Consider the following 288,358-nt stretch of genomic DNA (forward strand, 5'->3'; position numbering starts at 1 on the left):
CTGGCTATGGTCTAATATGAGCCACTTATGCCTTTCACTTGATTTGGTGTTGGTGGGGTGGGAGTGAAGATACAGTTTTGGGGAACACTATCTGCAGAAGAAAAGTTATTCACTTTTAGTAACATTCACTGAAATACTCAATTTCAAGAACTATGCTATTCCAAATATCCCTCTCTTCTTAACAGTGGTAGTCACTGACAGGGTACAATCATTTTCTTCATAATTTCCTTGAGAGTTGAAATGGGTAGCCTCAGAACTACATTTGCATACAGAAGTCATAGTTAGCCTGGTCTGGGGTCAGTTATAAACAGTAGTCAATCACCTCCAGCAATTCCTTCAGCCCAGGGCTGTTCTCCTTTTCCTTTCTGTTACCCTTAGGCAGGTACAGACTAATGGGGCCACCATGCAATGGTCTCTATTCTCCTTGGGACATAAAACTAGTCCAGTTATCTCTTGTGCCAGTCCTAAATAGGCTGACCCAGAGGAAGTCACATAAAAGTCCAGTGATGGAAGGGATCCTTGATCTTATTTACAGAACACTGTCTTGGTCACATGGTCTTGTACTGCAGCATCAAACTCAAATAAAAATGGATCCCTATAGGTGATATGTTTATTTAGAAAATCACAAATTAGCATTATCTATGTTGTACTATATTTTTTTTTAAAAATTGGTAATTTCTCAATTACATTTTAATCTGCTTCAGAACATACTTGGGAGTTTTGTAGATAATTTGTGACTTGAGTTTGATGCCTCTGCTATATGAGAATTCCAACTATAAAATCACAAAATTTCTGCTCTGCAGTTACCTCTTGAAATGATGAGAGAGTTTATTATAAAATAGGTTACCGTTATTGTAAATGTCCCCATCATGGTTAAAAAAAAGTAAAAAGGCTAAGCTTTTATTAGTCTGCTAGCCTATGCTATTAGCCTTCTAACCTATTATTATCCCACTGCCTACTTGAGATTCCTTATGCATCACATTCTATTTTTCACACTTTGCTTTGTGTTCTCTTCTTACCTTTGCTTAACAGAATCCCTAGCTTTCTTCAAAGCACAGCTAATGTGTCACCTCCTATAGGAAAACTTCCTTACTCCTACCAAATTTTAGTGCCTTCATCACCAATATTACTTTATATATATTTTCCCCTAGTAGAATTGATTCATTCAGAAAGTGCCCAATATTTTCCAGGTATAGGGAATTCAGAAAAAAAAATAACATATTTTTTACCCTCAAAGAGCTTACTTTCTACTAAGGGAAAATTACATGTGCACAGATAAGTAAATACAAAATACGTTCAAAGTAAATAAAAAGTAATTCTGAGGCAAGAGAATCCTTACAACTATGGGAATGAGAGTACACCTCATGTAGGAGATAGAACAAAGTAGTTACCATTTTATCCAATGGCCTTGGGGAGCCAAGGGAGCTTCCTGAGCAAAGGAGTAATGTGATCAGACCTGTGCTTTGTGAATGCTAGTTGGATAAATATATGAAAGATGGGTTGAAGAGGTCAGTGGCTGTTGGCAAGGAGACTAATTCAGAAGACATTTCACAACTCCTTGACTGTAGGAACCTTTTTTTTTGTTTTTAAGGCTTTTTATCCTCCATGCCTAATATAGTAGTTGGTTTATAGTAGGCAATCAATAAATTCTTGTTGAATTGATCAGGAGTGTCAGATGATGGGTATGTGATTTCTCTGGCCTGCCTATGTTTCTCTTCTCCTGTTGCAACCTTTTCTCTGAGCAATTCCAGTTTCTTTTGTTTTCAGCAATTACACAGTGGATATGACTTTAGGCTTTATCTATGAATATGTTGACCAGTTGGTTGGCCAAATTTTGTCTTGATTTCAGGAGGAAGGGCACAGACCAGTCATAGTTCACTTTCTGAACTTTGCCATCATGCTTCAACTGACTTATCCTTCCACTCTGGTGGCCACCTTTTTTTTTTTTCCATTGGTGAGTTTTATCAGGAACCTCTATTTACAAAGTACAAGATCTTCATTCTTTGGACCCCACCACCATAATCCCCAATGCGGTACCTCTCCCCTACTTTCCCATTAGAACACAATCTCAATGAGAACGGGGGCTGCTGTCTTTCTTTTTGCTTAGATTTATATCCCCGAAGTTAGCATGGTACCTGACATACTTGCTGAAAGTTTGTTGACTTGTCTTGTTTGCTTTTGCTATCGTCAGCTGCAATTGTGTTGCTGACATTCACCTTTAATAACACCTAGTTAAAAAAAGGACCTCTCCTCACATTGCATCAGATAAAAGCATTCTTGAACATAAATTTTACTGATAGGCACTCTCTTCTTTATATAAACTTTTAATTACTTTTCATGAATAAAGAACATTTCACATCTTTTTCATGTGGTATTTTCAAATATTTTGAATAATTCTTTTTGACAGAGGGGGTAATGTGCTCTTTCAGCATTTCCCACCATAAAACTACTGTCTCGCAATTAATATCTTTTTAACGTGAGAAAGGAAAATAACTCTATCTTCTTATCTTTCTTTTTTGATTTTGTTGTTTTTGGTAGGAATATCAGGGAGATGTAATTGTTAATTTAGGTAATCTTTTTTTCTTGTGAAGTACATTAACACAAATATCTCAGGACAATCTCCTGTACATTAATTTTGCTCCTCTGGTCTTGAATTTCTTCTTGCTCTTTAGTTTCCTATTTCTTTCTCAAGCACTCAGTTGGTTTCAAGAACTATGCTTTTCTAGTTCTCGTTTTCTTCTCAACATTGGTAGTCACTGATAGGGTGTAGTCATTTTACTCTCAACTTCCTTGAAAGCTGAGGTCGGGTTTCCTCGTTTGCAAACAAAAGTCTTAGTTATCCTGATCTGATGTCAGTTATGAACAGCTATTTCTCCAATTTTTTTTTTGTTTCCTTACTTGACATTATCTCCTTCAGGGACCCTCTTTTCTAGTCAAACTGATAATGCTTTAAACATCACATTCTATCTTCTATAACTATGCCTTTGGAATGTGGTTCCCTTTGTCTAGAATGTTCTCCCCCTTCAACTCTGTCTTTCAGAATCCCTAGTTTTCCTTCAAAACAGGGGGTGAAGTCAAGATGGTTGAAAAAAGGCAGGGGCTTTCCTGAGCTTTCCCACATTCCCCTCCAAATAACTAAATAATACCTTAAATTCTGGAGCATCAGAACTCACAAACTGAAACAATTTTCCAGTCCAAGACAACTTAGAAGGTTGGCAGGAAAGGTTTATCACACTGACATGAGAGGGGAGCTCAGTACAGTGCAGGCTATGCCAGCACAGGCAGCACCCCAGAAAACCAGGAGCAGGCTCTAAAGACAACTGAATTTGTGGTGGGAGCAGCTGTTTCCAGAGGTCTCAGACAACAGATGGTACCTACTGTTCAGGAGGAGAAGAAAACATATGCATGTGTAAGTCTATATAAAATAAATTTCAGGTAGTTTAAGATAGAGGGCACTCTCCAGAGTCAAGGATATCAGGAATCCCCAAACCTCATAGCTCTGGTGCTGCTTCCTGTATGTGGCCTTTTCTAATGCCCACTGTTCTCTCCATCTTGAATTATTTTACATATAATTAATACACAAACATATATGTATGCACACACAGACAACACACGGCTTAAAGCCTATTTGTATAAGACTTGGTAGATATTGATTAGTAGATATTGATTATTCAATGTTTTGCACCTATGTGAAATGGTGGACTTGAAGACAGTATAAGAAGAGAAAGGTTTGGGTCTTCTGACTTCTAGCTTTAAGAGGTAAGATATGTGATTCTAGACTTTCTTTTGGTCCTTGAAAGAAGAGAAGGTCTTTGGGAAGAAGCTAACGTGTAGGGCAAACAATACTTTGGCCTGTTCCCAGTTTACTATACTAGACACTATGGGGAATTTCCTCTTGGATGAAATTTGATATTCTCTCAAGTGAGCTGAGTTATCTTGCTTAATGGGAGAGTTCATTCATTTTCTATTTTCTTGTATACACATATTTTCTTTCATTTCTGTTTTGTTACTGACTCGGATAAATAAGTGAGTTTATTCTTTATTTGATCTATGTTCATTGTAGAACTGGGATTTGTTGGGAAGGGAGTCAAGTCTTGTATGTATAGATTGGAACATCCCTTCCTTGTTAAAGGATAGCAATCAGGACTATAGCTTGAACCTAAAAATTATTTTCCCTGATGTAAGTGTGTTTCAGTTATTTTAGCCTAATACCTCCTCTCTCTGAGGAGAACAGAGTGGCTAACCTCTGCTCCCAACTTCATCCCTCCTGTACTGACAGGAATTTAAGTCTTCCTGGAAAAGGGAGAGGGGGGAAACAGATCCATCCGTGAAGAAAAACATAACCTAGGTAGGCATTGTATATATTACATCTTCTGGCAGAATGTAATATCCTTAAGGGAAAAGATAGTTTCTTTTTTTTTCTTTGTATCCTTATCTCCCAGAAAAGTGATGTGCACATAATGTCAATGACTGAATGAATCAACAAATTATTTAATCATTAAACATACATTTATTAAGTGATTGCCCTGTGTGCATCTATTTGAACATGTGTTTGAGAGCCATTTTGGTATACTCACATATTTACATGTATATATTTTGGTCAACTTGTGAATATCATTCTTTTAAATGCAACACATATTTATAAAGTAACTGCTACCCCATAGCTGCTAGTGACTTCCACCGTAAGACTAACTTCCATTTACCTTGTATTTATCTTATGTGTGTTTATTAATTATATAGTTGTCTCCTCCATTAAAATACAAGCTTCTTGAGGTCAGGGAAATATTTCTATGTGTATAGTTGAGACATATATGTGTATGTACATCTACTATATATATATATGTGTGTGTATCCTTCCTTCCCTCCCTCCCTCTCTTTCCTTTCTTCTTTTCTTTCTTCCTTCCCTTCACCCTTCTTTCCTCTCTTCTCTCCCTTCATCTTCCCTTCATTCCTTCTTTCCTTTCTTTCCTCCCTTCTTCACTCTGTTTTTGCTTCCTTCCATCTTTTCTTCTTTCCTTGCTTTCTTCCCTCTCTCTTCCATCCATCCATCCATCCATCCAACCATCTATCTATCTATCTATCTATCTATCTATCTATCTATCTATCTATCTATCTATCTATCTATCTATCTGAATGTCTGTCTTTCCATCTATTTCCTAGACATAAATGGAATACAGAAAATTAAAACATGACCAAAATAGTTAGTCTGGAATTACTCACTGACCAGAAGCTTAATTAAGCCATACATTTATGTTAAATTTCTCCTATGTTACCAAGTTTCATAATGGCCATTTGAACCAGATTTCACTTCATACTCATATATTGAGTATGAATATGAATTGAGTATGAATAGTATTTCAGCTGAATAGTTATCCTGAATCAATATTCTGGTCAAATACACAAATTTCTAGGTAATTTCTTTCTTCAGAATACTGCTGACTCATTCTCCTTCCAGTTTCTGAACCAGAAGATTCTAGACTTAGATTAGTCAAGGTAATATGAAATTAATATTATAGTTGTTGCTCCCCTGTGTTCAGTTATAGTAGCTTTGTAGTAATTGCTGACTAAGTTGTAGTTTCTGGCATTTGGCAAACCACTAATCATTTCGATAACATATTTGTGGGGGTCAGGAGTAGCAGAAAATGTGAATGGTATTCAGTGTAAGACCATATTGTTAAGGCAGATATATATTTACTGACAATTTAATACCAGAACTTCCTATTATCATTTTGACTATATTTCTAAGATTTCTATGAAAACATTGGTTGATGCCCAGAAGGCACTGAGGGTGTTAGAGAAATTGGGATGCATATATGCACATACATATACATATGTGTATATATCTTGGTGTATACACATATATGTGTATAGATACACATATATACATATATGTGTGTATGCATGTATATAAACATATATTTGTATCTTTCTCTGTATACACACACATGTATTTGAATCAGAAGGTATGGTGGTGCAGGTTACAAAGAGTTGACCTTTGCGTCAAGAAAACGTTGGTTCGGGGTGGAGCCAAGATGGCAGAGTAGAAAGGTGCACATACGCTACCTCCGAACCCACTGCCCATAAAATATCTGTGAAAAAAGAACCACCGGCGAATTCTGGAGCAGCAGAAGCCACAGAACAATGGAGCAGAGGAGATTTCTGCTCCAGAGAGCCTGAAAACCTCTCACAAAAGGTCCCTCGCGCCCCGGACCTGGAGCAGAGCCCAACCCTGCCTCGGCAGCGCTGCGCGGAAAGGAGCGGATCCGAGCAGGCTTCAGGGATGGAATCTCCAGAGGCCGGGCGGGTCTCCCCACCCACAGGTGACAAGGGTCAGTGAGAGGGTCTCTTTGGCGGGTCGAGAGGGACGTGGGGTACCCCCATAACTTGGGTCCCCTCAGGAGGCAGCAGTGGAGGCGGGAGCAGACTGGGGTTCCCCAAGCAGGCAGGAGCCTGGATCCATTGTTGAAGGTTTCTGCATAAACCCCCTGAGGGAACAGAGCCTGAGAGGTGGTCCTGCCCCCACCTGAGCACCTGAACTTAATCTCACACTGAATAGCAGCCCTGCCCCCACCCAAAGCCCTGAGGCTGGGGAGCGGCATTTGAATCTCAGACCCCAAGTGCTGGCTGGGCAGATCTGGAGGTGAGGTCGGAGTGCAGAGGACACTCAGAAGTCAAGTCACTGGCTGGGAAAATGCCTAGAAAAGGGAAAAAAATAAGACTATAGAAGGTTACTTTCTTGGTGAACAGGCATTTCCTCCCTTCCTTTCTGATGAGGAAGAACAATGCTTATCATCAGGGAAAGACACAGAAGTCAAGGCTTCTGTACCCCAGCACGCTCAATGGGCTCAGGCCATGGAAGAGCTCAAAAAGGATTTTGAAAATCAGGTTAGAGAGGTGGAGGAAAAACTGGGAAGAGAAATGAGAGACATGCAAGCAAAGCATGAAAAACAAGTAAACACCCTGCTAAAGGAGACCCCCCAAAAAAAATGCTGAAGAAAAAAGGAAAACCTTGGTTCAAGTCCTGTATATGCAAATCACTTACCCTCTCTGCTCAGTTTACCAGGAAACTCTGTCAGAGCATAAATGGCAGAACATTTTGCCTGTCTACATTGGTAGAGGGAGTTTTATCGTTGAGTGTTACATGTACCATTGAAATCACAGGTCCTATAAACACACAATTATATGCATGCATATGCATACATGTATATGTTATAGAATCATAGATTTTATAGTTGGATGGAAATTAGAGATCATTTAGTCCATATACATCCTACCACACTTCCAAGTGGCCCAAAGCAAATTAAAATGTAATTTGGAATATCTAACAAAATAAATAAAAATACAATAGAATATAGATAATATTAATATGTAGTTTTCTAAGTCTATAGGCAACTCACAGGGATCCTTCTGTAAGATTTAGAGGCTCCCATTTATATTTGAATTTGACACCATTAATTTAGTCCATTTCTTTCATTTTATAAATAAGAATACAAATGCCCCAAAAGACCAAGTGACTTGTCTAAGACCACAAAATTAGTAAATAGCAGCATGAACATTTGAACTTTTGTTCTCTGCCTCTGACTCCAGTGGTCTTTCTATTTCATCATGTTTGGTCTTCTATAAAATATTGTTATTGAAAATACACCACAATCTATGGAATCATGACTGATGCAGAAATGAAAGGTATGTTTTCTACTTTTACTGGAAAAAGGAAAAAGAAGTAGGTTTCCATTCTAATTGGGGTGATGCCCCAAATCACTTGAAAGCAATAGAAAAATAAGCTACTCATTATTATTCAGATGATTCTGCCACTCACCGTATTTGTTTGATAGAGGAGCAATGCCATAGAGAAATCCTTGAACATTTTGCTTCGTATTTGTATGTATGATCAGTACCTAGCAAGCAGTAATTGCTTGACAAATGCTTATTGGATCTGGCCAGACTGATTTGAATTCCCATAAACAGGAAGGAAGAAGTCTAGGACTCCTGGAAACTTGTAGGAATTATTTTTCTTTGTACCTCCTGGGCTAAGGTGGCAAGTCTTTTAACTTTCGTGCCATGATTCATGGGCATCAGAATTTGATTCTTCTTCTCAAGATATAGTTAGCTCAAGAGTACAGAAAATTTCCCTGGAATTCCTGGAAATTTAATTGATTTGAACTGATTTGCTATGCTATCCTTGGGTGGGAGAGTAAAGATGGACAGAGGGGAGGGAAGGGAGGGAGAGGGACAGAGACAATTATAAGAAATGCTTTGGGCTCACATGGACTGGGTTGGGGCAATACTCACATGATTCTACCCTTGGTTATTCCTGGTAACATTGGCACTTGTCCTTCTAAGTACTAAGGTTCTCAGCTCCTGTGAAAGCATTCAGGTCAGCAAAAACATTTTATATATAGTTTGGATTGTGTTGAATTTTCTCCCCTCCCCATCTAAAAGACATGCATGTGAGTTCATAAGTAGACAAGGTATTTCTCATTACTTGATGAAGATTTTCTTCCTACACCAATAAAATAACAGGCTAATATGCCCCCACTTTTTATTTTTTTAATTTTTTTTTTATTTAATTAAATTTATTTATTTAACTTTTAATATTCATTTTCACAAAATTTTGGGTTACAAATTTTCTCCCCTTTTCTCCCCTCCCCCCCCAAACACCAAGCATTCTAATTGCCCCTATGACCAATCTGCTCTCTCTTCTATCATCCCTCTCTGCCCTTGTCTCCGTCTTCTCTTTTGTCCTGTAGGGCCAGATAGCTTTCTATACCCCTTTACCTGTATTTCTTATTTCCTAGTGGCAAGAACATTACTCGACAGTCGATCCTAACACTTTGAGTTCCAACTTCTTTACCTCCCTCCCTCTCCATGCCTTCCCTTTGGAAGGCAAGCAATTCAATATAGGCCAAATCTGTGTAGTTTTGCAAATGACTTCCATAATAGTTGTGTTGTATAGGACTAGCTATATTTCCCTCCATCCTATCCTGTCCCCCATTACTTCTATTCTCTTTTGATCCTATCCCTCCCCATGAGTGTCAACCTCAAATTGCACTCTCCTCCCCATGCCCTCCCTTCTATCATCCCACCCACCCAGCTTATCCCCTTATCCCCCACTTTCCTGTATTGTAAGATAGGTTTTCCTACCATAATGAGTGCGCATTTTATTCTTTTCTTTAGTGGAATGTGATGAGAGTAGACTTCATGTTTTTCTCTCACCTCCCCTCTTTATCCCTCCACTAATGAGTCTTTTGCTTGCCTCTTTTATGAGAGATAATTTGCCCCATTCAATTTTTCCCTTTCTCCTCCCAATATCTTTCTCTCTCACTGCTTGACTTCATTTTTTTTAAGATATGATCCCATCCTCTTCAATTCACTCTGTGCACTCTGTCTCTATGTGTGTGGGCGTGTGTGCATGTGTGTGTGTGTAATCCCACACAGTACCCAGATACTGAAATGTTTCAAGAGTTACAAATATTGTCTTTCCATGTAGGAATGTAAACAGTTCAACTTTAGTAAGTCCCTTATGACTTCTCTTTGCTGTTCACCTTTTCATGGTTCTCTTCATTCTTGTGTTTGAAAGTCAAATTGTCTTTTCAGCTCTGATCTTTTCATCAAGAATGCTTGAAAATCCTCTATTTCATTGAAAGACCAATTTTTCTACTGAAGTATTATACTCAGTTTTGCTGGGTAGGTGATTCTTGGTTTTAGTCCTAGTTCCTTTGACTTCTGGAATATCCTATTCCATGCCCTTCGATCCCTTAATGTAGAGGCTGCTGGATCTTGTGTTATCCTGATTGTATTTCCACAATACTTGAATTGTTTCTTTCTAGCTGCTTGCAATATTTTCTCCTTGACCTGGGAACTCTGGAATTTGGCCACAATGTTCCTAGGAGTTTCTCTTTTTGGATCTCTTTCATGCGGTGTTCTGCGGATTCCTTGAATATTTATTTTGCCCTCTGCTTCTAGAATCTCAGGGCAGTTTTCCTTGATAATTTCAGGAAAGATGATGTCTAGGCTCTTCTTTTGATCATGGCTTTCAGGTAGTCCCATAATTTTTAAATTGTCTCTCCTGGATCTATTTTCCAGGTCAGTTGTTTTTCCAATGAGGTATTTCACATTATCTTCCATTTTTCCATTCTTCTGGCTTTGTTCTGTGATTTCTTGCTTTCTCATAAAGTCCTTAGCCTCCATCTGTGCCATTCTAATTTTGAAAGAACTATTTTCTTCAGTGAGCTTTTGAATCTCCTTTTCCATTTGGCTAATTCTGCTTTTGAAAGCATTCTTCTCCTCATTGGCTTTTTGAACCTCTTTTGCCAATTGAGTTAGGTTAGTTTTCAAGGTGTTACTTTCTTCAACATTTTTTTGAGTCTTCTTTAGCAGGGAGCTGATTTGCTGTTCATGCTTTGACTTCATGTCTCTCATTTCTCTTCCCAGCTTTTCCTCCACCTCTCTAACTTGATTTTCAAAATTCTTTTTGAGCTCTTCCATTGCCTGAGCCCATTGGGTGGGCTGGGACACAGGAGCCTTGATTTCTGTGTCTTTGCCTGATGGTAAACATTGTTCTTCCTCATCAGAAAGGAAGGGAGGAAATGCCTGTTCGCCAAGAAAGTAACCTTCTATAGTCTTATTTCTTTTCCCTTTTCTGGGTATTTTCCCAGCCAGTGACTTGACCTCTGAATATTTTCCTCACACCCACCTAGCCTCCTGATCCTCCCAGCCAGCGTTTGGGGTCTGAGAGTCAAATGCTGCTTCCAGCCTCAGGGCTTTGGGTGGGGGCAGGGCTGCTATTCAGTGTGAGATTAAGTTTAGGTGCTCAGGTCAGGGCAGGGCCACCTCATGGGCTCAGTTCCCTCAGGGAGTTTATGCACAGACCTTCAACAATGGATCCAGGCTCCTGCCTGCTTGGGGAGCCCCGGTCTGCTGCCCCTCAGCTTCTGTCTCCCGAGGGGGCCCGAGCCATGGGGGCACCCCACTCCCCCCTCGACCCACCAAAGAGACTCTCTCACCGACCCCCATCACCTGTGGGTGGAGGGACTTGTGCGGCCGCTGGACATCCCGTCCCTGAAGCCCGCTCCGATCTGTTCCTCTTGGTGCCGAGGCCGCGGCAGGGCTGTACTCAGCTCCCAGTCCCAGCGCCCAGTCCGCAGCATGAAGGACCTTTTGTGAGAGGTTTGCAGGTCTCTCCGGAACAGAAATCTCCCTCGCTCCAATGTTCTGTGGCCTCTGGGTGCAGAATTCGCCGTGAGTTACTTCTTTGTAGTTGTTCTATGGGTTGTGGGTTCGGAGCTATGTGTATGTGCATCTTTCTACTCCGCCATCTTGGCTCCGCCTGTCCCCACTTTTTAAAATACATTTTTCATCTGTTGATGGGGTGGTAGTGGGTAATATAAAGTTAGATATCTAGTCAGTTTGATAACTAGTTACCATAGGTGTGTGTGCGTACACACACATTCATTGATATGTATGTATGTGTGTATATATTTATATATATGTATGTGCATGTACATACATATACAACACACATGCAAAGATATTTCATATGCATTATGATGAATGGAATACTACAAACTTGCCATACCTTCAAGAGGCTTCCTATTGACAAAAATCAATATGGCATTTAAACAATGGACCAACAAATTTGGTCCAGAGTGTCCAAATAGAGGATGGATTAATTTGACTTAGGCATATTTAAAAGAGAATCTATTTTCATGTAGGGAACCAGCCGAAGAACAGATATAATGATACCATTCCTAACCTGGTGGGACTGAGAGGGCTTGGCTAAGCTCAAGGAAACTTTAATATACGGTAATTTAGGAAATTTAGGGGCACCTTATGTGGGAGTGACTATGATTTATTTTGTGCACACTTTTCATTATCTTATTCTATTCTATTTCTGAACATGTACATGCTCTTGTCCTTGTGACTATAATTTAGAGAAAGCATTCATGTAATTTGGAATGTAGATTACAGGTTAATAGATTTGGAGGTGGAACATATTTTAAAGATCATCTAGCTCAGCTCTCTCATTTTACTGTATAGTATAAAAACAGCATAAGGACATTGTGACCCAGAAAAGTGACATAAGTAGATCAATGTCACACATTTAGTAATAAGCCAAAGAGAGAAGGAAAATGTGATGGTGGTAAAGGAAAGGGACAATGGCAGTACTGATAAGTAAAGGTCAGGTATAGCAGAACTCTGAACTCAGAAAATCAAAATATCTCAGATTCTAGGAATTATAATAATCACTTACATTTATAGAGTTATATCAAGACTGCAAAAACACTTTACATACATTATCTTATTTGATCCTCACAGCAATCTTAAAAGGTAGGTGCTATAATTGTTCCCATTTTGCAGATGATTGAAGATATCAAGTCATTTATCCAAGGTCACATAGCTATTAAAAATCTGAAGGCTAAGGTCCCTTGGATCCCTGGGTTTTCTTGACTCCCTGTCCAGAGCCCTAGCTTTTAGACATTGTTGTCTCAATAAGTTACAATAGATTTAGCTTAGGCTGAGGATTTAGGAACCTGAATTGGAAATATGAAGTAAAAGATTCTGAGGACAAGAACAAAGTCACCTAAATCATTTTTTCTTGAGAACTTGCACAAGTCACTGAGGAGAAAATCCCAGGGTTGTGCCTTTGGCATTCCTTTACAGTGATGTGGGTTCCTATGTCTCCCATTATAACCAAGTGCTTATTAATTAAATAGTAAATGTTTGTTTATATTTTTGTATAAAAAAGGAAAACTAAAGAATAATCATTTCAGAAGGGAAAAACTCAAATGCAAGCTGGAAATTCATTTTGAAGCATAGTTTCCAGGAGATATAAGAGGAGACTTCTGTTGAGAATGCCATACAAAAAATTATTCAAGTTTGCCTACATGGCTGTTGAGGTCCCTTACAATTCGTAGATTCTATCTGTAAGTAGTTTTCCAAGGATTAATTCTAAGGCATCAATAACCATATGAAAATATCTTTTAAGGAAGTAATAATTAGATAAATGCAAATTAAAACAACTATGAAGTTCCATGCACACTCATCAGATTGGCAGGCCGACAAGAAGGGAAAATGATAAAGGCTGGAGAGACTAAGGAAAAAAGAAATAATTTATAGCAGTCTTGGTGGAACTGTGAACTCATCTAACCATTCTGGAAAGCAATTTGGTACTATGCTCAAAACTCTATAAACTATGACCCAATTTAAGTAAAATCCATTGATCCACCAATCTATACCCCAAAAGAAGGTAAAGAAGGAGGAAAAGGACACATGTATAAGCATATTTACATGAGTTCTTTTTGTGGTGCAAATAATCAGAAGTTGAGAAGATAAGCATCAATTAGAGAATGGTTGAAACAGTTATGCTACATGAATGCAATGGAATAGTATTGGGCTGTCAGAAATGGTTTGGTTTCAGAGAAATCTAAGAAGACTTGCATGATCTAATGCAGAATGAGGAGAGCAGAACCAGGAAAACAATGTAAAGACAAACAACTTTGAAAGTCTTGGGTACTTGAGGGAACACAATGACAAACACAATTCCAGAGGCATATGATGAAACATGCTGCTGAGAGGTTATGGATTCAGTGCAAAGTAAAGCTTTTTTTTCAAACATAGACAAAGAGAGAATTTGTTTTACTTGACTGTAAATATTTGAAACAGGAGCTTTTCTCCCCTTGCTTTCTTGATATGGGACAAGAAGTAAAGGCTGAGGAGATTTTTGTTAGAAAATAAAATTTAATTCTCCCCCAGCTATGCCTCTGTCCTTCTAATAGACAGAAAGGAGGCCAGAAGGAAATCAAACATGCTTTAGTTGGAGATGAGAAGACTAGGGAGAGCCTGGGGAGCAGGGACACACAGCAGTCCTCACATATTTGATATCCTTATGTGAGAGAAAGATTAGGCTTATTTTGTGCAACTATGGAAGGAAATATTAGATGTGGAAGATAAAGGGAAGGAGACTTGAGATTACAATCAATCCACCAATCACCCTAAATTCATTGGGTGCCTCCTATTTCCTAGGCATTGTAAGTAAGAAGACAAAATTGAAATGGTAATTACCCCAAAGAGACAGGTTCCATTGGGGTGTCTAGACAACATGTTTATATAGGTATATATGAAATATATACAAAATTTTTTAAAAGTATGGATGACAGGAACTGTGATCCTATTGGCATAGAGAATGTCCAAATGAGGAAATTCCCTTTACCAGTACAGTTGGAATCTCTTCTGGAACTTTAAGTCTTAGAGCCTTACCTAGAACACTGCAAAGTTAAATGATTTCTCCGAGGTTCTAGAGCCAGAGCATTTCAGATCTGGGAATTGATTGGTGACAGAAAGTAATGTTTGATCTGAGGCTTGAAAGAAACTAGAACTTCTAAGAGGCAGAGATAAGAGGAGGGAATGCATTTTAGACATAGAGGACAGCCTGCACAAAGGCTCAAACATTAGAAATGCAATGTCCTCCATGACCTTTGTATTGAGAAAATGAGTTGGATTGGATTGTAGAGTGTGTAAAATGGAGTATTGTGAAATAAATCTTGTAAAAGTAAGCTGAATCTAGGTTGGAAGGTGTTTAGGAAAATCTTCAAGGAAGAGAAAACATCCTAATATTTAGAACTATCTAAGAATAAAATGGGCCACCCTGCGAGGTAGTAAACTCTTAATCACAGAAGTATTCAAGCTGATGCCGACTGATTGCTTATAACTGCTCACATTTAAAAGTCACTTTAAAATTTATTAAAGGGCTTTTGTCATAAAAATTCCATGAAGTAGGGATTTGTTACTATCACTTCCATTTCTTAGGTAAGGAAACTGAGGCTCAGAGTGGTTAATTGACTTAATCTAGGTTGCACTGCTAAGGTTTCAGATCAAGGACTCATACTCAGATCTCTATCTGTTAATTATTACTACTCTTTCTATTATGCTACTTGTCAGGAAAGATGTAGAGGAGAATCATGATAAAGGAGTGGGGAGTCTGAGATGACAGTGTATATTGTATATATAGGAGTAGGAGGGTGGTAAATATTTTCCATTTCAAAATGTAGAATGTTAACACATCTAACTTATCTATTATAGACCACAAACTATCTCCTTGTTCCAGTTCTCTGTAGCTCATGGGGAAGGGACCAGGAACTGGAGAAAGGGAAATAGCAGAGGTGGAAGGAGTTCTAAGAATTAAGGTTTTTTGTTAGTTAAAAAACAACAACATTACAGACATAAAAATTTGGAAACCCTGTCCTAGATGATCCTTAAGCACCTTTTTAATCCTGAAGACCTTTGATGTTGGCAGGGGCCCTGGTTATGCTAGACTTAACCTATGTAGAATCTACTCAGAAGGAATTGTTCATTGATGGGTATTGGCCAATTTATGTAAATGTCTTTTGGGTATGTTTTGAGACTCAGTGCCCTAAGTTTATTCTGAAAACTGCTGATCTATTATTTGTTGTTCCCTAGAGTAAAAAGGAAAAGTTTGTGTTATTTACTATGAATCAAACCATTCAAAACCATAAGCTATTTCCCCAGTATTAGGCTATTTGATGTTTTTTACTCATTCCTGCCATCTATAATGATAGGCTTGTTGAATTTTCATATAAAACTAAAGGGCTGCTTATTAAAGGATTTATACCTTTCCTGATCTTGGAGACACAGAGTCTACATATTGTTCAATGTTACCCCTCCCAAATGTGCCAAGGTCACATAGTTAAGTAGTGGTAAGCTTAAGGCCTGTCACCCAAGGGTCTCCGGACTGTGGGTCTGGTGCTCTGATCATGATTTCATGGTGCTTTTGAATTGCAGTAGCACAGAAGAAATGTGAAATGTGCAAATTTAGAGACATCTCTACTCCAAATTTTCATAAGGGCTTTTTGTGCCCAACTTGTGGTAGAGCCTTCTGAGCTTGCATTGGTCTGGTCAACCACAGCCAGACACACTGTACCTTGACCCTGGTATAGTGATGTTATTTTGATCCTCTTGGAACATGAAGGACAACAACCATGATACTTCCAGGGGTGCCTGTTTCATAATTATTTGTTAATGAATTTGAGGTCTATTGACTACATTTTCTTTCTTTTGCATAATAATTAAATAAAATTTTGTAAATTAAATTCAATCACTAACTACTTCCTACTTGAAGTATGCTTATGCCAAGATCATACTAAGGTTTTTTGCATATTGTATCCTTTATCCCTTATCCCTTAATGTGAAATCCCGGAAGACAGTGACTATTTTTTGCCTTTGAGTTTAGTACAGTTCCTGGATAATGGTAATAGTTCAATAAATGCTTGTTGACTGCCTGATTACCTCCTTAGTTGACCACAACTTTCTTGGTGATAAGAAAGTTTGTGGAAAGGACAATGAGTTAAAGTAAGAAGACCTGGACTTGATTTCTGCCTTGAATGTGCACTAACTGCATGAATTTATAACATAAAGTAGCATAGTATCATGGATAGGGCACATGGATAGGGAATGAAGAAGGCCTGGGTCTTAACAGCTCTATGCTTCAATTTTCTCATCTGCCAAATGAGGGGGTTTGAATCAATGAACTCTAAGATAGATAAGCTCTAAATCTATGATGCTATGACTCTATTACACTAAGTCACTTATCCAAGCCACTAGGCTTCAATTTGTCTGTCTTCAAAATAGAGGTAAAATTCCTTGCATTATTACCACTGCATTGTTGTGAGTCTATAAATGAGTGAATTAATAAAAAATCATTTAGTAACCACTTACTATATGTTATGCACTTTGCTAAATTCAGGGGACAAAAATGTAAAAGGTGACATTCCCTCAAGGAACTTGTATTTTCAATAGAAGATCATAAATAAAGGAGAGTTGGAGTTTGAAAAGCGGGTGGAGTGACAAAAGGATAGAATATAAGGAGCATGGTTTGAAAATGGCTAGAAATTGTTGTGGTAGTCTGATTCTGGACAAAATAATATGAAAACCTACTTACCAGAACACAGAATTTTCGAGGAAAGTATCAGAATTTTAGAGAGAAGTTGAGGAGGGTCAAAGTATAGGCAGCATTATGTGAAGATGGGGAGAGAGTAGATCAATGAAATGCCTATTTTGATCTAATAAAATGGTAGAGAGATGACAAGTGATTGACAGATAGATGGTAAATTGATGTATAACAGATGATAGATAAATAAATATATACATAGATGATAGATCAATAAATAATAAGTTATTGATAGGTAATATATGGATAGATTGATAGATGATAGGCAGATAGTGAATATATAAATTTATGAATATAGATTAGATATTTTAAAAATATTATCAGATAAATATATCCATACAATTCTTTTTCACTGAAGTCTTTTTCAGATGCTTCATCAGGACATGGAAGTAACCTTGGATCCTTGAAGGCTATACCAGAAGAGAATAAATTCTGTTCCGTAAGGATCAGTGTAGTTAAGTTTGAGGATGGTCATTATTGACTTCAAGGTGAAGAAGTTTTCATTTTTGGCAACCTCCACAAAACCCATTTACATTCCTCATTGTGGTGTTGAGGTGCCATTGGATTCATGAAGGCTATGTCAGTGAAATGTTAGAGGAAAAAACCCTGGCAAATGTTACCATGCTAGAAGGATCTTGTGTATGATTCTAGCCTATTCACTAAATGGGTATTGAATCACTCAAAGTGAGAACCTGAAAAGACTTGAGCTTAAAAGGACCAAGGTCTGCCATGGCATCCCATGGCATCCCGGGCCATTTCCAGTCATCCTGATCAATATCTGGCCACTAGGTCCAGATGGCTCTGGAGGAGAAAGTGAGGCTGGTGATTTTGCATAGCCCTCACTCACTCAAATAAATGTCAATTGCAAGTCATGAAATCATCTCCTTGATATGGTCCTCTTCAAGAATGAAAGACAAACCACACAACTGCAGCAAAATATTATATCTGCTTTCTAAGAACCACTTATGGAGAGGCTCATCATTAACAGTCTAGCTATTTGGTGATGACCCCTTGGCCAATGGAACCCATGCAATAAAGACAAATAGAAATTTTTGGTAGTGTGTGAAAAAGTGAGAAGAGATTGCTAAGAATACATATTGGGTTGTTTTTTTTTTTGGCCTGTCTATAATTCTGTCTGTTGGAACTCTAAATGTGAGATCCATTTCTCCTGACTGAGTAGTTAAACCACTGGGGGAACTGAATCATATCATTCTTGACATTCTCATCGCACATGAAGGGACAACAGGGAATAGCAGCTAAAAGGAAGCATGGCTCATAGGTTCTGCCTAAAGAAGCATATGAAATAATTGGAAATATCATTCAACCAAAAGTATCAAGAAATAGAATTTCATGGGATACTTGTTCATTTCATATATAACAGCCCTTTAAAAGCATTTTTAAAAACACCATGAAAATTATTATGGCATATATATCAACATGGGCTATAGAGAATGGGGAGGTAGAAAAACTTTATGAGGAACTCCAAAATATTCTCTGAATTAAATCCACAGATATTTTAAAGCTTGATGATTTCATGGCAAATGTAGACATACAAGACATACTATGTGGGCAAACAAGATTTTAAAATAAGATATGAGAGAGGCAAGACTTTACAGAAGAAAGCCAATGGCTTTATTATGTATATTTCATTTGAGGATAAAGATGGAATGTGCTGTATATGATGATCACTGACTGACATCACACATGATAAAATAAATTAGTTACATTCTTCAAATTGACAAGAAATGCCTGATTATTGATGTGGGAGTCATTTCTGAATCATCTAATTGAGACCATGCATAAGCAAACATCTATTTGTTAGAGCAAGGATCAAAATCAATTCCACATGCTAGCAAAAATTAAAAATGAGGACATGTAGCAAGCAACTAAGCCTGCTCTTACCTCTAATAATTAAGAAAGCTATTGAAGAAGAAAAATGGGAACTAGATAAAAGAACAGATATTAACACAGATAGTCACCATTGCCTAAAGAAGTTTAACCAAAAAAAAATACCAAGAAACCGTTGAAACTTCCCTGCTTGGCAAGCACATAATTTTTCCAAACACAGAAATATCTATGTCAGTCAAAGGGATCATAAGTCTAAAATATAAACTCGTAGCAGTAGTTTACTATCAGTATTATTAATGTACAGAAGAGCAAAAAATAGTAGAGTGAAGATACACTTATAGAAAGATTATTGATAGATAATCCTAAGAGCATTTAATGATGAAACTAAAAGCAAAACCAAAATAATTATCCACCTCCCCCTGAAAAAAGAAAGGAAAATATTACTATATCAAACTCTTTTCTCTAGCAATGGTAATGAAATTAAAGCATTTGAACTCAATCCCATAGTATCTAGTTGCATGAAGAACTAGGAAACAGTCCACCAAAGTAAACAAAATTGGGAAAAACAGCTGGGCTAGGCCACGTGTACGCAGAGGAGATCCAGGCTAAGGACAATATAATTTTGAGAATACTGAGAGACTGATTCTTAACATATCAAAAAAAAAGAATATATCAAAATGTAGGACAAATCATAGACTTTATTTTATTGAAAAACCATCATGAAAAAATAAACAACTACCAAATCACATACCTACTTTCTCATTTATTCAATATCTTTGTAAAAATTAGGCATTCTTAGACAAAAGTATAAAAAAGAAAAATCAAGGCCATTTCAAACCTGCGTATCACATATTTGTAGTCATATTTATGATTGAAAGGTGAAGAGAATATAAACTCATAGGGTCATAGCATTTAAAGCTGCTCCACTGTTTTGATTGATGCCCTCCCAAAAAAACATTAAAAACAATTTTATTCAGTAGAAGAAGATGCTGCTTTAAAGGTTCTCTCCAAAGTATATCCCAAGAGAGACAATATAGCATAATGGATAAAATACTGGGCTTAGATTAAGGAAGACATTAAAATTCTGGCTCTGCCACCTACTACTTGAATGGTTTCTAGCACTTATTTTTTGGACTTCAGTCCTATTCTGTGCAATAAAGGGGTCAGACTAAATGACTTTTAAGCTCCCTTACAGATTTAAATATATGGTCCTGGTATATGTTAAAATCAGATAAAAGATGCTTTGAAAGATCTTATAACAAAAGATAGATTCATTTAATAGTTATTTATTAATATTAATAGCTATTTATTAATATTACATGAGATGTAGATTTACTGAAGACATTTGCTGCTGTTCTAGGTAAGGTCCAATAGACAATTCAAATTGAAGAGGGACTCTCTACAAACAATATGCTTCCATGTACTTTGGCTTGCAACATGATGTTGTGTGATTGCATCAATTTCTGAACCATGGTTAGGGGCTTCTAACTGGCATTCATAATTACTCTGAAGAATTCAACATAACCATTGAAATAGGAAGGACCTAGTGGTTGAAGAATGACTTTTTCATAGACTCTGATGTGCAATTGCATATATGACCTCTATAGAATTAGCATATTAGTTTAAATACCTTTGGCAACATGCTGCAGATGGATCATAACCTAAATCCAGAATATATCGAAAAGAGAGGAAACTGGATTATATTTTGTTTTTTACATTGTTCTGGTAATGGCTTCAAATATAGTGCTTATAATATTTGAAACAAAGAGCCATCTTTTTAGCACTAATATTTTTCTGCTGGTGCTACATGGCTATGGTCATGAAAAAAACCTTCATTTTCTGAAGAATTTTATTTGTGAGTTACTCAAAGACCAGTGAAGAAACATAGTGGGTAGGAATAGCCTGCAGGATATTACCCCTCCCCCAAAAACTGTACAAGAGGGGCAGCATGAAGAATATCATGAGATGTGTAACTTGAAAGGGAGATGGGCCAAAAAGGGTTAACTAATGGATGGCCTCTGTGGTGCATTGGCACCGCACCCATGCTATGTGAAGAAATCTAGAGGAAGGCCCTCAGAGGTAGATCCTCTGTAAAGAATTCATGCAATGACTTAGAAGAGAATCACAAAAGATGAGAAAGTGTGATTTGGTTGTAATCTCTTTTGTTGGAGGAAGTAGTTGCATCGTTGAAGTAACAAAGATATCATGAAAGCAGATCTTTACTAAGGTAGCTAAGTGATGCTAAAATAGAGCTGGACCTGGAGTCAAGAAAGCTTGAGTTTAGTTCTAGCCTCAGATACCTGCTAGCTGTGTGACCCTAAGCAAGCCACTTAATTCCTGTCTGATTAAGACTTTTTTTTATCTACGAAATGGGGATGATAACACCTACCTTCCAGGGTTGTTGTGAAGATAAAATGAGATAATATTTGTAAAGCATTTTGCAAACCTTAAAGTTCTACATAAATACTAGTTATTATTAAGTACGAAAGGAGTTACAATCTATGATGGCTGATGAAATCAGAGGCTAATGATATATTGAAAAAAGTGCCTCTCTGTTATATTCATGGAATCAACTCAATATTTTTCTTTCTCTTTACCCCTACATAATATTATACATGGTTTGATTACCTCTGCAATTAAGTGAAAGCAGCTCATCATATTTAACTACTACATACCCTCATTTATTTTAAATTATTTATTTGGTTTTAATGATATGATAAAATCACATAGATGATTCTTGGAAGGGTGGGAGTTGTCAGTATTTGTGGTTTCATCTGTGTGAGTGAACTTCCATTGAGGAAATTTCTCTTACTATTGTAAATAGCCAATCTCTCTACAACTTATAGACCTTATTATATTATCCAGGGAATGGACCAGTTAAATGATTTTCCCTGATGGTGTGTCATAGGTCGGTCTTGAACCTTGGTCTTTTTGATGGCAAAACCATCCCTCTAACCATTATGCTATGTTATGTCTTCTGACAAGCTAAATTCTTTATATCTTTTTTTAATGTACTGAATTATCTCATTTAGTTCTGAAAGGATTTAATCATCAAACCTACCAGTCTGCAGAGTGGGAAAAGGGTTCCTCTCTGACTTATGTGAATGCCCATCAAACCACTGTTAATATTAACTTTTGTTCAGTTACTGGAAAGGACCCTTTCTGATGCTATTTGTAAGATTCTTTTAGAGGTCCTAGGGGATACCATGATAGAATTGGATGCATTGATTTGTCCTCCATCCACTTCTGTCCTCATAAGAGTGAGCAAATAGAACTATATTTTTCTTTTCCATGATTTGAACATTCATTTTAGATTTTATGAAAAAATAACTCCCTGATCTATTCTCATTTTTGTTTTCTTTTATTTGGTTTTGTCTGGAACTGTGATAAAATTAGTGTGTGTGTGTGTGTGTGTGTGTGTGTGTGTGTATCACAAAATATTGGCCTAGAAACTCTTTCCAAAATAGAAATTCTTGTCATTTATAAATGTTTGAGTTATAAGACTGGGGCACTGAGAGGTTTAATGACTTTCCAATAGTCCCACACTAGTAAGTACTTGAACCTAGGACTTTCTGAATATAAGGTTAACCTTTAATCCATGATATGACACCTTAAACTCATGAGAAATAAATTTAAGTTTATTATATGTCCTTTTTCTCAGCCAGATGAATCTGTTATTTTTATAAATGTTAATCTTTTTTCTTTATTGTTATACTCCATAAAAAACTCAGTAAACATTATTAGGGCTACTATTTGATTGCTTTTAATATTTCTTATTTTAAAGTTTTCTTTTATCTGCTGAACAAACATTTAACTCCTGCTTGTCCTCTATATTTAACCCAGGAAAGTTTGACAGTCATAAAGACCCTGGCTTAGCTACTCATCAATTCTCACTTGGACTATCTTAGTAGCCTCCTAGACTTCCAGTTGGTCTCCTTATCACCTCTCCGTCTCTCCCATAAAGCCACCCCCCCCAACTCCCTTTACAGTACTTCCTTTATGCAGTTACTGATCTTTTCTCTGTTTTTCTCTGATCAAATATCTTTGTTAGTCTTCCATTGACTTATTTTGTGGATGATGTAATCAGGGTAAAATGACTTCCCCAGGTTCACATATCTAGTAAGTGTCTGAAACTGGATTTGAACTCAGGTGCTCCTGAATTCAGGACCAGAACTCTATCACCTGTACCACCTAGCTACCCATTCTGTTGACTTTCAAATACAATACCATCTCCTTAGGCATTCATTTAAGGCTGCTAGGTGGTGCAGTGGATAGAGCACCAGTGCAGGAGTCAAGAGGACCTCAGTTCAAATCTCACCTCAGATACTTGATGCTCACTAGCTGTGTGACCTTGGGCAAGTCACTTAACCCCAATTGCCTCATCCTGGGTCATCACCAGTCATTCTGATGAATATCTGGTCACTGGATTCAGATGGCTCTGGAGGAGAAATGAGGCTGGTGACCTGCACAGCCCTCCCTCACTCAAAACAAAGTCAAGTACAAGTCATGTCATTATTTCTCTGATGGCATGGTCTTCTTCGGCAGCGAAGGACAAACATACCACAAAGTGACTCTATCCTGCTTCTGCAATCTTAGTTGACACTGATCCTTTTTACACTCTCTGTGTATTAGACAAACTGGTCCAATCCTCAAACTTGACAAGCCACTTTTTAATCTTTGTATTTTAAAATATGCAATCTATACTCAAAGGCAAGTACTTCCTCCTTATCTTAGAGTATTATTTTCCTTTGATGATCCATTCAGGTCTTTCGTTCTTTGTGAAGCTTTCATTAATTTCTCCAACTATGTCCTCTCCTTCAAAAATTTCTAGAGTTCTTTATCTGATCACTCTTTGTCCCTCACCCCTTCACTATCTACCTTGTATTTATTTGTATTCAAATTGTATCCCATCCCACCCCATAACTAATAGAATGTAAGCTTCTTGTGGCACATTGAAAGAGAGTAGGTGAATAGTCCTTATGCCACATTCATATGCTTTAGATATTAAAAGAATCAGAGACAATCTCTAGTGCATTAGCTAGAGCCTTTAATAGAGCATTTTTTGGAAGACAAGGATAAAAAATCAAATAGAATGAAAAGCTATACAGTGGTTATAATCTGCTCAGCAGTTGAAACATCCACATTGATGAGATCACAGCCCAATCCATGTACCTAAATGTTGTCCATTTGGGGAAACTAAAGTTAAGAGATTATGTGATGTGCCCAAGGAGATATTTGCTGCATGTCTGTCATGGGTAGTATGGAAATAATAAGATAAGACATAAGATAGATCTCTTATTTTTCTTCTTTTTTCCCCTTTGGGAATATTATTATTATTCAATGTAACAAAAAAATGTAACAAAACCAGTTAATAATGAGTTGAAATATAAGATAAATGAAGTGAGGTAGGAAATACTACTCAGGCCTACATGCAGACAAGTAAACAGATCTGGAGAAAGGAAATCCGGAAAAAGAAAGAACTGGCAGATGAGATGACGGAGTTGTCATCAATGACTTCTGAAAAATCATAGAGCCTGGGAAAGGTGCTTTAGGTGTGGGAAAGGGCAAATATTCATATTATTAAAAAGAATAAAGTAACTAAGGATCTGGGGCTTGAGGCATCATTCCCCACACCTTGGGACTAGAACTTGATTGCACTAATAGCTGGTAAAAGTAAAATAAAATAAATAAATACAAATGAGCAAGCAAAGGAGAAACAACCCAACCATAGATAGCTACTATAGGGATAGAGAAGATCTGGGTTCATATTCAGAGGAAAATAATGGTGCTAAAAAAAAAGCCACTCTTTTTTCAATGAGGATTGTTAAATGATCCTAAGAACAAAAAAGACTTCTTAGAAGAACTTAAGAAGGACCTTAAAAATCAAATAAGAGAGATGGAGGAAAAATTAGCCTCCAAGAAAATCAAGAAAATTATGAAAGGATAGGAAAACAACTTGAAATTAATAATCAGAATGTTAGAGAATAAAACAACTCCCCCAAAACTAGAATTGGGCAAAGGGAAGCTAATATTAATAATACATAATAAAACAAAATCAAAAGAATGGAAAAATAGAAGAGAATGTGAAAAATATTATCAGAAAAGCAATTGATATAAAGAACAGTAAGAATAGTGAGACTACCTAAAAAGTATGATTAAAAAAGCATCTTGATACAACATTATAGGAAGTAATCAAGTAAAACTGTCCTGATTTCTTCTTTGCCTTCTAGAACAAGAAGGTAAAGCAGAAATAAGAAAAAAAAATCTAATAATCACCAACTGAAAGAGATCCCAGGAGGATAACTTAGAGAAATATCTTAGCCAAGTTTCAAAGCCCTCAAGATAAGGAGAAAATACTGGAAGCAACAAGAAAAAAATTAAATATTATGGAACTAAAATAAGGGTTACACAAAACCTAGCAACTACTACATTGAAGGACTGTAGTTCTTGGATTACTATATTTTGTAGAGCAAAAGAGCTGAGGTTATAATCAAGGGTAACATACCCAGCAATATTAAATATAATTCTGAATGAAAAAAGAATGAATGTTTAATGAATTGAAAGAAATTCAGGTATTTGTGACAAAAATAGTAGAAGTTAACAGAAAATTTGACATATAACATCCAGGAGAAATATAAAGTAAACACGAAGGACCAATTATAAGGAACTCAATGAGGTAAAATCATTTAATCCCTATGTATGAAAATGTTATCAGTTCTTTTATTTTTGGGGGATAGTTTGAAAGAAAAGTTTTGGCTTAACTTAGTATGATAGGGTGATTCTGAAAAAATAAAACTGTATAGGGAGAGATAAAAAGGACCAATGATCTCATACAAATGAATCAAAAAAGGGAAAAAATGATATGGAAAAAGCTAATAGGGGGGAGGGCATGTAGTGCTGAAGTGTTACTCTTATTGGGAATGGGTTAGGAGGGAACAACGTATATATCTAGAATGCTATAAAAGCCTTCTAAATTCAAAAAGAAATAAGAGGGCAAGAGGATAGGGTGGGGGAGGAGAGGATAAGGGAGGGATTCTTGGAGGAGTGCAGAGCCTGGTAACAGGTGGAAGTAAAGCATAGGAGGACAACATACGAGTAATTATAGTTTAGAATGTGAATGGAATGAATTTATCCATAAAATGGAAATTGATAGCAGATTAAACCTTGCATTCAACCAATGTTACTTTCAGGAAATGAAATAAAATGGAGATACACAAAACATAAAATAAAGGCCATAAGTAGAATTTATTATATAAAAAAGCAGGAGCTGTAATCATGATTTCAAAGTGAAAGCTAAAATAGATTTAATTAAAAGAGAAAAAAATAGAGAAACTATACTATAGCCATGGTTTTCAATATTATTTTAGATTCAGTATTATTTTAGACCATTTAAAATAATTAGATAGCATGGAATACCTGAGAGCATACCTGCCAGAACTGAAAAGGAACTACACAAATGTAAATATAAAACACTTCTTATACAAAAAAGTTAGATTTAAATAATTGAAGTCATGTTTATCGTTCATGTGTGGGTTTAGTCAGTATAATAAAAAAATGAAAATTTTTACCTAACTAATCTACTTTATTTAATGCCATCCCAATTAAATTATCTAAAAAGGTCTTACTGAGCTAGAAAAAACAATATCAAAGTTCATGTAAGAAGTACAAAAGATCAGGAATTTCAAAGAAATCGGTGGGGAAAAGGTGCAAAGGAAGCAGAATCAGTACTACCAGACTTCAAACCATATTATAAGGTGAGAGCATTATCAACATTTAAAATGGATAATTTTGATTATTTTAAATTAAAATTTTCTTGAATAAAGAAAACCTATGCTGGAAAGCAGAAAATTTGAAAAAAAAAAAAACACTTCACAGAAAATATCTCAGATAAAATGTGATTGGGTTGGAATATGGCTGTGTTTTAGGAAATGATGATCTGATTAGTTTAGAGAAAGACAGAAAGATTTAGAATTATGAAAGAAGATGCTATCTTCAGAGAAACAGATGACAAGTGGAAATAAGCATAGTATGCTCATATATATGTATATGTGAACGTACGTGTATATTTATAGATATCTGTGTATATGTATATGTGTGTGTATATATACATGGGTATATGAGTCTAAGGTGTATGAAAGTGATTGTAGAACACTGAAAACAAATAAAATAATTTAATTAAAAAAAGAAAAAATGAATAGTCATTAATGGTTTAGAATTCTTTTGAAGGACAGTCTCTAGTGGAATGTCCAGAATATTACCTTTGATTCTGCTCTAAATAACATATTTTTCATTAACTTGAATGGCCAGATTTAAAGAGTAACTCACTCTTCTGAAAACAAGATGAAGAGGAAAGATAATTAAAAGATTGAATAGCAAGAGTTAGGATCTGAAAAGATCTAGAATGATGTACTTACTCCAGTCACATGACACATAATAGAGATAAGTGTAATATCCTACATGGGGATTAGAAACATGATCTTCAGAAACATGCTAGAAAATCTTGGTTAGAAGAATTTTAAATGAAAAAAAAATTTGAGGATTTTTAGTGGACTTCCAGTCACCTTACCTTGAGTCAATTAGCATGATATTCTAGGCAAGATTTTTCTCTAGAACTTCAGCTATATATATATTCAGCTATATTCAGCTATGTTGCATAGCATCCAAAATGAGGGGATAGTTCAGCCACACCGATTAAATGGTATCTGAAATATTCTGTTTAGTACAAGATATCACATTTTAGGAAAGTGATTTTAGGAAGTTTGGAACACATCCAGAAGGAAGGTACTAGGATGGTGAAGGGATTGTAAATTATTCTGTTCAAGCATAAATGATAACTTACTAAAGTTATTAATAACAACTATTATATATGATATATTAGGCTGATTCTTATGGAACCTTAAAGTTAGAACTAGAGGTATAAAAGGAAGGAAGGAAAAATGGAATCCATTAAGCCATACCTGTATAACTTGTAAATTCAGCTGTCAATAGGTTAGACTTGAGACAGACTGATGATGGTTGGTTGCTGCAGGTCACATGACAAGCAGGAGAATGTGCAGTGGCAAAACTACATTTTTTCCTGAGGAAATCTTTTGGTAGGCTTCAAGCAGCCCACTGGTCATATGTTGTGTAGGTCTGTATTAAGCCCTTACTGTGCGCAGGCACTGTGCTAAGCACTTTACATATATCTCATTTGATCTTCTGAGGGAATTGTGGGAGTTGAATGAACCACACTGACACCATCTTGAGGCCCAATTCTGGATCTAGCTCAGTTTACTTTCTATTCAATTATGGACCTAGTCTAATTTTTATATTGTGAGGAAATTTTTTTTAATTATGGGAATTGTGAGAAAACATTATTGAATTGCTTGATCTTAGCCCTGTCTGGCTGGGAAACTGGATCATCTGTACCTCTTGCTTAGGGGCAGATCTGAAGATTGATGCAAGGAGCTTTCTCACAATTATACATCTCAAGGAACCCATATGTTTTATCTGAAAACTTGCCTCATGCTGGTCAATCAATTGCTATTTCCTTATTCCTTTGATTGAATACAGATACTTTTATGGGCAAGGAGGATTGGGGCACCTCTTTTTCTGATTTCAGGGAATAGCTCCTGTTTTCTCAACCATTTCCAAGTTGACAATCCATCTTTCCTCCAATTAGAAATCAGATTATCTAACCTTGTATGCTGGTTATACCCTATTAATTGTTTTCTTTTAGTGCATAAAAAATTCTCTCTCTTCCTGTATTTGGGTTTCACTTCCAAGTATAGAATTATTGTTATAGAATTAGATAATGAATTATCTAATAAACTGATATGCTCAGAAGCTTGAACCTTTCTCCCACTGCTATTTCATATTTCCCTTGTCATATCTCACAACTCTGGCAGATAGGTACAATTATGATTCATATTTTATAACCAAGGAAACCAAGGCAAACATCTGTTAAGTGACTTGCCCAGGATTACATAGTAGGTTTCTAAAGTTGGATTTGAACTCATATTCCTGACTCCAGACCCATCTTTCTATTTACTTTGCCACTTAGTTGCCTAGGAAATGTTAGAAAGACATTTAGGCTAATAGCAAGGGGATACTTGATAACATTAACCTTGATTCCCCTGTATTGGAGGTTTTTCAGCAGAGATTGAAGAAATGGCCACTTTTTGGGGTGATGTATGGGAGATTCTTGTCCAAGTTTGAACTGGATCAATTACTCTGGAATGCCTCTTACTCAGATTCTAGTGAATTTAAGAACAGCATCTAGGCCTTCTGAAATCTGGTTGTTATATTTTTTCTTCTATACTATACAGGGTCATGAGCTTATTTTATTTCATTTTTTAACATGGAAGTAAGAAAGTTAAGTGTATAACCTGAGCCTCAAAACCCATTGGTGTGGGACTTTCTCCCCATTAGTGGAGATCAATGCTTCTACATAGGGGTGGGGTGGTGAAGTTAGTAAGAGTTAGTGAGAGAATATTAGTCTCTGGGAGTCTCTTCAGTTTCTTCTGGCTCTTTAGGCTCTTTGGGCTTCAGGCACTTGTGATTTCCATCTTTGAGAAGAAAAATGAACAATGTCAACTTTCCTTCATTATACTGAAGGCATGATAAGGCTCTGGGAAGAAGCCTACATGAGAGGAGCTAGCAGTGTCCTCTGTGTCCTGGAATGGCAATCAAATAGGATCTTTCCCTGTTTTTGTTTTAGTATAATGAAGTGCCTCTGATTGAATCTTGCCTTTGTCAATCAAGAGTCTTTATCAGGAATAAAGTACAGAAACAATTTCTTTAACTAGAAACAGTGTATGTATTTGTATTTGTTAATTATTTAACGTGATTAAAGATTTTTCCCACCCATTGATGGGCCTGCCCATTGTGGGAAGCTTGATTAGGGGAGTTGTTTTGTAGGAGAGTGCCAAGTACCTTTTGTTCTGTTTATTGAAGCACTGAGTCAAAGGGTTGTGATGTCTTCTGGCTCTTAAAACATAAATACTCTGAGTTGAGGTTTTACTTTGGGGCATAGTTTTTGGTAAGAAGGCTTGAGTGACAGATGAGGACCTGGGGAAGCTGTTAAGGAGTCCCTGGCTTTTAGAATCCAGATGTCATACGTCCCTCTGTGGTAACGATGGTTAGGCAGCTGTACCTGTCTGTTGAAATGTGGTCAGGCAGAGAAAGCCATGTCTATTGATTACTTTGAGGCTTACTGACTGGAAGTATTTGGCCAGATGAAGACTCTTGGAAGCCGCTAAGGAGCCCCCTGGCTTTGAGAACCTAGATGTTGTGCTTTCTTCTCTGGTAACTATGGTCAGACAGTTGGGTTTCACTTATCTGTTGAATTCAAGCAGAGGAAACCATGTCTGTTGATCTTTTGATTTCTCTGTATTTTCTTTGAAATTAAGAGTGACTGAAGTAACTGAATAACACATGTACTTGGTTAAAGGAATCATATATGTACTTGATTTAAGTTATTATTAACCCCTTCAAAGTTGCTTTCCTTTTATGAATGGAGATGTAAGAACCTGTGATAGCAGGCCCCCTGTCCATGTTGGGGTGCTTACTGATACATGTCCCTATCCACAGATTCCTACACTAGAGACTTTGGGGAGTTTCCTCTTGGGAGATTTGGGACTGTCTTTCTCAACTGAACTGAGGTACTTTGTTCTCAGTGGAAGAGCTCCTTCCATCTATATCTATAATATATTTTCCTACGTATATTTTCTTTGATTTATGTTTTTTCTGTTGACTTGATTAAATGGGTTTCTATGTACCTGCTATGTATATTTCATGAGGAACTGATATTCCAAGTGTCAATCTTTGGATCTAAAGCTTGTAGCCTTCTTTTCCCATTAAGAAATAGTAATTCAAAATTTAGCTTGAACATGAAAACCACATCCTTTAGACAAATAATATTTAAGGGTGCATATAGATAAAATTCTAGCCTGGTTCCCCCTTTCTCTGAGAAGAACAGGGTAGCTAAGCTCTGGGTCCAACTTTTTGCTTTGTCTCCTGGCAGGACCTAAAACCTCCATTACAGAAGAAAAGAGAAAAAAGACGGTAATGATATCTACAAGGTCTCACTTTGAGCCAAACAATGACGCTCCCAAGCTATATGTGAAGTCAGATCTTGTTAAACATCTATACTATACCAAAATCACCCACAACTGTTCAAAGAAACAATTGAAGTTTTTTATTTGGTATAATTAGAAGTTCACAAAATTCAAATGTAGGTGGTACTCTCCAAATAACCTAGGTCAAAGCTGTCATTTTTCAGATAAAGAAACTGAGGCTGATAAGTAAGGTCACATAGCTAACTGGTAAGAGACCTGGGACTGGGACCCAAATTAATAAAAAGCCCTCACATTCTAGAATTTATTCAGACTGTGCAGCACACGTTATATGCACAGGTTGCCAGTAATAGAGCCACCATATGGTTGCCTTACTGTACAAATATCTTGGGGTTGTGTAAGAAGTCACAGTTTATCTCTTAGAGAGCTTTATTAATGGTGTGGTCACTGGGTCCTCTCCTGGTATATTCTTCTCAGGGGTCTGAGGACAGGTTTTTCGAAGTTGTTGTGTACCTTATATGGTAATAGGATTTTTTTCCTTGCGTAGAGCCGGAGTTAGAATTATCATTAGGCAAATGGGACTTCTGTCCAGGATTCCAGCATATAGTGGATACTGTCCTCTCTTCCAGCAGGACTATACCCACAGTCCAATTGACTTCTTCACCACCATTGCCTACTGCCTCCCTGCTCTAGTATTTTTGCTCCAGGTGAAAATGTTCCTCTAAATGTCAATTTCTTACAGAGACCACTAATATGAAAAATAATTTTTAAAAAATTCTTGTTCTGTAGGTGACAACGGATTTGGAATGAGAGAGGATTGAATTCAAATCTAGCCTCAAAAATGTATTAGTTGTATAACCATGGATAAGTTACTTAAATCACTTTCAGTTTCAGTTTCCTCATCCAGAAAATAAAGATAACAGTATCAAGTATAAATAATTCATGTGAGGATAAAATGAGATAACATACATACAGCACTTTGAAAGCCCTTAAAGCTCTATATAAACATTATTTTTTTATTATCTGTGATATGTAAACAGTGATCTTCAAAGTACTGAAGCTTCAGGAACTTTATTTTTACTTGTTGCACAGCTGGAAATACGAGCTTCTTGGGTTCATAGACTCAGAGCTGGAACAGATTATACAGATCCTTTAGTCTGTTCTATTGTTCATTTTGTGTAAGTTTTTATAGTATTTAGTTTATATTTCATTTTCCCACATATTTACTCCTTGGTTTTGATTCTACTATCACCATCCTCCCACGAGCTGTGCCCACTCTCCCTACTTTTTACACTTCTTTTGTCTTTACCAGTTAGATGGCAGGCATCTTGAAGGAAGGGATTGTCTTTTTTTTTTATTTGTAATCCCAGTGCTTTACACAGTGCCTGGTACATAGCAGGCATGTAGTGTTTATTTTAATATATTTTATTGTATTTATATTTTGAACATATTTATGTATGTGCATGTGGTCTTTCCTGATAAAATATAGGGCAGAGTTGTCTTTTTTCTTATTTGTAGCCCCAGGGCTTACCATAATGCCTGATACAGAGTACACTCTTAATAAATACACACTGTGTGTCTTACCACAATTTAGAAATAAGTATAAAGAGGCCCAGAAAGGTTAAACAACTCACCAAAGATGACAATTGTGTCAAATACCAGAGATGGGATTTGAATCTAGGTCTTCTTATTTCAAATCCAATGGTCTTTCCTTTACCCCAGGGTGTTAACTTTAAACCAATCTGCTTCTGTAGTCCCTGCACTTTCAACAGAGTGTTCCTTGGCAGTGTTATCTATTTGCATATTCTAGTACCTGTGGGAGCTCTGCAAATTCTGAGCACAATTTAAAATGTATTACAGACTAGGGACTGTCTGATATTGATGCCTCTGAGATATTTGCTTCCGATTTTGAAGTGGAAAACAAAATCTCTCCCTGATACAATTTCAGAAATGAAATTCTATTGACAAATGTTTTGGCTGAGTGCCATCAGTTAAAACTTTTTGTCTCTCAAATTTCATTTAAGTTTTACTTTTTTAAAAAAGAAAATCAGATTTGGCTAAGAAACTAAGTTGACTGAAATCCAGCTTGATGTTCAGTAGTCTGCAAAGGAGAAATGATGCCGATCATTTAATCTTGCTTGCTTTCTCTCTTTTTAAAATGGAAATGTGTGCATAATAATGCTTCCTCATATTCTTCTTTCCTTTTCTTGGTTGTGAAAATATCTCCAAGGAAATACGTGTCAACATAACATCTCCAATTACCATTGTGCTTCTTTCCTTTAAGGAGGGAACATTTGCAATTACTGATGAGGTCTAAAAAAGACTAGTAGGTGGTTGGGTAAGAAAGGAAGGTCAAAATCTCATCTTTCTCAGTGGGTTAATATAAGTGGTCCAGTTTATAAAGAGCAGTCATTATCAGATCATGATGTTGGTTCAGTCCTGTTTTAAGTAGTAGATAGGAACACTAATGTAAGTTTCTATTCAATAAATGAAGACCTACCAAAGCAGTAAACAAAATACTTCTCATTGATAATTTTTTGGGTAACCATTCACATTTTTTTCCCATTTAATTGAAGGGGATAATCTTGAGCCTATGCAGTGATGAGCACTGGCATAATTACATATATTTTGCCAAGTGTAAAACAGGATACAAAGCTTGCCCAGTGAATTCACAGTTCAAATTTAACAATGGATAGAAATATTCAAAAAAGGAATGGGAAAACAATAAAAAAAAAAAAACAAACCATAGATAATTCACTTAAATAGAAATCCAAGGTCTAGAGAATCATTCCACTAACAATAGGAACTCTTTACAAATATACAATATATTGAAAAACATTTTATAGGTCCCAAAAATATGCCCTAGGCTGTCCATGAATAATGCTATCCATCATGTTGACCTGGAATAGACCTTCAGAGGTGCTCTCACCTACCCTCCCAGATTCACACATAAGTATTTAAATCTATAAGATATATAGATGTCTCATCTGTTCTCAAAAAGTTCCAGGGGTATAGATAACCCACTAACTTTTTTATTAAGCCACAATTTGATTTGATCACTCTATCAATCATTATTTTCTTCATAAACTTATTGAAACTTTAGTAACATGTGAACATGGATAGATTCTATGTAGTTTCTCTTTCAGTATAAAAAATCCTTTATATTTCCTCAATTAATATTTGGTATATTTTTAGATTAATCACAGTTCTTTGATCTTTTCCACAGAAAACCTTTTAACCCAATTCTTTAAATATTTAGCTATATTTACATGTATCCCTTTATTTCAATAGATCTAGATAAAATCTGAAAACAATAAAGATATGACTAATGCAGGAAATAATGGAAGGATTATTGTTTGGTCCTTGCCATCATATTCCTTTCATTTTGTCTCTGAATCATTCTTTTATCTCTGAATGCTTGGATGTATCTATGTATACATAATATACAGAGTATATAAATATGAGTACTTTCTCTGTTGGCAAAGATTGCGATTCAGTCATATCGTCATATCCTATGTTATTCTTGTTCAGTTTCTTTTATAATTCCTCCACAGAAGGTCTACCTAGCATAGAATAGGCCTTTCTGGAGGTCTTTTAGCATTTCAAAGATACATGCAAAACATTAGGCCTGTCTACTTGTTGTCCTTCACTTTTGATGTATAATGACACCTTCTATCATATATATCCCTGTTGGTATCTTTGTTACTTGTCATCTGATCTGTACAAGTATGACCCCTTTACTGCCCATGGGCTGAGAGCTCCCAAAGTAGTAACTGCTGCTATGATTCAATGGTTCCCAAGTCCTGCTTCTGGCTTGGTGGGGTTGGGTCTGTGGAGGCATGGCCTGTGCTGGACTGTGCTCGACTCTCACCCAAGCACAACAGATCTCTCCTGCTGACTGTTTAAGTTGTCTTTGGCTGGGAAATTATTTGACACCATCATTTTGTGGGTTCTGCTGCTCCACCAATAAGAAAGATGCCCCAAAGTTTCTAGGATTATTTGGATATTGGTGATATCACATATTGCATCTAGGACAAATTTTGAAACCCTTATATAAAATCACCAGGAAAAAGATATGAATTTGTTTGGGGACTTGAACAGAGTAAACATTTTGAAGAAGCAAAGGCCACTATACAGTTGGCCCTAGATTTATGTCCTATGCAAAGTGGCCTGGTGGAATTACAAGTGACTGTACAGTATGAATATGCAAACTGGAGTTTATGGCAAAAACAACAAAGCCGAAATATACCCTTAGGAATTTGGTCTAGGAAACTCCCTTCATCTGGAATTCAATATACCAATTTTGAAAAGCAGTTGTTAGCTCCATATTGGGCTTTAGTAGAGACTGAACAACTTACTTTGGGCTATGAGGTAATATTAAGTCCTAGAATCCCAGTTATGATCTGGGTAACTACTACCCCAGTTTCTCACAGAACTGGATGTGCACAAGAGGCTAATATAATTAAATGGAAATGGTATATTCAAAATAGATCTAAAACAGACAAAAGTGGAGTTTCTGCTTCACATGAATCTATAGCAGACATAGATATTGAGGGAAATGATCCACCCCCTGTACCAAAGCAACAGTTGTTGCAGTCCTTGGTAAAATGGAATGAGGGATATGATGAAATAACTGAAGAACAAAAGAGACATGCATGGTTTACTGATGGGACAGCAAAATATTTGGGCCACAAAAGACACTGAAAAGTGACAGCCTATAACCCATGTACTAGCAGACTTTGGAAAGTACTGGGTAGGTGGAAGTAGTCAATATGCTGAACTTATAGCAGTACATCAAGCTATCAAAACAAAACAAGGAAGACAATGTCATATATTCACTGACTCATGGGCAGTAGCTAATGGGTTAGCGACATGGATGCTCATGTGGAAAAATCAAAATTGAGAAATTCATGGCTAAGAATTATGGGAAGATATATAGGACATGTCTTTGGTTATTAATTTGTCAGTTTTTCATGTAGATGTTCACATTGCCCTCACCATGTCAGAATGTAAGTACAATGCACATGCTGATTGACTAGCAACAATTGTTACATTACTCAACATATTGTCCCTACTCTGACACCAATTGGTGATCCAGTACTAGCAAAATGGGTCCATCAAATGGCCAGATATGTGGGGGTCCAGCCCATACACCAGTGGGCACAAGACCAAAGGTATTAGTATCTCTCATTCATTCTTAAAACAGGTAGCAAAGGGATGTCATATATGTCAATTTGAAAAGGAATGAACTGTTCCTTGAGTAGTAATTGGAGAGATAGCAAGGGGGAATGTATGAGCCCAAATTTGGCAAATAGATCATACTGGACCCCTACCCCAAGATAAAAGATGCAAATTTATATATACTTGTGTTGACACTTATTCTGGTTTACTAGTGGCTTGTCCCTATAAGAATGTGACAAAAAAAAAAAAAAAAAGAATGTGACACAGAAAAACACCTGTAAAACTCTTGATACATTAAGTCTATATTATGGAACCCCAGTGTGGATTTAGAATGATAATGGGTCATGTTTCAGTGGTAATGAAAGTAAGAGATATTGTATATTAAATAATGTAGAATAGATATATCATATTCCATATTATCCACAAGCATCTGGATTAATTGAAAGAATGAAAGGATTGTTGAAAGAATAACTAAGGAAGTTAAGTTCTAATCATTGCTATCAACATTGGAAAGATAATTTATTCACTGCTTTATATTATTTGAATAATAGACCATTGGGAGGAAGTACATCTCTAGACAGAATGATGACCCCAAGTTTGCAAATGAGAAAATAGCAAATGCAAAAGATCACAAATATTGAGTACTGGACTGTGAGGCCAAATGTCCTAGCACCATATCTCCTGGATTGGTAGGATTCAATTTACATTGTTTAGAGGATTTTTGGTTGGATAGAAAAGAAATAAGAAAAATCTCTACTGTAATATGTATGAGAATCCCTAAAAATCACTTGGATGAATATTACCTAAATCAGGATTAGAAGCTGGAGGAATACAATACATTGACTGGAGTGATAGACTCTAATTATCAAGGAGAAATTATTATGGCATTCCAAAGTTTAGGTGAAGAACCCATACAGTTTTGTAAAAATGATAAAATAGTTCAAATGATTATTATTCCTTGTGAAATAATGCCCCTTGTGAAAACTGATCCTCCTTCCAAAATAACTAGCAGAAGAACTGACAGGTTGGGTTCTACTGATAGAATAAAATGGAGAGCTAAAATGTGGGTAAAATGGAAGTCAGATGATATTCCAAAGGCAGAAGAAATTATAGCACATGGAAAAGATAATACTAAAACTGTTGTTTATTCAGAAGAAAATGATTACGAAATTTTACCTTAACTCATATATTCTACCATGAATGATGCTATGATAGTGGGTTCATGAACTCCAGAAGCATGGCTGGCCCTACCTACCCTGCTTCTGGTTATTTTCTCTTTGTTTCTTTTTGATTTTTTGTCTGTTGAACTTGTTTGCTAGACTTATTTCCTGCAGGCTTAGTACCCTTCACCTGCAGATGTCTGACTGCTTAAGCCAGATGTCACCCCTTGTTCATGACAGTGATGTGCCATTCTTGCACCTGGCATCAACCAAGCTCCAGATGCCAGCTAAAGAACTGACCTCTCAAATGGGACCTCTTGGGGCAAGGGCAGCTCTACATCAAGTTTCATCAGGAATTAGCTGTAGAAGAAGAAGAGACTTTTGCCCCTTACCCTAAGATTTTATGCCTCATTCATTTGAGAGGGGAATGATGGGGAGCTTGTGTCCAAACCCCACCTTAAGATATTGTTTTATGTGCTTATTTTGTGTGATCCCTGTTATATTGTTATAAAGTTCTGTTTATACCAGTTGCCTAATACCAGTTGTTTTATATGCTTATTTTCTCTAATCCCTGTTACAGTTCTGTTGACACCAGTTACCCTCACAAACTATGTAATGAATATGAAAGATCTTGGGGCCAAATGCGATGGTAAGTTAAATGGGAAGATCTTTCCTATTCATTGATAGGCTCATGAGACCTCTTTAAATCATATGGAAATCTAAGTCATATGTGGTAGGAGGAGCTTGCTGAACAGGTAGAAAAGGAAGGATAGAGCAGAACTGAGAGGTTGGTGAGAGCAGTTAGAGTGGTGGGAGGAGAAGACACAGGCATGCAGACAGCTAGGCTCCTGAGTGTCTGTTTGTGAGAAGGTCCCAGAGGGGCAGGGGTGAAGGGAAGCTCTGTCTCCTGTAGTGTTGATGTGTATTGACTTCTTGGTTACTATGATGGATTTGGATTTCTGGTGTTGGGATTTGGCATTCTGGTGTCTGAATAAATGTTTTTTCTTCAGCCTTCTGTTATATTTTGCATTTGAGAATTGACATGACTATCATTTGATTTTGTTTTGAGTGAGGGAAGACTGTGCAGGTCACCAGCCTCACCTCTGCACCAGAGCCATCTGAATCCAGTGACCAGATAATCATCAGGATGACTGGAGATAACCCAGGATGAGGCAATCAGGGTTAAGTGATTTGCCCAAGGTCACACAGCTAGTGAGTGTCAAGTGTCTGAGGTGAGATTTGAACTGAGGTCCTCCTGACTCCTGCACTGGTGCTCTATCCACTGCACCACCTAACTGCCCAGATATTGGCTGTATTATAAAGAACAATTGTTAAAACTATTTGGTACTGTCTATGAAATAGAGTGGTAGATCAGTGGAATATGATAGGTATGCAAGACACAATAGTACATTACTATAGTAATTTACTGTTTGATAAACCAAAAGACTTCCACTTCTTGAATAAGAGCTCACTATTTAACAAAAAATGCTGGGAAAACTGGAAAATCATTTGGCAGAAACTATGCATAGACCAACATCTTACACCTTATACCAAGATAAAGTCAAAATATGTACAAAATTTAGATATAAAGGCTGATACTATAAGCAAACTAAAAGAGCAAGGAATAGTTAACCTGTCAGAGCTATGGGGAAGGGAAGAATTTGTGACCAAACAAAACATAGAGAACATTATTTAATGCAAAATGTATGATATTGATTACATTAAATTGGAAAGGTTTTGCACAAACAAAGGCAATGCAACCAAAATGAGAAGAGAAGCAGAAAGCTAGAAAACAATTTTTTATAGGCAACATCTCTGATAAAGGTCTCATTTCTAAAATATATAGAGAACTGAGTCAAATTCATAAGAATACAAGTCATTCTTTGATTAATAAATGGTCAATAGATATGAAAAGACAGTTTTCAGAGGAAAAAATGCTCTAAATAACAATCTATTAGAGAAGTGCAAATCAAAACAACTCTGAGGTACCCCATCACACCTATCAGATTGACTAGCATGACAAAACAGAAAAATGGCAAATGCTGGAGTAGATATGAGAAAATTGGAACACTAATGCATTGTGGATATAATTGTAAATTGTTTCACCCATTCTGGAGAGCAATCTGAAACTATGCTCAAAAGGCTACAAAACTGTGCATAACCTTTGACCCAGCAATAACACTTCTGAGTCTATTCCAAAGGGATCATAAGAATGGGAAAAAGACTCACATGTACAAATATTTATAGCAGTTTTTTTTGTGTTAGCCAAGAATTTGCATTTGAGGGGAAGCCCATCAGTTGGGGAATGACGAAACAAGTTGTGGTGTGTGAATGTAATGGAATACTATTGTGCTATAAGAAATGATGAGTGAGTGGAGTTCAGAAAAACCTGGAAAGATTTAAATGAACTGCTGTTGAGTTAAGTGAACAGAAACAGAAGAATATCATGCATCGTAACAGCTACATTTTGTGATGACTAACTTTAATAGACTTGGCTCTTCTCAGCAATGCAAGGATCTAAGACAACTCTGAAAGATCCGTGATGGAAAGTGCCATCCCCATCCAGAAGAAGAATTATGGAGTCTGAATGCTGATTGAAGCATACTATTTGCTCTCTTTTGTTGTAGTTTTGTTTTGTTTCTTCTTGTGGTTCCTCGCATTGGTTCTATTTCTTCTTTACAACATGACTAATGTGAAAATACGTTTAACTTAATATATAAGTAGATCTTATATTGGATTGTATGCCATCTTAGGGAGGGGTAGGGGAGGAAGGGAGAGAAAATTTAAAACTCAAAATTTTATGAAAGTGAATGTTGAAATCTAAAAATAAATGTTTTTAAAAAGAAAAGCAGAAAAATAATGAAATTTCAAAAGGTTTTGGGGGGAACTCAGGCAAGTTACTGTAGCCTTTTCTCTACCATCATTCCTCCACCAACCTTTAGTTATATTAAAAGAGAGACTTAAATTTTAATTTATCATTAAATAATAAGGACCTAAGAAATCATTGCTGAATTTGAGAGGTTAAGCATTCAGTTTGACTTTCAGTTATGACTTTCGGTATTTTCTTTCTTTCTTTTTGTCTAGCTAATCCTCCCTCACTCTAAAGGGTCAATATTCATTTTACCTGTAGATCTTGTTTCTGTGTAGGTCTCCTCTACCCTAGTGTCATTATCATGGAGATTTGGTAGCTCAGAAGTCTTTGAAAACAGGCAAACCGATAAACTTTTTAGAGTTTCCCAAGTTTCTACGTTTTTGCAGAATCACTACAGCTTTGCAGTAGCCATGGGACTGAGAAGCAAAGATGCCATGCAGAGTTGACAGATGGTTCCAGGTGAGTGTGGCATGGAGTAATGGCTTGCAGTTAAGCCTACATCTATAAAGTTAAGCTTGTATAACTTCAAGATATTCCAGACTGAATTCTTTCTTCCTCTTTCTGGCTTTTTTTTTTCTGTTAGTGTCGAGAGAGTTTAATATAGAGTAACAAGAACATTAGTCCCTGTTAGATTCAACAATGATTTATTTCATATGCATCATTTCAAGACATGAGCTTATTTGGCTTCTGTGAGGTGGGAAATGAAGAAAATGGGAGAAGAGGAAAGAGTCCTAGGGACATAATGGATGGTGCTGCGTGTGTGTGTGTGTGTGTGTGTGTGTGTGTGTGTATGTGTGTGTGTGTGCATGCTTGTATTTCTTGCTGTACATGGGCACACATGAATACAAAAGAGATATAAACAAATCATCATATGATGGGGATAGGTCATTACTAACTGGGGAGACCAGAGAAAGCTTTTTGAAGAATGTTACATTTGATTTGGGCTTTAAAGGACAGGAATTTAAAAGGAAAAGCATGTGAAAGGTCATTGAAGCTTCTCACACAGTACTCTCAGTCTCTAATAAATCTTCGAAAATCATCTTACAAATTAAATCAAATTTGGTTCACCTTGATTCTCCAACCCATGATTCCATTTGACTGTTGCTGTGGTTAGGGAAAGCACATGAACCTATGGGTGGTTTTTTCTCTTTCTATGAAGCACACTACCTATGAAATTGACTTTTTCTCTTTTGAAGATTACATCTTTGAATTCTCAAATGTGGGAACTCTTGAACCTGGAGTCACCCACAAGGACATCTCCAAGGCTATGCTACCAAGGAAATCTTCATTCTCTAATTATATGACTTGAGGCTATGATCATGTTGCATTTGAGACCTTAATCATCCCTCTTCTACATAGATATTGGGACTGAGTAACAGTTCATGAACACTTCTCTTGGACTGAGTAGGCAAACACATCTTCGCTTCTGCCGTGGGCTTCTGCAGAAAATCAATCAGTTCCACAGTTCCAGTGCTGTCATCACTTGTACTGATAAAATTCACTTTCCAGTGTGCTTTGATTTGACTAAGTGCAAACACATGTCCATTTCTGTTGTATGCTTCTGCTGCAAGTTGCCACTAAGTGATCCTCAGTGTTAGGAGGGGAGTAGAGGCATTGACAAATCCCTCTTCCTCCATACCCCCAGTGCACTTCAGAAGAAAAATGCAAGGCAAAAAGTTGAAAGGAATAAAAGAGGACTTAATAAAAAAAGATCTAAGGGGGTTATTACTTTACTTTGTAGACATGTGTAGAGGGAGCCAAGCTCAGTCATTGGACAGCATGGTACATGTTAATACACTATAAGGGGAGAGATAGTGTTCATCCTTTGTTGCTGAAGAAGACCATGCCATCAGAGAAATGATGACATGACTTGTATTTGACTTGGTTTTGAGTGAAGGAGGGCTGTGCAGGTCACCAGCCTCACTTCTCCTCCAGAGCCATCTGAATCCAGTGACCTGATATTCCTCAGGATGACTGGAGATGGTCCAGGATGTACTGTGAGGGAGACCTTGGGCCCTTTAGGCCCAAGTCTTTGCAGGTACTCACTTAGGGTGAGACCATGCCCATTCATTGAATAAGCCTGTTTAAGAAGTAGTCAGGGCATGGCCCGTTTACTCAAGTTGATGGGGCAAAAGATCAATCTCCCTTCCTTAAAACTTTGTGCAGCTGATCGCAATTATACCTCTTCTTGTGACTACATTTATGTAAAGAAAAAGTTAGCCTTGCAATGTCATCATCCTTGCAGAGTTGTAGATGTATTAGGTTGGGCTTGTAACTTGTAATTCCACAGATTCCACATTTACACTAATCGACAAGTAGGGACAAGAGTTATAAGCCTCTCCACATGAAAGTTTAAAAAAAACCATAAAATTATATACAGCTGGTTAGCAGCCTGTGTCTGAAGATTTAATAGAGTTATATTTCAATTCTGTGCTCATGGAAAATTTTTTTTTAAGTAGGAAGGAGAGATGGTGGAGTTGATTGGGCTTCTCCTTTTAACCCTGCACTGAATTTATTAATATAGTTCATGGCTTAGCACCTGTATTTGTTTCATTATTTAACTTTTTAATGCCTCAATATTTAATGGCTATCTTTGAATCATGGATATGAATTTCAGCCTGATAAGCCTGAGAACACAGAAGTATTTTACTTTAAGCAAAACTAATATATGAAAAACTATTTATAAAATAGATATATTGAAGGATGGGGTAATGATTTACAAAACTCTTAGATTTGGAGATTAAAAGTCACTTAGTCTAACCTCTTCAGTTTCTGCATTAGGAAACCAAAGCATGGTTATACTCAATGACCTATCCAAGGTCATACAACTGTGTTGAATCCAACTCCAATCACTTGAGGAAAGTTGATTGTCAAATTTTCAGTTTGAGTTCTTATACCTCAGAAATCAGCCAGCTACCAATTAGAGCTTGATTTATTGTTTAATTGATTGTCTAGACTTAAGAAAGTGAGAAAAGAAATGTCCATAATTCAAATTAGGCTTAACAGTGCATTATGTGCATATTTCCCTGCCCCAGAGACTTGGCTGTTAAACATTTGCCAATATGTTCCTACCTAAAACTCAAGTTCTTTCTCTTGAAAAGAGTACATTTAAAGAAAGATTCAATTAACAGTACTTTTTTTTAAAAAAAAGTCTATAAAAACCTCCATAAGGAATGTATCTCTTGAATAAAGTTACAATCATTTGCAACTAACCAATCTTTGATTTTTTTTTGTCAGAAAGGTGAGCAAACAATGCCCCATTATTAAAAATGGAAAATAATACTTGATTTGTAGATCTTGCAAACTGAGACAATAGAGATATAGTTAGGTGTATTGTGAAGTTCAAATGAGATAATGGATGTAAAGAAGTCTGAAACATTTAAGTGCTATAAAAATGCTAGTTATCACTGTTTTTATTAGTATTATTATTGTTGTTAGCATCTAGTCAGGAGCCCTGCATGCTGGTGATGACAACATTCTCTGAGCCTTCTCTGGGGCTTCCTGCTTAGGAGAAGAAGTGTTCTAGAACAATCAGGTACATACTAGAAAATGCTTAACAACTGGGAGGGGGAAGGGAAATGTATGCACACGTACTTTTAAAGTTTAATCATTATTATTAATGTTTTCTTGAAGTTTTGACAATCAACAAAACAATAAATGAAGTTATGATTTATAATGATAAATTTTATAATTTCCTTCCCAGGTGGGTTAGGATGGCTCCAGAACAGCCCTATAAATAGCAAATATTAAGAATACAAAGATTTCTTTTTTGCAGTAAATGTAGGAAATAGTAACCAGCAGATAAATGTCAAGATTTATTTGAGCTCCATAAAAGAGAAAAATGAATATGTCTGTTGGGTTGAATAGGTTAAAGAAACAAACAAACCAAAAACAAAAAAGAGGAAAGTCCCTGAGTGATGACAGCATAGCCCTCTGTGTGTTGAAATTAGTTTGGTTTTGTGACTGAATATAATTATTTTTCTTATAAAAGAATCATGATAGCCATTTGAGAAGGAAAATAATGGCATATTGCAATGAAAAGGACACTAGATATGAAGACAGAGATCCTAGGTCCAAATTTTATTTTTTAAAAAATTTATGTGATGTATGAAAAGTTCAAGACTTAGCTTCTTGGTAATTAATCATTTCATTAATTGTGGCTAGTGAATAATTAATGAAAAGATCGCCATTTGGTTTTTTCTTGTAACCCAATGATGAGTTGTGGGGAGCTCTGAATGCTTAAAAAGTGTTTGGAAAAGGGAGTATGCCTGAGGATGGAAATTAATGCTGACTGACTAATGATCCATGAGGCAGTGGACATATTAATGAGGAGGTGGGCAAAAAGCCTTCAGCTTTGCCTGCAGAGAGCATGACCTAATCATGAGACTCAGCCACTCCAGCAATCTGGGCAAAAGAATATATCTTTACCCTAGACCTCACTGGTTGGTTTTCCCATTTATAAGCTAGGTCACTCCAAACTCCAGTGGAAGGTTCCAAAGTCAGACGGGGCTGATTTCCTCAGGGGCCAAATCTCACTTAATCTGGATTCTGTTTATAAGATCTTCTAGTTGGGTGGAGTCTTACCCAAGATTGAAAAGCATGTCCCCTGAGGATTTGGGCAATTTCATTTATCAGCAATGTCCTTCAGATGCTGTCTGAGTAACCTACAAAGGGTCAATTGTTGATTGCAGAAATAGAAAAGGGAAAATCTTAATCTTACTTCATAATTGGGTATTAATATAAGAGAGAAATAATCATTGTTCTCAGTAGACACTATGATTTTGAGCAACTTATTTTTTCTCTGAACCTCAGTTTTATTATCTGCAAAATGGGATAGAGGTGATTTAGATGAGTTTAATGTCCTCTCTACCTGTAAATCCTCTTATCATATGATCCATGAATAGTTATAAAGATATGAATTTCAGAGGAAGAAAAAGAACCAATTTTGTATAATATATGGAACTTAAAACAACAAAAGATACACTATCACAGTAGTGATATGATAGTGAAAACCTACTGATTCACATAGATTTATTGTCATTCTTAAAATGTACTCCTTTTACATCTCCCACCTTTTAGAAGCCTTATCCTCCTTCAAGGCTCATCTAAGATGTCACCTCCTCTGTTAAGCCTTCTATGATCCCTTTAATTGATAGTGTTCTATTCTTCCATAAATTAGTTTCCTTTTTGTTTAACCTTTGGATAAGCAGCATGACATAAGTGGTAGAGGTCTGACTTTGAAGGCAAGGATAAAAGACTTGCTTTTGACACATACATATTGACTATGTATGATCCTGGTCATGCCACTTAACCTCTCAGTGTTTTGGGCAACTCTGTATAAATATAAATTGCAGAGCAGTTGTTGACCTGCATTGTTTGAGGGATTTTCCTCACCTTCTTCTCGTGAAATCTGAAGAGGAGGAGGAGAAAAAAGATAAGGAGGAAAAGGAGGAGAAGGAGAAGAAGAATGAGGAGGAGGAGAAAAAGAGGGAGGAGGAAGGGGAGGAGCAGGAGAAGGAAGAAGGAAGAGAAAGAAGGAAGAGGAGGAAGAGAAGACAATAAAGAAGAAATATTTCATCTCCTCCAGCATAATATAAGTTACTGAAGTCAGGGACTTATTTTTGTCATTGAACACCCATCCCCTAGCATAGAATCTTATACACAGGAGGTACTTAAAGTGTATTTGTTGATATAAGCTGGGAGTCAAGTCTGCTTATTTGAATAAGACTCTCCTCATTGGTGGAAAGAATGATTACTCAAAACTCCATTCTCTCCAACTATGCGAAGAGTCTTATATAAATGCTCAAGTTTGAACTTTGAATTATATGGGATTGAAGTGCCAATAATTAAAGCATGCCTGAGATCAAACTGGTAAAAAAAGAAGATGAAATCTCTTATATTTGTATTTGCATGTGCATAGGTCATAATAAGCAGAGGGCATTTGAAGATTAAGGCCCATAAAAGTCTGCTAAAACATTAAACTGAGCTTGAAAATTCAGCTGAAGTGGATTGAATTTGGACCAGACTGGACTGTGTTGCAGTAGATTGAACCAGATTGGATCAGATGGGCCTGGATTAGACTCACTAGGACTAAATTGGACTCAATTGACTGGATTCAACCAAACTTGAGCAGGTTGGACTGGATTGTACTATATTACACCAGACTGCGTTGAATTGGACTACACTGTACTGGATAAGACCAGAGTGGACTATGTTGGATCTACCTACAATCCAGATTGTACTGGACTGGATTGAGTTTGACTAGACCAAAATAGATTAGATTGGAATGGATTGCACTGAATTAGACTGGAATGATCCAGACTGGACCAGAATAGACCACAATAGACATATTAGACTGAACTTGATTGTTGTTATCTGAAAGGGTGATGAATTTCCTGATAATGGAGTTTCCAGGAGATATGATTGAGTCAAATAAAAGGAGTAGACCTGGTGATACATGAACAATTGGCTATCTTGGAAGTTTTTTTAAAATGGAAGCTTTGGAAAAACATTTTTATTCTACCCTTCAGCTCTATAATCTGGGGGCTAGAGTTCACGGAGTGTACTGATGAGATGTGAGTACCAAATGTTGATCAATGTCTGTGTCTATGTCTATATTTATCATCTATATCTGTATTGACTACATCTACCATCTATATACCTATATATTTACACACACATACATGTGTAGTATACAAGAAATGTGAAAACATGTTTCAGATAAAGTGTGCCACATGTATCATTTGTGATGTTTACATAAACATATATAAGATGCATATATAATTTAAATAACACATATTTGATATGTAATATACCACATTTAACAATATAACATAAGCATAACCAATGGCATATGTGTATGGATTAGTATGCTATACTATGCTATATCCTATCCTATCCTATACTATGCCATGCCATGCTATGGTTATGTTTTACTATTCTAAGCTGTGCTATACTATATACTGTATGTGTTACATGCTATACTATACTGCTACCTTACTCTCCAGATTCTACCAGTACAGTAATGATGGCTGGCTACTCACATCTGCAAATTATTTTTGGCTCACTGAAAAACAAAAACAAAAATGCATCTCCTCCTTTCATTCCCCCCCTCCCAAAGGAAAAGAAAAAAGAAAAAAATCAGTGTAGCTAAGTGGTATCACATTAAGCTTGCCAGTAAATCTTCAATTGAAATGTAGCTATGAATTATTTTCACAGGAAAGAATGAGCAAAAAATAGGCACATGGAACATAGTATATAGATATACACATAGATAAGGAAATTTACCCTTAAGTCATCTTGTGATTGGGAATGGTACATAATCTTCGGCTACATGCCAGGGCTGGCTACAGCACAGAAATACATAGTTTAGATAGAAGATGGTTCCTGCCTTCATGGAGATTATAATCAAGCAACATGTCCATTGTATTATAAATTCAAGTATAAAGGTCATGTACTCTACACTCCTTTTAAATTTACAGATGAAAAAACTATGACCTAGAAAGATCATAGAATTATAGAAGTTAAGTGAGAATCATCTTTAGACCTCATCTATACCAACCTCCCTGTTTTACGGATGAATAAACTGAGACTCTGAGATATGCACAGTAAAAAAAAAAAAATATGGTGCTCCAGAAACAGAATTTGGACCAAGGTCCTCTGATTCTACAGACAATGCTTTTTCCATTGACCCACTGTGTGCACAGGGTCACCTAGTTGATAAATGACAGAGGTAGAATTTGAACCCTGGCCATTTGACTACAAATCAAATATTCTTTCTAGTTCCTCACATATGGATAAAACATATACAGAAACAATGATGAGATTCTATTCTGTTTGGAATTAGCTGTAATTCTTATCTCAAATGGGAAAGGGGCAGAATTAAGAAAAAATAAACTTCTAACATACTTTCCATCCTTTTAACCATTTGACTAAAAAAAATATGAAATCTCCCTTGCTCCCTGCATGGTGCTTTTCAGAGGTATCATATAAGGATTCTTTTAATATTTCAAAAGATGAATTAGTATTTCAATGTGGACATTTTCTCTACAAATGTAGATTGTAATGCTGTCCATGACTTTATTGATGGGCTTCATGAACCTTTGGGAACAAAATTATTTATCAGGTGTTGTCCAGTTTTCTCATGAAAAGCTTTTCTGAAATTAGCTTAGTTGGTTCTCAGACAACAGCTTCCTTCATTGGACCTGGATTGGAAGTATTTCCAGTTTGACCAGTTAGACCCTGTGAGGTCTCCTCCCTCTCAGAGTATGACTTTTGTAACCATTTACTTAATCAATCTTTTAGCAAAATTCTAGAGCGTGCATGTCACATTCAACTCATTGTAGCTTATACAGGCACATGATTAGTCTTCTAGCTGATTGTTTGAGACATTTGAATAGATGAAGTCCCTGATGTGTGGCTTTGAATAACTTCAGCCAGGGTTGATGAAATGTGTAAGGGTCTCTATTTTTCATGAGTCATTAGCAATGTACACAGCATGTTCCTCCTGGCATTGGCCTGCCTGTCTGGCTCAGGGCATTGATTTGTGGTTTCATTTTCAAAGCTATACAACCCTCCCCCCCACATACATAAAATCCAGCCCCACAACTCCCATCAAACAATAATGAGTCATTTGTTATAATTCAAAAGATAACCATTCTGATGAAAATATATCAGTACATGACCTCAATAGCATCTGTATTGATGGCAGTATATGAATCTGTAGATATAGCTCCTCCACACGCCAACTGTCCCACACTTTTTCTGTGGCTGCCCCCAAATTATTGAATGCTCTTTTTTCTTGTTTCTTCACGCTGACTTCCTTCAAATCTCAACTCAAATCTTAGTTTCTACAAGAGGCCTTTCCCAGACTCACTCAAAGGTAGTGCCTTCCCTCTAAGATTACTTCTGATTTACTTTGTAATATCTTCTATATTCATAGTGGTTTGAGTGTTTCCTCTTCCATTAGAATGTGAGCTCCTGAAAGGGAGGGAATTTAAGAAATCTATTTGTTAAAATTTTAATTTATGGAATAAAACACGCATTTCCCTAATATAGTATAATAAAAAAGTGCACATGAATCTGCAAATCTATTATTTACAACTTATTATTCCTTTTAAATATATAATAAAGTCATCATGTATGTTTCTTTTTTCCCTTTTTTCTTCCCCCCCACCTTCCTTAGAGATGGCTATCATTAGACCCAAATGAGTGTGTGCGTGTGTGTGCGTGTGTGTGTAGGTGTGTGTGTGTTTAAGAGTCAATGTGTACAGTAATTTTATAAGTACTTCTGCTTTATCAATTCTTTCTCTGGATGCAGATAGTATTTTCTTTCATATCTCCTTTGTGGTTAATTTGGGCATTTATGATAGTCAAAATGACTTAGTTACTCAAAGGTTTTCTTAAAACCATATTGCTATTACTATATGTGATATTCTCTTGGTCCTGCTCATTTCACTCATCATTATTTTGTGCGACTATCCATGTTTTTCTAAGATCACTGAGCTCATAATTTCTAATGTCACAGTAGTATTACATCACAATTATGTACCACAACTTCTTCAACCAGTCGTCAATTGATGAGCATCCCTTCAAATTCCACTTCTTTGCCACCACAAAGAGCATTGCTGTAAATGTTTTAGAACGTATAGCTTCTTTTCCTTTTTTTCCTAATCACTGTTTTTTTTTTTTTTTTTGGAAATAGATCTTATAGGGTATTTCTGGGTCAAAGGGGATAGGCAGTTTAATGGCTTTTTGGACGTAATTCTAAATTTGTTTCCAAAATGTTTGGATCAGTTCACAATTCCACAAACAGTGAATTAGTATCATGTATCAAGAACATGAGTAGTATTTTGAAACTGTGCTCTACTCAACGGAAATGCTTTTATCTTTCTTTGTATTCCTTCCTCACAGGCTAGTTCCTGCCAGATAGGAAGTACTTAATAAATAAATGCTTTCTCTTGCCTAGTTTTTACCCATACTCATTATTCTGTGCCATCCTGTTGATGGCTTAATCTTGTCAAAGACGTGTTAAATTATTGCTCTCCACATCCCATTATTTCTGAGTAGTCTAGCCAATCACGGTCCTTCAGGTGGATACCTTATTGTTCAATTTTTGCTGTTATGGCAAGGAATTTTCATGCTTATTAAATATCTCTAGGGTTTTGCTTCAGCTGGAACATCACTATAAAGCAGACCTTAATAAATTTTTATTACTCTAACGAGGCTATTATGTAGCATTTGTAATGTCACTGTAATTTATATTTATATGAGCACTTCAAAGCTTATAAAATCTTTTTTGCCCATTGGCTTTGTGAGATTGGTAGTGAGGGTTATATTATGCCCATTTGGCAGATGAGAAAACTATGGTTCTCAGAAGTAAATGACTTGCCAGTGGCTTATCAGTTAATAATATTAGATCCAGATTTTGAACCCAAATGGCTCACTATGTCCAGTGTTCTTTCCAAGACAGGAGGCAGCATGGATTTTGGCATGAAGCAAATGTACTATGCAGGACTTTCTTACTATGGGAGATGAGAAAAATGCAATATAGTGGAAAGAATACTGGTGCTAGAGTCAAGAGATCAGGATTGAAATCCCACTTGTGCTACTTATTCTCTATCATGTTAGGTAACTCACTTAACCTTACTGGTCCTCAGTTTCTTCATCTGTAAAATGAAGAGGTTGTACTATATTACTTCTTAGCTCTCTTCCAACTGTAGATCTAAGATCATATGATACTCCATTCAAGTCAACAACATTTATTAAACACTTACTATGTGTTTAATCCTTACACTATATTAAACATTGAAAAAATAAAAGCAAAAACAGCCTATACCCTCAGAGAACTCTTTATTTAATTCCAGAGATAACATATAAACAATTACGTACAATAAAGATATAGACAAGATAAACTTGGTAGGAAAGAACTAGAATGAGGGGGAAACTAAGAAAAAACTGAATCTGTGATTTTGCTGGTATAAATAATTGCCAGTAAGGACATTCTCTCTACCTGTAAGACGAGTACCTACTTTATAATTTAGCATCTTAGAGAGCTACCTCAGCAAAGAAGTTAAATGACTTGTTTTGGCTCACACTTACCAAATGTAGGATGTGAACCCAGGTTTTCTTGAATTGGAGGTTCGTGTCTACCTACTATATCTTGTAGTTTTGTTGTTGTTTTTTTTGCTTTGCGTATAGTATAGGTCCTATGCTTAACCTGTTTTCCAAGTTTCATTTTAAATAGTGCCATAACTTTGGCATTTCTGCGCATTACAAAATTGTTATTTCATTCATGTAAATGGTTAAAAATAATTTTATTTCTTTTAGAAAGCAAAAGGAAACTGGGCTTTGATAGTCTGATCAAGAACATGAATAATATTTGAAATTGTACTCTGCTACTCACAGGGCCTTGTGTTGGAACATCAGTTGAAGAGAAGAAAGACAAAGGCAATGTCATTCAGGGCCTTGGAAAACTAATTTGGTTTTGTCCAACACAGACCCAACCTGCCAAGAGAACTTGTCATTTTCCTCTGCTGAATAAGTGCAACCCACTGATGTAAGGAAGATTAATGCATCAGGAGTAATCCAATTACATACTTGGGATTCTGAATCTTCTAAGCTTTAGTTGAAAGTTATTTATCTGGGTTCAAAATAAAGCCTTGGGGAAGAAGATGAAGGTCAGATTATGTGAGGGACTGGGACACAGAGTTAACAGCTTTCTGGGTTAAGAGCCTAGAAGTCATTTACAACAGCAGAGGGCATCAGTGAGCTGGTGAAAAGTATGTACTTCACAGAAATGAAGCAGATACCTGGAAAGTCTGGAGCACTGGACCAAATATCTAGAGGAATCTAGCCTTAGTGGGGCAGCAGGAAGGAGCCACAGAAGGAAATAGGAGATGAAGCCCAAAGTGAAGACAAAGACAGTGTGGAAAATGGGCCACCAGTTCAATGAATTCACATGGCAGAGCCTGGAAGGAATCCTAAGTCAAAGGCAGGGGTTCTAAATCAAAGGAGGAATGTAGTTGCCAGTGAAATAGCCACTTGGAGTAGGATTTGGGAATGTGAGGATTTTGCAGGATTAAATAATTTTTGGGGAAGTCAAGGTCTAATATGGCCTGATAATCCTATCCCATTGGTTTCATATAGCATTATTATTTTTTTTTTGTCAACCTCTGATATCAGGATTAGATCTGACAAGCTGAAACAAATTATGATATATTAAAATTTTCATTCCTATCCTTTTACAGTCAGGCTTCTTTCTTTCTTTTCTTTCTTTCTTTCTTTCTTTCTTTCTTTCTTTCTTCTGACTGGCCTTCATCATTAGAAGGCAGTTGATGGCATCATGATTCTGGGCACCAGGGCACCAAGAGAGACCCCGCTGCTAAATGTATCCTGTATTTGGGCACTTCAATGTCAAACACTAGGAGTTTAATCCCTTGAGTTTTCCTTCCTTTGGATCTTTTCTGAAGTGTATATATTTCTGTGAAAGTTGGCAAAATGATTTGAATATGTCTATTTTCCTTCTGACAAGAGAACTCAGAAATTTTGGACCAGCACATTTAACAGGAGAAAAAAAGGAATATATGGGGTCTTTGCTTAATATGAGCTTTTCCTGCTTTGTGATTATGACTATTCCTGGCTCTAACTTAGAGCTGATAATATTTTTCTCCCTGTGTCATAATCTGTCTCCATAATGCCAAACCAGCTTTTAAATAAAATTTTTAAAAATTATGTAATGCCAAATAACCAGTTGGATTTTTACTTTTTTTATTATTGTTAAATTGGCTGGTTGTTTTGGCATGGTGAAGGCTCAGAAATTGTGCTATTTCTACTAGGCCACATATAATAATTTGGAATTTTTCCCAGAGTAAAAAATGAATCAGTTGTTCATGCCTTTATTTAAAAAGCAAATCAACATCCCCTCATAAAAACAGATAAAATTGCTTTAAAAAATAGCAGTATAATCTATCTACATAAACTGTCATTCACCATTGTGGCAAAAACTCCTTTTCCAAGCATAGGAACGCAAGACTTAGATGAATACCTAAAGATAATCCAGCCTCCCCTCATGCCACTGCAGTTTTACAGATGAGGAAACAGAAGGCCATAGAGGTAAAGTAGCTTGGTTGAAATCACAGAGATAGTAAAAAATGCAGTTTATGGTATATGGTATAAGTAGATTACTTAATTAAAAAAATCAATTAACAAGCATTTATTTTCTTTCCTCCTTATCTTCTCCCTATACATATCTCCCACTGAAAACATTGGAATTTGCATTTTTGACTATGTAGATTATTTTAGAATGTACAAAGTAGATCTTTCAGCAAAGTTATAAATGTGAATATTGAACTTTAATATTAGTACTGAACATCCAGGGATGAGACCCGTTCCTAGTGGAGCATGGGCTGTGACTGGGTGAGGAAGCCCAAGTCTCGGATGTTAACTTTAGGGTATGGATATGTGAACTATAAAAAGTATTGGGTACTTTCAGAAATCCAGAGTAAACTGGAGACAGAATGAATAATGCCAAGTCATGGAGGTACTTTAGAGGATGCCAGAAAAGGAGAGCATTAACTAGGAGTAAGTCAGCTACCGGAAAAGTTGAAAGCATGGAACATCTGTTAGGAAATTCTGTCCAAGCCAATAGAAAGGGTCTGGGGAAGTGACATTGGCTAAAGAGGTACTGGAAAGAATTCCAGGAAACCTGAAGGTTGAGGTTTGGATTTTTCAAGGACAGCACTGTTGGTTTAGAATGTATCTGTGGGACCAAAGAATTAGAGTGAAGAGAGAATCTAAAGACTGTCAGGCTAAAGTCTTGTAGATGAAGAAATGGAAGCTAAAAGAGATTCAGTGATTTGCACAGGGTAAGGCATCAAGTAAGTGTCTTAGGTGGGATTTAAATCTTGGGGTAATTAATTCTACTCTTTTTACTACACCAAAAAGATTTCACTTTCTCAGGAACCAAGGTAGCTGAAAGAGTTTTTCTTCTCCATATGAAGTGTAGTAGAAACAAAAGGCAGAGAGATCTGAGAATTTACACTAATGTAGGAACTCAACAGGTGAAATAGGTAATAGTAAGAAGATATAGGTCTATACAGTAAACAAAAAAGTTAAAATTGTAACTAATGCTCTGTTTCTCTAATTGGCTATTATGTCTGTAATTTGCACTCTGATATTCCATAACACTAGAAAAAGTAAATATATATTTTAACAATCTACCTTTGGATTGCTAGACCAAAGAAGACAGTGTGAAGGATAATTATTGTAGAAGAACTGATGAGGGCTCAAGGCCATGATCATTTTTTAAAAATAGATATTTATTTTTAGTTTTCAACATTCACTTAAGAAGATTTTGAGTTCTAAATTACCACCTCCCCTATCTGCCCCTCCAAGATGGCATGCAATCTGATCTAGGCTATACATGCACAATCATATTAAGCAGATTTCCACATTTGTCACGTAGTGAAAGAAGAATCAGAACAAAAGGGAAACACCACAAGAAAGGGAAAAAAAAAGAGAAAATAGTGTGCTTCAATCTGCATTCAGACTTTGTAGTTCTATCTCTGGATGTGGAGAGCATTTTCCATCAGGAGTGTTTTGGAACTGTCTTGGATCATTGCATTTCAGAGAAGAGTTAAGTTTATCAAAGTTGGTCATCATACAATGCCATTGTATGTGTACAATGTTCTCCTGGTTCTGCTCACTTCGCTTAGCATCAGTTCATGTAAGCCTTTCAAGCTTTTTCTGAAATCTACCTGCTCATCATTTCTTATGGAACAATAGTGTTCCATTACATTCATGTACCACAATGTGTTCAGCCATTCCTCAACTGAAGGGCATCCCCTCAATTTCCATTTCTTTGACACCACAAAAAGAGCTGCTATATTTTTGCCCATGTAGGTCCTCCCCCCCCCCCCTTTTTTATGATCTCTTTGTGTTACAGACCTAGTGGTGATATTGATGAATCAAAGGGTATACACAGTTTTATAGCTCCTTGGGCATAGTCCCAAATTGCTCTCCAGAATGGTTGGATCAGTTCACAGCTCCAACAACAAGGGCATGACCATTAAAAAATTAACTGAGTTATGCCAGCAGAAAAATTACCAAATGGTGAAAATTGTCAGAGAGTCTTATATTTGGGGGCTGCTTCAGTGACATATGGGCCACAACAATCATAATTATTTTTAGAAATTTATGCCTATCTAATTTGAGAGAGAGAGATAGAGACAGACAGAGATATAAGCAGAGGCAGAGAGAGAAAGGCAGAGACACAGAGACAGATATAGAGACACAGAGAGAAACAGAGACATACAGAGACAGAGGCAGAGAGAGACAGACAGAGAATGGGGAAGGAATTAAAAAAAATAACCTGGAACTGATGTTGAGTGAAGTAAGCAGAGCCAGGAAAATGTCATACACAATAATAGCAATATTGTATGATGAACAATAGTGTGTGACTTAGCTATTATCAGTAATATAATGATCCAGGACAATCCCAAAGGACTCATGATGAAAAATGCCATTGGCCTCCAGAGAAAGAACTGAACACTGCCTGAAGCATATTCTTTTCTTTCTTTCTTTCTTTCTTTCTTTCTTTCTTTCTTTCTTTCTTTCTTTCTTTCTTTCTTTCTTTCTTTCTTTCTTTCTTTTTCTTTCTTTCTTTCTTTATTCCTTTCTTCCTTTCTTCCTTTCTTCCTTCCTTTCTTCCTTTCTTCCTTTCTTTCTTCCTTTCTTCCTTTCTTCCTTTCTTCCTTCCTTTCTCTGTCTGTCTGTCTGTCTGTCTGTTTCTCTCTTCCTTCCTTCCTTTTCAAGTTTTCCCCCCAACAAAATGACTAATGTAGAAATGTTTTACATCATTTCACATGTATAACCTATATCAGGGGTTTTGAGGAAAGGACTGAATTTGAAACCCAACAGTAAAAAAAATTATAAGAAATGTTAAAAAAATTTTTTGCATGTTATTGAGGAAAAGAAATTCATTCAAAGAAAAACTAGACACTACCTATTTTTATGTCAAAAACCTGAAAACATAAGGAAGATAAAAGAGTATTTTAAAAAAAATAAAAAGTAAAAATAAATAATTTAGACAATGTCATCTCAAAAAAGAGAAATTGAGTGACCTATAAATGAACTCCCAAAGAAAGGGAAAAAAACCAAATAGGCTAGGTGTATTTACAAGTGAATTCTGTCAAATGTTAAAGAATTGATGATTTCCCTGATACATAAACTGTTCATAAAAATAAAGAATCTTATCTATTTCTATTTATGAAGAAAATATGATGTTGATACTATCTCCTCAAAAGGGAGAAGCAAAGCCAGACGATAAGATTATAGAGCAAACTTGTTTATTGTTTAGTCATGTCTGCCTCTTTGTGACCCCTGTGGGGTTTTCTTAAAAAAGATATTAGAGTCATTTGCCATTTCCTTCTCCAGTGAATTAGGCAAACAGAGGTTAAATAACTTGTTCAGAGTTGCATAGCTACTAAGTGTCTGAGACCTAATTTGAACTCCGGTCTTCTTGACTCCAGGCTCTGTGCTCTTTCTACTGAGCCACTTAGCTGTCTCTAGAGCTCTGTTACCTTTCTCCCATTCTTCATGTGGTGCAAGAATCACTAGAAAATACAGATTCTTTTTTTCTGAACTGAATGTTACTTGCTTTTGTTATGTGACAAGCCCATTTCTTTTTTTCCATTCTTACATTTGTCTGATAATGTATTTCAAACCATTAAGCTTGCATAAGTCCTGATTTATAATGTGTTGCAGCCTGCTGAGGTCCACCCTATAGCTCTCATTGTCCTTTAGATGTTCCTCAATATCAGTGCTTCAGAGATTAGAACATCCATAGCCATGCAACACTGACCAAGGGATGCTGCCATTAAAAAATTGGGCCTTTGATTTTGGAAGAAGCCTGAGGTCATCAAAATAATGGCTTCATTTTCACAAAAGAAGTTCAGTCTGCTCTTTTCCTAAGGTTCATGATGAGGTTTTGCAAAAAGATCCCCTTGTAAATAAACATACTTTATAAATTACTTTGGTCAGTCTACTTCTTATAGCAATTTCTATAAAAATTATTATTATTTATATCTTTGCCTTTATTCCATGTATGAAAATCATTAATAACTTGATTAAATAATCAGGCTTGAGTAGTTTTAATTATGTATGCTTTTTTCCTTCATTTTTATTCTTTCTCTTACCTTTATATTAATTATAATCTTTGTTTTACCAAGTTGGTAGTTTGATGGAATATATTCCACATCTGATCCTGGAATTACAACCATATAAATATTGTATTTTTAAAAAAATCTTGTACAGTCTCAACAGTTTTGTTTGTTTGTTATTTTTTTGGTATAAGATGTTATTTGGTGTTCGTGATGTCAGTCACTTTCTCATCTCACACTTTTTTCCATGGAGAAAATGGTCATTTTGTATGATGATAGAGTTTCTGTGTAATCTACATGTCTTTGATTTTTCTTTTTCCTTATTTTTGATACATAATTCTAATCATCCTTGCCCCACACCATGTTGCATTACAGGTCACTGATTATCAAAGTATTTGATACTGTCATGTAGAGGGTTCTATCTCATTCTTCATAAAATTTCTTTACCTTTTTATCCTCTAAAATAGATATTGTTTCATAAGCTGCGATTGTTTTTATGATGGCATTTTGGCAAAAACTTTGAAATGGACAGATGATGCATGGAATGATAATTCTTCTTAATCATAATAGTAGTTGTTATTTATAATACACTTTAAAAGTTTAGAAAGTATTTTAATGTCATTATTTCATTGGATCCAAAAATCTGGGAGGTAGTTTATTCCCATTTTACATATGAGGAAATTTATGTTGATAGAGGTTAAGTGGCTTAGACAGGATTATACAATAAGAGTGAAAGGCAGGATTTGAACTCAGATTTTTCTGACTCTAAGTCTGGGATTAGTTCTACTATGCCACTTCCTTGCCTAATGTTGTCTTTGGATGCACATCAAATCTAGTCCCACCAATTCAATTATTGCATAGAATCACAGAATTTGACAATTATAAAGGACCTCAGGGACTATCAAGTCCAACCCACAGAGTAATCTTTACCATAACATACTGATAGAATCCTCTCTGATGAAAACATGTGTCACCCTCCTATCCTCCAATTTTGCTTCAGTTTCCTTTTTCATTTCATTCATACTTCTGCAATTATAGTAAAAGTAACAAACTTCTGTTTTCCCAGGAGAATATCTATTTATTGGTTATTGAATAATTTAGGCTGCCAAGTACTAATTAAATAATGGCTTAAAAATTGTATTTTTCTTGGTCCTTTATCCCTTCTTGTCCCTTTATGCCACCATCGCTGCAGAAGAATAAGGGGGTGGTAGAAAAGGTTGAAGGCCATTTTGTGCTTTTCTTTTCTCATGGGTTGCCATGTTTAAAGAATTCATCACCAACTGGCCAGACTACTGATGACAAATCTCTGCACTTAGGGAGGTTCATTCTCACAATGCAGATGTAGCCTGTTTCAAGGGCTGACGATGAAGCCTTTAGAGAATGGCAGAGTTCATACTCTAATGGCATAGCCCTCTACAAGTCAGGGTCACTTATTTCCATACCATTATGAGAAAAAATAATAGGTCTTTGTGTATGTAGGCAAACTTATTGAATAAGCCTAAAGAGAGTCTAGAACTGTCTATGTATTCTCACAAAGCTTGAAGTCAGAAGACTAAGATCTATCCTTTCCTATGCTCTCACCAACTTTGCCCCTCATTTAGATAAAATATTGGAGAATTATCCTATCATCCAATAAAATGACTCTTGTACACATGACAGACTTGAGATCCAGGTTACACAAGGTTGTCTATTATCTATTATTATTATTTATGATAGGTCCAGGGATACTTACCATATTAATAAGACTTTAAAAAAGAAATTAAGGTAAGACTCATAGGAAAATAACTCTATTTATAGACAAAATTATGATTTACCTATAAAACCCTAGACAATAGATGATAAATTAATTAAGTTTATTAATAGCCTTAATGAAATAATAAAATACAAACTAAGTCCACAAAATCATCTGCATTTCTGGAGATTTATTTATAAAAATCCAGAGGGAAGGAAATAAATTATAAAACTTACAAAAGGCATAAAAGGTCTAGGAACACATAAAAGTCACCAATGGACTAAAACAGGACTATGTGCTTGGTCCTATGCTTTTTAGCATGATCTTTTTAGCCATGCTGTCAAATGCTTTCAGTGAAGATGAACAGAGCATCAAGTTCAGCTATTGCACTGATGGTAAATTCTTCAATTTGAAAAGACTACAAGCAAAGACCAAAGTGGAAGGAGTGTTGGTACATTATTTTCTGTTTGCAGATGATCGTGCATTCAATGCAGCCTCTGACGCTGAGATGCAACAAAGTATGGATCAATTCTCTTCAGCTTATGGTAATTTTTGCCTAACAATTAACACCAAGAAAACACAGGTTCTCCATCAGCCACCACCATATCACCCATATGTGGAACAACAGGTTACAGCAAATGGGGAAGTTTTGAATGCTGTGGGTAAGTACACTTACCTTTGTAGTGTATTTTCCAGGGACGTTCACATTGATAATGAGGTTGACACATGCATTGCCAGAGGTAACTCAGTGTTTAGGAGGGTTGGAAGGAAAGTATGGGAGAGAAGAAGTATTAGACTAACTACCAAATATGATGGCAATCAAAATAGGATCTTTTGCTGTTTTTGTTTTAGTATGATGAAGTATCTCTGATTGAATCTTGCCTTTATCAATCATGAGTCTTTACTAAGAGTAAAGTACAGAAAAAAGAGTTTTTTTTTAACTAGAAACAGTATATGAATTTATATTATTAATTATTTTAATGTGATTAAAGATCTTCCCCACCCATTAATGGGCCTGCCTATTAAGGGGAATTTAATTAAAGAAGATTTGTAGGAAAGCCCAAGCCTTTTGTTGAGGCACTGGTACTCAAGGGTTGTGATACCCTCTGGCTCTAAAAAAGGTATAAATACTCCAAGTTGAGGTTTTACTTTGGCGCTTACTGACTGGAAGTGTTTGTTGGCCAGATGAGGACTCTGGGAAGCTACTAAAGGAGACTCTCAGCTTTGAAAACTCAGATGTCAGTGCTTCCCTCTCTCCTCACTATGGTCAGATAGTTGGATCTTTCTGCTGAATTCAGGTAGAGGAAGCCAGGTCTGTTGATCTTTGATTTCTCTGTATTTTCTTTAAAGTTCAGGGTGCTGACTCCTCTGAAGTAGGTAGATATGTGCTTGGTTAAAGGAATGATACATGTGCTTGATTAAAGTGATTGTTAACCCCTTGACAGTTGCTTTCCTTTAAGAATGCAGATCTAAGAACCTGTGAGAGCAGGCCCCTCTGTATATGTTGGGGTGCTTACTATTACACAAAACTGAAGGTCTACAGAGCTGTTGTGCTGACCTCATTTTTGTATTCCTGTGAAACATGGACAGCCTACCAGCACCATGTCAGGAAACTGAATTGCTTCCACTTGAACTGTCTTAGGAAGATTCTGAAGATCATCTGGCAAAATAAGGTACCCGACACTGATGTCCCTGCTTGAACTAAACTGCCAAGCCTTCAAACTATGCTTCAGAGTGCAGCTCCAATGAGTTGGCCATGTTATTTGAATCCAAAATGTGCATTTGCCAAAAAAACTATTTTATGAAGAACTTGCATGGCTCAGGTGATCACATGGTGGTCAGAAGAGGTGATACAAAGACTCTCTCAAGGTCTCTCTCAAGAACTTTGGATTTGATTGTGTGACATGGGAGACACTGGCACAGGACCACTCAGCATGGTGTGCCCACATCAGAGAAGGTCCTGTGCTCTATGAGCAAAGCAGAATTGAAACAGCTCAAAGGAAATGTAGGATATGCATATTTAGTGTATCTACCCTAAATGTTCACAGGGACTATCTGTGCCTAACCTATAGTAGAGCATTCCAAGCTCATCTTGGTCTGATCAGCCACAGTCAGGCATATTGAAACTTTACTTTGTCATAATCATTTTGGTTCTCTTCAAGAACAAAGGACAGCAACCACCAAACAATATAAAAGCTATATAAAAAAGCACTACAAAATGATTTTTCAAAATAGGAAAGGAAATCTAAATAATTGAAGGATATTCAATATCCACAATATTGTCCAAATTACTCTGGACATTTACAAATTATAAAAGATAAGCTTTATAAATTTGATACAATAATGATATATGTTCCCAGAATCATCAACGTAGTAACCCTTCTAGGGACTAAACTGAAAAATTGTCTCTTCTAGGCACCATATCCCTTAATTTTTCAGCAGTAATTCCCATTGAAGTCCCAGAAAAGGGAATTCTTACCATTAAAGTCTTCATCACTGACAAGTATTATCAAAAATAAACACCATTTTATTCATAAAATGAAATTTTAAAAAATCATTACCATGTACCTTCCACTGTACTCTAAGAATCTCTAGAACTTTCCATTTGCCTTGCGGCTGAACTTTTCTCCATGTGTTGTTTTATATTAGAATGTAAACTCCTTTATTTTTCTATATGTATTGCCAGTGCTTTAGCACAGTGATTTACATATAGTAAGTTTTTAACATGCACTTTCATACACTCATTCATTCATTTGTTCATTTGTTGATTCATTTTTTTCAATTAACAAATGGTCAAGAACAGCAAGAGTTGTGACAAATTTTGGGAAAGAAGGAGAATTGATGCTAACAGAACTTAACAATTATGCAAAAGAAAATGCATTTCAAAACAAACTAGTATTAGATAAAAAATAGAAAAGTAGATTAGTGGTATAGACTGATTAAATAGGATGATATAATACTCAAAACACATTGTCAAAGTAATTTAGTGTGTGATAATCCTAAGTATGTAGGCTACTGGGAATAGAATTGTATTTGACAACTATTTGTAAAAGTGGACAAAGTACAATGACAAAGTTTTTTTTTTGGAAAATTTTTATTTTTTTCCAATTACATGTAAAAACATTTTTTAACATTCATTTTAAAAAATGAGTTTCAGGTTCTCTTTCCCTTCCTCCCATTCCCCCCTCCTTGAGAAGGTAAGCAATTTGATATAGATTACACATGGGAAGTCATGAAAACCATATTTTCCTATTAGTTTTGTCACAAAAGAAAACACAATCCTCCCCCCAAAACCGAAGAAAAATAAAGTAAAAAGCAAGCATGATTCCATGTGCACTCAAACTCCATTAGTTCTTTCTCTGTTGACGGATAACATTTTTCATAAGTCATTCAGAATATAACAACCGTTTTAGATAAGCATCTCAAAATATATACAATAATAATGGATAAAGTATATAAATATAAGACAGTGAAATGAAAGCTTATAATAACTGTGGATGGGGGAACATGACAGCCATTATAGGATAAAAGATATTTTAAAAGTCAAAATAAAAACATCTTTATTAAAATAATTAAAAATACTTTGCACAAATTATAGGTTAATTTTTTTCTTCCAAATATATTGTATCTTTGCAACCTCCTAAAAAGACAGTTCTCCTGGTCTTGCCTTTCTTTGAGCAAATGGAGAAGGATTATTGAGATCAAATTGGGTGGTTCTGGTCTACCACACAGGAGTCCCATAAAATAATGAACATCTCTCAGTTTTCACAGAAAGGAGTAATCACCCACACCTGAAGGCCAACCCATTTAACCCAGCTGTAGGCAATTATAACATTCCCCAACTACCCAAAACTCTTCCCTTCCTGCATTTTAATAAAGAGGGTATTCCCCTTCTCATGGCCGGTGGGGGTGGGGTGGGTCACTGAGGTGGTCAGTCTGCCCTGCTTTGTTCAGTTATACATGTCACTGTTTATAAACTGATCTTGTTTGTAGAACTGTCTCAGTTTTCCTTTATCATATCTTACTTGCCACATGGAATAATGATAGGGGGAAGGAGAAAAGAATATACAGGAGCAAAAGGTCTGAACTAGGGTTAGTAGAAGGAAATGTGCTAACTTCTGTAATAAAAGTCCTATTTGCTTCAACTCTACAACTTGAAATATACTACCCTGAAGACCAAATTCCTCATTACTTAAATCAGTGGTTTGCTATCACTTAAAATATGGGGAACTCCATTTTAAAGTAAAAAAAAAAAAAACTTCATAGTGTCCTGTCATTGGATCTAAGAAGTTCCAGTTCAATATATTTATTAAGGATATGCTATGTACTAGACAGGCACTGTGTTAGGCACTGGGAATATAAAGGCAAAGATGAAACAGCTTTTTCCCTTAAGGGAATTACATTGTATGTGGGGTGAGGGTAGGTAAGGTGAATAACCTTAAAAAATACAAATTAAATACATGCTTTATAAAACTAGACAAAATAATAACAATACATTACATATATGTATATGTATCTATATGTATATTTATATGTAGATAGATAGATAGATAGATAGATAGATAGATAGATAGATAGATAGATAGATAGATAGAGTGGTAATCAGCAAAACTATTTGGACTTGTTTCATAAAAAAAGTAGATAAGGGTAATAAACTAATTAAGAAAGATCCAGAAATAGCTGAATGAATAGCTCAATGTTTGATCAACCCCACACCAAAAGTTATGCTACCATGTTAGGACAAAACCTCCTCACTGCTTACTAGCAATATTACAACAGCTTTCTGACCATTTTTTTCTGTATCAAGAATCTACTCACTTTTCAAGGACGAAATAAAGCTATCCATTATTCCCAATAGTATTCAGTATTGTACTAGAAATGCTAGCTATAGCAAAAAGTCAAGAAAAAAATAAGGGGATATAAATTGGCAATGAGGAAACCAAACATTGCAGATGATACAGTGCTATACTTAGATAACCCTAGAGAATCAGCGAAATCCTAGTTTAAACAATGAGCAACTTTAGCAAAGTTTCAGGATATAAAATAAACCAACCAAGAAAAAAATAAATAAGATAAAACAATAAATCTTCAGCATTTCTTTATACTACCAATAAAATTCAACAACAAGTGATAAAGAAATTCCAGTTAAAATAATTTCAGAGGAGGTGTAATCAAGATGGGGTCGGGATCCACTCGATTTCTCCCACCATTTTCATCTAAACAACTTTAAAATAACACTTCAAATCAAATTCTGGAGTTGCAGAAACAACAAAACATCAGGATGAGGCACTTTTCTAGCCTAAGACAACTTCAGATGTTGGAAAAGGAGGTCTATAACACCAGAATGGGAGCCAGTCCTGAGTATAGTACCAATACCAGTGGTGGATCTTACAGAGTGGAGCAGGAGCAGCAGCATCATCAATCATCATCATCAACTGCTGGTGGAATTCTCAGCCCAGAGAGAGCAAGGGATTCCACAACTGGTCAGAAATATATCACTCAGTGCCTTTCTGGCACTTTGTGCTCCTGGTGCTAATTATTTTACCTGTATGTGGTTCTGCATTACAGTTTTAGGGCTGAGAGAAATGCTTGAGATCGGTCACAAGGGAGGAGGGGCCATGGTCACCTTTCAAAGGTCAAGAGGAGCACAGTCTTGTGGCTGCATGGAAATAGGATAAAAAGCTGAGTACCAACAAGAACAGTGACCATATCTACTTTCTTATACTTTACACCTGTTCCCCTCCAGGCACTCCATAATCCAGTGACAACAGCTTCCTTGCTGTTCTTTAAACAAAATATTCCATCTCTCTGCTATGGGAATTTTCATTGGCTGTACCTAATGCTTGGAATGTCTTCCCTTTTTTGTCTCTGCCTTCTGTGACCAGATAATATCTGGTCACTGGATCCAGATGGCTCAGGAGGAGAAGTGAGGTTGGTGACATGCACAGCCTTCCCTCACTCAAAACAAAGTCAAGTGCAAGTCATGTCATCATTTCTCTGATGGCATGGTCTTCTTTGAAAATGAAGGAAGGATGAACACAGACCTGTGAGTAGACCTAACTCCCTGAATGGGGACCCAGCTAGCTGTGTAACTCAGCTCATCCATTCCCTTCTGTCCCACCTCTCCTCCTCTCCAAAGGAAAGTAATTTTGAATGACTAGATGATGCCCAGTTAACTTGGTTAACTGGGGTTTACAGGTCAGATTTCTTTATTTCTTTCTTTCTTTCCTGCAGAAATCTTCAATTCAACAAGTCCAAAACTGAATTCATTGTCTTTCCCTCAAAACTCTTTATTTATTTAAATTTCTAGTCCTTCAAGTCTCAGGTAGAATTTCACCTTCTAAGGAACCCTAAGTAACACACACACACACACACACATATACACACAAATATAGGTATGTGTGTGTATATATATATATATATATATATATATATATACATATATATATTTGTCTCTCTCTCACTTTCTTTCTTTTTTGTATATAGTTCTTCACATATTGTTTCCTCCATTAGATTGTAACCTCCTCAAGAGCAGAGCTTTTTACATTTCTTTGCATCCCTAATGCTTAGCACAGTACCTGATATGTACTTAATATGTGCTTGATATGTGCTTAATAAATGTTTTTTGACTAAGTGACTTGTCCATGTCTGCCCATCTAGTAAGTTTCAGAGGTGGGATTTGAACCAAAATTTTCCTGTTCAATGTATATACTGTATCCAATCAATTACACAACTCTATCTATCATACTTTAAATGCAAAAAAGAAACCCATCTAAATAAACAGCACTTCACATCTGCATGATATTTTAGAGCTTTTGAGCCATCTTTATGAATAGCATGCCGGAGCTGATGATCACCGAAGAAATCATCTATGCCCACTCCATTTTACGTTATGACTAGTAGTGTTGTTTGAACTTTTAAATTGGCTGAAACAAAAAGCCCCAAATATCAGAGCTGGAAGGGACTCAGTGGCCATTTAATCCAAATCTTTTAGCTGATCAAATTGGAGACAGAGCCTTTGAGGGCTAAAGTGATTTACCTAAGGTTGTGTAGTGTGTAACTGTCAGAGCTAGAAGTTGAACCTAATTTCAAACATCTAAATCACACTACTATCTCTTTCACTGACCTGCCATCATTAAAAATCTTCACTTGTTCTAAGCAGAAAAACCAATTTTGAAGGAGAAAAATGCATCTTGAGCTAAACACTCCTCTACAATTCATAAGCATTTGGTGTTTTTTTTTCTTTTTCTGAAAACTCAACCAAACTGGAACATTAATAAATTTTTAATAATTAATAAGTTATTATTAATTATTAATAAATTAATAAATGTTTATTGACTGACTAAATGACTTTACTTCATATTATGTATTGGGATGACATAAAGGCATTGATTTAGTGACCAATGTAGTTTGATGCACCAATCTAGATTAATTTCAACAAACAAATGCTTAAGAAGTAATAATCTATATATTCTTTTACACAATTATAACCTGGGTATATGCCTCTGCTTTCTGAAATCTTTCGTATGTGAAATGTATGGTATGTCATATTTTAATTGAATAAACTTTGTTTTATGAGAATACACATATTGGTCCAGAACTGTGATTTCATTGGTTTGGGAGATTTATGGTGTGGAAACCCCTTCTACCAGTCTGATCAGCAATATATCTATACTTTACAGTTTTTGAGAGCTGTGTGGGGACACTAAGAGGTTAAAGTGACTTGTCCAGTTATAGTATTTATCAAAGGCACATAGGGCAGCTAGGTGGTACAGTGGATTGAGCATTAGCCCTGGAGTCATTAAGACTCATCTTTATGAGTTCAAATCTGGCTCACATCCTAGCTGTGTGACCCTGGGAAAGTCATTTAACCCTGTTTGCCTCAGTTTCCTCATCTGTGAAATGAGCTGAAGAAGGAAATAAACAAAATATTTCAGCATCTTTGCAAGGAAACCCTAAATTCAATCATGACAGGTTTGACTGAAAAGTGATTGAACATATGTCAAAGGTGCTAATTGAACTCAGATCTCCCACCTTTTTGCAGTGATCATTCTTCATGACTTGAATGCACTCCATTTCCCACTAGTTTAGAGAGTCCCTTTCTTCTTTTAAGATGCAGCTCAGATTCGATCCTCTGCATGAAGTCTTTCTTGATCCCCCCTCAACTGCTAGTGCCCTCAGCCTAAACTAATTTGTATTTAAATATTTTTAGAATGCATATACTTATCTTTTATTTATGCTGTATATATTTTTATATGGACTTCTTGTCTCCTCCAATCAAAAGTTAGCTGATTGCAAGGAGGGATGATCTCATTCTTTATACTTATATCCCCAGCATGTAACACAGTACCTGGCACAAAATAGGTACTTAATTGATTAATTCATTTCTGATTCTAAGACTGGTTCTGTCTACTACACCAAATAACTTCTCATAGACATATTAACTTTTTCAATAGGTCAAGAACTTGTAGTTTCATTGATATGGATCAATCATTTGCCATGGCAGATCATGAACCCACTGCATCTTAGTAGATGTTCTTTAACAGTTGCTGTTGACAAGCATTACTATGAGAGTATGCCTCGTACAACGAACAAAGATAGGAATTTTGCGATAGATGTGGATATTACTGGAATAAAGCAGTGAAACCAATGAAAACTAATCAAATATGTGCTATCAAAAGATCTATAACAAATAAGGAACCTAAAAAAAACAAGAAAATACTAATGACATTATTTTGATAATAAAATGGAATAAAAGTAATATTTCATGATTGAAAAAAACAAAAAAATTAGACAAGGTAAGCAAAGGAAAGGAAAGAGAAAGTAGAAAAGGAAGAGAATCAGAAAAATTAAGACAGAAAGAAAGAGAAAGAACGACAAATGTTACAAGAGAAAATTATGGGCAGAAAATAGAATTCTTATTTGTCTAAAAAAACTGACTTCTTTCAGATCTATTCAGAGCTACAGGTCTTTCTTTTGATAGGATCTGAGGTAGAAGGTACCTCACTAGAATACCTATATTTTATATACTATTGGTGAAGAATGAATTCACATTGTTTAAAGGGTAAGAGATAGACTCACCCTGATTGTCTTGGATATTGAAGTTTCTCTATTTTCTCATGGAAAACTACTTCTGAACCCCTTTATTTTTCTAATCAGAAAATTTCTCTCTGAAATATTTGTATTTTTTTCTCACATGCTATCTTCCCAGGTTCACTCACACCCTTGATTCTGTGCTCTCATATCTCGCTTGTATCACTTTAAAATATAATAGAACCATGCTTAAGACACCAAGGGATAGTGTGGTTCTCCCCTCAAAGCTTTGGGTCCATAATTTATTTGGCCTAAAATAAGTTAATCAAGGGATTGAAAAGAAAATGACAAATAATTTATTCCATTTTATTTATTCTCATTGTCCAGATTTCACTAGGAAGCTAACGAGGTTTTCGAAGCCCTGTAACAAATGAGGAAGAAGGTTAGCGTCCAATAGACCCTGAGCACTGTCAAGTTCCAGTCTCAGTTTGAACAGATGGCATCTTAAGCATGACAGATCTACTGACTCTCAAAGTGGAGTCGATATCCAGGAGCATGAAGTGAGGTATCTGGCAGCGGGCTCTGAAATCTGCCTATTAGGGTGATTGAGGGATGGCCTGATTTGCATAGTTCAGCCATAACACTTTGCTTCACTTCATTACTTTGACCAGGCTAAATAGCACCCGTTCTGAGGATTGTGTGAATGACTTGATCATTAGCACAAACTTGTAACTGGAAAGAATTTAAAATGAGAAAAGAAATGGAGGTTTTAGGACTCATACCTTTTAGCTCTAACTATCTATGAATTTCTTCCTCTATATTAGCTTCTTCAGCACAGTTCCAGATGAGACACATGAAATTTCCTGGTAAGACCTGGTCAGAGTACAAGGAATGTTGGCCTTGGAGGAGGCCTTAGAAATTATCTATCCAGTTCCGACACTTCCCTCTTTCTAAAAATGAGGAAATTGATTCCTAGAGAGATGAAAGGACTTGCCCTGGGGCCACACAGCTGCTGGTAAACTAGAATGGGAGCTATTCTAGCTTAAGGGCCATAAATTGAGAGCCTAAATCTATTCCAACTAACTCATTTTGCAGATGAAGGACCTGAAGTCCCAAAAGATGAATCATCAACTAATCAATTTATACACATCAAACGCTTATTATGTGTTAATAGCTTTGGATCAAATATAGAGGCTACAGCCAGACTATACCTTACATCAAGGTTATATGAGGAGCAAGTAGCTTCCTATTACCATTAAGATAAAACAAAACAAACCTCTTTGATTGGCATATATATCCTTGCACTTATTATACGTCATTCCCCTTCACAAACTTTACATACTGGTCAAATTGGCTTATTTACCATTTCCTATATATATTATGATAATACTTGCCTTCACATCTTTGCATAGGTTACCTGTCCTCCAGGACTAAAAAGTATTCTTTCCTTGCCTTTGCTCTAAGAATCCCTAGCACTCTTCATGCTCAAGTCCATCTATTTAGACAAAACCTATACTTACCCCTACACTACCCTACCTACATTACAGCTGCCCTACCCAACCAACCAGAAATTACTTTGTATTTACTTGGTTTATATTTTGCATTTACTTCTCTGTGCACAAGTTGGCATGCTCCCTCCTCTTCCCTCCTCTGAATCTCTTTTAGGACAAGGATGGTTCATTTTTGTCCTTGGAACTTAGTTCAGTACCAGGACTACTGCAGGAATGTAATAAATGCAGGTTGAAGGAATCACCAGAGCCTTTAATTCCACATTTTCTGCCCTTTCTACTGTGCCACATGCTTGGTTGGTTCTCAGTGTTTTACTCTACCACTGTACCTCCTTTTCTTCACATTGTAATGTAATGAAGTTCATTTTTGATGCCTCCTGACTCCTTTTATTGCCTTTCTTTTCCCTTGGGGTATTATTCCCATAAACTTATAATACCTTTGTACTCTTCCTTGGTAGCCTCCTCCTTCACTATGGTTTTTTCTCTAATCAATGGGTTAAGTTCTGGATATATGGTCTCCAACATGAAAACAACTTCTCATACCCCAGGGACTTGGTGTCAGGTAGTTCTTCTATTGTTAAAAAAATAACGTCACAAACTATTTCACATTTAAGTGACTGGTTGTGGCTTCGATATCAATATGTTTACAAACATTTATAAGTACATACTATGTACCAGGCATGTTGCTAAGTGCCGGGGATACAAATACTGAAAAGAAAGAATCCCTGTCCTCAATGAGTATACAATATGCTAGGAGAGGAGGATGTACAAAAGGAAGGTAAAAGAAGTGTGTTGAAGTTACCCAAGACGGGGCAGGCATGGTGGCAAATTCAGAGACATCCCAAAGTTCTGCAGCCAGGTGAGAAAAGGGATGTTCTGAACTGAGCTCCCTCATTAAACAGGAGTTCTGGAGTTCAGGGCTCAATCCTTCAGTCAGAGAGACAGAAGGTAGTGATGAGGTAGAGTCCTAAGGCTGATAGGAGCTTGCAGGATGATAAGGTTTTTCTAATAATGAGCTTCCTGGGGCACAGTGAAGAAGTCAGAGATGCCACAGAATAGTGCAGTCAGGGTTAGTACATGGGGAATTTTACATTTCAAGGATATCTATGTTTTGTAAGAGAACCATAAATATAAGGTTTTAACCTAAAGGAACAAATGTCTAAAGGTGAACGTCTGTTCATTGCAGCAGGTTGGAGATGATATTAGGGACAGAGATTTGTACTGTGGCTTCACTATCAGATAAGAAGTGCACCCTGCCTACGTATAAGAGGAATTGTTTCCCCTCTAAATTTATCTGTAAATTGATGAGTCAATTTTAAGGTTTGTCCTTATTCACATTGCAACCACAAAGTCAAGGTCTTTTTCTCTTAGGTGATACTCTCCTAAGTGGTCTTTCTCCATTTTATGCCTTCTACAATGGACCTTCTATTCTGCTATCTGAGTGCATCTTATAATCCTAGTCTTTTTAATCAATATATAATATCATGCCATTCCTTAATAAAAAATGTTTAGTGGCTCTCTATTGTCTGCCAAATAAAACATAAATTCCTATCATTGACATTCATGAGATTCCACAGTATAATTCCATATATACGTTCAGCCTTGTCCCATATTGCATGGCATCACCTCCTTAATATCATGGTCATCTTCAAGAACAAAGGGCAAACAACAACAACAACTACTGCTACAGCAACAACAGCAACATGATCCCCTTATTTACATATTATTGTTCAACCAAACTTGACCACTTTTCATCCTCCCATTCTTGTCCTTACTCCTTTTATCTCCATTGCCCTTGCTCATACTCTTTCTAGACTAGACTAGACTAGAATAGATCCCCATCATAATGGGTAGAAGAATGGCCAAGATGTGGGGAAGACTTGGGTTGAACCTCTGATAGACTTAACAATGCCACTGGCAAATCTAACTATAAGGTGCAGAGTAGAGTAAGTAGAGTAAGTTCTTATATTTGGAACTGATTAAACGTGGGATTGATAAAGCCATGAGTCCAGATTGTTTTCAGGCAGGAAAAGTCTTGTAATATTTTGATAGATTTAAAACTAGAGGAAACCTCAGTAGCCATCTATTTCAACTTCTAATTTTTTAGATGAGGAAATTAAAGGTCAGGGTCATTAGGTGACCAATCCAGAATCTTGTAGGTAGTGAGCATCAAAGTCAGGATCTGAACTCAAGTTATAGAGTCATAGGCCCAGAATCAGAAATGATATCAGAGATGATCTAGTTCAATCTTCTCATTTTACAGATGAAGAAGCTGAGGTTCAGAGAGAGTTAGTGAGTTGCCCTTGATCAAAAAGGTAATAATCGTTAGAGGTGGGCCTCTGAGTCAGGACTCAGAACCCATTCCAGGCTACCTTCACAGAGGAAATGTGGGGCTAACTTTAAAGAGTGCATATGTGCTTATGTGTTTGTATGTCTGTATATTTGATATTCATGTATTTGTATTTATATGTATTTACACACTGCATGTTTATATACCAATCTCTTGGTTCTCTCTGCCTGCCAGCCATTTCTATATTGAAAAAAATAGAGTGACATTTTTTTCCCACCTGCTGGTTTACTTTGCCAAAGTCGATATGGCTGTCATCACTCTTGGCTTTGGTTTCTTTAACTGAAAAATGAAATAATGGGTCTTGTTTTACAGGGGTATTATTAGGATAAATTACATACCCTATGAGAAATATGAGATGCTTTAGATTTCTTGGAATTGAGGGAGCATTACCAGACAAAGAGCCCTAATTTGAGCATTAGAAAATCTAGGTTCTAGGTCTGAGTCTGCCATTAACTCTCTGGTTGACTGTGAAGAAATCCCGTAACCACACTGGTCCTAGATGGTCTCTAAGTTTTCTTTTACCTCATATTTTATGTTATTCAATTCCATTCAATTTCAAACCAATTTGTTTGTCACCAAGTATATGCAGGGCACAGGGCTAGAAACTGAGGAGAAATAGTAATAATAATAGCTAGCGTCATATCATGCTTTAACATTTGTAAAGCATTTTCCATATGCTCTCTCATTTAATCCTCAAAATAGCCCTGTGAAAGAAGTACTCTTATTAGATCCATTTTATAGCCGGGCACACTGGGATAAAAAGAGATTAAGGACTTTGCTCAGGGTCACAGTAAGTATCTGAGTCAGGATTTTAACTCAAGAGTTTCCTGACTGCAGACCCAGTTCTTTGCCCACTGCATTGCCTCAGTGCTTAAATATACAGAGAATGTGCACAGATGGTAGAGCATACAAAGCTAAAAAAGGTACAATACCTGATCTTAAAGATTCTTATGATCTAAAAAGGAGATGAGGTGGTGAACGGATTATCATAGTATAATGTAGAAACAGATGTGTCAAAAAGAAGATAAAATGAGGAGAAAGCCATTAATTTTAGTTATAAGCACTGTGGAACCTCCATGCAAAAATTGAGATTTAAGCTGGCATTTAGAAGAGAGGTCAGGTTTGGACAAAAGGAGATGCGATAGGGAAGGGATACAATCTAGGTAGCAGAGTCTGTATGAAGAAAGACATAGAGGCAAGAAAATACAGGACAAAAATTTTCCTAGATTATAGAATGCATCCACAGAATCAGCGAGAAGTTAGGCTGTAAATGTACTTTGGGACCAAATGCCAGGCTATGGACTTTGAACCTAATTCTGTAGGTAATTTGGGAGCCATTAAAAGTTTTTGCGTAAAGGAGTCCTGTAATTAGAGCTGTTAGAATTATTCTGAGGCATTATTTATAGCATTCATGATGCATGACAAAACTCAAGAGATGACAGTCATAAGGCATTGACAAGAAATTCTGGGAGTGAACCAGCTTCCCAAGTTCCTTTAGAACTTCAGTCCCAGTCTGGATTTGGCAGTTACACGTCTCTGATTCTTACTAGCCCGGATTCTGTCAGGATAGATTCCCACCCACTTAATAGCTGAAATAAATGCCTATATGCTTTGTGCAGAGGTCTTGACATGGGTGAATTTTACTCTAATGATAATTATGATATATTATTTACTCTAATGATAATAATGATATATTATTTATTATAATTAAGTAAAAAGACTGAACATTTCAAGATTCCAAAAGTGTCAAAAACCTAAATTAAATAAAATGGTCTTCTGAGTTTTGCCACCAAAACTTAGAGATTTATTATAGCATGTGATTTGTTGACCAAGTACTATTGTTGGTTTATAAGACTTATATTTATGTGAGATTTTTGAATTATTAGGTTCCTGACTCTCTTGACCCCTTAGTATAAAACCATAATCCCTTGTCCGGTGGGCTTTATTTTTAACCACAGTGGCAAGTACTTGATTTAAAATCAGAATGGATTGTTAAGTCACAGGTAATATAATTGTACACAGAATTGTTCATCAGAGTGAATAATCTACATTTAGTCAATTGTGTGCATAAGAGATTACCCCCAAGCTCTCTAGAGAATTCCTAGAAATGTTCCATCACCATGGTGCATATTAATAATTTCATGGACAGAAAAGAATTAAACACTCCTTTGCAGCTACAAAAAAAACACATACATAGTTGCTGTGAGTGATTCAGTGATTACTCAACATGTCTGATATCTTGATTCCCTGCATGGTTTTAAAAATTATATTATAATATGAGTAACACTTATTTACCTAGAATAGAGATCTCCAGCCTTCACATCTCTCACATATGGGAACTCATGAGAAACAAGGAGGCTTGACAATTCACTAGCCTTTCTTGTGCTTTGGTCTAGACCTGTGATCCTATTTGTGGAAGGAACTCCCAGGGAACAATACAGATCAGCATTTAAATTTACATTTTATAGTCTTAGTAAGTTTTCTGGGACACTGAGAGGGTAAAAGATTCACCCAAGTCCACACAGTCAGAATGTCTCAGGGGAGAGATTTGAACTTAGGTCTTGCAGACTCTAAATCCAGGGCTTTTATTATCTGGTACTACATACTATGCTGCCACACTTAATATTGCTGTTATTTTTCTGGGTTGATAATTTCAATGATATAGAGATCCTTGCGTGTAAACTCCTAAAAGTGTAGATCAGCACCTGTTCCGTAACTTACCACTTTAGGTAATTCATTGGTGCTTTGAGAGGTTAGTGACTAATCCAGGATAATACAACTATTGTGCTAGAGGCAGAACTTAAATATGTTCCTGACTCTAAAGCCAATTTTCTGTCCAGTGTCCCAAACTACCTCACACTTAATACTGTAGAAAACAGTGGTTAATTTTAGAGGAGTAGGAGTATGATATTAATGAGAGTTAAAGATCTTCCCCACTTTTTAATGGACTTACCCATTACAGGAAGCTTGATTAGGGGAGATTTGTTTTATAGGAAGTTAGTTAATTTTTAATGAGGCACTGGTTCTCAAGGGTTGTGATGCCCCTTGCTTCTGAAAAGTGTCTTTTACTCTGAGGTAAGGTTTTGTTTTGGAGCTTACTCATTGACACTGTTTGTTTGGCCAGACCAGACTCTGGGTAGCTGCTAAGGAGCTCCCTGGCTTTGAAAACCCAGATGTTGGTGCTTCTCTCTCTGGTAACTAAGTATGTATTACTTATGGTCAGACAGTTAGAAGCCCTGTCTGTTGGTCTTTATTTCTCTGTTTGTATTTTCTCTGAAGTTCAGGGTGCTGACTTTCCCCCCTAAACTAAGTGAATGATATATGTGCTTGATTAAAGTAGATTGTTGACCCCTCAATAGTCACTTTCCTTTTAGAAAAGCAGATCTAAGAACCTGTACAGCAGGCCCTCCTGTGTATGTTGGGGTCCTTGCTGTTACAAGGAGCAGAGTTCTGAAGGCCATGAGAAAAACAAAAACAAATTAAGCCCTTTGTGTTGGCAGGTAAAGAATCCAATCTAAGCAACTGGGGCTTTGCCCAAAGGGGTTAACAAAATTTAGATTGTACTGACAGAAACTTCCCTGATTTAAAAATAACTGGTCTTGGGACCTAGTGAACAACAACAACATCAACAATTAGTTAAAACACAAAGTTACAAGATTCTGTCTTATTCCTTCTTGCTTCCTCTATAGTATGACACATTAACTCCTATACATCCTACCCCAACCCTGACTTAGCTTCCCTAGAACACCTCCTGGTATTCCATGATTGCTTCCTACAGGTTCCCCAGTCTCTGGATCATTTTATTCCTCCTCCCAGCAGTACGGTGTTCCAGGGGTCCCCCATTCCCACACGTACACTGAAATGCACTTATCGACAAAAATGTTAATTGAGGTTCTGAGGGCTCCTAGATGGAAGATGCATGATCGTCTATAGTTACAAGGGTAATTAAGATTGGATGTAAAGAGAAAGCATGGGGTTGGAATTTGGGTTAGGAATTCCTGTGCTTTACAATGTAGGACAATAACCATTATTTGTTACCTGAATGGATTTGGGTGCCTTTTTTTCTTAATGTAATTATATGACTCTATGCTTGGATGATTATGTGGACTGTTAAAGGCATTCAGATAGTAGATTTTACTCAATTTATTTTTTTTCTTTTAAAAGAAAAAAATCAATATACTCAAATGATCTTTGTCCCCTTCATTAGAAATGGTAGCTAAGATACTTTAGGTATTTTCCTCTGAAATGTTCTTTAAGTATGGCAATTTGTAGCAATGTACTAATAGAAAATCTAGCCTACTCAGGATTCAACTGAATGTATTATGAGTTTCTGGATTTGGGGGACTTTCCAAAGTTCTCAGAAACTTTTGAAGGCTTGTTTTTATAGACATCCTTGACATGAGTTTTTGAGAAACAACACTAATAAAAACAAACGTTTGTTTGAGATTTGGTATTTAATATATTTCTGTTAGCAGGGATGTGTATAGTAATATGTATGTTTAAAATTGTACAGCAGGAGAAACACGTTTTTTTCTTGGTGTTTTGGTTGTAGACATTGTGTGTTCTTCCCAACATGTGGCTCAATTTTAGCCATTGTGGGTAGCAATTAATCAAGATGGTCTGAAAAAAGGTACACTACAGCATCAGCTGAATTTTATCATGCAGGAACACCAGGATACATATTTGAGTTCCTTTATTTGTTGTCCAAGGCACCAGATGTAGTAACACTTTCTTCAGGCAAATGCCCTCAGTCAACCTGTCACTGAAGGACTTTGTATTTGGGCGGAAAACCTAATCCATCATGTCTGAGCCAACTATGCAAACAACAGCAAAAAGAAAAAAGCCCACAGAAAAAATGCACAGGAGTATATTCTTTTGTGTGAACTCTGCCTATTTTTTTCTCCCACAAAGCACACACATTTCAATGATTTTCAGTGAAATATTTTGGACAGCCAGGGATATCTGGGGGAATTTATATTTGAGTATGTAGAGAGCTAAAGCACACAAGCCTTCTATCAGATTCAGTTAAGATCTTGGACTTATGACATTATTTACCAAAGTGACAAGCTACAGGGCTTCTTCCCATGTTGGTTGCTTTATATAGCACATTATTACATACGGAAAATTTGTCTTCAAAAACTTCTGCAAGAAGTGTGTGTGTGGGGGTATGGGGATCCATATCCCGTTGGAATTAGGGTCATAGGATCATATATTTAGAATGGAAAGGGACTTTAGAGGCCATTTAGTCCAATATCATCATTTTAAAGATAATCATATTTAACTACAGAGAGGATAAATGTTAGTGCCCAGGGCCATAAAAGTTTTTTTTTAAGTTTTATTAATGGACTTTTCAAATACATATTACAAACATTTACAGATTACTCCAACTCCATAAGAGGTCTTGTAAAAAGTAAAACAAGTAAGTAAAACTAATAATATAGTGAATGTTACTAAAAGTGAATACAACACTTCTTATCTCTATTTCCCTGCCAATTGTACAATTTTGAAAATTAACAGATATCTATTTTTCCTCCCTTCTACTTGTAATACCGTTGGGGGAAAAGGAGAAAAGAACAATAAATTCCTTTTAAGAAATATGTATAATTAAATAAAACAAATTCCTTAATTTGTCACATACACATATATATGTTATATCTACATATATGTGTATCCAAAAAAAACAAAACAAAACAAAAACTCAACAACACTGTGCCCTAAATCTATTATGTTTTCAGGAGACAGTATGTTTCACCATTGGTCCTCTGGAATAACGAGTGGATATTGTATTTAACACTTAAACTACATATAGACATATGAAAAAAATCTGCAACTCACTACTAATTAGAGAAATAAATATTAAAAAGCAATACTGAGGTTCTACCTAGTCCTCATCAGATTGGTTAAATTGACAAAAAAGTAAAAAAATGATAGATTTTCCCCAGAGTGCCTCTGGGAAAATAGGCACATTGAACTGCTACTGGTGGATCTGTGAATGGATACAAACATTCTGGAAAGCAATTTGATTATACAAAATTTACTAAACAATGCATTCTCTTTGACCCTTCTATACCACTGATAGAAAAGGATCAAAGAAACAGAAAAAAATGGTCCTGTACCTGCAAAAATATTTATAGCAACTCTTTTTATGTTGGCAATAAACTGAAAACTAAAGAGATTGCCATCAAATAAAAAATGGTTGCATAAATTGTGTTATATGAATGTAATAGACTATCCTTTAAGAAATAAGGAAGTAAATTTTAAAAGATATGAAAGAATTCTATGAAAGACTGATGTACAAGTAAGAAATGAGAATAATTTCTATCATATTATCAAATAAAAATAAAGTATTTGAGACCTTTTATAAATGAATGAAAAATGAAATGAGTTGAACCATGAGAAAAAATGTATGAAGTAACAATATTGTGATTATGAACAAATTTTTTTATTTTAAATTAATTTATTTTTAGTTTTCAACATTCAGTTCACAAACTTTTGAGTTTTAAATTTTCTCCTCCTCCTTCCCCGCACCTCTCGCCAACACAGCTTGCAATGTGATATAGCCTTTACATGTACATTTATATTAAGCATGTTTTTCACATTAATTATGTTGTAAAGAATTAGAACCAATAAGTCTGATGCTGAGTGAGGGGAGCAGAACCAGGAGAACATTGTACACAGCTACAGGTATATTTGATCATTGTACAACATTGCAAAATATTGCTGTTACCATGTACAATGTTCTCCTGGTTCTGCTCACTTCACTCAGCATCAGTTTATATAAGTCCAGGTTTTTCTGAAGTCCACCTGCTCATCATGTCTTATAGAACAATATTATTCTATTACATTCGTATACCACAACTTGCTATGCCATTCCCTAACTGACGGTCATCCCCTCAATTTCTAATTCTTTGCCATCACAGAAAGAGCTGATATAAATATTTTTGTATATGTGGATTCTTTCTCCATTCTTATGACCCATTTGGGATACAGACCTAGAAGTGGCATTGCTGGATCAGAGGGTATGCACAGTTTCATAGCTCTTTGGGGATAGTTCCAAATTGCTCTACAGAATGGTTGGATCAGTTCACAACTCCACCTACAATTTATTGGTGTTCCAATTTTCCCACAGCTTCTCCAGCATTTATCATTTTCCTGTTTTGTTATGTAAGATAATCTGATACATGTGATGTGGTACCTCAGAGCTGTTCTGATTTGTGTTTCTCTAATCAATAGTGATTTAGAGCACTTTTTTATATGATTATAGATTGCTTTAATTTCTTTCCCTGACTATTGCTTGTCCATATCCTTTGACCATTTATCCATTGGGGAATGACTTGTATTCTTATAAATTTGAATCATTTCTCTATATATTTAAGAAAGGAGCCAGAGACATTGGCTATAAAAATTGTTTCCCAGTTTTCTGCTTCCCTCATGTTCTTGGTTGCTTTGGTTTTGTTCATGCAAAAACTTTTCAATTTAACGTGACCAAAATTATCCATTTCACACCTCGTAATGTTCTTGACCTCTTGTTTGGTCATAAATTCTTCCTTTCTCCATAAATATGACAAGTAAACTATTCCTTACTTTCCCAGGTGCTTATAGTATCAGCCTTTATATCTAAATTATGTTCCTATTTTGACTGTATTTTGGTATATGGTGTAAGATATTAGTCTGTGTCCAGTTTCTGTCGTACTATTTTCCAGTTTTTCTAGCAGTTTCTGTCATAGAGTGAGTTCTTATCCCAGATGCTGGGGTCTTTGGATTTATCAAACAGTAGATTACGATAGTCATTGACTACTGTGTCTTGTGTACCTAAACTATTCCACTGATCCACCACTCTATCTTAGCCAGTACTAAGTAGTTTTGATAACTGCTGCTTTATAGTATAATTTATGATCTAGTATGGCTAGGTTTCCTTCCCTAGCATTTCTTTTTATAAATTTTCTTGATATTTTGGACCTTTTGTCTTCCAAATGAATGTTGTTATTATTTGTTCTAGCTTTATAAAACAATTTTTGGTAGTTTGATTTGTATGGTTGTTATGACCACTTATAAAAGCTACAAATGCCATATAATGTTATATGATAGAGGTAGGATTTGAATCCAATTTCTCTTATCAAAAAAGTGATCTTTTCTAGTTCACTCAGTTGATGTGAACATTTTGCTATAGTTTTTATTTTCTTCCTCCTCCTCCTCCTCTTACTCCTCCTCCTCTTATCTCCTCCTCCTCCTCCTCCTCCTCCTCCTCTTCTTCTTCTTCTTCTTCTTCTTCTTCTTCTTCTTCTTCTTCTTCTTCTTCTTCTTCTTCTTCTTCTTCTTCTTCTTCTTTGAAATTGGATATTTGAAACAGCATCTGAAAGTGGGGCCTATCTATGCCATAGAAGATATACTCACAGTAAGGGATACAAAGTAGACTGGGGAGACTGATGTGTTCACTAGGTCAACCTATCACAATTGCTAATTCTCTTCTATTTTATTTGTATTGATTAAGTGCCCATTATAACAATAGTTAGCATTTATGTTGTCCTTTAAAATTGAAAAATTACAAATGTTATCAAATTTTATCCTTACAATAACCCTGGGAGATAGATGCTGTTACTATACTCATTTTACAGATAAGGAAACTAAGACTGAGGAAAGTTAAAGTGACTTACCTGGGTTCACACAAGTAGTAGTTGCCTAAGACTGGTTTTGACCTCAGGCATTCCTAACTCCAGGGCCAACTCTTTATCTATCACACCAATTAGCTGCCACTTTAGTGAATATTGTATACAGATAAGTCCATAAACAGTTTGTGTTGCAAAGGTTTTACAAAACCATAAATTTTCATAGCTGAAAAGAATGCCAAAAATTCATAATTCAAATCACATATGATGAGAAATCTCTCCTTCATGACTCCTGAAAGATAATCATCCAGTTCTGGTGAGAAACATGCAATTTTCTGATGAAGTCCTTCCACTGATGGACAGCACTAATTGGCAAGAAGTTTTTCCTTATATTTAAAAAAAAGAGCTTTTCTTCCTCTTCTACTCATTATTCCTATTTTTATCCTTTTAGGTCACACACAAATTCTTCTTCCATATGCCAAATATTAGAAAGCATGTATCACATCTTAAACAACATGACATTCCCCAAACTGATCCTCATATGGCATGGTCTCCAGGGCTCTCACTATCCTGCTTGACATCTTTGGGGCACATTCCAGTGATAAAATGCTTTGTGAATTGTGGTGCTAAGAACTAAATGTAGTCCTCACTTATTCCAGACAACATAGCTCTCTATGCAACCTAAGCTTCTGTTAGGTTTTTTACACGTCAAACTGTTGAGTCACTTTTTTTCGTCTTATATTGATCTTTTCACCCATGGAAAGATCCAGATTTTTTCACACACACACACACACACACACACACTCACACAAATCTTTGTTTAACTATCCTTTGCCCATTCTTTACTTATGCTTTTGATTTCTCTTCTCACATTCTGCCTCCTACACCTCCCATCTGGTGTAAGAGATTACATTTATTAAATTTCTTCTTAGATTTACCCTTTGGTCTAGTTTGCTGAAATTCTTTTGGATATCGGTTCTATTATTAAATACATTATCAATCCCTTTCAGTTTTGTGTGATATATATATTTTATAAGCATACCATCTAACCTTAACTATTGATAAAACATAATAAGTAACACAGTAGTGAATACAACTGTTTATGAAGTGCTATGAGATACATCACAATAAACTGACAATGTACCAAATCAAGTGAGTATAATATCACCCAGCCTAGTTGTTTCCAAAATGAAGCTCAGATATTCCCAATGCACTATGACTTAATCCCATAGAGTAATGAGAGCATAGGAAGATTAGTCATATACTACTCTTCCCATGATAATCAATCATGGACCTTCTTACCAATATATCTGCATATAGAAGACTGAAATTTATTAGTTGATTTTCTTTTAAAAAGAAATCTTTTGCATAATTGGTAAACAGAATTGAAAATAAAATATTGTGATTTAAATTAAGAATAACCAAAGATGTTCTTACTCTATCTGAATCCCCATATCTTTATTAGGTAAATATTTGTCACAACCAGTAGTACCAGATATTGAAATAAATTGATCTTAGAACCAGATCTCTGAATTGTACTATTAAAAATATTAAATTAAGATAAAAATGAATAATTTTCAATCATATTCTCTCACTAAAAATATAATCATTAGTAACATTGTAGTGATAATAAGGTGTTTTATTCCATTAACAAATGGAATATTATTTTCAAAATATTATTTTGCCTTTATCTCAACCTTTTTACTCTCTATTTTTACTTTGTATGTAATTACTGAAATAGCAGCACTTTTTTTAAAACTGGAGCTGTGTTTTGTTAGGCAAAGGGAACTTTCAGTGAGATGCTTCCCTACTAATGGCTTTCAATAACTTCTCTGCAATTTATAGACCTAGATCTTTGCCTTGGGAACTAATATATACACTGTCTTGCTCAGAATCAGGCAATAAGTATGTGACGGAGGCAGGACTTGAATCCAGATCTCCACGACTCACAGGACAGCTCTCAATCCATTATTCCTGTTGCCTCAATTTATGTATGTCATTTATAAATAAGTAAATAGACATATATTGGGTGTATGTATTTAATTTTTTCTGATATAGGAGTGCTTTACAAAAATTAGCAACTGTGTGGAGAATGAATAGTAGTGGGGAGAGATGATATAGGAAGAATCATTAGGAGGAAGATATTGCGTTAATTCAGGGAAGAAGAGATGGGGGACTGAACTTGTGAAATGATGATATAAAAGGAGAGAATGGAAATAGATTATAAATTTTGTAGAGACAGAAATTCCAAGGTTTGGCAACTGATTATATATGTGGGGTAAGCTATGAGAGGTGGCAAACTTACATGATGGGCAGAATGGTTAATCCATTCATAGTAATGAAAATGTTCTACAAGTCATGGCTTTGTAATAAAAAATGAATGAATTACTTTTAGAAAATGTTGAATTATTAGATGACTATGCAATATCCAGAGACCCAGAAAGTTGGGCTCAGAGGTCCAAACAACATTTTTAAGCTAGTATTGTTGTTTAGTTGTTTTCAGTTCTGACTCTTTATGTCTCCATTTTGGGATTTTTTTTGAAAGATACTGGAGGAGTTTACCATTTCCTTCTCCAGCTCATTTTATAGATGAGGAACTTAGGCAGATGGGGTCAAATGAGTTACTAGTAGGTGTCTAAGGCCAGATTTCAACTCAAGAAGATAAGCTTCACCTAGCATCACTTATCCTATTGAAAGAGTCTTTTAAAGCTTAGCAATTCTGTTAGCAAACTTATACAATGCAGTATTTTGATGCCACAGACTTTTTTACAATTGTTTTTGCTCATTAAAAGTTTCAGATTTTCTCTGGAAAAATTCCCTTGCCTTAGTAATGTATTTTGCAATGTACTTTTAAGATGTCATTTTAATTCATTGGGTTTAATGTTAACTGCAACTAACGCATTCCTATAAAGAAAACAGTGATTTTTTTCTTCTCTAATAATAGAACATATGAGTCACATTGAAAACTATATCAGATCGTATTTTCTGGATCTGAACTTTTTATTGGATATTTTTATTTTTATGTGACATAACTTGTCTCTCTGGTCTTTTCTTGAACTATTTTCAACTGCCTGAGAGATTTTTCTCTTCAAAGCAGTGATGTATTTTTCTTTTCCATCACATTAGAATGTTATTTAATCTTAAAAATAGAGGCACAAAATTGAAGGCAAATTATAAAAAAAGTTCATGTGATTATCAATAATGATTCTTGAGTAACTTTGCTTTTAAAAATGTTACAGGGATTATTTTAAATCTAATATTATATTATTGTGCTTGGCAAAATGGATGGCATTAGGAAACACAATATTATTTATTTGTGTCAAACATCAACTAATGATAAATATGGCTACTATGTCTGCACTGATATTTGATGCAGGTGGATTTAAATTTGACCTCATATTCAGTAACATATCAAATAGTCACTGCGTTGTATTCTCTGTCAATTGGACAGAATTGGCTGTTATATTCTTTTGGCTTTTGACTGTTTTAGTTAATCTTTGTTAATCTAAATAATTCCCATGTACTATTTTGTAATGCCAGCTGAAATAGCTATCTGGATAAAACTAAATCAGAGGGGATGTATCATCATCATCATTATATGCACACTTGGTGTAGGGGTAGGTCCTTATAGAAAGGGCTCTTGTAGAAATTACATCTCTGTGGAGAGATGGTGGAAATTAGATCCTTCTGCATTTTTATTTGCTTAATAAACAATTACTCATATCGTTACATTTAATATATTGCATCTGGAATCAGAAAGATTTGAATTCAAATCCAGCCTCAGACACTTGATGACTGTTTGACCTTGAGTAAGTCACTTTACCTCTGTTTGCCTCATGTTCCTAAACTGTAAAATGGGGAAAATGCTAGCAAATACTTCAAAAGGTATTCTGTGGGTATTTTTGAAATTGGGCTGATATTGTAAGCAAACTAGAAGAGCAAGGAATAATTTACCTGTCAGATTTACAGTGAAGGGAAGAATTTATGACCAAACTAGAGATAGAGAACATTATGAAATGCAAAATGAATGATTTTGATTATATTAAATTGAAAGGTATTTGCAGAAATGAAGCCAATGCAACCAAGATTAGAATGGAAACAGAAAGCTGGGAAATAATTTTTGCAACCCATATTTCTTATAAGGGCTCATTCTAAAATATGTAGAGAACTGAGTCAAATTTATAAGAATTACAAGTCATTCCCCAATTGATAAACGGTCAAAGGATATGAACAGGCAATTTTCAAAGAAATAAATTAAAGCTATCTACAATCATAAGAAAAATGATCTAAATCACTGTTAATTAGAGAAATGCAAATCAAAAAAGCTCTGAGGTATCATATCACACCTATCAGATTGGTTAACATGAACAAATAGGGAAATGGTAAATGCTGTAGAAGATGTGGGAAAATTGGAATACTAATCCATTGTTAGTATACTTGTGAATTGCTCCAACCATTCTGGGGAGTTATTTGGAACTATGACCAAACTGTTTATAGCCTTTTATCAGGTAATACCACTTCTGGTTCTGTATCCCAAAGAGATCATAAAAATGTGAAAAGGTCCCACATGTACAAAAATATTTATAGTAGCTCTTTTTTTGTGGCAGCAAAGAATTGGAAATTGAGAGGCTGCCACTCATTTGGGGAATGGCTGATCAAGTTGTGATATATGAATGTAATGGAATACTATTGTGCTATAAGACATGATGAACAGGTGGACTTCAGATAAACCAGGACTTCTATATGAAATGATACTGAGTGAAGTGAGCAGAACCAGGAGAACATTGCACACAGTAACAGCCACATGATGACTAACTTTGATAGATTTAGCTCTTAGTAATACTTGTGATGGAAAATGCTATCCACATCCAGCAAAAGAACTATAGAGTCTGAATGCAGATTGAAGCATACTATTTGCACTCTCTTTCTCTCTGTCTCTCTCCCTCTCCCTCTCCTTCCCTCCCTCCCTCTCTCCCTCTCTGTCTCTCTGTATCTGTCTCTGTCTGTCTGTCTGTCTCTCTCGTTTCTCTCTGTGTTGTTTTTCTTCTTTTTCCTTGTGGTTCCTTCCATTGGTTTTAATTCTTTTTTTTACAATATGACTAATATGAAAATATATTTAATATGAATGTAGATGTAGAGCCTACCTATATCAGATTGTATGCAGTCTGGCAGAGGAGGGAGAGAAGGTGGGGAAAGTTTAGAACTCAAAATATTATGGAAGTGAATGTTGAAAACTAAAAAAAAGGTAATTAATTGAAAAAGAAAAAAAAGCACTGAAGCAGACCTCTGAGTCAATAGCACTTTACTAAAAGGTTCACAGTCCTCTCTAATGAAGTGAACCTCAGATCTTCCTCACAATCTGAGATGCCCCCTTCCTTCCCAGGTCTTAGTTTTATAGACCTTGATACTTGGAAAATACAGGTGGACCAGACCAGAAATACAGAATCTTATTGGTTGATAGATCTTGCCCTTAGTCACCTAGGAGGGTCTACACAAAATACAGAATCCCATTGGCTGACAAATAGGCTTGCAAACCTCTCTTGACCTTCCAAGAGGTCAAACAAAATTCAGAAAGAGGCTCATGGGGTTGGGCTAATGAGAATATATCAAAACATCGTGAGTCAGTGGGCCAGTAGAAGGGCAGGCTGCAGACCAGCAACCAGGATCACTCATTGACTATGCGCTCATGGTCATGTCCTCATATTGTACAATAGAGGGTTGACAAGGGATGGAGGGACAACAAAGATAGCTGGACGACTTTCCATGTAATTGAATCAAGGCTGTCATGTTAGGTTTGATCACCATAACAAGGGAAAACAATGATAGCGGTCCTCTAGTTAGCTTCCTATGGTTAAGCAAGTTAACTTACAAACTGCAGTTCACAGTTCTGACACCTGCTCTCAGAATCACTGTCCCTATGGAATCAAACTGATTAATACTGATACGAATAAAGTAAGGGTCCAATAAATCATCTATCACAATTCTGAGGATCAAATAAAATATTTATGAAGTTTGCAAACCTTAAAGTGCTACTTAAATGCTATTACTGTTTTTATTAGCTCTTATCAAGGTAAGGTGGAAAATTGAAACAATTAGAGAATCCAAGATAAATATATTTTAGCCTGATGTACTCTGAAAATTGGGAAGGGCATGGAGTGACAAATAAATCCCCCGCTTTCCCCTCTTACTTTCCTTGTATTTTCTTTTTTGATCATTAGGATAACTATCTCAGTTCTTTGTTCTATTTTGAGTCAATGTGGACTTAACATAATAAGGTTTCTAATTATTATATTAATGGCTGTTTCCATGTACCAATCCTCCCTTTCTGTGCCCTGAAGGAACAAACTCCTTGCTGACAGGTCTTTGATTTCACTTTTCCAATTACTTTAGCAATTTGATAATGTACTCTCTGTTATTTAATTGGACTTGAATCCATTATATATCATGTCTCATAGCAGGCACATCTAAAGCCCTTGGTCAAAGGCATTTGGGGAGAGAGAAAAGTTGGGAACAAGATAAAGGAAGAAAAGCAAAAGACTTTATTATTAATGTAGCCAGTGAATCCTGGATGGACGCGTAAAGAGAGAGGTCTTGTCCTTCCACAAGCTAAAGACAGTAATACTTCTAATAAAGCCTAAATATTTGCTTTCTGTCAGCCAATTCAGAACAATCAAAAGAACGGTCTGTAAAAAAAAAATGACCAAAAATCATGGGAGCTTCCTTTGTAGAAGACACTATTACAAGGTCAAAGAGATACCTGGGTAGTTCTGTGGGTAAAACGCTATACCTGGAGGTAGGAAGACTAGAATTAAAATAAACTTCAGATACATACTAGCTATGTAACGTTGGGCAAGTCACTTAACCACTGTCTACCTCAGTTTCCTTATGTATAAAATGGGTACAATAATAGCACCTGCCTCCCTACATTATTGTTGGACTCATATGAGATAATATTTGTAAAGCACTTTACTAACCTTATAGCACTATATAAATGCTGGCTATTATTATTACTCAACAGAGTACCTTTATTTCACTGCTCTCCAGTGGGTAATGGGGAGCTTGTAATGACTAAGTACTCACTCAAAGATAGGGAGAAGTCTGAGTTTCCTTGTCCCCTAAACATTTGAGGTTTCAACAACAAATAGCTTAGATATCTATTATTGCTCAGGGAACACAGTGAATATCAGAGAAGTTAGAACACTTTTCTGACCCCTTATTATTCAAGCTTTTTGGAATCAGAGACAGTTTTTGTTTTTTAGATTCCCAGAACTCTGTATATTGGTTGACATATTTTAGTCCTTTGATTATATGACTTTCACATATTCAGAAATCATTCCATTTCCTCCTCTTAAATCCTAGTAAAGGAATTGATTCTTACATTGATGCCTAAAAATATTGTAGGTGAAGGCAGCTTCAATTCATTTTCATTTTTCAATCAATCAATTAATGTAAACTAAATGCCTAACATGTTATAAGCCACTTTGCTAAACTTTGGACGAGCACAGACTAGGCACCTGCTATGCACAAGGAACTCTTCCAGCTCCTGAGGCAATAAGGATAGAAACAGCAGTCCCTCCCTTCAAGGAACTTGTAATCTACAAGGAGACTATGACATGTATACAAAAACATAAGTTAATACAAGGTACTTTGAAGAGGAAGAAAGAAAGCTAATGATTGTGGGGATCAGGGAAGGCTTCCTGTAAGGAAGTGGCACCTGAACTGAGATCTGAAGGAAAGTCAAATTTCTGAGAGCAATAGCTGAGGAGGGAGTGCAGAAAGCTAAAGACTTGTGGCAGTAAAGAGCCCTGGAGTGGTAAATTAGTGTTGATTGGGTTCTCTGGCAGGCATTGAACTCTTCTGCAACTCACTGACCATGGTCTTATCCCAGATAATGAGTGATGAGACATACTCAGAGTATAATTATACAGCTGGAATATGCACTTAGCTTGACCTTGCAGGAAGACTTTGGGTCATTTTGGGAAGGGTATCTTACTTATATAGGATGTCCCAAAAGTCTTAGCTTAAAACTATGATAGGACTCTGAGGACAGCCTGTACTATGTAAATTTTGCTTTGCTATTAATTTCACAATCATGAAAATGTTGAGGAAATTTTGGCTGGAGTTTGCTGGTTAAGAACAAACCCCAAAACATGCAAAATAGTTGGAAATAATTTCATTGTCAGTTTGGCAGAGGAGAGAACCAGAAAAAGTGGTGGCTCCATCTGAAATCTCTGTTAAGTTTCACATTACATAGATTTCAAATAAGGCTGTAAGGACAAGCAGTTAGGTAATTTCCAGAAAAGGGTAATTTCCAGGTAAGAGTGTTTATAAGTAGGTAAGTATAAACATTCAGTATAATTTGGGCAAAGCCAAAACACAAACTACTGGGGAACCTATAACTTGGGTGGACCTAAAATAAGACATGGATAGGATCTAATCATTCCTTACAGTGGTCTTACCTAGAGGGTTTGTGAGGTCAGCATGACCTATGATTTTGGGTTAGAGAATTTCTAGCTAAAAAAGCTGTATTTCTCCCACAAGTTCAAAGTTATAAAGTCAAACACTAGTTGTGCTGATAAAGTTAATAGAATCATAGCTCTAGAGGTGACCTCAGATGTCATATAGATGAATGCCTTTATTTTAAAGATGAGGGGACTAAAACAGAAGGAGAAAAAATATTAGATTGTCCAAAGTCGCAAAAGTAATAATCGTTAAAGGTAAAATTTGAACTCAGATTCTCTGACTCTAAATTCAGTGTTCTTTCCATTGTACAGTGTTCTGTTTTGCCACATATGAAGAGAACTGGAAAATAATCAATTGAATGCAAGAGAAGGTAGGTCACATACTAGCTGGAAGAGGGACCATGTTTATTTTTTTTCAATTTTTTAAAATCATATTTTAATTGTACATAAAGAAACAACAGTCATTAATATTTCAATATGCAAAAAAAGGATTGCACATGAAAGAGTGAACTTCTGTGAGGCATGATTTGCACTTTGAGAAAAATTCATATTAAATATAAAATGATAACAGTGTAGTGGAAAGACCAGGCAATGAACCTGATTCTTAAAATTACGGATTTTGAACAAGCAGAAACATTCTGTAATTGGTACATGGTGGAGAGAAGTCTTTTAGATTCGCTATGTAGGCAGGATTAGTAAAGGTTAATAGGAATCTCAGATATGATTTGAACTCATCTTCCTAATTCCATGCCCAGCAGTATATCATTACCTTTAGTGGTCATCGATAGTTATCTGTGTCAGTTTCTCAGCCCCAAAGTTTCAGTGTTTCTGAAGTAGTGGGCAAATTGATACATTAATGTTTCTTTCTTCCCTTGATGGACCTGAGACTGAGTTCAACCTTTATTATATACCTTACTACTATAGTTTCCTCATATCAACCCTGTGAGGTAGGCAGTTGTGAGCCTCATTTCTTTCATGTTACATATGAGGAAACAGCCTCAGAGAGATTGGCAGAAGAGGAGAACTCAGAATTTTAGATCCTGCATCTAGGGATGGAAAGAACCTCACAGATCAAGTAGTTCATCCCCACATTTTATAGATGAGTAAGCTGAGATTTAGATATACGGTGATTTGCCTAATGTCACAAGGAAGTAGACATCAAAAGTGAAGTTTATGCTTGAGTCCATGATCCAAGGTCATTCATTGTACATGCTCCTGTACTGAGTTGAGGGATCCCATTAGATTGTCTCACAACTTTAGACCCTTTTCAGGGGTCATAGATTTATCTTGCAGAGATACTTAGATTACTCTCATTTAGTCAGTCAGTCAGCAAACCTTTATTAAGTACTTACTGTGCCAGCCACTGAACTAAGCTCTAGGGATACAAAAAAAAGGTAAAATATCAATCAAGAGATGAAATGTCTTATGTGAAGAACAACAAGAAGGCTGGTCTCTTTTGATTACAGAATATGACATGGGCGGTAAAGTATAATTGCAAGACTGGAAAGACAGGAGGGAGCCAGGTTATAAAGGCTTTAAAGATTTTTAGATTTGATCTTGGAAGTCATAGGGAACTATTGCAGTTTATTGAATAGTTGTATATGTGTGTACGTGTGTATAGGGAGCTTTATCCATAAGTACCCCAAAATACACAAGGGGTGATCTGTTATCACAGATTCTTACATCTGCATTCATAAAAGGAAAGGCAACTGTTGAGGAGTTAACAGTCATTTTAATCAAGCACATGTATCAATCCTTTAATCAAGCACATATATAATTCACCTAATTCAGGGGAATCAGCACCCTGAACTTCAAAGAAAATACAGAGAAATTAAGAGTCAACAGACATGGCTTCCTCTGCCTGAATTCAACAGATAGTTGGACCTCAACTGTCTAAACATAGTTTTCGGAGAGGGAGGCATGACATCTGGGTTCTCAAAGCCAGGGGGCTCCTTTAGCTGCTTCCCATAGTCCTCATCTGGCCAACAAACACTCAGTCAGTAAGTCCATAAGTAAAACTCACACCTCAGAGTCTTTATACACTTTTTAGAGCCAGAGGGCATCACATCCCTAGAGGACCAGTGTCTCATTAACAAAAAGCATGGACCTTCCTACAAATCTTCCCAAGTTCAACAATGGGTGGAAAAATCCTCCTTAATCACATTCAGATAGAGGCATTATACTTCTTGATTATACTAAAAACAAAAACGGCAAAAGATCTTATTTTTCTTGCTATTACAGAACCTTGGAGGGTTGAGCAGTACTAGGGGATTGAAGAAAATCCAGTAAAGAGCTAAAGTTTTCTTAGAAAAGTTTTCTTTTTAGGAGTTGTTAATTTTTATTTTTCAATTTTTAGAGAAAGGTGGATAAAACCATGCAAATAGGATATTTTGCTGTTTTTGTTTTAGTATAATCAAGAAGTATAATGCCTCTGATTGAATCTTGCCTTTATCAACCAAGAGTCTTTACTAGGAGTAAAGTACAGAAATAAGAGTTTCTTTAACTAGAAAGAATATATGTATTTGTATTGTTAATGTGATTAAAGATCTTCCCCACACATTAATGGACCTGCCCATTTGGGGTTTAGTTTGTAGAAGAAGCTTTGTGTGCCAGGTAAGATTCTGAGAAGCAGCTACGGAGCCCCCTGGCTTTGAAAATCCAGATGTTAGTGCTTCCCTTTCTGGCAACTATGGTCAGACAGTTGAACCTGTCTGCGATATATGTATTGCTTATGTCAGGCAGTTTGGAAGTGCTGTCTGTTGATTTCCTGAACTAAGTGAATGATATATATGCTTGATTAAAAGAGATTGTTAAGCCTCAAAAGTTGCCTTTCATTTTAGAAAAGCAGATCAAAGAACCTGTGACAGTAGGCCCTCCTGTGTATGTTGTGATACTTACTGGTATAAACCATCATCTTGGTCTGCTTTGCCAAAAGTTGTGTCCCACTAAATTATGATGCTTATTTTGATCATCATCACTTTTGTTTAGAAATGAAATAGAATACTGCCTGTAGATGATTGAAGAGCTTTGGGTACTCAATTGGGTCTTTACTGTACAGAGGAAGCAGTGCTTAGTTTCTCTCTTTCTTCATTTTTTGTTTCTTTTTTAATCTTCCTTCCTTTTTATTCCTTTTAAACTTAGAATGCCATTACATCCTCTTTTACACATGGAGTTAAATTAATGTTTTGGAGAAATTCAACTGTTTTTTTCCCCACTAGAATGACATCCTTAAGGCACAGTTAGTTCCATTTTTGAGTTGAAACTCCAAAATAGGACCATATTACCATTCCCCAGTCCTTTGTAATTTGGTGGCATCCTACCTTTTCATGCTTATTTCATATTAAAATATTGCATGCAATCTATATTCTCATCAGTTTATCTGAATTCAATATATTATCTCTCATCTCTGACTTTGCTCAGCTTCCCCCTATGCTTAGAATGATCTCCCTTCTCTCTGTCTCTTACAGCCTCTAACTTCCTCCAAGGCTTCCCTCAGGCGCTACTTCCCATAGTAATCCTTTCTTGGTCTCTTTCTACCCTCTGAACTAAAGTCTTAATATTCCCTTTTTATATAATTTATGGTGTTAACAATTTGGGTCCCTCTAGTAGAATATAAGTTCTTTGAAAATAGAGACTGTTTGTTCTTTGTTATTGTATTCCCAGTGCATAACACATATATCAGTAGGTAAAAGGCTTGGAATTTTATTGGTGTGTGAAATCTCTCCTTCAAGCCAATTTCAATTAGTCTATATCCGAGAGTCTTACTGTTGCTGAAGTTCTAACAGGTTGTGATTTGTTCATAGTCACAAATAACATAACAATCACCTTACAAATAGTAGACACTTTTAAGTGTTTATTGAATTTCTTTATTGAATACATATTTGAACTACTGATAAGTCCCTAGCACAGTGGTTGTCAAAGTATAATTGAGAAGCTGTGGGAATTTATGAGGGACCAGGATGATTCTGATCTCTTATAAAGAGGTTGATAAAAAAAAAAAAGGCATTTTAAAGAAGCTTAATTTTTAACTATATTTTTTTTGTGTCACCCTCTACCAAAGATATTTGAAAATCTTTTAATTACAAAAATATCTTTTAATTACAAAGAGATCATTACTACAAGTATTTATATAATTTATTGCTACCTATATGAATTTCATTCTTTCTTCATTGTTTGCTTATTTTCATGATCTCCTAACAGAATTAAGCATTTGATCTAAGGTATAGTCAACTTTCTTGGTTGGGATTGAGTTGCATTATTCTTTTACATTTGCTGTTATGCCTACATATCACACAGTATCATGTGTGCTTGTTTTTGCTTCTGAAAACTTAAACCAACACTTTAACTTATACACTTCCTGGAGCATAAATCGTTGTCTACAAATTTGAAACAGATTTAAAAAAAAATTTTTTGAAATATTTTGTCTTTGCATCACAGTTGCTTCTAGGACACTATATTGCTTCCCAGCACCTTCCTATCATTGAATCTCCTCTTGTAGAAAAGAAAAAAGATTAAGAAAATGCTTCTAACACAGTAACAGATCTGACATCATATACAGCACTCTCATCAAATAGACCCCTATCTCTTCTGTGTAGAGGAAAACATTTCATCATATATGGTCCCTAGGAACTTTTTAGTGATCCTTTCATTTACCTTGTTTTTGTCATTGCATTATTTTGGTTCTGCTTTATTTCACTTGACATCTCTTTAAATCTTAACATGTTTCTCTGAAATCCTTGTGTCCATTTCTTACTTCCCAATAACATTGCATTACATTTCAGAGTTTTTAAACAAGTTTTGAAATATTAATACTTTAATGAGTTTTAATGAGTTTTGTGATATTAATATAATTCATATTATACTTGTATGACAGTTTTCAATTTACTCTCCATTTTCTCAATTGATAAACATCTTTTTTTTTAAATTTTTTGCTACCTCACAGAAAGTGTTTGTGCACTTTTTTTGCTATACATCACACATTTGCTTTGGCTATCAAGAATATGGAAGTAAATTGGTGGGGCAAATGTTGTATAGAAATTAATTTAATTTTGAACCCACTATCTCCACTATAAATGGAGCATATATTTTCCAAGTGTTTGGAGAAAAGTTTTGAATTTTGGCACTTGTTCTTTCTCCATAGTAAATATCTCTTTGTAAAAATGGTTTTGAATTGGTCACATTAACTGGGACACTAATCACTGGAGGCTAATAGTGATAAGAACATACTGGAATGGGGAATAAAATCTGTAGAATTAGAAGAAAGAGTTAGAAAATGCACTTGACCCTTCAGAGGTACCCTTTCAACTTCAAGGTAATGGTGTAGCTACCCCTCCTTCTGAATTTTCCACTGATGTTTTCTGTGCTTCATAAGATTTTTTCTCTTTTCCCACATCATTATTGTTATCCCTCACCTACCTATACACATTTTCACACATACACAAACTTGCCTCCCAAACACCCAACAAACACACATACATTCCCTTTCCCTGATCAGAATAGAAAATCTCCTTTGTAGTAGAGAAGTAGAGTTGAGTAAAAAAAAAAGCAATATGTTGATCATTTCATAAAGTGTATGTTTCATGCTGCATATCTATTCTATTACTTCCTTACCAAGAGGTTGGAATAATGTTCCATTGTCAGTCAGTCAGTAAGTATTGATGAATTCCTTATGAGGGGTCAGAAAAATATACTGATCTGGGTAAAAATAAAGTAAAAAACAGTCCTTGCCCTCAAAGAACTCACATTGCAATGCGGGATAGTCCATTTATATAACTCAATACATAAAAGGCACAGCTTGGATAGAAGGAGTTCTCAGAGGGAAGACACTAATGCTAAGGAGAACCAGGGAAGTTTTCTTTCAGAAGGAGGAATGTTTGGATTGAGATTGGGAAGAAGTGAGGAAGAGATGGGAAAGGGACTTTTAGTGCAGTAGATGAAGCAGGGAGGGTGAGGAGAGAAGGTAAGGTAACAGGGATAGGGTAAAAAGAAAGGCTGAGAGAAAATATTGATTAAATATTAGATGGAGGAAAATGCACAAATAGTAGTTATAACTTTGAATGTGAATAGGATGTTTATAGTGCTCTCTTTGAGATGGTAAAGAATTGGAAATTGCAGAGATTCGCATCAACTGGGGAACGACTGAATAAGTTGTGATATATGGTTGTGATAGAATATTGCTGTGCTATAAGAAACAATGAATTCAATGATCTTAGAAAAACATGGAAGAACTTACACAGAATGATGAAAAGCTAAGGGAACAGAACCAAGAGAACATATATACACTAACAGCAATATTATTTTAAGAACAACTCTGAGTGACTAAGAAATTTATATGATAACTCTGTGTATTTGCAGGGAATAGAAAGTTGTATGTAGTAGATTTATAGTTCCATATTTTTTTAATGTAAAGTGTGATGGAAATGCTTGTTTTTTCCCATGATTTGAAAACAAAATAAAATTTAAAAAAAGAAAAAAATATTTAACTGAGACTTGAAGAAAGCCAAAGAAGCTAGGAGGTGGAGGTGAAGAAGGAGAGGATTCCAGTTATGGGGGGAAGCCAATAAAAAAATTCAGTATTAGGAAATGGAGTATCTTGTTCAAGGAACAACAGGAGGTCTGTGTCACTGCATTGTAAGTTATTTGGACCAGAGAAAAGTGTGAGAATACTGAAAATATAGAAGGGAGATGTGTTATGAAAAACTTTAAAAGTCAAACAGAGGACTTTATGTTTGATCCTCAAGATAAGAGAGAGCCATTGATTTTATTGTCAGGTCAGACCTACACTTTATTTAGGAAGATCACTTTGGAAGTTGAATGGAGGATAAACTGAATTGTAGAGAGATGATAGAGAGAAACCAACTGACAACAAGTATACTACAGTAGTCTAAGTGATAAGGTGATTGGGGCATGCATCAATGTGATACCTATGTCACAAGAGGGAAAGGGAGCACATACAAGAGATGTTGCAAACTGTACTTGGCAACTGATTGGATTTGATATGGGGGTAAGAGTATATAAAGAGTTTAGGATAGCACTAAGGTTATGAACCTGGATGATGATGCCCTCAACAATAACAGGAAAGTTTGGAAGTGGAGAGGGTTTGGGGAAAAGAGGAGAGATAATAAGTTTAGTTTGGGGTCTGTTGAGTTTACAACATCTACCATCATGTGTGATCTTTGTATTTACCTGTATTTTAACTCAGAATCTTTTCACTTTATTCATTGTCTAAGAAGGTATTTAGAGTCAGAAGTACATGAAGTTTGGACCACAATTTCATGGCACCTAGAAGATCACTTTCTTGTTGGGAACTGGGGAATTTTTTTTTTCTCTCTGTCTTCAGGCTAGTTCATCTATTGGTGATGCTTCCAGCCTATAATCTCCCATCTCCATGCCTTTTCTGTTCCTTTCTCAAATTCTTTTCTTGAAAACTTATTCATCTTCTTCCTAATTCTCTTCTCACTTAGAATACTCAGACTTTTCTTTGCTCAGCATTTGTAACTCCAAATGTAACAACCTGAGCACAGAAAATGCATCTAGACTGATGGTCCATGCACCATTCCTGGATCCCTGATTCAATAGCCTCTATCATTATTACAACTGGAGTGCCTTTCCTAAACCCACATTCTGTCCTCATCCTTATCCTGCCTGCTTCAGTTTGAAAGTCATTATTCTTGTAAACAGGAGGATACTTTAGTGCAAAATAGTCATGAGAATAAGAGAGGGGGAAAAGGAGAGGGAATTTGGGGCCGGTATTATCTTTTTTGGTTTCTATAAAAATAAAATTAACATAAAAGTCCCCTCTTAAAGGTGAACATGCAGTCTTTTGTATTTTAATTCTAAGACTGCATCCAAGAATCTCTTTATTCAAGTATATTTATTCTTGTTATTTCAAATACATATTTGGTTTTGATAAACAGTTTGGAGAGAAACATATTTGAGGTTTTCCCTCATAGATTTGGATCCTTCTAGATATGAAGTAGAGATTACATAAGAAATAAGAATTCAGAACAACTGTCAAAGAAAGGATTTTGCTTGAAGAAATTAAAGCTTTGTTTGAAAAAAGTAAAATTTTTGTTTGATGAAATTTGACTTGAGGTCAGACTTCTCTTCCTGGCCAGGAGAAATGGTTACATCATGGAATTCTCAGTTAATTTGACTAAGGTAGTAACTAAAGTTTTCCCCATTAAAAGAACACTGGAATTATAATAGAGAGAACATTAGGTAGTAAGAAGTAATAGAAAAGTACTGGCACAGATTAGAGGTAAGAGAAAGTCAATATTTAAATAAGGAGATTTGGTGATAGCTAAATTTAATGATAATTTTAATACTGAATTATCCTGAACCCTCTTCTAACTTGTCTTTCATCTTGTTACAAGTAGAAGCTAAAGATTAGTCAAAATATGGGTTGCTGATTTAATAAATCCTTGTATTTCTGCAGAAAATAAAATGGAGTGGATGACATGCCTTTTATCTGCTTCTCTCAATTATGTGTCTCCAGAGACCCTGAATGTTGAATCTTATGTTTTCATAAAAACGTAATGTGGTTTACTTGGTGGTGGCAGGCATAATGCTGATATGTGATTAATTAGCCTCTATAGTGTCTCCTGTACAACCTTAAGCATTGTAAGTAACACACACCATCACAACAGATCATCTCCAAATCTCAGTTTTGTTTTGTACTATTTTGGCCTAAAACTTGGAACTGACATTTTTATTACCTAACATCAGCCTTGGCTCTTTTTAACTTCCCTGTCCTTTTTGTCATCTTGGAAGAACTCAAAGAAGTCAGCAAGTTTTCATCTCTGTCCCATGTCCTCGGGGGACAGCTGATTTATTCCCATGTTCTTTTGCCATCTTTTTAGATGAAGGCTGTACTAGTGCAGGTCAGCCAATTCATAATTCACTCTGAGAAAGGAAAAAGAACAGTAAGAGCCTCATTTTCCATAAGACTTTGGTGATACTGTTAACCCTCTAGCACTCTTAGGCATTACTTTAACTGATTTTTTTAGAAGCATATTTCAGGAAATAATAAAACTTTATTAAGAAGAATTACTTGAGAATTCTTGGCATTTGGGTGGTATTGTGTCCCTTTACTTATATGGCATTAGAATTTCTGATGTCCCAGCTCTCATTTACTTGAGTCCAGTGTTTCCTACTATCCTTCCAGGCTTTACTTAGATATCACAATTTCCATGAAGCCCTGATTTATAAGTATAAGTGAACTCTTCTTTCCTAAGTTTCTCAGGGTACTTTGCATAAACCTCTCTACCTTTTACAATATCTCACTGTTCCCTGCATAGGTTATATTGCCCTTCATTAGACTGGACCATTCTTGAGAGGAAGAGTTTTGTCATATCTGTCTTTGTACTTTCAGTACTCTTAGTATTTTGAACACAGAAGTTATTTAATGCTGTTCAGTTCATTTCAGTAAGCATTTACTAAGCACTTACTATGGGCAAAAACATTGTGCTTGGGATACAAAGACAAATGGAAAACTATCCCTTCTTTTAAGGAACATCATGCTTTTATAGCATACAACATTCAACTAAATAGATAAATGTATTCAATTTAATTTGTTGAGTGAGATACCACTAGTAATTAGGGGGCTTAGAAAAAGGTTCTTCATGGAAGGTGGCAACTGAATTAAGTCTTCATTAAGGATCCTGAAAGATGGAAGATAGACATCAGGATAGATGACTGGGTCACGAATCTAAAAGAATTTGAAAGGCCTAACTGGATAAGTTGAAATTTAATACGAATAAGTGCAAATTGTCGGGTTTGGGTTAAAATATAACTTCTGAAACACAGGATAGGGGAGATGTGGTGAAAAAGCACTTTTTTTTTTTGGAAAAGAAACCAGTGTTTTAGTGAGTTGGAAGTCCAATATAAGTTAGTAGTGTAACAAGATATCCAAAGACAATACTGTCCTGGGCTTTGTTAAAAGAGACAATATCTCTAGAATGAGTGAGGTAATAATTGTATGTATTTGTGTGTATGTGCATGTGCGTGTGTGTGTGTGTGTATGTGTGTGTGTGTGATAGATGTAATAATAACCATATCTCCTTATTTAAACATTCAGTTCTTGCCACCTGCTCTTATGATCTGACCAATATTTGGCATACTTGTTAAGTACTGGGATGACATATTAAGAAAAATATGTGTGTAGAAGAGGATAATCAGAATGGAGATTAAGCAGGAGAAGACATGTGGTAAGTTAATAGGTTGAAGGAACCGGGATTTTTAGCATAGAGAAGATAACACTTTGGAGTGTATAATTTTAGAGTTGGACTTGGATTCAACTCCTGGCTCTGGAACTTAGCATCTATGTAACCTTCAGTAGAGCATCTAGGTGGCACAGTGGATAGAGCGCTTGGACTGGCGTCAGGAAGATTCCTCTTTCTTGTTCAAATATTGCCTCAGACATGTACTAACTTGATCTAGTACCCTGGATAAGTCACTTGATCTTGTTTGCTTTAGTTTCCTCATCTGTAAAATGAGGGGACTTGATTAATCACTAAATTCCCTTCTAGTTGCAAATTTGACATAATCATGCGATCTGATAATTACTTTTATTTACTTCATATTAGAAAAAGATTAGGCTTGTTTTATTTGTTACTATATGGCAGACCTAGAAATGGGTGGAAGTCATAGAAACAGAAATATCAGCAAGAAAATTCTTAAGAAAACTTCTTAATAATGTCATTCCAAAATGGAGTGGACTTTCTTAGGAGGTAGCATGTTCTCCATCACTGAAGGTCTGTAATTAAAACCTGGATGACTTTTGTCAGAGATATCATAGAAGGGATTCTTATTCTGATAGGTATTGCACTAGACTGGTTCAGAGATTTTTGTGACTTTCCCCAGACTACTTGTAGAGGTAGGTAGTCTGTCAGTATGCCAACGGTGAAGAAAAGAAAACCCCACATTCCAGGGATCTAAGCATTAGGGGTCCACAAACATTCACTGATTTACCTTTGCCTTTGGTTGTCACCATCAGTGAGTTTGATGGGGGTGAGGGAGTTGTCTGATCATGTGAACCCCTCCTCTCCTTAGGTTCCAAAGTCCATTTCCACAGAGACCTGCTCCCTGATCTGAGCTCATCTATCTCTTGATAGTCTAATTGATGGAAGATCTGTCTATTTTTTCATATAGTTCAAATTTATGAGAATGACTTCTATCCACAATAGCCCAGGACAGTCAAATTATCTTCAGGATGCTAAAACTTAATTTCTTCGTAGTCACGGAGTTATGGTAGATTTGATTTTTTTTTCTCCAGTTTTTTTATTTTTAAAAACCTTTTTTTCTTCCTTCCTTCCCTTTTCCCTCCTTCCATTTGTCCTTCTTTGTTTCCTAATTTCTACAAACATGTATTCTTTTTCTCTTCCACTGCTCACTCAATTAAACCATAACAAATTTAAAATGAGTCCATCATAATAATTGCGCATAGATAAGTAAAATAAAACTGCACGTTGGTCATACCTGAAAATATATTTCATTGTGCATATTAAGTCTGCTGACTCCATGGTAGGAGGTAGGATTTTTGATTCATATTCTAGTCCTCCAGACTCATAGTTTATTATAGCATTCCTCAGAGTTCTAACATCTTTCAAAGTTATTTGGATTGCCTTGTACCTAGGCCCAGAGGTTGCCCTCCAACTTCTCTAGGAAGCACTAGGAAGCAATCCACATTCTATACAATGAGGTGCTATCAAAATTCCAAAAAAGACTAAATTTCACCAAATCCCCATTTAAATTGATTGGAGTCCCTCGTCATCCATGTACATATGTCTATGTATTTATACAGATATTTATTATGCATCTTCCCATAGGTAATCCCTCAGTCACAGGATGTTAGTCTTATCTTTTATCTTTTGTTTAGATTTTCTTTGGAGACAATCTTTCCTCTGGTCTTTTATAGCGACCTATAAGAAAAGGAAGAAATGCTGGTGTTTTCTAGCAAAGAAGTAAAGAAGTAAATTCTGATTTTCTTGGGAGTAATTACTTGCAAGATATAACATTTAGCAACATAGACATTGAGCAAAGAGAAGCATTCAATGGTGTGTCTGATTATAGGAGAAGGAGACAGATGGAGAAGGTATCAGAAAGAAGACTCTAACTTGAATATAAAGCAATAATTAGAAAATCAAAGAATTAGAACAGGAAGAGACCTTAAATATCAATTGATCTAACTCCCTTATTTTATAGAGAAGGAAACTGAAGTCTAGTGAGGCAAAGTAATACAATCCCAAGTAACAAGAAAACAATATAAAGTAACATAGTGTAATGTAATACAGTATAAATGCAACCAATATGACAGCACAACACAACAAACGCAACACAACACAATACAACATAACACAACATAACAACAAACATAATGTAATATCAAATGAGAATTTCTGCAAAGCACCTAGCACAGTGACTGGCATATAGCAGATACTTAAATACCTATTCCATTCCCTTCCTACATAACATATAAAGTATTCTATCAATCATATCACATTATATCTTACATCATATGTTATACTCCAACATTTATCATATGTTTATATGATCGATCTTCCAAAGCCATTTCTTTCCTATATCTACCGAGTTCTTTTTAAATGGAGAAATTTCTGCAGTAGCCTGCATGGGATTTATTACAAAATAATTGTTATATTGACATAAAGCACTATATCATTATTTCTTCTTTTAAAGTCTTACTTTTTCTAGAGACAACTCGGTACCAGAGAAAAATTGTAAACAACTCCTTGACATCTAACAATTCCTAAAATACAATTCTAATTAGGGAAAATTTATTTGGTTCAGGAAGAACGAAGACAATAATTTTCTGGTTTACTTCAGGGCAAGTTTCACTCAGCAACGTTCATCATAACATAGCATAACAGTCATATGTCATATATCCAACCTACTTTTTGATCCTCGCACATGGGGTCATGATTCAGAAGGCTTGGGAAAGAGCCTTCTGTGATCATGGGAATTTCCCCTTCATTCCCCAAAGTTATTGAGGTCTACCCTTGACTTTAGACTAGAACAGGTTTTGTAGGAAGGGCGATGAGAAGGATGCACCCCAGTACCAGTGTTACGGTAAAATCACAAGCTCCAGTAAAAATTGTGATGAACTTTTATCTTCTTCTTCTTCCCACAAAAGCTGTGCCAATACAAGGTCAGGGCAGACTCTAGGAGCTTATGAGATGCTGGGCAAATCTTTCTGCTCAGCAAGTTGGTCCTTCATTCATGTCTTCTAAGTCATTGTCCACTGTGCATAGCTCCAAGAGGCAGGCTAGCATATATATTTATCTTCAAGGAGATTCTTCCTAGATTCTCTTTTCTCAAATAGAATTAGCATCAGCAATTTCCTGTCTCATGAAGGGAAAGAGCAATTTTCTACAGTTATGATTTGGCTTATCACATCTGACAATAACCTAGTTTCAGGCATCTGTACCATAATTGTATCATTTTATAGTGATTTCTGTCATGAGGCTGGGCTGATCTGACTTTCTGTCTTCCAGCAATCAATGAATGTTAACTTCATTTTTGACTTGTTCCACACATCTCTATAGAATACCAAGGCAATGAAATACTGAGTAATTTTTAGAGGAAGTATTACATTTAAAAATGTTAATAGAAAATTGTCCATTATAAAACTTATGGACTGTTAGGAATCTCAAATAGACCTAGAGACTATTATATTTAATCTCTACTTCCTCCTAAGGGTTCTGGGAAGTAGGATGTCATAACTCTGGAGCAGGAGTTCTTAATTAAAGGCCCCTAAATTTGTTTGTTATTTATTTTTCAGTGTTTTGGTGACTATTTTTCAATATGATTGGGTTCCTTTGTAATCCTATGTATTTTATTTCATGCATTTAAAGACATTATTCAGAGAAGCGATACATAAGGAGTCCAGGGCATAAAAAAGATTAAGACTCTCTGCTCTAGAGAGTTTGGAGTGCTGTCTGGGAACAGACATAGTGCGACATCAATTCTGAACTCTCTCTCTTTAGGAAGGAAACTAGCATTCCGTAAACTGTTATTATGTGCCAGGTACTGAGCTAAGTGTTTTACAAATATTCTTATTTGATCTTCACAACAATCTTTGGAGAGCGGTACTATTAGTATTCCCATTTTACTGTTGAGGAAGCTGAGGCAAACAGAGATACCCAGAGTCACACAGTTAGTAAGTGTCAGAGGTAAAATTTGAATTCAGGTTTTCCTGACTCCAGAGGCAGCACTCTATTCACTATGTCATTTAGCTGTCTTCACTCGTTCACATTGGCAGGCCATGTCTCAAGAGAATGGCCGAGGACTACTCCCATCTGGATTGTAATGGTAACTATGAAAGGCTAGATTTCTAGTACTTTTGCTCATGAGCTGCCATCCTTGTGCTCCCCCTTTCCTGCAAACAGTAGAATTACATTAGGTTTTAGAAAATGTGCTGTGAATAGTAAGAATCATAGTTACAGAACATTCCTCCAAAGAGGGGCACACTCTTTCCTTGTACACACCACCTTCCTAGGGACAGTTTGCTCAGACTTCAAGGACAAAAGATGAAGGCCCTTTTTAAAGCATGTATATAGTCAAGATATACTTCCCACCTCCTGTCCTCGAAAGTCCTTTGTTTCATGTAATTTTGGTGTGACTTAATCCCTTAGGCGTAATTTTGTGTTGAACTCTAAGGATTGGCACCTTTCTGAAGTGCATTGACTAAATTTCTTTCCATCACAAGGGGCCACAGCCCCTGAAACTGCTACCATTCTCAAAAGACTCTCTTCCCACTTCTGTCTGCAGGTTTTTTTCTCTGTTACCACCTCTCATTGCTCCAGTGGACTCTGCTACCAATTCTGGTTGCCAGCACACATCTCTGATGACTCTGATGGATCATCTGAACTCACTAGGTTCAAGATACTCTCAACTCAGTATACTCCTAAACCTATGATCATCAACGACTAAAGACAAAAGACTGAGGGGTAGCCTGTACTCAGAAGGAACAATGATGCTTGGATTGAGAGAAACTTAGTGAGCTTTCCTCCTTTAACCAGCAACTTACTGCAGTCTTCCTCAATTGATAGCTTCTAGGGAATAGACAAATTGTCTTCTCAAACCTTTAACGTGTACTTCACTCTAATTCACCCTCTCCTGGGTCATCAGTCCTTCTAGCTTTTAAATCAATTAGAGGACTCCATCACTATTTGCTATCAGCTCTTAAGGCATGGACAAAAGCAGGCCCACAGAGCTCTACATGTTGGATCTGTAAATGCATCTGTAAACTCACCTAGAAGGCAAATCTAAGCCTACTCTGTAAGCTGGGCCTTCATTGGCAATTTCTCCATTACAGTAGTATTTAAATAGTACTTACACCATCTTGCTAGTCCTGAAAGATATTTTACATGCATTGTCCTCTATAATTCCAAGGTAATTAATTCTGTGGGGAAGTTGTAATTCCTTCCTTGCCAAATACTAAAAGTCAATTGATAAGCTTCGGGTTTTGGTAAGACAGGATCCTCTATCTAGTCCTAGGTACCATCCTTAAACCTTTAATCATATCAACACACATTGAGGATGACTGATTGTGTCATAGCTACTCATTATGCCCCTGTGCCAGGCCTAGAGGCCTGAGGGCTACCCGAGTCTTACCTTACCTATCGTAGGTCTTCGGCTGGCCAAACCGGATAAACGTATGAGAGAAGAGACTTTCCGGAGTCGAACAAGGGTTAGGCTTTATTCAGGGTCCTGGTTACATGTGCAGGGGGAACTCTTCCTTAGGAGAGAGAGAGAAATCTCCCAAGGAGGCAAAGATCTTACAGTAAGAGAATGAAAATGGAAGTGGAAGTGGGGAGAGAGGGGAGAGGGAAGAGCGAAGAGAGAAAAGGGGCCTTCTGTCCTGTAAGGGCCCCTCAGCGCTAAGAGTGCCTTCAGGCTTTCCTGACCCTACTTAAGCTCTCCTGCCGTATAGTTTGCACCTGAATATCGTGCCTGTTAGATAACAATAGGTGTGCCCAGATCCGGACCAGTCTCGAGGGCGGGGATGCTCTCTCCCATCACGTTTCTCACGGGAAGAGGCGGAAATGCACGAGATCTCACTCCTCAATTCCCTGCTGTTTCCTGGGGGGCCTCATGAGAACTCTAAGATTTAGAAGCTCCCACCTTTACCCGTCCGAGACTGTCCACATGGAACTGAGCTTACACCCCCAACACCCCTGGACTTAGTCTTTAAAACTAGGACTGAAAATCTGGACATAGACAGAAATACGTTGAATTGCCTAGAGAGAAGATGGTCACACATAGAGATGACAATTCTCTAGAGGAAGTATGTGTCATGTCACAGGCCCCTCTAGGACAACCACAGTGCTTCAAGAGAGGAGAGATTCACAAAAGTACAGAGGTGACAGCAGATAGAAGTAGCGATAGAAGGGAGAAAAATAACTGGGCCAAGCTAAAAGTTCTAGAAATTCCAGCCAGCATCTGTGTAATATCAGTATGGGAGAGATGAAGTAGTTCTTAGGTAAATGCAAGGATTCCTGGAACCAGACCATTGGAAATACAGAAGCAGTTCTTGGACAATCTCAACCACTTAGCAGAACTCAGAACCAACTAGGAACAGATCCAAAATGCAATAAAAGATGGAAAACACCTTTATGCGGAAGAATAAACCTCATCCTTGACCTTCATGGTTACTATGAGGTTTGTAGGGTGTGTAAGTACCAGGTGACGGAAAGGGAATATGTGTCTAGAGGTCTTTTCCCCTAGCAGGGGTAGCAGGAAGAAGGGAAATATCAGGAAACATATTTAAGTGTGGAAGATTGCATAGGAGCTTGGAGGAGGTTAAAGTCCTCCCAGACAAAGAAAAGGGTTATTTTTCTGTCTGTTTGCTTTATGTTACTTTATCGTTATTACGACTATTAATGACAATACCACCATTTACTTGGTATTTAAAAGTTTACAAAGTGTTTTACGTATGTTATCTCATTTCGTCCTCACAGCATCTCTATAAGGTAGGTGCTACTATTATCCTCATTTTACAGATGGGGAAACTGAGTCAGAAAGGGGTTAAGTGACTTAAGTCACTTTAGAGGCTAACTTAAGAGGTTAAGTGAGATTGAGGGAGGTTAAGTGACAGCCAAAGCCAGCAGGCACAGTGGATATGGCATTCAAGTCTTGTTTCTGACATTTGCTAGGTGTGTGACCCTGGGCAAGTCACTTAATCTCTCTCTGACTCAGTTTACTCATCTATAAAATGGAAACGGTACTAATCATAACTGCTTCATAGGGTTCTTAGGAAGACAAAGTGAGATTACGTATGTGATCTTTTCAAAATATAAAACATGATGTCAACACTGGCGATTATTATTGTTTTTCTTGTTTCCAGTGATGGTGGTTTAGATACAGCTTGTCCTCTTCTGTATTCTGTGAGCTTAAATTCTTTCATGATTGCAGAGTGCCCATTACCCATTCTGTTGAGCCACAAATATAAGCCAAATTCGGACATTCATGGGGGATATCTTAGCTGACGCTAGTTGTCTCATCCACACTTTAATCTGGTTCGTGGGAACCCAGAATTTAAACTCTGGGTTACATATTACACCTATGATTTTGTGATTATAGTCTAATAATCCTCTATACAGAGAAACCCTCCTTCTAGTTGCACTGTTCTATTTACTATGCCCTTGACTAGAATTCCAAAATAGAAACACTGTGCCAGGTTTTCTCACCTTGATTTACCTGACTGACAAACAGATGAAATAGAAATAGCTGAGGAAATGTATTTTGAAAATACTATCAACCTTGATATTTGGGGATGGCCAAGCACTGAAATAATAACATGAAACTTAAAAAAAAAAGATGAGCTATGGGGCTGAGACTAGAGTACCATTAAGAATCATATATTATACTCAGATTTTAGCTCCCCAAAGTCCTTTCACAGTGTGTAGAAAATGACCAAGTGTATTCTGAAAGATGATTGTAGATTGCTCCTAGAATGAATTACCCAAACAAGGAAGAATTACCAAGTCTCAGTTGCTGGAGAAAAGTACAAGATAATAGCTATCATCAGGAGACAATCCAAGAATCTTCCACGAATTCATAAATTCTCTTGATCCTTAACATTATCTTGAAAATGTTCCTGCTTAAAACATGCTCTGAAAGAGACCAGAGATATAATGTCTTGCTTCTGCTGAGCTAAATAGATTATCCCTAAGTAAAAATATCTTTAGGGAATTGATGGATGTTGAGGAGTTATTTAGGACTCTTCTCTGATACAGTCATCTCCAGGAGAAGTGGGACTCTAAATGAGAAAATAATGATACAGTACTTAGTGTCAGTATAACAATTGCCTTAAAATGAGGTGTCTTATATATAGGCTACTGAAGAAATGTCTTCATTTGAATAACATTCTGGAGAAGTAGGTCAGGAATGGCTTTTAAAAATCAATCACATTTGTAAAGAATTGAAAACAAAGTGGATGACCATTGTTTGAGAAATATCCAAACAAACTGTGGTGCATGTGAGTTAAAGATTATTATGACTACATAATAAGAAACAAGGCATACAACGAAATGAGAAAAATGTAAGTGTTATATGAATTGGAGCAAAGTGAAGTAAGCAGAATCAGGAAAACAGTGGCTGCAGGAGCATAAATGAAAGGCATGCAAACATCAAGTACATGTTATAGAATTATAATAGTCCATATTGCCCCTCCCCCCAGGACTTCAGAAAATGTATCTCCTCCCACTTTTATTCACAGAAGTAGAGAACTATTGCTCTGGAATGTGGCATGTAGTCAGACTCTGTTAATATATTGGTTAATTCTGCCTAACGGTATCTTTTTCAATCAATTGCATATATAAGTAATAAGATTCTCATATTGGTAGAACAGGTTTAGTGGAGTTTTACCTATTTCCCTAGACCTCTTAAAGTGAAAGTATCATTTATCACAGAGGCTTTAAAAATCTAAGAATATCCTCTCGAGTTTGATCTTTTGCCTATAACACCTTCATTTCTAAATATGTCCCCCTCTTCTTTCCTCTATTTTTGGTTCTATTTCTTTTATCAGCTTCATGGGATTCTCCTAGATATCCAATTGTATGTCAATATCCTTCCCAGAATACAGTATTCTAGGTTTAGCTCAATATTCAAATGTGGTCATATTCAGATAAATACAGGAAAATAGTCTCTTCTCTTAATCCGGATGTTATAATTTAATTTTGAATTGCTTTTTCTCTCTCCCACATTACATTCTTGACATTCTTATCCACTATGTCACACACACATACACACACAAACTTTCTAGACGTGCCTCCTATATTTTATACTTATAACATTGGCTTTGTTAATCACATAGATTAAGGATTTAAAAATTTATTTCTATTATATTTCACATCATTAGATTTAGTCCACTAACGTATTTTTGGATCTTATCTCTAATATCCAATATGTTAGCCATGTATTCTAGATTTATATAGTTTGAAAATTCAATAAGCATATCATCACGTATGCTGTTATTCAAATCATTAATAAAAATATTGTATAGCATAGAACCAAGACCAGATAGATACTACACTTGAGATCTGTATCTATTTTGGCGTAGATCCATTGATCGGTATTCTAAGGGTTGTTTATTTGGTTATGCAATCCTTTATTATTGAAATATATTTCTGTGCTTTTTTATATAAGGGTGTGATAAGACATTTTCAAATACATTTCTAAAATCTACGGATACTATGTTAATGGTATTTCCATTTTCTAGTAAGTTTAGTAACCTTTTTTAAAAAAGGAAATGTTTGCTTAGCATAGAATTTTCTCAAAGTTATTTATTTTATATACAATCTACATATATTTAGATATTGTTGTCTCCCTTATTAGAATGTAAGCTCCTTGAAAGCAAGGACTGTTCACCCTCTTTTCTTGATATCCCTTGAACTTAGCACAGTGTATGACATTAGTAAAGTATTAATAAATATTTGTTGATTTATTCACTGATATTATCTAAAAAATTCATTTGATGTCCTCTTTTAAAAGTCAGATTAACATTTGCTCATCTGGAATCCCATAACAACTCTCCCATTTTCTTTCCATATTAACAACATATTAGTAATTACGTAGTTTTTAACCAGTGGAACTGTTCTTTAATTTTCTCTAGGTACATCAAAATGATATAAAAACACTGTTTTCACTTTTAAACAAACTTGTAGAAATGTAACACATTGAATGTAGAGGAGTCCAAAAATTCTTTGTCCTAAAGAAAAACTGAATAGAGAAAGGGGAAGCAGTTCCCTATGTAGGAATTTCCAGGGAGAAATGAAATCTATTCCACATTCTGACTAAAGAAGAGTCAGAAATACAGAAGACTGTCCAATATAAGGAAAACACCAAAAGTGGATCACAGAACAACCTAATAAAGGAAGGTCTGTAAAAGGACAGAGCCTACCCAGAACTCTGATCAAAACTTTGCCAGTATCTTAGGCCACTCAGTGGGAAAAGAAGATTATCCTTTGTTCTAATGAAAGACTTCTGGGGGCAGGGGGAGAGATCACTCAGTGTCCTGATTAGGGACAACCAACCACAGATCTCTGACTGGAGACAATTAAGCCTGTTAGTGCTTTGAGCGCAAAAATATCAAATGGTAGTTAGCAGAAGGAACATATGAAAGTGAATTCAGACCAAATTGAAGCTGAACACTCCATCTGAGTTTGTGGAAATGGGGAAGAACCTGGCTCTGGCACTAAGTCCCAATTCAGAAAGTAAGGCTGAAAAAAATGAGTAAAAACAAGAAAACACCTATGATGGAGAAATACCATGGAACCAAAGATGAGAATGATACCATCTCAGATGAAATAACTGCACATCATTCATATTCAAAACCTCAAAGATAATCATAGATTTACTAAAAGCTTTCCTAGAATTTCCAGTCTAATAAATATTTATTTAATGTCTGCCATGTGCTGGGCATTGTGCTGAGCACTGAAGATAAAATTAATAGAAAGAAAAATGGTTTCTGACTTCAAGGAGTTTACCATTTGATGTGGGGAAATAACACAAAAAAACTTCAGGAACCCAACGAGAGGGAATACCAAGGAGTTCTCATTCCATGGAACTGAAACCAGGTAAATTAACGGATGCAGAGTGGAATGAGTGAATTCCTAAAAAAAGAAAAAGACTTAAAAATAGTCAAGTAAATAAAATGAGAGCTGTTTCAGAAGAAAGTATTAGGAGAATACACAGTAGGTACAAAATTTATTCAATTAATAGACTCCTTTAAATTCAAATTCTGCCAGATTGAGGTCAATGACTGCATAAGAAATAAGTAAATGCATTATAAAAAGTGAAAACAATATTAGCAAATATAAGTAGCTTCTATGAAAATCAACTGAGAGGTAAAACAGGTGAGAGATAACCTAAGATTCATAGGACTAAAATAAACCCCAACTGTAAAGAAGCCTAGATTACAAATTTCAAGAAATAATAAATCAATTCCCTGACAGAACCAAAAGGCAAGGTAAAAATAGAAAGAATGTGCTAGTTATCTCCTGAAAGAAACCACAAAAAGAAATATCTCAGGAACAATATAGTCAAAACCCAGAGTTTCTAGGTCAAACACAAAAAATACTGCAAGTATGCAAAAAAAAGTTTAAGTATCAAGGACCCAATATTAGTATCATGTAAGACTTGGGAACTACTCCTATAATAAGAGGAAAACTTGGAATATTAATTTTAAACAGTGGAAGATAAAATCTTATCCTCAAGATTAATTTACCTAACAAACTGAGTATTATGTTATAAGGAGGAAATGGATCTTTAATGAAATAGAGGATTTTCATTTATTTATAAAGTCAAGACCAGAACTGAGTAGATACTTTGGAACTTAAGTATAGGAATCAAGAGAAACATAGAAAAGTAAATACATTTGAACAATTGGAAGGAGACGTATGATGACAAAATGTTTATGTCCTAATGTAGAGAGAAAACAAGGATATCTTCCAAACTTTAGCATCTTCAATAGTCATAAAGGAGAAAAAATAGAAAGGGGAATGAAAAAATAGGTTGAGAGAGAGAGAGAGGGAAAAATAGGTTAGTAAAACAAATTATTTAAGATAATTGTAATATAAAAGAAAACTGCACAAATATGGAGTGAAAGATAGAGGGGAGGTAGTGAGCTGAAGAGCAATCTCATATTCATCTGAACTAGACAAAGGACGAGTACACATTTATGCAATAGGTGTATAAATACATTTAACTCATCAGTGAATGACAGGGAGACATCTGTTCACTCCTATTCATCATCTATTCAGCTATTAAAACGATCTTCCTACAACACAGATCTCACAATGTCACCTCCCACCATTCAATATTTTATTTTATTTTTACATTAATTTATTTTTAGTCTTCAACATTCATTTCCACAAGATTTTCAATTCCAAATTTTCTTTCCATTTCTCCCTTGCCCCTGCTCCAGTATGGCATGCTTTCTCTTTACCCCTCCCTTTTATCATTATGCATTTTGCCCTCCCTCTTTGCACATTCCCCTCTTTATTTTCTTCCCCCTTACTTTCTTGTAGGGTAATATAGATTTCTACACTCCATTGCCTATACTTATCTCCCAGTTGCATATAAAAATAATTTTTTTAACTTTTGTTTTAAAAATTTTAAGTTCCAAATTTTCTTCCTTCTTCCCTCCCCACACACCTTTATTGAGAAGGAAATCAATTTAATATAGGTTATGCATGTATAGTTATGCAAAATACTTTCATAATAGTCATGTTGTGAAAGACTAACTATATTTCCCTTTATCCTCTCCTGTCTCCCCACTTATTCTATTTTCTTCTTTGACTCTGTCTCTTTTCAAAAGTGTTTGCTTTTGACTACCCCTTTCTCCAATCTCCCCTCCCTTCTATTATCACCCTCCTTATCCCCTTCCTCCTTGACTTTCTGTAGTATAATATACCCAACAGAGTGTGTATGTTATTTCCTTCTTAAGCAAAATCCAATGAGAGTAAAGTTCACTCATTTCCTTTCACCTGCCCCCCTTCCCCTTCCTTGTGAAACATTTTTTCTTGCCCCTTTTATGTGAGATAATTTAGCCATTCTGTCTCTCCCTTTCTCCTACTCCCAATATATTCCTTTGTCACCTTTTAGTTTTATTTTTTAGATATCATCCCTTCATTTTCAATTTGCCCCACCCATCCGTCCATCCATCCATCCATCCATCCATCCATCCATCCATCCATCCATCTATCTATCTATCTATCTATCTATCTATCTATCTATCTATCTATCTATCTATCTATCTATCTATCTATCTATCTGTCTGTCTGTCTGTCTGTCTGTCTGTCTGTCTGTCTGTCTGTCTGTCTGTCTGTCTATCTATCTATCTATCTATCTATCTATCTATCTATCCATCTATCTATATATATTTCCTCCAAATGCCCTAATATTAAGCAAAGTCTCATGAGTTACAAACATCATTTTTTCATGTAGGAATGTAAACAATTCAGCTTTAATTAGTCCCTTATGATTTTCCTTTCCTGTTTATCTTTTTGTTCTTCTCTTGATTCTTGTATCTGAAAGTTAAATTTTCTATTCAGTTCTGGTCTTTTCGTCAAGAATACTTGAAAGTCCTCTATTTCATTGAAATTCCAATTTTACCCTGAAGTATTTTGTGGGTAGGTGATTCTTGGTTTTATTTCTAGCTCCTGTGCCCTCCAAAATATCATATTCCAAGCCATTTGATCCTTAATGTAGAAGCTGCTATATCTTGTGTTATTCTGATTGCATTTCCACAAAACTCAAATTGTTTCTTTTTGGCTGCTTGCAATATTTTCTCCTTGACTGAGGAACTCTGGAATTTGGCCATGGTATTCCTAGGAGTTTTCCTTTTGGAATCTTTTAAGAGGTGATTCATGATTCTTTCAAATTCTATTTTACCCTCTGGTTCTAGAATATCAGGGCAGTTTTCCTTAATAATTTCTTGAAAGATGAAGTCTAAGCTCTTTTTTTGATCATGGCTTTCAGGTAGTCCAATAATTTTTAAATTATCTCTCTTGGAGCTCCTCCATGGTCTGTGACCAATTCACATTTTTCTTGGAGACTTTTGATGTAGGAGCTTTGACTTTCTTGCTTTCTTCTGGCATGTTTTGATCTTATTTGTCACCAAAGTAAGATTCTATAGTCCGAGTTTCTTTTACACTGTCTGCTTATGTTCCCATCCAAATACTTGACTTTCTAACTCCAAAGTAACTCCTTCTAAATCCAAGGTGGGATTTTGTTTCCAGGGGGAATGGATGTGGGTGTACTGTCCCAGGCTTCAAGGATTTTGCATCAACCTCTTGATTGTCCATCATCTGTGGAGCAGGAGCTCTAGAAGAAGCCACTCTCTCTTCTGCTGACACCACTACCTCTTCCTTCTCGTGCACCCTAGGGTTGGGTCTGTACCCCTGCCAGACTAGGTCCCACAGAATTTTCCTACTGATCTTGTATGCTGGCTTTGGTATTTGGAGGTTGAGAAGTCTGGAAACAGTCATAGCTGCCCATGATTCAGTACCTTGAGACCTGCACCAGCCCCACCTGTTCAGACATGCTGGACTGCACTCTGCTCTCTGCATTATATGCTTCCTATTGACCTTCTAGACTATCGTGGGCTGGAGATTAGTTTCACTCCACCATTTTATGGATTCTGAAGGTCTAGAATTTGTTTAGAGTCTTTTTTACAGGTATTTTGAAGGGTTTGGGGGAAGAGCTCTATCAAGTTCCTGCTTTTACTCAGCCATCTTGGCTCGCCCTCCCCACATTCAACAAATTCAAGAAACTCCCTAATGCCTCTAGGATCAAATACACAGTCTTTCATTTGACTTTTAAAGTACTTTATAACCTGGTTCCTTCCTACTTTTCAATCTTCTTAAACCTTGCTCCCATCCACATAGTCTATAATTCAACTACTCTGTTCTCCTTGTTGTTCCTTGAATAAGATGTTCCATCTTCACATTCTACATTTTCACTGACTGTCCCATATGCTTGGAATTCTCTCCCTCTTTGGCTTCATGTCTTAGTTTAACTGCTTTTCTACAAGACTAAGCTAAAATCCCACTTTCTGTAAGTAACCTTTCCATTTCCCCCTTAAACATGCCACATATTACTGAGATTTATGGTTTCACACTTTTCTTTTCTGCTTTACACATGCAAATAATTGTACATTCATGTACATTAAATTCAGACTAAAGAAATATAATAAAGAACAATTGATTAAGGTTGTCTCCAATTTTCACTTCAATGAATTCTCAGGAATTGTGTTATAAATATTATAGTTCTCCCCCACAGTACCATTGTTATAATTCTGATTGTAGTTTTAACTGCTGTGTAGCATATTAATCATAGACAAGACCTCTGCCATAAAAGGAAAGATGAAATAACAATAGCTGTCTATTGTCATTTAAAATAATTGCATTATGATCTGCTCCCATAAAATGGGCATACATGTGCTGTGGGTATTGATTACACAATTCTTCTCAGTGTATAATGAAATGTATCTGCTGTACATAAAAATGAAATTGTACAGTAATACAATTTTATTGCTGTTTTTTGGTCATTTTCAGTTGTGTCTGACTGTCTCTGACCCCATTTGGGGCTTTCTTGGCAAAGAGTGGTTTATCATTTCCTTCTCCAGCTCATTTTACAAATGAAGAACTGGGGCAAATGGAGTTAATTGACTTGTCCAGGTGACATAGTTAGTAATTATCTGAGGCTTGATTTGAACTCAGGTCCACTTGACCCTAGGGCAGGCACTCTATCCTACTGGACTACCTAGCTACCATAAATACAATTTTTGTCTATGACTAAAGTGCTCATTGTATTAAAACTAATTAAGCATTCAGCATCTAAACAAAATCCTTATTCATCATAAAAGCTCAATAAGTATTGGTTGCATCAATACTTTTAATTAACAATAATTTTTCTTTTCTTAGAATTAAAAAAAGGCAATTTCAGAATAATTTGAATAACCTTGATTCCTAATAAAAAAAGATACTCATGGGATCCTGAATGGATGTCTTCTTTTTTTGATCTCTGGTTCATAGATACAGAGCCAGAATTATAGAACAAATTTGATTCATTCCTCTCATTTACACATGAAGATGCTGAGACACAGAGGTAGTGATGGTTTTTCAAAGGTTAAAGATCCAGAAAGTGTCAGAGCCAAGATCGAAACCCAGGTCTTCTGGTCTGAAGGCTTTCTACTACAACACATAAATCAAATAGAAGCATCTATGACAATTGTATTGAAATTAACTCTGTATTTTCAAATTAACAAGTATTTACTCTTGAAAGGAATGATGAATATTATGATGACAGTGTTCTTTCTCCCATTATACAGTGTTTCTGAAAGTAATGAGTGGCTTATTTTTTTTTTCCACTTTCTCTTGCCTCTGCAATTTCTTCAAAGCTGTAAGCATAGCTAGTTGGCTTCAGACCAAAACAATACCACTAGTAACTAATACATGTTAATTGGATTCAATTCAGGAAGCATTTATTAATCATTTCTAATGTGCCAGGTGCTAGCTAAGCAATAAGAATACAAAGAAAAAAAATCAAAATAGTAATTGTCCTCAAGGAGACTACATTCTTTTTCACTCATGTCTTCTACTACCATACATAGCACTAGCAGAATGATTCTCAGTCTCACTCTTTCTGTCTGTCTCTGTTTCTCTGTTTTTCTTTATGTCTGTCTGTCTGTCTCTCCTTCCACTCAATAGTAATAATTCTCAATGAAAAAATTCTGTGCCCTATAATTTACCCAGAAATAGAGAAACTCTGTCTTCCCCTTCCCATATTCTATGATCTATGCTGTATAAATAAACTACTACAAATTTTATATTCTTAAATTAACCATATCAATCAAAGATTCACTTATTTACTCAACCAACATTTAGGGAGGGGCCACTCAGTGCAAGGCATTGTGTTAAGTGCTTACTACAGAGAAAAAGATTAAGATCACACTACTTTCAAGATACTTGATGTTTGGGTTCAAAAGCTCATAGATCTAGAGTTTGAAGGGACTTAGAGATCATTTGGTCTATGTTTCTTCTTTCATAGATGATAAAACCAATAGCAGAGGAGATTGAATAACTTGCCCAAAGTCACATAAGTAAGAAGCTGGATTGCAACTCTTATCTATGACTCTAAGTTCAGTGTCTTTATGGATATGTTATTAAATTGAATCACACTTTATTAGAAGATTTTTTTTAAAACCTCCCAAATAAGGTTTTCTAGAGAATTGCTGTGAGAAAGTAAGATCATATTTAGCATAGATCATATTTAGATTAGAAGGCCTTGCTCTCTCCTGATACTAGTGTATAAATAGATCTAAGTTTGAAGAGTGAATTCTGGAACCATATTGTGCCACACTGAATTCAATTTAATTCAGATTCAACCAGTACTCCTTGGGGGGGTCTTCTTGTGTAAGGCATTGTGTCAGGTAATTGGGATATAAAGGCAAAAGGAAAAATCTTTTCCTAAGGAGTAAAGTCTTTACATCTTACTGGAGAAATATAATATTTACCAAGATAAGTTGGGGCAAAATCATTTGAGGCCAGAGCAATGACTAATGAGGGGGATCAGGAAAGGTTTACAGTTGGAGTTATTACCTGAATTGATAATCATGTACAAAGCCATAAAGGGAAAAGATGGAGAAGCAATGAATTCTATGCCAGTGTAATAGCTTTTACATATTCATAAAGGTGGAAGAACAAGTTCTAAGTTGAGGGAATAACTACCAACAATTTAGTTCATGAAAGGACATAATATGAAAAAGGTTGGAAAAAGAATGCAAAAAAACATTACTTGTATTTAGGAGTTATAGAGTCTTAAGCAGTTTCATCCTAAACACAATAGGGAGCCACTAGAGATTTTTGAGAAGAGTAACATGGTCACAACATGGTCACACCCAAGTTATACATATACATACATATATACCTATACATATATGTGTATATATGTATGTATGTATATAATGTTGGTAACTATGGATAGCATGGAATGGAGAGGAGAGCTGGCCTGGTGGAGGTGGTGGTGGTGGTGGTGGAGATGGAATCCTCATCACATTTCCAAGGCAGAAAATAATGCTTGTGGTCACTTACATGCCAGAGCACAGGAATAAACAACTCTCCCCAGGTCCTACAACCATGGAAGAATGGATAATTTACATGTCTCTAAAAATATCTCTGAAAATAGCTGTACAAAATCCCTGAAGCATGGGAGAGTACACCCTCCACACTAGAAGCGGAATCCTACCTTAACAAAGAGTTAAAAAAAGTGAAGCGATTGCCTGAGAAAATGAGAAAACAACATAAAAAAATCAGTCTAGAGAATCTTATTTTGGTGATAAGGAATATCAAAACATAGAACCAGAAGAAAAGTCAAAGTCCCTACAACCAAAGCCTCCAAGAAAGATATGAATTGATTGCTGGCCACAGAAGAGCTCAAAAAGAATTTTGGAAACCAAGCAAGAAAAGTAGGGAAAAAATTTGGAAGAAAAATGAGAGTGATGAAAGAAAATCATGAAAAACGAGTCAACAGCTTGCTAAAAGAGACCCAAAAAATGCTGAAGAAAATAAGACCTTGAAAAAATAGACTAACCCAAATAACAAAAGAGGTCCAAAAAGCAAAGGAGGAAAATAGTGCCTTAGAAAGCAGAATTGGCCAAATGTTCCAAGAGCTCACTAAACAAAATAATTCCTTAAAAATTAGAATGGAAGAAATGGAAAAATCAAGAAATTATAAAACAAAATCAAAAGAATGAAAAAAATAGAGGACAACGTGAAATATCTCATTGGAAAAAACTGATCTGGAAAATAGATCCAGGAGAGATAATTTAAAAATTATTGGACTATCTGAAAACCATGATAAAAAACAAAAACCTAGACATCATCTTTCAAGAAATTATCAAAGTGCCCTGCTATTCTAGAAACACAGGGTAAAATAGAAATTGAAGGCATCCACAAATCAGCTTCTGAAATGTACCCCAAAAGGAAAACTGTTAAACATGTTGTAGCCAAATTCCAGAGTTCCCAGGTCAAGGAGAAAATATTTCAAGCAGCCAGAAAGAAACAATTTAAGTACTGTGGAAACAATCAGGATTATATAAGATTTAGTAACTTCTGCAATAAAGGATCAGAGGGCTTGGAATATGATATTCCAGACATCAAAGGAGGTACTATTAAAACCAAGAATCATATACCCAGAAAAAGTGAATATAATGCTCCAGGGGGAAAAATGGACATTCAATGAAATAGATGATTTTCAAGCATTCGTGATGAAAAGACCTGAGCTGAATAGAAAATTTGCCTTTGCAATAAAAAACTCAAGACAAGTATGAAAAGGTAGAAATCATAAGGGACTTATTAAAGTTGAAGTGTTTGCATTCCTGCATGGAAAGATGATATTTGTAACTTATGAGACTTTTCTCAGTAGGGTAGTTGTATGGATACACACATGCATACATATACATTAAAAGATAAAATTACAGAGTGAGAGATAGGAATGTACTGGGAGAAAGAGAAAGGGAGAGATAGAATAGGGTAAATTGTCTCACATAAAAAAGGGAAGAAAAAACTTTTACACATAGAGAGAAAGAGGGGGGAAGTGAAAGGAAATGAATGAACCTTACTCTCATTGGATTTGGCTTAAGGAGGGAGTAACATGCACAATCAATTGGGTATGGAAATCTATCTTACCCTACAGGAAAGTAGGGAGGAAGGGAATGAAGAGGGTATGATAGAAGTGAGGTCAAATGGGGAGAGGGGGTAATCAGAAGCAAACACTTTTGAGGAGGGACAGGGTCAAAGGAGAGAATGGAATAAATGGGAGGGAGATAGGATGGAGGGAAATAGAGTAAGTCTTTCACAGGACTATTATGGATGTGTTTGTGGATGACTACACATGTATAATCTATATTAAATTGCTTGCCTTTTCAATGAGGGTGTGTAGGGAGGGGGAAGGGAGAGAATGTGGAATTCAAAATTTTAAAAACTAATGCTAAAAATTGTTTTTACATGCAACTGGGAAATAAGATATGTCAGAAATGAAGTACAGAAATCTATCTTGCCCTACAGGAAAATAGAAGGGATGGGGATAAGAGGAGAGGGGATGTGATAGAAGGGAGGGCAGACTGGGGGAAAGGGTAATCATATTGCATGTTGTCTTGTGATGGGGGGGAAGGGAAAGATGGGGAGAAAATTTGAAATTCAAAATCTTGTGGAAGTGAATATTGAAAACTAAAAATAAATTAATTAAATCAAAAAAAGCAATAGGGAAGTTTGGAAGGGGGCAATTTTGGGAGAGTATCATTTTGATGTGTTGAATTTGAGATGCCTAAGGGATATCCAGAAGCAGAATTACTTCAGAAATTAAGTATGAGTTTATTTGAAGTCACACAACTCATTAATAGCAAAGTCAGAACTAGGACCCAAGTCTCCAGATTCACAGACCACTTCTCTTTCCATTATTCCATCTTCTATAATAAACAACCTGTAACTATTCTTGTTATAATAAACAAATCACAAAACTTCATGTAACCTCAGTTTCCTCATCCACAAAAATGAGGATACTATTATTTATACTGCCTGCCTCTTTAGATTGTGAAGTACATGCTTCATATAATCTTTACAATGCCACATAAATATCAATTATTATTATTACCTAATTTCCATGAAGTGGAAGAAAGCACTTTGTAATTTATAAAGCATGTGATGATGGTGATGATAATGGGATATTTCAAAAACATCATCTTTTATCTGAGAGAAACCTAACTGTAGTTCAACTACATGTTGTGATTGAGATGATAGGATGTCAAAGAAATACAAATGATGAAGTTCAGGGAATTCACATATTTATTCACAAATGCAGAAATAACATCAATGAAGCTATATTGTATGTACTGTACAAGTGGTTGAATATTAGCTTTTGGTTTAATTGTTTCTGTAATTATCTCTCCATGGTTTCATTCATCCTTATTTGATTTAGGAGATAATCAAAATTAAAACTCTGTAGTTATAGATATGGGGTGGGCGAAGGTGTTCTCCTCTACTGACTTTTTATGTATTATTTGGACCTTTTAAAACCTATTCAAGATCGGAAAAGACATTGAGTGAAGTTCACTTATTTATCTATTGAATAAATGACTGTCTTTTCAAAGACACTCTATCAAAAGATCAATGATCTTTTGTTTAAATTAGCTGTAGGTGGATAGGATTGTTGGTCAATTGTTCAATTGTCTCTGACTCTTGGTAATCTAGTGGACCATACTGTCCAAGGGATTTTTCTTGGCAAACATACTGAATTGCTTTGTCATTTCCTTCTCCAAACTGGATAGGATTAGTTTTATGTAAATTCTCCAGAGCTATCTAGAACATAAAAATAAAAGCACATAATCCTAAGGCATTTTTGTATTTCATTTATAAGTTTGAAATTTCTCATTTTGGTGTAAGAGACAGAGAAACCAACTATCTGCTAGTCATTCCTTTCAGGATCAAGTGAGTAGACTTCAATTAGACAACCTAGTTTTGCTTTCAATTGCCCCATCTCAGTTCAGTAGCCCAAATCTTCCTTCCATCTGTTACCAAGCCATTAAACTTGCATGTCAGACACACTTCCTTTGACTTTAATTGATGACTAGCATTAGGTAACTGCCCCTACGGAACAAGAACAAATAGCTCACAAATGTCCTTCAATGCTGAAGATTAATAGATCTAGAAAGGTTATTCCAGTTTGGTTTATTTAAAGAAAATTTGTTCTAGGAAAAAGAGATTGAAAATGAAAATCTGAGTTTTATCTGAGCATTTTAAAATTAAAACTAATTAGAGTCTCTTGGTGTGGGGTATATAGTTAATAAAGCTCCTGGGAGTCAGAAAGACCTGGCATCAAATATCACCAAAAACACTTAATAGGTGTGTGATCCTGCCAAGTCATTTAATCCATCTGAGCCTCAGTTTCCTCATCTGAAAAATGAGAATGATACCATATACCTCACAGGATTTTTAGAAGCATTGATTCACAAATGATTAAGTGTTATATAATGAAAGCTACTGTTACTGATTTTGACATGACATTTGGGGGAAAGAGGAGGCTGTGCAAACTTAGGAAAGTCTGTTTTCAATGTTTCTTAGGGTCTTGACCCTAACAGCAGCTGAGGACTAGTTGAGGAAAAGTTTACATAATGATAGTAAGCCTTGAAATGCCCCTGCCTCAATATTAATTCCTAGAATGGAAGAAATGACTTTTCTGCTGACTTCTAGCAGACAGTGAACATAGATAAATACAGCAATTGTGAAAAGAAAACTTCAACATAGGTTTTAGGTCTAAATCTACAAATCTTCTTAAAATGACTCATTTTCCATGAACTCTGCTTGGCAAAGACCAGAGGAAAATATAAGGCAAGACTTTCTCCCAGCTCTACCACTGTGCAAAGAATGATCCCAATTAAGCCATCATTCCAATTATTGGAGGCTCTCAGGAATGTATTATGCAACTAAATGCCCACTTTTCCTTCTGAAATGATGTTAAAAGCTGGCTACAAAAAGCATGCGGCCATTCTTACAAACCTCTGTGTGCTCAAGAAAATGTGAGGCATGCAGTAGAAATAATAGATCAGGGAAACTGCAAGGAGGAGACAAAAGGCAGCCCAGCAGGAAGTATGTGCTTGGAAACAGCAATCCCCTGCTTACATTCAGTGACTGAGGCATTAAAATGGTACTTCCATACCTAGGTGTGCAGCTAATCCCTTATATTTCCATTTAAATGCATTGCACAGTAGAGGTAATTTCCCCAGTTAGATTGATATATTTTTCTCATGTTCAGTCAGTTAAGGAAAGTTATTCCTATGTAAATAGTTGGGGTGATTCGGGGCTTCTTGATAACTATGACTTCTCATTTTCTTTGGATGAAGCTATTTGTTTGTCAACCCTGAGTGTGCAACAAGGGCTAGAACCAATGGGGAAGAAAAGGTTCAGACTACAGACAGGAAAGAGGCAGAAGAGAGGTAGCAATAGAATAGGAAAGAATTGGATGTAGAGCTTGAGAAAGCTCAGCTGGAGCAGTAATTCTTACAGAAAAAAATAAAAATAAAAATCCAAATAGAATTTCCTCAGAGCACACTAAAATAAAGAGCAAAGTTTTGTTTCTCCCTTTAGCATAGGGACCATCATATGAATAGTTCCTTTTGTCTCCCAGTAGGGAGTATAAAATTTAGAAAGGACTGATAGCTGCCAAAAAAAAAAAAAAATTGGAGATTGGAGGATCATAGCACTTATTTAGACTGGTAAGAGATGACAGTTAATGGAGTTCAAACCTTTTCATTTTCCAGATGAGGAAGTAAGGGCCAGGCAAGTTGAAGAGACTTGTCCAAGATCACACGTACATATTCCAGCCGCTTTGGTGATGGAACACTTATTCAGCCTGTTCTACTTTTAGTCAGCTTTAATATAAGGGGAAATTTTCTTTATATTCATCTATAATTTGTCTCGCTGCAACTTCCATCCATTTTCTCATTTTTGCCCTCTGGAACCAAGCAAGATGAAGTATAATCCCTCTTCCATATGACAGGTTATATAGTACTGGAAGAAATCTATCAGGCTCCTTCTGAGTCTTCTCTTCTCCAGATTAAACATTTCCAGGTCATTCAACAAATGTTCCTATGACATAGTCAAAAGTCCATGCAATAACCTGGCTGTCTTTTTTTTTCTGAAAGTTAATGAAAGGATAAAATAACTAACAAATGAGTTTTTAAAAATGACTAAGAATTTACTATGTGTCAAGTTCTATTATAGGTGCTAGAAATATAAATATAGAAACAAGAGACAGTACCTGCTTATATTTTAATATGGGAGACACTGCATATAGGGTAGTGATAGCCAGGGAAAGATATTGTACTTTGTTGAGCCATATGAATGGTAATAATAGAAGACTAGTCAGGAACAAGTCCTGAAATCGTGTCTAATTGATTCTGTCTGCTGCCAACTCATACGAGTGGCTGGGTGAGGCTACTTCTGGAAATGCCTGATTTTGTTTAATGGAGTAGCCCTGATCCCTGGTTGAGCATATGTTCTGTGACTATTTCCTATCTCTGCACACAACTCTGTGTGTGTGTGTGTGTGTGTGTGTGTGCGCACGTGCGCTCTGCTCTTATTACATGATGTGGGTGGCATAGGATGAAGAACATTGAATTAGAATTCAGGAGATCATTGGTCACAGCATCATGGATTTAGTGCTGGGAGGATACTCAGAGATCCTGTTCTTCAATCCCCTAATTTTGCAGATGAGGAAATTTAGGTCCAGAGAAGATAGATTGCTTGTCTAAGACTACATAGGAAATAGTGGCAGAAAGATTTGAACCGAGGTCTGCTGATACCTGTGCCATTGCTATACTACAGTGATAATATTGATAAATCTAATTTTAGAACTGCAGCTAACTTATCTTTAGCAATATAGTTAACACTTCTGAGCCTCAATCTCCTTATTTATAAAATGAAAGACAGTCAGTGAAAGTTGGTTTATTGAGCACCTACTCTGTTCCAGGTACTGTGCTCAGGGAGCACTGGTGATACAAAGAAAACTAAAAAGGCAATCCTTGCTCTCCTGGAGCTCACCATCTACTGGAGCAGACAATATGAAAATAGCTATGTGCAAACAAAATATGTATACAGTATAAACCTGATATAATCAATAGAGGGGATAATCAACAGAAGGAAGGCACCAGAATTAAAGGGAATTTGGAAAGAAATCTCAGTGAAAATGGGATTTTAGCTGGAACTTGAAGGAAGCCAAGGAAGGCAGGAGGAGGGATGAGGGAGAGTATTCTAGACACAGAGAACAGTGAGTGAAAATACCTAAAGTCAAGAGTTGGAATATCTTTTTGCAAAGAACAGCAAAAAGGTTAGATGATCTTCAAATTTCCACTAGTTCTAAAAATTATACACAGTGTTTACTCATCATTTTAGCTCTGCCAGTCCTAAATCCTCTTGAATGCTACTGGGGTTTTGCAAAGAATTCTTTTGATTTGTTAAGTGTAACTAATCAAAACCATATGGAAGTCAGGAATTTGGCTCTCTGAATGATTGAGCTGATATGTAACAGTACCAAATGATGCAGGAGGATGCTCTCCCCTAATTATATGCTGTCAGCACTAATGGATGCTCAGCTCAGTGTTTCCAAGGTTCCAGGTGGTATGCTGAAAACAAAATGGAAGCAGGTCATTTAGGATACTTGACTATGTCTGCAGTCACTAAGTGTGTAACTAGACTATTTAAGGAAGGAGAATTCTAGAGTCTTGAATCATAGACTGTGTCTTTACAAGAGGAAAGTTTATTCATTAATTGGATAATCTCATTAATGGCAGGAGCTAAAGTAGATAATTTGGTTTCTAAGCAAGTTTTTGTTTGGTTGTTTTGTCTGTGGTTACATTAGTGAGATGAGCTGGATGGCAGATATAATTATCTAGGAAGAACTTCATGTTGTGTAGACTGTCTCAACTTTGCTTATTGAGGTTTCTGATTTAAATGTTTACTTACTTTTCTTACTTCTTATATTTGACCCTTAGGACTGGACTCAACAAAATTGAGAAGGCAACAAATTTTATCTTTTCAGCGTTTCCCCCTCTACTGAAGTAAGGAAGGTGTGTTTGAGGCCAGGTCTAATTCCTAGCAGATAAATAGGTGCCTCACTGGTTAGAGTTCTAGCTCTGGAATCAGGAAGATCTGAGTTCAAATTCCACTTCTTTTTGTCTTAATCCACTAGAGAAGCAAATGACAAACTATTAAAGTATCCTTGCCAAGAAAATACATGGACAGTATTTGCCATGGGTCACAAAGAGTTGGAAATGACCAAATTACTGAACAACAACTTCTGACTCCTACTCTAGCACTGCCTCTTGAAAAGGCCAACCTCTCTATAGGTACCCCTGATCCAATTCCATCTCATCTTCTCTGGCACACTACCCCTATTATGATCCTTATCCTGTCTAATCTTAAATCTTTCCCTATTGACTCATTCCTTGCCTGTTTCCTATAATGATGGTCATCTCATTTTTCAAAAACAAAACAAAACAAAAAAAACGTTCACTGCATTTTATCAATTCCACTACCTACCACCTTATATTTCCTTTCAGAGTCTTAGCTAAATTTCTAAAAAGAGACATTTGTACTCAGTGCCGCCACTTATCTCCTGTCTCATAGTTTTTGTAACCCTCTTCTACTTAGCTTATCTCATCAAACAACCGAAACTACTGTCTCCAAGTTTCCCAATGATCCTTCATCTTTATGTTATTGAACTGTCTACACCATTTCACATTGTGGACCACTTTCTTCTCTTAGATAATTCTCTTTACTTTTGGCTTGTCTGAAAATTTTTTCTATTAGCTTTCTTTCTACATATCTAGTTAGATCCTTCCCTGTTTTCTTCATTTTATTTTTATCCATGTCACAGCTGTTAACTACTAGAATCCATCAAAAGTATATCAAGAAATCATTCAACATTTATTAAGTGCTTACTCTGTGCTAGACATTACACTAAGCTCTAGGGATACAAAAAGAAGTAAAAGATAGTCCTTTTCAAGGAGTGTAATGGAGTTTTCAAGGAGACAACATGCAAACAAACATATATGAAGCAAGCTATATGCAAGATAAAAATTATTAAAAGAGGGTAAAACTAAAATTATGAAGAAATAAGGAAAGCTTCTTATAGAAGGTAGGATTTTAGTTGGAATTTTTAAAAAAGCCGGGAATGTCCATGGTTGAAGTGGAAGAGGGAGAGTGTTCAATGCATAGGAGAGAGTTAGAGAAAATTTCCAGAGCTGAGAAGTGAAGTTTTGTTCATGGAACAGTCAGGTGGCCAGTATCACTGGATTGAAGAGTACATATTGGAGAGTAAGGCATAAGAGAACTAGAAAGGTAGAAGGGGGATAGGTAATATATGCTAAATGGTGCATTTTGTATTTGCTCTAGGAGGGAGTAGAAAGTCAATGGTATTTATCAAGTAGGGGAGTGATGTGATCAGACCTGAACTTTAAGAAAAACATTTTAGTGACTGAATGGAGAATAGATTAGAGTGGGGAGAGACCTGAGGCAGGCAGACCCATCAACAAGCCATTGTAATAATCCAGGCATGAGGTGATGAGGGACTGGACAAGTGATGACAGTGTCAGAGAAAAGAAGACATGTTTGAGAGATGTTGCAAAGATGGAATTAACAGGCCTTGGTGACAGCTTAGATATAGTGGGCGATACATAGTGAGGAGTTGAATGTAACTCCTAGGCTGTGACTCTGAGGGACTTGGGAGGGTGGTGTTGCCCTCTACAGTAACAGGAAAGGTAGGAATAGGGGAGAGTTAAGGGGCAAAGATAAGTTTTGCTTGGACATGTTTAGTTTAAGATGTCTATTGGACATTCAGTTTGACATGTCTAAAAGGCAATTGGAGATGCAGAGCCTGGAGCTGAGAACAGATATGGGATTAGTAAAGGTAGATTTGAGAATCATCAGCATAAAAATGGTAATTAAATCCATTATTGTTATTGTTTAGTTATGTCCAACTCTTCATGACCCACCATGATCCATTGTACGTCAGGTCCTTCTATTCTTCTCTATCCCCCACAGTCTATCTGAACTTCATGTTTGTAGCTTCCATGATATTATCTGTCCATCTCATGCTCTGGTATCCCCTTCTCTTTTTGCCTCCAGTATTTCCTAATATCAGGATTAAATAAAATACTGTATGGAAAGTACTTATTTTCTTTCTTCTTTATTCCAAGTCCAAGTCCAAGTCCAGCACTATAACACCTAGCTTCACTATTTTCTTTTCCAACAAAATGCAAGCTCATATTTATATAGCTATCTATACACGTGGAGTGTTTTAAGAACTAATTTGGTTAAACATTGATTGCTCCTACCTTTGAAAAGCTTCCAAATGCAAAAGATCTTGAAAAAATTTTTGGACTTCTGACTCTGAATGTGTGTGAGCAGGCAGACATGAATTTAGCAGCTTCAATGGAAGAAAAATTTCAGCAAGTCTGGATAACAGGAACTGCAGACTAATAAAGCACTTTGGATTCAGTAAAGTGTTTTGAGAAACATAAAATAATAACAACCTTATATCCTTGAGTTTGGCCACTATGATGGTGTGTGTGAGTGTGTACATGCGTGTGTGTGTGTGTAAATTTTAGCTTCAAATGAATGGTTTAAAATTAGGTAGATTTAGTGTATGAGTCAGACAACATGAAGAATCTGAATCTTTTCATGTGAAAAGACAGCTTGGGAAGCATCATTGCAAGCACAATTTTGTTAATTATGGATTTAGTGCAAATTATATGGAGAAGGAAGCCCATAATTTAAAATAGAAAGGAGCTCTGGATTTGAAGTCAAAGAACAAGTTTCAGATCTCATCTATTACAATCTGTGTAACCATGGGGATATCAATGGGCCTCAATGGTTCCAACTGTAAAATGAAAGATGAAGGTCTCTCCTGGCTCTAAATACATGATGACATTAGGAAATTACTCCTTGATAAAAAAAAAAAAAAACAACTCAAATTGGAACTATTTTTCTTCACCAATTTAAGTTTAATTTATTGATGGCAAATAGGTATATTGAATTTCATATTTGTTTGTTTCTCTGTGATAGATTTCTGTATGTATCCTACTATGGACTGTTATATATGGTTATGTTGGGATTCAAGATATTGAAAAATTTGGACCCATTACTCTGTGATATTATGGAGATGTCCCAATTTATTCTGCACCTTCACCCTTTCTTCCCATGATGGCTAGTAGAAAGGAAATTAGGGTGGACTTTTCTTTCATTCCTCTTGTTGCTTACTCTAATCTTGGCAGAGTGACTATGTGTTTTGTTTTTGTCATTTTTGTTCTCTCTGACTCTATCTTGATCTCTGTTTCTGTCTTTCTCTGTCTGTTCCCCTCAACATCCTCTTTCTTTTTCTCTCTCTTTGTCTCTCTCTCAGGGGCTTAGAAAAAGCACGAAGGAGCTAGTATTCTTTTTTTTTTCTCTTGTACCTTTTTCTTCACTTTCTGAGGTCTGAGCATCTCAATCTCTCTATTTTTTTGCCTCATCAATAGCTCCAAAGCACCCCCCAAAATAATAGACCAATGGGGCCATTAGGAATGATTTTCTATTGCTCTGTCCTACCTTTTCAGAAATACTTTAACTTCAAGGTGAAACCTCTACTTCTGTCTATAATATGCTACATGTTCCTATCTATATGGCTCCTCCATCCTGTGAGTTAGGGTTCCTCCCCCAATTTTCTTCTGTGCATGTTTCATAATTCATGTGTGATTTAGTATTAAATGCTGTTAAAAGTTAAGTTCTTCATGTAAAATATTTATCTACTTGGGTTATTTCCTTATTTCTATTGAGATAAAATATATGTGTGTATAGACATATACATACACGTGTATGTATATGCACACACATATATGCATATACATACATACATACATATACATGTATATATATATTATATATATGAAATGCTTGGCAAAATTTAAAATATTATACAAACATCAGTTGCTATTATTGTCACCATTATTCATATTAATAGAAGTTTTTATTAATGGCCTAGTAATTTCCAGGCAGTTAACTATGCATAGAGGTTACATAGACAAAAAAGGTCAGTTCTTGCCCTAAAGGAGCTTATATTTTGTTTGGGGGTTGCATAGTGAAGCTAATTGTTATAAAGATAGAGTGCTGGACTTTGAATAAAGAAGGAAGGAAACAGATATTTATAAACCACCTACTATGTGGTAGGCACTTATGTCAAGTACTTTCTAAACGTTATATTACTTAATCCTTATAGCCATGGGAGACAGGTGCTATTATTATCTCTATTTTATAGTTGAGGAAACTGAGGCACAAAGCACAGTTCCTGCTTAAGAAATGGCAGGCAGAAGTTAAATGACTTGCCTAGGGTCACAGAGCTGGCAGGTACCTCAGGCTAGATTTGGACCCAGATAGATCTGATTCTAGGCATGACTTATCTAGCTGTCTCTAATCCTTCTTCAGACAGTTATCAGCTGTGGGACCTTACATAAGTCACTAAGCCTCACTGTTCCTCAGTTTCCTTAGCTGTAAAATGAGGGAGTTGGACTTGATGGTTTCTAGCTCTAAATCTATAATCTCATCATCTTTGGGTTCCATGTAGGAGGGGTACAGAGGAAGAACTTTCTCCCCTCCATCCCCAAATTAATGTATACTCAAAGCACTCAGAATTCTTGATTCAATTAATCAATCAATCAAAGATGAAAACTACTTATGAACAAGTACCTAATTAGTTTGGGAGGTCAGAAGTACTTGGGCATTTCTGAGAGAGCCACCCCTGTGAATTACTAGCTTTATTTCCTGGAGGGTAGTCATTGCCTACTTGACTTATTGTTGTTTTGTTAAAGGAAGTTACAGAAGTCAGTGTTTTGAGGCAATTCATTTTCCAGGAAATTCAGCTGAAAAAAAAAAACCACAATAGAAAGCATTGCCTGAATAACTGAATAATTAGCCTCTGTTCTCTTTTTCACTCTGTCCTTGGAGACCCAGCACTGGATGATCTTTTATACTACTCATAGTATATAATATTAATTATTCTAAATTTGCATCACATTTATTTATACACTTGCTTGTATATATGTTTCATCATGCCTACTAATTTAAAGTACTTAGAGAACAGGGACTATATCATTTTATCTTTGTATGTCCATCAACACCTAATACCTGCTAAGCATTTTTAACATATGATTAAAAAATGGATAGTATGTTGATCATCTAAAGTCCCCTCAGACTCTGAGATTCTTTGATTCTAGAACGCTAGGTCATAATGATGCCAACTAAGATTGAAAACAAGTATCCTTGGCCCACTTGTTTTCCAGGACTTGTGCTTTGAAGGTGAAGTTTGGATTTTCAAAGCTTTCCTCTTGTGCCACGCTATATCATTTGTGTGCACAGTAGATTTCATTATGGTATGTGCCCCGGGAATTTTATTTTATTTTTCTTCTTACAGAAGAACATTATTGAATATTCAAGCATGTCAGGTATTATTTTTATTCATCACGTGGAAGAAACTAAAATAGCTACATTTTCTTTAAAAAAATTCATATTTAAACTTTACCTAAAAGCAAACTATAAAAATGAGACAAAATACCAGTTTTTCTCTGTAAGGATGGCAAAGAATATACAATCAGTTTTCATAACTCTTTTCTTCCACAAGATGAGCTAATCCAAATTGATTAAGGTTCCTGGGGAATAAAACTTTGCTCATGAGATATGTTAACTCATAAGGGACTTTCAGATTCCCTGTAGCTCTAAAATGCAAAATGGGGGTAATAATACACTACTTTCACTGGTTAGTGTGATGATCAAATGAGATAAAAACTGTAAAGTGCTTAGCACAATTCCAGGCACATGGTAAGTGGCATATGAATATTAGTTACAATGATGATGACGGTGATGATGAGATTTATGATGCTATAAAAGAAATTCTTGTTCAATGTACAAGATCATGGATAAGTGGAGGCACTAATAGAACAACATACTTCATCTCTTTATTTATATTTAATATTCATTAAAAATTTAAATTCCAAATTTTTTTTTACCTCTCTCCCATCCCTCATCTGCCCATTGAGGAGGCAGGCAATACCAATTGTATATGTGAAATCATACAGAACATATTTCCGTAATTGCCATGTTGCAAAAAAAGACATTAAAAAACAAGAAAAATAGAGAAAATGAAAAAAAAGAGTATTCATTAATTTTCACTCAGAGTTGACAGTTCTTTCTCTAGAGGTGGATAGCATTTTTCATTATGGATCCTTTGGAATTGTCTTGGATTGGTCAGAATAGGTAGGTCTTTCACAGTTGATTATCCTTACAATATTGTGGTTACTTCCTACAAGTTTTTTCAGATTCTTTTCACTTCACTTTTCATCACTTTATATGACTTTCCAAGAGTTTTCTGAAACCAAACTGCTTATCATTTTTGTAGCACAGTAGTATTCTGTCACAATCATATGCCTTGACTTGTTCAATCATTTCCCAGTTAATGAGCATATCCTCAATTTTCAATTCTTTGCTACAACAAAAAAGAACGACTACAAATATTTTTGTACATACTTATCCTTTTCCTTTTCCTTTGATATCCTTTAGATACAGACCTACTAGTGGCATTGCTGGGTCAAAAAGGTTTACAGAATTTTAAAGCCTTTTGGGCATAATTCCAAATAATCATGCACAATGGGAAGATCAGTTTGCAATTCCACTAATAGTGCATTAGTGTCCCTATTTTTCCATATTCCCTTCAGCATATGTTATTTTCCCTTTTCTGTCACATTAACCAATATAATATATATGAAATGGAATCTCAGAGTTGTTTTAATTTGCATTTCTCTAATCAACAGTTGTTTAGAGCATTTTTGAAATGCTTTGATTTCTTCTGAAAACTGCCTATTCATATAATTTAACCAGTTACCATTTGGGGAATGGAGCTTACTGTTACAAGTTTGTCTCAGTTCCCTGTATTTGAGAGATCAGGCTTTTATCACAGATATTTGCTGTAAGATTTCCACCCAGTTTCCAGTCTTTCTTTTAATTTTGGTTGCATTAGTTTTGTCTGAGTAAAATCTTATTTTTTGTTTCATGTAATCAAAAATTTTTATTTCACTTCTTGTGATGCTCTCTATCTCTTGTTTGTTCATAAACTCTTCCCTTATTCAAAGATCTGACAGGTAAAATTTTCCATGCTTCCCTGATAAACTCATGATATCACCATTTATGTTCAGATAACTTATCCACTTTGACCTTATTTTGGTAAACAGTGTGAAATGTTGGTCCATGCCTAGTTCTTTCCAGACTGCTTTCCAAGTTTCCCAGAAAATTTTTTCATATGTTAAGTTCTTGTCCCCAAATTTGGATCTTTGAATTTATCAAAAACTGGATGACTATGACCATTTTCTACTGTGTATTGTATAGATAATCTATTCCACTAATCCATCATTCTGTTTCTTAGGCAGTACCAGATTGTTTTTATGATTACTGATTTGGAATGTAGTTTTAAATCTGTGATATAGTTTAAACTGCTGCTTGCCCATCTTTCTTTACATTTTTTTACATTACATCCCTTGATATTCCTGACCTTTCCTTCTTCCAGATGAATTTTATTTATTTATATCTCTGTAAAATAATTGTTGTAGTTTTATCAATGTGACACCAAATCAAGAAATCAGTTTAGGCAGAATTATCATTTTTATTGTATTAACTCAACCTATTCATGAGCTATTAATATCACTCCAAGTGAATAGATCTGTCTTTATTTGTAAGAAAAATCTTTTGTAATTGTATTCATATAGTCCCTGGGTTTTCTACTTCCCTTGGCAGTTAGACTCCCAAGATTTTATATTGTCTGAAGTTAGTTTAAATAGAATTTCTCTTTCTATATTTCGTGGGTTTTGATGTTAATATATAGAAATTCTCATGATTTGTGTAGGTTATTTTATATTCTGTAACTTTGTTGACATTAACTGTTTCAGCTAGCTTATTAGCTGATATTTTAGGGTTCCCTAAGTATATTATCGCAAAGTGCTATAGTTTTATTTCCTTATTTCCTATTTTTATTCCTTCATTTTCCTTTTTTATTGGTGTTATTGCTATAACTAGCATTTCTAGTACGATATTGAATAACAGTGGTGATCATGGACATCCTTGCTTTACCTGTGATTCTATTGCAAGGCATGCAGTTTATCCCCATTATAGATAGTGCTTGCTTTTGGTTTAAGTTAGATACAACTAATCATTTTAACAAAGGTTACATTTATTCCTATGTTTTCTGCTTTCTTTTAATAGAAATGGATCTTGTATTTTTTGCAGAAGCTTTTTCTTCATCTGTTGATATATTCACAAACGTTTGGTTGTTTTTGTTGTTGATATGGTCAAATATGCTCGTAGTTTTTCAAATATTGAACCAGTTTTTAATTTCTGGTATGAATCCTACCTAGTCATAGTGTATGATCTTTTTAATATATTGGTTTAATCTACTTGTTGCTAATTTATTTAAAATTTTGGCATCAGTATTCATGAGAGAACTTTGTATAAAATTTTCTTTCTCTGTTTTAGGTATCAAAACCATTATTTATGTTATAAAAGGAATTTTGTGGGACTCCTTTACCTATTTTTCAATTAGTTTATATAGTATTTGGATTAATTTTATTCCTCTAATGTTTGAACTCCTTCCCTTCATTTTCCCTCTACTACAAAAATTCTTCCCTGAGTGCCTCTTTTATGTGATAATTCTCCTCTTTGTTCCTCTCCCTTCCCCTTCCACATTTTTGAAGCTTTGCTTGTAACTGCTTTCACTCACTCTCCTGAGTTTGTGTCTTGGTCTTTCCTATCACCATAGTAGCTTTTTAGAGTCAGGTTCTTTTTGTTGTTGCTGTTTGCTCATTTTCCCCCCAGCCTGTTTCTTGACTTTGAGCTCTATTTTAAATGTATGCTTTGTTCTCATGGTGGGAGTTAAGTAAGGGTTTGTCCCGAGCTTCAAGTTGTTTAGTACTGCTGCTTTCAGAACTAGTTCCAGGTGTTTGGAAGTTCTCAGTGTTTTCAAGGATGTATGATCTAGGGAGAGGAGTACTTACTGCTTTTCTGGTTGGGACTCAGGTCTTTAACTAGTCAGGGACCTTGCTCTCTTGCAACCACAAGCTAAAATGCTCATCGTGTTCTCTTGAGACTGAACATGATACTGCTTATCAGGGTCCCAGTTCCCTTGCAACTGCAAGTTTTCTTATCTGCCCTGAAACTGTGATCCAGAAATGTGCATAGGAAGTGATGTTGTCAAATTTTATGCCCTTTGATAATATAGGGGTCCCATGTAATCTCTTTCTTATCATTTACCAGATGTCCTTACATGACCTGAACATTCTTAAAAGTGCTTCTGTTACTGTCACTCCTGCATCCAATTCCATAACTGGTTTTGCCTCCATGTGTGCTTTGGCCAGCCCCTTCAACATAGTGTCACAGACCTTTCCTTTTGACCTCCTAATATGTCAATATGACATTTTTTTTATTCTTCCACTTCAAAATTTGATTTGAAGTGTTATTTTAAAGTTATTTGGAGGGGAATGCTACTCAGCCACTTTGGCTCTGTCCCTAGAAGTGAATTAAGCATCAGACTCCTAAGCATTTATTTTGCATGTGTAAGTTTTATAAATATTCCTTCAGACATGTAGCTCACTATATGAAAGACTTGAAAGCACTGAGTACAATGGTATATCTCCTAGAGATCTACTTCCAGGAATCAAGATGGTGGAGTAAGCAGTAAATCACCATACCTCTGCCATTTTCATCTTTAAACAACCATACAATAGTGCCTCAAAACAAATGCTGGAAATACAAAACCACCAAAAAAAAAAATGATTGGGTAAGGGGATGACAAATTTTTAGCCCAAGAAACTTGAAAGATTAGCAAGAAAGATATCTCATTTAGGTAAAAGGGGAGCATAATCAAGGACAGGAAGTGTCCCAGCAAGCCAGCAAGAAGCCCCACCACAGCAAACCAGCAGAAATTCCAGAGCCTCAGAGTAGTGAAGCAAACAAATGCCAACACTAGATCACCCTCCCCCACTTGACTCAGCATAGCCAGCACAATGGGCAGACTCCAGTTTTCAGAACTGCCACATGCTTCAGCATAACCCTGGGCAAAGAAGCAATGACCATGTGCTTCAGCTTAGTACCAAGCAAAAAGGCATCCTCCAGCAATCAGACTCCACATGCATCAACACATCCCTGGGTGGAGAAAACCTTCAGCAGCCAGACCATCACATACTTCAGTGTAGCCCCAGAGAAACTCAGAAACACCCCCAACAGCCTCAGTACATGCCAGACACAACCACTAGAACCACAGCTCAGCATCAATAAGCTGACAGAATTCTACTGCCTCCAGTTGGCATCAGCCAACCCCCATCTCACCCTTCAATGCAGCATGAGACATGAGAGTACCCTGTGGGCCTTAGAGCAACAACAATGCAGCACTAGACAAATAGTCAGTGCCTACAGCCACTGGCATAAAAAGCCTGAGACAGTACCCCTTTCATCCTGAAAGCAGACCTCAAATTTAAAAGAAAGGAAAAAGGGCAAAAATGATGAGCAGAAAAACAAACAAAAAAGAATCTGACCATAGAAACTTATTATAGTGACAGAGAAGACCAAGACACAAACTCAGAAGAGGACAACAATGCCAAAAGACCTATGGACAAAATCCAAAAGAAAATCAGGAAGTGGTCTCAATCCCAGGAAGATCTCATAGGAGAGCTCAAAAAGGAGTTTAAAGATCATATAAGAGAGGTAGAAGAAAAACTGAGAAAAGATATGAGATATGAGGATATGATGCAAGGGAATTATAAAAATTATGAATAATTATGAAATTATGAAAATTATGAAAAAAAGAGACAATGCCTTAGAAAAAGAATACAATTGCTTAAAAACATTAGCTGAAGAAAATAATTCCTTAAAGAATATGATTGGCTAAATGAAAAAGAAAGTGCAAAGGTTAGTTGAGGGGGAAAAATACATCTTAAAAGTTAGAATTGGAGAAATGGAAGCTAATTACTCTTTGGGACATCAAGAATCAATCAAATAAATTCAAAAGAATGATAAAACTGCAAAATATCTCATGGAAAAAGAACTAACTTGGAAAACAGATCCAGGAGAGAAAATATCAAAATCATTGGACTATCTGAAAGTTATAATCAAAAAGAGGACCTGGGAAGCATCTTTCAAAGAATTATCAAGGAAAACTGCCCTGATATCTTAGCAGCAGGGAACAAAATAAGCACTGAAAGAGTCCACCAATCACCTCAGGAAAGATACCCCAAAATAAAAACTCCAAGGAACATTTGAGCCCAATTTCAGAGTATTAGGTTGAGGAAAAAATACAAGTGCCCAGAAATAAATAATCTAAATATTAGGGAGGCACAATCAGGATTACACAGGACTTGTCAGCTGCAACAGTAAAGGATCAGAGGTCATGGAATATGGTATTCCAGAAGGCAAAGTATCTAGGACTACAACTAAAATCACTTACCCAGCAAAATCAAGTATAATACATCAAGGGGGAAAATCATAATTCAATGAAATAGAAAAATGTCAAGCTTTCATAAGAAAAAGACCAGAATTGCACCAAAAATCTGATCTCTTCAGAATATCAAGGGAATTAATGAAAAAAAATGCTAGGGAAGGTGGCTTAGACCTATCAGATCTCAAATTGCTTTATAAAACAGCAATCATCAAAACCATTTAGTACAGGTTAAGAAATAGAGAGGTAGACCAGTGGAATAGGTTAGGTACTTAAGACACAGTAGTCAATGAATATGCCAGTCTACTGTTTGATAAACCTAAGGACCCCAGCTTCTGGGATAAGAACTCATTGTTTGACAAAAACTGCTGGGAAAACTGGATAACAGTGTGACAGAAATTGGGCATAGATCAATGCCTGACAACATACACAAAAATAAAGTCCAAATGGATACATGATCTAGGTATAAAGACTGATACTATAAACAAATTAAGGGAGAAAGGAATAGTCTATTTGTCAGATTTATGGAGAATGGAGAAATTTATGACCAAACAAGAGATAGAGAACATTATGAAGTGCAAAACAGATCATTTTGATTATATTAAATTGAAAAGGTTTTGCACAAACAAACTCAGTGCAGCCAAGATTAGGAGGGAAGTTGAAAACTGAGCAAGAATCATTGCAACTAGTGTCTGTGATAAAGGTCTCATTTCTAAAATATATGAAGAACTGAGCCAAATTTACAAGAACACAAGTCATTCCCCAAGTGTTAAATGGTCAAACAGTATGAACAGGCAGTTTTCAGAGAAAGAAATTAAGCTTATCTATAGTGATATGAAAAATGCTCTCTATCACTATTGATTAGAGAAATGCAAATAAAAACAACTCTGAGGTACCACATCATACCTATCAGATTGGCTAACATGATAAAACAGGAAGATAATAAATGCTGGAGAGGATGTGGGAGAGTTGAAACACTAATTCATTGTTGGTGGAACTGTGATCTGATCTAAACATTCTGGAGAGCGATTTGGAACTATGCCCAAAGGGCTACAAAAATGTGCATACACTTCGACCCAGAAATATTGTTTTTAGGACTGTATCCCAAAGAGATCATAAAAATAGGAAAGAGTCCCACATGTACAAAAATATGTATAGCAGTTTCCTTTGTGGTGACCAAGAAGTGGAAATTGAGAGAATGTCCTTCAATTTGGGAATGGCTGAACAAGTGGTGGTATATGAATGTAATGAAATACTATTGTGCTATGAGAAATGATGAACAGGAAGACTTCAGAGAAGCCTGGAAAGACTTATAGGAACTAACGCTGAGTGAAAGGAGCAGAACCAGGAGAACTTTGTACAGAGCAACAACCACAGTGTGCAAGGAATTTTTCTGCTAGACTTAGCCCTTCACAGCAATGCAAAAACCTAAAACATTCCCAAAAGACTTTTGAGGCAAAATGCCATCCACATCCAGAGAAAGAATCATAGAGTCAGAACTTAGAGTGAAACAGACTATTTTCTCTTGTGTTATGTTTTGTTTTGGTTTGTTTTTTCTCGTGGTTTCTCACATTCATTTTTATTCTTCTTTGCAACATGACTAATGTGAAAATTGATTAATAAGAATGTATATATAGAACCCATATAAGACTGCATGCTGCATTGGGGAGGAAGGGGAAGAAAATCTAAAATTTATGGAAGTGATTGTAGAAAAATGAAAACAAATAATTTCATTTTTAAAAAATGAAAACAAAATTTGATCTCCAATATCAAGAGCTAAGAGAAGCATAAAAAGACTAAAGGAAAAAGAAAACATAACAGATTCAATGGAGCTGAACTGTTTACATCTGTACATAGGAAGATGATAATTGTAATTCTTAAAAATAATTCTATGAATAGAAGGAATACACACACACACACATAGACGAGGGTATGGATATAAGATGAATTTGAGGGAACGACATAAAATAATCAAGGGATAAAAAAGAAGAATACAATGGGTGCAAAAGGAACAAAGAGCTAGAATGGGGTAAATAATTTCACATGAAAAGGTGCAAAAGCCCTATTACAGTGAAGGGGAAGATGAGAGGGTGAATGATGGGTATTTACTGAAGGTTACTTTCATCATTCCTAAAAGGGAATAATATGCACAACTATACACACACACACATGCACATACACATACACACACACACACATACACAAGCAATAATTTGAATATAGATATGTATCTTACCCTACAGGAAAGTAGGAGGGGAGGAGATTAAATAAAATGTGTATGGGTGGGAACTGACATAAGGGTGGGCAGATCAGAGAGTGGTAGAATGAAGCAAAATAACATTTAGGTGGGAAAGAGTGAAAGGAAGGAGAAGACAAACAGAAGGAAGAGTAGGATAGAGGGGAACACATAGATAGTAATCATAACTGGAAATGTGAATGGGATGAACTCTCCCATAAAATGGAAGCAGATAGCAGAGTAGATCAAAACCCAGAATCCTACAATATGTTGCTTACAAGAAACATACTTGAACTAGAGAGACACACAAAGGGTAAAGATAAGGTGCTGGGGCAAAATCTATTATTCTTCAGTTGAAGGAAAACAACAGCAATCCTCATTGTAGACAAAGTAAAAGCAAAAAAAAAAATAGACCCAATAAAAAGTGATAAACTAAATTTTGCTAATAGGTACCATAGACAATGAAGCAATCAAAATAGAAGAGCAAGGAATAGTCTACTTATCAGATCTATGGGCAGGGGAAGAATTCATGATCAAACAAGAGATAGAGAATATTTCAAAATGTAGAATAAATAATTTTGATATTAAATTGAAAAGCTTTTGTATAAACAAAACCATTGCAACCAAGATTAGAAGAGAAGCAGAAAGCTGAGAAACAATATTTTCAGAAAGTATCTCTGATAAAGGCCAAATTTCTCAAATATATAGAAAACTGAGTCAAATTTATGAAGATGCAAGCCATTCCCCAATTGATAAATGGTCACATGATATGAATGGGTAGTTTTCAGATGAAGAAACCAAGGATATCTGTGGGTATATGAAGAAGTGCTCTAAATCACTTTTGATTAGAGAAAAAAAATTAGAACAACTCTGAAATAACAACTTACACCAATCAGATTGGCTTACATGACAAAAAGGGAAATTTTAAATGTTGGAGAGGATATGGGAAAATTAGGACATTAACACATTGCTGGTGGAGATGTGAACTAATCTAAACACTCTGGAGAATAATTTGGAACTATGCCCAAGGAGCAACCAATCCGTGCATATTCTTTGATCCAGCAAAAGTATCACTAGGTCTATATCCCAAAGACATCATATAAAAGGAAAAAGGACCTATATGTGCAAAAATATTTATAGGGATCCTTTTCATGGTGACAAGATATTGGAAGTTGGGGGGTTGCCCATCAATTGAGGAATGGCTGAACAGGGCTGTAGAATATGACTACTGTGCAAAAAGAAATGATGAACAGGGAGATTTCAGAAAAACCTGGAAAGACTTGTATGAAATGTAGCAAAGTGAAATGAACAGAACCAGGAACATATTGTACATAGTATCAGCAACATTATGTCACAATCAAATATAATTGTTTTAGCTCTCCTCGGCCACACAATGATCCAAATTACAAAGGACTCACAAAGGGAAATGGTAATCTTTATCCAGAAAGAGAATAAAGGTTGAATGCAGATTGAAGCATATTTTTCCCCATACTTTATTCTTTTATTGTTTACTTTTGATCTGCTCCTTCTTCCATAGTTGTGATGAATATAGAAATATGTTTTACATGATAGCACATGTACAAACTATATCAAACTGCCTACCATTTTCAGAAGAAGAAAGGGGAGGAAGGGAAGGAGAAAAATATGGAACTCAAGATCTTGTAAATAATGAATGCTAAACTTTTTTCTTAATATTCAACTGGTAAAAAAATAATTTTTAAATTTATTTTTAAAATTGTCTTGACACACAATTGGGAAAAATACTATAAAAAAATCAATTGTACTATTCCTAGAAAATGGGAAGATTTGATCTGATTCATGGAGCTAATCGACCACTGTCTGGTGGCATTCATACTGCTACCATTAAGAACAGAACCATGCCACTGCTGGAACAATTTAACTTCAGGATACAACTCATTGAAAGATGTTTTAAGTTTGTTGGCTATGATTCTCATATCCTGGTTACTAATATCAAAGTTTAGCTGTTTTCCCTTTGTAGTTTTCTCTCAAATTTTGCGTTTGCTATCAAATTATTGGTCATTGAAGGTGATTGTTGCAATCTTAACTTACTCATTCCATATGACCTACTTCTCCACCTCACATTGTCACCCATAAGGATTATCATGCCATTGTTGATATCGCCATCACTCACAAAAGCACCGACTCTATGTTCATGAACTCTGAAATTCCCTTATTTGATCATAGTGTATTGTCATTCCATCTTGCCCTCTGCCTTGTGAGCTCAAACATTTTATTCTTATCTTGAGCTCCAATTCCTCAACCCCTCTTTTCTTTCCCAGACCAGCATCCCTGCACTACCTTCTTCTCCCTTACCTATTCTGACCCTTTGGTGAATCATTTCAGCTTTACACTCTCCTTTTCAGCCCCTTGACCCCTTAAGGGTGAGTTTATCCCATTCCCATTCACAAACATAGTTTCTGTGTATGTCCCTCCAATTTATTTATCATTGTCCTTTTATACCTAATTCCCTTGCCCTTATTCCCAATGCCTATCCTACATATGACAGAATTTTCAGTCTTCCATTGGGATTCTTCATTGAAATCTCCATTCCTGCATGTTTCTCATTCTGTGAAGACATAAAGTATTCTATAGTGAAGTCTTCACCATTCCTATTCCCCTTCTATAAAGGCATAAAAGTCTAACTCAACCCTTTCCCCCATAAATGTAAGTATTCACCCATTAGCACAAAGTTTAAACAATAATTTTCATGGAGAATGCATAAGAATACTTGGCTGTATCATTTTTTTTTTACATTTCACTTAAAATTCCCCAGTATATCCATTACATTCAGATATAGAAGATGTCTAATAGGTTTTGTTAATCTGTCAATTTTAAGGAAGCCAAAGATATCATTTAATTGGTTTAAAAAACTAGACTATTAATTTTCAATAATCTCTGATAAAACATAGAATGTTTAACTGTAAAATAACATTGGATAGTTCTATTCCTAAATCTCTTGTTAGTAAATACTATATTCTAGTCAGTTACCATTTAAAGTCATTAAACATTCCATTTACTGACTCATTAAATGATGTTCTCAAGATAGATCAGTACAAATCTTACTTTTCCAGAAGTCTTTATGTTGAGATTGAATGCATTTCCCAGAAATAAATAATAAACAAGGAAGTCAGCCAGTCCAATTAGTATGAAAAGTATAGAGGGCTGGAATATAACCCCTTTCAAATATGCATAATTTTGCCTTTACAACTGTTTCTTCTCCTCTAATGATTCAGGAAACAAAGGTATTACTGACCCAGAATTTACTAACAGGCGATTCAGAAATAGGAATAGAGCTAATCAATGTTTTTAAAAACAGCAAATACTGGGTCAGTATAACCTTTGTTTACTGAATTATTTGGGGAGAAGAAATAGTGGTAAAAACAAAATGATGCATATTTGAAAGGGGTTATATTCCAGTTCTCTATATTTTCCTACTAATTGGACTGATCAAATTATTTGTTTATTCTCTATTCCATGGAATGTTTAATGACTTTGAATAGCAACTGACTAGAATTAAGAGATTAGTCTGTTTCTCTTGGTCATTATCCAGTGCAATATCTTCATGTGCATTTTAAATGAGATATCTGAGTTATTTGCATTATGGTCAAGACATTCATTTGCTTGTTTCATTTAAAAACCTCAATAATTGGCTAATCCATATTTTAGGAGTAGAAGTGATTAAATATGATACAAAGCCACAAGTAAAATTTTACACTAATTCTGTTGTTTATAATAATCTGGCACTCCAGATGTGGCCACTCAAATAGGCCAAAGAATTGTCTAGAATAGTAGCTGTAGGCAGGGATACACACTGTGTGTAAATACAGACATTCTATGAAATGTCTATTTATGTAATTTGGCCCTTATTGCATGATTAAAAAAATACTTTAAAACTAAGATTCTATCACATGATTAAATTAAAACAAAACATCCCCCTTTTGGAAAGAAATTAGGGTGCATCTGAGCACACTTCATATTCTCTTGCATGCGTGTCCTTGCATGTATTATGGTGGTTGGGGAATTAAAAATAAACCTCAAACTCTTCAGAGAAGCATTTTGTCATTATTATGCAGTGTGAGATGGAAGAAACAATGTGTAAAATCTTTCTGTTGCATTCTAAGACAAAAGAGGAGTTCTTGAGAAGGGCAGGAGTGACACAACACTGCCAAAATTTATCTAATTAAGGGATTCTAGAAAAAATAGATCATGTGACTTACAGACTGGGTCCTACCAACAGGAAAAAAACCCAGCAAGGGAAGTGAAGCCTTGGTAGAAAAAACACCACCAACAACAATGGTCGGTTTGTACAGGAAGATAAATGTGTGCAAGATGGACAATTTTGGTATATATTTATGGCTATCTATGGTTGCAGAGCAATGTCACACATTGTAAAAAAATATAGAACAAATATAGGATTTTTTAGAACTATAAAACACATTAGCTATCCTAAATCTTTTATTTTATGAATGAGGAAATTTAGATATTAAATATTTTGTTCAAGGTAGTTAATGGTACAGTAAAAAGATCTTGGGTTTGAAGTTAGAGAACCTGAGTTCAGACCTTGGTACTGTCCATTTACTGTCTGTGTTTCCTCAGCTGTAAAATGAGCTGGTTGGGCTATATGACATTCAAGATTCCTTCCAGGCCTAAATGGATGAATGATTTATTTTCTAACAATATATCTGAGAGAATTAATTAATTTTCATTGCCTTCATTTCTCTGCTTTGAAGCTCGGTGGCCAGAATTCTGGTGAAGGTAATTAACACATGCAGACTGGGAGCTGGAGCAGTTTTGGGAACCTGCTCTTATTTAATCTTATTATTCAACATCATTCTAAAGCCTTACTTTTTTCCAATAAAGTAACACCTCTATCATCATTTTTAAAAAAATATTTTTTAAACACATAAACCATAGAAGTAAAAAGGTGCTGTCCTATGAAACCAGGCAGAGTAGCTTTTCCTATAGCATAATCATAGAGGTCTGCTGCTAATGGTGTGATAATTACATATTTCTCTTGACTCCAAAAAAATATATACTTGTATAGTTGGTGACTTTATTTTTCCCTCCAGGGACCTAAGTGAGAAGAACAGCATTTTTAGGTTTAGAAAAGTGATAAATGAAAAGCATTATACTTTGAAAAAACACTTGTAGTGGGAGTCACTATCTGCTGGGAACCATTCTAATTCATCCCATTGCTGAAGCCTGTTAAGGGGACATTTAATGAGAATGGAAAGTCTTGTATTTAAAGCAGCCACTTGTCACTGCCCTCTGATCTTGTCCATTGAGAATACTAACAGGGTTGGGAATTTATGGTAAGGCTGTAACCTGAAATTATGTGTGTCTACCCTTAATTCATCCAAAACTTAAGACAATTTTATCAGCTTGATGCTTATTCCTAAAGTGCTTTGGCTGATGGGGCTTAGAGTGCTCTGCTGAGCTCCTTCTTGAATCATAAAGATGCTTACTATAGCATTGTGTCTCTTTATTGAAGAAGTAACTTTTTAATAAACTTACGTCAAAATGGAGGAAAAGGGAAATTTCAACTGATTTATTCTGCCTTAGGAGGCATAATTAAGTTGCAGGGTTGAAACAATTCAGAGTCCTTTTCCAAAACTGAATACAAGGGCAGTTACTACACCAGGAGAAAGACTTTAAAAGATTTCATGAAAAAATGTGACTTCAGCTGATAATGTCCTATTCTTTAGAAAAGAAAATGGTGCTCCAGTCTGGGCATTAGTAGAGTATACATTTGACTTATTTACTTACCACCTCAGTAGTGGGGATATGTTTATATTTTTCTCTCTTGTAAATCTTGCTTTTTCTCTTTTGTAAGCAGCTTATTTCAGGAGTTTGAAAGTAATTTGACTAGAGGGAGGGTCAGTATGAAGTCAAATATACTATATAAATAGAGCCATAGCTAGGACTTCTGCTTCTCTAACCCTCCTCCTGGGTCAGCCCTTTCCCTACCCCTAGGAAAGTGATACAAGAAAGAAAGTCTGCCTTTTACTTTATGTTACTACCTGGGAAAAAGCCACAGTCAACACCTTAATTTTAACTCTGGTTATTGGAATGGAAATCATAATTTTATTTTGTAAATGGAATTTCAGCCCAGATAAGTCAGTGGATTTATCCAGGGCTGTAGAAGTAGAAAGCAAGAGCTTAGATTCACACCCAGAGCTATTGTCTCCACATTCAGGTATTCTTGCTTTTATACCTTTTCATCTTCCTGATGAACTACACTAGTCAAAAATATTAAATGGCTCTCCATTGCTTGAAGTCCAAACTCTTCTAGTCATGCTTTTAAGTGTCTACATGATCTGGCTCCAGATCACCATTCTAGTTTTCTTCCACACAACCTCCTCTCTATTGTATAGTACATGTCAGCTGCATTATAAGCTGTTCTTGCAACTTGTTTTGTTCAGGAATGTGCTGGAGTCAGCTCCATCTGGCTTAGAAGATCCTACTGGTAAATTTTCTGTATGAGTATTTGCCCTTCATAAATGGCCAGTGCACCTAAATTAATTCAGTGTTATACCAATCAAACTACAAAAAAATTATTTTGTAGAGACAGAAAGAAACCAAATTAATCTCGAGTAACAAAAGTTCAAGAATATTGAAGGAACCAATGAAAAACAAAAAACAAAACAAAACAACCTATCAGTAAACAGATCTCAAATTATAACACAGAGTTGTAATCAAAAGACCAAATCTGCTACTGAATGAGTGATTAATCAACAGAATGGATTAGGTACACAACCTGCAGAAGTAAATGTAGCACCAATGTGATATTCACATCGCCTACAGTGACCATGGATATGCCAGCACAATTATGAATCATGAAATACAACAGACTTTCTTCATGAAAGACAGAACCAAAACATTGATTCAGACACCAGAAAGCCAAATCCATCACAGTAACAAAGAAATTCATAATAACCAAAAAATCTATACACATTATCAAACCTTCCCACAAACAGGCTCTCCTAAGCAAAATGACAAACAAGCTCTCTAACTTAAGCTAGCCAGCTGTGTTCTTTTCTCTCTCCCTCAGTTCTGACTGCTCTGACCAATTTCCTCTCAGCTCTGCTCTAGCTCCACCTCTTCCTCTTCCACTTTTCCTTTTCTCCCCTTCCTGTTCCATGTGACTTAGACTCGTGTGACTCAGGCTTCCATGTCACTTAAGTAGGTCACTTGAGCGTATTAATGAATGGGAAAGATCTTCCCATTTACATTACTAGTATAGTAAATTATCATAGTAATTTAACGTGCAATAAATTCAAAGGTTCAAATTATTGGGGCAAGAATTTACTATTTGACAAAAATAGTCAATTTTTAAAAAAAACTTAGCAAGCACTAAAGATTAAGGCTTGATTTATTATTTTTGGATTGATTAGACTTAATAAAGTGGTGGAGAAATTAGATAAATATCTCTAAAATCCTGTCCACCTTTAAGTTCATTGATACTATGTCAAATACAATGATGTTTTGCATAATACACCAGAGGTTGGAGACACTGATGTTGAAGAAATCAGACAGAAGGCAATTGTAGAAATGTAGGCGAGAGGCAATGAAGGCTGGAAGGAGAGTGTTAGCAGAGGGTAAGGAAAAGAGGCAATGATTTGAGAGATACTATACAGGTTGAATCCATAGAATATTTTTTCATATGATTAATTGGACATAAGGAATGAGGAAGAAGAAAAAATTTACCATGAATAAAGTTTAAAATGTTGATGACTAGCTGGAAGATGATGTCTTGACTTAAAAAAGAGAAGTTAGGGGCTCATTTCAAGGAGTGTAAACATGGTTTACTGAATATTTTTCCCTGAATTTTTTCTATCCTCTAAGAAATCACAAAATGAAATAAAAAGCAAAATTAAACATGTAGATAGAAAAACTTTGTAGTCTTATTGCTCAAACCATTAACCAAGACTCAACCAGAAGGTTTTGTCCCTCACTGAGAAAAGAACTTAGAATTTCTTCAGATTCATAGCTTTGTCATATTTTGGCTGAGTAAACAAAGGGAGCATTATATATCGCTGATGATCCTGAGTTTCTCTGGAACAGCAAAGAAACAATTACATACATATCTTTAGGTACATGATGGTGATGACTAATTCTTAGTTCCCTACAGAATAGAAAAAGAAATGATTTTAAGTTGAAATATAATGTACATAAGTTAGAAGGAAAGACAGAGTCTTTGATCATTTTTGACATTTGTAATGAGTTCCAAAGTCATACTGTCATACTCTTTGTGCTGACTTCTGTCTTGGTGTAGCCAATTGTGTATAAAATAGTTCCACTTCTACTGACAGATAAGATTTTGTGCTGAAATAGGAACTCAAATCAGGAGGGAGAAAGATCTTTTCTTCACTGATTTGACTCCATATGTTCGATGATTTAGAATGTGTCTAGGTCAGCAGAAACTGCCTGAGACCAAAGTGGAATTGCCCAATTAAATGTCAAGAAAATAGCATGTTTACAAACTGTTTAGCTGTCATTCTCTTCTTGAGAAAAATTCAGCTAAATGACATAGATCACGATTTAATGGCTCAGCATTTTTCCATTTTTTTTGGAAGTGGAAAAAATCAAGCTTAGAAATTGTTGTGGTATAAAGTCCATACTCTTCTTTGCCAGTGAGACCAGTCAAAAGTAAAAACTTCTGGAGAGCACAGTCCAACATTCTACCCCAGGTAGGCAATGATTCTTAAATTCATTGCTAAAGAAGAATGACTGGGACTTTGCACCAAAGCAAATATTGGGATAGAGTATTTCTTCCCCATAGTAGTTTGTTTTCCTTTTGTGGCAATTAGATGGTTCAGTCGATTGAGTATGGGACTTAACAGTCTGAAAGGTTGGAGTTCAGATCTTGCCTTAGATACTAGCTGTGTAACCATGGGTTAAGTCACTTGTCTTAGCTTCAGTTTTCTCACCTATTATAAAAAAGGCATAGCAATAGCACCTACCTCACAATATACTTGGGAGGATCAAATGAGATAACATATCTTAAAGCTCTTTGAACACTTTAAAGCACCATACAAATGATAACTTTTTATTTTCATTGATTTCACAATTAATTCCCACTCTAGAATCATGATAATGAGAAAGACACATTTCCTTTTTTCTTCTTTTTATGCCTGAATTACTAAATTTGATGAGGTTATTGTGCCCATTTTATTCACATTTTAAGTTTAAAAAATTTTGTTTAATTTTTTAAAAAACTGAATAATGATTCTGTTACCCAATGTTTCTAATGTGGGTTTACTTTTTTTGTTTATCAGCTGTTTGTTGTTTATTTGGTATTTGGGTTAGTATGTCACTTGAGAAATTGGTTGTATTGTTGTATATATATACGTATACATATATATACGTATATATATCTTTTCATATAACATGGAAATTTGCAAATGCACACATGTACATGCACACATACACACATACAGGCACATACAATCAGGTCCTCTAGAAAGGCAATACATGAGGCCATGCTGTAGAGACCTAATGGAAGGGAACACAAAGGTAATCAATGTATCAATAAAGTATGATTACTGTATGGTGTTTTGTGTCCAGGAATAATGTCTTCTGGACCAGTGGGAACATATAGCACCTACAAGGCTCTCAGTTTTATACCTGTGGGTTGCTGGTTCTATTTTACAGCAACTACTTCAAGATTGTACAAGTCATATGCAACATTATATGCAAACAGCAATAGCATTTAACAAATAGGAGTCATAATGCACTATTCTTCATTTCTAACTTTAAGAAGAGACTAGAGTGTGTTCATAGGTTTTATATTTCAGGTGTCCAATTACTAATAAGAGGAAGGCTTTGATCTACTTGAAAAGTACACCATGCATAATTTCTTAAGCATATTGCCATGTTCTCTATATAGTAAAGTAGCAGTACATTAAGAAGTTTGACAATTGCAACTCCTTCTGGATTCCCCAAAGAGTATCTGTACTTTCTTTAAATGGTCCTTCTCCTCTGGATTCAAGTTTACCTTCACCAAATCTGAAATGCCATTCTGCCCTAAGATAAATGGGACACTAAGGAAGACGTCATCACTAATGTCATATATGCCTTTAAACATATTGGGAATTGGATGCACTCTGCTAAGATTCTTCATAATGCTTTCTGCCAGATATGCTGCAGTGCCACTGCTAAGCCGACCAGGAAGTATAGCCCTTGTGCTTGACCACATCATAAACACTTTCAAACACCTGTTTATGAACATCTTTGCAATTCTCTGAATCAGCACCAGTTCTCAAAGCAGGATAAAGATTCTTCTGAGAGAAACTGGCAACATTCATACCACTTGTCACAGGAATATTGGAGTCTCCATGTTCCCCCAGGACTCATTTATGACAGCTTGAAGAACAGAAACCAAGTCTCTCCCCCATTAGGTAATGGAAACAGGAAGAGTCCAAACCACATCCAATGACATGGTTTTTTAGAAAGTCACTTAGCTTCCAGGCCACATATGTCAAAATATCCACTGGATTAGAAACAATAAGCAGCTTGCCATTAGATCTATATTTAACAATATTGGAAATGATGACTTTAAAGATATTTGCATTATGCTGAACCAAATTAAGACGACTTTTTCACTCCTGTTGATGTGCTCCATCCATAACAACAACTAGCTTTGAGTTTGTAGTCTTACTATAGTCTTTGCCAGAAACAATCTTTGATGTTTTGAAGAAAAGGCTGTCATGTTGGAGATCTATCATCTTTCCTTTAGTTTGTCTTCTAAGACATCAACTAGGGCAAGTTCATCAGCCAAATCCTTCATTTAGATACTGAAGGCACATGCCATGATAACTGCACCAACCCCAACAACAGTGATCTTGTTATGGGGAACAGTGTCTTCCTTTAGGACATTCACAATCAGCTGATCCTTGACAGTAGTTGCCAGTTTGGGGAAAATCAAGGTGGCTGGTCAGGCTGTGAAAGTTCTGAGTTATAAATGTGAGACTGTTGCTCCCAGACCTAGGTGTGGTGCCAAGACGATATTCCCAGCACTGAGGGCAAATATAAATGTCAGCATAGTTCTAAATTTTCTAAGAATAACAGACTATTTATATAAAACACAGAAGAAAAACATTCATTTAGGCACCAGAAAGCCAAATACCAACACCAGATAGTCAAATCCATAACAGCAAAAAAGAAATTCTTAATGCAGCGGGCATTGCCATTACCATCCCCAAGCCTTTCCTCTGTTAGGCTTCCCACAAACCAGTTCCCTTAAACAAATCACAAACAGACTTCCTTAAACAAAATCACAAACAAGCTCTTTCACTCATGCTAGTTGCTGCCTTTCCCAGCTCTAATTGCTCTTTGACTAATTTTCTCTCAGCTCTGCTCTAGCTCTGCCTCTTCCTGTTATACCCTTCCTGCTCCACCCCTTCCTTTTCCATATGACTTGTATTTTCCATGTGACTTAAGCAGGTAACACAGGCCTATTAATGGATGGGAAAGATCTTATTAAGAAGCAAAACTACATCAATAATAAGCAAAAATGCATTATCAATATACCAAGCCACGTAGAATTTTTAATCACTTCTTTAACAAATGTTGAGTTCAGGTTCTGGGTTCTCTGTTTTGTTTCCTTCATTGACTATTTCTGCATTGTTATTCAAGAACAAGATTTTTTTTTATAATTATGGCTTTTTCTTACATTTTGAGATGTGGTTTGGCCAGTCTATCTTCACCAGTCATTATTTTTTTTGAAATTCTTGATGTTCTCTGTTCTGCCATGCTAGAATCTTGACCTTTGAGTCATAGGTCTGGCCTTAGAATCCTGGAAACACCAATTACTGCCTTTATCAACTTTGACAAGTAACTTTAGGGAAAAAAAAATAAAAATGATCTCTCTGTCTCTCTCTCTTAACTAATCATAGCAGAAGGTAAAGAAAAAAATCAACTTGTGAAACATTTACATCAAGCAATTTGACAAAAATCCAACAAGCTCAAACAGTATGTAAAATTTAGCCGTGTAATTCATCAATATAGGATATTGGAAAGAGTATTGAATTTATAATCAGAGGATTTGGTGAATAAAACAAAATTAGAGGACTGAATACCTAGGTCTTTCTGGCTCCGCTATTTAGTATTTGTCTGATTATATGTAAGTTGGACTTATGGACTTTGGTTTCCTTATTTGTGATATGAAGAAGTTGGGTCTCTGAAATAACCATCAACTCTAAATCTATGATCCTGAAATCAGTTAGTTGACTGATTCACTTGATTCACAGAATACATAAACATACATTTCCTACATTAATAAAGATTGTAGCCCATTAATGTCTTCTTATTTGTCTAACTTTAGCTCATGTTCATCCATCAATATTACAAAGAGGAGTTATAGACCTTCACTGGGTTCTTGTAATATTTAATAAATACTTCAGTTTCCATTTGCTTATCCTCCCCTTTTTTGTTATATGACCAGCCTACATCTTTTTCATTTATTCATGCCATAAATCATGCATTTTGAACCATATTTTCCTTACAAGTCATTAGTGGTAATTTGCTGAGATCTGCTTATTTCCAGCATAAATTTTTCCATTGTCCATTGTATCATTCATGGTTTCTATTCCTAAGATTTTGTGATGTTTCATAAGTCTCTGTCATACAGCACTAAGGAAGAATATTAGTATCTTTAAAGAAAAAATTGTTTGTGTATGGGGAGAGAGGCAGAAAGCAACTTGGGATGATTGAAAACATTGAGCAGTTTCTTAAATTCATTCTACTTCTGGTCCTTCCATTCCCTTATGGACTCAGGCTATTATCCATTTGCAATGTCTGGAAAATATGTAGATATAGATATCAAAATAAATATAGATGTAGATACACATACTTATGTACTATTAACTAACAATTAGTTGCATGCAATCAATTAACTAACAAAATAATTGCATGTCATATTCCAAGCACTATCCATTACGTTTTTCCTATAGATTACTAAGCCAATCTACTTTGAATAGCCATAAATCTCACAGAGAAATCTCTGAAGTATTGCAATGGTTGATACAATCAATACAATATTACGAAGAAACAGAGGTCTATAATGAATCCTCCTTTCATTTGTATTTTGGTTTAGGACATTCTTTATGATAGTGATCATTCTACATTGAGTTACCATATGTCATTGCTGTGTTATATCTTGACTGATATTGCTAGAAATTTGCTGAATAAATCTCTGTCTGGTTGTATTTAGCAATCAATATTATATTATCCTAACAGATTCATGATGCATATCTTGATGTAGAAGAGCATTTTAGTCTGCATTTTTGTACTGCCTTTTTTATAATTGAAAAATATTTGAGAGAAATTTTATATTGTCTACAATTTTCAGTTCATCATGTTAATTGCTTGTTGTCTCCTCAATTAGATTACGAATTTCTAAGAGCAGGTACTGTCATCTACATTTCTTTATATTCCCAGTTCTTAGCATAGGATCTGGGTCATAGAAACTGCTTAATAAATATCTGTAATCTATGCCCAAAGGGATATAACAATGTACATACCCTTTGACCCAGCAATACCTCTTTTAGGGCTATATCCCAAAGAGATTACAAAAATGGGAAAAATGACCCACATGTACAAAAATATTTATAGCAGCTCTTTTTGTGGTGACCAAGAACTGGAAATCGAGGGGATGCCCATTAATTAGGGAATGGCTGAGAAAGTTGTAGTATGTGGATGTAATGGAATACTATTGTGCTATAAGAAATGATGAACAGGAAGACTTCAGAGAGGCCTGGAAGTACTTATGTGAACTGATGCTGAGTGAAAGGAGCAGAACCAGGAGACCACTGTACACAGTAACAACCACAGTGGGCGAGGAATTTCTCTGGTAGATTTAGCCCTTTTGAGCAATGCAAGGACCTAAAACATTTCCAAAGGACTCTTGAAGCAAAATACTATCTACATTCAAAGAAAGAACTGTAGAGTTGGAACTCAGAATGAAGCAGACTATTTTCTATTTTGTTATGTTTTGTTTTTTTTTCACAGTTTCTTCCTTTCATTTTAATTCTTCTATGCAACATGACTAATATGAAAATGTGTTTCATAACAATGTATGCATAAAACCCATATAAGATTGCAGGCCACTGTAGGAAGGGATGGGGGAGGGAGAGGGAGAAAAATTTAAAACTTATGGAAGTGATTGCTGAAAATGGAAAACAAACAAATTAACTATTAACAAAAGGAGTCTGTTCTCTGACCAAAATTATGTAATTCTTAGTATCTAGTCTACTATAAAGAATTATCTTGAAAAACCTGCCTGTTCCTTTGTCATACTGTCATTAAGGGTATCTAAATATATGAGATATTCTTTTTAAGATATTTTATAAAGAAAAAGAAATAGGTATATGGGTCAGTAATTACTTATATCTTTTTTAAAAATTAAAAATATGAGTTTTATTGGTATTTTCTGTTTCTTATGTCATTACAGTTATCTCAAATATTCCTCCCCATCTTGAGCCATCCTCTATGACAAATAATATTTTTATGAGAAAATAAGTTAGCACAACTAATCAATACATTGAAAAATCTGAAAACATAATATATAACACTTGTGGATCTTCCACAGGGGTATCTTTTCATATCTCTTCATCTGAGTGTTTCTTGAGCTTTATAATTTTGTTATATTTACTTTTGAGTATTTTTCTGTATAGTGGTTTCCTTTTATATTTTTAACTATCTATATTATTTTCTTGCCTCTACATTCTGCAGGAGCTCATATAGATCTTTCCATGTTTTCTTTTCTGTATTCCTCACACACATATTTTGCAGCACAGTAATAATTGATGTACCAGAATTTGTTTACTTATTCTCCAATTGATCACCATCTACTTTGCTTCCAGTTCTTAGCTATCACAAAAATAGCTTCTTTAAATATTTGGGAATATTTGAAGACATTCTTCTTATTGATTGTTTCTTTGTGGTATAATCCCATTAATGGAGTTTCTGGTTCAAAGGGCATGGACATTTCAATCACTTCATTTGCATAATTCCAAATTGCTTTCCCAAATTGTTGTACCATTTCACAACAATTTTGTGAATTTATCAACAATATATTAGTATGCTTATTCTTTCATAATGCCTCCAACATTGATTACTGCTATTTTTTGTCATTTTCCCCAATTTGCAGGGTATAACATGAAACCTTAGGGCTGTTTTGATTTACATTTCTGCTATTATTAGAGATTTGGACCACATTGAGTTAATCAATCCTCTCTTCTTCTATTTTGTTAATATATGTTTATAAAAATTTGATATAAGCACATTGTTATGTTCCTTCAGTTACTCTGTTTTTTTTAAGGTAGTCCTGTTCTCAGTGGTTCTTTTTCTCTTATCCCCGATCCCCTCTTTGTGTTCATTACGCTTTCCCTTTTGGGGTTCTTGTTTATTATTTTCATGTTCTCCTCAGATTCCATAGGGTACTCTGTCTCATCAAATGCTGCATCATTTTGCATTATTTATTCATAGACTCTTGCACTCACTTATTAGATCTGGAGGCCATATTACCTTTCATTATTACTTTTTTCTATTGATTTATATGTTTACATTCAAGGTATTTGAATAACATTATTCCTCGCATTTTTGGTAATTTATCCCCCCATGCTTATTTCCTTTGTCACTCACTTTCCAACTCCCTCCTATTTGATTATGGTTTCCTTGAGGGCTAGATATCAAAATGTATCAACTTCCTTCTACACTGGGCAATTCATGGCTCACCAGCCTATGTTTCTGCCCCAACTGACTTTTGGTGATCAGAACTGGCTCCATTTGAATCCTGTGCTCTTTCCCTTGGGCTGGCTAGAATGTTGCACAGGATTGCCGTCCTCCACCCCAGCATCTGCCCCCTCACTTCCCTCCCCACTTTCATCATGACTGCAGTGTCATGTTCTAATTCCTTCTTCTGCTTTTTTTTCTTTGTTATTTTTCCTGGGCATGAACAATTCAGAGGTTTGCCGTATTGGTGCTACAGGGTTGTATCCCCCAGGAGGCTTTTGCTTTTGAGGTACTATGGGCTCTTGGCTATCACAGATAGGGAAAACTTCAGCAGCCTGAAGCCAGGTTTTCCACAGCAGTGAAAAGAGAGAGGGGGTGACTGGAGTGTGTGTGTGTGTGGGGGGAGGAATTATTGTAAGGCTGTGTTATGCCCTTAAGTCTGCTAGTGGAGCTACACTGCTAAGTGAGTATTCAGTGAGTTTTGGTTCATTGTTCTTCCTTTTCTTGTGGGGGATTCTGAGTGCCTTAGACTATGGAGATAGCCGAAATTATTTTATTTTTGGTGCAAATGTTCTGTTTTGTAGAGGTTTGAGAGGTTGTGTAGATTAGAAAAGAAGTCTAGCCCTCCATATTGTTGCTCACATAACATGGAAATTGTTTATATCGTCTTAATTCTGTTTTTGCTTATATTTTTCCTATTAATGTTACATATGATTCATTCCATCCTTTTAAAATCTTCCCCTCTTTGAAAATCAACTCCTAAGTGCATTTTATTTTATGTTACCTTCAGCAAAAAATTTCTGAATATCATCATTTCTTGGAGTAATTTTACCAGTGGAAAAAAAAAATCAATACACTATAGAGGTAAAAGAGCCCAGAAATGTGCTTTGCACATAATAGTTACTCAATCATTTTGCTTTAATTAAACTGAATTTCACAGGGGAGAACATATTTCTCTTTCTGTTATATTGATTATTTTGCACTGATTAAATATTTCTGTGAAGTGATCATCAGAGTCAAAGTCTTTACTTTTATTCATTTAATATTTTCAAAGTCCATAGATAAATTCATGACATATCTCTTTCGATATTTGATTGAGTTCAATCCTTTTTTCTTAGCTTAGTTTTTTGAATTCTATTTTAATATCTTCTTACATCACACTGAGCAGTGAAGTTTAATAGTTCAAATGTGATGGTTCCACTGTCACTAACAACAGAGGACAACTTATTATTGAAATGGGCAGAGATCTGTTTAACTTTACTTTAGTTGAGTTTCCTCCTAGCTCTTTGATTTATAGGTATTCTTAGAATAATGTGGCTACCCTAATCTGTCCACAGATTTGTTTTCTTCTCCCCTGTCTTTTGGCATTTTGTGTGATGATAGTAAACCATTTTCATTCCTATCATCCTAGTTAAGTGCATGTATAAGAAATATTCTCTTTGTATTTCCACTTTTTTCTCATTGCTAGGCTTCCTTGAACACAACTTTAGCACTATTTCAGTTCAGAACTAATAAACTACATCTACCAGCCCCAGCTTCCCCAGCAGCAGGTACTACAGGCCTTTGTGGTATATACTCTGTCCTGTTTGAGTAAGTTATGCCCTTCCAGGGTCATATTAAAGTCACAGGTGTCATGCTGTGAATTCTCAGAAATATCTAAGAAGTCAAATTCATCTCTTTGATTTAAGATTTATAATTCTTGAATATTTAGATGAGTCTGTGATCTCAACAGTGTGGATACGGCTTCTAATAGTGTGACCTATTCATTCCCTCTCATTCTCTGCTTTTCTTGTTGATGTCATTCAGCTCCTGCTTCAGTGGTTCCACTCAATGTGCTAGAGGCCTTTCTTTACATCACTTCACGCTGTATGAATATGATTGTATGGGTAAACCCATGAATTTTCCGTTGTTTATTCTTAGATTTCATCATATAGGCTAGTGCACCTACTTTTCTGGCCAAGCAGCCTTTCTCAGCACCCCAGTTTTGTTGTCTCTGAGCAAGTGCTTATTTGTAACATGTTGTAGCCCATTCACAACATACATGTGTCTTTCCATTTTACCAGGGTTGTGTAATAATAAGCACCTCAGCATACACACGGCGGCCTGCCATCACAGGTTCTCAGATCTGCATTCATAAAAGGAAAAGCAACTTTTAAGGGGTTAACAATCATTTTAATCAAGCACATGTATCATTCCTTTAACCAAGCACATGTATCATTCACCTAATTCAAGGGAATCAGCACCCTGAACTTCAAAGAAAATACAGAGAAATCAAAGATCAACAGACATGTCTTCCTCTACCTGACCATAATCAATACAGGGGCAGCTAGGTGGTGCAGTGGATAGAGCCCCATTGCAGGAGTCAGGAGGACCTGAGTTCAAATCTCACCTGAGACACTTGACACTCACTAGCTGTGTGATCTTGGGCAAGTCACTTAACCCCAATTGCCTCATCCTGGGTCATCTCCAGTCATCCTGATGAATATCTAGTTACTGGATTCAGATGACTCTGGAGGAGAAGTGAGACTGGTGACCTGCACAGCCCTACCTTACTCAAAACAAAGTCAAGTGCAAGTCATGTCATTATTTCTCTGATGGCATGGTCTTCTTCAGGAACAAAGGACGAACACATGTAATCAATACATATATCACAATTCAACATACAGGTTCAACTGTCTGACCATAGTTAGCAGAGGGGGAAGCACTGACATCTGGGTTTTCCAAGCTGGGGGGATCCTTAGCAGCTTCCCGGAGCCCTCCTCTGGTCAACAAACACTTCCCATCAGTAAGTCCCAAAATAAAACCGCACCTCAGAGTCTTTATACACTTTTTAGAGCCAGAAGGCATCACATCCCTTCACTAGTGCCTCATTAACAAAAGGTGTGGACCTTCCTACAAATCTTCCCTGGCCTGCCAATGGGTGGGAAAGATCCTCCTTAATCACATTTTTCAGAGGCATGTTTTAGTAAAAACAAAAACAGTGAAAGATTCTACTTTATTTGACCTTAAAGGGTGGAAAATCATACCCTTATAAGTGGGTTCTCTGTCCAAATGAATATAAGTTTGGTACTTTATATTTTGAAAGATATCTTGGGGCTACAGGATAGATTTCTTTAAATTTCCTATTCATTTATTTTATCTTTTTTTTTTTAAGCTGGGACTATTAACTCTTTGTCTTGTTCAATTTTAATTTATAATTTCTTGAAACATAGCTCTGAAAGGAACCAAACTTTGAAAAAGCCCAGTGTGATTCAAATAGAGCTACTCACCCATGACTTTTAAACCTAAATTACTCTGGCTTTCATTGAATGGTCGATAATAGGCTCCAACCCAAATCTCTCTTGCTCATTATTTGTGTTTTGATGACTCAGAATGAGTATAAATGGCAACTATTTTCTCTTCTGGCCAGAAACTCTGAAGGTCTTCCCCTCCTAGATTGATTTTTTGTGATGCCTTACTAGGCCATGTTTTGTCTTAATTCTTACCAAGCCCTTAATCATTGAATGAATGTTGCTTCAGACAACTGAGATTTAGAAAAGACCTTAGTTGAAAAAGGCCAAGGCCACCCACTGCATCCAGGACCATCAATAGTTGCTTTGGCCCTTGTCTTGCCACTGAACTTTGATGACTCTTGAGGAGAAAGTGAAGCTGACAGCTTTGTTGAGCTTTGCCTCTCTTATTCAATTCATGTGCAAGTTAAGACTTCACCTTTGTGATGTCATAGGTCCTCCTTGAAGATTAAGGACAAAACCAGAATCTGACTTCCTAGCACGTACCTGTTACTCAGCACGTAGTGTTCATTAGTCTTTTGGGAGAGGTGTACTTTGATCCCATTTTCCTGTCTTTTGTTCTTGTTGTTCAGTTCCTTCAGTTGTATCCAATTTTTCATGATCTCATTTGTTTTTGTTTGTTTGTTTGGTTTTTTTTGGCACAGATGCTGGAGTGGTTCACCATTTTCTTCTCCAGCTCATTTTATAGGTGAAAAACTCAGGCAAATGCGGTTAAGTGACTTGCCCAGGGTTACACTGCTAGACAGAGTCTGGGGGTACATTTGAACTCAGGAGATAAGTCTTCCTGATTCCAGGACTGAGCCATCTAGATGCCTCTGTCTTTTGTATTACCTCCTTTTTGGCATTAGGTCACATGGGCTTTCATCCCATCCCTCTCACCTCTAATCTCATTTCCCTATGATGAGACAATAGTGGTGGAGGGAAGATGCAATGATTTATCCCCTTTTATAGATGTGTCAGGATTGTTTTGTTCTTATTACAAAAGTTGTAAAAGAGACTGGTGGTTTGAATCCCATGTTGATTTCTCATGGCCATCCCATCAATACATTTCAGCCCTTCGTACTTTTTAATAAAGTCCTTCTATTTTTCTCTTCCTTAATGTTGTCTCTTTTATCAGGGTGAAGACTTGAACACAGAATTTTCATTTGAACAATATCAATAACCACATATTATAAAACTTTAATTATTTAAACATCATGGTTTTCCTTATTTTGTCACCAGTTTGGATGAAATACCTTTATTAAAACATCAACCTTTATTTCAGGGTAAAGTTTCAGGTTGTTGAAAGCACCAAATAATTGCTTAAATGCAATTCAGTCTAGTCTTCTCCCATTCAATTTTGGGATTTATTCATTGTTTGCAGTGTTTGTCCAGAATGTGCTTAATATTCTATAGTTAGTCACATCTTTATAGTCATGCTATTAATTGAAAGGTGTAAAAAATAAGTTCCTTGAAGTCAAAAACTAGTTCTCTCTGTTCTTTTCTATGCTCAGAACATGACACAGCACTGGCATACAGTTGGCACCTAATAAATGCAAATTGGTTTAGATTGGATTGGAAGGTACATAGGATACCATATCTCAATCTGCTTAACTGTAGATTTTTAAAAAAATGATCAATGACAGAAAAATACTGACTTACAGACACTCTTAACAAGGAATATTTCATACATATGGAAAAATACTACAAATTGCTATGTAATAGAGTTAAGACTTGAGCCTGGTCTTTCAGACCCTGAGGTTGTTTCTTAACTACTCTGTCTTGTTTTTCACATAAGGCTGTGCATAAATACATGTGCAAATTAGCCAAAATTTCATAGTCTTCAAGGGAAGAGGAATTCTCTCTAGGTCTTACAGTTTGTAGATGAATTTGTGTTGATCTTTAGTATATTCTTTTGGTGGAAGCATACTTTATATAATTGTATAAATGCATGAAGCAGCATTTCTATCTATTACCTGATATTGTCTCCTATGATTTACCAGACTTTTCTAATGCTATTAAGCAGTTAAATGGGACATGTTATAGAGTATGGCAGTTAGAAACAGGAAGATTACAGTTCAAATTCTGCCAGAGACATTTATCAGATGTGTGACCCTATCCGGGGAAGTCACTTAACTTCTTTATACCTCAGTTTCCTTATTTGTGAAATGGGGGAAACATTAGTACTTATTGCCTCAGAATTGTTTTGAGTATCAAATGATTTGAAGTAAAGCACTCTACAAACATTAAAGTGCTATGTCAGTGTTAACCATTATTATTACCTCTTCTGCTTTCATAATGACTAATCTTATTTTCTGTGGCATCTGACTTGGCAGATACATGTAAGCAATTTTCTCCTTTCCCTTCCATTTTCACTTTAAATAACCCTGGATCATATTTTCAAGACTCCAGATCAATATATTTTCACGAGGCATAATTACATAAAATGTACTCCATTTCTTTTGAAGAACCCATAATACTTGAAACCATGCTCTAGAAATACAAATCACATTCTCATCCTGTTCATGTCTTAAATTTGCCCTTCACTTTTGAAGTCTCTAGTTTCAAATGGAAATAGTGATACTATATGATGTAAAATTGTATATGTGTATGTATTTATGTTTGTATATGTATGTAATATAAATATATATAACATATATACACATACATGAACATGTGTGTATATATGTATAGATTTATATTATACCACCTAGTTTCCTTACTAGAATTTACTAATTTCTAAAAAATGCTTCCTAAGTTTCTTCTGGGGAATGAACTAGTGATTCGGTGAATCATTAGAAGTCAGTAATGGTCATTAGGTTTGCCCTTATGTGATAGAACATTTGTGTCAGACTTTAGGTCACATGCTACTCTACAACTTTTCCTTGTAAATGCAGTGAACGTTTCTATTATTTATGTCAAATTGACCAAAATAAACCTTTTTCTTTTCAGCAGAGAGTTTCTAACCACTACTCATAGTATTCTGCAAGTTACAAGAAGCTACTTCCTTTTCAGAGGGTCAAGCTCTTCTCTGTATAAGAAAAAATTCACATTTATTGCTTGGTTAAAATTCAGTGGTCCTTCCTTTTCTCTCCTTTCTCTATATCATAGCCTTCCACTCCCCAAACCACCCCCATGGGTCTTTTCTTTCCTATTTTTGAGATACTTCTTTCATTGTTACAAGGAACAAATGCTTCATTTTCTCATGTAATCTAGAGAATAGAGAAGCATTTTTTCCCTAGCATTTTCAAATTCTTCTCTAGAAGGGGCACCAGTCTTCACTTAAATGACAGATATTTACTCAGAATTAGCATTAGTACTATGTAAATAGCTAGCATTATATAGTGTTTTAAGGTTCGCAGAATACTGTATCTAAATTATCTCATTTGATCCTGACAGCAATCTAGCAAAATAGATGCTATGATTATCCCCACTTTATGGTTGAAGAAACTGCAGCAGGCAGAGGTTAAGGGATTTGCCCAGAGGAATCACACAACTTATAAATATATGTGGTAATATTTGAATACACGTCTCTCTGATTCCAAATCCAGAGTTTAACCAATATGTAAATAAGTCTGTCTAAAAATAAACAAAAGGATACTGAAGAAAAATCCTCATTATGATCCGTACTTTCTGGAAGTTATTTACTCATTCTGTTTCCAAAGTGAAAAATTGTGTATTTTGTTTTCAATTATATATAATGCAATGTTTGACACATAATTTTCAAAATTTTGAGTTCCAAATTCTCTCTCTCACTCTCTTCTCCTTTTCTTGAGAAGGCAAATAATTTGTTATAGATTCTGCATGTGAAAACATAAAAAACATATTTCCACATTAGCCATGTTGTGAAAGGAAACACAGACCCCTCCCTCCAAAAGTCCCCCACAAAAATAAAAGAATTAAAATAAATGTATGCTTCAATCTGCATGTATACTCCATTAGTTTTTCTCTCTGTTAAGTGGCTAGTATTTTGCATCATAAGCCCTTTGGAATTATTTTGGATCATTGTATTGCTAAGGATAGCTAAGTCATTCAAAGTTGATTGTCATACAATATTGTGGTTACTGTGGTGTATAATGTTCTCCTTGTTCTGCTCACTTCACCTTGCATTAGTTCATACAAATCTTCCCAGGTTTTGCAGAAACCATCCTGCTCATAATTTCTTATAGCACAACAGTATTTTATTACAAGCACATGCCACAGGTTGTTCAGTCATTCCTCAATTGATGGGTATCCACTCAATTTCCAATACTCTTCCAACACAGTAAGAGCTGCGATGAATATTTTGTACCTATCAGTTATTTTCTTTTTCTTTTTAAAAAACTTCTTTTGGACATAGATTTGGTAAAAATATTGCTAAGTCAAAGGATTTGCACAATTTTACAGTCTTTAGCCATAGACCAAATTGCTCTCCAGAATGATTGGCTCAGTTCCCAACTCCATCAACAATACATTTCTCAATTTTTCCATATCCCCTCCAACATTTGTCATTTTCCTTTTCTGTCACATTAGCCAATCTAACAGGTGTGAGGTGGGAACTCAGAGTTGTCTTAATTTGTATTTTTCTAATCAATAGTGATTTAGAGCATTTTTATATGACTGTTGATAGCATTGATTTCTTCTCAGTCATATCTCTTGATTCATGGATAAATTGAATCTAAATGAGGAAGAGTTGCATCAGGTCATTGACTTCCCTTTCTCTTCCAGAGTCATCAAAGTCAGTGGCAAGACCAAAGTCAAGATGGCTGGTGATGATTCTGGATGCAGTAGATGACTTTGGCAACTTTGAAGTTTGACTGGTCTTTAAGTGCTCCAGAGTTCCTGCTTTAGCCACCTTCACTGCTATCGGGACAAATTGTTCTCAATCCCCCATTCCACTGGGGAAAGCTTCACATGCTTGTGAATTCACCTAATTCACCAATGCGTTTTAGGCCAGTTGGTTACCCTCCACCTTATTTAACCTCTTCTGTTTGCCAAAATGGTTTTCCAAGGTGTTCCTGCTACACATACTGTAGTTTCTTGGGGCTGCAGCTAAGAGTTGGGTGACTGGTTGAATATCAAAGGTAGACAGCAACCCCCATACCAAAGGTGCTAGTCTTCTGTGAACACCTGTGCACCACATTCTCTCTGTATACTCCTTTTAAATGCTGGAATAATGATAATGGTCTTAGGAGTTAAAAGTATCATCTTCCTATGTAGGGATGTAAATAACTGAAACTTTTAAAATCTTTTATGATTTCTTTTTCCTGTTTACCTTTTTATGCTTCTCTTGAGTCTTGCATTTGAAAATCAGTTTTTTTATTCAGCTGTGGTCTTTTCATCACAAATGCTTGAAAGCTCCCTATTTCATTAAATATCTATTTTTTTCCTCTGAAGGGTTATACTCAGTTTTTCTGGACAAGTTATTCTGTGTTGTAATCCTACTTCCTTCACCTTTTGGAATATCATATTCCAAACCCTCTGGTCCTTTAATGTGGACACTGTTAAATTTTCTGTCATCCAACCATGGATCCACAATATTTGAGGTTTTTTTTTCTTTCTGGCTACTTGCAATATTTTCTCCTTGACCTGGGACCTTTGGAACTTGACTCATATTCCTTGGAGTTTTCATTTTGGGATGTCAATCAGGAGGCCATCAATAGATTCAATTTCTATTTTATCCTCTGGTTTTAGGAGATAATTGTCCTTGATAATTTCTTGAAATATAAGCATATAGGTACTTTTGTTTTTATCATGATTTTCAGGAAGTATAATAATCCCCAATTATCTCTCTTTTATCTGTTTTCTAACTCAATTGTTTTTCTAATGAAGCATGTCATATTTCACATTTTCTTTTATTTTTTTCATCCTTTTGAGTTTGAAAAGTTCTTGATGCTTCATGAAATCCTTAGCTTCTGCTTGCCAAATTCTAATTTTTTTCTATACATACATACATACATACATACATATATCTATATCTATATCTATCTATCTATCTATCTATCTATCTATCTATCTATCTACCTATCTATCTATCATCTATCTATCTATCTATCTATCTATCTATCTATCTATCTATATAATTTTTTGGTTCTTAACATTTACTTCCACAAGAATTTGAATTCAAAATTTTCTTCTCATCTCTCACCACCCTCACCCCAGGACAGCATGCATCCCATCCACCCCTTCCTCCAGTCTATCCTCCCTTCTACTACTCACCTTTCTTCCATCCCCCTTCCCCTCTATTTTCCTGTAGGCAAAAAGATTTCTATACTCTATTGCCTGTATAGCTAAATTTCTAGTTGCATGCTGAAACAATTTTTAACATTCATTCTTAAGACTTTGAGTTACATGTTCTCTCCCTCCCTCCCCACCCACCCTCATTGAGAAAACAAGCAATTCAATATAGGTCATACATGTGTAACAATGCAAAGCACTTCCATAATATTTATGTTGTAAAAGACTAACCACATTTCCCTCTATCTTATCCTGCTTTTCATTTATTCCATTCTCTTCCTTGACCTGTCTTCCCACAATAGTGTTTGCTTCTGATTATCCCTTTCTCCAATTTGCTGTCCCTTCTATTATCTTCCCTCTCCTATCCCCTTCCTCCCTGCCTTCCTGCAGGGTAAAATAGATTTCCATATCCAATTTAATGTGAGTTATTCCCTCCTTAAGCCAAATCCCATGAGAGTAAAGCTCAAGTATTTTCTTTCATCTCCCCCTCTTTCCCTCCACTATAGAAGCTCTTCTCTCTTGCATGTGAGATGATTTGCTACATTCTACCTCTACCTTCTTCTTACTCCTAGTACATTCTATTCAACAGTAAATTTTATTTTTTTAGGTATTCTTCATTAATATTCAGCTCACCCTGTGCCCTCTGTCTATGTGTGTATATATATACGTGTATATACACACATATACACATAACAGACATGTACATATACATACCTACACATATATAATATATACATACTTACATATCCATCCATCCATACATACATATACATATTCCCTCTAACTACCCTAAGATTGAAAAAGGTCTTATAAGTTACAAATAACATCTTTCCATGTAGGAATGTAAACAGTTCAACTTTAGTGAGTTCTGGAAGGCTTCTCCTCTTTCCTGTTTACCTTTTCATGTTTCTCTTGATTCTTGTATTTGAAGGTCAAATTTTCTATTCAGTTCTGGTCTTTTCAACAAGAATGCTTGGAAGTCTTCTATTTCCTTGAAATTTTTTTCCCCCTAATATTATATTCAGTTTTGCTGGGTAGGTGATTCTTGGTTTTAATTCTAATTCCTTTGACCTCTGGAATATCATATTCCAAGTCTTGTGATCTGTTAGTGCAGAAGCTGCTAAATCCCGTGTTATTCTAATTATATTTCCACAATACTTGAATTGTTTCTTTCTGGTTGTTTGTAATATTTTCTCCTCTATTTTACCCTCTGGTTCTAGAATATCGGGGCAATTTTCCTGATAATTTCTTGGAAGATGATGTGTAGGCTCTTTTTTTGATCATTGTTTTCAGGTGGACCAGTATTTTACAGTTGTCTCTCCCGGGTCTATTTTCCAGGTCAGTTGTTCTTCCAATGAGATATTTCACATTGTCTTCTATTTTTTCATTCTTTTGGTTTTGTTTTATAATTTCTTGGTGTCTCATAGAGTCATTAGCTTCTGTCTGCTCCAATTTAATTTTTAAAGAAGTATTTCCTTCAGCGAACTTTTGAAACTCCTTTTCCATTTGGCTAATTCTGACTTTTAAAGCATTCTTCTCCTCATTGACTTTTTGTACCCCTTTTGCTGTTGGAGTTAGTCTATTTTTAAAGGTTTTATTTTCTTCAGAATTTTTTTAGTCTCCTTTAGCAAGTTGTTGCCTCACTTTTCATGATTTTCTTGCATCACTCTCATTTCTCTTCCCAATTTTTCCTCAACCACTCTTACTTGATTTTCAAAATCCTTTTTGAGCTCTTCCATGACTTGAGACCATTGCATATTTCTTTTGGAGGTTTTAGATGTAGAAGCCTTGACTTTGATATCTTCATCTGAAGGTATTTGTTTTCCCTCATCCAAAAGCATGGAAGAAAATACATTTTCACCAAGAAAGCAACCTTCTATAGTCTTAATTTTTTTTCCCTTTTTTGGGGGCATTTTCCCAACCAGTTACTTGACTTTTGAGTCCTTTGTCAAGTAGGGGATATATTGTAGGGACCTGTAAGTTCTCACTCCCTCCAACATGGCACAATCAAGGGAGAGGAGTTACTTTTCTCCTGGCCTTCCCTCCTTTCTGTAATCAACCACAAGCACTCTTTTTTGCCCAGGATCTGTGAGTAGGATTCCTTCTCCAGAGCCTCCACCAGCTCCACCATGCCAGTGCTCTTCCTTACCCCAGGACTACCACTCAGGACTGAGACCCAGAACAGCAGCTCAACTTCCCCATGGTCTTCAGGTCTTTAGTCTTTAGGTTCTGAAAATATATGTTTCTGCCACCCTGGGGTTGGGCTGGGCCTGGACTTATCTCCCTTCTCACCCAGGTGAAAGAGCTTTCTTACTGACCTTGGAAGCTGTCTTTGGTGTTTGTGGGTTGAGAAATCTGGGAACCTCAGCTGTTGCCTATGATTCTGTACCCTGAAGCCTGCTCCAATCCTGTCCAGGCTGTGCTGTTTGGCCACAGCTGGATTCACTCCACTCCTAGCCCAGTGGAATAGACCCTTCCTGTTGGCCTTCCAGGCTGCCTTGGGTTGGAAATGTCTTTCACTCTGATGTTTTGTGGCTTCTGCTGCTCTAGAATTTGTTTAGAATTATTTTTTTAAAGGTATTCTATGGGCTATGGCAAGGGGAAGCTAGAGTAGGTCCATCTTTCTACTCTACCATCTTGGCTCCACCCCAAATTCTAATTTTTAAGGAACTTTTTTCTCAAGTCAGCTTTTATTCCTCATTCTAAATTTGGCCAATTTTGATTTTCAAGTTTTTCTCTTCATTGTGTTTTTTGTGCCTCTTTTTACCATGTAACCACTTCTGCTGTTTAAGTTGTTTTCTTAAATTTTGGGGGGTGAGGGAGTTTCTTCACCAAGCTATTAATTCTATTTTTCATTATTTTCTTGCTTTACTCTCACTATTTCCTTAATTTTTCCTCTATCTCTCTTTTATGAATTTTCGAATGCTTTATGAGCTCTTCCAGGAACTCTATTTTTGGGGACCTGTGACCAATTCACATTTTTCTTAAAAGTTTTGCGTGTAGCCTATTGTGCTCCTTTTTTCCCCCTGAGTTTGTGTCTTGATCTTCCAGTCACCATAGTAACTTTTTATGGTGACTTTTTAATTGCTTGCTCATTTTTTAGACTATTTCTTGACTTATAACTTTACATTAAATTTGGTTCCTGCTCCCTGGGTAGAAGAAGCAGTTTTCCAAGTAATAGATTTTTCATGCTATTGCTCTCAGCGCTAGTTCAGGGAGTAAGTTTTGGTTGTTTCAAGGTAGAATGATTTAAGGAGAGGTGTGGTCCCTGCTCCACTGGCATGTGTCTGTTCTATAAGTAATCACAAGCATACTTTTCAGCCCTGTAGCTGTGACCTTGGGACCACAAGTGCCCTTGCTCCTTATGAACCTGTAATTATGACTCAGGTTCCTGCTCTCCTGAGGTTGCAGCATCAAAGCTCCTTCTGCTTAGATCTGAGATTATGACCCCTTCTCTCCCTCTGAAAGCTCATAAGCTCTCTTCTCTGCCCTGGAACTGTGGCCAGAGTCTCTGTTACCTTACAGCCACAAATACTTGCATATTAATGTTCCTCTTGCACTAAGACTGTGACCCAGAATAGTGTATGAGAAATGCAATAGGGTCCTGTATGCATTTCAACAAAGGGTCCCTTGTAATCTCCCTCTGACCAATTGTCAGACCCCCCATACACACACCTCCACTTCTGTCTGTGAATTGACAGTTCTAGAAGCCATCTACTTGTATAATACATCCACCCCAAGGTCTTTGAAGCATCATTTACAATTTCTGAAACAGAATTTGGGAGAGTTCAGGTAAGTCACTGCTTTTACTCTATCATCTTATTTTCTTGTAGAGTTTCTTGTTGATAGCTCTCATGTCCATCTCTCCTGATGAACTGCTACATTGGCATGCATTTTTTTAACTTTGATGTTTCACCTGCTAAGTTAAAAACAAACAAGGAAACAAACCTTTTTGGTGCCTTCCTTTTCTCTCAAGATGATGCTAGCTTGGCTAGCTGCCTTTTATTACAAGTCAACAACTTCCTGACAAATACCCAGTACAAACAAGAGTAGTTCCTTATAGTTGCTAGGAAGAGGGTGAGAAGTGGGTTGGGGAAGTTCAAGCAGAATTAATTTACCACTTTGTTCCTCTTATGTCTTGTGCAAAATTTAAGAGGCCTCCGTATATAAAAATAATCTTGTTTCTTCTCTTTTGCTCCTCTGAGAACTTATTTATGAATACATACACACATACACATGCATACATACAGACATGAGTAGGTAATTAATACAGAATACTGCTTGTTTGCAGAAATGTAGGTCTACGGGAATAGAATACTGCATATATTATCAGGAATTTTTAGCAAATTGATTTAGTTTTGTTGATTTTTTTCCTTTCTCTTCTTTGTTATAAGTGATGATTCTTTAGGAGTTTGAAGGGAAAAGGAGAGAATGGGAAATGGAGTTGGTGTTAAAGTATAAGATAAAAGTAATGATAAATAAAAAAACAAAACACTTATAGAATAAAACTGCTAAGTTGTCAAACTGAGATTGCAATCAAATTAAATATAATGAAAACAAAAAGAATGTTCCTATGGATGTAGTTAAGTGCTTCAAAGCACCTGTCATTGGACAGAGAGGCCAGATTTAGAGTAATGAGTTAGGTTAACATTTTATGTGGTCTATAACTCATATAATTCTTACTCATTTGCTCCCCTTTTCTGATACTCCTATGTTATCACTAGAAAAATGGAAAGAACTTATGGATATTATAGGTTTTATTTTCTGTCTCATGGCTCAATACAAACAAAAAAAAAATCATTACCCTGTCACCAGTCTGCTGGTGATGATCATAGCCATGCCTAGCTAGGTTATCCTTGGACAACAAATAATTTGTTGCTGATACTTTATTGAAAGCTTTCCCAGGTGATAGAAAATACCATTGCTTATAGTTCAGTCACTTTTCAAGGAGCCAGGATTCCTTACATGCCACGAATCAGAGTAGGACTGGAAAAAAAGCTTTATTTCTTGATTTTAACAAAATCATCCATAGCAATTTATGAAGACATAGGGCAAATTCTGCTACTGTAAGAAAGGGGTAATAATAATACTTTGAAATGACCATGTCATAGAAGAGTAGATAATCCTCAAGCTAGAATTACTGTACCTTCTCTGAAGATCCTGATTTTCACTTTTTCAAAAATCTTGTTCCCAACATTCTATTCTTAGAGAATAAAATGCTGGTATATAGGATTGTAGCACACTCTGGGGTATAACCTCCACTTAGAGTCATGTTGGTGATAGAGTCTCCAGAGGGAAGTTGTTACCAATGATTCTGCAGAGAAACCTGGGATATTATACTCTAAAGTTTCTCATAAGCCACTACCAATATGCTTCCCATTAAATGATTGTTGTTATTTTCTGTCATGTCTCATTCCTTGTGACCTCATTTGAGGTTTTCTTGGAAAGATACTCTAATGGTTTGTCATTTCCTTTTCTAGCTCATTTCAGGATGAGGAAACTGAGCCAAATAGGATTTAAGTGAATTGTTCAGCATAGATTAGCTAGTAAGTTTCTATGGTCAGGTTTGAACTCAGGTAGATGAGACTTCCTGACTTCAGAACTAGCATTCTATCCACTGCACCACCAAGCTGCCCATTAAACATGATTATCTCTTAGCAAATGCATTTTCTCTAAAATTAGTTCTAAAAGTCTCCCTTGTCTCTCCAAATTATGTGGAAACTCTCCAATGAATACCCATAGTTTTCATATAATAAGAGAATATGAAATTAGAGTATAGTCTATGATAGTAAAACATTTCTGGCAATTCATAGCTCTGAAATTACAGGAACTAGATTTTCTATCTTCAGAGAGTCCTCCTGCAGCTACCATAACATTCCACTGCCAGGATTCATATCCCTGGTAACCACTTCCATTTAATGATTATCTTTCTCCATCAATGTTTGTCTGGAGTATATGTCTCTACCCCATCAATTCTGCACCTAGTTGTTTCAAACCAATATTCTCAGTGTTCTCATAAACTGATGTATGATATATCTACTCTGGGCAAGTTGCTGTTAGATACCATGGCCACTGTTGGGGAAAATGGAAGTTTTCTTTTCCCTCAGATGGGATCCATTTCACAAAGCAATCCAAAGCTTTTATTCCCTTCATCTCCCTAGGATTTAGTTATTTGTGGTCCTTGGGATCATGCATAATTTCTTTACTCAGCCAAATGTAGCATTCTTTTCTGGTTTTGATAATTTTATAATCAGTTTAAGACCTTGTTACAACATTAAAACCTCATTAGTGACTAAATCTTGTGACTATATCAAATAAGTTGGAGATGGAGAGGAGATAACATTCCTACTCCCTTATAGCAGCATGGAACTAGTGTGTATGATGAGGTATAAATCCTCTTCTACATTGCTCCCAGAATACAATTTTCCCTCCCTAAAAGAATAACAACAACAAGGACAATCATCATCATCATCATCGTCATCATCATTATCATCATCATCATCATCATCAGTAACATTTATATAGTGCTTACTATGTGCCAGGCTCTTTGCTCAGTGATTTACAATTATTATCTCATTTGATCCTTATAGCAATCATGGGAGGTATGTGCTATTATTACCACCATTTTACAGATAAAGAAACTGAGTGAAACATAGGTTAAGCAACTCGCCCAGGGTCACATAGCTAGTAAATGTCTAGGGCTTAATTTGAACTCATGTCTTCTGGACCCCAGACATGGATCTCTAGAATCTCTATTCACTTTGGCATGTAAATAGCCATCTCTATACAAGTAAACTTCATAGAGTACAGAGGTAAAGAGGGAAATAAGCAGACATTCTTTCAGATATTTGTGGACAGCTAAAAAAGTCAAGATTTTATAGTATAATCAATCAGGTAACAAATCAAGTAATTCAAAGATCCCCCTTTCCAGTCTAAAAAAAATTCATTAGTAAATGATTCAGGCAATATCTATCATTTATCATGAAACATAATGTTCAGTCTGGATTGAATGTTGTATTATTTTTGACAGAATACTGCAACTGGAATCAGAATATTCTTGCTTATTGTGTGATATTGGCCAAAACCATTTCTCTTAACCTTGGGCTCTTTCAAGAAAGTGAAGAATGCATTCTGGGAAGATGGCAAAGAAGGTCAGAAATTTCTAGGTTCTCTAGATTTTTTCCACAAACAGATAGAAAATCACCATGAAATGAAAATAGGGCAGAAAAAATAAAGGGGTAAAGCAGTTGTCCTCTTAAGACATCTTGAGAGGACCTCAGAGAAGACCCCAGGGCCTGAAGTTTGATCTGGGTGAGGTGTAAACACCTCCAGGCCAACTCCACTAAATCAACAAACAGTAGACCCTGAGGGAAGTACACTAGGCTTCAAGAAATTTCACCTCAACTTTCACATTATTTAAGATCTCAGATAATTTCACTTTAGGAACTTTTACCTCACAGCCTCAGGAACTTTTGCTTCATGAACTGTTAGCTCACAAACTTTTATCTAAGGAATAGTAAACAGTTGAGTGGGGGAAGATTGAAGAACCACCTGTTATTTCCAAAAGTTAGGCCTAGTCCTGCTGGCCAGACTTGATTTTGGGGCTGTGGCTCTGGGCCAGCAGGAACAAGCACAAGCTTGGTTAATGTGGTATGGCAGAGAACAAGAGCATTTTGGGGACAGCATACCTGAGGCTTAGGGAAAGAAAAGAGGAGTCCCAGAGGTTGAGCCCCAGGACAGAATTCAGAAAACAACAGTAAAAAGGATGTAAGGCCTAGGACAACATTACTCAAAATTCCAAATTAAAACTTGATAATAATAATAATACTAACCTGTTAAAAATAAGACAAATTAAAAATAACAATGAGTAAGCAAAGGAAAAAGAACTCAACTTTTGATAGCTACTCTGGTGTAAAAGAAGATCTGGGTTTATATTTTGATGAAGATAACAAGGCAAAATAAAACCACTCACATTAAAAAGTGATGTTGAATGGTCACAAACCCAAAAAAGAAATCTTGGAAGAATTAAAAAAGCAATTATAAATTACTTATTTAATTATTTTAAAACATTCTAGTTATATGACTTTGACATATAACTTCCGAGTTTCCTTTGGAAACTAAGAAGTATGCTCAGAGATCATAACCAATATATTATACCTTGAATTTAATTAATGGAAAAGAATAATAATACACAGTATAACATGTGCCATGTAACTATGTTTCCATAGTTCGCTAATCCTAAGGTAACCCTAAATAGGACTTTGGACTCTCCAAAAATAAGAAGTCTAGGACACATTAGTTAATTTGTTTATCACATCTTTTACCCTTCTACATGATTGTAGAAACCAAAGCTCATTTTCCAGTTGATCTGGATCTGGGTCTCATCTACTCTTGGTATGGTACAAAAAGTCAGGAGAAAAGTAAAATTCCTATCAGTACATGGTAATTGTTTTTGGAATCTTGTTGCTTGTAGATATCCCTCAATGTGTATCACCATAACTGCCTCATAGGTGCAGTTCAAGAATCAGTACCGTTATGATTCGAAAATAAAGCATCAAATAGAATCAGGAAGTTGGTTTCCTTAAAGAAATTGTTCTTCGTACTTCCTTATCAAGTTTATACCTTTTGGTTGGGGAGCAATCTGGGGTAGGTTTAAAGGAGGAAGAAGTATTTACACTTGGTCTGTGTCAAGGGCAAAATGTAAACATATATTTTGTATTTGGACCTCACTAAAGCATAGAGACTAAGAAAAGGAAACCAGGTTAAGGGCAGATGAATATCACAAAGGTGAAGGATATGAGGGCTTCTAGGGAAATCTCATATAATAGTCCTTTTCCCCATAAGATATAATAGAAAAAAGATGAAAGATACTGAAACATAGGTATTTATTTACTGATCATATTTTGTTGCATTTTAAAAGCACTCATTTTATTTATTTCATAATATTGTATCTATAAAAACAATATGTCATCTGCAGGCAGTGTGTCAGACTAGTATTTGGAGAAATTTATCACTGGGTTTTCTCTAAGGTGGTGAATTTTCCATTCCATAAAACCTTACAAACTAACTGGTAAAGTGCAAAGGATTTGAGATCTGTATCAACGGAGGGAGAAACCACACCAACAAAATCACACATCTCCACATTATCAAATCATTGAAATATAGCATTCAAAAAAGACTGAATCAATTTACTCAAAATTTAAAAGGTAATGTGTTTCTTCTACCCATAACCAATAGGTGCTAATAGAAAGGTATCAAGGTATCTTGCAAAGTTAGTGAGGAAGAAGCAGTTCTTTAAACCTTAGTTGATAACATCATCTAATGTCTGGGATTGGTGCCAAACAGGCTTTGTAATTTTCCTTTCCAGATTAGCTTGTTCAAAAGAAATTATTAAAATAAATTAAACCCATCCCACTGTAAAGTAGCATTTACATGTGACAGCATCTCAGAATTAGGAACCTAGTTATAAGCATACAAAGGGATACAGGAGCAGAAATAACTCATTTAAAAAGTATGAAGTTTAAAGAAACAAACAAAAAAGCTCTAGTGACGTGTTAAACAAGTATGTTTGCATGCTTGAAGAAAAGCAGACAAAAGATCTGTTTTTTTCCTATTTATGGTGCCGATTTCATTTGATCATTTTTTACGCATTTATTGGACACCTACCATGTACAAAGCTCAAGGAAAGATACAGAAATTATTAAAATCTGGTTATTTCCCTTAGTGAACTTATAATCTGGTAGAGGGGGGAAAAGATAGGTACAGAAATAATTACAATACTATGAGGTAAATTCTGATAAGTACCAGGAGAGTGGTCCAAAGAAAAGTGCATGGTAATTTTAAGGAGCCCTTTGAGATGGAGAGATAAGAGAAGGCTTCATGGAATAGATAATTAAGGATAATCTCTTGAAGGATGGCTGAGACTATAAGGCAGAAAAATGGGGAGGGTATTCTACAAGAAAGAAATAGGATGGGCAAAACTTCAGGGGTAGAAAAGTTCCAGGCTATTGAAGATATTAATTTGATGTTCTTGGTGGCACATGTGTTGCGGGAGTAGCATGAAATAAGAGTGAAGTGATAGAATGAAATCAGATTAAGCAGGCCGTAAACCTAAAGTTTAAGGTTTGTTTTTTATTCAATAAGTCATGAAGAGGCATTGGAATACACTGGAATAGTATAAAAAAAATAAAAGAAATAATCTGGTTGTGGTATATAACATGATTTTGAGTGGGAGAGAGACTGGAGTTAGTCAAATCAGTATCATTCTTGAAGTATTTCAACCAACGGATAGTCAGAGTTTAAATTAGGTGAGTGGCAGAGGAATGGAAAGGAGAGCACACTTACTTCCTTAGTCCTAAATTCTAAAAATACTTTTAGTTCAACCCTAGGTATCCCTAGTCATGTGACCAGCTATATAGCATATATCTCTTCCCTCCTATTCCCTTTAAGACATATTATGGATATTTTGTGGTTTCCATTCATTTTTTCTGTCCCCTTTGAAAACAAGAAAGGACAGCAAGCTGTTAGATGGGGACCTACCTTAGTGTTCCTCATGGCTGATGGGGAGAAAACCTATCACAGCTACTAGAGACAATACAGCTTCAGGGAAACAATTGTCCTAGGGATTGTGGTCATTAGGTGGCATAGTAGACCTGAGTTAGAAAAACCTGAGATTAAAATCCTGACACAGGCACTTTATAAAACCTTGGATAAGTCATTTAAATGCTCTGAACTTCAGCTTTACTTTTTCATCTGAAAATAGGAACAATATGAAGCTACTTTATAAAGTTGCTGTGAGAATCAAATGAGAAAACTTAGCTGGCTAGTATATATGTATAATGTATATAAGTATGGATGTATTTATGTCCATATATATGAACTAAGAAGAATAGGATCTGAATCCTGGTCCTGGCTCTGCTACTTACTAGTTGTTTTCCTTGGATTAGTCACCTCACCTCTCTGGGTCTCAGTTTCTTTATTGTAAAATAAGACCATTTCTCTAAAGCATACACAATCCTCCTTACAGTTATAAGTCTGAAAATTCTATTATGTAAAAATTTCCAAATATGGAAAGATTGTCATCAGCTATATTAAAAAAAAGTAACGCTACTACCACCATGAAAAATCCCCCATAATTTTGATAATTATGATCAATAAACAAACATTTGTTCAGTGCCTATTATGTATCAGGCACTATACTGATCAGTGGGAATACAAAAAGAGGTTAAAGACAGTCCCTGACCTCAAGGAGTGTACAACCTAATAGGAGAGCTCTACTCCTTACTAATAGGAGGCTTGTAGAACCAAATGAGATTTTCAGTAGGAAGTTAAGCCCAGAGGAGGCACATGTTTTTGTCAGTGAGAGATAAATATCCAGGAGCTCTGGTTGCCCTACACTGATTGAATGAACCGTAATTTGGGGGAGGTAGGGAGAGAAGGCTGATCTCAAAAATCGGAAGAAATATAGTCTGGCAGTCAGACAGAAAACATCTTGGCAATAGGATGGTTCATATGATGTATGAGGCAGCTAGGAAGCATAGTGGATAGAGTGCCAGGCCTAGAGTCAGGAAGTCACATATTCCTGAGTTCAAAAAGATTTCAGACACTACCTGTGTGACCCTGAGCGTGTCACTTTTGGTTCCCTTGGTTCCTCATCTGTAAAATGAGTGGAGAAAGAAATGGCAAACCATTCCAGTATCTTTACCAAGAAAACCCCAAATAGGATCACGAAGAGTTGGACATGACTGAACAACAACTATATGATTCTCATCAAAGGTCAGAACAAGTTGTGTGATTTTTGGCTAGTGATATACAATTGATTTCACCCAACATATATTAAGCACCAATTATTATGCAGAGCACTGTGAAAAGGACCTACAAGATGTATATGACATGGCCTGTGTGTTCCCAGGAAACAGATGCAGAGGCTGCCTATCAGCTTGACCTTTGTCAGCTATGATATTGTCTTTTGTAATCAACTTCCCCTATTATCTCCTGTGTCTTCAGTCACTGCCTTCTCCTATGCTCCACTTTCTCACATGTGCCCCTCTTCATTTGGTTGTCTCCTATCCATTGGTTCTCCCATTATGCTTTCATAAGTAGTGACCTATTTCTAACTTAGGGCGTAAAATCCCCAAATCTATATTTCTGTCAATTATGATTCCAATAGTCTTTCTCTAATTGTCTTATAGTCTTTAAGCAGTTATTCAATGTATAGTTTCTAATACATACTTCAAAACTAACAATGTATGTACAAATGAGCTTGTGGACCAAATTGCCCAACAGGGGTCTTTCACACAGTGCTCTGCTTTCAAATGTGTCCTTTACGTACTTTTATTTGAGGGGCAGGGAAAGGTTATGCCTGTTCTCAAGTTTTTATTTTTATTATTTTTTTTAATCTGAGCAGTGTGCTTCTTCTTAAGCTGTTTTTTTTTTTTTAATCAGTACAGAAATGTTCTTTTTTTTGTTTTTCTTTGCCCCTTCAGCAGTTAAAATGTCCTGGTAACAGAGTGGTAGTAATTTATTCACATAAGCAGGGATATACAAAAGAGATAGAACATTAACTTGGGGTGAAAGAACAAAGCAGATAAGGGGACCTGGAAAACTCCATAAAGAAGTTATCACTTGACCCAAGTCTTGAGGAAATCAGAGACTGGAAGTTGAGTTAGATGATCTCTATATCCTTTTGTAATTTAAATCTATGATTGTAATAGCTTTCATTTTCCAAATTAAGATGTTGATCAGTTCAAGATCTAGTTCACAAATCTTACAGAGTTCTTTCACTTAATGTTTCTCTTATTCTACTACCTACCCTCCCTTTTCTTCTTCTCTCAGTAAAAAGAGAAGTGGACAGAGGGAAGGACATTGTCTCATCTCTAGTAGTGATAATAGTGAGAGATAGTAGTGGACTTGGAATTAATGAATACACTGGTTTTGTTTATGGAAATCCTTCAGTTCATCAAATTTAGTGAGAGTAGACCTTTCTTTTCTCCTTTCCACAGGGTGCTGACTAGGCAGGGATATCAGTTCACATGTCTGTCAGATTTACAGAATTCCTTAGAGAAATGTCAGAAGTAAAGAGAAAGAAGTTTAATAAATGGGCAATTTCAGCATAAGTCATCAGTATGGGGAGGAAAAGTCCACTGTACAAATCTGAAATGAGAAACTACTTCCATTACATGAAATCAGTTTACTAGTTTTAATAAAAGAACATGCCCAGCTTTCTCTTGTTGCCCCTCCCACCCCATTTCCAGGGAAATATGTCAACAATATAGCATTGGCCCAAAAATAAACAAAACGAAAGCAAGCATACTGAAAACACTGTAATAGGAGTATAAAAGATGAGAAGCAGGAAGGAATGCTTTCTTTTACTCAGTCCCTATCAGACAATTCATGTGTCACATGTTATTGTGGTACTAAATTTAAAGGGTGGAAAAGGTTTAGAGGAGCTTCGCAGAGATAACTAGAAGGTTGGGGAATATGATTTATGAGACAAAGTAAAATGAAATGATGATAATAGGATCAGAAAAAATCTTATGGAAAAATTTGGCTGTTTTATCAGCATGTGGTGACTAACTGGTGTTTGTATAATTTCAGTATAACCCCATACTCAAACCTACAGTGCCAACACGTTAATTATCTACTATGTGCAAAGGTATTGTGCTACAATCTGGGTGTACAAAGAAAAAAGAGCTTTTGAAACCCTCAAAAAGGCTACATTCTAATGGAGTGAGGAATATAACATGAGGACAGAGAAGTATAATCCAAAGTACGGTGTGATAAAGGGAAAAGAGAGACCAAGGCAAAAGCTCCTAGGAATAACTGAGGAGGAAAAGAACATTTTCACCTGGGAGTGAGGGTGGATATGGGAAGACTCCAAGGAAGTGGTGCCTGTGCTGAGACTGGAAGAAAAGAATTCTTTTCTGGATGTGTTCATTCTAGATGTGAGGGAAAAGTCTCAACAAATGCATGGAGGCACACGATGGAATACCAGGTAGAGGGAAGGTTGTTAGTCTTGTTTGTTTGGAATGTTGCATTCATGATGGAAGTGATATGAAATAAGGTTGGGAGAAAATAAGTACCAGAATCAAATTGTGTGAAACATTAAATATCATGTTAAAAAGTTGATATGTTCTCATATATAATAGGAAGACATTTAAACGGAATGTGTGTGTGTGTGTGTGTGTGTGTGTGTGTATGTGTATATAGGTGTGTGTGGGTATGGGTATATGCATGTAGTAGACACTAGAACTAAGGTTCCCAGGAGAAATATCAATAATCTTAGATACTAAACCACTCTGATGGCAAAAAGTAAAAATTAAGAAGCCTTTTGATAAGAGTAAAAGAAGAGAGTGTAAAAGCCCATTGGAAGTTGGTTTAACATAAAAAAAAAATCCTAAGGTTTTGGCAACTGGTCCCATCACTTCCTGGCACACTGTTGTTGTTGTTCAGTCATTTCAGTTATGAGGCCCCATTTGGGGGTTTCTTGGCAAAGATATTGGAGTAGTTTAGCATTTCCTCCTCCAGCTCATTTTATAGATGAGGAGCTAAGGAAAACAGGGTTACTGGACTTGTTCACGGTCATAAAACTAGTAATTATCTGAGGCCAAATTTTTGAACTCAGGTTGTCCTGACTCCTGGTCCAGTCTTCTATCCACTATACCACCTAGCTGCCCTTTCCTGGAAAACAGAGGGAGAAGGAATGGAAGCAGTGTCAGATTTTATATTCTTTTTTTTTTTTTGGTAGCATTGTCATTTTTATTTTTTCTAATTTATTTATTTACTTATTTTTTAATGTTCTATGATCACTACCAAAAAACTTAGATTTTTTTACCTCCTCATCTATCCCCACCACCCCCTCCCTCCCCAAGACACCACACAATTCCATATAGGATCTACATATATTTTCCTATTGAATACGTTTTCACTATAGTCATGCTGTGTAGATGAACTAAAATAAATGGAAGAAATCATATAACAAATCAAAACATAATACACACACACACACACACACATATACAAACATGATCTGCTACATTCTGCAAATGAATTCCATAGTTCTTTCTCTGAGTGTGGAAGACATTTTGCCTTACAAAACCATTGGGAATTATCTTTTTTTTTTTTAAGTTCTTGCATTATTACAAAGTTCCAAGTCTACCAGAAAAAACTCTTGCACACTGTGGTCGTTGCTGTGCACAAATTTCTCCTGGTTCTGCTCCTTTCGCTCAGCATCACATCATTTGAGTCCTTCCAGGCCTCGCTAAAGTCTTCCTGTTCATCATTTCTTATAGCACAATAGTATTCCATTACATTCATATACCACAATTTATTCAGCCATACTCCAATTGATGGGCATCCCCTTGATTTCCAGTTTTTGGCAACTACAAAGAGTGCTACTATAAATATTTTTGTACATGTGGGACCCTTTCCCATTTTTATGATCTCTTGGGGATATAGTCCTAGTAGCGATATTGCTGGGTCAAAGGGTATGCACATTTTTGTAGCCCTTTGGGCATAGTTCCAAACCACTCTCCAGAATGATTGGATGAGCTCACAGCTCCACCAACAATGAATTAGTGTTCCAACTCTCCCACATCCTCTCCAACATCTATCATTTTCCTGTTCTGTCATGTTTGCCAATCTCATAGATGTGATGTGGTACCTCAGAGTTGTTTTGACTTGTATCTCTCTAATCGAAAGGGATTTAGAGCATTTTTTCATATGATTATAGATATCTTTAATTTCTTCCTCCGAAAATTGCCTATTCATATCCTTTGACCATTTATCAATTGGGGAATGACTTATATTGCTGTATATTTGACTGAATTCTCTATATATTCCAGAAATGAGGCCTTTATCCCTGAGATTGGCTGTAAAAATTCTTTCCCAATTTACTACATCCCTCCAAATTTTGGTTGCATTGGGTTTGGTTGTGCAAAAACTTTTCAGTTTAATGTAATCAAAGTTATCTATCTTGCATTTCATAATGCTTTCTATCTCTTCTTTAGTAAAAAATTCTTCCCTTCTCCATAAATCTGATACACTATTCCTTGCTCCTCCAGTTTGTCCATGGTATCAATCTTTATACGTAGATCAGATTTTATATTCTTAAACTAAAAGTTCACTGCACATTTTGATTATAGCCATAAAATTAAAAGATACTTCCTCACTAGAAAGAAACCTATGATAAATCTGGACAGTATGCTATAAAACAGAGACATCACCTGGCCAACAAAGGTTCATTTAGTCCAAGCTGTAGTTTTTCCAATAACAATGTAAGGTTGTGAGAGTTGGACAAGGAGAAGAACTGTGTACATCAGAATCAATATTTTTGAATTGTGATGCTGTAGAAGACTTTTGAGAGTCCTTTGGACAGCCAGGAAATCAAATCAGTCAATACCTAAAGAAATTAATTCGCACTATTCACTCTAAAATCAGATACTGAAACTTAAATACTTTGGACACATAATGAGAAGATAGGTACAGACCCTGATGTTGACAAAGATTAGAGGCAAAAGGAAAAGGGGGTAACAGAGGTTGAAATGAATAGATAGTGTCATGGAAACAATGAACATGAACTTGGATAGACTTTGAGAGACAGTGGAGGATAGAAGGACCTCATGTGTCCATGGAGTCATGAAGAGTCAGACACAACTGAATGACTGAACAACACAAACTCAAACTGTCCAAAACTGAATGTATTATTTTTCTGTCATCTGAAGTTCTCTCTTAATGTCAAGGAACTATCATCTGCCAAGTCCCTACAATCTAAATGGCATCATCAACTCCGTATCTCACTCCTAATATCCAATCTCTTGCTAAGGTCTCTTGATTTCACCTTTGCACCATCTCTCAAATACACCATCTTTTTTCTGATATTGTCATCATAAGGTCAGTAATGACCTTATACCTGGAACATTGCAATTGTCTATAGGTAGATCTGACTGCTAACATTCCTTCCCCATTCCATTTCATTCTCAATTCAACCACATAGTGCTTGGTCTAACCACTTTGCCCCCATATTCAATAAGTGCTGATGGCTCCCTTTTACTTCTAGTATTAAGTAGAAAATCTTCTTGCCCCCAATGTACTCCTCAGTCCAGTGACATCCTGTTTGATGGACAAGATATTCCATCTCTTTACTCTAGGAATTTTCTCTGACTGTCCTCTATGCCTGGAATGCTCTTTCTTCTCAAGTGAGTTCCCCTTCAGTTGTGAGTTACTTGAGAGCAGGAACTGTGTTGTGCATCTTTTCCCATTTCCAGTGCTCAATGTATTGCTTGACACAAGATTGGCATTTAAGAAATGTTGATTGATTGATAGATTGATGTCCAACTTGTTCTTCTTTATAGGCTTATAATAAGCTGCATTTCTGTATTTTCTTCTGTTTCCTTCCCTGAATTAAAAAAAAAGAAGCCTCAAAACCCTCATTTCTGTCCTTTTATTTCTGCTCTTTTTTCTATCCATTGGGAAAAAAGAAAAAGAAAGCTCTTGTAATAAATATGCATATTTAAACGAAACAAATTCTCTCTTTGACTGGGTCCAAGAATATATATCTTAGTCTTCATCTTGAGTATATCATCTCTCTGTCAAGAGGTAGATATAATGTTTCATCATCAGTCCTCTGGGATCATTTTCAATTATGGCATTGATCAAAATTCTAAAGTCATTCTAAGTTGTTTGTTTTTACAAATAATGTAAGTGTTTGGGTGTCGCATAGACAATCTCTTCTTTTATATTAGAAATGAAATTATGACAGTTGCTATAGGGTTAAACTGTCATCTTATTGTGTATCAGTGTTTTTTTCCCCAAATTTCCCTGCCCCTATAGAGAAAACTCATCATTACCAAGTTTCAGAATTAAATATGTGTAAATTCCAAGTGAGTCTAGGCATAGGTTTCATTAGCATTTCAAAAAGGTGTCAAAATGACCGTTAACTCCATTTTGACTATATATTGAATACTATTATGGAGCTAAGGATAGTGGAAGCATGTTTGATATACAGCCTAGAAGTTTCTTGTTCCTCTCTAGAATTGAGTCAGGCCCCAAAGTTATCACCTCATTTATTTTTATGTGTATATGCTTACAGTTGTTAAAACATTACTTTTTTTGGTTGTCTGAAAGAATCAGGATCCTAAGATGCTGTGTTTTTAATTACCTCAAAAATCTTTACTGAAAGCAATACAATTTAAGGCCACTCAGGGATCAATTTTCAAGCCATCTCGAACAGAATATGTAAAAAAGAAAGGTAAGGATTTTAGACAGTATTATTATTAAAAATAAAGTTGTAGAACATTTCAGCAACTAGCTCAGTGACTTGGCTAAGAAAATATTTTTTTTTCTTTAATGAATTGAACTACTAACCCAGAGATCTTCCCTCTTATCTCTATTGAAACTCTATGGAAATGACCTATGTATTGAGAGTATGAGAATATAAGAAGGAAATAGGCAGAATAATGCAGAAAAGTTAGTAATTATAATCATGCACATCTTTTTAGACCCATAATTATTTGAGAGATGGAAGAGGATAATCCAGTATTGATTGTTGGCTATTTCTTTAAACAAAACATGTGATTTGGTAGAGCTGGATTTAAATCATGCCTCAGGTACTTATTAGCTGTAGGTCAGTGTCATGAGATTGAAAAATCTATGTTAGAGAGTAAAGTACAAGAAGAATGGAGATATAGGGGGGAGTTAGATAACAAAAGGCTTTGAATCTAAACATCACTTTTTATTTGATCCTTCATGCAGTAGTAAGCCACTGGAGTTTATTGAGTAGGGGTGACATGATCAGACCTGAAGTTTAGGAAAATCATTTTGGTGGCTGAATGGTGGGTGGATTGGAATGGGAAGAGACTTGAAGCAGGCAGACCCATTAGCAGACTATTGCAATAATCAGAGCATGAGGTAAGAAGAGCTGCTTTAAGTGAAGGCAGTAAAGAGAAGGGGGCATGTGTAACAGGTATCACAAAGGTGAAACCAATAGGTTCTGAAAAAAGATTGGCTGTAACAGGTGAGAAATAATGAATCAAGGATGACCCCTAGGTTGTGAGTGTGTGGAGGTGGGAGGATGGTGTTGTTTTCTATAGTAATTAGGAAGGTAGGAGGGTGATAGGTGATATTTAGAGTTCCTTTTTTGGGCATATTGAGCCTAAGAGGTCTACTGGACATCCAGATCCAGGTGCCTGAAAGGTAATTGGAGGTATTAGATTGGAGGACAGCAGAGAGCTTGGAGCAGGATAGAAAGATTTGAGAATCATCTGTGTAGAGACAGTAAGTAAATCCTTGAAAGCTGATGAGATTCCCAAGTGAAATGGTATAGAAAGAGAAGTGGATCCAGAACACAACCCCAAGGGACACCCATGATTAGATAGCGGAATCAGGAAGAGATATAGCAAGGGAGATCAGATAAGTAGAAGGAGAAGCAAGAGAGAGTGGTGTCCAAAAAAAAAAAAAAAAAAACCTAGAGAAAAGAATTTCAAGAAGAGGGTGATCAACAATGTCATAGTCTGTAGAGAGATCAAGAAGAATAAGGATTGAGAAATGGTTGTTGGATTTCACAATGAAGCGATCATGAATAGCTTTGGAGAAATTAATTTTGATGAAATGGGAAGGCTGGCCTCCTGATCATAAGAGGTTAAGAAGAGAGTGAAAGGACAGAGAGTGGAAGCACTTATAGACAGCCTTTATTGAGGAGTCTAGATATAAAGGGCAGAAGAGATATAGGATGATAATTATCAAGGAAAGAAGGATCAAGTGAGGGTTTTTTCAGGACAAACGAGAGAAAGGCATATTTGTAGGAAGTACAAAATGAATTAGTAGAAAAAGACTGAAAAAATGAAATTGGTGTTGACAGAGGAACCAATCTGCTAAAGGAGATGGGATAGAAAGAGATCACTCAAAGAAGCAAAAAGGTTAACCTTGGTAGGGATTAAGGCCTTTCATCATGTAAGACATGATGAAAGGAGGAGGAAGTGGCAGAAAGCATTTGAGTGATAGCTGAGGAAGACAGAGCAGAGGGCGGTTGCTGTGAATCCTTAGTATAGAATCACACTATGAATTTGGGCCCTACCATATAAATCTACCTCATAGACTTGAATCCAGGTTTCTTCTTTTCTTTTCTTCCTTTTCCTCCTCCTTTCCTTCCCCTCTTTTTCCTCCTTTCCTTCTTTCACTTCTTACTCTTCTCTTTTTCCTCCTCTTCTTTCTACTCCTCTTTGTCCTTTCTCTTATTCTGCCTCTTCTACTCTCTTCCTCTTCCTTCTCCTTGTTCTTTGAAGCTGAGTTCCTGAAAGGTTAATCCTACATCCCAGAGGCTCACTCCAGGTCTTACTGCAAATTCATTACTCTTTCCACTGTAATGATACATTACATCTTCCTCCCTATGTCAAGTGTAATTGTTATTTAGTGACAGAGCAAAAACAATGTAGAGTTTTGCTAAGTTTATTAAAAATATGCGGGAAATAAAGACTAAGAAATAGGAATAAGGGTCTTAAATAAAGATTAAGAAACAGGAATAAGGATCATAAATTCAAAATCTTAATTAGCTCTCTTTTATCTAATCATCTGTGGGGTAATTTCCTACAGATTTAAACATCATTTCTCTAGCCCACTCAGACTGTGGTCTAATGCAGGTAGTTTCTAGTTTCTGCATGAGAATGAGAAAGAAAAAATAAATTTCATTCTGAAATAATCAGACAACTCTGAGAATAATTGAGGGCAAAATATCCATGATCCAATATATCTCAAGAGCTTCAGTAAACAAACAAAGTTAGCAGGATTGAAAATGTAGGCAATTCTATTTTACATGTAGAAAAGTATAAAGCTCTAGCTCTAGCTCTAGCTTTCATTTGTATTCTGTCCTTCTAGGAGAGAGTCTCCTGAACTTGAAAACAGACAAGTAGTAAATGGAGAAGAAATGATTGCTATTGTAGTCATTTCAATTGTGTCTGAGTCTTTGTGAGCCCATTTTGAATTTTCTTCACAAAGACACTGGATTGATTTATCGTTTACTTCTTTAGCTCTTTTACAGATAAGGAGACTGAGGCAAACAGGGTTAAATGACTTGGTCAGGGTCACACAGCTTGTTAAGTGTCTGAGGTCAAATTTGCACCAGAATCTTCCTGATTCTATGGCACCACCTAACTATTCCTAGAAGAAATGGAGGGAGATAAAAATGTTCTCACAAGATTGTTAAAGTCGATAGGTGGAAAAGGGAGTTTTATCCTCCATTCATCAAGTGAGACAATGCTTGGAGAGTCTTTTGCTTTATCTACTTAGCCCCAATCCTCTGTACTTGGTAGGAACTAAATGTTTGCATTATAGAACATTTAATAGACTGAATATGTTAATAACCTTGTCAATGCTTAGTGTAGTTGACATATGTCCTCTATATATGCTTGTTTTCTCTGAAGAGAAATGATTACTTTTCATTTCCATTTTCTTCATATCCATTCCCACACAGTTATTGATATAACAAGATTTGTAGCAAAGAATTATAGATATTATAGAAATTAGATACCACAATTTTCAACTATCTCCAACTTTTTCTCTACTGTTCTCAAACTTCATGTTGTGTGTGTTTGTGTGTGTGTGTGTGTTCACATGTGCATTTTTCAGTTTTTATAGGTTTCAAAACACTTTTTTTTTTTTTGCTAACAGGATTGATTGTCCTACTTGAGTAGCAAAGAAGGAAGAAACCGAAAGGTATTTACTACTTGAGACAAAACTGAGAACTCACCTGTTCAGCTTAGTTTTCCTCTTCCTACTTACCCTCTTCATTCCTTCCAACACTTTTTAAAAAATGAAATAGCACAGTCTCTGACATTTTCCTAAAGAAGAAGGACTGTGACATTGAAAAGGATCAAAGAGAGCATATGTTTTTTAAAGACTTGCTTTGGAGAATTTGTTGTAACCTCAAGGGCATAAAAATCACTTTGTTATCTAAAACTCCCAGAATGGGATTTTACTGCTAGCAATGAAAAGGAAATACTATTCAAATTAGCATAAATAAAGGAACCATTAGTAGATTTTAGAATTAAGCTTGGTGTTCAAAGGATCTGAGGAAACAGTTCTCAAAGGAAGAATTGCAAACTATTAACCATATGAAAGAATATTCTGAATCATTAATGATAATAGAAATGCAAATCAAAATAATTCTAAACTTTTACCTCACAGTGAACATATTGATTATGAAGACAAAGAATGAGAAGAATCTATGTTGGTGGGGTTGTGAAAAGACTGGCAAATTAGCCAACTGTGGGTAGAGATTCAAATTGCTCCCACCATTCTGAAAAGTGATTTGGAATTATGCTAAGTTATTAACTAAAATGATCATATTCTTTGAATCAGTGATTCCACTGCTAGGCATGTACTCCAAGGAGTCATCCATAAAACAGGCCCCATATACACCAAAAATACAACTGGCAATACTTTTAGTAGTAGTAAAAAAAGCAGAAACAAAAAAAAGATGTCCAATTCTTGGAGAATAGTTTAACTAATTGTAGTACATATACGTAATGGAGCATAGTAAGACTTACATGAAGTGATTCAAAGTAAAATAAGCAAATGGAAAGAATAACCAGACCAAATGACTTCTAACTAACTGCTATGAAATTATAATGATGCAGCTTGGCCCAAGAGAAAAGATGTAAGAAAGCATCTTTCTCCTTCCTTTGCAGAAATGTAGGATTATATGGATAGAGCACTGCATAAAATGTCAAATATTTTCAATGTTTTGATTAGTTTTGCTAATATATTTCTTTTCTTCTTTATTATAAGAAATGTCTCAGGGCAAGGGTGGGGAAGTACATTGGGAAATGTGGGTTTCATAAACATAAAATCTATTTAAAAAAAACAAAGCCAAGTGACACCATTCTCATTCAAACCAAAAATTTTTCATTATAACCAATTTTAATCTATTTTTACACACATTTTCTACACATTGAATATTTTCTAAGATATACTTTATCATCTAGGTACTTGAAAGTAATAAAATGATGGATTTTCACTAGAGAGTTTGTATGGCATCATAGCAGTGGCCTTTTGAATTAGGACAATTTGAGTTCAAGTCTTCCCCTAGACATATATTGACTTTATTACTGTGGGTCACTCATTTAACTTCTCAGTGTTCTAGCTAACTCTGTTTTTGCCAAAAGACTAGAAAACTTTCACTAGCAATGGACTTTTTCACCATCGCCTCTCCAATCTCTCAAACTGGGGTGAATTAAGTGGACTTCAAGATAAAAAAAAAAAAAAACAAACTTGAAGTTAGCTCAGCAAAAAGTTAATAGCTAATTTACAAGGGCATGGAAATAGCTGAATAATAAAAGGACCAAATAGGGATCTTGGATTGCAAGATGCTAAATCACCAATCTGCCAGACAAAAAAGCAAATTCCGTTCCCTGCTTCAATATACAATAGTGTATGAAATGAGGTGTAGTAGTACACATACTGACTGCCCTGATGAGTACTCGTCTGAAACATTGTGTTCAGGTCTAGTTACCGTATTTTTGGAAGGCTATTGAAAAGCTGCAGTATAAAAGCAAGGTGAGTAGAATGGCAAACCATTCCAAATAGAATAAGTGGTAAGAACTGATTAGATCTAGCTTGAAGAAAAAGAATGCTTGGGAGAACCATGACAGAGGACAAAACTAAGAATATTTAGTAGAAGCTGGTAAGATGTATATTTTGGATTAATACAAGTAGAAATTATTTATCATCTAGATTTGTCACCAATAAAATGAACCATCTTGTGAAATCATAGGGTTTGCTGTCATCAGAGGTGTTCCTGTACAGAATTAGATAGGTACTTGTTGAAAATATTGTGGAGGAGACTTCTATTCAGCTACAAATTGTATTAGATGAGTTCTGGGATCTTCCCAAACCTAAAATTTTTTATGGAGTTATAAAGAGCTGTCATATAGAAGATAAAGTAGACTTGTAATTCTTCATCTCTGGGACCAAAAGTAGGTAGACATTTCTGACAATCTAAAAGAGGGGCAGAGGACACCTGGCATGGGGGCAGGATGAGGTCCTCTGGGAAATTATGAGATATTTGCCTCCTTCAATAGATGATTTGGGAGAAGCTCTCTGATGGCTACCCTTTCCAATTAAAAAGAGGGTGGAGGTCTAAGGGATAGGGAATACTGAGGAGGTATGAACTTCAGAGTTGATCTGATCTTTTAGGAAGAAGAGTTTCTGGAGACAAAGATGTCTAATGAAGCAGCCAAGTGGGAAGTGAAGTTTTGCACCAACTTGGGGAAAAAAACAACATGCAAAATAGCAACATGACCATTTGTGAAGAGTTTCAAATGAAAAATAACTTAATATTTGATTCTATAAATAATATGTAACAACTGGAGTTTATTGAGTAGAGGGATGACATGATCAGACTTATCCTTTCAAAAAATCACTTTGACAACTGATTGGAGGATAGTTTGGAGATGAGGAAGACAAAATCTCTGTAAATATCTCTTGTAAAAACTGTCTAATAAACTGATATTCAATAGGGATGCAGTGGGATGGGTGCTCCTGAGGAACAGTATAAGAAACTATAATCCCTTAGATTACCTGAAGAATCCTGAAGAAAGAAGTCATCAGCTACCATCAAGGGACATGGCCCATCAAAAAAAAAAAAGGAAATTTGGAGAACTAAGCATAGAGGGTGCACTATACAAGATAGGAATTAAATAAAAGTTAATCTTAGATAGAAATGTACTACCTCCAGTTCTTTCAGTTGTTGAACTCACCAAATAATTTTTAGACCCATCATTTGATGTCCCCCAAAGGATCTGTCATGGTCTCTCCTATCATTTTGTTCTATACTATCTTGCTTGGTAATCTCATCACTTCTCATAAATTCAATTATCTCTGAAGATATTTCTCATATCTATGTGACCTCAGACTGTCTTTTGAGCTACAGTGCCACATCACTAATTGGCTACTTGACATTTAAATATGTATTTACTTGAGCCATATCAAATTCAACATTTCAAAACAAAATTTATTATATATTTCCCAACTCTACCCTCTTTCATATTTCCTTATTGCTCTCAAGGGTATCTCCACTCTTCTAGTAATCTCAGTTTGCAACATCAGAGTTATCCTCAACTACTCTCATTCACTCCTTGTTATTCCAGTCATTGCCAAATCTTACCATTTCTACATAGTATCTCTCAAATGAATCTCTTTCTCTCCACTTACACTTTCAAGTGTGATTTTAAGTTCTTATCAAATCTCATTTGGAATATGTAAATAGCCTTCTTGCGGCTCAGTCTCAAATCTTCCCCAGCTCCAACCCAGTCTCTACTTAGATGCAAAGTGATTTTCCTTAAGTTTAGGTCTTAGAAGATACTCATCTATTCAATAAACTCTATTGTTTCTTTTTTTAATCTCCAAGATCAAATATGGAGTGCTTTTTTTTTTTGCACATAAAATTCTTTACACCCTACCCCATTCTACTTCTCTAGTTTGTGTTTATGTGAAAGAAAGATGCAAATAGAGAGGGAAAGTGATTAGTGGATCAGTGAACTAGTATGTTACATTAAAAAATAACTTGGATGGCCCATATTTGTCAAAATGACCTGGATTTATGTCAGTCTTTCCCTTTTTGTACTACTGAAATAGAATAACTGGACAAAAGTCTTGCTTTCTCCTGGATGCTATTGCTTGATGACCCATTGAGAACTCTCCCCACAAGGCTTGTCAGAACCCTTCACAATCTCATTCTCCTCCATGAACCTCCATATATCTATGAGTCTCCAGATGTTCTGCAAATAAAATAAAATAACTTCAAGGCTGATTTTACCACCAGAGGCAACATTATTTCCCCTTTTTCATTATAGAAAATACTCTCACTTTTTATAAAGATGTAATGGTAATTATGAGAGTTAAAGATCTTCTCCACCCATTATTGGGCCTGCCCATTAAGGGAAGCTTGGTTAGAGGAGATTTATTTTGTAGGAAGGCCCAGACCTTTTGTTAATTTCTAATGAGGTACTGGTTCTCAAGGGTTGTGATGTCCTCTGGCTCTGAAAAGTGTATATATACTGTGAGGTGAGGTTTCTTTGGGGGCTTACTCATTGTAAGTGTCTTTTTGGCCAGATGATACTCTGGGAAGCTGCTAAGGAGCCCTCTGGCTTTGAAAACCCAGATGTTGGTGCTTCTCTCTCTGGTAACTATGTATGTATTGCTTATGATCAGACAGTTGGAAACCCTGTCTATTGATTTTTATTTCTTTGTATTTTCTCTGAAGTTCAGGGTGCTGACTTTTTCCTTTGAACTAAGTGAATGATATATATGCTTGATTAAAATAGATTGTTTACCTTTCAAAAGTTGCTTTGCTCTTAGAAAAGCAGGTCTAAAAACCTGTACAGCAGGTACTTCTGTGTATGTTGTGGTCCTTGCTGTTACAAAAGGGTGCTCACTCTGGTACTTATGTGTTGTTCGGGGTGGAACTCAAGAACCTCTTGTTTAACCTAAGATGCTGTATTTCCCTAGACCAAGTTTTCCTTGCTTTGTTAAATAAAAAAGTTGGTGTCAGAAGTGAGATTCAAGAGCTATGGCAACAAACTAGAATGGACAGTGAGACTCTGGACCACAGGTACTAGGAAAAGATCCATGGAGTCTAGTCTGAACTGATGAATTTTCTCACTCTTCTCCAATCCTGGGACTCTTGTCTCTCAGTTGAACTTCTTAATTGACATTTGGTCAAAATTCATGGACAATTTGGAGTCCAGAGAAGCTCTCTGATGGCCACCCTTTCCAATCAAAGAAAGGGTGGGGTCTAAAGGACAAGGGAGTACAGTATGAACTTCAGAGTTGATTTGTCTTCCCCCTCCTCTCCCAAATGGGACAGTGGTTGGGTATATGGTCTCTCAATATGGACCAGAAACTTGCAAATTTTTGGAAAACTGGCAATTTTTGATTAAACATGACCCCTGATACTGTTGGCCACAGAGGGTTCTTTCGATTGGGACAAAATCAATTATCTTAGAAATTAAATAAAGCTAGAACAAAACCCCTAAAAGTGTCTAGGGCACTTTCTTTTAGTGGTTGCTGGAAACTACTAAGAGAGAATCTGAGTCTCAGCTCTTGTCCCTCCAGGAAAAGTTTCAAAAGTTAAGAAGAGAAAAAGAAGAGGCCAAGTTCAAAATCTGCCTCCTCTGACAAGGGCTCTTACAACAATAAACAGAAAAGGCAAAAAGTGAAACTAAGATTTTCTTTTAAAAAAATTATTTAGCATATTTTCCTCCATTTACATGCAAAAATAATATTTAACATTCATTTTTAAAACTTTGAGTTCCAAATTCTCTCCCTTTCTCCCTTCCCATCCACACTTACTGAGAAGGCAAGAAATTTTGATATAGGTTGTAAATGTGTAGTCATGCAAAACATTTCCATATTAGTCATGTTGTAAAAGATAACATCGACCAAAAAAAAAAAAAAAGAAAAACCTCAAGAAAAATAAAGAAAGTAAAAGTAAGAATGCTTTAATTGAGATACTATCAGTTCTTTCTCTGGGGATGGATAGAATTTTTCATCATAAATCCTTCACAGTTGTCTTGGATCATTGTATTGCTGAGATTAGCTAAATCCTTCACAGATTATCATCTTACAATATTACTGTTACTTTGTACACAGTATATTTCATTTTGCATCAGTTCATGTAAGTCTTTCCAGGTTTTTCTGAGAACATCCTGCTCATCATTTCCACACAACATAATTTGCTCAGTCATTCCCCAGTTGAAGGATATCCCCTCAATTTCCAGTTCTTTGCCACCAGAAAAGAGTTGTCATAAATATTTTTGTACATATAGGCCCTTTTCCTTTTTATGTTTTTCTAATCTCTTTTGGGATATGAAGTTAAGATTTTCACCTGACTGGGAATTTACAGGACTTGAAAGGGGCCCTTCACAAGAATTTACAAAAAAAAAAAAATTCCAATCCCTGAAAAGTAATCTTTATCCTTCTCTTTCTCTCCCTATCATTGCTCATTTTTCAATTCCCTTTTAACATCAAATGAGATGATAGGGAGAGAACCCCACAGGCAGTTTTTATACTTTGGACAGAAGCAGAACCATGAGGTATAGCCAAAGATCTATCTAAACTTAGAAACACCCATGAAGTTTTTCTTACAAATTTCAATTGATTCTTTTCATATACTGTCCCAGTCTTACTGATTTATATCAGTTGTCCCATGTTCTTGTGGGTCACAGGGGGGCCAACCATTGATTTAAGACAACTTAGAGGGCTGATTCATTGGAGCACCTTTCCATCATAGCAGAGGGAAGAGGCCCCAAGGAAAACAACAAAAAATGGCATGGAAATTGGGGCAAACCATTCTAGAAGCCATTCATAAGCAACTACAGTACTCCCCACAAGGCTCCCTTTGCCTTGTTGACACTCATAGGGGATAAAGTCTGTTTTCATTGCAAAAAACCCCCAAACTTTGGAAACAAAAATATTGCTTCCTTCAATGGTGACTACAGCACTTATGGGAAACAGAGACATCTTGCAGCCCCAATCCCCAAAGACCCCATCCTAAAAAACCTGATTGGAATAACTCACAGTGGTGGCGCTCTGAAGAATCAGAGGGAATCTACCCTTTAGTGCCCACTAAATATCTCTATTTTAATCAAGGTTCTTTTCCTCACTGATATGGGGGCTACCTTCTCTGTCTTCAATCACACCAGTTTTTCAGAGCCCCTTTCTCATAGTCAAAAGAAAATTACTCTTGTGGAGATTTCAAATGGTTCTCAGTCTGTGTTCATTTTACAACCCCTCCTCTTTATTCTCAGTGACCTTTTAGGACTGCATTCCTTTCTTCTGTCTCTTGCCTCTCCTGTTTATCTTCTGGGTTGGGATTTCCTTGGCATCTATAATGATACTTTTTTTTCTCTCCCCCCTCCACCATAAATAAGATTCAGGTGTTTTTTGCAGCTCCCATGGCATCATTCTCTGACATCAGGCTACTGCTCAGGGTACTACCCATAGAGGTTCATATTATCCTCAGACTTCCTAATACTCTCTTTCCTGAGAAGTCAATGAGGTCATCATTCCTTAATAAATAGTTAGAGGGGCTTGCTGACTTTATGTTTGGGGCAGGTTTCACATTGCAGATACATATCATGGGCTACTTTCCACATTCTTCTCCACCAGTATCATCTAACTAAACTCAAGAGATTTTCAGGATCCCAATGACTTAACCAGCAAAGATATTCCATCATCAAGTGGCACAAGGAATTGGGAAACACTAAGAGTATGTTTGGTCTAGACCACAGGCCAGCTGCCTTTGTGTTTAAGCCTCCATCATTCTCCAGGTGAGAAGTCGCAAGCTTAGTCATTATTCCCTGAGCCAGAATAATTTCAAAGACTGGAGGGTGCCCTCCTGGTGGAGGCAGAGAAGACAAAGGGAATAAGGGGAGATAAAGCTTCCTGATTATCATAAAAGTTGGCAAGTGCATTTCCCTTAGCTTGTATTGAATCATCCTTCACATGTCCTGGGACTTTGATTATTGCCACTGCTACAGGTAAAAGAAGAGTATCTAAGACCCACTTTACCCGCTTCATGCTGTGAACTGGCATGTCCAATGGGGATATGAATCTTTGATATTTCCAAAGCATTTCAAAGTTGTGAACCACCCCAAAGGTACACCAGCTATCTGTAAAGATATTTTTCTTTTTTCCTTTACCAAGGTTGCAGGCACAGTTCTACCTGCTGTATAGAGCTGGCCTTGGGAAGAGGGCCAGCTTCAACAATGCTTTGTGCCATAATGATTATGCATAATGCATATCTTGCTTCAAGGTACCCTTGTTGATTTCAGAGACAAGAACTGGCCTTGCATCAATGACATTTTGTATCTTCCAGCTCATTTTCTTATAAGTGCTACCTAGGCTCAGAACAGAATCAAACACCCAAACATAGTCATGTTCAATGAAGACATTATGATTGTTCGTAGTTTCAGAAAAGAATGAGAATAGGTTTGAAGTCTTGTATCTAGCAAGGGAAATGTTAGGATGAGAAGGCAGAGAAATTTCCAAAGTGGCAAGATGACTACAAGAAAAACACTGGGTGTGATGTCAGTAACTTAACTTACAAGGAACATGGAAGATTAGAGGGGAGTCTAGAACTAGTTCTTCCATGAGTTCTAGAAGGTCAGATGATTCTATAATAGCACAAATGCAAGGAGGAAGTCCCTATACCACGGGATCCAGACATTTGCTGTAATAAACTTAGAAATCTGAAATTATTCCTATATTTTTGGCATAAGACTCCCAGTATACCTCCCCTTTTTTCTCAAGAAGGGGTAGAAGGAAATAGAGTATCCCAATGTGGAGGTTTTGTGAAAGCAGATTTTAAAGTTTCAAAAGTGTGTTCAGGTTCATTAGTCTACTTGAGGGTAGTGGGAGAAGCATCCTTAAGAAGATAATAAAGGAGTTGAGCAACATACAAAAAAGAGGAGATCCAAAATCTACAATCTTCATCAGTCCAAGGAATCCACTTAGTTCTTTCTTGGTGGTGGGATGAAGGAACCTCAAAATAATGGAGAGTCAGTCTGAGCTGAGGAGGAGTCTTTTGGAAGAAACTAGATGGCCTGAAAACTGGATGTTAGAACAAATTATATTTTTTCCCTAGAGGCTTTATGTCCCCTATGTGAGATGCAAATGAAGAAAAATATGGAATCTTCATAAAGGGGAGCAGAGCGGGTCACTTATATATACGAGTAGACTGGAATTAGAGAGAAACTGGAGATCTTCAATATTTTCTTTGAGAATCTGGGAAAGTAGGTAAGTCTTTCTGTATTGACCTGAAATAACCTAGTCTAAGTGAAAGATAACAGAAATTGACTCTCAGGATGTAAGGGATCATTGACAATGGCATACAGGGGTTAACAGAAGTAAAATAGGTGTAAGACGATGGTATGAGATTGAGGAGCATATGGGAGTTGGGACAAAATGGTTCCAGTGGATAGCAAAAGCATTGATAGTTTGAAGGTGCTGGAGAAATTACCAACTATAACCCAATGGCTTGTGGATAAGGAGGATGGAGGTGTTCCATGAGCTAATGCAAGGGATAATAAGATCACTGTCAGACTCTCCCATCAAGAAGGAAGGCAGAACCATTGAAGGTGGGGAGGGGATGGTAGCCTTTGCTATGGAGTTTTTTTTGGTTGGCAAATTGATGACTTGCTGATCTTACAATCTTACCTATTTAGGCCCTTATTATTTATATATTAGCTTTCCATACCGTTTTTATTCAACTGATAACCTGGATACCCATCAATGGGACCTCCTTTACCCCTAATATCTTGTCTTGTGACTTAGTTCATTTAAAATCAAGTTACCATTGCTCCACTGATGGTTCTCACATCAATGACCCCAACTGTGCCTTCTCTGGCTTCTTGACACAAACTTCTGATAAGTTAGCCTGCCAACTATCTCTCATGTTGTTCCCTGAACCTTCACATTGGTAAATTTCCATTTCCAATGAGTATGTGTGAAAGGTATTTCTATTCCCCACCCCTCCCCCATAGGGTGATAAATGCTTTATGTCCCTTTCTTTGTCCTTGGAAGGAAATGATTATTTCCTTCAATGTGGCTCTACTTTCTATATGGCTCTCTCTTACTCCTGGTCAGGTGTCTGTTGCATTATTTCAATTATACCTGATATGTGCATTTACCAGTCCATTAACTCTTCAACAATTCTTAATCTTAGCCCCCTCCAAACATAACATTTTCCCAAATTTTTTCCAACTTTCTCAAAAGTAGAAATTTACAGAGATTATCCCATCTGATCTGGCATTAAATATTTTCATTGAAAAGTAGGGCACTAGTTACTCTAATCTGAAAGCCCTCCTGTCTATCTATACAGAGCAGACACTGTACAACATTCCCCTTGCTACTGCCACGGGCCTCAAATATACTGCTAAAACTTTGGGTACCATTGCTGAACAAGTCAATTCCCTTGGTGAAATGATCCTCCACAACTAAAGGGCTCTGGACACCATATTGGCAGTTGAAGCCTGTGCTTATCTTGGTGAGGAATGTTGTTTCTATGTGAATGCATCTGGACACATAGTACAGTTGCTGGAGGACCTCTGCTTTGACTTTCACAGAATTTGACCTTGCCCCTTCCCAAAATATCTTTCCTTTTTTGGTATCTTTTCTCCTTTTTATCAAAGAGTTTGGAGACCTTCTTCAACCCAACCTACAAGGGATTTTGGAGGGCCTCTTATTCATTATTTTATTTTTCCTGATGTATTAAGTTTGCCTCATATATGCCTTTAAACTTTGCTTCTGTATCTCAAATACTATTATGATCCAGCAGGTTATTTGCCTCTCCCCAGCTTTCTGTAATTGGCCACCATCAACTTGTGAGAACAATTTGACCACAAAGGGAAAAACTTAAGATGACCTGGACTTGTAAAAGCAAGAACCCCAATATACACAGGAAGGTCTGCTATCACAGGTTGTTTGATCTGCTCTTCTAAAAGGAAAGGTAACTTGTAGGGGGTGAACAATCACTTTAATCAAGCACATGTATCATTCACTTAGTTCAGGGAAAAAAGTCAGCACCCTGAACTTCAGAGAAGATACAAACAGAGAAACAAAGATCAACCAGCAGACGGGCTTCCAATTGTCTGACACAAGCAATACATTCACAACAGATCAAAAGACAGATCAAATGATCTGATCATACATACATAGTAACCAGAGAAAGAAGCACCAACATCTGGATTTTCAAAGACAGGATACTCCTTAGCAGCTGCCCAGAGTCTAGTCTGGTCAAACAAACACTTCCAATGAATAAGCCCCAAAGTAAAACCTCACCTCAAAGTACTTACAGATTTTTCAGAGCCAGAGGGCATCAAAATCCTTGAGAACCAGTTCCTCATTAACAAAAGGTATGGGCCTTCCTAGAAATCTTCCCAGGCCCATTAATGGGTGGAGAAAATCTTCTTTAATCACATTATTCAATCAGAGGCACTTGATTATACTAAAACAAAAACTGCAAAAGATCCTACTTTGCTTTCCATTACAATCCACCCCTCCAGGATCCTTGGCCTTATAATCTCAATAGCCATGGATCCTAGAACAATTAGAGGCATTAACATTTTTTAAGTAAATACAGCATAATTCACATTTGAAGAATACATAACTCACTACCAGGGTGGCCATATGGCTTTAAACAAACACAAAAGTATATGCATAACATAACATTCTTTGAGGAGGGAGTAACCAGCTCTTCTTTCCTCAATCCCAAACAGAAATGTCCAAGCAAAATCTCTTGGGTATGTGTCCTTCTCCCCACACTGCCCTTGCAGGCACTTTTAGGTGCAGGCTCTAATGAGCCAAATCCCAGTCTTAATAATGTTCCAGCCCCCACTTCCAAGTCCTGAGGGACAGCTGAGCAACAAAACCATCAAAGTGGGGTCCCTAGGGGTACATGGCACTTTCCCCCACCCACCATAGGCAGCTCCACTCCCTGGGTCCCAACCTGTCCCAGGAGAATGCTGCAAAAAAGCACATGCAGTACCTTGCTGAACAATACCCATCTTGCTCTGGGGCTGACCTCTGAGCTCCTGGGTTCCTCCTCATCCAGCAGAAGCAGGCCACTCCCAGCTCCCACCTGGATCCTTAGCAAGCAGTTCTTTACTCCAACTTCTGCTCCCATTCCACCAATCACCTCCGCAAGATTGGCACACTGGTAGTTCTCTGCTTCTGCTTGGTCATTTGGCAGACAGTTTTCCATTCCTATTCTGAGGCTCTGCATACAATATAATCTCATGGTATTCACCCCTTCAACACAATTTGGAGTTGGACTAATCCATTGGAGCCCTGGCTTTGACCATCCCCACCTCTGGGGGCTCCACAGAACCATAGTCACAACTGGGAAACAACAGACAAATATCCCAGCCCCACAAAACCCCATACTTTCCTTTAAATTTGCAGATCCTTCAACTGACACCATAATGTAAAAGCAAGCAATCTGACATACATAGGAGGACCTGCTATCATAGGTTCTTTGATTTGCTTTTCTAAAATGAAAGGCAACTTTTGGGCGGAGAGTCAACAATCACTTTATTTAAGCACATGTATCATTAATTCAGGGGGAAAAGTCAGCACCTTTAACTTCAGAGAAAATACAAACAGAGATCAACCAGTAGACAGGGCTTACAACTGTCTGACATAAGCAATACATACATCATAAATCAACAGGTTGATCCAACTGTCTGACCGTTATATACACACATAGTTACCAGAGAGAGAAGTACCAACATCTGGATTTTCAAATCCCAGGGGGCTGTTTAGTGGCTGCCCAGAGTCTAGTCTGGCCAAACAAACACTTCCAATAAGTAAGCCCCAAAGAAAAAGTAAAGGAAGTAAAAGAAGTAAAAAAAAAAAAAAAAAGTAAGTAAAAAAAAGTAAAGAAGCGAAACCTCATCTCAGAGTACTTCTAGATTTTTCAGAGTCAGAGGGCGTCGTAACCCTTGAGAACCAGTGTCTCATTAACAAAAAGTGTGGGCCTTCCTACAAATCTTTCCAAACCCATTAATGGGCGAGGAAGATCTTTAATCACATTATTCAATCAGAGACACTTGATTATACCAAAACAAAAATAGCAAAAGATCCTACTTTGCTTGACATAATGTCAAACATGGTCAAGCAATGACATTATGTCATTTTTTACCTTTGTATGACACTAAAGTCAAATACCTGAACAAAAGTCTTGCTCCCTCCCAGATACCTTTGTTATAAGACCCATTGCAAATTTTCTCCATAAGATTTGTGTGAACTAATCTCAACTGGTTTGAAGCTATCCCCTTTACAATCTCATTCTCCTCCATATGTACATAAGCCTTTAGATGCTCTGAGAAATAAAACAAGATAAGATAAATCTCAAGGGTGATCCAACCACCAGGCAACACTCTTGGTTCAGTTAAAGATGCTTTATTTTCCTAAACCAAGGTCTCCTTATTTTGTTAAATGTCAGGTTATCATACCTATGATTTCAACTTTGTTGGGAACTCTGAAAATTCACTCCACCAATAGAGATTGTCAACTCATTCAATTTACAATTTTACATAGTTGCTTGGGGCACAGAGAAGCTGTGACTTTCCTATAGTTAGACAGTCTATCTGTATTAGAGGCAGAATCTGATTCCAGGTTCCTCCATCCAATAATCTAGGTGCTGGCTTTTAAGCAACATTTTATACCTCTATTAATTAAATGAAAGTGTTGAACGTATTTGGAGTTTACTGCTAACTGCAATTCTGTCTTTTTTTTTTTTTACCACAGGAAATTATAATGAATGATATTTCAGGTTTGTGTGTCTATTATAGATAAAATTGTATCATAAATTTATATTTTGGCAATAAAATATTTATTTGTTCCAGAAGGCAACTGATATTCCTTACTTCTCCATCAAAGAAAATCAGGATGCTCATGGTTTTGAAACCCTTGAATATCTGATTTAATGATATTTGTCATTTCAAATGCAGTAAAAATCCATTGCTGGAAATAAAAGAGGCTTTCCAGAAAAATTAGAGGAAGTCCTCCCTGCTAAGTAGCTAGATAGCATAGTGGGTAGAACTTGGGCCTAGAATCAGGACAACTTGAGTTCAAATTTGGTCTCAGATACATACCAGCAAGTCACTTTACCCTGTGTGCCTCAGTTTCCTCATCTGTGAAATGAGCTGGAGAAAGAAATGGGAAACTACACCAGTATCTTTGACAAGAAAATCCCAAATGGGGTTACAAAGATTCAGACATGATTTAAACGACAGTAGCAGCAAATAACTTCTGAAAACAGCAAAATGTTGAGGTTGGATTGGAGAACCTTGCATTTCCCTTTTTCTTCAACTCCATGATCCTATAATCCAAAGCAGTGAGCTTCATGGACAAACAGAAGAACATTAGGGCAGGTTGCTGACTCTTCTCTTTCCACTGGGTCTGAGACTAATACATCCAAAGCAAGACTAGGAAACGGTAGGAAAGAGAAGCTCAATCAAACTGACATTCAGACCATGACAATAAGTGATTGATAAAAATAGTCTTGTGCAGGAATTCTTAACCTAGAGTGTAGGGATTATAGATGAATTCCAGGAGGTCCATGAATTCCGATGGGAAAAAATACACACACACATAATACATATATACATAGCATATGTATATTAAATTTGATATATTTCAATATTTAATACATTTTAATATTTAGACCAATATTTTGTTTTGTTTATATTATTTACTATTAAATATAATATAAGCACATCAGTATTATGTATTTATAAGTGTAATTATGTATTATATGCTTATACGTTTATGTATAATAATGTGATATGAATATATTAAATTGATATTTATTATTGAATGCATTGCATATTATGTATTTGTATATTATGTTTACTTATATTTAACATATTAAATTATATATTGAATATTATACATGTTTTAGATATAATTAGTACAATACAGGGGCAGCCAGAAAGGCTGAAGGGGCAGTACCTGAAAGAGATGTTGATCCAGATATACCTGGATTGAAGTGAAGAAATCTAGAGATTCTAAGAGCAGGGAGTACTTTCAGACAGCGGAGACAGGCCATGCAAAGGCACATATGCAAATAATGAGATGTCACATGTGAGGATCAGAAGAAAGGATTTGAATATGTGCTATATCAATCCATTTGTGATTATGTAATCTTGAACAGGTCACTACTCTTCTGCAGGCCTGAGTTTTCTCCTTTGTAAATTAATAGCACTGAATCATGTGATTGCTAAAGTCCTCTCCAGGTCCAAGACCTAAAAAAATTGATCCATTTATTTTTGTCCTCTTCTCTCATTTTAAAATATATTCTTAGGACAGATATATAAGGCTTAGGTCCACAATAACTTGACTTCAAAATTTAGGGATTTCTTTTTCATCTAATGCTTCTGCCAATTATACCCATTGTCAGATTCATCACTCCTTGGAAGAGTCACTAAATAACAGAAATGAATTTCATTCACGATGTAGTAGGGGGGAAAACAGAACCCAACCTAAAAAAAAACCTTCTAGAAGAAAGAGACATAGTATTGTTACCAAATAAAATAAAATTTGCTCATAAACCTGGATCAGTGGCAATACATTGCTCTTAGTGTTGTCTGGGGGCATTCTCCAAAGACAAGAAAACCTTAAACTTTCTGATTTTCTTCATTATCTGTTTTCCTTCTATTTGTTTTCTTTTTGACATATTAACATCAGTGTTTGAAAATGGTGTAACTGTTCTTTACCCAGACATTGCCTAACATTTTGAGTCCATAAGTGTGACTGACATTTTCCAGCAATGGGAGACATAAGATTATATCAAGCGATTGGCAGTCAGATGTATCTTGTTTCTAAATGTATTGAAAGAAAGGAAACCAAATTAATAGGCTCTTGTCATTTTAGACAAGCTGTAATGGCACCTTAGCAGGTTTCTAGTCAATGGAAACTAGAAAAAGGGGTTGTTGCTTTTTTTTTTTTATTTTTGTTAAATGATCTTATGCTTCACTTGCATTTCTATAATGGGCACATTTAAAGGATTTTTCCCCTTCTCCTTGGAGATTGAAGATGGGAGCTTTATATGGATGTGAACAGTATCAGTTGCCATGTCCTCCTGTGTGAGATCTCTTATTATCATTCACTTTCCTTTTTTTCCTTTTCCCTTTGTGTTACTTTTCATTTATCAACTTGTTGATATGTTGTAAATAAGAACCTTACTTCATCCCCAAGAATGTAAGGCTTAGACTCTAAGGATAGTACAGTATCTTGGACATTTGCTAAACAAATTTTACCTAATCGAAATGAATTACAGTTATCCCTTCCTCATCCTGGGAGTTAGGAGCATGGCATGGCACTCTAGAAAATCCACATAAAATTTGTTGACCCTCCCGTCATAACAGAGAAGTAGCCTGAATTATTATGGTATTAAAAGATAAAATATGTTGATATTATACAATATTATGTTTATATTTTATGCATTTCTGAGTTTCTAAACATTTTCTGTGTCATCTGCTGGTCTTCATTTGTCATATGCATTTTCCACAAAACTCCACCAAAATTCCTATTTAATTTCTTATGCTGACCTGTGATAGGGAAAGTCATGAGGTAAGAAAGTATATAGTCCCTAACTTAGAAATTTGGAATTTTTCAACATTAGAGTTAAATGAGATATCAGGACTTTCTAGTCTCATCTTCTTATTTTACAAATGAGAACACTAAAGTTCAAAACTGACTTGCCCAAAACCAAATCCCAAAGAAATGAATGAACTTGCTCAGAATCACGCCAGAGCTGAGACTTCTAATTGTAAGTCCAGTGTCCATTTCTTCTTTGCACATCCAATAAACTGTTATCATCTAACGTACTAATAATTTGTTGTCTTATTATTACCTCTCTCTGATAATGTTATTTTAACTGGAGACTCTTTTCCATTAATCCAAGGAGGTGGTTAAATGGTATGGGGAAGGGAGGAAGATTTTAGTACCATAGTGAAGAGGGTTGGGAAGATATGTAGGTGTAAAGGAAGCTTTTTTTACCTTCTTTATATTAGACCCAATCAGGGGGTGAAAGGATCAATTACTGAACCTACATACAAAATAATTTTGCTCATTTTTATCTGTTTGTAAATTATAAAATGAAAATATGTCAACAGTGAGACATGGCCACGAAAAAATATTACAATGTTTGTTGGACTTCTTTAGGAAAGGCAGAACATCTAGAATGATAGAGATGATAGATCTAAAATACTTTGTCTCAGGAGGCCACTTCTAATTCAATTCTGGATGCCACATTTTGGGAGAGATAGTGATCAGTCTACAGAGGGGAGTATCTAGGAAGCTAAAAAGGAATGAAGATTATATGGTTCAAGAATAAGCTAAAGGAACTGGGATTATTTAGCCCAGAGAAATGAAGATTTGGAGAGGATACAGTAGTTATCTTCATACATTTGAAGGGTTGTTATGGGGAAGAGGGATTAGACTTATTTGGCTTGAATCTTAAAAAATAAACAAGGACACGAGGTTAGGACATAAAGAGAATCAGATATAGACCAAACATAAGAATTTGAAGTAAGAATATCATTGCTGTGCAAGGACCTAAGACATTCCCAAAGGACTCTTGAAGCCAAATGCCATCCACATCCAGAGAAAGAACTATGGAATTGGAATGCAGAATGAAGCAGAGTATTTTCTCTTGGTTTTGTTTCGTTTGTTTTGGTTTTTCTCCTGATTTCTCCCATTCATTTTAATTCTTCTATGCATCAAGACCAACGTGAAAATGCATTTAAGAAGAATGTATATGTAGAGGCCATATGAGATTGTATGCCATCTCAGGGAGGGAGCAAGGAGGGAGAGGGAGAAAATTTAAAACTTTTGGAAGCAATTGTTGAAAACTTAAAACAAATAAATTAATTTAAAACAAAATAAAGAAGATAATTGAAAAAACAAAACAAAACAGAAGAATGTTGTTGGCATTCATAACTAACTAGAATTAAATTCACTGGGGTTCTTAAAAAGAAAAGCCTGGATGAGCACTTGCCAGGGATGTAGAAAGCTTTCTTCAGTTACTGACTGGGGGGTACACAGGTGTTTAGGGAAGACTACTACCTCTGGTGTGAGGGCTGCAAGCCCATTTAAGGGCTTTTTTTCAACCTTTGGTGTCCAAGCAATCACCCAACTCTCACATGTGGTTCCACAAAGCTGGAGTTTGCATAGCAGTGACACCCCAGTAAACCATTCCAATAGAAAACAGATTGAAGACAGCCAAAGACCTCAAACCTGTGGTGAGTTATGAGGTTTTCTTTCACAAGAATATGAAGACTTTTCCCCCTGGAATAGAAGGATAAGAACAATTTCTTCCAGTGTCTATGAAGGCAGCTGAAGCAGGTGCTGTGGAGCTCTTGGAGCTTGGTTAAGCATCAAAGATGCTAAGGTCGTCCACTGCATCCTTAGCTGTGGCCAGTCATCTTGACTTTGTCTTGGAACTGGACTTTGATGAGCAACAACAAAACGGTCTCATTCTTCAAGGAGTTGACAATACATTAAAGTTGCTCATATGTTATCTTTATATGGCTTTACTATTACTCATTGAGCCTATTTGACCACCTGATCCTGATTTTTAGTTTCTTGATTCATCATTCCTCTTCTCCTATTCTGTCTCCCCCCCACTTGGAGGTGACCACTTTCATTCAATACAACTTACCCCATGATTCCCTGTTCTTCCAAATCTGAGTTACAGCTCATTTGATTTCCCTGCTCTTTTTCCAGGCCTGTTGAAGGTCACTGGAGAAATGGGTCTGAAAATACTGATTTCAGCCATTATAAATTAATTAGCATAGCATTATTGGAACACTTAAAGTTTCTCAACAATCCTACTCTACTTGTAACAACTCCTTGTCCCACTAGCAAAAGCACTAGTATGAAACCATTTATTTTTTCTTTTCACCTCCAACTGAATCCTCTACTTTCATAACCCACAAGGAAGAAATAAATTCCTGTTTTCAAGATTAGGCTCACATTCCATATGAATTTCTTCAACTTATGTCTTTTAATTCCTACTATTCCTTCCTCTATTCTTTAAAAATTTTAGTATTTCAACCTTTCTCTTCTCTTTCTTTCTGGTCCAGGAAGAAGAGATGTGTTTATTCCCCAAGGCTAATTCCTCTACCTGAGTGCAATATTGCATTCCCTTTCTTGTACTCTTGTTCTTTGCTCCAGCAAGTTACTGCCTTTCATATATTTTAATCTTATATTCACCAATGGACCCTTTCCATTTCCCTACAAATATAATTAGCCAATTAATAAACATTTATTAAATGCCTACCAGGCACTGTGTTAAGCACTAGGGACATAAAATGAGGTAAAAGACAGTCTCTGATCTCAAGGATCTTAAAATCTAATGGAGGGGAAAATATGCAAATATATACAAAGTGAGTTATATACAGACGAACCAGGAAATAATTAACAAAGGGAGGATGCTGGAAATAAAATGGATTGGGGAGGACTTCCAGTAAAAGATGAGATTCTAGTTGTGACTTAAAGAAAGTCAGGGAGGTCAGTAGGCATAATAGAGAATTCAGGTCTTTCCAGTTTAACATGTGTGTTCATCCTTTGTTGCCAAAGAAGAGTGAGGAAGGGCTATGCAGGTCACCAGCCTCACTTCTCCAGAGCCATCTGAATCCAGTGACCAGCTATTCATCATGATGACTGGAGATGACCCAGGATGAGGCATTTGGGGTTAAATGACTTGCCCAAGGCCACACAGCTAGTGAGTGTCAAAAACAAACAAAACACTATCTCCTTCAACTTTCTGGTCTACCCACCTACTGTAAGATTGCTGTCCTTCATTGCTAAACTTCTGGGAAAAGGTTGATTAGAGCTATTGTACTTATATCCTCATTACCAACTTTCTCCTTAACTTCTTAATCCCCCATCATTTTATTGAAATTTCTTTGTCAATAATCATAACTAACCTTGTAATTACAAAATCACATAACATTAAAAATTTTCATCCTCTTTGACTCCTCTGCAGCTTTTGATATTATTGTTCCACCTTCCTCCCTCCCCACCCCCTTTTAGGTACAATTTCTTCCATGGCTTCAGAGTGAGGATGCTCTCCTAATTCTCATCTCCCAGTATGTTTCTATTTTGTCTCATTCACTAATTCCTAAATTTTTTTGAAACCCTACAATGTGGTTGCCAGAAAGGGTCTGGGCAGAGCCTTGTCTTTTACTACATACTTTTTTTGACACCTCACCCACTTCCATGGCTTCACTTGCCATCAACATAATGCAACTGACTCTTACATCTATATGTCATTCTGACTTTTCTTCTGTGAACCAGATGTGAATTCCCAGCTGTTCCTATGATATCTTTACCTCAAACTTAATATATTTAAAATTATCTCTTAATTTGTTCTACATGAGGAGACAGCTATGCGACACAGTGAATAGAGAGCTGGGTCAGACATCAGAAAGACGAGAGTCAAAAAAAAAAAAAAGAAAGAAAAACTAGAGTCCAAATTCAAACTTAGACAAATGTACAACTGTGTGGTCCCTTCTTTGTCCATTGAATTTATAACTTTGATGTGTTCCTTAATTCTTTATCATCAAACCATGCTTTTGTAACAGTGGGTATAAGTAAACTTGAAGGACAGTCCATTTTGTCAAGTCTATCCTTGAGTATAGACCATGGATTTTCAGTGGGGTTTAAATTAGGTTGGATTCCAGGCCAATGAAGCATGTTTATTTCTTGGATAAATTTCTAAAACATGTCATGAAATGTGACCTAGTGCAAGTTCCTAAAACATTTTTAGATGAATGTTTTATAGTCTGATGGAGAAATCCATTTCATATAGTTTCACTTGGTAGTTTGGCAATATCTTTGTTATAGCCTTGATTAAATAGGCAGTCTTCATCATTTCAGTTGCATTTTTACCATCCTTGTTGCACTAGTCTTTGTACTGTCTTGCCTATGAGAAGAATTTTTTTATTCGTAGCAGTGTTGGTCTGCTTTTTAAAATAAAAAAATGATCTTATTGTTCCAAATTCAAGAAGTCTAGACCACATGGTAGAGGAATCAAAATTAAGTTCATCTATTTACCAAGTTCCTTTGAAGATTTTTGCTTGTTTTTTGAGGATTATTTTGCCTGTTTTTTTAAAGTAATTATTTGTGAGTTTACAAGGTCGTTTTTATTTCTACCACACTTTCCTTTTCATTTTGATGTGACTGATCTTATTTCATTGTGAGCTTGAATGATACTCAAAAAACTTGACTTACCAAACCAAGAACCATTGCAATATTGAAGTATGCACATTGAACTGTGCTCTTTAAGAGATACCCATTTTCTTGAGATAGCCAGTTTTTAAAACCATGGAATTAAAAAAACAACAAAAGAGAATAAGCAAACACGTATGTGGTACATAATCCATCATTCGCACAGCATGTTTCTAAATAAATGTCAGGGGACTAGTTTCATTCAGTTTTGCTTGGTCAAAGTTGTATATTCTGATTCAATCTAGTGGCAATAGAATTACATATTGTGCTTTATTTTATGACCATTGGTGTCACAAAATGAAACCATGTCAACATTTTTCTTTTTTCAAGTAATTCACATACTGATGTAGGTACTAGCAAATAAGAAAGATGAAAACAAACAATTCTTGCTCTCAAAAATCTTACAGTCTTTGTGGGGTAGGCAGGAGGCAGAAGATTCAATGAAAAGAATTAAAAGTAATTACACAATAAATCATAGATTCTCTGTATTGGAAGAGTTCTCAGATATCACACCTTTTCATAATCTCTTCCACAACACATTCCCAAATAGTCATCTATCCTTTTCTTGTAAAACTTAATTGCCGAGGAATCCATTATTTCTTAAGAGAGCTCATTCCATTTTGCATAGCTCTAATTGTTAGGAACTTTTTTCCCCTTTTCTTAAAGCCTAAATCTGTTTCATTTCAACTTCCATACATGCAAACCTTGGAAACTATCAATGTGGACCCATTGCCACTCATGGCATTGCCTCAGAAGTGTTGATCCAGTTGGGGACAGTGATGATGGTGGAGTCCCACTTTCTTTTTAAAATTGGAGTGCTATGTCTTAACAAGTCAGAAAAAGACAGAGGTTTTAAACCATCTTGTCCCAGGTAATCAATTTCTATTTGGATCCCCAAACTTGGAGAGTAATTACTGTGACTGAATTTTTCCACTTCAGAAGCTCATAGAGTGGTACAATATTATGATAGGAAATAAACCATATTCAGAAAACCAATCCATCTTTAGATAATCTGTCAGTTAATGATAGAGCCAGCCTCAGACTCAAATAAAAGTCAACCAAGCAGGAGTGCTGTCCAATCTTCTTTATGGATATGAGACCTGGACCTGTTACCAGCTGTAAAACTTCCATCAACATCACTTACTCAACATGTTTCACATCAAATGGCATAATGTTTCCAACTACAAGGCAGTCAATCATCAAGTGGCGCCAGTGTTCTCATTGAAAGGTCAGTTCCAGCATGTGGGGCATAGGGAACGACTGGTAACAGAAAATCTGTGGTGCTTGGATAGAATCAAAAGGAGTGTGTTGAAAATAGATTCTGTGTAATATTTGCCCATTTCTGAATCTAGACTAATTCCTTCTACATTCTTTTGGTCTAGAGTGCTGACAGGTCAACAAGCATCTCCCTTGAGGGACTAATTCCAGTATGTAGTAGACTCAGGGGATTCAAAGTCATTTAATCTGTCAGCTGTGATAACACTGGATGTTTCATTAATTATTCATGTTTGAACTAGGCTCCCACAATGTTATTGTTCAAGGTAACTTTTAAAGACACCTGTCTTTCCCAGCCGTAGTTGCTCTAAGAAGTGGCCAGTACTTTCTAAGAGGAAATAATAGCACCAATACAGACATGTGAACACCAAAGGACCCAAGATTTCATTAATGTCAGAACACACTCTTGCATAACGAATGACTTATAGTCTTAAAGAACTGGATGAGGTTCATAAACGTTAAATGATTTACCATGATCTAGCAGGTATCAAAAACAGGATTTGAACCTAGATTTTCCAGACTCAAACTCCTCTCTTTACTGTTCCAAATTGTCTGTCACTATCATTGTCAACTTACATATTTAAGTACTTAATAAGCAAGTATCAAGTGCTTTAATCCAATATTCTACTTTAACTGCATGATATCCTTGCAACATAGGTAGCTGATTATATTTTATCACAGTTTTGCTCAGGAAGGAGCTGAAACTTAGAGAATTTAAATAACTTTAGCAAGTTCAGAGCTAGCAAATGATAGTAGGTCTCCAATGCTAATTTCTAATGACTAAATCCAGTCTAATGATCTGTCAGCATTCTAGACCAAAAGAGTGTAGAAGGAATTAGTTTAGATTCAGGAATATGGCAAGTATTGCACAGAATGTATTGCCAACACTTTCCTTTTGATTCCAGCACAGCAGCACAGATTTTCTGTTGCCAGTCTTTCCCTATGCCTCATATGCTGGAACCGACTTTTCAATGAGAACATTTCAATTAAATTATATTTTATTTGAGAAATTAATTTTTAAGGTGCTATCTTTTCTGTTTGTTACCACTCTTTATTAATTTGGGATGAAAGGCCTCAAGAGTATTATAAGTCATATTGATTGCCTTGTGACATGGAAGGGATAAATCTTTATGTTAACTTGTTCTTGTGGCCCAAAATAAGCAAAGTAAAGAGTTTTTGATCTCCTTAAATACCAGTAGGCAGGACTCATCCTTTCACCCACTTAATGAAATTTGATATGATGAAAAAATTCAGGAAAATTAATGAACACAGAGAGAGGGAAGAGTTGGAAGAGAAGTCCAAGACCATCAATCCAGTAAGTTTTCAAACCCGGTGTCATCGAGTTCTGGCTCTGGTTTCTCCAGAACCTAGATGAATATTATCCGTATCATAAGACCTTCTGACCTTGTCTCACATAGGACTATTTTCACTCCTCTTTGTGGGAAGGATATTGGAAGCTACTCATTCTGGGTAGTTTTCTGAACTACTACTGGCTTATGAAGGCATTGACTCCCTTTCTCAGTTTTCCCTTCTAGTGATTCTGTAGTTCCATCTGCTACTGAGTATTAAGGAGAGACAAATCAGTTATTGTTACAGCAACTAATTCATCAATCAACCAACAAGCATTATTCCATCACCTACTGCTTACCAGGCATTGGGGAAACAAATACAAGAAGAAATGCAATAATCTCTACTTTTAAGTAGTTCAAATGCAGAGTCAAACAGTCCCTGATTTCTTCAGCTATTGCTTAATATGTGCTGTACATGTCATAAATCTGTCATGGTTTTTAAAGACATGCCAGAAAATGAGCTGTCCTCTATGGCATGTCCCTTTTAGATGAAGCTTCCATATAATATGCTACATAACAGAGTAATGGTAAGAATATTGTGGCAGCTCCTGATGGGATTGTGTTTTGCAGTGAGAAAACAGCTCCAGGTAAAATGCAGCCAATTTATGATTCAGTTTTAAAGATATTTACTCCCTTTTTTTCTCTTTCTTCCTTTACTGATTCTCTGAACCATCTCTTCTTATGAACTTGAGAGATGAAACACGTGCCATATTGGAGGAGGGAAAGCTAGATCAGTGAAGTTTATTAGCCAAGAACAATGTATGAAGAAAGAGAAGCAGTTGCGAATCAAAACCTTTGGAAAAGGATGAGGGAAATCTGTGGAACCTACATATTTTCTGGCCTTCTAGTAGCCAAGAGAAGAGACTCAACTATTTGTCCCTTAACTTAGCTAGTTAGACAACTATATTTATTAGTAGTAGTCCCTACTACAGGTTATGTAGTAGGAAGAGCACTGACCTAGGAACCAGGAGACCCAGATCCAAATCCTGGCTCTATAATAAACTGCAGAAGGTGTAATATAATGAGAAAGTCTTTTCCCTTTTTTTGGGTGTCAATTATTGTAAAATAAGAAAATTGAGCAGGTTGACCTCTGAGGGCCCTTGAACTCCAGCATTCTATATTTTGCAATTCTCTCTTAGAAGTAATTTTTAAAAATGGTTTTATAGGAATTAGCCACAGTTTTGGGAAAGTAACACAGAAAAGAAAGCTATTGCAGGCAGAAAAATATCAATTATATTCAACTTTAGAAAAAAGTGATGAAAGCCCAAACAAAACCACCTACATTATCATCAAAACACATCGGGAATGTAACTGAGCAAGTCAGTTTATTTTAAGTTATGGAACTAATCTGACAATCCTCTTAAAGTTTATCTGACAATATGTAATTAAGAGAGCATTGAAATGGTTTCTGGAAGCAAATACTAAGGTATTCTTTTGGCTTCAAATCCTCCATGATGGTGTAAATACCACCCATTTAATTAAAATACTTCAAAAAGGCCACAACTAAGAAAAAAAAGCCCAAGTTCTATTCTTTTGTATGAAATTCTGGTTCTCCAGGATGTCCCAGGTAACATTTGACCAACCTCTCCTATTCCATTTACATTTTTTTAAAAACTATACCTAGATTTTCTATTTCATAATAGATGCAAAAGTATGTCTTTGGCACTCATTTTGCACATTTCCAACCTTCATCAACCTTTATGAAAGGTTATCACTAATAGCTGCTGGTAAATGTTTACCAACCCACTCTGAAAATAAAATGAATATTTTAAACTTTAATTAGCATTATTCACATTTTATCCATCACTTTCTTAAGTCTAGACAATGAAAAAAATCAAGCCCTCATTTGTACCATTTGTTGATTTCAGAAAAGTAAATATTTAAACTGAGAATTTAACAACTGACTCTCAGGAAACATTTTATTCCATTTCCACCTCACCCTTTAACTTACAACATTCAGACATTCAAACTTGGATTCAAACTTTATGAAAACACTGGAGGATGGTAGATTCAGTGATAGGAGAGAATTTAGTAGTCATCTAGTCCAATTCTATTATTTTACAGATAAAAAACACTGAGACCCAAATAAATCAATTGAATTGGGAAAAATCACAAAGAGAGTAAGGTACAGAGTTGGGATTCAGACTCATAAACTGAAATTCCAAATTCTGTATAATTCCTATTGTACCAGTGTACCCTTCTCCAGTGAGTTTTTCCTTGCATCTTGTTGATGAAAATCAATGATTGATCAAAATAACCATCCTACAGTTTAGTCTCAACACTGCTCTTGTATTTGATCCTTTAAACTTACTGACTTCTCAGGATAGTTCTAGATATAATGTTAATATCTTATTGTATAATTTTAAATTCTACACTGCTTAAAATTAATATGAGTCTTGGAGGTAAGTCTATTGGCTTATGGATAGCAGAGGCAGACCAATGTGTGAAGAAAGAGAAGCAGTTGAGAATCAAAACCTTTGGAAAAGGAGGAGGGAAATCTGTGGAACCTACATATTTTCTGGTCTTCTAGTAGCCAAGAGAAGAGGCTCAACTATTTGTCCCTTAACTTAGCTAGTTGGACAACTATATTTATTATATACCTGAAAACTATACATGTGATGTGAAATATTTGTGAAGGGAAAAGATGGCATGGTTCCTGTTCTAAATGAGATTATGCTTTAATAGTGTGGACTCTGCTAGAGGGATCCTCTCCAATGGGAATACTGTGCAAATTCTGATGTCAATGATTTCCTTATTAGGCATAATTTCTTTTTCAGGCCTGATAGGTCATTCTTGCCACCCATTCTTTCTTCAGCAGCATGGAATCCACCCTCAAATGTATTTTGGAGTTATCAAAGCTTGCTCTCTTGGAATGTAACTGTGACACATACACAACATGAAACTATGAAAGTGTAAAAGTTACCAATGTAGTGCCAGAAGGCATGAATAGATATGGCCAGAAATCATTAGGGCTTTAGAAACCTCAAAGTCAACAAATCCTGGCCCAATATGACTTAAGACTGGTTGAATCTTATTTTGACATGAGCAGGCACCACTTATGTTCCAGATCAACATTTCTTGTTGCTTTAATTCTCCTTATGTTCTTTTTGTCTTTTGGTATGGACCACATATATGACCATATCACAAAGGGGAATCCTTTTTAGTACAGTAAAATATGTGTTAGTGTTTTATACTCTGAAAATAAATCTTTAGCTATTTAGCTTTGACATTCTGTGCTTTTGTATTTTCTTTGCAACAAATGTACAAAGAGAAATCATGCTTCTAATGATTGCCTTGCTCCAAGGGGCAGGACTCTCTTGCTTTGCCCATACTCAGACCTAATTTGCAGTCCTAGGTGGCAGGCCCCAGGTGAGGAGGAACACCAGCACATCAGATTTTGAGACCACTTGGAGTTTCAGGGCAGAAAAAACTGCTCCTAGTTGCTCACAGAGCATACCACAGCCAGGAGAGTAGCAAACACATCTCTCCTTAGATTATACCACCTTGGAAAAACTGAAAACTTACAGGTCCCTAGAAATATTTATAAAAATAGCTGCAGTAAAACCTTGAATGTTGGAACAGTGCAACCACCCTTGAAGCAGAACCCCACTTTAGCAAAGAGCTAAAAGTCAAGAAATAGGCTGGGAAAATGAGCAAAACAATACAAACAAAATTGTGACCACAGAAAGTTAATATGGTGATAAGGAAGATCAAAACACACATTCAAAAGATAGCAAAGTTAAAGCTCCTACATCCAAAGCCTCCAAGAAAAATATGAATGGTATTAGGGCATGGAAGAGCTCAAAAAGGATTTTAAAAATAAAATAAGAGAGATAGAGGAAAAATTAGGAAGAAAAGTGAGTGATGGAATAAAATTATGAAAAATGAGTCAATAGCTGAAAAAGGAGACACAAAAAATACTGAAGGAAATAACATCTTAAAAAAAGAGAATAGACCAAATGGCAAAAGAGGTACACAAATCCAGTGAGTAAAAGAATGCCTTGAAAAGGGAATTTGTCAGATGGAAGAAGAGGTACAAACATTCATTTAAAAAAGAACTTATTTAAAAATAGAATTGGCCAAACTGAAAAGGACGTATAAAAGCTCACTTAATAATTCCTTAAGTACTAGAATTGAGCAAGCAGAAGTTAATGATTCTATGAGACATCAAGAAACAAAAAACAAAACTGAAAGAATGAAAAAAAATAGAAGACCATGTGAAACAGATTATTAGAAAAACAACTGACCTGGAAAGTAGATCCAAGAGAGAGAATTTAAAAATTATTGGATTACTTGAAAATCATGACCAAAAACTGAGCCTAGGCATTATCTTTCAAGAAAATATCAAGGAACACTGCCACAATACTCTAGAATCAGACCATAAAATAGAAATTCAAGGAGTCTGTTGATTACCTCCTGAAAGAGATTCCAAAATTAAAATTCCCAGAAATATTATCCAAAGCTCCACAGTTAAGAAGAAAATATTACAAGAAATCAGAAAGAAACAATTGAAGTATCATGAAACAACAATCAGGATAATATAAGATTAAGCAGCTTCTACATTTAAGGATTGGAATGCTTGGAAAATAATATCCTAGAGGGTAAATAAGCCAGGCTTTCAACCAAGACTCACATACCCAGAAAAACTGAGTATAACATTCAGGGGGAAAAAAGAACATTCAATGGGGCCTTTCAAGCATTCCTGATGTAAAAATCAAAGATGAATAGAAAATTTGATTTCCAAATACAAGACTCAAGATATGCATAAAAAGGTAAAGAAAGGAAAGTCATAAGGGACTTAATAAGGTTAAACTATTTATGTCCCTACATGGGAAGATGATACTTGCAACTCATAAGAATTTTCTCCTTATTAGGGCACTTAGAGGGCACAGGTATGAGTTGAATATGATAGGATGACATCTGTAAAAACAAAATTAAAAGATAAGATAGAAGAATGCATTGGGAGAAAGGGAAAGGGAGAGATAGAATGGGGTAAGTAATTTTACATAAAAGAAGCAAGAAAGCTATTACAATGGTGATAGAGGTAAATGGGGGAACTGACAGGATATGCTTGAACCTTGCTTTCATTAGAATTGTCCCCAGAAGGGAAAAATACACATTCAATTGAGTATAGAAATCTATCTTACTCTACAGGAAAATAGGAATGGAAGGGGATAAGAGAAGGGAGGGTGCTCATAGAATGGAGGGTGGACTGGGGAGACAATAGTCAGAAACAAAACACTTTTGAGAAGGGACAGGGTAGAAGGAGAGAGAATAAAATGAATGGGGTAATAAGATGGAGGGAAATACAGTTAGCAATAATAACAATGAAAAAAATTGAAGCAAGGCCTCATGTCTCAACTATATGGAGAAATGAGTCAAATTTTTAAAATAAGAACCATTCTCCAATTGACAAATGGTCAAAAAATATGAACAGATGAGGTTTTCAGATAAGATAATCAAAGTTATCTATAGCTACATAAAATGTTCTAAATAGATTAGAGAAATTGATTAGAGATTGATTAGAGATTAGAGAAATTAAAATCAAAGCATTACTGAGGTACTGCCTCACACTTATTAGACTGGTGATTAAGACAGAAAAGGAGAATGAGAACTGTTGGAGGGTATGTGGGAAAATGGAGATATTAATTGGTGGAGTTGTGAACTATTCAATTATTATTTGGAATTATGCCTAAATCTTTATAGCAGTTCATTCCTGGTGGCAAATAATTGGAAACTGAAGGGATGCCCATCAACTGGGGAATGGCCGACCAATTTGTGGTGTATGATTGCAATGAAGTCCTATTGTGATATAAGAAATGATGAGTTAGATGCTCTCAGAAAAAAAAAAAATCTGAGGAGACTTACATGAACTGATTCAAAGTGAAATGAGTAGAACCAGAAGATAGTATGCACTAACAGCAATATTGTATAATGATTGACTGTGAATGACTTGGTAATTCTAAAACATACAATGATCCAAGTCACCTTTGAAGGACTGAGCATGAAAAATGATATCCATCCTGAGAGAAAGAACTGATGAAATCTGAATACAAAAGCTTTTAAAACTTTTTTATTTATTGATTTTTTATTTAGATTTATATTTTCTTTTTACAACATAAATAATATGGAAATATGTTTTGTATGATTACATGTGTACAACCTATGTCAAATTGCTTTCCTTCTCAATGAGGGAGGAGGGGAGACAGGGAGAGAATTTGGAGCTCAATTTTAAAAATAAATGTTGAAAATTTGTTTTTATGTGTAATCAGGGAAAATAAAATATTAAAATAAAAATATGACCTGTGATCAAATAGATTTGACATCTATTAGCTGTGGGATCATGGGGAGAAATCACTTCACTTTCCTGAGCCTCAATGTCCTTATTTATAAAATAGAAGTAAAAACAACTATAATAACATTTTCTTGAAACGGCATATCTGCAATTTTTCAATCACTGTGCAGATGTTGGCTATTGTTCTTTGCTGTCATCATCATCATCACCATCATTGGTGTACGTATTAGACCTCTCTCACTGCCCAAAGAGGAAAACTAATAATTACTTGGTTTAATATAATTTTAATTCAGTCTTTCAACAGGTGGAGGAAGTGAGGAGGGAAATTGCTATTCTAGACTTTATTCTCATTAACACCAGACCATAGACTTAGAAATATAATGGGTCATAGAGGTCATTACATTTAACATCTTTATTTTAAAGAAAAGGAAACTGATTCACAGAGTTTAATGTAGAAATAAACCCAGATCTAAAGTAGGATTTAAAGTCAGGTCTTCATGACTTCAAATTCAGTAATCTATCTAATGTTGCACTCTTCCTCTAAACAAAGAGGAATGGATTGCTTTATAATACAAGAGCGTAATCCATCTTAGAATTTGTGATAGAGAAGATAAGGAAAACTTGGCATTGCATACTCTCTCATGTACCCTACTTATTCAAGAATAGATTTTAAATGATTCAAAGAAAGGATAGGTAAAATTCCATAATTTATATTCCACAGGGGAACTTAGCTCAGGGTAGGTAAAATGCTTGCAAAAATGAAATTTTAGAGACTCAAAAAGAAGCAATTCATGTGAGAAGGAATAGTGTGTGTATGTGTGTGTGTGTGTGTGTTAATCTAAAGAGCCTATTGTAGATGCACAGAGAACTTTTTAACCAACCATGATTTTGCAATGATGCATAGGTAATAAAATAAAATTCAATTAGCTTAGAAGAAATAAAGAAGTATATCATCCTAAAAGGATGTCAGAAAACTAAGCAGCATGATGAGATTTAGAGGAATACTAAGGAAAAAATAGTTGTTGTCTTTAGGTATGTTGTGAAAAAAAAGAAAATTGGAGAAGGGATAATGCCACTCTCTAGGGTGGATGAAAATTGATCAGAGAGAAGGCAGAATCACTCAACCCTTATTTTACCTGTTTTCCATTAAAAATAAAACCCCCCAAAAAACCTTTGGACTAATAAAAAAAAAATTGCTAACATGGAGGTGAAATTCATGACAGTAAGAGAGTGTCAATCTGCTTTTGATGTTCAAAATATCAGGCTCAAATAAAACTACAACCTAGAGTTCTAAAATGATAAGAAACAAACTAGAAACTGGTGCATGCCACTATACCTAGTCTTAGACTGAGGCTCCTGACTACTCTTTCCCTGACCACATTCCTGCCATGACATTCTATAACTACTGCTGCTTTTGCTGCTATTTCATTTAAACCACACCTTCAGAATCCATAAACTAGAAAGAGCTAAGCCACTTAACCTTGGATCTTTCATCCTGGGTACAGGAGCTTCTCTTCATCTCCAACATGTTGCATATATATATGATTCACAGAATTTAAGAGTAGTAAATTTCCTAGTTGGGTAGAAGAAAGGCCAAGAATTAGAAACAAAAGAAGAATGATGTCACTGTCAATGTCAAGAATTTCCACTCAGGGTCAGAGCTCTTGATTGATCTTGTATCTTCCATGAATTTTCACCTGAGGAAAATCTAATATAATGGATATTTAATAAAATACAGCCATGTCTAATAAATTGTCTTCTTCCAAGTTTATAAATAGAAAGCTGAGAATTTTGAAAGTAGTTTCTGGCTAAATAAAAGCAAGGTCTTTTTAAATGGGTAGTATTTTTATGGGGAGTTGTTTTTTTTTGATAAACATGAGATTTATAAGAGATTGTAGAGGATGAGAATATGAAGAATTCTGAATTATAATAAATTCATACATGATAGATTCATACTAGGCTGTCAAGTCAGCATAGAGAAGAAGAAATCCAGTGGCTATTGTCTCTGGGATAAAATACAACTTTATCTGTCTTTTAAAGCTCTTCATATTCTAGTACCAATTTATCTTTCCACATTCATTGAACGTTGTTTCCCATCTTGAGTTCTACGATCCAGCCAAACTGACCTTTTTTTCTGCTTCTTACACTTTGTACTCCATATCCTGGCCCCATCATGACTTTGAATTAGCAGTCTCTTATTACTTCAATGTATTCTACTCTTACCTCCACTTCAGAGAATGTAGATTTTCCTTAAAGACACTCAAGTACTAGTTTCTATTTGAAGCCTTTTATGATCCCCCCATTGCTGGTGCCTACTTTCCTAAACTAGTTTATACTTAATCATGCTATATTTATTTGGGAAGCACCATGCTAAAAAGGATGAGAGCAAACACACAGCTCTGCTTCACTCTGTGGATGATTGGGAAAGCATGAGAGAATTGTCCGTTATCTAGAACCTATGAAAGCATGCCATACAAAGAAAGAAGAAAAATCTATTCACAAGTAGATTAGAATCCCTGTAAGAAATTATTGAAGTATATTAAAATGAGTTCAAATGATGTTATAATTGAAATGAGAGCAATTGAGCAAATAATTGTTACGGAAATGAGAGTTATAGAGAAGAGACTTGGAAAGAAAATTAGTAACAGCACAAGTATTACAACATGTTACTCAAACATGTTCCTTCAGAATTAGAATAAAGCAATTAAAATTAATGATTCTAATGAGACAAGAAGAAAGTAAATAAAAACATTAAAAAAAAAAGAAGAAAATTACCTCATATTGCAAAAGAGCTGTAAAAAAGATCAAGGAAAGAAAAATTAAACATCGTTTGACTACCTGAAAGTCATGACAAAAAACGAGCCTGAATATTATATTTCAAGAACTCATTTAAGAAAATTGCCCAAATCTCTTAGAATGAGATGGCAAAATGAAAATAGAAAAAAAATACACTGGTTACTTCCTGAAATAAATCACAAAAGATAAACTCCAAGGACCACAATAACCAAAATCCAGAACTTTTAGCTCAGAGTAAAAATACCACAGGAAGCCAAAAAGAAAGAGTTCAACTATGAAAGAGCCACAGTAAAGGTGACACATCATTTTGCAGCCTCCACTATATATGCAAAGAAAGTTTGGAATAAATTTAGTAATACTAGAAAATTACTTCATTACCATTAACAAAGCACTTTATAGTTTACACACACTGATATCCGTAATTCCATTCAATCCTCTTAATGCCTCCACCCTCACCCCAACTCTAGCCCCATTCCCTGGTAGGGATTATATTTCTCACTTAACAAATGAGAAAACTGAGACTGAGAGGGGAAGTCAATTGAATTTCATTCAGTTGTTGTATGGTTGTTGTGCTTGTTCCTGAAGAGGATCAAAATGACATTATTATGTTACAGTCAAGTTGCAGTGAGTCATGCTGAAAAAGCTTTTTATTGTCTAACAATAAATGGACAATAAGTTGCAGAACAACATTTGAACCCAATCCTTCTGACTCCAAGATGCTTTCTACAATAACAATCTTCCTCTAATGCACAATAGATAAGTCATTTACATTTGCTCCCCTCTTGTAATTGTTATGCTACAGCACAACCTTGTTTAAATGTCTGAAAATTAGTATCAGCAAAAGAAACATTTGGACACGTCATATTCCATTTCAAACTACACCAAATCATGTTTTAAAATCTATGACATAAAAAGAGAAAAAGAAATCCTGCCACCAGCCATTGAGTGACTAGAATATTTGGGACGGAAAGTAACAGCTGTTTCAGTGAGAATAGTCCTGCCACATTTCTGAGCCATTACAGGAAATAAGTAACGCAATTTCTTTCAAGCTACCAGGAAAAGGCAATGGAAATTCTTTGATGGGAATAATCTAAGATCTAGATCTAAATTTATGAAGAGTTCAGGGTTCCATTTCATAGTGAGTTAAAGAAAGTGAAGGAAGATTTTTTTTTGTTTTGATTAAGACAGATTAGGATGGGAGATCTAGATGGGAAATCAGAGGTAATCTATCTAATGCAGGCCATTCTTTCAGGTGGTGAAAACAGAGACCTAGAGAGGCTAAACAAATGTAGAGTTGAAACCAGAACCCAATTCTACTCTCTTCTAGGCAGGGGCTCTTTTTGGGGGGCTTTGTATATACATTTCCAATATTTAACACCATACCTGTCATGAAGTAAGAGCTTAATAAATGTTCATTGACTTCCAGGTCACTGTTCTTTATGCAGTTCCTCTCCTTTATACTATACTTAATCCCACAAACTTTTCTTATCCCTAGCCAAAGACACTATAAATCACCCTCTTCTCCTTGATTCTCTCTTATTTTTAGTTTTTTGTAACACTGATCTTTCCTGTTTCTAGTCTTACTTACTTACTCCTTCTTCCTTGTCTTTGCTGAATCTTTATCCATATGACCCCTGGATTATATTCCCTCTCCCACTATATTCAGCAAATTTGATCACTACTACCCCCTTTCAACAAATTCCCATGACTTTCTATGTCCTTCAGAATAAAATATGAAATCTTCTGATTGAATATTAAAGTTCTTCATATCTTATTCCCCTCCTACCTTTCCAGTCTTCTTCCACTCTATTTCCCTCCACATATTCTGTGATCCAAATGCACTGGACTTCTTGTTATTCCTTGACTGTAACACTCTAGCTCCTTATATAAATCCCATTGTGATTAATTAAAATACAACCTAATTTAAAAACATTATTGATTGCTGTTTTATGGCATCATGTATTTTCTCAACCATAGATTTTAATAACCTGACTACTATTGAGGAAATCTTCGAAATCTCTTGATTTAAAAATGGTGCTTAAGGCTGAGGATTATTTCTCTCATGGTTAGTACCATGAACAGGAAGCTTCATAAAAAGTACACTGTGCTGTGTAAGCCAATCAGTATACCCTTTCCCTTGACAATACTGGAGAACTTTGAATCAATTCTTATAAGTCTGTTCTTCTATCACACTATTTCTTATTATATAATCAGAGAGAACAACAATTACAGCATTACCTCACATTAGTTTCCAAGATTATAGCGTTTTGCCTATATTAGTTACAATAGAGATTAATTGGTATTTCCCTGATGAGATATGAGAGGCTCCTTAATGTCATCTGCAAAAGAGTTACAAATCATGATTTAGGTTGGTTTGCTTCATGCTAGATTTGTGCCTGTGGCTTATCCCAGACATTTTATATGAATTCACTATGTATCAATCTCAGAGAATGACACTTTCTGGCCTTGTCTGCAAATTCTTTAGGAGTTCCCATTAAATCAACATTTCTGATTAAAATGAATGTTTAAAGATTTGACATTATAAAAAAAAAGGTAAGGAGACAATGCTATAATGTCTTGCTGAGGAATGTAGGAAATCCAAAGTAATTGATTCTCATTTGGGGGACTTGGGTAGCAAAATTAATATGAGATAAGCATAGAAACCACTTCTGAGGATATTAAGAGGAGAACAGAGATAACCAGCAATAGGAAAATCTAGAGAACCACCATATTTAGAAAAGGATGAGTGGTCTTTCTCTGGATGGTGACAGAAGACATATAGGATGAAGGAAATGAAAGGAAGACCACACCTTATGGAGCAGTGATACGGTGGCATCCACCATCTGATTTGCATAGATATTTTGGAACTTGTATTTGCTAGGTTAGAGTATAAAATGAAGAAGCTTGCTATCAATCAAGAATGAGAATCATTTTGGAGAACATGAACATATATAAAACACAACAAACTACCTTTAGGAGCTCCTATGACTACTCTCTTCTGATTCTTACCTTTCTAATTGTTCCTTTTTAGTCTCATTTACTGTTTCTATCACTGTCTCCCAAAGCATGAGATCTCTCCAGGACTCTATCTAGAGTTATTTTCTCTTCCTTTCCTTTGGCTCTTTTCTAATATCCCTACAATCTCTGCTTTAATAAATTCATTTGTTTCAGTTAGATTAAATCATACTTCTATGCCGGAGTCCAAAATTTATAAATGAGTCAATCTCTCAGACTCAAATCCCTAATTGCATTTGTCTGCAACAATCTCTTTCTAGATTTTCAGTAGTCAACCAAAATAAACACATCTTTGATGAAACTCATGATCTCTCCTGCTCTTCACTCCCACAATCTTCTCCAAATATTCATACGTCTTTTGAGACCAACACTGTCCTTCCAGTATTCCAGGTTAACAACTATGAAGTCATCTTCATCTCATCTTTCCCTCATCCACCCCATATCCAATCAGTTGTGAAATTTTATCAATTTTACTTATGCATCATCTCTCACATTCATTCCCTCCTCTCCATTTGCGTGGCCATCAACCTTGGCTCACAATATCTTTTGTGTGGACTCACTCTGATGATTCTTAAATATACCTTTCCTGCTCCAATTTCTCCACTGACCTCAAATCTCACATCTGCCTTTTAGATATCTCAAAATGGATGCTCAGTAGACATGTTAAACCCAATATGTCCAACACAGAACTCATTATTTTCCATCCTCCTACCACCTAGCCAGTGAGTGTAGAGGGAACCATTATTTTTCCTGTCCTTCAGACTCATAACCTACAAGTCATCCTACGTTCATACTATCTCTCACTGTCTTCCTTCCCCACCCCCCATGTCCAAACTGTTGCCAAGTTCTGTCAATTTCACCTTTGCAATATCTCTTGAATAATCTCCCTTTTCTCTTCTGACCTTGCCACCACTCTGGGTCAAGCCCTTATCACCTCATGCCTTGATTATTGCAAGAGCCTTCTGGTTGGTATGACTGCTTCAAATTTCCCCTACTCTATTCTTTATTCAGCTATTAAAGTTATTTTCCTAAAGTACAAGTCCAACTGTGTAACCCTCCTTTCCTCTTCCAACTCTCACCTGCTCCAGTGGCCTCCAAGAACAAATACAGCATACTCTGTTTGACCTTCAAAGTCCATCATAATTGAGCCCTCACAAACTTTCCAGTGTTCTTATTCTTGCTTCTGAGTACATACTCTTTCTTCCAGTGACACTAGCCTCCTGGCTATTCAATCAAGAAGACACTCCATCTCTTGACTTTAAGCATTTTCTCTATCATCTTTGCCTGGAATGCTGTCCCTCCTCTACTCTGACCTCCCTGGCTTCTTTAAAATCTTAACTAAAATATAATTTTTTTAAATTATATTTTTCATTTTTAACACAGTTTATAACAGATAGAACAATTCAAACTTTTGGTCAGGTGATATTTCTTTTTAAAGCATTTACAATATGGACCACAAAAGAATTTTTTTTTAAACATTAACCCACTGAGACATAAATAATATTTATGTTGCTAACTTCACAAGCTCTTGACCTAATTGTCTCCACAGTATTACTAAGAATTAAAGGACCCTAACTTATTGTTGTTGGTCTACAGTCTTATGCCTAATAGCTTAATTTTAGACAACCTTGGATGTTCCCCTACCAATAATCTATAATTGAACAGATCTGGTATTAAGCTTACAAACCTTTTGACTGTAGGAAATTGCCACCAAGAGTAGGGACATTGCAGGGATACAATATCTCCCCAACTTCATGTCAGTTTCAGGCAGGATTAGATTGTCCTCTTGCATTTAGTCAGGCTTAAAGTCTGCCAGGTGTCAGTGGGGAAATTGAGTCAGGAGAATCCTACCTCAGCCCAGACTGAACAGCTGCTCTCCCACCCTTCCCATGAGATCATCTTTTGCAGTTCATACCAGCATCTCACCAGCTTACTGGCATCATGGATTGGATAGACTTTCTTGCTATCCATACCTGCAGTTAGACTCAGAAGAACAGTCACTTAATAGTCCCATAGAATCTAAAAATGGCAAGTTCCAATAACCAGGTTTCAAATATGATTATAATTTCACTTTGGCTAAGGAACATCTTTTAAGACAAGTTTTAAGTGGCTTACATGCCTATACATGTTCTAGTTCCTGATTAAATAGCAATCATAAAATCAAATTTACCATTAAAACTTTAACTTTTCCATCAATGCCAAATTTTACCTGAGGTTACCTTCCTCTAGGACATTTAGACTAAAATTCCTTTCCCCAAACTAAAGACGTCATTGATTTATTCTCATCAATTAATTCAATTAATTGTTTTAAAACTAATTGCTTTTACCTCACTTTGTAACATGTCCAATTGTTCTCCCCATCACTCCCCTCCCCCCACTTCCTAATATCTTGCATTCTGATTACTCCTTCCCTCAATGTACTCTCCCTTCTAGCACACCCCACCCTTCCCTTATCCCCATCTTCTCTCTTTTCTTGTAGGGCAAGATAAATTTCTATACTCCATTCCCTGTATTTCTTATTTCTCAATTATATGCAATAAAAATTCTCAACACTCGTTGCCAATACTTTGACTTCTAACTTCTCTCCCTCCCCCCTCCCTCCCCAGCACCACTGAGAAGGCAAGCAATTCAATAGAGACTAAATATATGTTGTTTTGCAAAAGACTTCCATAATAATTATGTTGTGTAATACTAATTATATTGCCCTCTGTCCTACTCTATCCCCCTTTATTTTTTCCCCCCACAACTGACCTTGTCCCTTCTCGAAAGTGTTTCTTTCTAGTGACTCCCTTCTCCCTTTTGCCCTCCCTTCTAATATTCCCCTCACCCCACTTGTTGCCTCCTCTCCTACTTTCCTGTGGTGTGATATAAATTTTCATACCAAATTTAGTGAGCATGTTATTTCCTCCTTCAGTCACATGTGGAGAGAGTAGCTTCATTTTTCTCCTCTCCCCTTCTCCCTTTTCTCCTCCACTGAACAAGATTTTTCTTATCTCTTTTATGACTTATAGCTTGCCCCATTCCATTTCTCCCTTTCTATTCCTGATATTTTCCTCCTTTATCCCTTAATTTTTATTTTATTTTATTTTTTTTGTGTGTGTGGATATCATGTGGCTTCTGCTGCTCTAGAATTTGTTGAGAGTTCTTTTATACAGGTATTTCATGGGCTGTGGGGTAAGAGGTTACATATGTGAGTCTTTTTACTCCACCATCTTGGCTCTGCCCACTAAAGTATTATCTTTTATTGGAAACTTTTCCTAACCCTCTCAATTCTAGTGCTTTCCCTCTGTTAGTTATCTCTTATTTTTCTTGTTTATAACTAATTTTGTATACATTTATTTCTATGTCTTCTCTCCTATTAGATTGTAAACTCATTAAAGGTAACAATTGTCTTTTGTCTCCTGTATCCTTGGTGCCTGGCACATAATAAGCACTTTAAAATGTTTATTGATTGATAGATTGATTAATTGAAAGATAGGACAAGTTAATTCTTCTCATAAAAAATTTCTAGGGCTCCCTATAATATCCAGGAAAAAAAACCAATCTCCATAAGCACATTTAAGTCCCTCAATACTCTGGTTTTCAGGTACTTTTCTAATTTCATTTCATATCAATCTTACTCACGCATAATTCAACCAATCAATTAGCAACCATACTAAATGGTTCCTAACTTTGAATTTACAAAAACTATCCTGCATTCCTAGATGGTGTTTTCTTGCTCATTTTTGCCTCTCATACTTCTGCTCTTCCTTCAGTATTTGGATCAGGTTGGGAGCAGCTAGGTGGTGCAGTGGACAGAGCATCAGTGCAGGAGTGAGGAGACACTTGACATTCACTAGCTGTGTGACTTTGGGCAAGTCACTTAACCCCAATTGCCTCATCCTGGGCCATCTCCAGTCATCCTAATTTTTAAAGAACTATTTTCTTCAGTGAACTTTTGAACCTCCTTTTCCATTTGGCTAATTCTGCTTTTTAAAGCATTCTTCTCTGCATTGGCTTTTTGAACCTCTTTTGCCAATTGAGTTAGCCTATTTTTAAAAGTGTTATTTTCTTCAGCATTTTTTTGGGTCTCCTTTAGCAAGGTGTTGACCTGCTTTTCATGCTTTTCTTGCATCTCTCTCATTTCTCTTCCTAGTTTTTTCCTCCAGCTCTCTAACTTGATTTTCAAAATCCTTTTTGAGCTCTTCCATGGCCTGAGTCCATTGAATACCTATTCACCAAGAAAGCAGCTTTATGGTCTTATTTTTTTTCCCCTTTTTTGGGCATTTTCCCAACCAGTTACTTGACTTTTGGGTCCTTTGTCAAGAGTAGGGTATACTCTGGGGACCTGTAAGATATCACTTCCTCCAAGGTGGCCCAATCAAGAGTGTACTGGTCTGGGCACAGGGAAGGATTTTTGTGCCCAGAATCTTAGCAGAGTTTCCTCTCCACAGGCACTTGACCTCCAGTTCTGGCAAGCTAGCACTGGTTAGGGTGGGATTCAGTCAAGCTGTGGGGGCAGGGCCACCATTCAGTGCAAGACAAAGACCAGCTCCCTCAGTGTCCCCAGCAATGATCCAGCAATGATATCAGGTTGCTGTAGGGGCTGCGGTGAGAACTCCTGCTGCCTGCTCAATGTGGCCTCTGTGGGTCACTGCCTGAGGCCAGAGCTATGGGAAGGCCCTTCTCCCTTCTCGGGCAGCTGAAAAACCCCTGTCACTGACCTTTGGTGCCTGTGGGTTGAGGGATCTTTGGACCCCTGCTGCTGCTGTGACTGGGGATTCCAAGACTGGAGATTCTGCGCCTGAGGGCTATTCATGAGCTGTGCGCTGTGTGGCCAAGGCTGGGCTAGGCTCCAGGCTTCAGCACAGCCCTCCCTCACTCAAAAAACAAAAATCAAGTGCAAGTCATGTCATTATTTCTCTGATGGCATGGTCTTCTTTTGCAACGAAGGACAAACACACATTTGGATCAGGTAATATTTTATCCATGAAACTTTTCCCTGATCCTCCAATTACTAATATTCTTTATCTTCACAAAGTGCTTGTGTTTGCTAATTTGTAGGCTTGTATAACCTCCCTCTGCCTCCAGCTCCTATAGCAGAATGTAAGCACTTTAAGGCAGGAATTTTTCTTTTTGAAGCATTCCCATATCCCTAGTGCTTTCCATATAGTAGGTACTTAATAATTATTTTAACTTATGTGCTAGAAGAGTGGGGAAAAGAGTAAGTTAGCAGAAAGAATTTTAGGCTTATGTTTTTATCAGGGAGATAGTAGAAGGCAGAAAGTAAGAATTCCTAAGGCTAGGAGCCAGAGGGAAATTTGCCAAAGGGAGAAGGTAGTGTCTATCACCCTAAAGCTGAAGGTAATAAATTTGGAGCTGATATATGTAATAACATTTCTTCTCCAGGGACCAAGACTCCAAAGATTGAAAGAGGAGACTGAAAATGACAAGGGCAAGGTGGCATGAATCCAAGGGTGAAAATACAGGGCTCTTGCAGGCTAACACTTTTTCTAGAGACTAGCTGGAAGACTAACAGAAATTAACTCCTCCCTGACCTAAGGTGATAGAAGACCAAGATAAGAAGAGCATCTTTACATAATGAATTACATAATCTTTCCAAGGAAGAACAGACCCATTCCAAATATGTAAGTAAGGATGTCAGATCATTCAGAAATTTGTAGGAGGTGGGAGGATACTCTTATTCCCCATTGTTTAAAGGTAGAAAAGAATATCACCCCCGCAGGCTAACAACAAAGGGCCTATTACCCCTCCAGACTAGTGGGACACTGTTTAAATAATTTAGTATCTCTGGAGGGACTCTAGCTGAGGAACCTAAACATGCTTCATTCATCAAGAAACAGCACTGTGTTTCTTTTAAAGGGATAGTAGGCCTGAGTTCATTTGGAAGAAAGGGAATAAGCATTTCCCAAATATCTACTGTGTGCTGGGCACTGTCTGAGTGCTTTTTCTTTCACAAATGCTATCTCACTTTACCTTCACAACAATGAGAGGTAGGTGCTATTATCATCCCCATTTTATAGTTAAATAAACCGAGGCAGAGATTGTACCCAAAGTCACAAAACTAAGTGTCTGAGGTCAAACTGGAACTAAAGGTACCCAGACTCAGCACTGTACCACCAGCTGCCTCAATAAGATCTCATCTCAATTATTTACTAACTTTATGATCATAGACAGGTCAATTTGCCCTTTTTATAAATATAGGTTTCAAAACTGCAAAATACATTACCTTATCATGTAGGGCTTTTATGAAGAATGCATGCTATCTGTTTGCAAAGATTGCTACACAAATGACTAGGATAAGATAGCTAGATATACTTGGATACTCTAGATACTTTATAATTATTTAGAATATCCTATTTTCTCTAATTTAATTTCAGAAACATTCATTAGGTGTCTGCTATATTTATGACAGGCACTATAATATGTTGCCTAAAAATTAAAAAAAATGTGCATTCAGAAATTTAAATTATCATTCTTTAATAAATACCTCTAAGATACAGACGAATTTTTCCAGTAGCAATGATTGGAAAGGGGAAAGAAAAGGTTAGAGAGGTAGATATATATTTATTAGCAGTAACAAATCTTGAACAGTGACACCCCTCTCTTGTGTCCACTCAACCTTTTCTGCCTCTCAAGATTCTCCAGCCTCTTTCCATATTATGCCAATAATATTCCCTGGAATCTCTGAGGATGGTTTTGCCTTTGTGGCCCCTTTTCTAATAGTCCTACATAGAACTACTATCCATCCATGCATCTTTCTATATGTCTATTTATCTTCCTTCCTCTTCCTTCCTTCCTTCCTTCCTTCCTTCCTTCCTTCCTTCCTTCCTTCCTTCCTTCCTTCCTTCCTTCCTTTCCTTCTTTCTCTTTCTTTCTTTCTTCCTATCTATCTATTTATCTATTGTCACTTTCAGTTTTATTGATGTGTTTTTTTACATTTTGTACATTTACAGATCACTTCTACTTTATGAAAGGTCTCTTTATTTTTATTTTTTTAAATTTATTTATTTAACTTTTAACATTCATTTTCACAAAATTTTGGGTTCCAAATTTTCTCCCCATTTGTCCCCTCCCTCCACCCCAAAACACTGAGCATTCTGATTGCCCCTATCACCAATCTGCCCTCTCTTCTATCATCCCTTCCTTCCCTTGTCCCCATCTTCTCTTTTGTCCTGTAGGGTCAGATAACTTTCTATACCCCATTACCCGTATTTCTTATTTCCTAGTGGCAAGAACAGTATTCAACAGTTGTTACTAAAACTTTGAGTTCCAACTTCTCTTCATCCCTCCCTCCCCACCTATTCCCTTTGGGAAGGCAAGCAATTCAATACAGGCCATATCTGTGTAGTTTTGCAAATGATTTCCATAATAGTCGTGTTGTGTAAGACTAACTATACTTCCCTCCATCCTATCCTGCCGCTGTTTCTTCTATTCTCTCTTTTGATCCTGTCCCTCTCCAAGAGTGTTGACTTCAAATTGCTCCCTCCTCCCATTGCTCTCCCTTCCATCTTCCCTCCCCCCAGCTTATCCCGTTCTCCCCCACTTTCCTGTATTGTAAGATAGGTTTTCATACCAAAATGAGTGTGCATTTTATTCCTTTCTTTAGTGGAATGTGATGAGAGTAAACTTCGTGTTTTTCTCTCACCTCCCCTCTTTTTCCCTCCACTAAAAAGTCTTTTTCATGCCTCTTTTATGAGAGATAATTTACCCCATTGCATTTCTCCCTTTCCCCTCCCAATATATTTCTCTCTCACTGCTTAATTTCACTTTTTTAAGATATGATCCCATCCTCTTCAATACACTCTGTGGTGTGTGTGTGTGTGTGTGTGTGTGTGTGTGTGTGTGTGTGTGTAATCCCACCCATTACCCAGATACTGAAAAGTATCAAGAGTTACAAATATTGTCTTTCCATGTAGGAATGTAAACAGTTCAACTTTAGTAAGTCCCTTATGACTTCTCTTTGCTATTTACCTTTTCATGCTTCTCTTCATTCTTATATTTGAAAGTCAAATTTTCTTTTCAGCTCTGGTCTTTTCATCAAGAATGCTTGAAAGTCCTCAATTTCATTGAAAGACCAATTTTTCCCCTGAAGTATTATACTCAGTTTTGCTGGGTGGGTGATTCTTGGTTTTAGTCCTAGTTCCTTTGACTTCTGGAATATCCTATTCCAAGCCCTTTGATCCCTTAATGTAGAAGCTGCTAGATCTTGTGTTATCCTGCTTGTATTTCCTCAATACTTGAATTGTTTCTTTCTAGCTGCTTGCAATATTTTCTCCTTGAGCAGGGAACTCTGGAATTTGGCCACAAATTCCTAGGAGTTTCTCTTTTTGGATCTCTTTCAGGAGATGATCTGTGGATTCCTTGAATACTTATTTTGCCCTCTGGTTCTAGAATCTCAGGGCAGTTTTCCTTGATAATTTCATGAAAGATAATGTCCAGGCTCTTTTTTTGATCATAGCTTTCAGGCAGTCCCATAATTTTTAAATTGTCTCTCCTAGATCTATTTTCCATGTCAGTTGTTTTTCCAATGAGATATTTCACATTATCTTCCATTTTTTCATTCTTTTGGTTTTGTTTTGTGATTTCTTGCTTTCTCATAAAGTCATTAGCCTCCATCTGTTCCATTCTAATTTTGAAAGAACTATTTTCTTCAGTGAGGTTTTGAACCTCCTTTTCCATTTGGCTAATTCTACTTTTGAAAGCATTCTTCTCCTCATTGGCTTTTTGAACCTCTTTTGCCAATTGAGTTAGCCTATTTTTCAAGGTGTTATTTTCTTCAGCATTTTTTTGGGTCTCCTTTAGCAAGGTGTTGACCTGCTTTTCATGCTTTTCTTGCATCTCTTTCATTTCTCTTCCTAGTTTTTCCTCCACCTCTCTAACTTGATTTTCAAAATCCTTTTTGAGCTCTTCCATGGCCTGAACCCATTGAATATTTATTTTGGATGTTTGGGATATAGAAGCCTTGACATTTATGTCTTTCCCTGATGTTAAGCATTGTTCTTCCTCATCTGAAAGGATGGGAGGAGGTATCTGTTCACCAGGAAAGTAACCTTCTGTGGTCTTATTTTTTTTCCCCCTTTTCTGGGCATTTTCCCTACTGGTTACTTGACTTCTGAATTTCCTCTCCACACCCACCTTGCCTCCAGATCCACCCAACCAGTGTTTGGGGTCTGAGATTCAAATACTGCTTCTCAGCCTCAGGGCTTTGGGTGGGGGCAGGGCTGCTATTCAGTGTGAGATTAAGTTTAGGTGCTCAGGTGGGGGCAGGGCCACCTCAAGGGGCTTAGTTCCCTCAGGGGTTTTATGCAGAGACCTTCAACAATGGATCCGAGGTCCTGCCTGCTTGGGGAACCCTTGTCTGCTGCCTCTGCTACTGCCTCCCAAGGGGGCCTGAGTCATGGGGACACCCTGCTCCCCTCTCAGTGAGCTGAAAAGACCCTCTCACTGACCTTTGGCACCTGTGGGTGGAGGGACCTTTGTGGCTGCTGGAGATTCTGTCTCTGAAGCCTGCTGGGATCTGCTCCCCTAGGTGCCATGTGGCCAAGGCAGGGCTGTGCTGTGCTCCGGGTCTGGTGCATAATGGACCTTTCACGTTGGTTTTTCAGGTCTCTCTGGAACAGAAATTTCCTCCACTCCATTGTTCTGTGACTTCTGCTGCTCCAGAATTTGTTGGGAGTCCTTCTTTACAGGTATTTTATGGGCTGTGGGTTTGGAACTACCATATGCGTATCTTTCTACTCCGCCATCTTGGCCCCTCCCTGTCTGAAAGGTCTCTTTTTAATAAAACTAATAGTATAGTAAGTTTGTCTGCTAATGTATGCAATATTTTACATCAGTATCACCATATTTATTTATTATATTTAAATTATTAGAAATCTATTTTTTATCCCTCTGACTTTTACTAAAATACATCTTGTAACAAATGTATATAGAAAAAGCAAACAATTTTCCCAATGGCTGCATACAAAAATACATATATCTCATTCTGTATCATAAATCTATCCCTTATTGGTTATACATATAGTTATGTTATACTGGGTTATACAGGGTTTCATTACCAGTCCTGTGGAATCATGAATGGCCATTGTTTTAAAATAGTTTTACACTTTTAAAAATTGTTTGTTTTTGCATTATTGTGATGTTGCTATTGAGTTGTTTCAGTTATATTTGACACACTCTGATTCCTCTTGGGGTTTTCTCAGTAAAGATACTTGAGTGGTTGGTCATTTCCTTCTTCAACTCATTTTAGAGATGAGAAAACTGAGGCAAAGAGGGTAAAGTGCTTGCTCAGGGTCACACAGCCAGTAAGTATCTATAAAGGCAAGTACCCTGACATGCACAGGAGGGTGTGCTATCACAGGTTCTTAGACCTGCATTTCTAAAAGGAAAAGCAACTTTTTTTGGAGCCAGAGGCATCACAACCCTTGAGAATCAATGCCTCATTAGATACTTAACAAAAGATGTGGGCCTTCCTATACATCTTCCTAGGCCCATTAATGGGAAAGATCTTTATTAACATTAAAACAATTAACAGTACAAATACATATACTGCTTCTGGTCAAAGAAACTCTTGTTTCTGTACTTTCCTCCTAGTAAACACTCTTGATTGATAAGGGCAAGATTCAATCAGAGGCATTTTATTATACTAAAACAAAAACAGCAAAAGATTCTACTTTCCTTGCCATTACAGTACTTGATGTCAGACAGGCCCAGAGGTCTGTCTACTCTACCACTTAGTTGCCCTACCCTAGTATTTGTCAAGAAAATCCTAAATGGGATCATGAGGAGTCCAACTTGACTGAACACAACCAGATCTCTACAACATTGTAATCCTGATACAAGTAGTTCTGCTAAATATTTCATTTGATTCTTTATTAAATTGTAACTATTTCGTGGAAAACCCAGTCCATTCATGCTCACATGAATTCTGGCATTTTTTTGACTCTCCAGGCTTTATGTGCTGTCATCACCATTTATCATGTAAGTTGCTTGAGGGCAAAGACTACTTTTTGCTTGTACTTGTATTTCTAGTGTTTAACATGGTATATAGCACATTATAAGCTTTAAACAAGTTTTCTTTCTGACATTGAAAATTGAAGTTCTATAACTGAGCAGTTGCATGTCTGACTTTTGAGAAAAGTGAAATGGAAGATGGAAGATGTTTTGGAGTATGGGGTTCACAGTTGAACCAAACATCCATAAACTTTTGAATCTGTCATCAAATTTCAAATCTGTAATGGCCACAATGTAACACTGAACAGGTCACCTAATTTCTTTGGGTCATTGCCTCATCTGAGTCACTCGGATTAGATTGATCTTTAAGTTTTCTTCCAATTATAAGATCCTGTGATTCATGCTTTCCCATGTCACCCAGACTATATTGAATGAAAAATGGTCTAACCCAGTAAGATGCCCTTTGTTGTGGTTAAAGCAAGGAATTTGCCTGTACCCAAAATCTTATTTAGAAAAGAATAGTCAGAAGCTCTTTTGCTGGCTACTCATGAAATGGCTATGGTCAACTTAAATAAAAGATTGTGCAGATCCCACACTGAAGGATGCCAGTAAGTCAGAAAATTTTAGCACTCTCAACACTTCTAAATCACAAAGTCACTGAGGTGAGGTAGAAGTAATACTGAGCCTAGAATCAGGTCCCTTGGGCAATAGAATGCAATAGTGGGAAAGACTTTGGATTTGGAGTCAGAGGAGTCAGAATGCAAATTCTAGCTGTTACTACCTATGTAGCCCTGGGCAAGTCTTTAAATTCTCTGGGCCTCAGCTTCCTTATCTATAAGAGGAGGGAGTTACTTGTACTTTGTGTTATTTAAGGTCCTTTCCAAATCCTACTTCAGATTTGTGATCATAGCAAAGTCAATGAATCTTTTACAACTTCACTTTTCTTCTTTGTATATAATTAGAATACTAATACTTACACTTCCCGTGTCCCACAGTTGAGAGCAAGGCATTAGGCAAACCCCAAAGTGCTATAAAAATGTGAACTATTTGTTGCATATGCTGACAGACTCAGTAGCATTGGTTAGGCATAAGAAGTTGTTTTTTAGTTTTCTTTTCATTTCATTGTTATTCATTGTTACAAGAGATGGCTATATAAAAAGGGAAAAGAAGAGAGTTATATTTGAAAATAAAGGTGTTAAAAAAACAAAATATGTTAACACATTTAAAATGTATTTTTTAAAAGAAATGTTGCAAATTCAAGGGACTTTCACTGGCTTGGCCTAAATTGATAGAAATAATCCCTGTTACTGGGTGGAAATACTTGTTGACCCATACTAAGAATTTTTTTTGTCTGAGAAAGAAAGAGAATTTGGATAGATGTGAGTCAGATCCTTGAAGCCAGAATTTAAGAAAGATGAATGAAAGAGCAAACCTGAAAGCAAAGAAAATCTATTAGTCAGAGATGGTTGGCATGTATCATTGTAATTTAACAGTTTGAAGATTTGAGGAAAAAAAGGAAGAGATAAGGGACTCTCTTGAGCCACTAAGTAAGATGGTGGCAAAGAATAAAGGTCAGGGAATTCACTGATAATATGAAGTGGACTGGGATTACATGGTCTTGGATAAAATTGATCTAGGTTATTTTCTATTTCATGTAATAACTGGGCCTGAAGTCTAAAACAAAAACAATTATTTTCAGTTGTCTAACATCAAGAAATTATTCAGTAAATATTTACTAGATGCTTAGTATCAGGCATGTGATAAACAATGAGGAATCAAAAAAAAGAGAAAAAAACATAAATATCTGCACAACTTCAGCAGTATTTTATGGCTGATAACAAATAAATACTCAATTTCACATAGCTCTTAAGTATGGGATCAAAGTTTTAACTCTGGTCTTCTTATCCCAGGTGTATCCTTCCCCTTCTTCCTCACACAACTATTCTACAGCAGTGAATTTTGGTTTACTTGGTCAGTGACTCAGCACAAAAGAAATATTGGTAAAGCTACAATTGTTTTAGGTGAGATGTAGCCAAGTGGAGGTGAGATCAGGTAGCCTTGTTGCTGGCTATAATGCTAATTGGCATTTCTTTTCCTCTTTTTGAGACAATCAGGGTTAAGTGACTTATTTAGGGTCACATAGGTAAAAAGTATCTTGGGCTGGATTTGAAATCAGGTCCTCCTGACTCCAGGGTTAGTGCTCTAACCACTACACTGCCTACCTGCTTCTCCTGATTCAAATCATCTTTCAGAGGACATCTGAGGTAGCTTTCCAGAATAGAGTTTCATTGAGGTAGCAGGAGGGACTGGGGAAATATTCTTCTCGTTTCTCTAAGACCACCTTCCCCAACACATGCTTCTTTCTTCCTGGGAACTTCTTTCTCTTCTCTCTTTGTTACTTGCTAGACTAATGTCGTTTCCAATGGAACAGAAAAGAAGAAGAATAAACTTATTTCTGCTGTTGTACTGAAGGCACTTGACACTGTGCTCTCAATGTAGACACCATTTCTCTTGTAGACAAAACAAATGGATGAGTACCTAGGGGGTTCACGTTTTACTTTTTATTGTACCTAAACACAACAGGGTGAAGCCTGGTCCCCTTGATTTTAAGGAAGCATTAGTTGATTAGGACAGACTATCCCTACTGAGAAATGTTTTATTGAAGCAGACAATGGCCAGTTTAAGCAAGTCAAAAAGCAGGAGAACAACTTGATGTATTCTAACCAACTCTATGCTGTCATCAGAACTGTTATTAAATCAAACCATAGTTACTGCTATTTTCTCTCTTAATGTCATGGATTATAACAAAGTTCTCTTTTATGTACAGTTTGATCAGAGTAATAGTCATTCTTACATTTTAAGGAATGGTGCTACTTGAAGCAGGGATCAATAAAGAAGATTTTATAGATTTTTTTTTTTGAGATGTGAAAGATATGTAGCCTGCAGTATCTTCTGTGGCTCAGTCTGAGCAAATATAAACAAGTTTTCTTGCCTAAGTAGGTAAAGAATGGTGAACCCACTTAGCAAAAGAAGGAATGATTTAGACAGTAAGTCAAAAAAGAAATTTGGATTTTATTTGCTTCCCAAACTTGGCAAGAGAAACCACTATTTAATTAGAAGATTCAATATTTTCCAAGAAAATGCAGTGTGTGGATGCTCCTCTTCTCTTTGGTCTTTATGGAGCTATAATATAAATGCTGCATTAAATGGCTCAGCCATGAGTTTGAACATATTTCTTTGCTAACTAAATTAATATATCCTTACTGACCCAGTCATGGCTTCTAACAACACAACTTATTCACCATAAAGGGGAACAGTGCTTTAATATTTTTAAAGAACTCTAACACATATTATCTCACTTGGGCCCCTTATTTTTATATGGCCCTTTTTATTATTTTTAAAAGGAATTTGTATATCACCATGCTCACAATTGTTTTTCTAGCACCAAACAAAACCAACAAAACTGCTCTTGAATAAGTCACATCTGTAAAAAAATATGTTGGACTAGATCAAGATTTTTTAACTTGGGGTTCATAAACTTGTTTTCTAAATTCTATTAACTATATTCTAATAAGTTAGTTTCCTTTATAATCCTATGTGTCTTATTTTATGAATTTAAGAACATTATTATGAGAAGAGATTCATTAGCCTGCCAAAAGGGTCTATAGAACAGAAAGTGATTAAGAACTCTTGGACTAGATGGTCTTATCCAAGGAGAAAGGAAGGGAAATGAATATGCACTTAGAGAGCACCTACTATGTGCCAGGCACTGTGCAAAAATACTTTTTATTTATGCTATCTCATTTGAAACTCATAACGAACTCATGAGAAAAGTGCTATCATTTCCCACATTTCATATATGAGGAAACTGGGACAAATAGAGGTTAAGTGACTTTTCCAGGGTCACACAGTTAGTAAATTTCTGAGGCCAAATTTTGTCTTCTTGTACTGACTCTAGGGCTAATTGACTACCATTTTCCATTGAACTACCAGTTTCCTTAACATTTTCCAGCTCAATATATATTACACTATAATCCTACTCAAAATTATCACAATACTCCAAATTAACTATTAAGCTATAATGGGGTTGGAATCTTTACTGAGGAGGAATATTGGTTCAAGGCTTTAAAGATCTGACCCCCACAATCTCTTTGACATCTTGGACAGTTGTGTGAGTTTAAAAAAAAGCAGTATTCTTCAACTAGCCCAGTGATGAGTCTCTTATACTTAGTTTGCCTATTCTCCAAATGACAGATGTAAAGTCTGTTCTAGATCTATGACTTCTAGCTTGTTAGAACCAGGCAGTATGTACTCTACTGACACATCATTTGAGAATCCTGGATTGCCTCTGAGCTATGATAAGGCAGGATTTTACTAAAGGATTCTTATGAATTCACTTCCAAAATAGTTGACTACAGCACTGTGGTAGACAGTGGTCAGAATTTCCCACTAAATCCCAACTGCAAAGATAGGATATGTCCCAAGCCCTGGATCCATAGACAGAAAACATGACACAAAAACTATGCACTAGAAGAAATTTAACTATTTAGAAAACAGATGTGTAATATGATATGAGCAACAAATATAATACTAGCACCTTACAAGACTGGATTCTTAGGATACCTAGCACTTTTGACAATGAAACCAGTTAATAAACATTTATCGAGTGCCTACTTTGTGTCTGGCAGTGTATTAAGCATTAGGGAAGCAAAATGAAGCAAAAAACTGTACCTACCTTCAAGGACCCTGAAATACAATGGGGAAGACAACATGTAAATAAATATATATCTAAAGCAAGTTATATACAGGATCAATAGGAAGCAATTAACAGAGGAAAGGTACTAGAATTAAGAGGGGCTGGGAAAAGCTTCCTGTAAAAGATGCGATTTTAGTTAGGACTTAGAGAAAACCAAGGGAGTCAGTAGTAGAGTTGAGGAGGGAGAGCATTCCAGGTATGAGAAATGTCCAGAGAAAATACCTGAAGCTGAAAGTATAATAATATACAGCAGGAGGTTAGTGTATTGAAGAGTATTTACTGGGGAACAAGGTGTAAGAAGACTGAAAATGCAGGAGGGGTCTAGGTTATGGGCTTTGAATGCCAAACAGAGCATTTTATATTTGAACATGGAGGTTGTAGGGAGCCACAGGAGTTAATTTAATAGGGGGTTACATGGCTGGATATATGCTTTCAGAAAATCACTTTGTTGACTGAATAGAAGATAAACTTGAGTGGGGAAAGACAATCAGACCCACCTGTAGGCTATTGCAATAGCCCAAATGGGTCTAGATGAGACAGTAAGGCTGGTTGATGACTTTGCACAACCTTTTCTCACTCAAATCAAATTCAATTGCAAATCATGTCATCATCTCCCTGAAGTCATAGTCCTCTTTGAAAACAAAGGACAAATCACACAATACAATTGACCCAGTGTGAGGTGATGAGAGTCTACCCTACAGAAATGGCAGTGTCAGGGGAGAGAATAGGGCATATGTGAGAAATGTTGGAAAGGTGAAATGGACAGACCACAGGAATAGATGGGTTAGAGGATGTGAAGGATAGTGAAGAGTTTACCATAACTTCTAGATTGTGAATCTGAGGACTTGGAAGATGGTGTTGCTCTCTACATTAATGGGGAAGGTAGAAATGGGTGATGGTTAAAGGAGAAAGAAGATAATGTCTGTTTTAGATATAATTATTTTATGACATCTATTGTAAATTGAGTTGAGATATCTGAAAGGCAGTAGGAGTTGTGATATTGGAGGCCTGCTTAGAAGTAGGAGCAGAATAGATTGATTTGAGAATCATCTGCATAGAGATGGTTACTAAATTCATATGAACTGATGAGATAACCAAGTGAAGTAGTATAGAAGGAGAAGAGAAGAGGACCCAGGACAGAACCCTGAGGGACATCTTCAGTTAAAGGGTATAACCTGGATGAAGATCCAGCAAAGGAGCCTTAGAAGGTATGGTTAGATAGGTAGGAGTAAGGAGAACTGAGAAATAGTGGCATACCAAAAACCTAGAGAGAAACAGAATCAAGGAGAAAAGGATGATCAAATATCAAAAGATGCAGTGAATTAAAGGACAATAAGGGTTGAGGAAAGGCAATTGTATTTGGCAATTAAGAGATCAGTGGTAACTTTGGAGAGAGCAGTTTTAGTGGAATGATAAGGTTGGAAGGCAGATTGTAAAGGGTTAAAAGAAAATGAAAGGAGAAAAAGTGGAGGTGCTTATTGTTAAAAACCTTTTTTAGTTTAGCTACAAAAGGCAGAAGAGATATAAGATGATAGCAACAATGGAAGGATCAAGTGAGACTTTTTTTTCAGGCTGAGGAAGATAGGGGTATGTTTGTAGGCAGTAGGGAATAAGCCATTAGACAGTCACCGCCCATATGAGCTCCTACGATTGGTCATATATATTCACTGACCTTGCTGGGGCTGACATGGTGCCAAGATTTGAAGGATAAAGAAAAACAGTAGCAAGGAAGATGTCATGTTTCTAATCTGGTGATACTCTCATCCTCTTAGAGGCTACTGTGTGGCACAGAGAAATATATCCACCATTGTGATTCCTGCCACACAAATGGTCCTATATCCTTTGATAAACTTAAAAGGTGTAATTAGAACTCTTACAATTCATTACTCTCTCATGACAAACATTGAATTGATGACCCATCAAGGCTAAGAAAAGACAGTAACATGCCTCCTTTTCCAAGCTCAACGTCCCAAATCCTTCAGTGATCTTCGCATATCCTGATCTTGAAGGTTAGCCTTTCTCTGTATATTCTTTAGCTTGTGATAACTTCCTAAAATAAAGTGCCCAGAAATGAATACAATATTCTAGACGTGGTCTAACCTGGGAATATATTTCAGGACTTTCACTCCCATCTTCCTGAAAAGTATGACTCTCTTGATATAGCTCAAGACTGCATTAGCTTTCTTGATTAATGTCTTACATATTGACTCTTGTAGCTACTTCTCAGGTATACTATATCTCAAAGCTGTCCTAAAAAGCAAACATATGTTGTCTTATAAAAACAGATGTTTCTCCATCCTCACATAACAATATGCTTTTCCTAGCTCCCTCTTTTGTCATGTCCAGTGTTTTCTAATTTCCCAGGACAATCCAATATTTTCTCCCTGGGCCCTGAGTCACATTCATTTTGTTATTCATGACAGGTTTTATCTCAACATTCACAACTTCTATCCTCACATTCTTATTACTTTAACACAGTGCCTTGTACATAGCTGCTATTTAATGAATATCTATTGAATTAAATGAATTGATTACTGTATTCAGTCTTAAATATCATCAGTGACCTCTAATTTCTACCATCCTGTCTTCTTTTAAAAACTTTCTGACACTTTCTTACTAGGTTATTCATTTCTCCTTTTCCCTAGGTGTCATTGAAAACACAACACAAATTGCACAACAGACCATCCTCAGAAGTTTGTAAAACCCTGCAGAGGTGTTTGCAGAACCTGCAATACTTTCCCCTTTTAAACAACTGAATCATGTAGTTTAACTTCTTGGACTATTAAGTCACATATGTCTTCTATCTCTGACTGATGCTTTTGAATTACCCACATCCTTTCACTCTACCTTGGAAAGTACTGTATTATCTCTAATTTCCTTGTTGGTCTTGTTTTAATCTACTGTTAAGCCCAACATAATCCTCTATTTTATTCTTTACAAAGAGACTCATGGAACTAAAAAGAATCAGAGGGATAATCTAGGACATTCTAAGATGTGACTTTATTTCTTTATCCAGTGACTTTATTCTTCCTTGATATTTTCTTCCTTCTGTAATGATCTTGAAAACATTTGTATATATTAATTTTTCAGCATTTTGTCGATTTTACTACATTTCTTTCCCATCTATATTCTTCATTAGTTATTTTTGCAGATTAGAGTATCTACTTTAATTCATATTTTTCTCTTTAAAATCTTTTCTTTATTCATCTTCTTGAAAAATTAATTATCATCATCATTCTAGCATCTTGTCATCATTGCCATCCATGCAGAGGTATCATGGCAGAGTGGATTGAATAGTCAATTTGGAAATCCCATCTCTGAAACTCATTCTGATATTAAAAATAACTGTGATCCTGAGTAAGACATTTAGCCTCTATGTGCCCCAAACAACTAATTCCCTAGGATTTATCTGCTGTCATAGATAGGCTATGATATGAGCTGAGTAAAGGAAGTTCCACTATGAATCCTTGTGGGAATACATTTCTACTTTTTGCTAGCACTCTGGCTCTTACAGGAATGTGTGATGTCATCAGTTTGCCTGCTTCCATAGATAAGGCAGCTGACAGCCCATAAGTGACCATCCATCCTATGAGACTGGTCCACATCTTCTTATGAGTTTGACAGAAGGAGTTCATCCAATCTGCTGGAGGCATTTCTTAATTTCTCCTGACCACAAGGCTGCACCAGTGGAGTATTCAGGCTGTCTACTTGACATCTCATGACTAGTACATTTTCCTCAGTATTTTTACGTGATCAATAATAACATTATAACATGACTCCATTATAATGCTAAAATAGCAGTAATAGTTCACAATTATATATATATGTACATATATACATACATATACACACATATAAATATGTACATACATACACACACATAGGCATATATAAATATATATACATATATATTATAAGGATCGAATGAGAAATACATGTAAAGCACTTTGTAAGCCTTAAAATGGCAGACACATGTTAGCTTACTATTTTCATTAGTAATATTATGCACATCCTGAACATTCTATGGCTTGCAGAAGCTAAGTTTCCTTACATAGATTATAAGTAGAATAGATATGGGCTCTACAGTATTGCTACCCTTTGGGCATATTCTTGGTCAGTTTTAAGCCTAGCTCAGTGTTGCATCTGGAGGTACATGGTTTGCAAATATTGAATAAGTTTTTGTTGAATTGTTTTGAACTGACAATGCCCTTTGCCAGCTATTGTACTATGACTGAGAATACAAAGACAAAAGTAAGATTATTCTTCCCTCAAGGAGCTTGTATTCTAATAAGAGAAAATAACACACATAGTTGGGTATTGGTAAGGGAGGCATTTTTTCTTTCTTTTTTTTCCCCATGTAAATTAAAGAGGCAATGTAGTCAGATGAGATTTATAAGTTTTGGAAGGAAATAAATGTATTGTCAAGTGTCTGTAAGTGAAAATGGGAAGAAATGAAATGAATGAAAAAGAAGCACAAATTAAGCACGTATCATGTGTCAAGCATTCTTTTATGCTCTGAGGCTACAAATACAGAAGTTGTCTTTGCATTCTTCAAAAGCCCATTTTTTTCTATTCATTTGCTGATTATGCCAAACTCCTTTACCTTCCAGATTTTTATTTTACATGCACATGTGCATGCATACTCAGACATGTACACACACATACATCTTTTGGAATCACAGGATCTCATAATTGGAATTTGTTGTTGTTGTTTAGTCATTCCTCATAGCTGGAAAGAACTCTTGAAATCACTTAATCCAACAAATATTGAACTTCCCTCGCCCTAAGTAGGCCACTGTTTTCTCATTTGTAAAAAGACAAGTTATGCTAGATCTCCCTTGAAGTTCTGTCCAGCCCTAGACTTATAATCCTATAAGTTAAAAAGCATAGTCTCCACAGCAGAATCCTAGATTCATAGCATTATAGATCACAAGGTAGAAGGGCCCTGAGAGGTCATCAAGTCAAACTGATAAATGGGAAGCTATTCTCATGCTTTGTTGAATGAATGTTTAAAATGTCTTCTCTTATATGGCTTTTCCATTGTCTGTCCTTCACAGATACTTTATGGGTTACCTCCTCTTCTCTTTTTTCAGTCCTCTTGCTCTCTTTTTATAGCTTATAGAGACCAAAATGTTTAAATTGTTGGTATATGCTTTCTTTTATTTTCTCTCTTCGTTCTCTCAATTTTTTATTCCATTTTTCCTCTATCTTTCCTGAACCCTAAGTTATTTGTTGTCATCAACAAGTAAAGTTCTTGTATATAGGTGGCATCTCTCACTTAGCATGACATTATCTTAAACCAGGAAAAAAACAATACTCTGAGCTCAGTAATCTAAACTCCAACATTTTCTTGTCTTCTTAATCTTTGTGCTCACCCTTTGAACTCACTGACATTTGGGAGGCAGCATGATACAGTAGAAAGATTTCTAGTTTTAGAATCAGAGAACTTGATTTCAAAACCTAGTTCTTCCTCTTACTATTCCTGCAAATGTGGGACAATCGCTTTACCCTTTTGGGAGTCAATTTCATCTGTAAAAATGAGGAGTTTAGACATGAAGGCATCCAACCTAGCTTACAACCTTAAATCTATGACCTTATGATCTGTCTCCATTTAATTTACAGTTTAGTCTATTTGTCTCAAGGGCTTTATTTCCTGATGCAACATGTTCACTTCCTCCTCTTCTGAAATCAGGGAAAAGAAAGTTCTTACCCCCCAAATACTTGGTACTTTAAATGGTTCAATTACAGAATTAAACATCATTTTACCCATAGAAATGTCATGAAAGAATGTGCGTTTCCACCTGACATGCTGCTAAATGCCCAGACTACTGGGCCTTTCTATCTGACCTATAGCTGAAATATATAGTTAGTTAGTTAATTATTTCTTCATTAATTAGTTATATAGTTAGTTTCCACAACTCTGAGTTTCTTGAAACCAGGAATTATCTTGTGAGATGAATGAAAAGCCCAAGGGACAGAATTTCTGGGTAATTAATAACCAATTTATTAATTAGACTGAATTGGAGAAAGAGCTTTCTAAGAATGAAGAAGGGGAAGCCTGTATGAAGGTGCAAGGGTAAGAGAAGTGATGTCATAATCAGAAATCACAAATTCATTTTCCTGGAAGGCCTCAGGCACAAGGGAGAGTAATATGAAATCAGTCTAGTGATGATGGCAGTAGATTATGAAGGGCTTTAGATGTCTAAAAGAAAAGGTTTATTTTAATCTAGAGAACATGGAGTCATTGAAAATTCTTGAGCAAGGAAGTGACAGGATTAAATATATGCCTTAGCTACATGTGAGATGGCAAAAGATAATGACAGCTTAAGCTAAGGAGGCCATGTGAATTGAGAGTAGACAGAAATGAGTGCCATTATAGAGACACAATTGTTAGGCCTTGACAATTGGATTAGATATGGTAAGTAAGGAGGAATGATTATTCAAGGAGTACCCCAAGGTTTTGAACTTGAATGAATGGTAGGATAGTAGCAGCCTAGACAGAAATAAGAAAGGTAAGAACCAGGCAAATTCTGCTAGGTCTAGGGGAAAAGGAAATGTTTTTTATTTTATACTACACATTTAGATGGAGATATTTATGTGGCAGTTGAATTGGAGGAACTAGGAGAAATGGTAGTTTCATTCCTCACTGGATGCTTTTAAGCACTGGCTTGATGACCCTTTGCTGAGTGGGTTGCCATGGAGATTCCCCTTTGTGTACTGGTTGGACCAGGTGACTTCTGATGTCCCTTCTAACTCTCAAATTCTTTGATTCTGTGGGAAATCAGAGCTGGATATGGATATGTGGAAATCATCTGCATAGAGATGGCAATTTTCCATAATTGTGGCCCTGTTTCCAATAATCCTGTCTTTTATTTTAACCTGGCCTAATGATTCAATCATTGTTTCATTTATTTACTTATTCAATGAGATTTTTTTGAGAAGTTTATTTTGTTGTTGTTGGGGTATTTGAGGTGTTGAGGGAGGACTAGCACCTCTGGCCAAGTCGTTTCCTAGGTCTTCTCATTCACTTTTGGTGTCCATCTATCACCCAAATTTCACCTATGGCTCCAAGAAACTGTAGCATGCATATGGGTCATTTTCTAGTAAAACAAGCTTGGCAGATGTACTAAATAAGGTTGAGGGTAACAGACGGGCCTCAAGCCTTTTGTTAAGTTAGGGGGATTTCTACCCCAAACACATGAAGACTTCCCCTGGCAGAGCAAAAGGATGAGAATAATTTGTTCCAACAAATTCTGTCTTCCATGAAAGTGGCTGAAGCAGGCACTCTGGAGCACTTAGAGCTTGGGCAGACAGCAAAGATGCCAAGGTCATCCACTGCATCCTGGGTCATGGCTGCTCACCTTCTTTTCTTTTTTTCTCTTGACACTGGAAGTGAGAGTGCCGTGGATTGTTCTGTCATTGGATAACTTCAAAAACAAAAGATGAACAACATTGTGCTACAAGAAATGATGAGGGTTATGGTTTCAGAAAAATCTGGGATTACTTCTGTGAAAAAGATTTCAAAGTGTAGTGAGCAGAACCAGAGAATACTGTTTACAGTATCAGCAATTTTGTAACAATAACCATGTTAAAGACTTAGTCTGGTCCATGCAATGATCCATGAATCTGTGACAGTTCCAAATGATTCATGATGAAATATGCTATCTATTTTCATAGAGAGCATTGATGAACTCTGAGTGCAGATTGAAGGATTTTTTCACTTTATTTTTCTTCACTTTTTCCTTTTTTTTTAACTTGACTGATATGGAAATATGTTTTGCATGGCTTCACATGTATAAAAGGAATTGTACTGATTTCTAGATGTGTGTGGGAGGGGCTGGGAAGAAAGAAAGAATTTGGAATTCAAAATAAAAAACAATGTCAAAAATAAATAAACATAATTTTTGAAAATCCCTGATATTTAAAATTTGTTCATGAGAAGAGCCTTATTTTTTTTCCTTTATGTTCCCTCAAAAAGTTTTAGGACTGTACAAGTCTTCCAGCACTGCCTCTGACTTCTGGGTATTAATAGCTCTTAGCTCCTCAGTTAAGCTTATGACCTAAACTCAATTGACTTCAGGTGGGTGAAGGACTGTTTTCTGGACCCTCCTGGCTTAAGAGTGATTATCTACAGTAACTGTTGCTTTTTCCCTCCCAGCTTGATTTAGTTCTTTAGTTCACAATGAAGGACAAATTCAGCTGCCTGAATGGGGATCCAGCTAACTAGTTAACTCATCTTCTCCTGTCCTGTCTGTCTCCCCCTCCCCTTCCTTCTCCTCTGCAAAGGAAGGTAAATTTGCATGGCCAGAGGATGCCCAATTAACTTTGGGTTTCTGGCTAGATTTCTTACTTCCCTTCCCTTCCCTTCTCTTCCCTTCCCTTCCCTTCCCTTCCTTTCCCTTCCCTTCCCTTCCCTTCCCACCTGTTGCACTCTGAAGCCCATAGATTGTACAACACTAGGCCCTGCCCAAGCTCCACTTAAGGGTTGTTTCCTGGACCCTCCTGGCTTAAGAGTGATTATCAGTAGTAACTGTTGCTGTTTCTCTCCCTGACTGATATAGTTATTTTTCTTTGCCTCATTAAAGGGGCCATCCCCTGGCTACTTCTTAAACAAGCCTGTTCACTGAATGGGTATTACCTCACTCTAAGTGAGTACCTGAAAACACCTTGGCCTAAATGGGCCAAGGTCTCCCATTACATCCTGGGTCATCTCCAGTCATCTTGATGCATATTCAGATGGTTCTGAAGGAGAAGTGAGGTTGGTGATATTGCACAGCCCTCCCTCATTTAAAACAAAGTCAAGTGCAAGTCATGTGAGCATTTCTCTGATGGCATGGTCTTCTTTGACAACAAAGGATGAACACAACAACAACAACAACAACAACAACAACAACAACAGATTACTTAAGTCATTGACTACTGTGTCTTGTGTACCTAACTTGTTCCATTAATCCACCATTCTATTTCTTATGTGCTAACAGATAGTTTTGATGATTGCTGCTTTATAGTGCAATTTAAGGTCAAGTATGGCTAGTCCACCTTCCTTTGTGTCTCTTTTCATTAATTCCCTTGATAATCTTGATTTTTTAAATTATTTTTTCTAGGTCTATAAAATTATTTTTGATATTTTGATATGATGCTGTATAAGTAAATTAATTTAGGTAAAATTATCATTTTTATTTTATTATCTTGGCCTACCCATGAGCAACTGATGTTTTTCTAATAATTTTGATCTCATTTTATTTGTGTGAAAAGTGTTTTGTAATTATGTTCATATAGTTCCTAGGTTTGTTTTGGCAGATACACTCCCCAATATTTTATAATATCTACAGTAACTTTAAATGGAATTTCTCTTTCTGTCTATTGCTGTTGGGCTTTGTTAGTAATATATAGAAATGCAGATGATTTATGTGAGTTTATTTTATATCCTGCAACTTTGCTAAAGTTGTTTATTATTTCAAAGAGTTTTTTACTTAACTCTTTAGGATTCTCTAAGTATATCATTATATCACCTGCAAAGAGCAATAGCTTTGTTTCTTCTTTACCTACTCTAATTTCTTCAATTTCTTTTTCTTCGCATTGCTAAAGCTAACATTTCCAGTACAATAGCGAATGATGGTGTTGATAATGGACATCCTTTGTCCCTTTCCTTATTTGAGAGTTTCTAGATTATCCCCATTACATATAGTGCTTGCTGATCATTTTAGGTAGAAACTACTTATTTTAAGATAAACTCCATTTATTCTTATGCTTTCTAGTGTTTTTAATAGAAATGGATACTATATGTCAAAAGCTTTTTCTATATCTATCGAGATAAACATATGATTTCTGTTAGTTTTATTATTAACATAGTCATTTATGCTAATAGTTTTCCTAATATTGAGCCAGCCCTGTATTCCTGGCATAAATCCCACCCCTAGTGATAACTTGCTGTAATCTCTTTACTAATATTATTTCTAAAAGTTTTGCACCAACATTCATTAGGGACATTGGTCTGTGGTTTTCTTTCTCAGTTTTGACTCTTGATGGTTTATGTATCAGTACCATAATTATGTCAAAGAAAGAATTTAGTAGGACTCTTTCTTTGCTGATATTTCCAAAGAGTTTATAATATAAACTATTGTGTCATATCATAATGTATATAATATAATATACATATAATCTATATTATTATATAAACTATAAAACATTTAAAGAGCAATTAATTCTGATACTTTATATAGTATCAGAATTAATTGTTCTTTAAATATTTGGTGATTTAATCGGTAAATCCATTTGACCCTGGACATTTTTTTTCTTAGGGAGTTCATAGATAGTTTGTTTGATTTATTTTTTCTGAAATGGAGTTATTTATGTATTTTATTTCTTCTTCTCTTAATCTGGGCAGTTTATATCTTTGTAAATATTCATCCATTTCACTTAGATTGTCATATTTATTGGGATAAAGTTGGGCAAAATACCCCCTAATTATTGTTTTAATTTATTTTGCATAGATGGTGAATTATGGTCTTTTAGAGGGAGTTTCTAAGCTTGAAAGATTTCTTTAGGAATCCAATTTTCTTGTATCTTTTAGTTTCAAGGTTATTGACAGATTTATGGAGGTGTTATTTAACTTTAATGGGTATAGAAGCAAGATCAATACAGTATCTCCCTCTCTCTACTGTAGTCAATTAGGAAAGGTCAGTCAATCCCAATGTCTATTTGTTTAGAAGACATCAGTCATCTCATTCCCTCTATAGGCATAGAGCCCTAACCATTGGTGACATCTTGCCAGTGTCTGTATTCTGTTTTATAGGATTTCTTAAAGAACATTTTTTAACCAGGGAAAGAAGTTATAATTATAAAACAGGACATAACCTTACCAAAGGGAACATCAATGGGCAAAGTTTCAAATACCTTCCTTATCCACAGTTTCTGTCAAAAAGGACAAATTTTGGTGGGGGAGGATAGAGTGGGAATGGTAGATTAGATAAATATATGTGTTCGGGTGAATAGTGTTGTTCTGTAACTCTGGTCTGTTGGTATTCTCCAGTATTAGTTGGAGGAACTAAATAAAAGAGAAGGCATTAGGTTAATCTATAGGTCTCTATTGGCAAGATTATGGTATATTTAAAAGTTACACTGGATTTGGAGTTAGAAAACCAGATTCAAATTTCAGATTTATTACTTATTACCAAGGTGACCTTAGGCAAATCACTGGCCTATTCTGAGTCTCATGTTATGCATATTTGGAAACTGACTGGATTGGACTACATTTCTTGTGCAAGTCACTTAACTTCCTTGGACCCCAATTTTCCCTTAAGACTGAGCTTCCACTATTGTTTAGCTTGTTCTGGTTCATTCTTAGGAGCAGCTCATATTCTGCTTAGTTCAGATCTTTTCCCCAGAGGGAAGCCAATAGAAAATGTAATGACCACAAATATGCAGCCCATAATGGCTCTCAGGATATACTCCTGACTCTCTGGGCTTTATCAGGCCACTGAAACTTCTTCTCTCCCCATACTCCTGGGGGAAATTCCCTCTACTCCAGAATTTCACACATTGGAAATACCTTCTGCCTTTCAGTCTCTTCCTCTGATTGGCTGGTTCCTCCCATAACCTCCATATGAAGGAGGATGTACAGACTAGTCATATCTTCTTTTCTTTCCAGACTGGCTTCCTGACTTTCTCTAAACTCTACCATGCCCACTGAGTGGGTACCAATATTTTCCCTTCCACCTTCTAGTTTCCTTTTTGTTGTTGTTGTTGTCTTCCATAGTTGGAATTTAAGTGATTAGAAAAAAATGGTCAATCTGGATTTGTGGTCACCAACAAGCATAATGCTTGACACATAGTGATCACTAAATAAATGCTTAGTGACTTGACTTGACTTATTCAGTGGTATTTTGGAATTCTTTCTCCCTTGACCAACTAAACTGGATTTCTCTTTGTCTCTTTAACCTACTAACACTTTTCCTCTAGTCAAGAATAAAAAGGATGCTATTGGTTTTAAGTAAGTTAGCTGAGTGGTTAAGAGTTAAATGCTACATTCCAAGTTCTTGGAGGGCAGGAACAGCAATTTTTTTTATATCCCAGCATACAGTGCAGTTCCTTGCATATAACAAGGTATTTAAAACAGTAAATGTTTAATGAATTTGATTGCTACTAAGGCCAAAGTCATGGGCTTGAGCCCATGGCAAGGCAGCTTTGCTCTCAAGTAAGTAGGGAGTTTTGTTATATTGTTTAAATATACACTACACTAACTATCCATCCCCATACCTCAGGACAGTTTGTATTAAAATTAATTAAAAATAATGTTTTAGTGCTTGTATTGTACAGGCCATTGTGCAAATGTATTTTTTGTCTGAAGTCTGACAAATCAACATACACATATACAGACACACACTCATACACACATACTCTCATATATATATATGTATGTGTATATACACACATACATATGTACATACATGGATACATACATATATCCACATACACACAGCCAGCTATATACAGGATAAATGAGAGATAATTAAAAGAGGGCAAGCCCTGAAATTAAGAGAGGTTAGGGAAAACTTCCTGAAGAGGGGATAGTAAAAAGCAATTTATTTGTGAGGGTAGAATTTTGAGGAAGTTTAGGTTGAAAACAAACACCACTATTGAAAAAAAAAATGAAAGCAGTGTCCTCCTATTGTAGTGACCATGTAGTGACAGATCCATATTCAAATGATAAAGTTATGCTTCCTCATGTTCATCCAGTTTGCCCTAAATGCTGTCCTAAGCTGCCAATTTCCTTCTTCCTGTCATATTATTTTTTTTTAAAAAATCTCAGCTTCAAAAACTCTGCTATTTTGAATAGTCCTGGTAAGAAAGGAATGTAAATTCAAGTATTTTGAAAGTAGAACTTAAATAACCTGTCCTGGAGCTTTGTAGCTCTGTGTATCAGGGGGCCACTGCCTATGTATACATATGGATACTTGCACACATTACACCCATACTTCAATATCTGTGAAGGTCAACCAAGAGAATTAAGGACAGCATAATACTGGCTTTTAACTTGAACTTCAGTAGCAATGTTTCTTGTTCACAGTAGCCTTCTTTGGGGAATTTCTTTGCCTCATTAACCCTCCAGAAGGAGAAGTGCTAAGGTAAGATGTGATATTGATTTTTTTTTACTCTTATTTGTTTTATTTTCAAAAAATTTCAGAGTTCTCACTTGGGCCCAGATGAACAATCCTGGGTTTTCTTTGTAAAAAGACAATCAGATTCCCAAGACTCCATATCTGGGTTCATTGTGGAATGGGAATGAAAAAAAACCAACCATCTCTTTTCTCCATCCCCCACCCCCACCCCACAATAAACAATTCTCGTTCACAGGGTTGGAGGAATCTCAGAAAACCTGTAGTTTGGAATGATAGTTGTGATGCCAAACCACAAAAGCACACTTTGTCATTTATGGTCTCTTTGACTGGGCTTATTTACATAGATGCTTTGTCTTAGACACCATAGGTGTATGCCCGGGGGGAGTGTCCTTGAGCCTTGCATAAATTATTACTGTATTAAATGCCACTTGGCTCTATTTGACCATGTGGACTTACATTTCTTTAGATATTTTAAAGCTATCATAAATATGTGATAAAAACAAAGCTATTGTTTTAGATTAACTGGTTCTATACAAGTAAGATAAAAGTAATCATGTAAGTAAAATATCTAGCACATTATTGGTTATAAAGTGCTTTCTTCACAACAACTCAGAAAAAGCTGGTGCAAGTATTCTTATCCCTCTGCAGTGATATGCTGGTAATTGTCTGACAACCTGTTCTCTGAGGGAAAATAAAAGCAACTCACGACATACGTTTTATGTTTAATTTGAATGAACATTTTCTACATCATTTTTTCAAGTGTAAATGATCAACATAATAATAAATCAAATCTTTATTTGCAGCATTTGCTGATTTTTGAGATGTAAATACTCAAGCTGAAAATTTAACTATTGCCTCTCCAGTTGGATGTAGCTGGGCTGAGCACATGTCTAGAGCCTGCTTTTGAGGAGACGGAGATTCAGAGACTTCTACATTGCCATATAGCCGGTGAAGGTCAGAAACAGTACTTGAACCCATGCCTTTAAAGTCCACTCCAGTATGCTTTCTAACATGCCACAATGTCTTTCTCAGATGCTCTGCTATAAAGGCAACTTAGGAGGCTTCAGAGTCAGGAAGACCTGGTTTCAGGTTCTACCTCTGATATATACTTATGTCCCCTAAAACTCTGGGTAAAGTCCTTTAACCTCTCCTTTCTCCAGGCAATTCTCTAAGAATATTAGTGGCAGAATAGCTGTTGGTATGTATTAGTGGATGAGGTTTATCACTTGTTAATTCTCTGTGTGAGTGGAATCAGAAGGCTGTACTAAAGCAAAAATACAGCCCCCAAATTCACTTTTTATATCCATATAACCATGTGAGTGACCACATACCAGTGACACCAAACTGCAGCTAATTCAGACCCAAACATTGATGCAAAATGTTATTACCCCAAAGGCTGACAGACAAATGGTTACCCATCCTGCGGGTACAGAGTAATGAGACTCTGCTTAACCTGGAAACTTAAAGAATATTTTCACAATTAATTGAAGACTATTTCCAAAGCTTCCCTGATTTCTTTTTTCTCCCCATATGTTTTTATTTTATTTTTTTACATCTCCTCTATTTCCCAACATGTCTCCTTCCTTCTAAGGCTGAGATCTATCACTTAGAATATTTTTTTCAGAGAGAACAGGGGAAAAAACGTAAATTAGCAAAACCAAACAATACTTCAACTGAATTTCCACACTCATAGTTCCCCACCTCTTTAAAGAAATGAGGGAGGTGTATTTTCTCAATTTTTCTCCCAGGTCCAAAATTGATCATTGTAACCATACAACATTTCATTTCATTTCTTTTTTGTTTGTTTTCCATTTATGTAAAGTCACTGTATATATCATCTTCCTGGTTCTGTTTACCTCACCCTATATCAGTTTATACTTCTTCCCATATTTCTCTGAATTTTTCCTGTGCATCATTTCTTAAGGGCAGTAGCATTTGATAATATTCATGTGCCCATTTAGTTTAGTCATTAATCAATGCTCCAATCCTCTGAGTTTTTGAAATTTAAAACATTACTCTTTTCAATTTCCACTTTCATGCATGGGTGGAATTCTGCAACTAGCTTCCTAGCCTTGAAAACCCTTCAAGGTAAATAGTAGAATTAGCCTTGGATTGTAAGACAGGAGATTTAATTTTGAGTCCTGACTCCATCAATTTACTTGCTCAACATCTTTGGGCGAGTTGTTGGACCAATCTGAGCCTAAAACATGATGATATCAATACCAATACCCCTTCTCTCATAGAGCTGTGTGAGAAAAAAAGCTTTGTAAATTAGCAAGTGCTAGATGAATATGAGGCCTCAGATAAAGAGAGAAAATCCTTCTTTTCCCTCATATGCCCCTTTTATAGTGCTTGTTCTTAGATGAAGGCAGACCAGAGATGTTTGTTGTAAGAAACATGATTAGAACAAAGGTAACACTTTAAGAATTAAGGAAGTCCTCTATTCCAATAGATAAATGAAAGCCAACATGAAAAAATCATTTTTACCTTTTAGGCATATTTTTAAACTGATAACTACTATTCTGAGAGTCTCTTTCCTCATTTGTACAGTCTATTCTCTTCTTTCACAGTACACACACACACACACACACACACACACACACACACACACACACACACTTCTTTCCTCTTTTTGAGTCATTTTCCCTATATGGTTAATCAAACACCATACAAGTGTTGACATTTCTTAGAAACTCCAACATTCTAAGATCTGATATTTCATAACTCAGAACATAACATGTTCTCAGTGAACATATATTAAAGTGGATCCTTTGTGTTCTTTCCCTCCTCACTTCTGCCTCTTGAGCTACTGCCTTCTTCCTGACCTCTGTACCTATTATCACTTGTTCTTTCTTGGAATTAATTTGTATTATTTTGGTTATACTACATCTTTATATTTTCTAGCCCCCAACAGAATATATAATACTTTAGGGGCAGGATTTTGCCACTTCTGTCTTTGCAAGCCTAGCATTTAGCTCAGTACCTTGCAAATAAGAGGTATTTAACAGATTTAATCATAACATGGTTCTGAGAGCAACTCCATTGGAGAGCTCACTCACCAGGAAGGTTTACACATGGCTAAGTGGTAGTACTGAGTCAGTGCCATGCCGTTGATGTTTAGGAAAGAGTCAATGACTTTTTATCCCTCAGTCCCATTTATGACATAGCACTATATGAATTTGTGCACCTACATAATAAAACCTAGCTCCAAGTCAATGGGATAACCTGAGTTCTTTTTGAAATGCAATATTTCAATGAGTTCAATTACATGGCTTTGGCACAATGGAGCTGATTACCCTTAAAAGCAACCATATATGCTGGAATGCCTCCCATAATGTTATGCTTAACATAGACTCAAATAGTAAATATACACTATGTAATGGAGAACAAAACTCATAATAAAATATACATCATCACTTTCCTAAAGTTCAGAATTCCCCATTGCACCTCATTTCTCAGGCATAGGATTGATTAGGACACTAAAATTGTAGGCCATACATAGTTTGAGTCCTCCCTTGAGTAGACAAATAAGTACAACCACACTTCCATCCAAATCATGGATTCAATTCCTACAGGACTGGTTCTTAGGTACAAAAAGAAATGATGAATTAAGGGTTTCAATTCACTCAACAAATAAAAGCCAGAATATACTATATTTTGGGAAGCATGGTGGTTCTTCTTGTCTTTGGAAGAGAAATTTGATCTGATCGGCATGAAGCTAATTCTTAACAGCATAGTTAGTGGAACTGACTGTCAATATGGATGAGAAATGGGACTGCTATGGTCCTTGGGTCCCTTTTACATGACTCTATTTTCCTTTTATTGTGATCTAAATCAGCAGTTGACAAGCTAGGGGCAAAATCAGCACTGCCTATTTTTGAAGGCAAAATAGAGCAAAGAATTTTTTAAATCTTCTAAAATACAATTAAACTTTATTAACAAAGATAAGAAAACATTCTTACCTCAAAGGATCATACCCCAAAAAAGGCCTGCAAACTGTAATTTATTGATCTCTGATCTAAATCATCACTCTCTGCTGCTTCTTTATTACCTCATTTCCTTTTTTTATTCCAGCACCCAGTACTTTCCATAGCAAAAGATAGAGTTGTTGCTATAATATCAGGGGCATTCCATAAATGTTTATTGAATTGAGTTGCACTGGTGAAAAAAATGTAAAGAATGCATTTTAAGATATGTCAAGGCTCCTAGCTGTTAAATACATATTTCAGATCTTTGTAATGTCATTAACATGATTACTTTTTCCACCATGGTAGTTCAGAATCTAATCCATGAAACTTGTTTCACCAGTTGGCATGGGTACAAATTCAGCCACTGGTAGTTGACCTTCTGGTGATAAACTTTTCAGAACAGAAACTATTCCACAGAAGATAAACAATGGCAGAATTGTAAATTTAGAAAGGACCTCATCAGCTACTTCAACCAATCCATACCTGAAAAACACCACATCCTGACAAATGATAAATAAACCTCTTCTTGAAGCTGTGAAGTGAATAGGAAGCTATTGTCTCAGAAGTCAGTGCATTCTACTTGTGGATGTCTCAAATTATTAGGAAGCTTTTTTTTTTTTTATTACATTATATTTAAATTTGCCTCTGTGCAAATTCTAAGTATTGTTCCTGGTTTCTCTTCCACTTTTCCTGAACTCCCTGGAGACAAACAGAACATGTGTAATAGTTCCTCTTCCACGTGACAGGTCCTTGAACACTTAAACAAAGTTTTTGTGTTCCCTTTGTGTCTTTCCTTTGGGATACACATCCCTAGTTGCTTCAGGTGATTTTCTTATGACATGGAATACTAGTTCTTCACTGGCCTGGTTATCATACTCTAAATAGTCTCCTATTCATCAGGATCCTTTTAAAACTTGGGTCCCATAACAAAATACTGTATTTCTGATATGGTCTGACCATAGTAGAATGCAGTGGTTCTAAGTGTCTACTACGTGCCAGGCACATAAGCTGTCACCTTATTTAGGAAGTCATGCATAGCTTAATGCAACCAAAAGTGACATTAGGTTTTTAGTTGCTGTTTCATATTGTTGATTAACATTAAGCTTCTGGTATATTAAAACCCATAGATTTTTTTTCAGATGAATTGTTACTTAAGCATGCCTCTCCCATTTTATACTTGGAAATTGGCTTTTTGGATCTTACAGCTATCCATATTTAATTTCATCTTAATAGATTCAAGCCAATATTCTTGCTTATTAATATTTTTTTGGATTTTGATTTTGTCTTCCAGTGTTAGTTATCACTCCCAGTCCTATGGCAGCTGTAAGTGTGGTAAGTATGACATCTATGAAAAAAATAGCACAGGGTTAAGCAAAAAATCCCAAGATCATTTCAATATAAATTTCTTTCCAGGTTGACAATGAACCATCAGTAGGACTACTCTTTGGGTCCAGCTATTAAACAAGTTTTTAAACAATATAATTATATTATTATTTAATTCACATTTTCAATAATTTCAACAATAATTAAATATAATATTTTATAAAATATTTCAGTAAAATTTAGAAAAAACTTCATATTATTTTCCTTAAAAAATGTCTATAGGACTTTTATGATCTACCAACCTTCAAAGTAAAATAAAATTGTTACTAATAGTTCTTGATGAAACTTTACCGACTTCATTCTTACTGATTATATTTTTACTAGGAACAAAGTAAAACAGTCAGATTTATTGTACAGAAAAGTTTACATTTTATCAAGCTTTCTACAAACAAAATGTAATATATAATGCATCCCATTTTGCTGCAATGATTTTTTTTTTACATGAGTTGGCATTGTGTTCTTCAGAAGATTTTGACTGAATTGTGAATTCTTCATTATGCATTGCATTGGATAATGTCTATTTTTGTAAGTCTAGTTTTTATTATAAGCCTTAGGTTTTTTATGAGATTTAAATCAGGGAGGTTCCCAGGCTATAAGATTATGTTTATCTCTTGGGTAAATTTATTTTCCTTTCATGATGTGGCAACATGTGAGGTTGTGTTGCTGTTTTCCAGCTCCATTTGAAGATTTCTATAATTCTAGAAGAATTCTTGACAGCATGTTTATATAACAAACAACAATTTCCTGAATAGGAGGAATACTTTCAGACCCAGTGGAAATAAAAAAATCCCCTAAACATTTTTTTCAGATAGAAGTTTTAAAGTGTGATGACAATGCCCAAATCTTACGACTCACAGGAACATCTGTTGTTTTAATGTTGAATAAAAAGCCAAGTTTCATCAGTACAGATTACTTTCTCCCAATCTCCAGTACTCCAGTAATTTTATGATGTTGTCTGTGATAAGCATTTCTTTTTCTTCATAGAAATGCTAAACAGCTTTAAAAGAAATGATGTTACTCTTTTTCCAACTGCAAAAAGTTTAAGCATACTTTGGAAGAATCAACAGCCCCTCCAGCTTCCAGGTCTCTCTGAAGGCCTTTGTGTGTATTCTGAGGATTAGTGAGGCTATTTCAGAATGACAGTTTCTTAGCTCTTGGAATTGTCTTTGTGTTTTTATTTTCAATACTTTCTTCCTTTGCAGTTGGGGCAACTGATCTTAAGTTATTGGGGTTTTAAATGATGTTTAAGATGCTCTTCTGTGCAGGTTGCTTCAATATCTCTAGCATTCTTTGAAGTATGCTCTTTAAGAATTACAGTTTTTATATGTTTCCTTGTAATAATAACCACTTTTAAAGCCAAAAAATTTAAAACACGATAAAACAACAAACGTGTATCACATGCAATCTAGCAATCAATTGACAAATTCCTAATTGAACACTGGTAAAACAATTTAATCTAGTTGCACAGTAAGGTCAGATGTTCTGAATCAGTCTATCATTTGGTTTATACACAAATTATCATTACTGTGACAAAATGAAATCATATAAGATTATTGCTTGTCTCAACTAATTTGCACACTGCTATATATGCATATGAACTATCTCTTTAACATTTCATTCCAAAAGTTTGACAAACATCAAAGTCAAGCTCACTGGCCTGTCATTTCCATATTCAACTCTCTTTTTTTGTTTGAAAATTAAGATATTTAATATTTTCTGTTCCTAAAATTGTCTTTCATTCCACATGATATTTGAAATGCTACCTATATTGGGTCTTTCACTCATTCAATTACCGTTGAGTGCATACTATGTGCCAGGCACTATGCTAAGTGTTGGTGATACAAAGAAAGACAAAATAGAGTTATTGCTCTCAAGGACCTTACGTGTGTGTTTGTCCTTCATTGCTGAAGAAGACCATGCCATCAGAGAAATGATGACATGACTTGCACTTGACTATGTTTTGAGTGAGGGAAGGCTGTGCAGGTCACCAGCCTCACTTCTCCTCCAGAGCCATCTGAATCCAGTGAGCAGATATTCATCAGGATGACTGGAGATGACCCAGGATGAGGCAATTGGGGTTAAGTGACTTGCCCAAGGTCATATAGCTAGTGAGTGTCAAGTGTTTAAAGTGAGATTTGAGCTCAGGTCCTCCTGACTCCTGCACTGGTGTGCTCTATCCACTGTACCACCTAGCTGCCCTTTCAAGAACCTTATAGTCTAAGGAGGAAGACAATACATAAACAATTATGGAGAAATATGTTGTATATATAGGATAAGTTGGAGAGAATAGTGTAAAGTTGCTACCATTAAAGGGGATTTATGGAAAACCTCTTGTAGAAAGTAGAATTTAGTTGAAATGTGAAGGAAGCTAGGGAAGATAGGAGATGGAGATGAGGATAGAAAGGGTCCCAGTCATGGTGATCAGCCAGTGAAAACACTCAGATTGAGAGATGTATTGTCCTGTGTTAGGAATAGCAAGGAGTCCAGTGTCACTGGATGGCAGAGTACATGATTGGGGAGGGGAATTTATAAGGTATAATAAGGAAGGGGCCAGGTAGTGGAAGACTATATAAACCAAGTAGATGATTTTATATTTGATTCTTAAGGTAATAGATAGCCACTGGAGTTTGTTAAATGGAGGAAGATCATTTTGGCAGCTGAAAGGAGGATAAGCAGAAGTGAGAAGAGCCTTGAGGTGGGGAGACCAACTAGCAGGCTATTGTAACAGTCCAAATTTGACATAAGATGCCTTGCTCAAGGGTGGTTGTCATATCAGAGAGGGTGCATGTAGGGAAGATGCTACAGATATAATATGACTTTCCTTGTACCCTCTTAGCTGAGAACTTTGCTTCATATTTTATAGGTAATAATAATGAGGTCGTTATGTATGAATTCTTTTTCCTCTCTTCTTCATCTGATATCACTTAGATGTCTTCTGCTATTATTTCCTCCTTCAGCCCTGTCTCACATGAAGTCATGGCCTTAACCCCACCAAGGCTAACCCCTCTTAATTACCATGTCAAATGACCTTTTCTCAATCCTTATCACACTTAACATCTTTGTCATCTTTTACACTATTGATCACCCTCTCCTCCTCCTTGATACTCTCTTCTCTCTAGGTTTTTGGGAAAGTACTCCCTCCTAATTCTCCTCCTATTTATTTGACCACTCCTTCTCCATCTCCTTGGTATAATTCTCTCCCAGGCCAAGCTCTCTAACCATAGGTATCTTACAGTACTCTTTCTTGGGCCCTCTTTTCTTCTCTCACTGAACTCCTTCACTTAGTGATCTCATTAATTCCCATTTATTTACCATCTGTGTGCTTATGCTTCTCAAATCTATCTATACTACCCCCACCTTTCTACTGACCTCTACTATTGCATCTTCAACTACCCTTTAGACATCTCAACCTGGATATCTAGTACACATTTTAAGTTCCACGTATCCAAAAACTAAACATTATCTTTCCTCCTAAAAGTATTCCCCCTTCTAACTTTCCTATTATTGTGGCAGATAATACCAGTTTGCTGTCAATCTCCAAGTTGTCCTCCAGGTTATCAACCTCAGTTGATGTTCCTTACTATCTATTCCTTACTATCTCTAACTTCCCAAATCCAATTTATTGCTATAACATGTCCATTTCACCTTTACAACATTTCTAAAGCAAGTGCCCATTTCCTCTCTGACCCTGCCACAACTCTACTGCAGGTCCTTATCACTTCATACCTGTATTACTGCAATAGCCTACTGGTGCGTCTACCTGTCTCAAGTCGCTCCTCCCTCCAGTCCGTCCTCACTTCAGCTGCCCAAGTGATTTTCCTAAAGTTCCATTTTGACCATATCAGCCCCATCCTCTACAAACTCCAGTGGATCCTGCTAGGATCAAATGCAAAATTATTCTTTTGGCATTAAAAATCCTTTAAAACCTAACTCCTCCCTATCTTTCTAGACTCCTTAGAACTTACTCCCCACTTTGTACACTTTGATACATGAGCACTGTCCTCCTGTCTATTCTACTAATAAAACACTTCATATCTTAGTTCAACATATTTCCTCAGGCTGTTCCTTATACTAGAATTCTCTCCTTCCTCATCAATTCCTATTGATTTACCTGTATTCTTTTAAGTTCCAACTAGAATCTCATTTTCTACAGAAAGACTTCTTCAACCTTCTTAATTCTGTCTTCCTTTTTAAAATTATTTCTTACGTAATCTGTATGTAGTTTGTTTGTATATATTTGCTTACTTGTTATCTTCCACATTAGACAGTGAGCTCCTTGACAACCAGGACTATATTTGGCCTCTTTTTGTATCTCCTGAATTTTGAATAGTTTTGGTACATAATAAATGCTTAATAAATGTTTATTGACTGACTGATAATGCAGAAATGGTGCAACTTAGCAATTGGTTATATATTGGAGGGAAGAGAAAGAGTGAGGCAGTGAGGATGACAGCTGGGTTTTAAGCTTGGGTGACTGAGAGTATAGTGGTAGCCTCAACAATAATGGAAAATGAGGATGAAGAGATAGTTGGGGTAGAGGAAGATAATGAATACAGCTTTAGACATGTCGAGGTTAAGTGTCTAGAAGTAATCCAATAAGCATTTGGAGATGTGAGACAAAATCAAAAGAGGAATTGGGGCTGTAAAAATAAATCTGAGAATATTCTTAATAGAGATAATAGTTAAACCCATGATAGCAGATCAGATCATGAAGTCAAATGATATAAAAGGAAAAGAGATCCTAGGACAGAACTCTGAGGGTCACTTGCTAGTAGTTGAATCAGGAGTCATATTTGGCAATTCTTCCATTATCCAAGAGTGTAGTTAAATTGTGATGGATGACTTGAATTCATTAAAGACAACTAAATGCTCTTTTCAACCTCCCTTATCCTGAGTATGAGCTTTCTAGTTGCCATTTTGATATGTCTTTTGAAATTTAAAGGTCATTTACTTTGAAAAAAAAATGAAGAAAGATTAGAATGGGGGCAGTTTTGCCTAATGTCTGTTTCAGTAATCTTCATCTCACATACCCTATGTAGCTGACCTACCCCCATTTTTTGAATTTTCCCTTTTCTCAAATTTAATTTTTTTTGTTTTGATAATCCATTACCAGTCTATAGTCATTCTATTTAGTCTATACTAAAATTCATTCTTTGTTACCACCCCTTATTTCCTATGACATTATTTTAATTTTTAGTCTTGATTGGTGAATGAATTCCCTAGAAATCCAATTCTGTCTCCAGAATATTTTCAATTTTCCTTCTTACTGGAACTATTTCTCTTTATTTCTTCAGAATTTCTTTCTTGAAAGCTTCCTTTTATTCTTAGGCTGATATCCTCTTTAGAATTTTAGTCCATGGAGCTTTTACCTATTTATCTTCCCTTTCCCCTAGTCTAGAACACATGTCAGATTCTCACTTCTACCCTCTTCCCCATTAAAACTCTAAATATTAATGATTACTCACCCAATGTTCCTATAATTACTATTCTCTTGCCAAGAATTATTCTTAGACTGGAATTTCTACTTCCAGATTCCTTCACGTTATAGAGAGTAAAATTAACTTTAAAATAAATTTACAAAGTTGTTAAATCTGCTTTGGCAAAATGAGAGCTCTAGCAAATGTTTGGATAATTGAAACAACACATAATCTCAATTATTAAGCCTTCATGGCAGTTTTGTGATTTATTTCCTGAATTCTGAATCTATTCTCTCTATTGTTTATGCCATCTATAGTAAACTCTAAAAAAATACTTTTTCTCCCTGCATTGATTTCTATCAATATATTCTCCTTGCTGATTCCCACCAATGCTTCCTGTATTTCCTCATATGAAATATAACTTCTTAAATAATATATTAAAAATAAAATATTCAATAATAATATTAATTATGAGTGTCAGTGAATAGAAGCTGTCCTTAAATCTGAAATCATCCTCACCCAACTATAAGCTTCTGGCATGAGGAAAATAACCATGGCACAGGAGATGTTGAGTGTAAGGACCTAAGAGAATACTACAAAAGAATTCAGACTGGAAACTATGCCTCCTTTCTCTCCTGCTTCATTCCAAGCTTATTCTATAAATAACACTAATCTAGGGGAAGATGACTCATTTTGTGTTATTAGTCACTGTCTGCATATATTTCTCTTGATTATCATGTTGGGTTGGCTAAGGAAATCTCTTACCGACTAGCCTCAGATTTGTGCCAATCTAGCAAAAACAAAGGAAAAAAAAGCAAAACAACAACAAAACAGCCCAACATTATCTAGCTGCCTTCCCACTCTTTCTCTGTAGGAGGGAATGGATGTGGCCATGGGTTTTAGTCAGACTTGTTGTCTCTCCATTTCTATTACTGCAAATAACACCAAATACAAAGTTGGTGGTGAATAATTCCTGGCATATAACAATGGCACAAATAGTAGTCAGAGGGGACAGACAACAATAAAAAGGCAAAGGGCAGCATGAATAGCTGACCAGCTTAGTGCTTTGGAAATAACAATAGTCAATGTAAAATGCCTTACACTCTATTACAGAACTGGCCTTCCTGGTTCAATCTCTATTTTTGGAGAGGTGAACCAGTACACAGTTCAGTTAAGGGGATAATTGCCTTTGCAATTCTTTTTTTTTTTTTTTTTTTTTATTAATTTTTTTATTTTTTTTAATGTTTAACAATCACTGCCATACAATTGCGATTTTATCCCTCCCCACCCACCCCCCACTACCTCCCTCCCTCCCCACGACTGCATACAATTCTGTATAGATTCTACATATACTTTCCTATTGAGTATATTTTCACTATCGTCATGCTATGTAGTCAGACTAAGATAAATGAAAGAATCCGTATAACAAATCAGAACATGATACACAAACAGATACACATACACAAACATGATCTGCTACATTATGTGAGTGACTTCCATATTTCTCTCTCTGAGTGTGGAAGGCTTTTTGCCTTGAGGTCCACCATTGGGATTTTTTTTTTTTTTCAGAAGTTCTTGTGTTATTACAAAAATCTAAGTCTACCAGAAAAAACTCTCACACACTGTGGTTGTTGCTGTGCATAAAGTTCTCCTGGTTCTGCTCCTTTCACTCAGCATCAGGTCATATAAGTCCTTCCAGGCCTCTCTGAAGTCTTCTTGTTCATCATTTCTTATGGCACAATAGTACTCCATTACATTCATATACCATAATTTATTCAGTCATTCCCCAATTGATGGACATCCCCTTGACTTCCAGTTTTTGGCAACTACATAGAGTGCTGCTATAAATATTTTTGTACATGTGGGACCCTTTCCCATTTTTATGATCTCTTGGGGATATAGTCCTAGTAGCGATATTGCTGGGTCAAAGGGTATGCACATTTTTGTAGCCCTTTGGGCATAGTTCCAAATTGCTCTCCAGAATGGTTGGATGCGCTCACAGCTCCACCAACAATGAATTAGTGTTCCAACTCTCCCACATCCTCTCCAGCATTTATCATTTTCTTGTTCTGTCATGTTTGCCAATCTTATAGGTGTGATGTGGTACCTCAGAGTTGTTTTGATTTGCATCTCTCTAACCAATAGTGATTTAGAGCATTTTTTCATATGATTATAGATAGCTTTAATTTCTTCCTCTGAAAATTGCCTGTTCATATCCTTTGACCATTTATCAATTGGGGAATGACTTGTATGATTATACATTTGGGTCAGTTCTCTATATATTCTAGAAATGAGGCCTTTATCCCCGAGCTTAGCTGTAAAAATTTTTTCCCAATTTACTACATCCCTCCGGATTTTGGTTGCATTGGGTTTGGTTGTGCAAAAACTTCTCAGTTTAATGTACTCAAAGTTATCCATTTTGCATTTCATAATGCATTCTATCTCTTCTTTAGTAAAGAATTCTTCCCTTCTCCATAGATCTGATAAATACACTATTCCTTGCTTCTCCAGTTTATTCATGGTATCAATCTTTATACCTAAATCATGTACCCATTTGGACTTTATTCTTGTGTACGGTGTCAGGTATGGGTCTATGCCTAATTTCCGCCACACTGTTATCCAGTTTTCCCAGCAATTTTTGTCAAACAATGAGTTCTTATCCCAGAAGCTGGGGTCCTTGGGTTTATCAAACAGAAGGTTGCTATATTCCTTGCCTACTGCATCTTGAGTGCCAAGTCTATTCCACTTGTCTACCTCTCTGTTTCTTAACCAATACCAAGTGGTTTTGATAATTGCTGCTTTATAGTACAGTTTAAGGTCTGGTAGCGCTAGGCCACCTTCCCAAGCATTTCTTTTCATTAGTCCCTTTGATATTCTGGACCTTTTGTTTTTCCAAATGAATTTTGATATTATTTTGTCCAGCTCTAGAAAGTAATTGATAGTTTAATTGGTATGGCACTAAATAAGTATATTAATTTGGGTAGAATTGTCATTTTTATTATATTAGCACGGCCTACCCATGAGCAACTAATGTTTTTCCACTTACTTAAATCTGACTTTATTTGTGCAAAAAGTGTCTTGTAATTGTGTTCATATAGTCCCTGGGTTTGTTTTGGCAGGTAGACTCCTAAGTATTTTATACTGTCTACCCTAACTTTAAATGGGATTTCTCTTTCTATCTCTTGCTGTTGAACTTTGTTGCTAATATATAGGAATGCAGAGGATTTGTGTGGGTTTATTTTGTACCCTGCAACTCTGCCAAAGTTGTTTATTAATTCAAGTAATTTTTTACTTGAATCTCTGGGATTCTCTAGGTAAATCATCATATCATCTGCAAAGAGTGATAACTTAGTTTCTTCTTTGGCTATTCTAATTCCTTGAATATTTTTATCTTGTCTAATTGCTACAGCTAACATTTCTAGTACCATATTGAATAATAGTGGTGATAATGGACAACCTTGTTTCACCCCTGATCTTATTGGGAATGCATCTAGCTTATCCCCATTGCATATAATGCTTGCTGAAGGTTTTAGATAGATACTGCTTATTATTTTATGGAAAGTTCCCTTTATTCCTACGTTCTCCAATGTTTTTAGTAGGAATGGATGTTGTATTTTGTCAAAAGCTTTTTCTGCATCTATTGAGATAATCATGTGGTTTTTGTTAGCTTTGTTGTTGATGTGGTCGATAATGCTAATAGTTTTCCTAATATTGAACCAGCCCTGTAGTCCTGGTATGAATCCTACCTGATCATAATGTATTAATCTCGTGATTAGATGCTGTATTCGTTTTGCTAAAATCTTATTTAAAATTTTTGCATCTATATTCATTAGGGAAATTGGTCTATAATTTTCTTTCTCTGTTTTGTCTCTTCCTGGTTTGGGTATCAAAACCATATTTGTATCATAGAAAGAATTTGGGAGGACTCCTTCTTCCCCAATTTTCAAGAATAGTGTATGTAGTATTGGAATTAACTGTTCTTTAAATGTTTGATAGAATTCACTTGTGAATCCATCTGGCCCTGGAGATTTTTTCCTAGGGAGTTCATTGATGGCTTGTTCAATTTCTTTTTCTGAGATGGGGTTGTTTAAGTATTCAACTTCCTCTTCTGTTAATCTGGGCAATTTGTATTTTTTAAAATATTCATCCATCTCGTTTAGATTATCGAATTTGTGGGCATAAAGTTGGGCAAAGTAGTTTCTAATTATTGTTTTAATTTCCTCCTCATTGGAGGTGAGTTCACCCCTTTCATTTTTAATGTTAGTAATTTGGTTTTCTTCTTTCTTTTTTTTGATCAGATTAACCAAAGGTTTATCAATTTTATTAGTTTTTTCATAAAACCAACTATTGGTTTTATTTATTAATTCAATAGTTTTCTTTATTTCAATTTTATTAATCTCTCCTTTGGTTTTCAGTATTTCTAATTTGGTATTTACTTGGGGATTTTCAATTTGTTCTTTTTCTAGCTTTTTCAACTGCAAGCCTAAGTCATTGATCTCCTCTTTCTCTATTTTATTTATGTAAGCATTCAGAGATATAAAACTTCCCCTAATAACTGCTTTTGCAGTGTCCCATAAGTTTTGGTACGTTGTCTCACTATTGTCATTCTCTTGAATGAAGTTGTTGATTGTTTCTATGATTTCTTCTTTAACCCAATCCTTCTTTAGAATTAGATTATTTAGTTTCCAATTGATTTTTGGTTTCTCTTTCCATGGCCTTTTATTACATGTAATTTTTAATGCATTATGATCTGAAAAGGATGCATTGATTATCTCTACCTTTCTGCACTGGATTGTGAGATTTTTATGTCCTAGTACATGGTCAATTTTTGTAAATGTTCCATGTACCGCTGAGAAAAAGGTATATTCCTTTCTATTCCCATTTAATTTTCTCCAAAGATCTATCATATCTACCTTATCCAGACTTTTATTTACCTCCTTAACCTCTTTCTTGTTTATTTTAAGGTTGGATTTATCGAGTTCAGAGAGGGGGAGGTTGAGGTCCCCCACTAGTATAGTTTTGCTATCAATTTCTTCCTTCAACTCCCCCAACCTCTCCTCTAAGAATCTGGATGCTATACCACTTGGAGCATACATGTTTAGTAATGATATTGCTTCATTGTCTATGGTGCCTTTTAGTAGGATATAGTTTCCATCCTTATCCCTTTTGATTAGATCTATTTCTGCTTTTGCTTTGTCTGAGATTAGGATTGCTACTCCTGCCTTTCTTACATGAGGTGAAGCACAATATATTCTGCTCCATCCTTTGACCTTTATCCTATGTGTATCCCCCCGTTTCAAATGTGTTTCTTGTAAGCAGCATATTGTTGGATTATGGCTTTTAATCCATTCTGCTATCCGTCGCTGTTTTATGGGAGAGTTCATCCCATTCACATTCACAGTTATGATTACAATCTGTGTATTTCCCTCCACCCTCTTTCCCACCATTTGTGCTTTTAACTCTCCCGTCTCCCTTCCCCTCCTCAATAGTATTCACTTTTCTCCCCCTCCTCCTGCAGCCTTCCCCTCCTTCTTTTAGCCCCCCTCCCTTTTAGTCCCCTTTACTCTTATTGCTTCTTTCCTCCCTTTTAGCCACCCTCCCCTTTCTTCCCCCTTCCCCTCCTACTACCTATAGAGCTAGTTAGGATTATCTGCTTAAGGTTATTGTTCCCTCCTTTGAACAAATCAGATGAGAGTACCTCTCAAACAATGCTCATCTCCCTCCCCTCCTTCCCTCTACTATGGTTTTGTACTTCTTCCTGTGATATAATTTGCCATTTTCTGCTTCCCCCTTTCCACACCTCCTATTACATTCCCTTCTCATACTTAAATCATATTTTTGCCATGACATCATTTACTTTATGCCCGTTCCCTCTACATATATCCCTTTTATCATAATAGCTGCACAGTTCTCAAGATTAACAGGTAGCATCTTCCCTTACAGGGAGGTAAACAGATTGCCCTAATTGAGTTGCAAGTTTTTGTTTTTGTTTTTTCCCCTCTGTTTACCTTTTTATGATTCTCTGGAGACCTGCATTTGAAGATCAAATTGTCTATTGAGTTCTGGTGTTTTGGTCAGGAAGCTCTGGAAATCCCTTATTTCGTTGAATGACTTTCTCCTTGCCTGAAATGTTATGCTGAACTTTGCTGGGTAGTTGATCCTCGGTTGGAGTCCCAACTCCTTTGCCTTACGGAATATTGGGTTCCAATTCTTTCGATCTTTTAATGTAGAAGCTGCAAGGTCCTGTGTGATCCTGACTGTGTGACCTTGATATTTAAATTGTTTCTTTCTGGCTGCTTGTAGTATTTTCTCCTTCACTTGATAGCTCTGGAATTTGGCAACTATATTTCTTGGGGTTTTGAGTTTGGGATCCCTTTCCGGTGGGGAACGGTAGATTCTTTCGATGACTATTTTGCCCTCTGAGTCTAGTACTTCTGGGCAGTTTTCCTTGATGATTTCCTGGAAGATATTGTCCAGACTCTTTTCTTCATCATGGGTTTCTGGCAGGCCAATAATTCTTAGATTTTCTCTCTTGGATCTATTTTCCAGGTCAGTTGTTTTTCCAATTAAATATTTTAGATTTTCTTCCATCTTTTCATTCTTTAGATTTTGTTTGACTGACTCTTGTTGCCTCATTGAGTCATTAGTTTCTACTTGCCCAATTCTAATCTTGATCGTATTGTTTTCTTCAGTTAGCTTTCGCATCTCCTTTTCCATCTGGCCAATTTTTCCCTTTAAGGAGCTATTTTCTCCATTTAATTTTTGTACTTCTTTTTCCATTCGACCAATTTTCCCAGTTAGGTTTTGGGTTTCCTTTTCCATCTGATCAATTTTCCCTATTAGGTTTTGAGTTTCCTTTTCCGTTTGATTAACTCTTCCTTTTAGGGAATTATTCTCTCCAGTTAATTTTTGAACTTCCTTTTCCATTTCTTCAATTTTCTTTTTCAGATTGATGTTCTCATCAGTGAATTCTTTTTTTATGGTTTTAAAATCATTGGCCAGTTTTTCTTTTATATCCTTCTTCAGACGTTCCAGGTAATCTAGTTGTGCTTGCGAGAAATTCATAGTCCCATCTGAGGTTTCAGATGGAAGTACAGTCTCAGCTCTGACCTCTTTGGTGTTTGTGTTTTGGTCCTTATCCCCATAGAAAGATTCTATGGTTTTTTCACTTTTCGTCTGCTTTTTCCGATTCATGATGTTGGCTGAGTGTTGTAGCTTTTGGTTCTTTCATTCAGAAGATACAGATCTTTTAAGTTGAGTTGATGTTTGTCTAGGCTAAAAGCAGGCTTTTTTTTTTTTTGTTGTTGTTGTTTCCCAGATCAACCCTGGGGTTAGCTTGATAGGTGTGTGCGAGGGGTGGTCTGGTCTCAGGCTATCTCCTCAGCTGGCCTGAGGCAAAGGCAAGGTCCAGGGGGATGGTGATCCCAGCTTCCCTATTGTCTTCCCTTTTCCCCTGGAGGGCTGGGGCACGCCTAGAGGCTAATGCATGTTCCCGCCCCTCCTGGGGCTCGTCTCCCGGGCTGAGGCTTGCTTGGGTCTCAGTGCGAATTTTTCTCTGCCCTGGGTCGTCTGTCCCTCCAGATAGCCTCCACCACGGTAGGAAGAATCCCCCTTTGCCACCTCTCCAGCCTCTGGTGTTATGAGACCACCCGCCCCCTTCTGCTGCTCCCACTGATCCAGGATCAATCTGGGGAAGAATTTTATGGTTCCCTCACGGTCATCGGGGGGGAGGGGAGAGCACTTACTGATCACTCCGGCATCCCAGCTTCTGGATGTTGAAGTAGTGACCCACTGAAGTCCCGTCTTTAGGCTGAAGATTTCAAAGGCTGTTGCGCTGATATCGTTGGCTCGGCCTGGCTTATCTCCTGCTCCGCTGGTCTCGCCCGCCACTCTCGGGCCCCTCGGGTCGCCTCCGCCCTGCCGCGCCGACCGCGCTGCGCTGCGCTGTGCGCCGGGCTCTTACCCCCGCGGAACAGATCCCTCCCGTGGACCTTCCAGTCCAGCCTGGGCTCCGAATCTGTCAAAGTCCGTCTCCCACTGGATTCTACACCTCCAAAGTCTGGTCAGACTCTCCCCCCAGAAATATCCAAAGGAGTTTTTCCAGGAGCTTAGGTGAGTCGTTGCTTTCACTCCGCCATCTTGGCTCCGCCCCCCGTGAATCGCCTTTGCAATTCTGAGGCAAAGAGTGAAGGGCAATATTCATTTATTCAATTATCATTGAGTTTGCTACAGTCTTCCAGCAAGGCCATGGCACCATCCACCATCCCAGTGGTGGCTGCAGCAAAGCTTCCCAAAGCATCTGTGATAGTTTTTATGGGGGGGGGGGGGAGAGGGCAAGGCAATTGAGTATAAATGTTTGATTTTATAGAGACTGAATGACAGCAAGATGTAAACAGGCCTGGCTCTTACACTTTTCATCCACTTTCCCCTCTCCTCCCTTCCTGAATTCTTTTTAAGTAATCTCAGAGATTTTGAGGTCCATGATATCATGACAACTCAACAAATACTTGTTAAGCATTTATTATATTCTGGACCTTGTACTAAGCACTAAGGTTTGCTGTTGTTGTTTCTTCTCCTCTACGGTGACTAAAGATATACATAAAAACAAGAAGAAATACAGCTACTTCCTTTAAGGAATTTAATTATAATGAGCGAAGATAACATATAAACAGAAGCTGAAAAATGTGAGAGGGTTTTGAGGTTGTGATTGTATATGGTTTGTCCTTCATTCTCAGAGGACCATGACATCAAGAAGATGATGACATGACTTGCAATTGAATTGGAAGGGTTGTGCAAAGTCCCCACCTTCACTTTCTCCTCCAGAGGCATCTAGATCAGGAAGACTGGAGATAGCCCAGGATACAATGGGAGGGAGACCTTGGTCTTTGTAAGCTAAGATCTTTTCAAATTCTCACTTTGAGTGAGGCAATACTCATTCAGTGAATATACCTCTTTAAAAAGTGAAACAAAGGATGGCCCCTTTAATTAAAAAAAATATATCAAACTGGGAGGGGAAGATAACTCAGGATTGCTGGCCCAAGGAGTATCAGTTACTATTCATATTCACTCTGCACCTGGAGGGCCCCCAAAATAACCATAAAGTAGTACGTGAGCAGGGATCTATTATTGTCCAATCAATGTGATCCAGAATAAATTGGTTTAAAGACATGGTCTTTGAGAAAGAAATATAGCCAGTAAACCCCAAGTTAATTAGGTAGGTTTTGGCCATAAAAATTTACCTTCCTTTGGACAGAACACTTCAGGTAAGAGAATGATACCCGATGTGAGCAGAGGAGAGGAGAGAAGAGGAGAAGAGAGGAGAGGACAGGAAAGGAAAAAGGAGAAGAGAGGAGAGGAGAGGAGAGAGGATGAGCTGAGTTGGCCAACTGGCAGTTTGATTTGGGCAGTTTGAACTACTCACAGGCTATAGTTTGTCCTTCATTCTCAAAGAGGATCATGACATCAGGGAGATGATGACATGACTTGCCGTTGATTTGGATTTGAGTGAGTGAGGGCTGTGCAAAGGCAACAGCCTCACTTTCTCCTCCAGAGTCATATGAATCCAGTGGCCAGATATAGAACAGGACAAGTGGAGATGTTACAGGATGCAGCGCCTATACAGAGGAATGGTGAAAGACCTTTTCTCTCAATGAAGTTTCCAAGAGGAACCATCAATAAGAGAAGGAGGTCATATGACTGAAGGCATCAGAGGCATGTTGTCACAGTTCAAAGAATGAAGGATGTCAGTTGGACTCTTAGTATAGTCTCTCCATTTCTCTCTGATTACTAGGGTCCATGTATAGCCTATATCAGATTGCATGCCTTTCATTCTTTGATTGTTTTTATTGTTTCTTAATGTCTCATGGAGTCATTAGCTTCCACTTGTCCAATTCTAATGTTTTCAGGAATTATTATCTGTAGTGAACTTTTGTACATCCTTTTCCACTTGGCCAACTCTACTTTTACTTTCTTATCTTCAGTGAATTTTTGTAACTTTTTTTCCATTTGTCCAATTCTGCTCTTTAAGGAGCTCTCTAAAGTGGATTTTTTTGTGCTTTTTTTTTTTTTTAAATCATTTTTTCACTTCTATTTCTTGAGGTGTTACTTGGTTCAGTAATTTTTTTGGTGCCCCCTTTATCAAGATCTTGATGATTATTCATGATTTTCTTGAATTATTGCTACTAATTCTCCCATTTTTCTCTATCTTTCTAACTTGATTTTAAAACTGTTCTTTTTCATCTCCTCTGGAATTTTGGAGGGCTGGTGACCAATTTACACTTTTCTTTGAAGCTTTTTATGTGGCTATTTTGACTTCTGAGTTTGTGTCTTGATCTTCCCTTTCATCTAAGTAACTTTCTACAGTGTCATTCTTTTTTGTTGTTTTCTCATTTTTTGAGATTGTTTTTTATAACTTCATTTTAATGTTGGACTCTGCTCCTGAGATGGAGGAGGAAGTGTCCTAAGCTTCAAGCTTTTCTTACTGCCATTTGCAAAGCTTATTTTGGTGGTCTGCAAGTTTTTGTTTCTTCTAAAGTGGCATGATCTAAGGAGAAATGTTTTCACTGCTTTCCTAGGCTGTGCTTTGGTTTTTGAATGACCAGAAGCTTTCATCTCCATCCTCAAATTGTGACCATGGCCCCTGCATTCCTACTGCTGGCCAAAAGCACTAGTGAGCTAGTGCTCCTCTAAGTTCTAGGATTGCATCCCAGAACTATGTTTGGGTAATACGATAGGGTCCTACAGTTAGTGAGAACAAAGGGTAATTTGAAATCTCCTTCTTGACTGTCAGATCTCCTTAGGGCAGCTAGGTGGTGCAGTGGATAGAGCACCAGTGCAGGAGTCAGGAGGACGTGAGTTCAAATCTCACTTCAGACACTTGACACTCACTAGCTGTGTGACCTTGGGTAAGTCACTTAACCCCAATTGCCTCATCCTGGGTTATCTCCAGTCATCCTGATGAATATCTGGTCACTGGATTCAGATGGCTCTGGAGGAGAAGTGAGGCTGGTGACCTGCACAGCCCTCCCTCACTCAAAACAAAGTCAAGTGCAAGTCATGTCATTATTTCTCTGATGGCATGGACTTCTTCAGCAGTGAAGGATGAACACACACACAAATTTCCTTACTGTCTGTGGGTTGAGAGCTTCTGAAACTGCTGCTGCTGGTGAACTGCCACCAGTGTGTGCTGGTGCCCCAGTATGGGCTGAACTGCTTTGGTCTGCACTGGTTTCCAGATCCATCCTCTACCCCTCTGAGAAAGATATTTTCTTCTCGCCTCCTAAGTTATCCTGGGCTGGAAAATTGCTTTACCTTAACATTTTGTTGGTTCTGTTGCTCCCAATTTCATTTGAAGCATTATTTTAAAGTTGTTTTTAGAGGAATTTGGGAGAGCTCAGGTGAATCCCTGCCTTTACTTTTCCATCTTGGCTCTACCTTCAAATGTTTTTTGACTACCTGAACATTATAGAACATCCTTATTGCACAAATGTAGTCTCCAGTGAGTCACATGACTCAACAGCTTTTTGTTTATTAATGGGGCAAGAATCCCTCAATTGAAAATTGAGGTTGATTTTTTTCTTGAAAGACAGAAAACTTCCATCTCTTAAGGCTCATCTTTCAAGTTGTCAAGGCCTACAAGATTTTGAAAGTACTGTTTCCCAACAGATTTGAAGTGGGATATGCTTGAGATGGTGGATAATATAATTATAGTGCTTATTAAGTATCTTTTCCTCTTCTTCTCTTGATAGACAGCTCTAATTTTTTTCAGTGTTATCCCTTATCTATCTTTTCCTTTCCTGGACATGGTAGTCAGCGCTTAGGCTGTTTGTTTTTTTTTTAAATGAACCCTGATTATCTATTTTTCATGGTTAATCTGGTAGGCATGACAAATACCAATGAAAGTGATAAGATTTGAATGGTCTCTTATGAGCAGAGGTGCATATCCTTGGCATGAAGTTTTCTACATTCCACGTATTTATAGTAGTCTTCCTTAAAAGGAGACTGAAATAACTTTCCCCATAACTTGTATCCATTCCTTGTCAATCAATTAATTGCATACTAAGTGCTAAGTACTAAAGTACTATATTAAATAATCATTTTTTAGGGGGAGGGGTGCAATTTAACTAGTAGATTATACATGTAAGACAAGATGCCTCATCATGTTAAAGAGTAATTGATTCTAGATCAGCCCTAGGAATGGAAAGTTGAATCAGTCATAACTGAAGACACATAATCTCTTGACCCTTGTATTTTATTTTAATATCTAGAAGTATTGAGATTCATTGAGGATTCCTTCAACTACAGGTCTAGTGTAAAATTTGAGGATTTGTGGTCCTGTCTAGAATGTAATTCCTATGGAACATAGATTTACAGCTAGACAGGACCTTACAGGATTCAGTCCAACTACTTAATTTTTCAGATGAGGAAACTGAGGTCAAGAGAGGATAGGTCATTATTTCTGGGTCACACAGATAGTAAATGGCGGACTGGGTTTTGGACTAGACCCCCTGACTCCGTATCCACCCTTCGCTCCCACTCTACCACAATTGTTACAAATGATGTCTGTCTCCTACAAGAGACTAACGATAATATTGTTCTACCTGAATAGCTGATGGGCAATGTAGCAATGGGTCATGGATTTATCCTTGGTCACTTTGTTGATTATCTCTATTTTAGGGTCAATTATTTAAAAATTTCTTGATGAGGAATTAGATGGCTTCTGAGATCACTTTCAGTTCTACTGTAAGATTATATGATTATGTGATCTGATAAGTCTTCCTTAGAGTATGCCTTTACCTCATTTAATGGAACCAGCCCTTTGTCTAAAGAAGCACTTACAGAGTTTTGGGTTGGAATTTTATGAGTCCTCAAAGAACTATAGAAGGCATCTTGCTGAGTATAAACAAATGAACATAATTAAGAGTTCTCTTTATAGCTAAGGATAAAAATTCTCTCCCTTTGTGATGTTGATCAGCTTCCCATTCATCTATTTTTTTTTAACTAGATCACAAATTCATCTTGAAATGGTACTGATTAGAGCATCTAATAGCAGAAGGACTATGGAAACTCTGAAAACCATAGAACCCTCTACAAATGTGAGATGAGTTTGAAGGAGTTATGGTAGCGTAACTAGGTAAAAGCTAATGCTTTTGTCATAGGAAGAATTATTAAATATCTTCTTCACTTAGGAGAATGGTCTAAACAGAAACTCCCTGTTTTAGAATAAATGGATGCCTATGGAAAAAGGAGTCCTTTCCAAATACATCTTATTCCATCAGAGCATCAGACTTGTGCAAATGAGGGAAATTGAGTGGAAAATACTCTCTAAGGGTACTCCATTAAACTGGTTCAATGAAAGAAAATAAGATAGTATATTTATTCAGTTACCCTCAGAGCCATTATCTGAGGAAGCCACTTCTGTCCAGAAGGCTTCAGCCATAACCCACCAACAGTCAACTAACTGTTACAAACAGGGTAGGCAAGCCAGTCTAATTCATGCAGCAGTCTCACTCTGAAGGAGAAGTATGTAGCATGTGCCAGGCAAGTTACCATATTTACCACACTCATTATATTGATATCATTTTCCCTCTGATCCTGATAGAGACAGACCAGAATCAAACCCTAGCAGTGCCCATTAAACCACCAGGCATGCTTCAAGTCAATCCCTATAATTATTGTTAAGGGCAAAAATCATTGTGGAAGGGGGGATCACTTTTCTTATCATCACCACCTTTGGTTGCTGGCTAACTGTCACCAATAGTCAAATAGGCAAAGACTTCAAGGTGTGACAATATTGCCCAGACCACCAGTATAGACCTCATTGCAATTATCAGGGGAAGCAACTCCTGTGAAGAAGAGTTCAGCTATCCCCATGAACTATCAATAACTGGCCACATGCAGGTCAGGCAAGCCAACTTAGCTGAAGCCCCAAGGCAACTTGAGGGAGAGAGAGGAGGCTACATGATCTATGCACTGCCATGATTACCATCTATCCTCAGAACTGGTGGAAACAATATGGGACCCTGAACTCAAGAGTCTTGAAAGTAGCACTGGTTCTAGCTCAGTGCCCTCAGTCATCATCCTGGGAAATAGCATCTATGGAGACAACTCTTTCTGCACTAATTACAACCACAGCTATTAAGATCAAGAAAAGAAATTCTTGCCACAAAAGTCCCTGCCACTGTCAGAAAATGATATGATTTTATCAATGGAAATTTCCTCAAAGAAGAAACATTAATATCTGCTTTGCTTCTGTCTCCTAAGGTCTGTGGAGACTTTTCTATCTGATTTATAGCTGAAACTTTACTTAGTTTCTCTCTCATTAGAATGCGTGTTTCTTGGAATTCAGGGACTGTGTTGGTTTTCCATTTTGTATCCCCAGTGTATTATGTACAGTGATATGCTCATAGAATGATCTTAACAAATACTTGATTCAATCATTCTTTCATATGTAACTTATGTACTTGTTTTTGTATAGTAATGATGCCCTTTATGAGGGGAGCTACATGGTTTCTTTAGAGATGACATCATTTAAAATTATATAAATCTTAAAATCACCCAATATTAATCATGGGCAGCTCTGCTTAAAATGAAGCTTCCATCGTATCTTGAAAGTCAAGGTACTAGAGTTTTAATATATCAAAGCAGAATGATATTTCAAAGATATTGGAAAGTTCTTTTCTCTTTGCCTATAAAGTGACAAGGTAGAAATCAGAACAAGTAATTTCTTTTTTAATTTTAATTTTTAATATTTATTATTTCATTTTTCCCCAGTTACATGTAAAAATTTTTTAGCATTTGTTTCTTAAAACTTTGAGTTCCAAATTCTATCCCTTCCTCTCTCCCTACCCCTTGCTGCTGAAAAGGCAAACAATTCAATATGTTATACATAGTCATGCATAACATATCCATAATATTCATGTTATGAAAGATAACATAGACCAAAAAAAGCCCTCAAAAAAGTTTAAAAAAAAAGTATGCTTCAATCTGTATTCAAACATCATCACATCTTTCTCTGGGGATGGATAGCAATTTTCATCATATGTCCTTCAGACTTGTCTTGGATCATTGCATTGCTGAGAAGAGCTAAGTCATTACAGCTGATGATCTTATAATATTGCTGTTACTTTGTACACAGTACATTTCACTCTGTATCAGTCCATGCAAGTCTTTTGAGGTTTTTCTGAGAACATCTTGCTCACATGTGGTTTCTAAGATGTTAATACTCATGAACCTTTCTACCCAAGACATTTGTCAATATTCTAAATCTTCCAGTTTATCACATCTTGAGTTCCACTGTGTCCTACCCCACATAGGAATCACTGTCATTTATAACTGTAACAAATACTCTAAGCTTTTCTCCCAGACACATGTCAGATAATCAATTTTTTTCCATCATTGCCTTGTTATCCCTTGCGAATTCTACTCTTCTTCTGTTAGATATGTTAATGGAACTACCATTGTCCCAGGCATGGTTTAGTGAAATAGGAAGTGAATTTGGAAACAGAAGAACCGGGTTTAAACCTAGGTTATGCCACTTACTAGTTGTGTGATCTTGTGAAGGTCATTTAGCATTTTGCAGCCTGAGTTTTATCACATACAAAACAGAGGATTTGGACTAGAACACCAAGATTCCTTTCACCCCTACATCTATTGTCCTAAATATTTTTTCTCTTCCAATCTATACTATGTAACCTGCCAGGTAACCTTCTAACCACATGACAACTCTTATCACCTCAGTCCTCTGTCTTAGCATGCTTTGTGGAAAAGTCTTCATACATACCCCCATTGTACTCATATTATGTCATTTTGTCCTAAAAATTATCAAATACTACATGTTAAACTCCCTCCTCCCCCATTTTATGAATAAGAAAATTGAGGCACAGAGAAAATTGGTGACTTGTCCAAGATCAGGTAACAACTAAGGGGACCAAAACCAGTGTTCTTTCCATTACTTGATTTATGTTATGACCGTTCAATGCTGACTATCACACACACACACACACACACACACACACACATATATATATATATATATATATATATATATATATATATATATATATATATATATATATATATATATCTAAACTGACAAAAGGGTAGCGGTTCATGGTCCCTACTAAATTAGCATCTTAGTACTGATTAAGATTCTCTAACAGACCTGCTGATAGTATCTGAGCTCTGATCAAGGGCAGAATAGAGTACCCACCTTATCTTATATGCAAGGAAAGGTATGTAGCCCAGATAGTCATGTCATAGAGTTTGGGATGTCCCTGTTGCCAGGGCTGCTACCTTTGTTTCCTTTAAACCATCTTTGCTCAGGATGATAAATACTATCTTTTTTCACTAGATATGAATTTTGCCACAGTTTCCCAGGCAAGCATCCAGATCTAATTAGCACCATATTCCTTGCAACCAAGGTACCAGCTGGTGCAAAAGTAGAAGCTGACCATTTTAAAGGATGCATGGAGCTTAATTAATAGCCTGTGACATCTTCAATGGCTCCTTATAATGCAAAAGTAGTAACTTCATTGATTAGCATTCTATTTAATTTGGTTTCTGGCTTCCTTGCTTTCAGTATCCCACAAAGACAGTAAGGCTGACCTATCACATTGGTAATTACAAAGTACTGTAGGGAGTAGTCCAGGGCTCTGACAGAAAAGGAAAGGACACTGAACTTACACGTTGCTAATTTCAGATTTTTGCAAAGGGCCAACAGAGCTCTCTGTTGGGCCTGTTCTTTTGGTGTTCCTAGGACCTAAGTGAGATAATGTTACTAAACATCATCCCTATGTCAAGTGAAAGATTGGTTCTGGGGAAGAATCTGGAAGGAGGGTAAAGGAGTTGCTGTCCATCTACTGACCCAAAGGATCAATAACTTCCACTGGCATCTCAGACTGATTGTTGAGCAGGTTTCTGCATTCTAAGGATCATTCTTGCCTTCAAATCCATAATCCTTTGTGTTTTAGCTGAGCAAAATCATGTAAACAACTGACTTGCCCATATAGGGAGAATTGTGTCTTCTGCTATAGAAATGACACATTTGGTTTGACTCATTTGAATTCCTATTATAACTTAGAAGTCTTGGAGAAAGTAACCTGGGGTACATGTAAGTACATACACTCATGCACCTGTTGTTTCACCTGCTGTGCATCAAGTAATGGAACTGACTTTATCCCTTTGCTCTCTAGGAGACAAGTAAAGATGCCTGTTGGAATTAACACATTTTGACAAGTTGTCTTCAAGGCTTTTGTCCCAATTTGGGTAATTTCTACCACAACTTAGCATTCTGCTGTTATCTCCCCACAGTAAAACCTTCAGTTTTTAAGAGGAAAAATTGTTGTAGTGCATTATAGGTTACTTCAGTGAATGGAAGAACTTTTTCAGTCAAGAGAAAAAGGTAGCGAGAGAGTCCCTTTCCACTTGCCATCCTATAAGCAGTTTGTATTGCAAGCCAATGGACTGAAAAGAAGGGAGAGAAAGGTGGCCTTGAGCTTTTAACAATGTGTTTCATCAGTTACTCTCTCTAATAAAATATTCTAGGATTCCAATCCTAGAATATGTGCACATGCACACACACACATACACAGGATATGCAGACTGACTTTGAAAATTTTGACTAGGTCTAAGCATGGCCTATATTGTTTCTATAGATCCACTTTTGCTTCTGTCTTCAACCCAGGGGGTCAGTGGAAGATGGACAGCATGATTCTTGTTGACCTTATATAGCTAGGTTTTCCTAGCTAAAAACTGAAGTGGTTTATTGAACAAAAGCTGGCCTTGAAATCAGGGGTGATCTGAATTCAAGGTCAGGCCTCTGCCACATATTAGTTGAGTGACCATGGACAAGTAGTTTAACTTGTCAATAACCCAGAGGCAATTCGTTAAGGCTATCAACTGGAGACAAATTATTTATCTACGCCAGAGGAAGGAATATTCTCAAGTGTGGAGTGGTCAAAATATACCATTGAAGAACATTTTCTCCATGTTTTGCTACTAGATGTAACGTACACCTTTTAAAAGTGGATCCCCTTCTATTTTATTCAGATTAACAACAAGATTATTATCATTATACTTGATATTCTTGAAAATTCAACAAATCAATGCTAGTGGAGTTAGAGCATTACAATGGACAAAAATATTGCTATCTCACCTAGACATAACATTGGCCCACAAAAAACACATTTTTAATGTGACATACCAAATACTCACAAACTCTTAATCTGTGTAAAATGAAAAGCTGAGACAGAAAGAGAAAGAAAGAAAGAGAGAGAGAGAGAGAGAGAGAGAGAGAGAGAGAGCTTTTAGAAGAAATCAAAACCATCAGAACCATGTAGGAATAGAATGAATGAAATATTTATTTTGTACTTTTTACTAGAGTTTTCTTGAAAATATTTTCAGTGACTCTATAGAAGGTATGCTTATATCTTAATTCTTCTATTCAATTACAAAAAAAAATAAATAAATTATTTCAGCCACTTCTGCAGTCATTTGTGGAATATTAAACATAAAAGATAATAGAGCAATTTGTCCCAGGAACATTTCTATTGGAACATTATCAAATATGAATTGAGAATAATAATAAAAATGACGGTTTTTATTAGTAATAACAATAGCTCGCATTTGACAGTGTTTTATGATTTTGAGAGCCCTGTATGATTTTACTTGAAAACTCTTGTAAGATTTTATAAAGGAAGAAAGGATGGTTCAGATAGGAAGAACAGCTAGAGGTAGAAGTTCAGTTTAGATGTATTGACTTTGACTTCAGCACTGTTTACCAGTGAGACAAGCCGCCTCCCATAGCAAAACTCCATTTACAAAAAAATAAGTTTAACTTGAATTAAGGTGAACAAAGTGCTGCTCTTTTGAGTAGTAGCATAGATTGAGACCTAAAAACAAAGACAAGGTCTTTCCTTGCATTCTCATTAATACAGCACCACTAAAAGAAGAAGGTAGCCTCAGGTAGGCATTGATTCCCATTGGGATGTTGGTTTCTTTGTCCTTTTGGAGTACATCCATTCCTCTAAAATCACCCTGTTGACATTCTATTAACAGAGCAGGGCATTTTGACATTCAGCTGTTGCTTTCGTTGTCAGTTGTTTTATTTGGTCTCTCACAGTTTCCCCCTTTCTGTGTAATGTTTTGCTTTTACTCTGGAGTTTGGTTGGGCTGTAAGTCTGGAATCTAGCCTGTAAACAGTTTATGAGGAGAACTTGCTGGTGTGCATTAAGTCACAGGCATCTAGGCAACTGGTTGGGCTTGGCTAGCAAATCTAGAACGTTCTGTGCTTGACCTTAACAATCCATTTTATTTTATTTTCTTGTTCAATGTTCATAATTCAACCTTTTCTCCACAAAGAAGACAGAGAAATCCCATTAGATCAGCCAAAGTGCTAACAACACTCATTCTTAATGTGGAGATTACATGTTGTTAAAATAGCCAATTAGCATGAGGGACTTGGAATGAAGGATGCTTGGCAGTTATTGCTGATGGGGACCAAAACAAAAATCCACTCATAGTGTACATGATTACAAGTAGGACATTTTGCTTGTAGACAGTGTCACTAATTAACAGCTGAGCAGTGGCCCAGGACAGAGACTGTACTCAAAGGAGAGCAGAAATCCAGATGGTGGGCTCTGATCCAGAAAGAAGTTCAGGCAGCAGACTGAACTGCAAGGTGATCACAAGGTGACTGAAGTAGAGTTTGCACAGAAGTGGGCAGTGCCTGGCAATGATCCTGAGGTTAAGAGTGAAGAATCTTGCTTCTTCATAAGAAATAGTTGAGCTACAAAGTGAGGGCAAGTTTTTGGTTTAGCTTTCAGATAGCTAAGAGTTGCTGTTATTTCTAGGTTTCATAGTGGTTTTTGTTTGCAGAAACCCTTAAGGGAGGGGGGGAAATCTAACTGAAAGATCACAAAATACTAGAGAAGACTTCTTGGAGAAAATATTAGAAATTTCACATTGAAGAACAAAGCAAGAGCAGAATTTGCCTTTGTCATACAAACAATCAATCTCAATGTGAAAGTTATCATGATACTTTTTACAGTTACTCACTTCAAGTGGCCATTAGGATTCATTCTTATTAATTTTCCTTACATAATTGAAGAAGCAGTGTGGCTTATTGGGAGTCACACTGGCTTCAGAATCAGAGGATTTGGGTTTAAATTCTATTTCTGATGCTTAACCTTGAACAAGTTATTTAACTTCCTGTAACTTTAGATTCTTTATCTTCAGGGAGTTTATCTGCATTCCTCAATGAGGGGGTTGGTCTAGATTGGGTCTGAAGTCACTCCCAGCTATAAATCTGTGATTTTGGTTTATATTATTGTATACTCCCTTCTTCTGATATTGCCTCCCCCACCCCCAGCTCTGCCACTTAGTAGCTGTGTGAACTTAAACAAGTTGATTTTTCTTTTAATCTTTTACTAACACTCTTTTTTTCTTTCTTCTTTTTTCATTCCTTCCTGTTTATATCAACATCACATGCTAATGAGTCCTCACCTTCCAACGATGGATCCCTCTCTTGTGACAAACAAACAAAAGCAATCACATTGTAACAACACATTGGTTATGGTTAAAGATATATGTCTCATTTTATACCTAGAGCTCAGCTTTTCTCCTCTGAGAGGCATGTTCCATCAGTAGTTTGAAGTCTGGTCGTTGTACTGATCAGAGTTCCAAAATCTTTGAAGACTGTTTTCCTTTATATCATTGTGGCCTTCATATAATTTTTTGGTTATTTTTCCTTATATCTACATCAGTTCATATAGTCTTCTCGAGGTTTTATGAATTATTCAATTAGTTACGATAACATTTTAGTACATTTAAGCAAAAAAAAATTCAACACTTTTTAAGTGATGAGAAACCTACTTTTCTGTCTGTAGTTTGTTAGTAAAAAAGTGCTGCTTTAAATATTTTTGTATGTATGGTACCATTCTCTCTAACTTGACTTCTTTGTGGTATACACTTAATAGTGATATCAAAAGATTAAAAGCTTAGTGATTTTTAGAATACAATATAATATTGTTTTGCAAACTGTAGGACAAATTCACAAATCTATCAACAATGAATTACCATGCCTCTCTCCCATAGATAATATTTATTATTTTGCCATCTTTCCCCACCGAATGAATAAAACCTTAGAATCATTGTAATTTGTGTTGACAAATCACTTTACTGAGAACTAAGTTTCCTGATCTGTGAAATGTGGTGATTAGATTATGGAAGTTTCCTTCTAACTTTGTCTATATAACACTGCTTAGCATTATCTCATAGAATCTGAAAAAAAAAGATCTCTCTTTAAAAATAATCTTCCAAATTTCATTATAAGTAAGAAAAAAATAAACCATACTATGTAAACATTTATGGTTTATTCATAAGTTTTGGCTACTATTGAAAGAAAACTAACATCAAATTTACATAGGCAAATGAGCTGACCCTTAGAGTAGTCTATTCAACATTTGTTACTGTTATTGTGATTGAATTCTACATTGTGGACTATTGCCAAACAGTTGGTCTAAGCTAGTGATCAAGATGACAAGGTTATTACGACCAATTCTGAATTCTATCAGCTGAATTCATTGCTTGAGATAATTTACATAAAGTAGGACAGTGCAAAAGTTAAAAGCACCTGAATTTGTATCCTTCCTCAGATATTCACTAGCTGTCTGATACTATGCATATTATTCATCTCTCTCATCTATATATTTTTTATTTCTAAAATGATGGAGTTGGACTCAATGATCTTTATGGTACTATTCAGCTCTTAATCTACAGTCTTATAGTCCTGTGTTATGATGTGCACACACACATACAAACACACACAGAGTAGTTCTTGGCATTCCTTTCATAGAATTTAAGAAATATTTTGAATGATAAATTACTTTGTTCTACTTAAAATGGAAAGATATATAAATGTATCATGACATTTAAATTTTATATACTGTAATGTTAATTATTAACAAGAGTTAAAATTCTTCCCCACCCTTTAATGGGCCTGCCCAATAAGGGAAGCTTGATTAGGGAAGATTTGTTTTGTAACAAGGCCCACACCTTTTGTTAATTTCTAATGAGGCACTGGTTCTCAAGAGTTGTGATGCTCTGTGGCTCTGAAAAGTGTATATATACTGTGAGGTGAAGTTTTGTTTGGGGGCTTATTCACTGGAAGTGTTTGTTTGACCAGATGACACTCTGGGTAGCCTCTGAGGACCCCCCTGACTTTGAAAATGCAGATGTTAGTGCTTCTTTCTCTGGTAACTATGTATGTATGGTCAGACCATTGAATCTGTCTGTTGATCTGTGGTGTATGTATTGCTTAGGGTCAGACAGTTGGAGCCCTGTCTGTTACTTTTTATTTCTCTGTATTTTCTCTGAAGTTCAGGGTGCTGACTGTCCTTCCTGAACTAAGAGAATGATATATGTGCTTGATTAAAGTAGATTGTTGAACCCTCAAAAGTTGCTTTCCCTTTAGAAAATCAGATCTAAGAACCTGTACAGCAGGTCCTCCTGTGTATGTTGGAGTCCTTGCTGTTACATATACATAAACAGTAGAAAATGTGTATGAAAGATAGAGACTTAGGATCTCAGTTCTGTAAGTTTGGAGAACAGTGACGATGTGTCAGAGATAAGTGAGTTCTGACAAAACTCAAAGTGCAGGCTATTTTACCTAGTACAAAAAGTAAAAGACTTCAAAGTAAACGTCTTCTATTCCCCAGGTCATTGGGGAAAAAAAGAGTGATCCTAAAACAAATCTCCCCCCATTTGAAATCATAGGAGCTTTAGCACACAAAAAGGTATAGGGAAATGTTGATTCATTTCAGAAGGTTGGATGGTAAAAAGGATGCCACATGGAGCCAAAAAAGGATTACTGTGTTCTTGTGACCAGGAGAGAAATGTGAGTCTTTATCTAAAGAGAAAGAAACTGGATATTCTGAGAAAGAGGCAGTTGCTTGTCCTTCAAGAAAGGATAAAGTGAGTCCACAGGTGTTGTTATGTGAGAAGTCATTCTGTAAGAGTCAGAGAAAGAATAAACAAGTACAGAGGAAATAGTTGAGAAAGAAAAAATATAGGGGATGGAAGTTAGTGATTTACAAAAATAAGATTAGAACCAAGAGAACATTATATACAGTAATTGCAATATTGCTTTAAGAATGACTTTGAGCAACTAAGTAATTTTGACTATTATAAATGCACAAATTAAAAATAAAGGATGTGTGAAGAAAGATGCCATCTGTATCCAGAGAAAGAACTGATCAATAAAATTGTGTATAGAATAATAGAATTTATATTCACACACACACACACACACACACACACACCTATTTGTGTCTAATGTTAGTCATCTTGGATGGGGGAGGAGGGAAGAAAAAAAGGGAAAATTAAATTTGCATAATTACTTTATTGTATATTTGAGGGAATAACAAATTGTATGTGGTAGATTTGCAGTTTCATGTACAATTTTTTTTATCGTACTTTGTTATGGAAATGCTTGTTTTGTTAAGTGAAAGAAAATAAGCAGATTCTATTATTAACCTTCTTTTATAGATGAGATAAAGTTGGTGGCATAGTGGATAGAGAGTAAACTCTACTGAAACCAGTAAGAAATGAATTCAGGTCCTAAACCTGAGTCTCTCTCTCTCTTTCTCTCTCTCTCTCTGCAAGCTTTTTTTTAACTTCACAGTTCTCTAGCATCTATGACAATAGATTACAATGAAAGTGACAGCCTGCATTGATACAGTGAATATTCTAATTTTGGAGTTCCTTATACCAAGGAATCACAGATCCAGTTCCTCCCTATACCCCTATAGATGAGCTCACTGGAGCTTAGAGAGGTTAATTGCTAAAGCAGAATCATACTACTAGTGAATATCTGAGGTGGATTTCAAAGTCCAGGCTTTTTTCATGCTAGATTAAGTGTAATATCTTTGGAAAGAATTTATAATTGTAGCTGATATTGTCGTAACTTGTACCATTGAAGATAAGGGTTAAGGTGAGGTCTACAGATCTGAGAATTGAGGGACTTGAGGACATGGTGCCTACAAATTGGATTTGGATTTCTATGAAACAGTTTGATGTAATAGAATTTTATCTTCCAATCACAGGACAGAGTTCATTTATCAAGGGTCAATAGAAATGTATTTGCCTGGAATTTTGCAGATCTGATCAAAAAGTCTCAAATGAAAGAGACATTTTCAATAAAAAGGCTGTCTGTATGTTTTCACTTAGCCAGATACTGTAGAGTACAGCTACTATGTCAGAAGAGAAATTCTAAGAAGATGACTGGATACAAAAACAATAAGGTTTCTAGTGATAAGATGCTTGAGCTCAGATATCTGTATGCAGATGAACAAAGTATGGGAAACGATCTAGATGAATTTTAAGCTTAAGAGAAAGAGTAAAATGGTCTTATGATATCAATGAGACTTGGTAGACTCAGAACCCAGATTACAGCTCTGGATGAATATATATATAAAACAAACAAGATAGGTAAGGATGAAGTAGCATTGAATGTTAAAAAGTTATGAACCAAAGTGAAGACCTTCAGGAACTAGAAGGTGGCAAACATGATGGAAGCATATAAGTGAATATCAATAGTGGTAGAAACAACTGAAATGGTCAACAGAATATACGGTGGACTACCTGGATAGAGAGAAGAAATAGACGATGTTCAGAAAAGAGTTCACAAACTTTTCATAGAAATATGATACAGGGGGGTGGAGCCAAGATGGCAGAGTAGAAAGATGCACATACGCTACCTCCGAACTCACTGCCCATAAAATACCTGTAAAAAAAAGAACCACCGGTGAATTCTGGAGCAGCAGAAGCCACAGAATGGAGCGGATGAGATTTCTGCTCCAGAGAGCCTGAAAACCTCTCGTAAAAGGTCCCTCGCGCCCCGTGCCTCAGCAGTGCAGCACCAAAAGGAGCAGATCTGAGCAGGCTTCAGGGACGGAATCTCTAGCAGCTTCGCGGGTCCCTCCACCCACAGGTGACAAGGGTTGGTGAGAGGGTCTCTTTGGTGGGTCAAGAGGTGAGTGGGATGCCCCCATAACTCAGGCCCCCTCGGGAGGCAGCAGCGGAGGTGGGAGCAGACCAGGGCTCCCCAAGCAGGCAGGAGCTTGGATCCATTGTTGAAGGTCTCTGCATAAACCTCTTGAGGGAACGGAGCCCGTGAGGCGGCCCTGCCCTGACCTGAGCACCTGAACTTAATCTCACACTGAACAGCAGCCCTGCCCCCACCCAAAGCCCTGAGGCTGGGAAGCAGCATTTGAATCTCAGACCCCAAGTGCTGGCTGGGCAGATCTGGAGGCAAGGTGGGGGTGGAGAGGAAGCTCAGAAGTCAAGTCACCGGCTGGGAAAATGCCCAGGAAAGGGAAAAAAAATAAGACTATAGAAGGTTACTTTCTTGGTGAACAGGCATTTCCTCCCTTCCTTTCTAATGAGGAAGAACAAAGCTTACCATCAGGGAAAAACGCAGAAGTCAAGGCTTCTATATCCCAGCCCACTCAATGGGCTCAGGCCATGGAAGAGCTCAAAAAGGATTTTGAAAATCAAGTTAGAGAGGTGAAGGAAAAACTGGGAAGAGAATTGAGTGACATGCAAGCAAAGCATGAAAAACAAGTAAACACCCTGCTAAAGGAGACCCAAAAAAATGCTGAAGAAAATAACACCTTGAAAAATAGGCTAACTCAATTGGCAAAAGAGGTTCAAAAAGCCAATGAGGAGAAGAATGCTTTCAAAAGCAGAATTAGCCAAATGGAAAAGGAGATTCAAAAGCTCACTGAAGAAAATAGTTTTTTCAAAATTAGAATGGAACAGATGGAGGCTAATGACTTAAGGAGAATCCAAGAATTCACAAAACAAAACCAAAAGAATGAAAAAATGGAAGATAATGTGAAATATCTCATTGGAAAAACAACTGACCTGGAGAATAGGTCCAGGAGAGACAATTTAAAAATTTTGGGACTACCTGAAAACCATGATCAAAAAAAGAGCCTAGACATCATCTTTCATGAAATTATCAAGGAAAACTGCCCTGAGATTCTAGAACCAGAGGGCAAAATAAGTATTCAAGGAATCCACAGATCACCTCCTGAAAGAGATCCAAAAAGAGAAACTCCTAGGAACATTGTGGCCAAATTCCAGAGTTCCCAGGTCAAGGAGAAAATATTGCAAGCAGCTAGAAAGAAACAATTCAAGTATTGTGGAAATACAATCAGGATAACACAAGATCTAGCAGCTTCTACATTAAGGGATTGAAGGGTGTGGAATAGGATATTTCAGAAGTCAAAGGAACTAGGACTAAAACCAAGAATCACCTACCCAGCAAAACTGAGTATAATACTTCAGGGGAAAAATTGGTCTTTCAATGAAATCGAGGACTTTCAAGCATTCTTGATGAAAAGACCAGAGCTGAAAAGAAAATTTGACTTTCAAACACAAGAATGAAGAGGAGCATCAAAAAGTAAACAGCAAAGAGAAGTCATAAGGGACTTTACTAAAGTTGAACTGTTTACATTCCTACATGGAAAGACAATATTTGTTACTCTTGAAACTATTCAGTATCTGGGTACTGGGTGGGATTACACACGCACACATGCACACGCACACGCACACACACATAGAGACAGAGTGCACAGAGTAAATTGAAGAGGATGGGATCACATCTTAAAAAAAATGAAATCAAGCAGTGAGAGAGAAATATATTGGGAGGAGAAAGGGAGAAATGGAATGGGGCAAATTATCTCTCATAAAAGAGGCAAGCAAAAGACTTATTAGTGGAGGGATAAAGAGGGGAGGTGAGAGAAAAACATGAAGTTTACTCTCATCACATTCCACTAAAAGAAGGAATAAAATGCACACTCATTTTGGTATGAAAACCTATCTGACAATACAGGAAACTGGGGGATAAGGGAATAAGCAGGGTGGGGGGGATGATGGAAGGGAGAGCATGGGGAGGAGGGAGTAATTTGAGGTCAACACTCATGGGGAGGGACAGGATCAAAAGAGAGAACAGAAGTAATGGGGGACAGGATAGGATGGAGGGAAATATAATTAGCTCTTACACAACACTACTATTATGGAAGTCATTTGCAAAACTACACAGATTTGGCCTATGTTGAATTTCTTGCCTTCCAAAGGGTAGGGGTGGGGAGGGAGGGAGGAAGGGAAGTTGGAACTCAAAGTTTTAGGAACAACTGTCGAGTACTGTTCTTACCATTAGAAAATAAGAAATACAGGTAAAGGGGTATAGGATGGAGACAAGGGCAGAGAGGGATGATAGAAGAGAGGGCAGATTGGCAGACAGGGGCAATTAGAACGCTTGGTGTTTTGGAGTGGGGGAGGGGAAAAAAGGGGAGAAAATTTGGAACCCAAAATTTTGTGAAAATGAATGTTAAAAGTCAAATAAATAAATAAATAAATTAATTAATTAATTAAAAAAAAAGAAATATGATACAGTTGTAAATGTGAGATATCATTTAGTCAAGTTCCTTGTAAGATAATACAGAGTTGGTCTAAATCTAGAACATCCAATAGTCTTTTGATTTATCTTAGTTTTAATTTTAGCTTTTAAAATGTTGAGAAACCAACAAAAGGAAATTCTGTTTTGGATATTTGCAATGATAATTCACATAGGGAACATCTTACCCATATCATTAATAGGCCCATGTGACCCTCTGTGTCACATGGAAATCTGAGTCACATTGAGTCTGTAGTGGGACAAGCTTGCTGAACAGGTAGAGTAG

The sequence above is a fragment of the Notamacropus eugenii genome, chromosome 1 (genome assembly GCF_028372415.1).
Source record: "Notamacropus eugenii isolate mMacEug1 chromosome 1, mMacEug1.pri_v2, whole genome shotgun sequence".
Lineage (NCBI taxonomy): Eukaryota > Metazoa > Chordata > Mammalia > Diprotodontia > Macropodidae > Notamacropus > Notamacropus eugenii.